Raw genomic sequence first — 288,358 nt, forward strand, 5'->3', positions numbered from 1 at the left:
TCGAAGCCAATTCCAGCCTTTTAAACCTGTGCCACCCAATTACACCCAAATTAACCTACAACCCCTGTATGTTTTTGAAGGGTGGGAGGAAACCAGAGAAAACCCATGCAGAACACGGAGAGGAGAGAATGCACAAACTCCTTACAGACAGCACTAGATTTGAATTCGGATTGCCGGCACTGTAGTAGCATCACGCCAGCCACTACGATAACCGTGCCGCCTATGTACATGTAGATATTAAAGGTCTGGAAGCAAGAGCTCAAGAATTCTCTTGGCATTATTATGAATGGCAGGTATATTGATGGCATTTGAAAGATGTGGTCAGGTACTTGGATATGAAAAGATTGGAGAGATATGGGCAAGTGCAGGCAAGTGGGACTAGCTCAGATTGACATCCTGGTCAGCACGGACAAATTGGGCAGAAGGGCCTGCTTCCATGCTGTACAACTTTGAGTCTCTGCCTCTGTGTACAAAGATACAGCCAGCACCTTATGAGTTAAAGTAATTTTATGTAATCACATAAAAGTAGCTTGTTTACAGTTGGGTCTTGGGTCTGCAAGAGCATATGTTATTGCAGTGTGCATTCCAGTGACGTACGAAACAAAGTAGCATTAAATGTAGAACGACAGTCATCTCCTGACAACAGCTTAAAATTAATCCCAAGATCACATTATCATGTTTGATTGATTGTCAGTCACCCGTGTACATATGCTGTGATACATGTAGCCCTTGGGATCCACAATACATCTTTTGTCGGAGGGTGGTGGATATCTCAGAGAAATTTTCATTATAGAGTCTTCTCCTTAGGCAGTGTCTTGCAGTGGACGATAACATGCTTTCACCCTGCTTCCAGAAGAATCAGAATCTATTGTCATGAATATGTGTCATGAAACTTGTTGTTTTGTGGCGACATTATAGGTGAAAAATATTGCTATAAATTATATTTATAAAAATTAATTAATGCAAAAGAAAAGGAAAAATGTCTGTGGTTCTTTGTCCATTTAGAAATCTGATGGTGGAGGGGAAGAAATAATCTTTGTACCATTGGGTATTTTTCTTCAGGTTCCTGTACCTCCTTCCTGATGGTAGCAGTGAGAAGAGGGCAAGGCCTGGGTGGTGAGCTTCTATTCTGAGGCACCATCTCTTGTAGATATCCTTAATGGAGTGAAGACAAATGCCCATTACTATCCCAATGTGAAGTCTCTTCAATGTTTGGCAACAGTGAAGGTGTTCCTCCCCTTCACTACTTTGTACTGCTGATCTTCCCTCTCCACGTCAAGACATGATGAATGATCTTGATCCAAATATCAAGTCTCCATAGGATGCTGCCTGACCTGCTGAGCCCCTCCAGCAACTTATATTTTTGCTCCAGATTCCAGCGTATGTAGACTCTTGTCTTCAGAAAAATATCAGCCTTGAAATTGTGTCGAACAATGTAATATTTATCCGCCCTAGTCATTTAGTGGTGGGGTCTTGGAATGACCTCTTCGCCCTGGGTACTATGCAACTTAATTTCATCTTGGAACCTTGTACAAGGTGCCATCCGGGACTTGCCAAGTCCAAAGTTCCTGGTCCTTCATGATGCACTAATGCATGGTATTGGTTGGCATGAGCAAGGACATCCACCAGCATGCAGTAAATGTTGGAGAAACTCAACAGGTCAAATTGTGTACTTTATATAGTAAAGATAAAGATACATAACCAACGTTTTGGGCTTGAACCCTTTATCAAGGTATGAAAAAAATGTAGACAGGTGCCCAAACAAAATAGTGGGGGGGGGGAAATGGAGGAGCACAGGCCCCCAGGCAAGAGGTAATAGGTGGATAAGGGAGAGAGTGTGTACCAGAAAACAGGGAGATGGGGGATAGCTCTGTGAATGGAGAGGAAAGAGGGCGGAGAGCTGAAGAAAAGAAGACACAGGGAAAGTGAAGAAAGGGAGAATGGGGAGTGGGCTAGCAGAAGCTGGAGAAGTCCATGTTAATGCCATCCATTTGAAGAGGGCCCAGATGGAATATTAGATGTTGCTCCTCCAGTTTATGGGTGGCCTTGGTTTAACAATGCAGAGGCCATGGTCAGACATGTCAGCATTGGATTGGGGAAAAGAATTGAAATGTTTGGCCACTGGGAGATCCCTGTCACTGATGCAGACAGTGTGAAGGCGCTCAGCGAAACTATCTCCCAGTCTGCTTCCAGTCTCACCGATGTAGAGAAGGCCACAATGGAAGCATCAGATGCAGTAGATAACTTCTGCAGATTCACAAGTGAAGTATTTGGGACATGCAGTACATGCCTGCACACATCTGTGATTTTTGATGCACTTGTATGGCTTTTCTATGTTTGTGTAAGCAGGAACTCACACCATATGTGAGGTCTTCTTCAAAAGGAAGACTAGAGCAGGGAGTAGACAATGATGTAAAATATCAGGACATTTCTTTTGCAGCACGGGGTAATTATTCTCAGGTATTTGAACAAGAATAATTTCTGACATTTTGGAGAAAGCTGGAAGGTGGGACTGGCTGCATTGGTGCATTTGTAATCAACAATGACTCGATTAGCCATGTGAATTCCTTCTCACTATAACAATCCTGTATATTATAATGCTCCCACAAAGTACATTGGATCTTTATACTTCATTGGAATATAATATAAACCAAAGTTTTTTGTTTGCCTTATCTGCGTAGGATAGGACAGTAGGATAATATAGTTGTGCACAGCGGACTATTATAACTTACCTTTTTGTGAGCATTGCTGACTCTAGTCAGCTTTTGATTGATGGCCTCTATTTTCAAGGGACCATCAGTATGCTCCCTTGGTCAGGTCACTGCCAGAAATGAATGACCGGTCCTTGCTACAGTACAATGAAACTATTTGCTCAATCAGCCTTTACCTGAAAATTATCTGCACCCTCGATCAAATCCAATCCACATTATGCACCACCCACTCACTTTCCCATTGTAATAGGGTGCAGAAAGACATAGGCACCTCATCAGCTTAATGGAGAGGTTGTACCATATGTTAACTGTAAGATAATTCCAGCATTTAACCAACATGGGCTTAGGATGTGAAATGAAGTGCGAGCCATCATGTAAACCACACACAGTCAAAGGAAGGATGTGCAAACTCCACACAGAAGTATCGCAGTCAGCTTCAACTGAAACTACGCCACTCTCCTCTACATTGAAGAGACAGCGTAGAATGGGAGATTGCTTTGTTGAGGACCTCAGCTCTGTCCACCACAATAGTGTGGATCTCCCAGAGGCCACCCATTTCAATTTCCCATCCTATTCCTTTGCTGACATGTCTGTCCATGGTCTCGTGCTGCTAGACTGAGATCATCTGCAAAAATGGAGGAACAACACCTCATCTGGGCACCCTCCAACCACCTCCTCTTGCATCTGGGCACCCTCCAGCCACCTCCTCTTGCATCTGGGCACCCTCCAGCCACCTCCTCTTGCATCTGGGCACCCTCCAGCCACCTCCTCTTGCATCTGGGCACCCTCCAGCCACCTCCTCTTGCATCTGGGCACCCTCCAGCCACCTCCTCTTGCATCTGGGCACCCTCCAGCCACCTCCTCTTGCATCTGGGCACCCTCCAGCCACCTCCTCTTGCATCTGGGCACCCTCCAGCCACCTCCTCTTGCATCTGGGCACCCTCCAGCCACCTCCTCTTGCATCTGGGCACCCTCCAGCCACCTCCTCTTGCATCTGGGCACCCTCCAGCCACCTCCTCTTGCATCTGGGCACCCTCCAGCCACCTCCTCTTGCATCTGGGCACCCTCCAGCCACCTCCTCTTGCATCTGGGCACCCTCCAGCCACCTCCTCTTGCATCTGGGCACCCTCCAGCCACCTCCTCTTGCATCTGGGCACCCTCCAGCCACCTCCTCTTGCATCTGGGCACCCTCCAGCCACCTCCTCTTGCATCTGGGCACCCTCCAGCCACCTCCTCTTGCATCTGGGCACCCTCCAGCCACCTCCTCTTGCATCTGGGCACCCTCCAGCCACCTCCTCTTGCATCTGGGCACCCTCCAGCCACCTCCTCTTGCATCTGGGCACCCTCCAGCCACCTCCTCTTGCATCTGGGCACCCTCCAGCCACCTCCTCTTGCATCTGGGCACCCTCCAGCCACCTCCTCTTGCATCTGGGCACCCTCCAGCCACCTCCTCTTGCATCTGGGCACCCTCCAGCCACCTCCTCTTGCATCTGGGCACCCTCCAGCCACCTCCTCTTGCATCTGGGCACCCTCCAGCCACCTCCTCTTGCATCTGGGCACCCTCCAGCCACCTCCTCTTGCATCTGGGCACCCTCCAGCCACCTCCTCTTGCATCTGGGCACCCTCCAGCCACCTCCTCTTGCATCTGGGCACCCTCCAGCCACCTCCTCTTGCATCTGGGCACCCTCCAGCCACCTCCTCTTGCATCTGGGCACCCTCCAGCCACCTCCTCTTGCATCTGGGCACCCTCCAGCCACCTCCTCTTGCATCTGGGCACCCTCCAGCCACCTCCTCTTGCATCTGGGCACCCTCCAGCCACCTCCTCTTGCATCTGGGCACCCTCCAGCCACCTCCTCTTGCATCTGGGCACCCTCCAGCCACCTCCTCTTGCATCTGGGCACCCTCCAGCCACCTCCTCTTGCATCTGGGCACCCTCCAGCCACCTCCTCTTGCATCTGGGCACCCTCCAGCCACCTCCTCTTGCATCTGGGCACCCTCCAGCCACCTCCTCTTGCATCTGGGCACCCTCCAGCCACCTCCTCTTGCATCTGGGCACCCTCCAGCCACCTCCTCTTGCATCTGGGCACCCTCCAGCCACCTCCTCTTGCATCTGGGCACCCTCCAGCCACCTCCTCTTGCATCTGGGCACCCTCCAGCCACCTCCTCTTGCATCTGGGCACCCTCCAGCCACCTCCTCTTGCATCTGGGCACCCTCCAGCCACCTCCTCTTGCATCTGGGCACCCTCCAGCCACCTCCTCTTGCATCTGGGCACCCTCCAGCCACCTCCTCTTGCATCTGGGCACCCTCCAGCCACCTCCTCTTGCATCTGGGCACCCTCCAGCCACCTCCTCTTGCATCTGGGCACCCTCCAGCCACCTCCTCTTGCATCTGGGCACCCTCCAGCCACCTCCTCTTGCATCTGGGCACCCTCCAGCCACCTCCTCTTGCATCTGGGCACCCTCCAGCCACCTCCTCTTGCATCTGGGCACCCTCCAGCCACCTCCTCTTGCATCTGGGCACCCTCCAGCCACCTCCTCTTGCATCTGGGCACCCTCCAGCCACCTCCTCTTGCATCTGGGCACCCTCCAGCCACCTCCTCTTGCATCTGGGCACCCTCCAGCCACCTCCTCTTGCATCTGGGCACCCTCCAGCCACCTCCTCTTGCATCTGGGCACCCTCCAGCCACCTCCTCTTGCATCTGGGCACCCTCCAGCCACCTCCTCTTGCATCTGGGCACCCTCCAGCCACCTCCTCTTGCATCTGGGCACCCTCCAGCCACCTCCTCTTGCATCTGGGCACCCTCCAGCCACCTCCTCTTGCATCTGGGCACCCTCCAGCCACCTCCTCTTGCATCTGGGCACCCTCCAGCCACCTCCTCTTGCATCTGGGCACCCTCCAGCCACCTCCTCTTGCATCTGGGCACCCTCCAGCCACCTCCTCTTGCATCTGGGCACCCTCCAGCCACCTCCTCTTGCATCTGGGCACCCTCCAGCCACCTCCTCTTGCATCTGGGCACCCTCCAGCCACCTCCTCTTGCATCTGGGCACCCTCCAGCCACCTCCTCTTGCATCTGGGCACCCTCCAGCCACCTCCTCTTGCATCTGGGCACCCTCCAGCCACCTCCTCTTGCATCTGGGTGCACTCCAACTAGATGGCATTAATATCAACTTCTCCAGTTTCCATTAAACCCCCTCTTCTTCTTCTTCCCCCTGTTGCCTTTCCCCCTTTCCCCCAGCTCTGTCTCTCTCTCTCCCTCTTTCCCCTTTTTCTTTCTCTTTTATGTTTTTTTTACACAGCTGCTGAATTCCAGGAAATTATTCCTATTTTCCCGGAATGTGTGCTGTGTAAAAAGCTCGGAATGGGAATGAAGGTGCCATTCCCATTTTGACATTTAACTCCTAGACCCTTTGTCAATTTCCCAGAACGCCTGTAGTCTAAAGTGAACTGCAGGCATTCCGTGAACAGTGGGCTAATGAATAGGACATCTCCGCAGTGGTGTTGCAAGTCCTGTCTCTTTAATTACAACACTTCTAGTATGCTATCTAAACTCGCGTAAAGAAACAGAGATTTGGAGTTTTTTGTGTGAACGACCAATGCCGAGGTGTCGGATATTTGTCAGACTAGTAAAATCAGGTCTATCTAAAAAAAACCTTCCCCTCCCCCCCCCACCTTCTTTCCCATTTTTCCTCTGCCTCCTTTCACAGAGACAAAATCAAGTCTCACCCTTTATCATATCCTATTAACATCTTTTGTTGGTCTGGACTCGTCCCTTCAGTCTTTATTCTGATGTCTTCCTGTTCTTTACTTATACCTTGAAGAAGGGTTCAGGGTTGAAACATCAGTAATATATCTTTACCACCTATGGATATTGTGAGACCTGTTGAGTTCCTCCAGCATTTCTGTGTTTTTACCACTTTGCTCCATAATTCTATGCAACTAAATTCTGTCAAAGAATGATAAACGTTGAACATTACAGCACAGGAACAGTCCCTTCAGCTCACGTTCTACACTGAATGTGATGCCAAATTTACCTAAATCACATATGATTCAGATCCTTCCATTCCCTGTATCTAAAAGGAAATGAAGGGGTTAGTTTATGAAGAGAGATTAAGTAAGTCTAGATTATATTCATTGGTGTTTAGTAGGAAGAAGGGCATTCTTTTGGAAACGTCAGCCTGGCCTGCTGGATAAAGATACTCAGGGTTGTATATGATGTCATGTATGTAATCTGACAATAAATCTGAACTTTGAACATATAAAATTATGCAAATTAAGATAGAAGTGGGAGGTTTTTTCCACTGGCAAATGAGACTGGAACTAGGGAACATGGCCTCAAGATTCAGGGCAGTAGGTTTAAGGAAGAGAAGAGGAAGAACTGCTTCTTCCACAGAGTAGTGAATCTGTGGAATTCTCTGCCCAAGGAAGCAGTACAGACTGCCTCATTGAATTGATTTAAGACACAGATGGATAGATTTTTGAGCAACCGAGGAATTAAGGGTTGTGAGGGAAAGGCAGGAAGGTGGAGAAGGAGTCCACGGCCTGATAAGCCATGATCTGATTGAATGGCGGAGCAGGCTCAACGAAATGAATGGCCGACTCTTGCTCTTATTTGTTATGTAAGCCTCTTAAACACTACTATTGTATCTACTGCCACCACTACTTCTGCTTTCCAATCCAGACATTTACCACTCTGGGTGGAAAACACATACACTGCGCAACTCCTTTCAACTTTGCTTCTCTCTCCTGAAATGCATATCCTTTAGTATTTGACATTTTTATTCTGGGAAAATAAAATCTTCCATAGGAAGATGACATGAAGGTTTGCATATTGTAGAAGGTTGTCATAGGTTACAACATGATATAGACAGGATGCATAGTTGGGATGAGAAGTGGCAGATGGAGTTGAATCTGGATAAGTGTGAAGTGATGCATTTTGGAAGGTAAAACTTGAAGATGGAGTACATGGTTAATGGCAGGATTCTTGGGGTCCACATCCATAGATATCTCAAGGTCACTCCGTAGGTTGATAGGGTAAGTAAGTTGATAGGCTTATGGGATGCTGGGCTTCATTATTCAGGTGATTGAGTTCAGGAGTTGAGAGGTAATGTTGCAGCTCTATAAAACTCTGGTTGAGGATGGGAGCGGAGACAACGCTGGTGGAAGCGTTCTAGGAGCCGTAGGTGGTGCCGGTAGAGGACCCATGATTCGGAGCCGAACAGGAGTGTGGGTATGACAACGGCTCTGTATACGCTTATCTTTGTGAGGTTTTTCAGTTGGTTGTTTTTCCAGACTCTTTTGTGTAGTCTTCTAAAGGCGCTATTTGCCTTGGCGAGTCTGTTGTCTATCTCATTGTCGATCCTTGCATCTGATGAAATGGTGCAGCCGAGATAGGTAAACTGGTTGACCGTTTTGAGTTTTGTGTGCCCGATGGAGATGTGGAGGGGCTGGTAGTCATGGTGGGGAGCTGGCTGATGGAGGACCTCAGTTTTCTTCAGGCTGACTTCCAGGCCAAACATTTTGGCAGTTTCCGCAAAGCAGGACGTCAAGCGCTGAAGAGCTGGCTCTGAATGGGCAACTAAAGCGGCATCATCTGCAAAGAGTAGTTCACGGACAAGTTTCTCTTGTGTCTTGGTGTGAGCTTGCAGGCGCCTCAGATTGAAGAGACTGCCATCCGTGCGGTACCGGATGTAAACAGCGTCTTCATTGTTGGGGTCTTTCATGGCTTGGTTCAGCATCATGCTGAAGAAGATTGAAAAGAGGGTTGGTGCGAGAACACAGCCTTGCTTCACGCCATTGTTAATCCATTGGAGCGCTTACACCCTAACGTCGAAGTACTCGAGATGGCAGAGGTCGACAGCATCGAGTCCACGCTGCTGAAGATCCAGCTGCGCTGGATGGGTCACGTCTCCAGAATGGAGGACCATCGCCTTCCCAAGATCGTGTTATATAGCGAGCTCTCCACTGGCCACCGTGACAGAGGTGCACCAAAGAAAAGGTACAAGGACTGCCTAAAGAAATCTCTTGGTGCCTGCCACATTGACCACCGCCAGTGGGCTGATAACGCCTCAAACCGTGCATCTTGGCGCCTCACAGTTTGGCGGGCAGCAACCTCCTTTGAAGAAGACCGCAGAGCCCAACTCACTGACAAAAGGCAAAGGAGGAAAAACCCAACACCCAACCCCAACCAACCAATTTTCCCTTGCAACCGCTGCAATCGTGTCTGCCTGTCCCGCATCGGACTTGTCAGCCACAAACGAGCCTGCAGCTGACGTGGACTTTTTACCCCCTCCATAAAACTTCGTCCGCGAAGCCAAGCCAAAGAAAGAAAACTCTGGTTAGACCATACTTGAAATATTGTGTTCAGTTCTGGTCACTTCATTGCAGGAAGCATGAGTAAGCTTTAGTGAGAGTGCAGAAGAGATTTATTAGAATATTGCCTGGATTGGAGAACATGTCTTATGAGGCAAATGTAGCAGGTCTAGGGCTTTTTCTCTTTGGAGTGAAGAAGGATGGGAAATGATTTAAGAGAAGTTAACAAATTATGAGGGACATAGGGTGAACTGCGAGCAACTTTTTGCAGGATGAGAGTAGAAAACACCAGATAACATCTGTTCAAAATGAAGGGAGGAAAGTTTAAGGGAGATTTTAAGGGTAGGTTTACTTACACAGAGAGTTGTGGGTGTTTGGAATGTATTTTCAGAGGTGGTGGTGGAGGGTGGTACAATGGGGGACATTTAAAAGACTCTCAGACAGGCACATGGATAAAAGGGAAATGAGGGTTATGGGGTAGGAAGGTTTAGTTTGTTGAGTAGGTTTCCTTAGGTCGGCACAACATTGTGGGCTGAAGGGCCTGTACTGTGCTATAATGTTCTATGTTCTTTGTTCTAGACAGCCAAAGAAGTTGATACTATTCATTGATTTAACACTTGAAAGGCAATAGGAAATTTATTGGTGAAATTGTTACAAATCCATTTTAAGCTTGGTTGGGCATGAGATATCACTGCGCCACGGGACATAAAATATTTCTAAACTAGCAACATAAATACAGCTGTCCCTTTGGACATAAAGAATAGCTGCACCAAGGGAAGATGATTCTGTTAGACTGCAAGCTCCTGTTTCATTCAACATTATGTCCAGCATTCTGGCTGTACTTTATGGGATTTGGAGCAGGTTTTAATCCCAATGGTATCGCAGCATTTTATAGCTAGTATTTTAGGCATAATTTATGCCTGTGATGTAGAGATGTTGGAACGTTACTGGAATAAAGTGCAACTATACCTTGACTAAGGTTCTGGAAAACTGCAAGGCAGCTAATTTGAAAGGGAAGAAAAGGATGAACAGTATCCAACACTTCCTTACCACCCTCCCCCCCCCCCCCCAGTTAATTCTTACCTTTTCTCTCTCCTGCATCCTATGTTCCATCCATATCCAATTAACATTTTTTGTCTGTGGTCTGCACTCCTCCCCCTGCCCATTCTTCCCTCCCCAGACTTTTAATTCAGGTGCCTGCTTGGTTTTTACTCATACCTTGAAGAGGGATTCAGGCCCAAAATGCCAGCTATACATCTTTACCTCCTATGGATGCATCGAGACCTGCTGAGCTCCTCCAGAATTTCTACATTTTGACTACAATCGCAGCATCTGCAGACTTTTGTTTCACCCCAGAGTGCTTCTCAACACGAGTGGCTAGATTAGTGGAGGCAATTCTGAGGGAGAACATCAATTGTCATTTGGAGAGGCATGGATCAGTCTGGGCTCTGTAAACTGAAGGTCTTAGGATCAAATTAATTGAGGATTATAACGTTGGAGGAGAGAATTTATGAGGCCAGCACATTTCACTTATTTTTCACAAGGAGCACGCCAACATCCACATGGTAGGCTGACTCCAGATGTAAAATTCCTTGGAAATGTTGCAAGCTGGATCCAAAAATGGCTTGGTTTCAAGAAACAAAGGGTGATGGATGAAAGGTGTTGGGGTTCTATTTGGTGCAGTGTTGGACCTTTTGGTTTTCGTGGTGTATGTTATTAATTTGACAAGGACAAAGGAACCAAGAGTGTCTCTCTGCTGTGAGACTCCATTGAGCTTTGTTGGAAGCAAAAGACAAAGATCAGCAGGATGAAGAATTAAAGTGACTACAAAGTGGAACCTTCATGTCACCTCTGCAGAATGAACAGAGGTAATGTGCAGGCATCATCTAACTTTCAATGGAGAAGAGACTACACTCAGAGCATTGAATGCAGTGCATTACATTTGAAAAAGTATAAATGGATCGTTGCTTCACCCAGAATGTTTATTCAAGACTCCTGGATGAAGTAGTGGCTGAAAGAGTAGTTGTGGTAAATTATAATTTTATTGATACCCAACCCAACCATTAACATCCCAAATCAACTTGGCTCAGACACATGGAACACCACACTCATCCACTTGGTCACAACTTCAGGATTGAAGGGTGACCGCATAGAACAGAGACTCGGAAAATTTTCTTTAGCCAAAGGGTGGTGAATCTATGGAATTGGTTGCCACAGGCAGATGTGGAGGCCAAGTCATTGAGTGTATTTAAGAGAGAGATTGATAGGTTCTTGATTAGATAGGGCCTCAAAGATTATGGGGAAAAGGCCAGGCAGTGAGACTGAATGTGCAAATGGATCAGTAAATGATTAAATGATGGGGCAGACTCAATGGGCTGAATTTCTGCTCCCCCACTAACATTGTTCATAACTATTTTTGCACAATGACCTGAGCATTAGCACAATTATTTGTAAAGAGCCACCGTATTTAAATACAAAATCACGTATTTATTTTTGAAGTTGACCTGGCCTGAGCCCAGCACATAATTGGGTCCTCAGCCTGGATTGGATACATTCGTTTATTCATTGAGGCATAGACTGCAGGAACAGGAAGATTAAGTTTTAACTCTACAATATGCTAATTACGCTGCTGTAAGACTCTACATGAAGTTCTGGACAGCACACTACAGGAAGGTGGCGCAAGAGAGGTTTGAGGGAGATTTATGAGGATGTTGCTGGGGTTTGAGGTTTTTACTATTAAAAAAAAATTGGCAAAGCTGGTGTTGTTTCCTTTGGAACAGGAGGTTCTGAGGGGAGATGTGACTGTGATGAATAAAGCTGTGAGTTATGGTGAACTAGAAAATACCTATTGACTGAGAAGGGAGGCTATTAACCAGGTCATGGAGGAGAGCTCTTAGGAGGAAATGTTTCACCCAGAGTCAGAATGCTGAATCATAATTTATTGTCATAAGTGTGCCATGAAATTTGTTGTTTTGTGGCAGCATTACAGGGGCAAAATTGCTATAAATTGCATGTTTAAATAAATAATTTCAATTGAAAGTGAGATAGTGTCTGTGGTTCATTGTCCATTCAAAAATCTGATGGCGAAGGGGAAGAAGCTGTTTTTGTACTGTTGGATGTTTGTCTTCAGGCTCCTCTACCACCTCCTTGATGGTAGCAGTGAGAACAGGGCCTGGCCTGGGTGGTGAGGGTCCATGATGATATAGGATGCTTTTTTGAGTCACCACCTCTTCCTTAATAGAGTGAAGACTGATGCCCATGATGGTGCTGGCTGATTTCACAACTCTCTGTAGTCTTTTTCTGCCCTGTGCATTGGCACCTCCATACCAGACAGTGATGCAACCAGTCAGAATGCTCTATAGAAGTTTGCAAATCTTTGGTGATGAACCAAAGCTCCTCAAACCCAGTTAAACAGGAAAATCTGCAGATGCTGGGGTTGAGTTCAATACACAAACATGCTGGAGAAACTCATTATGTCATGCAGCATCCATAGGAAGTAAAAGGTGACCAATGTTTTGGGCCAGGACTAAATCCTGGGTATCCCAGACAAGGGCCCAGGCCTAAAATGTTGGTCACACTTCACTTCCTATGGATGATGCAGTTTCTCCAGCATGTTTATGCATTGCATTTCACTCAGTGGTTGGTGAAGGGATGGAACTCCATGCCTGGAAGGATAATGGAGCTGGAATGCTCAACATTTTAAAAAAAGTTCTTAAGTTAGCTCCTTGTTACACATGGCTGCAAATTGAGACGTGAAATGTGAGATAATTGTAGACTGCCATGGGTAGAATGATGCACTTCCATGTGATAAGTTTCAAGAACCACCACCCACAGAACCAAGAATAAGTTGCTCAAGATTTTTTTAATTGTCATGTAATAAAACAGATGTAATATTCCACAAAATTGCTACTTTGTTATGTACAAAAGCAAAGTAGTACTTCACAGTCAATTATTAAACTTGTGGACATAAATAGTGCTGTGGCAATGTGACCTGACATATTGGTGAATGTTAAGAATGGGATGCTGTTTTTCCAGAGTGACACAAAAGCAAAAAGCAGCAGATGCTAGAAATCTGAAATTAAAAAAATGAAAATGCTGAGCTGGTTAGGCAGCATCTGTAGAGAGAAAAATAAAATAAACATTTTAGGTCAGCATCTCTTTACTAAACCTTGGGTTTCTTAAGTAGAAATATAGAGCAGAAAGAGCAGGGAAGGTCAGTTGACTGTGAAGAGGGCTGTTGGGGCACGTCAGAAGCAGAGCTTCCAATTCTATCTACTTTAAGAGGAATGTGAGGTCCTTGAGATGGTGCAAAAAGGATTTCTTAGAATGGTTCCAGGGATGATGGATTGCCATCATAAAGTTAGAATGAAGAAGCTAATGCTGCAAAAAGGAGAAAAAAAACTTCCTCAGGAGTTTGCAGAGGTTTTGGTGTGACACCAGAAACTCTGGAAAATTTCTACGGATGCATGGTGGAAAGTGTGCTGACTGGCTGCATCATGGTCTGGTATGGGGACACCAATACTCCTGAGTGAAAAGCTCTCAAAAAGATAGTGGACTTCGCCCAGGATATCACAAGCAAAACTCTCCCACAGCGAGAACCTCTATAGGGAATACAGCTGTTGGAGAGCAGCAGTAATCATCAAAGACCCACCCTACCCGGTTCTCGCTGCTGCCATCAGGAAAGAGGTTCAGGTGCCACAAGACTCGCACCACCAGGTTCAGGAACAGCTGCTCCCCCTCCACCATCAGACTCCTCAAATTCAAACCCACTGATGTTGTGCATGTGGTGTGCAAGTTATTTTGTATACCATTATCCATTAGTGGTAATTCTGACATGCTCGCGTATATATATATATATATATATATATATGTATATGTATATATATATATATATATATATATATATATATATATATAAAAATTTAAAAAAAAATCTCAGGGTTGCATGTGATGCATGTTTTCTCTGACAATAAATCTCAAATCTTAAATCTGATGTTGTTTGAGCCATCGAGTTCCTCCAGTAGATTTTTGTTCCTGTTTGACACCACTGAACATCATTTATTGTTACCCCTACTGACATCAGGGACCAGAGTCAAGTTAGATCCATCATGTACTGATAACCTGAACCAGCTGATTGTTCATGAAAAAACAATTAACTGGTCGTAATTAGGATCTTGCCTCACTTTATCCTTGATCATGGGCAATTATTACAGATGCCAAAGGAAGAGAGCTAAAACTACTATTAAACATGGAGACAAAAGCAGTCCAGGCCTTGACCCCATTTGCAATAACAATCTCCAGTGTTACAAAAACAGGTGACAGGATATATGTATGGGAGCAGTAATTGGCTCTTAACTTATTCCTTGCTGGCTGTTTCTGTGACCCATTCTGCAGCAGTTTCCATTCTGCACAGCTGCGATACAATAGCCCAGAACCTGGAAGGACGTATGATGGAAATTAAACCAGACCACACCTTTGGTGCAGAAAATTGCTTCTTGTTACCTGAGATATCATGGGGCATGCCATTCTGCAGGTGAAGATTGGCTCAAGCAACAAACCAGAGTATGGTGGCCCAGGAAGAACATTTTCATTTTTTTCAGCTCTTTTAAATGTTATAGGCTGGGATTTATAGCCATCAATTTCAAGTTGTCCTGAATGGAATAACTTGGCAAATCATTTCAGAATTAAGAGTCAACCACATGGCTGTAGGCTGGGGTCACAAAGAGGTCAGGTAAGAAACTATAACTGTCTCTTGTTTTGTAAATTAAAATTAAATTTATTTGCAACAGAGTAGAAGCTGATTCCGGCCATTGAAGCCCATGCCGTCCAATTGCACCCAACTAGCTTACCAACCCCATCCATTTTGGAGGGCAGGAGAAAACCCATGCAGGTCACATACAAACTCCTTACGGATAACTCTGGTTGTTGGCATTCGAAGAGTCTTGTGCTAACTGCCATGCTAACCATTTTGCTAATTGTTTCACGGATGCTACCCGACCTGCTGAGTTTCTCCAGCACTTTGTGTGCTGAGACAGTGGAAAGAGGCCAAATTGCCTTCCCTGAAGGCCATTAGGGTCAGGGAATGGTGCATTCATGTCTGAAGTACACAACCCAATCTGACCCTTGAGTTCAGCAATGGGTGAGGCAGTGAATTACCTATGAAGAAGGGAATTCACATCTTTGATGGGATTTATGGTCACTATTAATGATACCAGATTTTATTGTTTATTTTCAGATTTAATTACTACCCGTGGAAATTGGTTTAGAGTAGGTGGAGAATAGTTTAGGGGGGATGTCACGGGTAGGATTTTCTCACAGAGAGTGGTTGGTGCCTGGAAATCATTGCCAGGGTGGTGGCGGAGGCTGGTACAATAGGGTCTTAGGCACTTGATGTCAGAAAATTAGTGTTATGGGTGTGAGGAAAGGAAGGGTTTTCAGCCATTCTTCATGGGGACCCTTCCCTCCCCTCGGGGGCCATGGCATATTTAAGTAAAAGCCTTGTTTTATTTTCACCTCCCCTAACATAAATATTTTTTATGCTTTTTATATAGTTGGTAGGAGACAAGCATAGAAGAAACCAAAACTTGACCCCTTCACAGAGAAGGGGCCTCGTAAACTTTGAGCAGAGTCCTAGGGAGGCCATGGCCAAAAATAGTTGAGAACAATTGGGTTAGATTGATGTGAAGTAGGTTTATATAGGTAAGCAAACATGGTAGGCTGAATGGCCTGTACTGTTCTATAGCCTGAATTTAAAGTTGTCAGTGTGGGATTTGAACTCATAATTATTGGCCCTGGGCAGCAAAGTTATTGTTGTAGTTAGAGCAACATTGTTACAGTGCCAATAATCGGGACCAGGTTAGAATTCCACGCTGTCTGTAAGAAGTTTGTATGTTCTCCCAGTGTCTGTGTAGGTTTTTCCTGGGGTTTCCGGTTTCCTCCCACCATTCAAAACATACTGGGTGTTTGAGGTCAATTGGGTATAACTGGGTGGCACGGGCTCTTGGGCTGAAATGGCCTGAGCATGCTGTATGAGTAAATTTAAATTTAAAATTTAACTATTAGCCTACCAGCCCCACAGTGGCTTGTGGCCAATGGAAGTAATGTTAGCTAAACTTCTAGCCCGCCAGCAGCTATATTTTGTGAGACATTTGAGCAGATTTGGTATGTCACCGGAGACTCTCGAAAACCTCTACAAGTGTATCGTGGTGGACATTCTGGCTGGTTGCATCATTCTCTGGTATGGAGTTGCCAATGCTCAAGACAAGAAAAAAGAACCCCAGAGCATCTTGATTGATGGTAGGTGTAGATTCAATGGGCAGAAAGGTCTCTATCTGTGCTGTATGACTCTGTGGCATAATTGTGACTCTGGGAAGTGCTAAGATTGTAGAACCTCCAAGGTATATCCACCTGCTCAAATCCAGTTAAACATCAACGATACAAAAACCCCTTTTTCCCTTCTGCCATCAGATTTCTGAATTGACAATGAACCACAAACAATGCCTCACTTTCTCATCTGATTTTGCACTAATTTATTTTTATTTTAAACATGTAATTTATAGCAATATTTTACCTGTAACGCTGATTCAAAACAACAGATTTTATGACATGTTCATGACAATAATACTGATTTTGAAATTCTGATTCTGATCAGTTGAGCAGATTGTTGTAAATCCAGAGGCAGAAGGCTTAAAACATTTTGAAGACTCCAGGAGGGCTTGCACAGAAATAAAGATGCAGAGTGAGGTGAGATCAAATCTGGTTCTCTTTCTTAAGCATAAGCTGTTGCTGGGTAATGATAGGCTGTTGCTGGGTAATGAACAGGTTCATCTTACAGATGTTCAAAGGTCGATTTTATAAATGTCCAAAATTGGAAAATGCACAAAGTCCACTCCATGTGGTGGCCAAACCTACACACCATTGTGACGAATGGCAACAAAAGCACACAAGACTGATAGAAAAATTTAGTCTCTGTTCCCTAAAGTAGAGGTGACCTTACTGATGTTTATAAAAATCATGAGGGCCATGAATGCTCACAGACTTTTTCCCATGGTAAATGATTCTAGAACTAGTGAGCATGGGTTTAAGGTGAGAGAGAAAGGTTTAAGAGGGACCTGAGGCAACTTTTTTTCCTACTCAGAGGGTGGTCCATATCTGGACTGAGCTTCCAGAGAAAGCTATAAAAATGGGTATGATTTTGAAGCTTCAAGAATTTTCAACAGATTTATGAATAGGAAGGTTTTAGATGGTTGTGGACTAAATACAGGTAATTGGGACTAGCCAGTTTGAAGGTGGGCAGCATGGACACCTGAATGGCCTGATCCAGTAATTAAAAGTTTTTCTATTTGTAGAAACAAATTTTTGAATTTAGTATCATGGGAGTTTGTTGGACCAGTAGAAGCCCAAAAATGTGAATACTAGAAATCCAGATTTTTGAAAGCTCACAAGCATTTTAAATTTAGCGAGCTTTTGTGCGTAAGCACCACAGATGTACAGAGGCAACACACGGCCACTTTATTTTTATGTAAAATTACTCATTTTAATGGCTAATGAATAAACTATCAAAATTTACCTGTTCCTCCTTAAATTTGAATTTTAATAGTACTTCCCGAGAATCCAGAAAATCTGGGCCGACCAAATCCCTGAGCAGTTCGGATTTTTGGACTTTTACTGTGCATAAAGGTGTCTGTGAATCAGGTGTTTGTAACTCGGGGAAAGCTTGGAATTGTGTGATGCATCAGACTTCATCTAGTGCCATTCTCACACACCCTCTGGGTGCATCAGTTTCTAGGCACGTCCTGCTTTCTCTATGTGACCATATCACAGTGGGGGTTGGTCGATGGAAACAGGGGGTGGGAAGTAGGCTGTTTGAATGACAGTCAAGAATCATCATTTTAAGGACTAAATTGGACTCTGTATGGCAGCCAACAATAGATTTGACCCAGAATGAACCCTGAGAAGATTGCCTTTACAGGTCTGCCTTCTGTATGCTTTCCTTCCTGTACTTCTATGACACCTTCCTGTCCCACGGAACCACTGGGAGCTATTAAGAGGGGTCTGAACTTGGGTCAGGTTGAATTTAATCAGCAATCTCCGGCTTCATGTGTGACCAAGGTTGCCAACCTTCAGGGATTGCATGGGAGTCTTCAGGAATTAAAGATTACTGCTGGGAGCAACACAGGAGATAAAATCAAAGGCAGTGACTTGATTCCTTGTGGCCTGGAAATTCAATTGTTTTCTGGCATTATACAATTGGAAAGTGACTATAGAGAGTTGTGAACCTGGCCAGCACCATCACAGGCATCAGTCTCCACTCCATCGAGAATATCTACAAGAGGCAAGGTCTTAGGAAAGCAGACTCTATCCTCAAGGACCCTCATAGCCCAGGCCATACCCTCCTCACTGCTACCATCAGGAAAGGGGGTACAGGACCCTGAAGACAAGTACTCAATGGCACAAAAAGAGCTTCTTTCCCTCTGCCATCAGATTTCTGAATGGACAATGAACCATAGACACTACCTCCTTTTTGCATTCATTTATTTATTTTCAAATGTAATTTATAGCAATATTTGTACTGTAATACAACCACAAAGCAACAACTTTTATGCTATATTCATGACAATAAATTCTGAATCTGATTCTGACTTTTCCCTGAGTGGAACATAATCTTTTGCTTTGCTTAGAAAATTTGACCTGTGCCTTACTCCTTATGATAACGAAGTGATTTCTACCTCAGTGATGCCTCACTCCCCTCATCTTGCTCCTTTTGAACCATGTTCTCCTTAGGTGCCATAGTTGCCACCCAGGACCTCCATTGTCCATGGTCATCCACCTGGTTGTCTGTCTGCAGTGCCCCATCCACGAGTTGACCACAGGCCCGATCAGATCTGGCCTACCTCCCTAGCTCAGCCTTAGGAGAGGAGGAACTTTCCACCAAGATAACCTTACAGGCTTTCTCTGTTTCATTGTATTATTGCCTCTCTGGCATAAATTTGGAGATTTTGAGGTGGATCTTTCTTTGAAAGCTTCGTAGTGAAAACATTGGATCACTGAGGAGTTGGGCAGGTGAGAGGAAGGACTGTTTGATGAACAGTTAAGAATCAAGCAAATAGAATATAGAACACTGCAGCACAGTACAGGCTCTTCTGCCCTTGATATTGTGCCGATCTTAATATTGCAACCCTCTATCTTAACCCTCTATTTTTCTCTCATGTGACTGTCTAAGAGTCTCTTAAACAATCCTAATGCTTCAGCCTCCACCATAACCCCTAGCAAGGCATTCCAGGCACCCACAACTCTCTGTATATGAAACTTACCTCTGATGTCTCCCCTAAACTTTCCTCCCTTCACTTTGTACCGATGTCCTCCAGTGTTTGTTTCTCCCACCCTGGGAAAAAAAATGCTGGCTGTCTACCTTAGTTATATCTTTCAGAATCTTGTAGACCTTTAATATGTCACCTCTCATCCTTCTTCGCTCCAAGGAGAAAAGCCCCAGCTCTGCTAACCTTGCCTCATAAGACATATTTTTTAATCCAGGAAACATCCTGGTCAATCTCTTCTGCACCCTTTTCATAAGGTCCACATCCTTCCTGTAATGTGGTGACCAAAAATGAACACAATGTTCTAAGTGTGGTCTCACCAGACAATGTAAAATCTGGTTTCAAAATTGGTCAGGAAATACAGGGCCCCTTGATGATGAATATGTCTGGCAGACAATGGCAGGAATGGATTGGCCAAAGATGGGTGTTCATGTGTGGAAGGCTCCAGGGAAAATGCCCTACAGAGATGGACGCTGCAGAGAGCCCAAGAGAAGGAGTCATTTGGAAATGAAGTCATGTTGTCATATCATCATATTGCCTTTCCTCAATATTTTAGTATTAGCCTGGTTGTCTGGTGTGGGGTTTGAACTCTCAATCCTTCCAGTTTGAGACCAAGGTATCATTGGTCAAGCCACGGCTGACTGCATACTGGTAGTTGATTCTGCAGTTGATTAGCAGGAAGATTCTGAACTGTTGAAAGGGTTAATGCTCCTTGGTTAGTCTTGGTTGCTCAGTTGGCTGCCTTTCCCACCATCTCTGCTTGTTGAGGACAGCGCAGTACAGCTGCAATGTGGACATTTTTTTCCCTTTCCCTGTGGCCCTGTGGCTGTAAATAGAATCACATGCTCAAAGCCCAAGCTAACCAGGACATAGGGGCTTTCAGAACAAACCACAGAGGACGTCAAGTTTCTATGTTGGTGGTCCATGGGGATTAGTGTGAGCTGTGACTTGATATGTAACACTCTCAACTCTGAGTCAAAAACAGTTATGAGTTCAAGTCCCACTCCAGAGAATTGAGCAGAAAAATGTAAACTGATGTTCAAGTCCAGGCTGACTTTGTAATGACATGTTAAGCCAAGGCTTCAGTTAGGTGTAGAAGAACAGTATTGTTTCCAAGAAGACTGAGGGAGTTCTTCCTGGCCAATATTCATCCCTAAGCTACATGATTATTATCATATTGCTATTTGTGCAAACCAGATTGACTGCAACCACCAACAAGACAATACAGATACAATTGTAAAAGTTCTCCATTGGCTGTAAAGAATTTTAGGATATGAAAGGCATGATAGAAATGTAAATGATTTTATTTAATGCCAATATCTCTTGTATTGGTGTGACAGAACCTTAGCCATTGTCATCAAAAGGCTCAGAGGCAGATGGCTGAGGGGATCAGGCACCTAGGATCCCTGATCTGGATAAGGAGCTGAATAATGTGCCGTAATGAACGACATCCTGTTCAGCTACAGAGATAGTGTTCAAAGTTCTGGCTTATTGTAAGCGTACATACGTGATATCACATCCTTTCTCCTGTGGGAATAAGCCAGAATTTCCGCTTATTGATAACTGTATACTGTACTCAATGAGATAGGTACGTATACAAAAGAGAGAAATGTAAACAAAAAAAGTGCAAACAAACTGACTGTGCAAATGCAGAAAATAAATGTCCTGGATGGTGTAGATCCTTGATGATCCTTGCTCTCTTAACAGCAGTGTTCCATGTAGATTTTCTCAAAAATGGGGAGAGTTTTTTCTGTGATATACTGGGTTATTTCCATTAGTTTTTGCAGGGCTTTCCACTCAAAGGTATTTGTGTCCCCATACCAGGTTGTGATGCAGTCAGTCAGCACACATTCCACAACATGTGTAGAAGTTTGCCAAGGTTACAGATGTCACAGTCCTGAGGAAGGAGAGGTGCTGACCTGCTTTCTTCATGATAACATTCATGTGTTGGGTCCGGGAAAGCTCCTGCAAAATAGTGACTCCCAGGAATTTTAATTTGCTCATCTTCTCCACCTCTCAACTCTCAATGATCACTCGATCATACACCCCTGGTTTTCCCCTCCTGAGGTCCACGATCTGTTTTGTTAAGAGCGAGTGTGTGGTTGTTGGTGGTGCACCATTCAGCCAAGTTTTCAATCTCCCTCCTGTATGCTGACTCATCACCTCCTTTTATACAAACCACAACTGTGGTTCCATCTTTGGAGATGATGTTATGTTGCCCTGAGCCCATAGGTGTAAAGTGAGTAGTGCTGGAGGCTAAAAACATAGCCCTGTTGTGCTCCAGTGCTGACAGAGCTTGTAGAGGAGATGTTCTTACCAATCCTCGATGATTGTCGTCTCTTCTTCAGAAGAGGTATGACTACATGGTTACCTGATAGATGCCTTTAAAATTACAAAAAGATCTGATGGAATGGATGAAAAGATATTTCTAGTTGCAGTTGTCCCTGACACCAGGGTGACTATTATCAACACATCACTAATAAATCTAAAAGGAGCTCCTGGTTTGCTTATTCATTCAGTGTATGTGTGCATCCATGTTTCATAAACCCCAGTACTTTCATGCTCCGCATTTTACAATTCCAGGTCTAGATTAAATTGCCTAGCTGCCGAAGTGGTTATAGATCAGTAATTTAAGCAGCAGGCTGGCAGTCTCAGTGTTGACTAAATGGAAATCCCTGACACTTGTTGCAGTTGTAGCAACAAGGTCCTAATCCATTTAAAATGATAAACATGTAAAGTGGGAAAGAACGGATGAAAGGTGTTCTGAGAAGCTAACAAGAGGGATGAATCAGAATCAGGTTTATTGCCTTGAACTTGTCATAAAGTTTGTTGTTTTGCAATATTATATTCTTCTAGTTTCCCCTTTCTGAAGTCCACAATCAATTCCTTAGTTTTGCTAACATTGAGGGCAGGATTGTTGTGACTCAACTATCTGTTTTATTTTACTCCTGTAAACTTTCTCATTGCTGTCTGTGATGGGAGATGGCTGTGGTTCTTAACTCCCAAATGGCTTCATAGGGATATAAGTACAAAGAATATTGCTGGGGGGGGGGTCTTTTCGGCCCTTCAAACCAGTTCTGCCTTTTGATAGGGGTCATGACTGATTTGATCTTGGTCTTTTTTGTTTGTTCCATGGCACAAAACCTGTTTATTCCAAATGTGTATACTCATTGTACTGGTGCACGGTTTTTGCTGCAAGTCAAGATTTACAACCCCAAATGCTTCTGAAGGCTAACCCCCTTATCTCTGGAATCAACCTGGTGAACCTCCTCTGCATCGCCTCCAAAGCCAGTTATTCTTTCTCAAGTAAGGAAACCAGAACTGCACGTGGTATTCCAGATGCAGCCTCACCAATCCTTCTACAGTTGCAGCAGAGATCCCTGTTCTGAAATTCACTCCCTCTAGCAATGAAAGGCCACATTCATTGAGGATTGGAGAATGCTGTTTCAAAGGGTTGTACTTGTACAATCAGATGACGATAAACTTGACTTGAACATTTCATTTATTTTCTTGATCACCTGATGTACATGCAAACCAACATCCAATATCTCCAAAATGCTTTCCACAATGCCATTGATCTCAACCTCTCTCCATTTTAAACCTTGAGCCACCCTTTGATTGATGGACTGAAAATGCTATTGTCTAGGGAGCTCCTGTGACAGGTCATACGCTGAGCATCTTCCTGACTGGTTTCTTCCAACAACCAAGACTGGAAAGTTAACATCACCATTAGGACCTTGCGGGAAGTGGGCCAAGGCGGACCTCATGGGACAGAAGAAGATTTCACAGGATGATCAGGGTAGCGCATGGCAAATGAGGGAAGGCAGCCAGATGGGTGAGAGGCAAACCCAAGGGAATATGGGGACTGTGAATGGAAACAGACTTGATGGGTCCCTCGAGAGAAACACGATAAGCTGCATATGTGATTGTAGTTAAAAACAGCAAAATGTTGGAGGAGCTTAGCAGGTCGAGTAGCATCAGCGGGAGAAAAAGAATGGTTAACATTTTGGGTTGTAAACACACCAAAATGCTGGAGGAACTGAACTGGTCTTTTCAGAATTTCTAGGGGACAAAGATATATTGCCCACTTTTCAGGCCCAAGCCTTTCTTCAAGGAAAGGTCAGAAAAGGCAGAAGCAAATATATCAGAAAGTCTCAGAATTTAAACAATGGGGGAGGAATCCAGACCAACAAAAGGTGTTAATTGGATGTGATAAGGAGCTAGGTAGAATTTATCATGTCTGTATGAAAAGGAGACAACGAATGGAGAAACAATGAGGAGGGAGGGGTGGGGTTTAACAAAAGCCAGAGGTTGATATGAATGCCATCTGGTTGGAGGGTGCCCAGTTTGAAAATGAAGTGATGTTCTTCCAATTTATGGGTGGTCTCAGCCTGGAAGTACACGAAACAATGGACAGACATGTCAGCAAAGGAATGGGATGGACAATAGAAATGGGAGGCCACTGGGAGATCCACACTATTGTGGCAGACAAAGCTGAGGTACTCACAAAGTGACCTATTCTATGCCCTGAAGACATACTGACAATCTCCACAGCTGTCTGGGATTAGAAAGCACAGTATGTTTCATAATCATACTTTTTGTTAAAGTATCCCACTGTCCTTGAAAGACCAGTTTCAGGCAGGAGAGAGAAAAAGCTTAGAAGCCAACATCATAGAGGACCTCCATCACCCTGGTCACAACCTCTTCTCACTCCTACCTTTGGGCAGAAGGTACAGAACCCTGAAGACCAGTACCTCTAGGTTCCAGAACAGTTTCTTTCCAACGGGTATCAAGCTTTTGAGCCTCCCTTTGTTACACAAATTATAGACTGCTCCGACACCGCACAAGGATTGTCTGCACCATGGCAAGTCACGTTTTTTGCTCTAGGATTGCTGTGAATATTAGTAAAACACGAAAATCTGCAGGCATCGTGGTTGAAGTAAAAATAAAATGTTGGAGAAACTCAGAAGGTCAAACAGTGCCCTTTATATAGCAAAGATAAAGATACAAAACCAAAGTTTCGGGCCTGACGCCTTCATTGAGGTACGATGATATTTTTTGCTGTGAATATTAATTGCGTATCTATCTATTTATTTATTTATTTATTTTCTATGTTTAATTAATTCAAGTAGTTTACTATTATAGCTTTTCTTTACAAGAACCTGTCTGGCTGCAGCAAGTAAGAATTTTGGCACATATGTACGTTGCAAAATGAGCATGCTTATAAACTCATTATCAAGCACAGACTGAAACAAATTGAGCATGGAACAAAATGAAACAAAATTAGGGGATGCCATTCTATGGTACAGAATCTGAAAAGTGCACAGATCACTCCAGCCAGGACACATTTGAGCACGAAGAGTGGCTTTAACAGTGGTTAAAGGGTGTCTTTGGAGGGGACCGTCTGAACCTTTTTTTCCAAACATATGTTAAACATTACTATTATAACTTATTATTATCAAAACATTTACTCAGAGAGGTTAAGGGACATAGGGCAGGTGGTTTTACATTGGAATGAGTACCTTTCGCTGTGAGGGCACCGCATCAAGATCTCCCGAGACAAGGCTGAAGGGAAATGAATTGCTCATTTCCGAAGGGCTGCCCTACCTCAGTCTCCCAGGAGTAGGCACCTGTGCTAGTCTCTCTCTCTCTCTCTCGGCTTCCTCCCAGCCATCGCGAGGACTCGTGGCTGGTGCCAGTTCACAGCACCAACTTGCCTTTGGGAGGGGGGGGGGGAGCTCTGAAAACAAATGAACCAAAGTCTGCAGAAAACATGTGGGAAATGAAAATAGAGGGGGAAAAAAGAGGCTTTAAGGAGCTATATGGAGGTCAGGTCAGAGGATTCAACTGCAATGATTTAAGCATTGGGGCTGCTGGGTTTGATTCCCTGAACTTACTGCAGGAAAATGGGATATTTTTATTGGAGCACACTGTCTGGACTCTGTTCTATATTCCCCTATCAAGCTCCTTCCTGTTGAAAAGGCAATTTTCCATCATAGCATTGAGACACGAAGACATTGGACCAGAGTGGGCAGCTTCTCACTCGTTTTGTAATGTAATAAAGTAAGAACGTTTCATGACACAACCATTGGGGTTTTGGTGAGATCACAGCTGTGTGTAGTTTTAATCTCTGCAAATAAGGAAAGAATCAGCGTAGTGTAGGCACACTGGTCAGATTTCTGAGACGATGGGTCTATCTTATGAGGAGAGACTGTGAAAGATTAAACTGTAGGGATTTGTGGGGAAGGAGTGCACTCGAGAGCAGCCATTCTCAACCTTTTATTTCGGCTACAGCCCCCCCCTCCCCCCACTAGGACTGTTCAAAGTTTATGGACCTCCTTCCCTGTGAAGCAGTCATTTAGTTGGTTTCTTCCCGTACTTCTCTCCTACCGACTATGTAAAAAAATGTTTATGTTACATGAGGTCAAAAGAAAACAGGGCTTTTACTTGCATGTGCTGTGGTCCCCAGAGCCCCTGTTGAGAATGGCTGGTCCAGAGTGTCTCTGCTACCAGATCTGGAGGGGCTGAGACCTGAGGGGAAGCCCCTCAAACAATAGACAGGGAGTAATGAGGGGCCACAGTTATGGCAACGGTGCTATGTGGCAAATTGGAGAATTAATGTCATAATGTACAGTAACGGAATGCATGAATGTGACAGTAAGGATGTGAAAAGACTACATTTTTCTTCTGTGCATAACTTTATTGTGAATAAAGTTTATTTTTGGAAAAAGAAATAGGAATTATAAAGAACAAGATGTGGCAAACTGGAAATACACTGGAAGATGCTCAGCCGCCCCTCCTGTCTTTACATGAGATTCTCCTCTCCATACCCCCAGTCTCCTTAAAGGGTTTCAGCTGAAATGTTGACCAATAATTTTCTCCCACTGATGCTGCTCGTCCCACAGTGTCCTGTATGTCACCATAAATGCATTTAGTGTCACATACGGGACACTGAGAAGGATTAACTGTGTAGATTAAATAGCTCTGGTTCCCCAATCTGGAGAATCTCTGCACAGAAGTCTAGACAGAGGATCAAGGGCTAGCTGGTTAAAACAGAGATAGAGAGGAAAGATGGTTTTTTTTTAAACACGTGATTTGTTAGTCAATGGAATTCTCTATCGCTGAACATTGTGGGTGGTCAATCATTGGGTTTAGTCAAGGCTGTGATCTACCGTCATTGGACTACCAGAGGAGCTGAGGATCAGACAGAAAATTAGAAAAGATAAAGGATCAGCTGTTAAAATCAAAAAAATAAAACTGAAATTGCTGGAAATCTAAAATAACAGAGAAAGTTGAAAGCACTCAGCAGGTCAGGCAGCATCTGAAAAGATTGAGACCGTGTGACAAATGGTCATCAATCTGAAACATTAACTCTTGTTTCAAAGAATCATCGGTGGAGAAAGCTATTCAGCCTGACAAACTTGCACCACCATTCAACAATTTTCTTTCATTTATTTTATTTACAGCACGGCGGCAGGCGACTTCAGCCATTGAAACCTGAGCCACTCAATTACACCCAAATTAACCAACAACCCTGTATGTTTCTGAAGGGTGGGAGGAAACTGGAGCACCTGAAGGAAACCCAGGCTGACACAAAGAGAAGGTACAAACTCCTCCAGTCGGCACCAGATTCAAACCCCAGTTCTTTCTTTGGCTTGGCTTCGCGGACGAAGATTTATGGAGGGGGTAAAAAGTCCACGTCAGCTGCAGGCTCGTTTGTGGCTGACAAGTCCGATGCGGGACAGGCAGACACGGTTGCAGCGGCTGCAGGGGAAAATTGGTTGGTTGGGGTTGGGTGTTGGGTTTTTCCTCCTTTGCCTTTTGTCAGTGAGGTGGGCTCTGTGGTCTTCTTCAAAGGAGGTTGCTGCCCACCAAACTGTGAGGCGCCAAGATGCACGGTTTGAGGCGATATCAGCCCACTGGCAGTGGTCAATGTGGCAGGCACCAAGAGATTTCTTTAGGCAGTCCTTGTACCTTTTCTTTGGTGCACCTCTGTCACGGTGGCCAGTGGAGAGCTCGCCATATAACACGATCTTGGGAAGGCGATGGTCCTCCATTCTGGAGACGTGACCCACCCAGCGCAGCTGGATCTTCAGCAGCGTGGACTTGATGCTATCGACCTCTGCCATCTCGAGTACTTCGACGTTAGGGATGAAAGCGCTCCAATGGATGTTGAGGATGGAGCGGAAACAACGCTGGTGGAAGCGTTCTAGGAGCCGTAGGTGATGCCGGTAGAGGACCCATGATTCGGAGCCGAACAGGAGTGTGGGTATGACAAAGGCTCTGTATACGCTTATCTTTGTGAGGTTTTTCAGTTGGTTGTTTTTCCAGACTCTTTTGTGTAGTCTTCCAAAGGCGCTATTTGCCTTGGCGAGTCTGTTGTCTATCTCATTGTCGATCCTTGCATCTGATGAAATGGTGCAGCCGAGATAGGTAAACTGGTTGACCGTTTTGAGTTTTGTGTGCCCAATGGAGATGTGGGGGGGCTGGTAGTCATGGTAGGGAGCTGGCTGATGGAGGACCTCAGTTTTCTTCAGGCTCACTTCCAGGCCAAACATTTTGGGAGTTTCCGCAAAGCAGGACGTCAAGCGCTGAAGAGCTGGCTCTGAATGGGCAACTAAAGCGGCATCGTCTGCAAAGAGTAGTTCACGGACAAGTTTCTCTTGTGTCTTGGTGTGAGCTTGCAGGCGCCTCAGATTGAAGAGACTGCCATCCGTGCGGTACCGGATGTAAACAGCGTCTTCATTGTTGAGGTCTTTCATGGCTTGGTTCAGCATCATGCTGAAGAAGATTGAAAAGAGGGTTGGTGCGAGAACACAGCCTTGCTTCACGCCATTGTTAATGGAGAAGGGTTCAGAGAGCTCATTGCTGTATCTGACCCGACCTTGTTGGTTTTCGTGCAGTTGGATAATCATGTTGAGGAACTTTGGGGGACATCCGATGCGCTCTAGTATTTGCCAAAGCCCTTTCCTGCTCACGGTGTCGAAGGCTTTGGTGAGGTCAACAAAGGTGATGTAGAGTCCTTTGTTTTGTTCTCTGCACTTTTCTTGGAGCTGTCTGAGGGCAAAGACCATGTCAGTAGTTCCTCTGTTTGCGCGAAAGCCGCACTGTGATTCTGGGAGAATATTCTCGGCGACACTAGGTATTATTCTATTTAGTAGAATCCTAGCGAAGATTTTGCCTGCAATGGAGAGCAGCGTGATTCCCCTGTAGTTTGAGCAGTCTGATTTCTCGCCTTTGTTTTTGTACAGGGTGATGATGGTGGCATCACGAAGGTCCTGAGGCAGTTTTCCTTGGTCCCAACAAAGCTTGAAAAACTCATGCAGTTTGGCATGCAGAGTTTTGCCGCCAGCCTTCCAGACCTCTGGGGGGATTCCATCCATACCTGCTGCTTTGCCACTTTTCAGTTGTTCAATTGCCTTATATGTCTCATCCTGGGTGAGGACCTCATCCAGCTCTAGCCTTAGGGGCTGTTGAGGAAGCTGGAGCAGGGCGGAATCTTGGACTGAGCGGTTGGCACTGTAAAGAGATTGGAAGTGTTCTGACCATCGGTTGAGGATGGAGATCTTGTCGCTGAGGAGGACTTTGCCGTCTGAGCTGCGCAGCAGGCTTTGGACTTGGGGTGAGGGGCCGTACACAGCCTTTAGAGCCTCGTAGAAACCCCTAAAGTCGCCAATGTCCGCGCTGAGCTGGGTTCGTTTGGCGAGGCTAGTCCACCACTCATTTTGGATCTCCCGGAGTTTGCGCTGAAGATGGCTGCATGCACGACGGAAGGCTTGTTTCTTCTCTGGACAGGACGGCTTTGTAAGGTGAGCCTGGTGGGCAGCTCGCTTCTTTGTCAGCAGCTCCTGGATTTCCTGGCTGTTTTCGTCGAACCAGTCCTTGTTTTTCCTGGAGGAGAAGCCCAGTACCTCTTCAGTGGATTGCAGTATGGTAGTCTTCAACTGATCCCAGAGGGTTTCAGGGGACGGGTCCGTGAGGCGGGTTGCATCGTCGAGCTTTGCTTTGAGGTTTGCCTGGAAGTTTCCTCTCGCTTCGTCTGACTGCAGGTTTCCAACATTGAACCTCTTTCTGGGGGCTTACTGGTGCTCTAATAGCATTGCGCTAACAGCTACACGACCCATGCCACCCAATACGATTAGGGATGATTATGCAACCTCAGTCCTGCTTTCTCTCCAGACCCCTTGATCCCTTAGCCATAAGGGCAGGATCCAATTGAATATATCTAACGGCACAGTGAGAGGTCAGTGCGATGCCACTACCGCACCAGCAACCCAGATTCAAAACCCGGGCTGTCTGTAAAGAATTTGTACATTCTCCCCAAGTCAGCGTGGGTTTGCTCTGGGTGCTTCAGTTTCCTCCCTCCCTTCAGAAATGTACAGTGGTTATAAGCCAACTGGGTGTAATTGGGTGATACGAGATCATGGGCCAAATGGGCCTGTTACTATGCTGTATGTCGAAATTAAAGGAAAATTTAAAACATGGTAATTATTACCTACTTCTGCAACTTCCTCTGACAGTTCATTCCAGATATGGATTAATCTCTTGAGTTTCCCCTCTGGTCCTTCTTAAATCTCTACCCTCTCACCTGGAACTATCTATCACAGGAAAAAGACAGTGAGCATTCATTCTAACCATGCCTCTCATAATTTAATAAACCTCTATAAGGTTAGCTCCTTAGGAAGGGGCTGGAAGGATATGTGAAGCAAATGGGACTAGTACTGAATACCATAGAATTGGGGGTGGTGGGGGGGGGGGGTGTGACAGTGGGGAGGACCTGTTCTGTGCTGAATGACTTTGAGTCTATGTAGATATAGCTGCAGATGAGGGTGTCATTCCCAGGTAACTCGGCTGTGAAAATTTATCATCTGTCGTATGATATAAAAAATAGGCCATTTAAAAATGAAACTTTGACCCACCACCCCCAGCTGCTGCTGCTGGACAGATTTCAAATTCAGAAACCCTGTGAACAAGAAATTAAGGCTGGGAATAAAACTTCCCTCGGTTAATGACACTTTTTCTGTCGAATTACTGGACCCCCATCTAGTGGTCAGACATGAAACCTACAGTTTCAGTGACAGGCATCGCAAGTAACCAAGATCTGAGGAATTGTGTGTTTTTTTTAAAACTACCTATTAATGTCTTAATTAAACTCATGATGTGTAGAATGGTCGCAAGTTACAGTAAAAGTTCAAAAATCCAAACACTTTGGGATTGGGTCGGTATGGAATTTTCAGATTCTTGGGCAGTAATTTTAAAATTCAACTTTAAGGAGAATAATGAACAGATGAACTGGTAAATTTTGATAATTTATTAATGAAACATTTTTTCACATAAAATACAAAGAACAACATTTTTTATCCCCTTGCATTTCCACGACGTCCGCCTGGTCACTTGTTGCCACTCTGTCTGTGGTGGTCACACCCGCACAGAAAAACCTGCTAAATTGATTTTGAAAAGTTTGAGAGTTTTCGAGAAGTCTGGTGGTCCAGATTTCTGGCATTCGGATTTTTGGACTTTTACTGTGTATAATAGCTGATCTCTGGTTTCATCATTGCTGATTACTGCCCACTGAGCTGATCAATGCTGAGATGCTTAAGACTGATATAGGAAATGCCTGCAGCATGAGGTAGCTGTGAACCACTAATCAAGCGTTTCTGGCAGAGATATGAAGGTGGGCATGATAACAAAAGTATAAGTCTCAGCCTTGCGCCTTGATTGGGGTTTACTTGGTGATGGATATCTAAGCTTCATGAGTACACTGTATATCAACCGAGCGACGTAAGCTTGCAAATAAAGGGTACCATGGTTCAAGTTTATTAGGTCTGAGGCTATTCCCTAAATCTGAATCAAGAAAAAGATGGAGCTTCACAGATCAAGGTTCAAGATTCCACAAAAGTCCACAAAAATCTTTCCTTTGATTGCTCTGTAAAAGGGCTCTCGAATACAAGTGCAGTTGTCAAGAGAGGAAAGGGAAGCAAAAGAGAATGCCCTTTAGAGATGTTGAATGTCCACAGATCCCCTGCTGCCTCCTCCGATGTGGCCACCCCTGTGACCTTGTTGGAAGCATGGTCACCTTTCCATTCCAGCAAGAACTCGAGGATTAATGCACTGGAAAGAGTGGAGATGTTTCCGGTCGTGGGAAGTCTAGGACCAGAGGGCACAGCCTCAGAGTAAAAGGACATTGCTTTAAAACAGAGATAAGGATGTTTCTTAAGCCAGAAGGTGGTGAGTCTGTGGAATTCCAACTCCAGACAGCTGTGGAGGCCAAGTCATTGGGTAGATTTAAAGTGGAGGTTCTTGATTAGTAGAGGTCATGGGGAGAAGGCAGGCAAATGGGTTTGAAAGGAAAAATACATCAGCAACAATTTAAATGGCGAGGCACACTTGTTGGGCTGAATAGCCTAATCCTGCTTATAGTTGTTATGGTCTTAATTCACACTACCTCAACCCAGGTTCTGAAACTAGGACTCAGTATCATGAGTCCTAGTTGCTCTGCAGCCTAGCATGGTGTTTGACCACCAAGCCCCGAGCTGGAGTGGGCTCCACTGCATGGATTCCTCCATTGTAGGCTTCCATTCTCGTGAAAACACAAGACCATGTTCCGCCATCCAGCAAGACCACCCACCTTTCGGTTTCTTTGGCTGCGGACCTTGGATGAGTACCAGGCACTAGTGCTGACAGAGAATATCCACTGATCCTGGGAACCATTCCAGGGAGACACGAGAAATGGCCTTGTGTGGAATTATTAGCCTGGGAATTATGAACAAATTCCAGTGCTCCCTTTGGCCAATGGACTTGCCCAAAGTTTAGTGACCTTGACTGAAGAAGGAAATTAGACCAAAACAATTTTGTTTTCATTTCGTTGACTTCATAAATTACCCCTATGGGGTGGTAGCTGATTTTTTTAAAAAAAAATCAAAATATTGAGTGAATTCATCACAATATCCAGTGAGAAAATTTCTTCTGGGAGCAGACTGAATGGGTATCTCTAACATTCATGCATGAAGACTGACTGTAGGATTGCAATGAAGAAGAAAAATCTGTTAGCATCCAGCAAGGGCAACATATAGCACTGTTGTGGGGTTCATTCAGGAGCATGATGGCTGCAGTGTCTTTAATCCTGTTGGTGCACACTTTCACACTCTTAAGCCTTCTCCCTGATGGGAGGAAGGAGAAGTGAGGGTGTCTGGGATGGGAGAGAGTGAATATGTTGCAGGACCACAGAGAAAATGAGGAGAGGAGGGAATGAGATCTTTGGATTGTTCTGATGGAAACTGATGGGTCCAATAAACTCTTTGGTCTCTTTGTGTGAGTTGGAAGGTATCTCGGACTATTGAGGGTTAAAGCAAACATGAGCTGCCACCTCTCCCTCAATGTACAGGCATGGCACATGGATTAAAGAAGCATTCTTGCTATGTACAAGTTAAACTGGAAGAATCATGATTTTTTTAATTCCAAAAATAGACTTTATTCACAATACAGTAGAAGTCTGAAAATCTGGACAGCTTGGGGACTGAATCAGTTCAGATTTTCCAGATTCTCAGGGAGTACTTTTAAAATTCAAATTTAAGGAGGAATGAAGATGAACAATTTAATTTTGATAGTTTATTCATTAGCAAATTTAATGAGAATAAATTCTGATTCTGAAATACAGCATGTTTCATTTATCAAAACGAGCAGTTTTAAAGAAAATTTAAAATGCCGCTGTGCATTTGTGGCACTTACGCTTGCATTGGCACACACACAAAAGCCCACAAAATTTAAAAAAGATGGAGTGTTTTTGAAAAGTCTGGATTCTCAGGTGGTCCTGATTTCTGGCTCCAGATTTTTGGACTTCAACTGTAATCATTTACAAAAAGAAAATTGTTCTGTCTCTTCCCACCCTTAGTTTCCCATCACTGAACATTGTTACATTCATTTCTACCTCTGAGGTGCCTTGTCGTAACTCTTCTCTCTATTGTTTGAGGGGCTTCCCCTTGGTCGCAGCCCCTCAATGCTCGGAGATGGAAGGACTCTAGACTGTGGTCCTTCCCCACAGTCCCCTTGCATTAGCTGCACCAAGTCTCATTGCATCACTCAGCATGGACTCCTGCAGCCTGAAATATGCCAATCCTCCAGGTGAGTGCCTGGACTGAGCCCCCTCCCCTTTTGCACCATACACCTTACAACTAGTCCTCCAGCACTCCCCACGGTTCAGACAGGAGCAACCTCAATATATCCTCAATAAAGAGTGAGTAACATGAATGTCTTTACTTTTATACACCTGGGGGCAGGAGGCTGACCAATGAGGAAGATAACCAAATGGAAAGTGGTGACGTAGCTGTGGCAAATCTGATATTCATGGACATGGAGGAAGTGACTTTCAGCCATTTTTGTATCTGACCAGTGAGGAGACCCTCCATATCACAGATGGGCCATTAATGAAGAGCGTGGGTATGATGGGCTGCATGGATTGTAAGTGGATTACAACAGGGGAGCTATCTCAAGTGCTATAAAGCAGTTGAAATGATCTGGACCATCTTGAGATGAGAAAGAGAGAGAGGCAAAAGAGGCAACAGATGCAGGAATCTGGGGCAGAAAACTAGCTGCTGGTGGAACTCAGTGGGTCATGCAGCATCTGTGGAGGGAAAGAGATCGTTGAGATTTCAGGTAGAGGCCCTACATGTAGTTCTGATGCCAAGGTCCCCACTTGAAATGTGAGCTATCCCTCTCCAGAGGTGTTGAGCAACACACACAAAAAAAATGTATTTTTACACAAAAAATGTACTTTTAGCCTAGACTGAGCATGGAACAGCTTTTGTGATCCTGGGTCAGACAGTTGTTCTTCAAGTGTCCAACTAGATTAGGAGAATAGACAAAGAGATGGCAAGTGAAATACAATGTTGGAAAGGGTACAGTCATGCACTTTGGTAAAAGAAATAGATGGGAAGACTCTTATTTAGATGGGGAGAAAATTCAAAATTCCAAGATGCAAAGGAACTTGGGAGTCATCGTGAAGGATACCTGATGGGAGGGGGGGGGGAAGGGGAGAGTGATTTTCATTTATTAGAAGGGGAGTGATATTTTATATTAAGTGACTATATTGTTAGTTTGTAAATATGTCTAATTTGAAATTTGCAACTTCTTTTTACTTATCAATTTGAATGTTTAATCAATCGATCTAAACAGTGATATTATGAGTTGGGTGAGAGGGCACATAAAGTATTTGCATGGCAGTTAAAGAAGGAAGAAGTTTCACGAGTTATTAATGCTGTAAAAAGGAATTCAACAGTTACCTATAAGCAGGAAATTAATGAGCAGTTCTATTCATTTTATAAAAAAATTATATACATATGAGGGGAAACGATAATGGTTCTTTTGATTCCTTTTTATCTAAGTTATCATTATCAGCATTAGAAGAGGAGATGCTAGTAAATCGATTTGCTAAGTATTTATCTAATTTGATACATGTTGATCAAACAGGTTTTATTAAGAATAGAAATACTTTAGATAATATTCTTCGATTGATTAGTTTAGTCAATGCATATCGACAGCAGCCCGCTTGATGCAGAAAAAGCCTTTGATAGGGTCGAATGGGATTTTTTATTTAAAGTACTGGAGAAGTTTAAATTTGGCCCTTTTTTTATTGGTTGGGTTAAAGCTTTATATACGAACCTGACTGCTAGGGTGGTGACAAATGGTCAAGTTTTATTACTGTTTAAATTGATACATTCAACTCGATAAGGTTGTCCATTGTCACTAGCCCTGTTTGCATTGGCTATTGAGCCGTTAGTTATGGCATATGAATTGAAAGTTTGTATTGTTATGGAAAAAAATTACATATAATTTGCATGATAATTTTTTTGTTAATAACTGATTACTATATTTGGAATATATGCATTTAGATATTTTTTGATTTATTATATATTCTTAGTTTTTGTTTATATATATCTTTTGGCTCTCCTTAAGAGAGCTGGCTGACGGGATGGGAGGGTGGGTGGGGATTTTTTTTTTGGTTTTTTAAAATTAAAAAAAAAAAAAAAAATATATATATATATATATATATACTCTTATATAAATTTTTTTTTATTGAATGTATGTTGTACTATTACTAATGATTTTTCAAATAAATAAAGTTTGGAAGAAAAAAAAGGATACCTGATGGTTGATCTCCAGTTTGAGTGTGGTGAAAAAGGCAAATGCAATGTTGGCATTAATTTCTAGAGGAATAGCACAGAAGAACAGGGATGCAATGTATAAAGCACTGGCGAGATCTCACTTGAAATACTGTGTTCAGTTTTGGATGCGTATTTTGAGAAAAGACTGCTGGCATTGGAGAGATTTCAGAGAAGATTTACTAGAATGATACCAGGAATAAAAGTGTTAGCATATGAGGAACATTTGTTGACTCTTGGACTGTACTTGTTGGAGTACAGAAGGGGTGGGGGGGACCTCATAGAGGAATTTTGAATGCTGAAAGGCCTGGACAGAGAAAATGTGGCAAGGTTGTTTCCCATGGTAGAGGATTCTTGGCTAAGGAGGCATAACTTCAGTAAAAAAAAACCATATTTAAAACAGAGATGCAGAAAATTTCTTTAGTCAGAGGGTTGTGAGTCTGTGGAATGTTGCCACAGGCAGCTGTGGAAGCAAGGTCGTTGGGTGTATTTAAGGCAGAGGTTGACAGGAATCTGATTAGTCAGGACATTAAGAGTGATGGGGAGAAAGCCAGGGAGTGGGGCTGAGTAGGTGGATGGATCAGCTCATGATTAGAATGGCAGAGCAGACTCAATGGGCCAACTTCTGCTCCTGTATCTTGTGATCTTGTGATTTTTGTGAGCTGGAAAGTGCCACACTGTCAGAGTGCCATTAAACCAGCAAGATGTCGAACTGAGGTCCCATCTGCTGATTTGACCAATTAAATAATGATTTCACAATTCAGTGGATTAGCAGGAAATTCTTTCTCTTGTTTCACAAAAAGCAAGTACAGATCATACTGTGGTGTCATTACTGGGAGGAGATGTGGTAGATTTTATACTTTAATGAAAGATTCTGTTGATATGGAAATCTTTGCTGCAGCAGATAGTTATATTCAAAAGGACTGCACAGCAAGTGAAATAAAATGGCTAATGACATCTTTGGTGAAATGTGCCTCATTAATTACCCCATCTACCAGTTGGGGCCCATTTCTCATTTGACTGGGAAAGGGTGGAGGAAGAAAGGCCACTCTGGTTGGGGATGAGGGGAAGGGGTAGCGGCTGCTGGCACTGGAGAGTGAACTGACAACGCAGTCAGGAAGAAAAGCAGGAAGGCTGTCACTTCCACTACTGGATCATATTGCACTTAAGCTGCAGGCAGACAGGATAATGTTCTCTTCAAACTGATCCGTACATTAAGATCAAACAGGGCAGACTTGTTTGGACTGGACATGTTTAGGAATATAATAAAATAATGAAAAACTGATATTTCCTATCACCTCTCTCATTGTCCAATGCTAAAAATAAAATCACTTCACAGCCAAATATAAATGTACAAATTAGGTGCAGGAGTAGGCTGTTCAGCCCTTTAAGTTACTTTACCATCCAACACGATCAATTCCAATTCCACATTCATTCCCATTGCTTATTAAGAATTAATTTCCCTCTGCCTGAAATGGATTCTGTTTCCACTCGTTCCGTGACAACGGGTAACAGATTCACTGCCACATACACACCAGTGACATTGTAATTTGCTTCTGTTGGAGATGCATTCTAGGAAATGTTTGTATGTTCTGATGGTCTCATGAGCAACATTATCTTGAGCTCCAACTGGATTGAGAAAGTCTGGGGGATGTGTTTGCACCTATGCGAACAGATCCAGCAATCTTTACTGGGATCTACTTGAACCATACGGATCCCATGGGAAACCATTCTCTTGTGAATTTCAGGCGCTGACAGTCACCAGAGACAATGTTAAAAGAATTAACAAACGAAAACAGATTAAATTGAAAGCCACATTCCGAACTACCTTGATGGACACTTATCAATGGTGGAAAACCTCATTGATTAGAATACCACAGCTTTAAGTTACAACTGATGACTGCACCTGCCCCCACCCCCCACCACAACCCTGGGTGTATACTCTAATGGCCACCGATGAGATCTCTCCTGACTCCAACTCTGATTCTATTGAATGGTTTGGGATGAAGGCGATAAGTGACTTAGTTCTGCTCCTAGTTCATTGTTACGATACGTCTAACACCTTACTGTTGCTTACTGATGCAAACATTTTTATTAGAATCAGAATTTATTGTCAGGTACATGTTGCAAAATTTGTTGTTTTGTGGCAGTGTTACAAGTGCAAATATTGCTATAAATTACATTTAAAAAAAGATAAGTCAATCAATCAATAAGTATTTCAACTATAATTGTTCTTGCGTTCTGTCGATGATACTTGCCAGGTTTGTTCACTCCTCTGTTCGGAGACCAGCATTCTGTGCTGAATCAGAATGTTGTTCATTCAAGCAAGTCCCTTTCCACAGTCTCAGGCACAAAAGTGCAACAGATTGAGCTGTTCTATTGTCATGTATTTTGTGCTGGACCTTGGACTTTGCTGATAAACAGTAATACCATACAGGACGTCAGCAGCTTCAAATCAAGGTCGTGTACTTTGTTAAGGGCTGAACAGCTAGGTACTTGAATTTTTAAAAAAAAAATTAATTTAATAATGCAACGCAGAAGAAGCCGATTCCAGCCATTGAAACCCAAGCCGCCCAATCACCCTCAATTAATCTACCAACATAGTACTTGTTTGGAGGGTGAGAAGAAACAGGAGAATCTGGGGAAAACACACTCAAGTCATCGGGAGAAAGTACAAATCCTTACAGACAGTGCTACTTTCAAACCCAGTCCACTGGTGCTGCACTGTGGATAGCATTGTGCTATCTATGCTGTCCATTCTTAAATCAGATAATGTATATGCAGGATGATATAATTCTTCTTTTTCTTTTTCTCATTCTTCCTCTCTTACTGTTTCTTCTTTTCTTTGGGACTGTGGATGACCCATTTCCATTCTGGTTTTAAGTGGAGTGGAGGGCAATGTACATACCAGATGGGAAATGACCATTAGTTCACAAGACAAAGGAGCAGGAATAGACTATTCAGTCCATCGAGTTTGCCCCACCATTCAATCGATTTTCCCAATCAACCCCACTGTCCGGCCTTCTCCCCATAACCTTTGATCAAGAACCTACAATCTCTGCCTTATACACACCCAATAGTGGGCTCCACAATCACCTGTGGCAACAAATTCCACAGAAACTCCTCTACAACTCTGCCCTAAGTGGACACCCTTCAATCCCTCTTGTCCTGGACTCTTCCACCATGGGAAACATCCTTTCTACATCTATTATGTCAACACCTTTGAATATTCAAAATATTTCAATGAGATCCCCACTCATTCTCCTAAGAAGGAGCTGATGAGGTGGGCAGTTGGATAATTAATGATATACTCCTTCCACTGCTTACATAAGGTTTCTGTGTTCTCCCAAAGCAATCCCTACATTTCTCAGTACTATCCCAAATGCTCTTCTTGTTTGACCAGGTTCCCAGGAGTCAGTTGGGATGTTGCATTTATACAAGGAAACTTGGATTACAATTTTGCTCATCTTCTGCCACTATGAATAAAATGTGGCCAATGTGGCCTGTCTATTGTAGATGACTGAAAGTAGCAAAGACCTCAGTGCTGGGAGAGGATTCCAATGTATGTTTTCTTTTTATTCCAGTGAATATGAAGATTTTTGTGGAGACAGTGTCTGGTGATGCTTGTTGTAGATAGTGTGAGTCTCAGAAACCAATAAGACAGCAGGGGTCACTGCCCATTAGTACACCATGAGTCTGCACCAGGGCTGAGCTCTTGGCTCTTCAAACACCTTTCCTTTCCCTCGATGGGCAAGCAGAGAAGCTGTGTTGGTCAATGCATAAATTCAGCAGCTTCACTCAGAGATAGTTCACAAAAAACAGAGAGGTTCATGTTTTCCAGGATCTTGCCAATCATTTATTGTCAGAGGTCAGTAGACTGCAGTGGACACTTGTTGGTCTTGTCCCTGCTTCCTGTTAACCACACCAAAATAATTTAGCCTTTACACCGAGTTTTTATTTTCTTTGATGTGCTTTCTCTCTGTCTCACTCACTCACACGTGCTAGAGGAGATGCAAGCACGGATGAATGGTGGATGAGGCCAGAAGAAGACAGGCAACTTAACAGGAGCTACAACATTGTGGCCATTACTGAAACTTGGTTGGAGGAAGGGCAGAATTGGCTGATGCAGGTACTGGAGTTTAGGTACCCTGCAGAGTGGGTGTCCATTGATTCATTGTGGATGAATATCAAAAATAGAAAGGGAGCTATCACTGTGCTGGGATTAGTCTATAGGCCCCCAAATAGCCCTTGGGACACCGCAGAGCAGATAAACAGGCAGATTTTGGAATGGTGCAGGAAATACAGGGTTGTAGTTGTGAGTGATTTCAATTTCCCTAATATTGACTGGCACCTCATGACTGCAAGAGGGATGATTGGGGCTGAGTTTGTCAGGTGTGTTCAGGAAGGATTCCTGACACAGTATGTGGACCAGGCAACAAGAGGAGAGGCCATACTAGATCTAGTTCTGGATAATGAACCTGGTCAGGTGGCGGACCTCTCGGTGGGGGAGCATTTTGGTGAGCGTGGCCACAACTCCCTGAGCTTCAACATAGCTATGGAAAAGGATAAAAACAGACAAAATGGGGAAGTGCTTAGCTGGGATAATTATAGTGAAACCACAGGTATAATGTGGAGGAAGTTTAGGGACCACTTGTGCTGGGTTCAGGGCAGGTTTGTCTCACTGAGACATGGAAAGGATGGTAGGAAAAGGGAACCATAGCTGATGAAACAGATGAGGCAACAAGTCAAGAAGAAGAAGGAAGCATATGTTAGATACAAGAAGCAGGAAACAGGAATGGCTCATGAAAAATATATGGTAGCCAGGAAGGAGCTTAACAAAGGACTTAGGAGAGTTCAAAGGGTCAGGAGAAGGCCTTGTCATGTAGGATTAAGGAGAACTCCAAGGCTTTCTATGTGTATGTGAAGAACAGAAGGATGATGAAAATGAAAGTGGAGTCACTAAAGGATAAAGGAGGCAACATGTGCTTGGAGGCGGAGGAGGTTCAGGAATTCCTAAATCAATACTTTGCTTCAGTATTCAGAAGAGAGAAGGATCGTGATCAGGGTGAAGTTGAAATAAAACAGGCCTGTGTGCTGAACAATGTGGAGATTAAAGAAATAGGAAGTGTTGGATCTTCTAAAAAAAACATCAAGATTGATAAATCCCCAGGACCAGTCACGATATACTGTACCCCAGGTTGCTGTAGAAAGTAAGAGAAGAGATAGCTGGTGCAGCACCTATGATCTTTGAATAGTCTTTGGCCACAGGGGAGATACCAGAGGATTGGAGAATGGCAAATGTAGTCCCCTTGTTTAAAAAAGGTAATAGGGAGAATCCTGGGAATTATAGACCAGTGAGTCTTACATCAGTGGTTTGTAAATTATTGGAGAGGATGCATAAGGATAGAATCTATGAGCACTTTGAGAAGTCTATTCAAGGATAGCCAGTATGGCTTTATGAAAGGAAGGTCATGCTCCATAAGCCTAATTGAGTTTTTTGAGGAGGCAACAAAATAAATTGATGTGGTCTACATGGATTTCAGCAAGGCATTTGACAAGGTTAAATTAGTTGACCAACCTTCTTGGGTGGAAATGGAATTGAATTTTTCTTTTCTTTCTTTTTAAAATATTTTTATTGAGTGTAACATATAAGCATAAGTACAGAATTGACAATTGCATAATAATTCATTTGCATACAAGTAAACATGCACAAAAGAAGCCAAAAAAGTAGATAAAACTACATCAGTAATTGCCTATAATACCTCAAAAACATTTAATTGAAATGATCTATGCAACCATGTTAAACCTGTTTGTTGAAATAACATGTATAAAATAAAAGAAAAAAGAAAAAAAAATTAAAAATAAATCTAATCTATACCCTCCTTCTAAAAAAAAATCAATAATGTGGAGCCATTGGCAGCCCCCAGAGAACAGGTAATGAACCACTGGAACATACAGTAATTGTTAATTCTTCCAATTATAAAACAAATTCCAAGAATGGGCCCCACAATTTCATAAGTTGGAACTTTTTAATCTTTAATATTATATCTAATTTTCTCTAAACTTAAATAGGACATTACCTCATATAACCACTGTGTATGAGTAGGGGATGAATCATCTTTCCATTTCAATAAAAATGCTCATCTGGCCATCAACGTGAGATGATGATACAAGTTCATCTGAATCATGAGAAAAAACAAACAAAGGAATCTAAATTAAATTGGGTAAGGTTCTAAATTAATCTTAAGAATCATTGATAAGGTTTGGGAAATGTTTTTATAGAATCTCTGTACACTTGGGCACTCCTAAAACATATGGATCAGAGAAGCTTCATAATGGATCAATATCTGCATAAAAATTAGATAATTTAAGTTTGGACATATGAGTTCTGTGTACCACCTAAAATTGTAATAAGCAATGCCTTGCGTACAATGAGGAATTATTAATCAAACTGAGAGTAGAGAATCAATCTTCATCTGAAAATATTATGTTGAAATCCCATTCCCAATTGCTTTGATCTAATCATGGGAACTGAATTTAAATCCAATAAATTATTATAAATACAAGATATTAAAGAACAGGTCAAGAATGGTATTGTTGGAAATATACAGAAAATCCAAAATCTTAGACTGAACAAAATGTCTAATTTGTAAATATTTTTAAAAGTGTCTGTTGGAAAGATTAAATTAGCTGATAATTGTTCGAAAGAGGCAAAATTATGTTGAATAAAGAGATCGTTAAAATGTTCAAACCTACATCTAGCATGGTTGCTTGAAAAAGATGGTTATCTATACTAGGACTAGCCAGTGAAAAACTATTGAGGCCAAATTCTCAACCTATTTTCTCATTAACGGATTATGTGTCAATGTGACCTTGGTGAAGAGGCGGAACGATGGGTCAATAAGTTTGTGGATGACACGAAGATTGAGGAGTGTGGATGGAGCTGAAGGTTGTTGAAGGTTATAAGAGAATATAGACAGGATGCAGAGTTGGTCAGAAGAGTGGCAGATGGATTTCATCCAGATAAGTGTGAGGTGATGCATTTTGGAAGGACTAACCAGAAGGCTGAGTACAGGGATAATGGTCAATTACTTAAGAGTGTGGATGAACAAAGGGACCTTGGGGTTCAAATCCATACATCCCTCAGGGTCACCACACAGGTTGCTAGGATAGTTAAGAAGGCCTAAGGGATGCTGGGATTCATTAATAGGGGGATTAAGTGCAGGAATAGAGAGGGATATTGCAACTCTAAAAATCTCTGGTGAGACCATTCTTAGAGTATTGTGTTCAGTTCTGGTCACCTCATTATAGGAAGGATGTTGAAACTATGGAGAGGGTGCAGAGGGGATGTACCAGGACATTGCCTGGATTAGAAAACAAGTCTTATGAGGCAAAGTTAGTAGAATTCTGACGTTTCTCTTTGGAGCGTAGAAGGATGAGACTTGATAGAGGTCTACAAGATTATGAGAAGCATAGATAGGGTGAACATCCAGCAACTGTTTCCCAGGAAAGGAATAGCAAAAACCAGAGAATGTGTAGAAAGTGAAGGGAGGAAAGTTTAGGGGAGACATCAGGGGGTATGTTTTTTTCACAGAGAGTTGTGGGTGCCTGGAATGGCTTGCCAGGAGTGGTGGTGGAGGCTGAAATATTAGGGGCACTTAAGAGACTCTTAGACAGGCACATAGATGAGAGTAAAATTGAGGGTAGGCTATGTTTAGTACTGTTTTTTTAAGGAATACCTATATATGGGTTGGCAAAACATTGAGAGGCAAAGGGCCTGCTCTTTGCTGCAATGTTCGATGTTAACCCTGCTGCTCTTTCTGATGTTGTTGGATTACCACACAATCCGCAATGCAATCATGAATAAATTACAAACTTAATTAATGAATTGGCTATAAAATGCTTTGGAATATGGGGAGAAGGCTGAGCAGTTGGACTGAATGGTAAAATGAATCAGCTCTTGATTAGATGATGGGGAAGACTCGATGGGCTGAATAGCCTATTTCTGCTCCTATGTCTTATGGACTTTTGGTCTTAATATTCTGAATGGTGTTTTTTCTAATGAAATACATTTATTTATTTCTATGTACCATTGTTGTATTCTCAAGTTGTCTTCTAATTTCCAGGTTGACATAATACATTTTTTTGCTACAGCTAGGGCTATCATTATAAATCTTTTTTGTGCTCCATCCAAATCGAGTTCAAATTCTTTATTTCTTATATTACTTAGAAGGAAGATCTCTGGGTTTTTTGGTATGTTGCTTTTTGTGATTTTATTTAATATCTGGTTTAGATCTTCCCAAAATTTTTTCACTTTCTCACATGTCCAAATTGCATGTACTGTTGTTCCCGTTTCCTTTTTACAGCGAAAACATCTGTTTGATACTGTTGGGTCCCATTTATTTAACTTTTAATTTAAGAAAATATAATTTAAGAAATAGCATCACAATATTCGAACAAATATGGGAACCACACATGAAATACAATAGAGAAATCCTACCATGGACCTCCACCACCTAAAATGACAGAAGGAAAAGACAACAAAATGAACTGACTAAATATATAAAAGTAAAAGACAAAAATTTCTTGTTTATTAAGTGACGACATTGTTTAACGGATTTAATGTATCTTATAGATTGAACTTTGAATAAATGGGAAGGGGGGAGAGGGAGGGAGGGAAGGGAGGGGGGGAAAAAGGGGAGAAAATGACACTATATATTCAAGAGAAAAATGTTTGTATGTATTTTGGACAGTATGGTTTAAAAAAAATATTCTGAATTGTGTGAGATATTATAGTCATTGGTGCAGAATTTCAGATCGAAGACAAAGCAATTGCAATTGCCACTTGTCTCAAAGTAAGCTCTACATGGAGATCTAATGAGCAGTCATCATTAATATCATAAAGATAGCCAAGTAGCCAATCATATCAATAAATTCTTAAAGACTTCATGAAAGGAAGCAATTTTCATTAACTGTTAAAACATTATTTGAATACAATTTGCAGAGACATATACAATTAAAATAGCTGAAATGTTAAAGGCTTATATTCTTTAAAAAACTCAAACTTTGACCAGTTTTGCATTGTAACAACACTTTTTTCCTTGTCTTATGGCAATAGTGAATATTTATCTACTTTTTGAATTTATTATCTCTTTTAAATTTAATATAATGTATAATATTGATTTTTTTTCATGAACTCTTTGGGTGCAGCAAACACATATGTACATTGTAGGCACCAATTCAAATGCCATCTACAAATTTGCCAATGACACCAGGGTCACTGGCAGAATCACATATGGCAATGAGGAAGTGTACAGGAATGAAAACAATCAGTTAGTTGTGTGGTGTAACAACCATCTTGCACTCAGTGTTAGCAAAACTAAGGAACTGACTATGGTCTTCAGGTCGGGGTAACCAGGAGTACACAAACCAGTCCTCATCAAGGGCTCAGCAGTGGAAAGGGTAAAGACATTTTTGAAGACCTGTCGATGCAATCATTAAGAAGGCTTGCCAGCGGCTATACTTTATTAGGAATTTCAGAAGTTGCAAATTTCTACAGGTGTACAGTGGAGAGCATTCTGACTGACCGAGTTTGGATGACTACCTACATTTTGCTCATACTTTGATGAAGCCTAAATCTTTGGTTCTGTATCTATCTTTGCTATATAAAGGACACTGTTTGACCTGAGTTTCTCCAGCATCGTGTTTTTAATGAAAATAATTCATGTTGGTGAAAGAGACAGAAAGGAAAAAAAAATCATTAAAATTTAAAATTTGAATTTAGACATACAGCATGGTAACAGGCCCTTCTGACCAACAAGCCCGTGCCATCCAATTACACCCAATTGACCTACAATCCCTCTATGTTCATAATTTTTCTTCAAGAATGCATTCCTGTAAAAAAAAATAATGGTGATACATAAATAATTCATCCAAAAGCAAAATCCGATGGATGCTGGAAATCCGAAGTAAAACAGATTACTTTGAAAGGATTAGTTAATCTTGCTGAGCAGTTGTTATGCACAGCAATTAATTAAAAATTCGTAGATGATATGTAACTTTCATTTACATTATTTTGTTAATACATGACATTCATGTCAATTCAAACCCAAGAAGATGTGATGAATTTGCTGATAATCCTCTTTCTCTAGACTGAGTTTAGAAGAATGAGATATGATTTCACTGAAATATGAAGGGCTTGTCAGGATTAATTCAAGGGTGACGTCTTCCTTGGAGACACAGATGGTGGAATCTGGAACACAATTCAATCTGCTGGAGGAACTCTGGGGGTTAAAGCAGCATCAGTGATGGAGAAAGAATGTAGAGATCAACATAGCACTGTTCATCTTGACTAGGGAGTTTGGGACAAGGGTTCACAGATTCAATAAAAGTGGTCAACATTTAGGACTGAGAAATTAAGAATTGTCTTCATGCCCTGATGACAGTGGGGGCTCAGTTACTGAGTATCTTCAATTTAGAGACCGATAGATTTTTAGATATTAAGATAATTGATGGTAACTGGGCAGGGAGCAGAGTCACAGTGGCCACAAGAGGTTGCAGAGTCCAGAGGGATGGATGGAAATGAGGAGATATCTGGAAAGTGGCACTGAGGTAAAGGATCAGCAAGGATTTTATTGAATGGCAGAGAAGTCAAAAGAATAGCATGGTTGTGGAGAGAATGGAGAGCTCCACATTCCTCGGAATCCACTTAAGAAGTGACCTATCCTGGACATATAATATCTCCTAACTTGTCAGGAAGGTACAATAGTGACTGCACTTCCTTAAAAGGCTGAGGCAGGCAAAGCTAACAGCCACTGGACTTTCTACGGAAGCTCTATTGAGAACACCCTGGCCAGCTACTTCACAGTGTTGTATGGTTGCTGTAGCGCAGAGTATCATATCAGAGATCAATCCACAGGGGATCACTGGGATCTCCTCCCCCCACCCCCCCCCCCAGCGATGTGGTTTATTAGGATTGTTGTTTAAAGAGGACATGAAATTGTTGAGGACCCCTATCACCCCAATCACAGCATCTTTCAGCTACTCCTATCAAGAAAAGGATGCATAGATATCAGAGCTAGAACCACCAGGTTGAGAAGCAACCTCTTCCATTGAGCAATGAGACCACTGAATGGCTGCTAAAACAACTCTCCTTTAATATATGTACTTATGCAGTATGTACCATTTGCCTGAGTGTGTGTTATGCCTGTTTTGCACTGTTCTGCACCATGGATTGGAGAACGCTGTTTCGTCAGGTTGTACTGACAACAATCAGATGACAAATAAACGAACTTAAAAGTTCAAAAGCTGTGTTAATGATGGTGAAAAACCATCAGGCTTGTACTCAAAGTAGTGATACACAAGAGTCTGCAGGAACTCAGCAGGTCTCGCAGCATCAGCAGGATGGAAAGATATATTACCAATGTTTTGGAGATGGGCTCTGGCCTGAAATATCAGTAATTATCTTTACTTTTTAGTACTTAAACCACTGTAATTTAATTGAATTTTGAATTGTACAGTATAATATATAACTGTTCTGTCAATTATGTGTAAATGTAAACATTAATAAAAATATTATAAAAAGAAAGAATTTAATAGTTTATAATCATATGCAGTGAGATCATGTTTGTTTGCATGCTGTCCAGGCAACTCAACTTATTCTTAAGCAAATGCAAAATAGAACAAAAATACAGAGTACATTATATTGTTACAGAGAAAATGTTTAGTTACAACAGTATGAGGGCAGCTTCATTGTATTGATGAGTGATCCATTGTCTGATTATAGTGGGGAAGAAACTATCCTTGTATCTGGTGGTGCGTGCTTTCAAACTCATCATCTTCTGCCTTGAAGGAAGGGGGAGAGGAGAGTGCTGGTGGGGTGGGAGGAGTTTTTTTTTAATATGTTCTCCATTTTCTTGATGCATCAGAAAATGTAGATGGAGTTGATGGAGCTGATGGAGCAGAAGTTGGTTTGTGTGAGGGTCTGAGCTGCACTCAATGCAGGAGAGGGAGCTGAGGAGACATGCCAGGGATGTAGATCTCATTATCCAAAGGCGTGGTAGAGGCAGAATGTGCACTTGGGCTGACCAGTAGGGCTGAAGAACTAGGGCTGGAAAGTGGGATTAAGATGAGTGTGTTTATTGCAGTACTATCAACAGATGCAATGAAATTCTTGCTGCAGCCACACAGGTACATAAGACACACCAGCTACTATAGCATAAGTTAAATTACCACAATAATTTAATTACAGTGGTATGGTTAGTGTAGTGGTTAGACGCAACCAGTGGTGTAGCTGGGGGGGTGGGTGCAGCAGGAGCAACCATTCCCTCTGAGCACATTTTTCAAAAGTGGTGCTTTTCTCCCCTCCCCACTCATTTGCTGCCTCCCCACCCCTGCCCCCAGTCCATCGCTGCTGCCACACTCCCCGCCCTCCCAGTCCAATGCTGCTGCCACCCCCTCCCCTTGTCCGATGCCGCCACTAGCCCACCCCCGGTCCAATGCCGGTGAAAAATCAGTGTGGTCCACCATTCAACCACTGACTCACCATTTAGTACGAGTCGTTGTGCCTTTTTTACGTGCTCCCTCCCCCTAACTTTAGGACCTTGCTGTGTCCCCTGGACGCAACACTAATACAGTGCCAGTGACCCAGGTTCAAATCCATCACTATCTGTGTCAGGAGATTTTGTGTTCTCCCCGTGCCTGCATGGGTCTCCTCCGGGTGCTCCGGTTTCCTCCTCCTGCTGAAAACATACAGGGGTTGTGGGTTGATTGGGTATAATTAGGCGGCACGGGCTCATGGGCTGGAAGGTCCTGTTACCATGCTGTATGTCTAAATTTACAATGTTAAAAAGTATGCCTTGAGACAAACAAGGAGAAAATAAATATAAATATTGACAGTTGCAGTTAGTGCAAAAAAAGTGATGTTTTGACATTCTTTTGGTGGTCTTCGAGTAGTTTATGGTTAGGGTTAGGATAGTTCAAGATCCTGATGGCTGTTAGATAAAAGTTTGTCTATTAAGACTAGAACAGACAAGGTAGGCCAAATAGCCTCCATGCGGTATATGTGCTATGATTCCACAGGTACGTGGATGGGAGATGAGATTTGGAGAAAAAAATATCTATGGATCCCCTTGATCTCTCCTTAATGTTTATGGGTCCCCTTCCCTATGAAGCAGGGTTTCTCTTGTACTTCTACTGACTACATAAAAACACTTAAAATATTTATGTTATGTGAAAAGAAAACAAGGCTTTTACTTAAATGTACTGTGGGCCCCCATAGGAACCCTGTGGAGAATGGGTGCTCTCATGTTCTACATTAAAATTTAGACATGCAGCACGGTAACAGGCCTTTTCGGCTCATGAGCCCGTGCTGCCCAATTACAAAAATTAACTCATGATCCCTGTAGGTTTTAAAGGGCTGGAGGAAACCAGAGCACCCAGAAAAATCCAACACAGACATGCGGAGAATGTACAAGCTCCTGACAGACAGCACCAAATTTGAACCTGGGTTTGCTGATGAAGTAATAGTGTTGTGCTAACTGTGTTGTCCTAATGGTTCTATAACCATTTCTTGGGATCAAACTTCACATCCACGTACTCTGTCATTTTATGCTAGGGTACTCCACCATTCTCCTGAAACACATCACCAACCAGAAGAAAGCAAAAAAATGAATCAATCACTGGTACTGAGGGTAATCCATGGAGATTCATGAGGAAAATGTGAGGAATCATCTGAGGAAACCAGAGCAACCTCCATCCATATAAACAATTCCCTGAATTTCCAGATGTCACCTGTATCTTCAAATGGATGTTACTGATCCATAGTCACAAACCCTCCCCACCTCCACATGCCCATTTTCTGTTCCATAGTCAACATCACTCCCCTCTGCTGTGACTAAAATGAGATCCTGAGCGGTTTTAAAAGGGTGAATGTGTCCTCTTGTGAGAGAATCTAGAACTGACTAACATCAAGAAAAAGCAAAGCATTAATATTATTGAGAGAGAGTTAAGGCAAAACATCTTTTTCCTCAGTAAGTTATGCATATTTGGAAACCTTTTAAATCTGCTGGAAGCAGACTTTGAATATTTGTCAGGCAGATACTTGATAAACTAGTGGATGAAAGATCACTGCAGGTCAATGAGAATGGGGAGCGAGGCTACAGTCAAATTAGCTGCAATCTCACTGAATGGTGAAAGGCTTATTGACAGTGAAAAATACAGGAATGCTGCAAGAACACAGCTGGTCTCACAGTGTCCATAGGAGGTAAAGATATATTACATACGTTTCGGGCCTGAGCCCTTCCTCAATGGACGCTGCGAGACCTGCTGAGTTCCTCCAGCATTTCTGTGTTTTTACTGCACTGATCGGTAAACCACTGTTATACAGTGATTGGCTACTGCCAGCTGGACACGCCTCCCGAGACCGATCCTACCCATAACCCCTTTGCATGCTCCCCAGTCACCCTGCCATTATCAGTTGATGAGTTTGGTTGCTGCTCCAGTCTATAGTTAATAAAAGCCAATCAGTTTCATAACCTCAGTCTTTTGTGGTAATTGATGGTGCATCAATTTTAATGACTATAATTTTTCAAGAAAATGGAACAATATCTGAAACTTGATCGTCTGACACCCTGACCACATTTGAACTCTGGCTACACTGTTTTGAGGACTTCCTGACAACAATCACAAATGTTGTTAACACGGATGAGGACAGATTGAAGCTCCTTTCTCACAAGTCGGACGCCTGGTCTTCCCAACGATCAATGATGCCAAATCATATGCAGAGGCCATAGGTATACTGAAGGTCCAGTATTGCAGAAGGGTGAACAAGGTCTATGCAAGACACCTCATGGCCACCAGGAATCAGTGACCCAGTAAGTCGAGCACCGAGAACCTCAGGGCCCTCTGCAGGGCATGCAAATTGCAAAGCCGTGTCAGCTGCCCAGAATCCAGAAGACCTCATCTGGGATGCTTATGTGGCCGGTATCCGCTCTGGATACATAAGTCAGCGACACCTGGAACAGAATGTACTCGACCTGCAAGGGATGGTTGAATTAACGGAGATGCTGGAGGTGGTCCTCCAAAACTCAGACGACTACTTGGCTGCCTCTTGGCTGCCACGGGCGCTGCAATCTTGGAACGGGGGATTGTCCCACACCATGAGTGACTGGTCGCAATCCTCTTGCGATCTGACCTCAGCCACCATGGTGGGTTACTAGCCCAAATGCTACTTCTGCAGGCAGGGGAAGCACCCAAGGAAATTCTCCTCTGCCAAGGAAGTGGTATATGCTAGATGCAGGAAAAGAGGACATTATGCAAAGGTCTGCCAGTCTAAACTGCCCTTGAAATCTAGCAGCACCATGTGTGGATAGCTGTCACCCCAGACAGCTTAATCGGCACCATCTCCTCTGTGGACCAGAAATACCACGTGCGAGTCATGGGGATATCATTTTCTTGGGCCTATAGCTCCATAGGGGAACAGCAAAGGCAGTCATCTTAGGAACTCAGGCCCTCATCTGTACTGGCCTCCATCACCCTGAACCAACAGGGACCACACAAACATGCCAGGTCCACAATGGACGTCCAGGTAAAGAGGTGAGTAATAAACTATTTGTTTGACAGAGGGAGTACGGAAAGCTTCACGCACCATGATACTGCTAAGCGCTCATCACTGGCGTCCAAATCCTATACAGCAGACATCCGCAGGTTCTGTGAAGTGACTTTGACTGTTGGAGACACAGTTTACAAATATTTTGGGCTCCTCGTCATGCTGCAGCTCTGCGCCCCCTTGATGCTGGGGCTGGACTTCTAGTGACAACTTAAGAGTGTTACATTGGAGTATGATGGACCCCATCCCCCCCTTACCGTTTGCAACAAACAGTTCCTAGACGGTCTTCTGTGCCCAACTTGTGGGCTCTCGACCCTCAAGGTCACCCCTCCACTGCTGTTTGTGACTCTTACCCCCAACTGCAAGCTGGTGGCCACCAGGAGTAGGTGATACTGCACCACAGACAAAGCATTCATCAGTGTTTGTTGGGCAAGGGCATTATCGAGACCAGCAATAGCCCCTGGAGGGCCCAGGTGGTCATAATAAAGAATGGAGAAAAGAACAGAATGGTCATAGATTATAGCCAGACCATCAACTGGCACACCCAGCTCGATGCGTATCCTCCTCCCTGCATATCCGATATGCTTAATCAGATTGCGCAATATCGGGTAGTTTCCACGATTGTCCTGAAGTCAGCCTATCACCAGCTCCTGATCTGCGCAGAGGACCACCCGTATACTGCATTTGAGGCGGATGGTTATCTCTACCACTTCCTTCAGCGTCACCAATGGAGTGTCCATTTTCCAGTGGGAGATAGACCATATCGTGGTCCACTATAAACTGCAGGCCACCTTCCTATACCTCGGTAATGTGACTATCTGCGGCCACAGCCTGCAGGACCATGATGCCAATCTTCAAAAATTCCTCCAGGCCTCGAAGCTCCTGAACCTTGTTATAAACAAGGAAAATGTGTGTTCTGGACAATCCGACAAGCCATTCTCAGCTGCGTGGTCAAAAGCGGCGTCATTGGTCTTGACTCCGACTTCATGCACCCTCTTCTGGAGCTACCCCTCCCTCACACCCTCAGAGCATTGAAGAGATGCCTGGGTTTATTCTCGTACTATGCTCAATGGGTTTCCAACTATGCAGACAAGGTTCACCCATTGGTCAAAGCTACCTCTTTTCCCCTGTCGGCAGAGGCCCATGCCATGCCGTTCCAGATGGAGAGTGATGAATCTGACTTTGCACTGGTTGCCATGCTCACACTCAAAGCGAGCAGACCCATCGCCTTCTTCTCACGCACCCTCCAAAGCCATTCCTTAGTCGAAAAGGAGACCCAAGTTATTGTGGAGACAGTACGCTACTAGAGGCACTGGCAAACAATTCACCCTCATGGACCAATGGGTGGTTATCTTCATGTTCAATAAAAAGCAGAGGGGCAAAATCAAGAATTATAAAATCCTCAGTTGGAGAATCCACCTATCCTATACCAGCCTGGCAAACTTAATGAGCCGTCAGATATCCGATCCTGTGGGACTTGTGCCAGTATCCAAATGGTCAAATTTCAGACCCTCCACAACAACCTCTTCCACCCATAGTGACTAGGTTCTTCCTTTTTATCAAAGCCAAGAACCTGCCATACTCCATTGAGGAAGTCAGAACAATGACTCAAAACTGCAAGGCCTGTGCAGAGTGCAAACAAAACTTCTACTGCCCTTACAAGGCACACCTGATCAAAGTTACCTGCCCCTTTGAGTGCCTGAGCATCAATTTCAAGGAGCCTCTCCCTCGAATTGGAACATCTGTTTCCTTACCATTGTTGATGAATACTCTCCCTTCCCTTTTGCCATTTACCTCCCGGACATGACCATGGCTTCAGTCATCAAGGCCCTCTGCAATATCTTCATGCTCTTTGGGTACCTCTGCTTCATCTATAATGACTGGGGGACCTCATTCATGAGTGATGAACTTTGATAGTACCTGATGGCCAGGGGCATCGCCATGAGCAGGACCACCTGCTACAATCCCAGAGGGAATGAGAAGATGGAAAGGGACAATGCCATGGTCTGGAAAACCATCCTCCTGGCACTAAGGTCATGGAACCTCCCGTTTTCCACTGGCAAGATGTCCTCCCAGACTCCGTATGGTAGCTCTTATGTACAGTCACTAACAATATGCCTCATGAACGCATGTTTTCTTTCCCTAGGAAGTCTACATCAGGGACTATGCTGCCTGTCTGTCCGATCTCCTCGGAAGAATGCTAGGCAATCTAAGACTGACCCACTGGTTGAGAGGGTCCACCACCTCCACACCAATATGCCTACGTGGTCTTCCCTGATGGGTGTTAGGGCACCATCTCGATCCGAGATTTGGCACCATCAGGCACCCATCCGACCACTATCGACAACCAACAGACACTCTCCCCCACTCCATCTTGAGGGTCCCTGAACCTGCTGCTGACCACACTCCACCCCTGACAACTGTTGTCATCCATGATGCATTAGCATCACACTCCCTCCCTGCTTCACCTGTCCCTTCTCCCCAGGGAACTCTAATCGGTGATGACAGACCAACCACACAGGCTGCTCAGGGTGCCACAGCTGTGCCCCAACCATTATCACGTCATTCGCTGTGGCAGAGGAGACCCTCTGACAGACTTGACCTGCAAAATATGTATATGTGTATATATTTGCTTTGTTTTCTCTTTTTTCACCCACAGAATTACTCTTAACATGGAGGGTGAATGTGGTAAACCACTGTTACATTGTGATTGGCTACTGCCAGCTGGACACACCTCCCGAGATCAATCCTGCTCATAACCCTTTTACATGCTCCCCATTCACCCTGCCACGATCAGTCAATGAAGTTGGTTGCTGCTCCAGTCTATAGTCAACAAAAGCCAATCAGTTGCACAACCTCATTCTTTTGTGGTAATTGATGGTGCATCACAGACGTTTCGGGCCTGAGCCCTTTTGTGTTTCAATTTATTGACTGAGTGTCCATTTCCTTGTCCTAATTTGTGCACCTTTTAGATTGCCATGTTAATGAAATTAACTGTAAAGGGCAATAATTTCTGTATCATTGCTATTCCTAGTAACGCAGATTTTGGAGACTTCTCATTTAAAAAAAAATTTAGACAGACAGCATGGTAACGGGTCCATCCAGCCCATGCTGCCAAAGTATGCCAAATAACCAACAACCCCCATATGTTTTTGATGGGTGGGAGGAAACCCACGCAGACATGGGGGAGAATGTACAAACACCTCATAAACATTGCTGGATTCAAACTTGGGCCACGTGCACTGCAGTAGCATAGCACTAACCACTACACTAACAGTATCATCCAGTTGGTGTGATTGTATAGGAGGCTCCCAAGATAAATGGGCACACGCAGTCATTGAAACTTAGATAAACATCATGAATGTTACAAGAACAAGCCAAAAACAAGCATGGTACTCCAAAATAATTCAGGATATATAAAGCTCCCTGTCAGAGTTTCTGAGTGAGTGGGGAGGGAATGACCAGAAGCATGATTAGGATTAAAGGGCATTATTCAATGGAGTGGCTTAGCAATCTTGGGAGAAGAGAATTCGAGAGGTAACTTTATAATATTAAAAGGTTTAACATTTATTGCAATCTGTCCATTAAGAATGCATGTTATAACATCAACAATTTTTTAAGGTTAACAATGTGGTGATATTTCAAAGTGCATATTTAATGTAAAAAGGTTAATAATATTTAAGACTGGAGGCACAAGAAATTGCAGATCTATAGAAACTAAATAATAATGGAGTATTTAAGAATGCAATAAAAAATGTAATTTAATGGTGTCAAGAATACTGTAGCAGTTGAAAAGGGTTTATGCAACAAAATGCATATGAAGAAGTTTTTTTTAAACTTAATGGTATATAAGAAATGCAATACACAAAAGTGCTGGAGAAACTCGGCAGGTCACGCAGCATCTATAGGAAGCAAAGGGTAACCCACGATTTGGGCCTGAGCCCTTTATCAAACCTGACTTTCCTGTTTAATAACAATAATGTGTTTATTATGTTGAACAATTTGGAGGATTTAAGAAGTTTTCTATGGGTGAAGTTGAACAATTTGGAGATTTATGACTGAATTTTATTACATAATGTAGTCACACTAGAGACGCAGCGAGCAAAAGAAACACGCAGAGTCGAAAGTGAGTTGAACCAACTGACTTTAATAGAACTCTCTTGTGTGCTTAAGTTCCTCGGGACCCAATGACGCTTGTGACTCCCGGGACCTTTATGACATCAGCTGCCAGGCTGAGGGCTTGCCCCGCACCTGGAGCTCTCACAGTCAGATCTGCTGCAGACTTGCCCTTGACTCCGTGAGCCGGTTCACATGACCCCCCCCCCCCCAACTCCAAGAACTGGTGTTAGGAGGTGTGGCCAACACCTTTTTAGTCTGTTTGGGTGGCCCACCTCGTTGGTGTGGGGGTGGCATAGTCACAGGGCTTTCAAGGTCTAGGTGTGATGGTTTGAGATAGTCAATGGTGAAGGTCTCCACATGGCTGCTCATTGTTGAGGATTCACATGGTTCCATTCTGACACACCACCTTATATGGGCCCTAGTACGGCTGTTGGAGTAGAATCCTATGCATGACCCTGCGGACAAAGATGTAGTTGTAGTCCTGGAGGTCCCTGGAGACAAAGGAAAGTTTTCAGGCCATGGCACGAGGTTGAGACAGGAGCTAATGTTCCTACCTTCTCTCGGAGTCTTGACAGCACTGCCTCCTCTGTGCCACGCGACTCTGGCACAAACTCGCCTGGAACCATCAGTGGGGCGCCATATACTAATTCTGCAGAAGTGGCTGTTTCCTTTGGAGCTGTACAGATGCCAAGAATCACCCTTGGGAGCTCATCCACCCAATCTAGGTCTCGGAGGCATGCCAATAGGGTCGACCAAGTGCCAGTGGAAATGCTCCACCAGGTTGTTGGACGGCGGATGGAGGCCATGTTGTGGTGTAGCTGAGTCCCAAGTAGCCATGCAAGCGCCAACCATAGACTGGATGTGAATTGCAACCCCCCCCTCAACTGTCTGGGGTGATGTTGGCAGGCAGGCCAAAACATGCAACCCAGCTTGCTATGAGGGCTCTGGTGCAGGACTCCATGGATGTGTTGGCAAGCGATACGGCTTCTGGCCACCTGGTGGACCTGTAAACCATGGTGAACAGATACCTTTCCCCCCAGGAGACCAGCAGGGGACCAACTATGTCCACATGGCCATGCTCAAACCTCCTGTACATCAGCTAGAAGGGTTGAAGGGGGGCCTTCACGTACCTTTGGACTTTGGAGGTCTGGGAACGTATGCATGTCCTGGCCAGTTCCCGACTTGCTTGCATAGGCTGTGCCAAGCAAATCTATTCGCCACCAGTTGGATGGTTGCCCGAATGAGAGGGTGAGCCAAAGCATGTAATGTGTCGTAAACGCGACACCTCCAAGTGGCTGGATCAATGGCCTGGCATTGGCTGAAGGACACGTCACAGAGGAGCTTGCTGCCCGTTGGGCCGATGGGGATGTCCTCAAGTTGCAGGCCTGAGATGCTGGGGCCACCAGTGTAATCATACTAGGCACACAGTGAATGAAAGAACCACGCAGAGTCGAAAGTGAGTTGAACCAACTGACTTTAATTCCTGTAATGTGACTGACTGCACTCAGAGACAAGTGAGGAGTACAAACATGCTTTTAATAGATAACAATCAATGGACAGTAGACACAATATTCCTTAGGTGAATCTGAGGTAAGGTGGGAAAACCAGAATTTATATCAGGATAGGTGAGGGAGGAGCCAGCTATCTGAACAATACATAGACTGGAGATTGGCGTTATGGTCGTCCAGAGTGTGTCCACAATTGGTGATGTTGTCAAGATTAGGGAAGGTAACCTTTAACCTGTTTCATCAACCATTTTGCCCATCTGTCTCTGGAAGACCGAGACCCCAGTAGTGATGCCAAAACGAACCCTCTGGAACTGATAGAGCCATATGTCTGCCTCAAATACTGTGTAGGGTGTAGGGGTGGTCCTCAGAACGGATTGGTAACTGGTGGTATGGAGCTTTCAGGTCAATGGTTGAATAGACCTGGTACTGCGCAATTTTGTTTACCATGTCCGAAATTTGAGGGAGGGGATATGTGTCCAGGAGTGTGAAACGATTAATTGTTTGGCTATAGCCATTCACTAGCCTGGACTTTTGTTTCCCTTTCACAACTACCACCTGGGCTCTCCATGGGCTGTTGCTAGGCTCAATTATATTTTCTTTGAGCAGCCGGTGTGTCTCGACTCTAATAAATTCCCGATTCCCTGCCTGTATGACTTGCTCTTTGTAGTTATTGGTTTGCAATTGGGAGTCAGGTTCAGAAACAACAATGGGGAGGGGGGGGGGGAATTAATATTTAGGGTGGAGAGACCACATGTGGTGTCCGGCTTTTGGGACCTTCCGTACCATACTGTGTTTGGAGGAAGTGAGCCAAAGACCTCCATGGTCACACTTTTAAGGTAACACAGGAGCACACAAATCCTTCAGTACATACAATCAGAACTTAAAAAATTCCCCCCTTTTACAGTTAGATGTACTATACAATACCCTTGAATCATCGCAGAGTGCGAGTGTGAAGCTAGGAAAATGTCGGGTACACTCTTAAGTTGTACCACAGAGCCATCGCAGAGTTTATAAAGCCCTCTGTGGAGCCAGCATCTACCAAACAATCAGTCAAATGTCCACTTATCCTCACCTCCATCTTTGAGTTATTCAATTGGTGGGGTATTGCCTGATCCAGGACGACCAATGCCAGTGCTCCAGAAACCTCGTCTCTCCCCTTGCTGATGTCAACTCTCTCCTCTTGGCCCATGAGCAGACAAGATGGCGTCGACCACGAGGTACAGCAAGATGGCTGCTGTAGCTTTACTTCTGGTGGCGTGTCTTGCCACAAGGTGCAGCTAGATGCTGGCGGCATGCAGCATGGAGAGGCTGAGGCTGGCACTTCAGGACTTGGGCACGGGTCAAATAATGTTTCGGGGGTTGCACTCGCGGTTGCCCTTTTTGGGCTCCTTTAGTCTGGCAGACTTTCACCCAGAGCCCTTGGTTACTGCATCCTGAGCACACGGAGTCCTTTGCGGGGCATTGGGCATGCTGTGCCTGTCCACAGAAGTAGCATCCTGGTTGCATGTGACTGAAGGAGATGGCGCTGGAGCTACGTGGGTTACTGGCGCCCCAATGACCAGTCCTCTGAAAGGTACCACTTTCGCCCATGAGGGTGGGTCTGTTTGATTGCTTTCACCAGCTTCAGGGTGCTGGCCAAGTCTTTCTTCCCCAATTCCCAGCAGTTGCTGCCTCATGTACCTCGACCTCACTCCTGCCACAAGAGTGTCCAGATTTGTTCTATTTTGTGGTATTTTCTGGTCAGGGTCCACAATTCAAGGACGTAATTCTCCAGCGACTCACCAGGATACTGCTGGCATTGAGAGAACCAGTGCCTCACCTGCCTCATGTAGCAGGCCATCATGCTTTCTACGGCCAACTCATATGTAGCACAGTCTCTGATGACAACGAACCCCTTGAGGCTGACTCGAGAGAGAGAGAAGAGCAGATCTCCAGTGACTATCGGAATTGAAGGCATCTTGTGTGGCCGTCAGGTAGGACTGGAAGCACTCCAGACAATAGGCAAATTCCTCTGGGGCCTCAGGGGACAGAGGGTCGATCTGGAACATGCCTGGATTGAACAGGGCTTCCATCCTACTTCAAAGTGAAGCTATTAAAATTGTAATGCGACGGATTGCACTCAGAGACAAGTGAGGAGTACAAACACACTTTTAATAGCTTACAATCAATAGTCACACCCATAGTCCTCAGGTGAATCTGAGGTAAGGTGGGAAAACGAAGGTTTATATTGGGGTAGGTGAGAGTGGAGCCAGCCATATGAACAATAAATAGACGGTGAATTCCAGTTCATTGCAAATCCCTCGGAACCCAAAGGCGCTTGTGACTCCCGGGACCTTTATGACGTCAGCTGCCAGGCTGTAGGCTTGCCTTCTATCCGGAGATCTCAGTCAGATCTTCTGCAGACTTGACCGCGACTTTGTGAGCCGGTTTTGCCTGTTGCATGGGCGAGCAGCTACAATACACAGATTAAACATGGGGTATTCAACAATTCCATTTTATAAAGACCTTGAGTAATTTTGGCATCTGCAAGAAAGGTTTTTTTTTATTGACAATAATTTGTAGGGGGTTTAAATAAAATGAGAGGGCATTCAATAGTGTGTGTTTTAACATTTGGGGGATTTACACATGCTATATTAGGCTGAAGACCCAACTGTGCTAGGTGGGTCACGTCTCCAGAATGGAGGACCATCGCCTTCCCAAGATCGTGTTATATGGCGAGCTCTCCACTGGCCACCAAGACAGAGGTGCACCAAAGAAGAGGTACAAGAACTGCCTAAAGAAATCTCTTGGTGCCTGCCCCATTGACCACCACCAGTGGGCTGATCTCGCCTCAAACCGTGCATCTTGGCGCCTCACAGTTCAGCGGGCAGCAACCTCCTTTGAAGAAGACCACAGAGCCCACCTCACTGACAAAAGACAAAGGAGGAAAAACCCAACACCCAACCCCAACCAACCAATTTTCCCTTGTAACCGCTGCAACCGTGTCTGCCTGTCCCGCATCGGACTTGTCAGCCACCAACGAGCCTGCAGCTGACGTGGACATTACCCCTCCATAAATCTTCGTCCGCGAAGCCAAGCCAAAGAAGAAGAAAAATTAGGGAATTAACGATGACTTTCCATTAAAAGGGATTTTGGAGTAAATTGAGAATAATTCGAAGGTGCATTCATAAAAGTTTCAAATACAGTACCGTAAAGCTTCTAGTGATTGCCTGAAGCAGGGTGCTGCAGAAGGAGGTGGGAACAGAAAAGTCCCTGACGGTGTGCAACAGGTTCAGGCGTCCCTCCAGCTGGGGTGTGATCGGCGGACGGTGTTGGGCAGGGCACAGGCCGGCGCAGCCTCGTTGTGGCGCGGGGCTGGCGGGGGAAGCGCGGCGCCGCCATATTGTCGGCAGTCGGTGTTTTCCGCGCCGAACGGTTCGGAGTTAAAGGGGAGGCAGGAGGAGCGCACGATCGGGGGCGAGAAACAGACCACTATATACGCGCACACTGCAAGAATTAGGAAGAGAAGCCGTCCCCTCCCTTCTCCCGAGCAATTTCCTTTCCCCCCTAAAAAAGAGAAAGAGAGAGGAAAATCCTGAGGCGCAGGCAGGTGAGGGGGGTGTAATGGAGGTGGGGGGGGGCAGGGATAGGCCGCTGGGAGGGGGGCCTGAGGGCGGGGGCGATGCTGGGGCCGAACACCAGGCTGGGGCGGGGAGGGGAAATGGGTGTGATATTTCCTAACCCCCCCCCCCTTCCGTGGTAGGGATGGGAGGGGGAATGTGTTAATTACACCCCCCCCCTCGCGGGTTGGGAATGGGTGTGAAATTCCCACGTGGGATATGGTGGAAATGGGAGAGGGAATGGGTGTGATATTTCCCCCCCCCCCCTGTGGTAGGGATTGCTTGGGGTGGGGGGGGGGGGAAATGGGTGTGATATTCCCCCGTGGGGTGAGTGGTGGGGAATGGGTGTGATATCTTCTGTGGGTGAATGGTGGGGATGGAGAAAAGGGTGTGATATCCCCCCTATTGTGGGGATGGGAATAGGTGTGATGTTCCCCCCCCCCCCCGTGGTGGGGGATGGGAAGGGGTGTGATGTCCCCCTGTGGTGGGGATGGGAAGGGGTGTGATGTTCCCCTGTGGTGGGGATGGGAAGGGGTGTGATGTTCCCCTGTGGTGGGGATGGGAAGGGGTGTGATGTTCTCCTCCCTGTGGTGGGGATGGTAAGCAACATGACATTCCCACCACTGTGATGAGGATGGGAAGGAGTGTGATATCTTCACACATCCCCCCCCCCCCTTGCTCTGGTAGTGATGGGAATGGGTTTGATATTCCCCCCCCCCCCCACTGTTGTTGGTATGGAGGGGGGGGAGGGTGGGATATCCCCCTGCGGTATGGATGGGGAGGTAAGAATGGGTGGGATGTTCCCCCTGTGTTGTGTATTGTGGGGGGGTTAAGAATGGGTGGGATATTCCCCCTGTGTTGCATATGGGGGGTGTGAATGGATGGGATATCCCCCTGTGGTGGGGACACGGTGGGGAATGGGTGGAATATTCCCCTGTGGTGAGGATAGTTGTGGGGGCTGTTGGCTGGGGTATCACCCTGTGGTGGCAATGGGGGGGGGGGGGGGGTGGGGAATGGTTGGGATCTCTCTATGGTGGGGGAATGGATGGACTATCCTGTGGTGGGGATGTGAATGGGTGGGCTATTCCACTGTGGTGGGGAATGGAGTGGGGGGGTCAATGGGTTGGATACCCCCCCTGTAGTGGGGGTGGGAGGGGTTAGGTGCGGGCTATCCCCTCTGTGGTGGGAATGGTATAGATGGATATCCCCTCCGTGGTGGGATGGGAGGGGAAATGGGTGTGTGGGGTGGGCTATAATGCATGTGGTTGCGAGGGATGTAATGTGAGTAGTGCGGTTGGGGAGGAGGTTCTTGCATGTGTGGAGTTGGGGAGGGGCTCATCCGTGTTGGGGAGGATCTCTCATGCATGTGGGTTTTTGAAGGTTTCATCAGGGGGGGCGATAATACATTTTGGGGGGGGGGCTTGTGGAGTTGATGTAGCATGTGTGATTTTGGGGATGCACTTTGGGGGACCAGTACATGGGTAGCAAGTGGGGTTGTATCCCGGGCATGGGAGTTCTGATGTATATATGATGGGATAGTGTAGCCATCGTAGTGTAACTTTTTCCCCCAGTCTGCATTAATATCTCATGATTTGGATTTTTAATGATAACTAGTCCATTGGTTTAGAGGTGTTATTTTGAATGCTATCAAGTCAAATAGAGTTTATATTTGAGTAATTATAATTGGAATAAATGCTGGCATCAATAATGTTGATTGTGAAACTATCAGACTGTTTAAAAACCTGACTGGAGCACAAGTGTCCTTTTAGGGAAAGATCAGCCATTCTTGTCTGGGATTGCATACATAAGGTTGACTTCGCCAGGGAGAATTGGAGATCGTCTAGATAAGGCAATCTCAACCTTTTTCTGCTATGTCACCCAACCCCCCCCCCCCCAAAGGCTCTCCTCAATGATTTTTGGGCCCTCTTCCCTGTGAAACAATTACGTTTTGGTTTCTTCCTGATTTCTCTCCTACCGACTGCATAATAAACACAAAATACTTATCCATGGTTTTGTTTTCCATGTTTCAGTTGAGAATGGCCAGTCTTGATGTATCAGCAATGGCAGTGATGTCCATAATCCCATAAATAAATGTATTAAATAGAAGCCTGTTTGATCTTAATCTTAGTTTTATTGTTTGCAGGGTAGGTCAAAGAGGAAAATGAGATTGTACAGATTAAAATGAAAAAAAAACAAGATGAGTTAGGTGGGTTTGTGTGATTTAATGTTGAATGATTGAACTTTAATGCAGGAATGGATTTCTAATGGTAAAATTTACAGAGGTCCTTTATAATTTAAAAAAAAATATATATTGTCTTGCAATTTATAAACTATAAATTGGATATTGTATCCATTAACCTTTTGATAGCCTGTTTTTTTGGGTGGGACAATTTGGTGTGGAATATTTTGTAGTTGTATGAAGACATTTTATGAATTGACTGTGAAATGCTATTATTGGAAACTGAGCCTCAAATGTGGAAATGTCAATTTTCAGTGGAATTGGGTACAATAGGTTGCAATTTAAAATGTATATTTTTAATTTCACTTTGCTGAGATCTATTCTTTATTAAGAAAGGTGCAAGGAACATCATTAATGTGCCTGCTTAGACCATCAAATTATTTAAAAGCAAAATTTAAATTATTCAATTTCTGATTATTTTACTGCAAAATTTATGATGACATTTGCAAGCTGTGCTTTGCAGAAAAGAAGATAGTTGTATGATTTTTCAGGTAGCTGAGACTAGAAATTATCGACTTGAGATGATCAACCAATTTATTCACTGTGTAAACAACTTGCTTTCCAAAGTAGCTGCATGTTAGAAAAATGGTTGTTGCTGAATATTACTACCTTTCAAAATATAAAATTGGAGTTAAAAGTAAAACATTTTCTATTTTGATGTTCTGTAGATTCATTGAGTGAAAATTTAAAAAAAACTGTTACAAGATTAAATTACACAGTATGCCTGATAGTGCACAAAAGGAGGAGACAGACGTGTTTATCTGAAACATGTGCCTATATTTCTGATTTTGATAGATTCATTTGATTCCCTTGAAAGTTTGGTCTTGGCTTCTAATATGTAAACAAGGTTGTCAATCAATTCCAAATTTTGTGATGAAATGGTTTGTGAAGAGGGAAGTCAAGTTGATATGTAAACTTGAGTGCTAGCCATCTGCAAGAGCATTCCATCTATTGTCACAGAAGATTGACTTTGAAAAGTAGTTTGATAAAGATCTCCATCATAGACATGAGCAGAAATTGAAACACAAGGGTTAGGGCCTGGAGGAAAATGTGCACTGGTGTCTATGGGTGGATGGACGAGTGTGAGAGAAGCAGATCTCAGTGGAACCACATGGGACTGCAGATGCTGGAATCTGAAGTCAAACATAATCTGCTGGAGAAATTCAGCAGGTCAAGCTGCATCAGAGGGAGAAAAAGAATGGTTGACATTTTGAGCTGAAATGTCGACTATTTTACTTTTGCAGAAATTGCTTGACCTAGACATGGAACATGGACTATGGAAACAGGCAGGCACATGAAGAGTGAAATCACATGCAGATAAAGATGGTGTGATTCTTTTTTAAAATAGAGGTGAGACAGTATAAATTAAATGCCACAATTTTCAGTTGGTTTCAAGAACTGCATATGAAAGCTTTGAATGCAGGCAGGACATGGACATTTTTCTTCAATGGGCAAAAGGGATTCTTCAAACAAGTAACCATTAAAGAGTCTATATACCCTTGTTTGGTATTGTTGCCTTTACTGGCCACCATAGCAGATAGGATATTAAATCTTTTGGTTCTGGCACCATTTGTGTGTATATTTTAAAAAAAATCACTCCATGTTTTCTTGATATCAACAAAGTTTAGGAAGGAATTCAGAGATAATTATGAAGACCATAAAATGTGGGTTTTAATACACGATTGAAGGATATGGATTAAAGATAACACTTGACAATGAAGATATTGCTTCCTAAACATTTTGGGTGCATTTTATGGATTTTGGACTGCTGATCACGAAAATCACCTTAAAATGTTCCTATCACCTAGATATGGCCTACTTTTGTGATTTCCTGTCATATTTTATTTCTACTTCAAGTCTACAAAACCTTGAAGTGCAACATGTCATGAAAATTCATTTTCTGTATTTGCACTTGAACATCTTCCCTGCTCATCTTGGTGCAGAGAGTGAAAGGTTTCAAGAAAAGTGGTATCAGGGCAACTGGAATCCATCAATGCTGGCCATCTATTGTTGGACACTGACATGGGAGGCATTACATGCCGAGTACAAATGAGAATCAGTGGCAAAACATTTTTGGGTCATTTGAACTAAGGCAATGTGTCAGCGTCATTATGTGATTAAGCATGCTAAATTCAATAAAAGTTTATTTAATGTTTCACCAACTTCCTACATGATAGAGCAAATCTGAAATTATCTTTGTATTCATCTTGAGGTTGTATGTCATAATTACCAATTATTTTTCAGGAAGCAAAGCTTTTGGAAAAAATTGTTGTCCAGTGTAATTGGTGAATGAACTAGAAGGAGATGTGAAGAATTTTGCTTTTTCCAAAGTTTTATGATCTATAAATCAAGAATTGCAAAGTATGGATGACTTTCAAAAAGAGAATAGCCAGGGAAAGGTGGTGAAGAAAGTCAAGGGGTGGGGGGGAATGTGGTGGGGTGGGAGAGTGGGATTAATTGTACTCCTTTTATCATAGAGGCATTAGAGGGATGACAAACTCAAGGCCTCTGAATTGTTCAATGTACTTTCAGAATTTTGTAATAATCTCCATTGTGCTTTGATCTTGAGTTGTAAATGGATATCGAGATTGGGAAGTATAGGAAATCAAGACTTCAAAGTGGACTATTATCTTTGGACTTTAAGTAGGACTGAGTTTCAAACTAGTAAAAACACAGAAATGTTGGAGGAACTCAGCAGGTCTTGTAGCATCCATAGGAGGTAGAGATATGTAACTGACATTTCGAGTACAATATGAGTATAAAGCAGGCAGGTGTCTGAATAAAAGGCTGGGGAGAAGGGAAGAATTGGCAAGGTGAGGAGTACAAACAGTTTCAAACTGCAGATTTACAATGATGATTTCTGGTTCGCGTGTAGCTATATTTGCTGGTGCTACTTTAAGGAATATCACTGATTTCTAAGCTAGTTTTTCTGTGATATTAATATCTGCCTTCAGCTTGACAGTGGATATTTCAAAGAAACAATAGTATGTATTTCAACAAGCAGGAGAGGACACGGTTGATAGACTGAAGTACACAAAGGACATCACAATTGTCTCGATTTACATTAATTAGGTTAATGCTCTTTGGTTGAGAAGGCAGAGTTAACATTTTGGAATTTTTGTTTATAAGCTAAAATTCTTTTGTGCTTGTGGGCTTGAGAATGTTGCTTAAAATGAACGAAATTCAAATATTATAATGCTTTATTTGGGCCAAGGTTTATTTATTCCCTTATCATTCATTTGAAACTTTAAAGAATAGGCTACAGTTCTGAACTAGGTAGTTGAGCCTCTACAAAAATAATCAAGACAAATGGTTTCAGTTTAAAATTTATGGTAGTTGTTGTTTAAAGTTGTTTTCTCATTAAAGTGAGATTTTAATGATGGATTGGGGATTGCAGAGTTTGGGTGAATGGATTGTTGCCATATATATATATATATATATATACATATATATATATGGGTAACAGCAAACTAATCGAGCCGGTTATCTAAACCAGCCATTCTCAACCTTCCTTTGACTATGGCCCCACCCCGGACACTGCTCAAAGTCTTCTCTGTGAAATAGACGTATTGGTTTATTCCTTGCTTCTCTCCTACTGACTACATGACAAATATTTATGTATGTAAGGTGAAAAGAAAACAAGGCTTTGTGCTGGGGGGCCCTGATGAGAATAGTTGAAACTGTGACTGGTTACGTCTGATTCACTTGTAGGTGCTTTCTGTTCCATTTGAAGAGTAGAATTAACTCATTGCTGCAAAGTGTGTCCCTCGCAGTTTACCGTTGAACCTGCAGAAATCCTTGCTGGATTTGGCAGGATAGGTCTTAGGTGAGGTCTGCTCAAGCTAGTGTGTACTCAAGTCAATGTTTGCAGGTAATTGCTTGCAAATCTTCAGTTTGCTAGAATGAAATGGTTGTTATTGTATATTATAAGATAGAAAAAATAACAGTACTGAAACTATTGCAAGTGATGCAAATAGTACAAATAAAACCATAAGACAGGTCCAAAATTAGGACATTCAGCCCATCAAGTCTGCTCCACCATTCGAATCCTGGCTGATTTATTTTCCCCTCAATCCTATTCTGCCTTCACCCTATCACCTTTGCCACTAGTAATTAAGAATATATCAACCTCTGCTTTAAATGGACCAAATGACAGCCTCCACAACTGTCTCTTGCAATAAATTCTATAGATTCCCCACCATCTGACTGAAGTGTACTATGTAGACTGGATTTAAGCCATGAAAACAAGGTTTTCACCAATTACTGTACTGTGGATTAAGTGCAGTCATGGCAGTGCTATTATTGTGCAGTTGACAATGGAAAAAAGTGAGAAGAATTTCTCTGAATTGTGCATTTGTTTTCCAGCAAAATCACTGCTTGAAAATGTGTTCTGAGTTTTTAAACTGGGTGAGATGATTCCAACATTCAAATAACTTGTCAATACACGTATCCAGGTTGACACAAAAAATGGTTAGTTCATTTGTCAGGTGAAGGGGGAAACCAATGAGATTGAAGGTTGACTATTCCCTTGGAATTGATGGCCTGCATCTATGAGTCTTAATTCAAATGGTTGCTTTGGGTGTGATCTTCCATAGATTTTGGAATTGTCCAGCTGCATTAGAAAACTGAAAATTTAATGCTCTATTTTAGAAAGGAATATAACCAAATAAGAAAGTTTAGGCCAGTAAGTTTGTGTTTTGAGTTCTTTTAGGATGTAATGAGTGTGGATGAAGGGGAACAGTCGATGTATTTGGATATAATTGTACAACTTAAGAGGAATTGTGAATAGTACAGGATATTAGTTTGGGACAAAAAAATTGCTACTTTGGTGTATTCCACAGTGAGATGTTAAAGGGTCACAATCTCCACTTATAAACACCTGTGTGCAGATGAACCTTTTTGATTAAAGTTGGTCACCTGAAAGAATTGTTTGAAAACCCAATAGGAACGAACATGAAACTGGTTTAAATAGATTATTTTCAATTTGACAAATTGTAAATATATGGGTGTATATAGATTAAGTGAACAAGCAGGTGGCATATACTTTGATAGGAAGAATAAAGAAATATAATTTTCTTTAAATGAAAGAGTGCTGTTTGGAGCGGGATTTTGCTCTCAATCCATGAAATAAAGGTTGGAAGGTGAACAATTAGGCAAGTGGCATGTTAGCCTTTATGGCAAAGGGATGAAATATGAAAGTTGGGAGGTCTTCATTTCTCGCTACCTTCTAATCTGTGAAATCATTCCAGAATCAAAGTTTGGAAGGTTACAATGAGTGCATCTGTCAAGTTGTGGTCACCTCTTTAGCCCTTTTAATGGAACGACGCCACGTTGCAGTTGGCTGAATGAGGGGAAAAAAGGCAGACTTACCTTTTAAGGAGAAAGCCTATAAGGCTGCTCTAGCGTTGCTTTTATGAAGAGTGGCGTCGGGAACTGAGGAAGGCGGGGCGAGGGGTGCAGTAGTGCTGCCCGTCACAGTGAGGTCGGACATCTGTGCCAAGCACTGGCCGTTTTTGTTACTCAGCTCAGTGAAGGAGCATGGGATAGAGGAGAAATGGGAAGAGGACATTTCTGATGGCAGAAGGGAGCCCTAACCCCAGCATCAATCACCATGGGAGCCCTGGTGGTGGGTTGTGGGCAGACGATGTTATCGCAACCACATCAGCCTGGCCCTAAGCATTTGCCTTTAGTGGCATTGCCTTTATGGAGCGACTCGCTCCACCTCTGGGACTACCCCCATACCCCCAGAAAGATCAGAGTCCGCATCCAGCATCTACCATTGGTGTTTTTGTAAAGGTAGGTGCAGCGATGTAAAGGCAGAGAATATCCACCTTTACATTTGCTTTTTTTTAACCACTATAAAAAGACCTTTTGAAAGCCTTCAGATAATCGCCTGGGGCGGTGGAGGAGTTTGGAACAATAGGGACATTGAAAAGATTCTTAGACACATGGACGTAAGAAAAATAGAGGGTTATGAGTGTGAGGTTGGGAAGGGTTAGATTGATCTGATGTAGGTTGATTTAGGTCAGCACAACATTATGGTCTAAAGGACATGTCCAGCGCTGTAATATTCTATTGTCTTTCTGCTAAAGGATTAGTGAAATGAGATCAAATATTACTTATTCAAAGTGAAACATGCATGAATAGGCAGTAGTTCAGAAATTATTAGGTTGATTCCTAGAATGAGGGGCATAGTTTGTGGAGGTTGCCTTTAGAGTTCAGAAAATTAAGCTGATCTTGTTGAATCATACAAGATTCTGAGGGGATATATTATTTGCTGAGTGTATCTCACCTTGTTGGAAAGCCAACAACTGGGATTTAAGATAAAAATGAGGAGGAATTTCTTCTGAAGTTGCAAATCTTTGGAGAAGAGCATTGAGGAACAGGCACGGCATCCGAGGTTCATCTTGGTTTGAGATCCAAGCAGGAATATGAAAAACTTTGTACAAGTTGTATCTCTTTTATCAGGTGCTCTGTGGTCTGGCTCCTCCCATGGTCTGGCTCCTCCCATGGTCTGGCTCCTCCCATGGTCTGGCTCCTCCCATGGTCTGGCTCCTCCCATGGTCTGGCTCCTCCCATGGTCTGGCTCCTCCCATGGTCTGGCTCCTCCCATGGTCTGGCTCCTCCCATGGTCTGGCTCCTCCCATGGTCTGGCTCCTCCCATGGTCTGGCTCCTCCCATGGTCTGGCTCCTCCCATGGTCTGGCTCCTCCCATGGTCTGGCTCCTCCCATGGTCTGGCTCCTCCCATGGTCTGGCTCCTCCCATGGTCTGGCTCCTCCCATGGTCTGGCTCCTCCCATGGTCTGGCTCCTCCCATGGTCTGGCTCCTCCCATGGTCTGGCTCCTCCCATGGTCTGGCTCCTCCCATGGTCTGGCTCCTCCCATGGTCTGGCTCCTCCCATGGTCTGGCTCCTCCCATGGTCTGGCTCCTCCCATGGTCTGGCTCCTCCCATGGTCTGGCTCCTCCCATGGTCTGGCTCCTCCCATGGTCTGGCTCCTCCCATGGTCTGGCTCCTCCCATGGTCTGGCTCCTCCCATGGTCTGGCTCCTCCCATGGTCTGGCTCCTCCCATGGTCTGGCTCCTCCCATGGTCTGGCTCCTCCCATGGTCTGGCTCCTCCCATGGTCTGGCTCCTCCCATGGTCTGGCTCCTCCCATGGTCTGGCTCCTCCCATGGTCTGGCTCCTCCCATGGTCTGGCTCCTCCCATGGTCTGGCTCCTCCCATGGTCTGGCTCCTCCCATGGTCTGGCTCCTCCCATGGTCTGGCTCCTCCCATGGTCTGGCTCCTCCCATGGTCTGGCTCCTCCCATGGTCTGGCTCCTCCCATGGTCTGGCTCCTCCCATGGTCTGGCTCCTCCCATGGTCTGGCTCCTCCCATGGTCTGGCTCCTCCCATGGTCTGGCTCCTCCCATGGTCTGGCTCCTCCCATGGTCTGGCTCCTCCCATGGTCTGGCTCCTCCCATGGTCTGGCTCCTCCCATGGTCTGGCTCCTCCCATGGTCTGGCTCCTCCCATGGTCTGGCTCCTCCCATGGTCTGGCTCCTCCCATGGTCTGGCTCCTCCCATGGTCTGGCATGTTTGAATCTGCTGCCATTAGTATAAACTTCTTACAGACAGTGTGGGACTCGAACCCCAGAAGGTGCTGTAAAGGCATTGCACTAACCTTGCCACCTCACAGTATTAGGTGCTATAAAGGCTGAATCTGCTGCTGTTGGTACAAACTCTTTACAGATAACGCGGGACTTGAACCCCGATCCCAATCGCTGGTGCTGTAAAGGATGAATCTGTCGCCGTTAAGTACAAACTTCTTACAGACAGCTCGGGTCTCGAACCCCAGTAGGTGCTGTAAAGGCATTGCACTAACCTTGCCACCTCACAGTATTATTTCCTGTTTTAAGCTTTGTTCTACCTTTGATATGTTCCCTTAGGGGACAATTTCTGTGATCCGGCAATGGTCAGGTTCCAACGTTGCTGGATTAAAGAAGCACAGCCTGTATTTAGTTGGGAACTTTTACATTGCAGTAATGAATTTACCATAACGATTCAGGATCAGAATTTATTGTCGTGAACATGTCATGAAATTCATTGTTTTGCGGCAGCATTACAGTGCAAATTGTGCCGCTGGCTCCTGTACCTCCTTCTAGTGTGAAGGGGGCATGGCCTGGGTGGTGGGGATCCTTGAGGATAGAGGCTACTTTCTTAAGACCACCTCTTGTTGATGTTCTTGATGGAGAGAATTCTGTTGCTCAAAACTTGAAAATGAAAGCTAAAGTGACATTTTCCATGCTGAACATCTCTGACTTCGTTAAAAAGCTTTGGACCAAATTCTATTGGCTTTGTCTCCTTGTGGAGCTCAATATCTGTCTTGTTCAGATTCTTCAGCATTATACTGAGGAATCTTCCCCTCCTCCTGCACGGGAGTCACCTAGCTTAACTTATTGTTTGATTGTCTTAATGTGGTTTAATTTTAATGTCACAAAAGCTTAAGATGTTAAATATTAAGGTTTTGAATGTCTTTGGGGAGCAGCGGACTCTAAAATATGCTTGAGCTTTGAGAGGATGCCCCTTCTTTTACCCCAACCTCCTTCTGAGTTTTACTTCCTGACAAATACCATCAAGATGTTCTAGAATAGAAGGCTTAACCATGCACTTTCTGAGGCATCCATCCCAGTTAATTACAGATAAGCAGAACCTGTTGGGTGTTCAGGCAGTTTAGCTCATTGACACAATTGTGTTTGTCATTTGCAGATCTGCTATACTTCATAGTAGGGCATGGACGAACCACTATGCTTTCATTGCATAGTGGAGATGTAAGTTGCAGAAGACAGAATTTGGTTTTATCTCTCTGGGCAAACAAATGGGTTCTATGAAAAAAACTGTGTTTGTTAAAATCAAGTATGTCAATTGGTGCGTTTCCTCTCATAGAAAAGAGCTCAGCGCACCATGTGTTCACCAATCATGGTGCTTGTTTAAACTAATCCTATCTGACAACGCATGGTATAAATTCTTCCATCTTTTGCCTGTTCATGTGCCTGTCTAAATGCCTCTTAAATGTTGCTGTGTGTCTGTTTCCTCCACTTCTCTGGCAGTGCATTCCAGATATCTCAAAAAAAAACCTTGCTTGCAAATCTCCATATGTGCTTGCATTACCACATTCAGGGAGTTATGGACTTCTATGTCCAGATCCCTCTGTATATCAATGCTCCTCAAGGTCCTACCTTTTACTGTTCACTTTCCTCAATTTTTTACCTCACAATTTGCAACACCTCGCACTTGAAAGGATTAATTCCATCTGCCGTTTCTTGACCCACATTTTCATTTGTACTCTCACTGTATCCTTTGTCAACCTTCCTCACGATCAACACTGATCACTGTGGTACACCACGTGTCACAGAATTCTAGTAAGATCAATCTTTTTCTTAGTCTTTTCAAGATTTAATTAAGAATGCAATTTTTCTGACTAATCAGACTTGAGATATAAATTATTGCAACTGTTGCTTCAGTACTGTGTTCTGTATAAATGCATTATGAAGAAGGTGACTTTTGTTTAGTCTTTCATACCCACGGGTCAAAATTAAGGACATCATAATCCCAAATATGAGATCTGTGATGTTAATACCAATCTATCTGATGACTGTAAATACAGGGCTCCAGATTTTTCATCAGTGAGATGAACCATTTTCAATTGGTAATCTCCATGAATTGAGTCCAGAATTCTTTCTTGCCAGCTTTTTTCTTGTTCTGTATGTTCACTAATGAACAGAAATTTAGAGCAGGGAGAAACTGATAACCTAAATTGTTTGCAGAATTTTGCACTGTTGTGTGTTAAATTTCTGCCATGCCATTTGTTTTAAATATCCTTGGCCAATTTGCAATTCTGATTATATATTCTATTTTAACACTTTTTTGAGGCATTTTGTTTTCATCTCCAACTTCTGCTTAATTTTATTTAATGTGTTCTTAGCATTTTGAAGAGACAGTAAATTTCTTAGAATTGGAGCATAGGCTGATAAATATATTCATCTTATTTCAAATGTTGACCTCATATATTTTTCTTTTTCGAAGAAATTATTCTCTTGTCTCTGCTTATCCTTGGCATGAGTTGCCCATTTTGTAATGTAGATATCTTGGAATTGCTGAAAAATATTTTTGACCATTTTAGAAATCAACAAAATCTTTGTAAGATTGTGTGGGAAAAGTGCTAGACTTTTTAAGAGATGATACAACTCGCCATTTATTGGTTGTGCTTTTAATTTTAAGACCGATGACAATAAGATAGCTCTTAATTATCAGTCTGATTGTGGTCATTATTTTAGAATCTAAGCCTTGTGCGTTGCTTTAGAATCTAAGCTGTGATGTGTGAAAGGGTCACTCTAGTAACCCTTTTAAATATATTTTTTCATTGAAGCATCTGAAAATTGACATCAAAATGGCTTTGAATGGAGCAAAAGTACATAATTCCAGTTTGAATGTTGTATTGGTTAACCTGAATGAGTTGAGATACGTGACACAATGGTGTAATTTTTAAGATGAAGCCAGTTACTGTAAACTGATTTTTAAGCTGATGCTCCTGTCAGTATTAAGCAATTGTATTAACATCTACATGAAAATGGGAGTTTTTTTTAAAAAAAGACACAAGAACTCAAAATAGGAAATGGGAGGAGATTAAGCGCAACGATTCAAAACTTTCATGATCTACATGTTCTTTGAACTTGTCCATTTTCCTGCCTGAAATTTGCAAAATTCTTTATTCCTTTTCAGTTCTAAAATCCATCTCATCCTTGTAACTACTTGAGAATGCATCTCTGTGAAAGATGGTTCTGAAGTATACTTCCTCAAGAGGCCACCACTGTTTGATTCAACCACCCACCTCTTCACTTGCATCCTGCTTCTGCTTTGGTTTCCTCAAACAGCAAAGTAGTAATATGTCTTAAACCTTTGACATGGATAGACTAGATCTTTATGAAAGTAGTAACTGCATAATGCGGGGTTACCTACATGGCAAATTAGTGGTGTGGGTCTTTACAATGTAAATGCATTTCAGATTAGATACTGTTTATTGTCATGTAATAAAACAAAAATGTAATATTACACAAAATTGCCTTTAGTCTGCCATAATGCAGATAAAGATTCGCCATTTGAATTATCCAGTGCTCCTTGCAGTCAAAAATAGAAAAATAAAAGAGAGTTCCCCCACCCCCCAGTCAGCAAATATCTGGATTCACCTCCAGTGCTCTCTCAGCCTATGCAGCCACACAGACTCCAGTTCAAAGGGGAGGGGGATGAAGGAGGGAGGGAACAGAGGGGGGAAAGAGGGAGAAAATGACACTGTGCATATTCAAGAGGGAAATGTTTGTGTGTATTTTGGTCAGTATGGTTCATAGTGTGGAAAAAAAAAAATTAAAAAAAAAAACACTGGCAACCTGAGCTCCAGATCAAAATCTCAGGAAGCCTTCAGCGCCCGAGGCCCTTTGGGAGCCCTTGCCCTCAGCATTCTCTTGAATCCCGGATCCAATACCAGTTTCCCATGAGCCTGTCTCCATCGGTCTGTAGCCTTGAAGGCAAGTCGCCAGCAGCCCATATCCTGTGTGGGTCCTTCAGCCGCTGTGCCTGCTGCCATGGTCACTGTTTGCCTCATATGCTCCTCAGTGGGGATAGTGGGGGTGTTCTCCCTGTTGCTGGTGCCCTGCGCTAGTCCGCTGCTCCCCAAGAATCTGCAACCCCTATGATATACTCCCCATCACAGGCACTCCCATCTTGGTCACAGACCCTGTGGTTGCAGGATATTTTTTAAAAAAGCACTGACAACTTGTTTAACAGGCCGTATTTGGACTGGGTAGTAGGACCACGTGGAGCAGAGCTGTATCTCGGCTACCCATTCTCCCAGTCCTCACCAGTCAACAGTACTGCCTTTTTTTTTGGAGAGCTACTTCCAGATTATGGAATTAAATCTACTTTGAAATGGAAGTTCAATGTGAATTGAGTTGCTTGTGGTCATGTGTTCCAATACCGATGCTATTTAGATAATCTGGTGTTTGCTTGACCAGCAAATAATGTGTTGTGAAAAAGCATATGGCCCTTGTACAAAGGTAAATGGAATTAGTTCCCATTTTGCAATCAGATTTTATGTTCCAGGTTCTTAGTTCTGATGCAAAATGGATGAAGTTTTTTCTCTTAAACATGATACCGCTTTGCTGTTAAGCCTCTATATCTAATAAGCTGAATTGAAAGTCAATGCAATATATTGAACTATACCTAGAGCTGTGTAAAGTGCTACCTCAGCTGTTACCTATTGTTGTTTTTCTCAAGGATTGTTCTGTGTTGCTTTGAGTGGAACATTGGGCAAGCTTTTCTGTAATTCTGGAGAATATGTGCTAATCTTTTGTTTTGCATTGAACTTTGTCATTGCAAACCATGTTGTTGCCACTTAAAGATCCTGAACTGTGAATGTTTATAGAAACATCCTAAGCAGCATCTGATGATCTCTGGCTTAATTATCCTGTCTTTTCACCTGCCTGTCCTTTTTGCCATCTTTGCTAATGAAGTCAAGAATAGCAAAATTAGGCAGATGAATACGTGGCAAAGAGACTGGTGTGAGAGACAGGGTTTCAAGTTCTTGGATCATTGGATCTATTTTGGCGGAAGTATGATCTATACAAAAAGGATGGAATACACCTGAACTCACAGTATCAGTATCCTGGCAGGGATATTTAATATAGCTATTAGGGAGGGTTTAAACTAAGTTGGCAGGGGGATGGAAACCTGGGTGTTAGGGTTGAGAAAGAAGAAAATAGAAAAAAGTCGAAGATGCTGTCCAGCAAATATGGCAAAAAGGACAGGCAGGTAAAAAGACAGGATAATTTGCTGAGGATTGGGAAACTTTCAAAAAAGAAAGTTACAGAAATAAACTAAGAAAGTCATTAGGAAAGAAAAGATGAATTATGAAAGGAATTTGACAAATAATATACAAAAGGATATATATGAAGAGTAAAAGAGAGACACAGGTAAATATAGGACTGATTGAAAATGATGCTGGAGAAATTATAATGAGTAACAGGGAGATTGCAGAGGAAATAAATGTTGTTCAGTTCTCACTGTGGAAGTCATTAACAATATACCTGAAAGAGGTCTCAGGAAATAGAATTAGATACAGTCAGGATTACTGGAGAGAAAGTGCTTGGGAAGCTAAATGGTCTAAGGATAGGTAAGTCTCCTGGACTGGATGAAGTGCACCCATGGGTCCTGAAGGAGGGAACTTTAGAGATTGTGGATGCTTTGGAAATGATTTTGCAGGAATCAATAGACTCTGACATGGTTCTGGAGGACTGGAAGATCAGAAATGTAGTTCCACTGTTTAAGAAAGGAGGGAGACAGAAAATTACAGGCCTATTAGTCTGACGTTGGTGGTTGGAAAGTTATTGGCGTTGATACTCAAGGATGAGGTTATGAAATACCTAGCATGACATGATAGGTCCAAGCCAGCATGGTTTCATGAAGGGAAGATCCTGCCTGACCATCCTATTGGAAATTTATTTGAGGTAATCTCAAGTAATAGGGACAAGGGAGAGGCTATGGATATTGTGTATTTGAATTTTCAAAAAGTATTTGATAAGATGCTGTATAAGAGGCTGCTTCATAAGACGAAAACCCATGGAATTACAGGAAAGATATTAGATTGGCTGATGGGCAAAAAGCAAAGTGGGAATAAAGGGATCCTGTTCTGGTTGGTTGCCAGTTACTAGTGGTTTTCCGCAGGAGTCATTGTTGGGCCTCTTTTTACAATGCATATCGATGATTTAGATTATGGATTAAATGGTTTTGTGGCTAAGTTTGCAGATGATACCAAGATAGATGGTGGACCAGGAAGGTTGCAGGGAGACTTGATAGTTTAGGAGAGTGGGCAAAGAAATTATAGATGAAATACAATGTTGAGAAATATATAGTTGTACATTTTGGAAGAAAATACAAATGGGCAGATTATTATTTAGATGGGGAGAAAATTAAAAATTTGGAGTGCATAGGGACTTGGGGGTCCTTGTGCAGGATACCCTAAAGGTTAACCACCAAGTTGGATAGGCAGTAAGGAAAGTGAATGCTATATTCGCATTCTTTTCAAGAGGAATAGTGTACAAGAGTAAGGAGGTATTGATGAGGCTCTATGGGATACTGGTGAGACCTCATTTGGAGTACTGTGTGCAGTTTTGGGCCCCTTGGAGGGAATGTATTGATATTGGAAAGAGTTCAGAGAAGATTTACGAGGATGATTCCTCAAATGCAAGAGATAACATATGAGGACCATTTATTGGAATGGACAGAAGAGATGTGAATAAGATGTTTCCCTTGGTGGGTGAGTCCAGGACAAGAAAGCACTGCCTTAGAATTAGAGGGTACCCATTTAAAACAGAGATGAAGAGAAATTTCTTCAGCCAGAGAGTCATGGATTTATGGAATGCATTGCCACATACATATTTAGAGCCCGATTGTTGGGGGAGTTTGACACTCTGGTGGTGCCAGTTTGGTAACAACGGAGCTCTGTGGTACAAAATCAGTTCTTTGCTTCTAGCTGGGAAGATGCCAAATGGAGCTGGGTCCAAGTCTTCAGCATCGGCTGCAGCTGGAGATGATGACTCCATTAAGTCACCTTGGGCTCCTGGGCAGGAGCGGGGATCATAGTTGGGGATTGATGGCAGTGGGGACTGTAATCAAGGACTGGCGGTAATGGTGGGGAGGTGTCGTGCGGCAGCAGCCGGGAGGTGTGGACTGGCGGTGGCAAAAGACAAAAACCGTTGTTAATGAGGTAGATGACAATTGGAGGAAACATTTTTTAAAAAATCATTGAGGAGAATTTAGTGTTTGGTGCTGCATTTATCTTTATAAGCAGAGATTTTTTTTTGTTGCGTACTAAACATTATTTCATGTGAATTTTCCACTGGCGTCATGTTGGTGCTCAAAAAGTCTGCCGTTGTTGTTGTTTAACCACTGATACAGGTGCAGTATACTTCCAATTAATCGGAAACCGATCAATTGGAATTCTGAATATTTGAAGGTTTTTTCTGCGTGTGACATGACGTTGCAATTTGAAGAAAAGTTGAAATTTTTTCTTACCCATCGTGCTCAAGTGGGGCTATAAGGAATCATTTTCACAAAGGAGACTTTTGTCCACAGGTTGCACTTTGAAGGAAAGGATATTTAGTTTAAAAATGTTCATTTTTTGCCACGAGTTATTGCAACTTTGTGATAAATTGCATTGTGGCATTCTCAGAATACCAGCCACCTGCTCATCCCTCCGAGCCGCCAGCTCGCCCCACCCGCTGTTCATTATGGGCCCAAAAAAGTGAAGCAACATTGGCAGAAGCTCTTCGCAAGTTAGACAAAGGAAAAAGCGAGAGACACCAGAGGAACATCAGAAAGATTAAGGAGACATTTTAAGAGAGTCACCCCAACAAACGAGCGGCATCAACTAGCTCTTCATCCTTTTTTAAAAAGTTTACAATTGTAAAAGTAGATATTTTTTGAAGTAACATATAAACCTTTGGTGAAGATAGGAGCAAATGTTCAGCCTGTGGAGTACCTTAATCATGCTTTGCTTGCAGCAGTTGTTTTAAAATAAAATTTGAATAAAGTGTTTGAATAAAATGGTGTCACCCAGGATGAAGAGCTAGTTGATGCCGCTCGTTTGTTGGGGTGACTCTCTTAAAATGTCTCCTTAATCTTTCTTGGTAAGCTTCTTTATTATTTTATTAAGTATATTAGTAAGGCTTTGTAAACTTGGTCAAGGATGGGGTGGGGGGGGGGGGTGTTGTTGATTATGGTGGCCTAGTGGTTAGTGCAACACTTAAAGCGCTAGCAACTGGGGGTCGAATTTAAATTTTGTAAGTTACGGGAATTACCTGATTAAAGAGAAACTTTACGTAATTAAGCACTACAATACTGATTTTTTTTTCAAATTGTTTTACATTTTGCGCTATCTTTTTACTGTTTATTAATGCTGCTGTATTAATTAGGCATTGTTCGAGTGAGTCCCACGCAATTGGAAAATTCACATATCTGGCATCTATTCTACCTTAGGTGCTGAATACCATATAAGCATCTTTTTAACATTTGCTGTGTATTTGGACTCTGTGGCCCAGTTTTGAGAATTGATTAAAACTATGTTGCATATCCTGCAGTTTTCCAAGCAGTTAATTTAACAGCTTGCCCTCTAACTGAAAACAACAGAAATAGAATTATAGGTAGCACAGATGATTTTAAGCGGACAAGTGAGGCAGATACTGTGAAACAGAACTAATGTTTTAATTTGGTGACCTTTCATCAGAATTAAAAGGTTTTCAAGATGAAAAGTTGACTTTCTGTTCACAAATGGTGTCTGACCTGCAGTTTTATTTCTACAGTAAAACTACAATATGCAATTACCTGTGGGACTTTATTGGGGATAGATTTGGATATTACTCCTCATGTGCTTTAGATGTTATGCAGTATTATAAATTTTCAAGTGAAGCAGGTTGAAAGGGGCACCAGGACAGAGCCCTTAAGTTTAAGGGGAGTGCAGGAACAGAGCCCTTGAGCCAGATGATGAACAGGATAGCAGATTCTCAGAATTTTATTGTCATCTATAGTTTTTTTTTTGCCTTTCAGTTGTTGGGTTCATTGATACATGAATGTGTTCAAGTTATTGTCATTTGATTGTACATGTGCATCCTGATGAGATAACACATCTCCGGAGCTTAGTACCCACACACAGAACACATTTTTTTTTTACTTTGGATCATCACGTATATAAAAATAATTTGCGGGTTTCTAGAATTGTACAACATTGCTGCCTGCGGGAGACTAGTTCCCAGCCTGGCAATCCTGATTTTTATGCTCCTGAGCTCTCGTTAAGCACCACTCCCTGTAGATGACATCGATAGAAGGAAGGGAGACCCCCATTCTGACCTCTGATCTTATGCTTTACAGCTACCATGCTGCACTATAATCCAACCAGTCAGGACACTCTATTGTACACCTGTAGAACGATGTTAGGTTGATGGGGGTCATATAATCATATCATATAACCGTTCGCCCTACAGTCCTGAGCCTCTAGGAAGTTTAGGCACTGCTGTGCCTTCCAGACTAATGAGGTGTTGTGGGTCCAGGATAGGTCATCCCTTAAATGAATGCCAAGGAACTTTGTACTCCGAATCTGTCCTTGGCAGAACCATTGATGTGTCATGGGGAGTGGTCTTCCTGAAGTCCACAATTATCTCCTTTGTCTTGCCCACTTTGAAACTCCAGTTACTGTAGAAGCCTATCAACCTCCTTTCTGTAAACCAACTCATAATTGTTGCCGATGAAGTCAACCACCGTTGTGTTATAGCAAACTTAATGACTCTGTTGGAGCTGAATCTGGCAATACTGTTGAGTTAGCTGCCCTGAGGTGCGCCAGTGCTCAGTGTGATTTCCTAAGGTATCCAGCATGTCAATTGCCTGAGATGTTTTCAAAGTGTAAATAATTGCTTGTTCCTAATCAATTAGTAAATATTTCCAGTCTCTTTGTCAAGTTTATTGTCATCTGATTGTACAAGTACAACCTGATGAAACAGCATTCTCTGGTCCTCTGCAAAATAAGCAGATACTTCTTTTCTTTGGCTTGGCTTCACGGATGAAGATTTATGGAGGGGTAAAATCCACGTCAGCTGCAGGTTCGTTTGTGGCTGACAAGTCCGATGCGGGACAGGCAGACACGGTTGCAGCGGTTGCAAGGGAATTCTCTTTCTCGCACCAGGACGTAGTCCAGGAGGTGCCAGTGCTTGGATCGGGGATGCATCCAGGTAGTCTTCAGGCTGTCCCTCTGCTGAAAAAGGGTGTTTGTAATGACAAGCCGCTGTTCTGCGCAGAGCTCCAACAGGAGGCGCCCGTAATCGTTGCTCTTGCCGACACCATGCTTGCCCAGGATTCCTGGCCAGGTTTCTGAGTCTTTGCCGACGCGAGCGTTGAAGTCGCCAAGGATGACAACCTTGTCAGCTGGAGGGGTGCGTTGAATGAGGTTGCGCAGATCAGTGTAGAACTTGTCCTTTTCTGCTGGTTCCGCCTGGAGGATTGGAGCACAGACACTGATGAGGGTGATGCGACGCTTGTTTTGAAGGGTGACTCGCATGGACATGATCCGGTCCGAGTGGCCTGTCGGGAAGTTTTCGAGTTTGGAGGTAATGGAGATCTTGACCATGAAGCCTACACCAGATAGGCGTCGTTCATCCATAGGCTTGCCAGACCAGTAGAGTGTCTAGCCTGCGCCACGTTCTTGGAGGCTGCCTACATCTGCAAGGCGGACTTCACTGAGAGCGGCTATGTCGATGTCAAGTCTGAGGAGTTCATGTGTGATGAGGGCAGACCGACGTTCAGGTCGGTGGCTGTCAGCCTTGTTTAGCATGGTTCTGATGTTCCAGCATGCTAGCTTGAGTTTGTGAGCATCTTTTGAGGGGGAGGATGTGGAGGGAGAGGACGTGGACCTGTCCTCGGGCCTGCGCAAAGGAGCTTTTAGGTGGAGTGCAGTGTGCGCAGTACTGGCCCCACCCTTTACACCCATGGTTCGTGTGCCGTGGCCAAGCAAGCTGGGACATGGCAGCGAGGTCCTTGGGTCGTAGGTTTTATATCGGAGTGGCCTTCTCCTATGCAGGTTTCTTATCCGGGCTGGAGGGGCCTGCCTCCCCTCCTAGGTCGGACCATACCTGGTTGCAACCAGATACACAACCAGACATAATACACATACAGACAAATCGTACATGTGCAGGCCGAGTATTACTTTCTATTTCAGCGTATAAGTTGTGAAACACAAAAACAAAAAATGGGGGTTGACCTATATGCCGAATATACTTTTGAGACCTTAAATTTGGCTCAAAATCCAATCCGTGCCGAGTCGGAGTATAAGTCGACCCTTGAAAAACAAAAAAAAAAACGACTGCGACAGATTTTTATTGAAAACAACACAATTAGAACCCTTCAAAGTCACTCTTCTTATCATCGTCTGAAGCAAAGATGGCAGCAAGTGCATCCATACTCGCACTGTTTAAACAGTCATCATGTGGGTCCCAGTGTATCTGATGAGGCGGTTGTAGCTTCATTGTCAGTGTCCCACAATAAATCATCTTCCATGCCATCAATTACACAAGAAATAACCACATGTTTTAAACTATTTTTTCATCATAGTTCTACTTTAACTTTGTCCAATACGTTGAGTACAAAGTTACATAGCATATCAAGTGATGTATCGTGCATTGCTCCACCTTTCGTAAACAACTTACCTAGACTCGACATCTATATATTCCACTCCTTGCACACATGGTCTTTGAATGGTTTGTTCAAGCAGACATCGAGAGGTTGCAATATAGTCGTCAACCACCCAGGATAGGCGCCATTTAAGAATTATGTAGTATTCTCAGTTAAGTGGTCACGAAACATATCCCAAACTAGCAAACTCTGTTCTTTGCGTAAACCACCTGTTCCACACATTGTCTATCCATAGTTCTACCCCATTTTCATCCATAATTTTTCATGAAAATGTACAAAAAATACCTGCAGGGAATTTTATTTTCGGTTTAATTTTGCATTTGAAGATTACCGTGGGTCGTAACTTTGTCCTGTGGCCATGCATGATAACACCACGGTAAACCTGGACCTTTCGTGGCCTGTCCTTCTGGTTGCACAGTTTTAACACCTTTCCATTCCACTGTTCTATTGCCTATCATGTCAAAATTCCTGGGGGGTTTGTCCATGTTTCTGATTTTTGCCAGTTCATATAATAAAGTGGTGAAAACTTTATGATCAAGATCTTTTGGTAGTTTTTGTGCTCTTTTTGGGGTTTTTTTTGGTGTAGTACCAAATTTTTCCTGTTCATGAAACAATTGCACCAGCTTATTGAAGCCTCAAAATCATCACTGAAGTCTGGGTGCAGCTTGGCCCGCTACACTGCAAATGTTCCTAATTTGGGTGACTAGCAATTTTGCAATGTGATTTTCCAACTCTGCCCAACGAGTGATTCCTTTTCTCAATGAGCATTGCCTTTTTGGTATTTTTCTTAGTCTTTTCTTTCTTCCTCCAATCTCTTACCAACTTTTCATGCACATCCAATTTGCAGTAGCAGCTCAGTTGTTGGTTTTCTTGACCATTTCTATCACCAACTTAAAGCTCGCTTCATATTTTTGTCATGTGCTATGATGTGTCGATGGACCCTTCATGATAGCAATCACCTCCAGCCAATGTCCAGCAGATCAATTCGCATGATCTATTGGGGGGGGGGGGGGGGGTCGATGTATATGTTGATCAGTGGCCCATCTCGGGTATCATGAGCTTTGAGAGTTGACAGTCCACCTTAGGCAGCCAGAAAATGGGGTCAGATATACCATAAAACCCTTAAACAGAGCACCTCCAGCAGCCAGAAAATGGGGTCAGATATACCATAAAACCCTTAAAATTAGGCTGAAGGGTGGGGGAGGGTCAACCTGTACACCAAAATATACCACATATCTATAAAAATAAATACCAGTAAATATCGTTTTGTATAAATGAGAGTCTCAGATGCTTTGTGTCAGTAGTTTCTTTGGTTGTTCAGCAGTCTCACTGCCTATGGGAAGAACCTGTTCCTTAGCTTGGTGGTGTTGGCTCTGATACTCTGTGCAGGATGGAAGGGGTCCTCAATGATTTTGCGTGCTGATTTTCTAGCAGTAAATGCTTTTGGTACTTTTGGAATATCAGCACTCCTTTTTCTCAATTACTTTCCCAAGTACCAGAAGAATGTGGAGGTAAAATGTAGAGGATATTAATATAAAACAAAATCACAACACCTCATTAGACAGGAAGGTGCAACAATGTCTACACTTCCTAAAGAGGGTGAGGAGGGGATGTCTACCAGCCCCCCCTTAACATTTTACAGGAATACAATTGAGTGTATCTTGTCCGGCTGCTTCATTTTATGGTATGGTAGCTGCAAAGCATCAGACCAGAATTCTAGATGGAGGATAACTAAGTGAGCAGAGAGGATCTCTGGAGTCTCCCGTTCCTCTATAAATGACATTTACTAGGAGCATTGTCTAAAGTGGGCTCAAGGAATTGTAGAAGACATTTTCCATCCAGCGCACAGTATCTTCAACCCATTACTATCAAGAAGGTACGGGAGCACCAAAGTCAGGACAGTCAGCCTGCGGAATAACTTCTTCCCGCAGGCTGTTAGACTGATCTTCCTGTAATCATGTGAAGCACCTCAAATATTTATATTTATTTTGATTGTGATTTATTTACGATGTACACATTGACCACCGCCAGTGGGCTGATATCGCCTCAAACCGTGCATCTTGGCGCCTCACAGTTCGGCGGGCAGCAACCTCCTTTGAAGAAGACCGCAGAGCCGACCTCACTGACAAAAGACAAAGGAGGAAAAACCCAACACCCAACCCCAACCAACAAATTTTCCCCTGCAACCGCTGCAACCGTGTCTGCCTGTCCCGCATCAGACTTGTCCGCCACAAATGAGCCTGCAGCTGACGTGGACATTACCCCTCCATAAATCTTCATCCGCGAAGCCAAGCCAAAGAAAAAGACAGTTTTTGTATATACACCATGGTTTATTATCATTTGATTGTATGTGTACAATCAAATGATAATGAACTTGAAAATTGGGATCACAGTTCAATTTTTGGTCTTGTAAACATACACAACTAAGCCTGGTGTTTTTATCAGCCACAGTCTAAAATTATATTTTAATTGCTGGAATTTTACCAGTGTTCTCTTTCCCTAATTAATTTCATTCATAATTTATATATATTGTACATCAAAGTTTAAATCTTTGTTCTCTGGATTTTCAGATTTTTTTTGCTTTATGGACAAAGTTCTGTGCTTCCAGACATTAATGCATGAAATTAGCAAATGGTGATGATTCGAGTGACTCTGACTGCCTGTTTAGTAACTCAGTGGCGAAGTTATTTTGACTAGTTATTTTAAAACTCATCCAATTCATATGGACAGTGCAAGTACACATCTTTTATTAGTTTTGGTTATCATTTTAATATTGCTCTAATAGATGCTAGAAGCTAAAGAAGTTGTTTTGAATTTGGCTTGCATTACTCAAATTGGGCATGGACTAATTAATGCTTTTTAATTGCACACAAGCATATTCTTGAAAAAAAATGTTGAGCATCATCCCATTTTGTTCTGAGACATTTCCTCAATCTTGATATTTAAAATTGACATAGAGTCAGCAGCTGGCACCTGGTACTACATATGTGTGGTACAAAGAGCATTCGTAGGACTGCACTTGGGTTTAATGAATAGCACTGTTTGTATTTTTTTAAGGAGATGCTTGGTATTTTCTGCATGGTGATATTTTGCTGGATGAGAATTTGGGGTACTTTTTAAACAAAATCTGAAATGCCAGATGGTCCTCTGTTAACTGGAAAGGCTGAACTTGTTTGCTTTGGTGCCAGTGCATGCAAGATGAGATGCAGTTTGAATGTTTTCACTATTCAAAAGATTTTCCTGTAAAAGCCCACTTTCCAATGTATGCAATTATTTCTATAGCAGCACTTTAGAAATGTCAGACACCTGTTATTTGCAGATAAATGTGTAGATTATTTTTGGGGTATAAATACAAAGCTGGAGAAACTCCGAGGTCAAGCAGTGTCCTTTATTTGGCAAAGATAAAAATACATAACCAACGTTTCGGGCTAGAGCCCTTTATCAAGGCATGGAAAAATGTCGGCAGGCATCTGAACAGAGTTGGGGGAGGTGTTGTTGCAAAGGCTGGAAGTGATAGTTGAAGGGAGGGGACGGCAACAAGCAAGGGGAGGTGTACCCAAGCTCCTCGAGGGGGCCAAACTGAGGCCTGGAATCGGAGCTCAAGATGGTGTACCTGAGATCCTTGCGGGAGCCAATTATTTTTGGGGATGTTTCTATACTTTCACCTGAAAATTGTTTTTTCAGCTGTGACAAAAATAGTTCATGTGGTGTGGATTAGAGGTCAATTAATTGGCATACAATTGGGTTATAGTGAATTGGGAAGAACATTGAAAACCTAAATTAAAGCTTAAATTAAGTAATTTTATATAGAATACAGGAGCCAACTGACCTGGGTTTAAATTTTTTTTAAATCTCTGAAGATAGCTGGGCAGGTGATTAAAGCTTTTCTTTCAAAGTGGGAATAAGATGCGTCTTTATGAAAGCATGGAATGCGACAGCTTGGGGGCTATATTAAATTTTTGACCCACAGATTACCTTTAATTTGGAGTAGAGTGTACTTTGGGAACTGAATGCGATGAAGATGCAGAGAATATTATCAGAGACGAGAAGCTATGCAAGAGGAAATTGATCTTTGGAAAATTATGAAGCGTTTTGATGGAACTGTTTTTAAACAAAGACAAATTTAAATTGGCAGTGAATGGCATTTTTTTTCTGGTATGTTCTGAAATGCACTTTCATCTGTAACATTCCAAACAAATGTGTGCTATACTAGGGAAAGAGTGGAGCTGTGCAGTTAATTGTATGGTTCTTTCAAAGCCCTGTCACAGATAACCCATGCCTTTTGAAAGCCACCTATGCCATCTTCAAAGATAGGAAATTGAAAACAATCCTTATCTCTATCTTGTTTGACCATGCTTTCTATATTCAAATAACAGAAATGAAGATTGCGTTATGCTCCAAAGCTAGCTATATTCAAAATTTTGGTTTTACATTCTGATGTGTTCACTGATCTGTTAAAATTTCAAAGATTGTATTTTTGACAGTCAGTGTTCATTACGTGGTGTAGAACCATAGACCCTGTTTCTGCGCTGTAATGTTCTTTGGCCCTTCTAGTATAATGTAGAATTTTTTTAAAATTCCCCACCAATGGTGCTTTATTTTTATTTATTTAATATATGTCTTTTATTTTAATCCAAGGTGGCAAAATAATTTTGATCTATTTGGGAAAACATTAATGCAATTTCCACTTTTAAACATGATGTGCTATTTTAAAGTTGTGACTTCATGTAGTGAAACTTTCAAGATGCACATTTGAGAATAATTTGTGGTTAATGGTGGAACTTGGCTCCATTTTCTCAGAATATGGCAGATTCATTTAGTTTCTTGCATTAAGGTATATTTGAAATCAACTTAAAAAGAATCAAGAGTAGAGAGTGCATTCAGTTTGAAGTCGGTGTATTCAACACGAGTTAAAGATTTGTTTTGTGCAATCCATTCTGTACTTGTGATTTTCTATTGCTGGCTTAAATTGCATAGTGCTAAATGCATTGTGAAATCTTATCTGTAAAAAAAACGATGTAAGGATTATGTCTGAAAATGAAAACTACTTGAATTTGTATTCCAATCTTTTCTTCTTTTATTTGGCTTGGCTTCGCGGACGAAGATTTATGGAGGGGGTAAAAGTCCACGTCAGCTGCAGGCTCGTTTGTGGCTGACAAGTCCGATGCGGGACAGGCAGACACTGTTGCAGCGGTTGCAGGGGAAAATTGGTTGGTTGGGGTTGGGTGTTGGGTTTTTCCTCCTTTGCCTTTTGTCAGTGAGGTGGGCTCTGCGGTCTTCTTCAAAGGAGGTTGCTGCCCGCCGAACTGTGAGGCGCCAAGATGCACGGTTGGAGGCGTTATCAGCCCACTGGCGGTGGTCAATGTGGCAGGCGCCAAGAGATTTCTTTAGGCAGTCCTTGTACCTTTTCTTTGGTGCACCTCTGTCACGGTGGCCAGTGGAGAGCTCGCCATATAACACGATCTTGGGAAGGCGATGGTCCTCCATTCTGGAGACGTGACCCATCCAGCGCAGCTGGATCTTCAGCAGCGTGGACTCGATGCTGTCGACCTCTGCCATCTCGAGTACTTCGACGTTAGGGATGAAAGCGCTCCAATGGATGTTGAGGATGGAGCGGAAACAACGCTGGTGGAAGCATTCTAGGAGCCGTAGGTGATGCCGGTAGAGGACCCATGATTCGGAGCCGAACAGGAGTGTGGGTATGACAAAGGCTCTGTATACGCTTATCTTTGTGAGGTTTTTTAGTTGGTTGTTTTTCCAGACTCTTTTGTGTAGTCTTCCAAAGGCGCTATTTGCCTTGGCGAGTCTGTTGTCTATCTCATTGTCGATCCTTGCATCTGATGAAATGGTGCAGCCGAGATAGGTAAACTGGTTGACCGTTTTGAGTTTTGTGTGCCCGATGGAGATGTGGGGGGGGCTGGTAGTCATGGTGGGGAGCTGGCTGATGGAGGACCTCAGTTTTCTTCAGGCTGACTTCCAGGCCAAACATTTTGGCAGTTTCCGCAAAGCAGGACAATAATGCTGGAGAAACTTGGCAGACCTCACAGCATACATCGAAGGCAAAGATACAGAACTTTGGAGACTGTGAGACCAACAGAGTTCCTCCAGTATTTTTTTGTGTTTGCTAAAGTCACAGTGTCTGCAGACTTTCATATTTTATTTCAATATAACCTGGTTCGGATTATAGTATATTAGTGTGACCTGAATATTGTTGCCTTTCACTGATTTTGATTCTTCCCTGATGTTGCCTTTAAGGCAGATTTCAGATTTATAGCAGTTTTTAAAATGTATGTCAATAAAATGCAAAGGATCATAGGAGCCTTCTCATTGTTATACAGAATAGCTGTAAGCCAAACATACCACAGCCTGTAAGTACAATCGGTAGTTTACCTATTTGTTTCTTTCTTTTCATAGAGTGCTTTGAAACTTGCTGCACAAGTTCAGAGAGGTAGATACAATAAGCAATGTTATTTGACAAAACTCCTAAAGATACCCACTGTTAACTATAATGATCTTATTTATGCTCTCCTTAACAGTGAAAGTGTTATCCGAGTGAGACCCTTCCCACTCCGTTGATCATCGGTACCGAAAGTAATTGCTTTCCCCAGCTGTTAAACCACTCAACATCTACTTCTGAATTGCCTCTGTACTTCTCCAATAAGACATGGCAGGACCTGTGCCAAGCAGGGCCAGAGTTTACACTGATGTGAATACACACAAACCAAGAGAATACTGGGATTATGAATCTCACGTGGTGGAATGGGGGTAAGTTTGTTTAAAATGGATTGTTTTGAATGTTCAGCAACAAATATAGGATGGATCCTATTTTTTAAAAATTGTCTTTTACAATCTAGGGACATTTTGATTTGTTCAATCAATTTTTGAATGTTATGATCTTTTAAATTATTTTTTTAGTGTAGGTTCTATGCATTTGTTATCTTTGGTAGTGGAAGGACTCCTTTGATGTGTTGGGTTAAGTCTTACCCATCTGAGAAGGCAATGTAAGATTTCATCTGAAACCCAAAAATTCAGGAGATGTGGCAATTTGATGGAGAGTCAGAAAGCTCTGTTCAATCTCTGGAGGATTGTTTAACAACTTTCTAACTCAAACACGAGAGTTAACCACTGAGAAAATGAAACCTTGAAGCAATTGTGACATTTAAAAATTGTATGGTTGAAATAGTCTTTCCTTGCATTCTGTGACAGCATTTATTGATTGCTGAGTTATTCTTGTGCTTCTCCATATACAAGACCTTGAATAGCTGGAACGTCTGTGAAGGTACTTCCACATTGCTTTGGGTCAGGTTCCAGAACTTACATTCAGCAATGATGAAGGACTGGTAGTGTATTTCCAAGTAAGGATCATGTACGATTTGGAAGAGCACAGAGTTTGTGGTTCCTGCTGTTTTTGGCCTTCAAGGTGATAGAAGTCTTCGGTTGGGAGGTGCTGTCAAAAAAGCCATGGCCTGGCGCTGGAATACACCTTGCAGATGGTGCACACTGCATCTTGGAAAATGAAAATAGTAAACTTTGCAGTTAGACATTCTGTTGAAAATGTAATCAGCTATCCTTGTGGGATCCAAAATTAACACAGACATTTTAATTTGTGTGGTCACTTTAATTGTATTTCTTTTCTTTTCCATGTTGGCATGGTTATTTTCCTAATATACATATTGTGATGCAGCACTCTTGGTCCTCACAGTATGTAACCACGTGCTTCAAAAAATTTGTTTTACTTTGAGATCCGGTGTTCTCAGGACCTGGCATAAACCACTCCTCTTCCCTCTTCTCTGCTGAGAATGTGGCCAAATTTCTGCCCTCCCTACTACCTCATTGCAATGCTTGGAATCTGGTGTTCCCAAGAATGAATTATCCCATGCCTGATATGGACGCGGTCGCCTGTTTGGGCTCGTGTTGTGTGATTTGGGCATGGCAAGCAAAGCAACTGCAGGGTGCTGAGATGGGAGGCTCAGGGCTGCACTTTGGCAAGTACTGTGAGCATTTCTGAAAACTGCACAGCTCTCTCCAGCCTAGAAAACTCTTTCGTAATAAGCACAATGTTGTTGGCTATTGAATTTGTTACCAGAGAAATCTCTAGGCTAGGGAGAGGTCTGCAGCCAAATAGAGAGACGGAGAGATGGCAGCAAAAACAAAATGCTGGAGAAACTCAGCTGGTCAAACAGTGTCTTCTGTAGCAAAGTTAAAAATACATCACCGACATTTCAGGCTTTAGCCCTTCATCAAGGTTTGGAATCATTTTGCCAGCTGTCTGAACAAAAGGAAAGGCAGGTGGGGGCAAAAGCAAAAGATGAAAGGTGGAAAAGGGAGGGAGGAGACAGCAGTGATCAGGAGGAAGAGAGATGGGTGAGTGGAAGGGAAGGGAGAACTGGAAAAACTAGAAAAGGAGAAGGGGGGGGTGGTGGAAGGCAAGCAGGTTAGCAGAAAACAGAAGTTGATGTAATGCCATCTGGCTGGAGAGTGCCCAGATGGAAAATAAGGTGTTCTTCCAATCTGTGGGTGGTCAGGTGAGAGTTAGCAGCTTCCATTATATGCAGCAGGAGATGGTGAGAAAAACCATAGGATCTGGACAGCCTGTCATACATGAATTAGGTGCTACCAGTGCACAGCAGTGGTCTCACTTCTCACCTTGTGAGAGTACAGCTAATAGCCTGATATCTCTGCTAAGCAGCTGCACCACTCACCAGCAACTGGTATGGGTGGTCACAGTATCTTCATGCAGCATTGCTGTCGGTGATGCATCTCTCTAATATAATGACTCTTAAGTGTTGATTCCATTAATGTAAAGGAAGGTATCACTATAACATTGGTTTGAATAGATATACTGATATTGACACAAGATGGAGGGGAAGTGTGATTAAAGATTTGTTCATATTTAAAGGAATTCTAACACACCACCTCAAATAGGAGGTGCTGCAGAGAAGGAAAAAAGTGATTCACTCAGATACATTGAGCAAGTACTCCATATCAACTTTACTGACTTCACTATTACTGAAATTGGTCTTCAGCACATTTGACTTGCCCGATATGGTATCCAAAACTCTCTGAGAGCATGGGATACAATATGCTTGCTGTAGCACTAAAAAAAATTGAAATCTGGAATTTGCTGGACCTCTCGGCAAACTGTGATGCAGTTGCATGCTGACAATGTTGCAATATGTGACAATGTAGAAAATGTTGCATGATGTCTTGTTCTCAAAAGCAGAACAAATCCAAAGTGTTCATATCACTCAATTGGTCTCCTCTCAAACATCAGCAAAGAATGGAATTTGAGAGTGTTATCAAGGACCATTTACTCTCCAGTAACCTTTGCGCCAGTGCCCAGTAGGTTTTCACTGGATGACTCAGCTACACGTTATCACAAACTTGGTCCAGACATGGATCAAAGAGCTGGATCACAGATGAATTGCGAGTGACTCCCCTTACTGTCAAGACAGCATGTATGAGTGGCATTAAAGATCCATGACACAATTGAAGTTCATGGGGATTAAGGAAAAGCATTCCGATAGTTAGAGTTCTACCTTGCTAAGCCCAGTATCTGAGACCGTCTTCAGCACTTCCATCACTGAATGACCTTTCAATACAAGGTCAGAATTGGAAAAGTTCAGTGAATACATAATATAAAAAGTAGTAATGGTTGTTAAAACAGTTTGCTCTTCAGGGCCCAGCATTCTATTAGATAGTCTCATTGATCTTAAGTATTTTCCTGAGCTAACCCCCCAATAATCCTGATTTCAAATCGATTCTCTCTCAAGTATACACAGTAACTTAGTCTCCACAGTCTTCGATGCAGTTTGTTTCATCTCTGCTTGTACAACAAACTTGCAATTCCAGGAAAACTGGTAATCTTTGCAATTGATTGAAAAATTTATACTTTCACTGGTTGGACCTAATCATACCCACCCTTCTAGGAAGTTGTTCGTTTTCTTTTGTCTGAATTCAAACTAGTACATCTCACCTTCTAATACGTACACAGTAATTTTCACAATTTTTTCAGTAGCTCGTAGTCACTGAAACCTTTGCTTGTGGTGGAAGGAATAATTGTTTGGGTTGGTGGTGTGCTAGCCAAGAGAACCACTTTATCCTGGGTAGTCTCAAACCTCTTGAGAGTTGTTGGAGCTGGCAAATGGAGAGTATTTTTTCCACACTCCTGAAGTGTGTATTGGAGAGATAGTGGAAAGGCTTTGAGGTGTCCAGAGATAAATTGCTCACCATATAATATCCAGCCTCTAGGAATGGTTTGCCTCATTTTCTGAAGAGTTGCGAATTGAATGCATCATTGTAGAATGGGTGTCAAACATCCTACATCTGACCTTGTGAAGGATGAAAGGAAGTTTATCCTTGAATGATGGCTACCAATAACTGCTATAACCTCTCCATAGCCACCTCAAACAAAAAAGGATGCAGGTCATTGGGTCCAAGAGATTTATTACTTTTCTGTTTCTTTTAGTATTAGTTTTCAACAGATGCTAATTTCTTTCAGCTTCTGCTTTATTCTAGACTTGTAGTCTTTCATTGTTTCCAGGTTTTTTGTAACTCCCATGGGGATATAGCCAAACTATTTGTTAAATTTATCTGCCATTTCCTTGTTTCCCTCATGATTTCTCCTGTTTCAATCTTGCACAATCTTAACTCTGCATCCATAATCATTGGTAAATGAAGTAATGTGCCCCTGCCTGCAGCATGACCCAGGAAAAATGGAAACATGAGTGAATAAGGGGCCAGTACTATTTGTGCCATGCAGTGAACATCTCTCACAAAGAACAACTATATCTGCCCACCCCTGACATTCAGTGGTATGTCAGGAGTGTGATGGCATACTCTCCACTTCCCAGGTTGTGTGCTATTCTAACAGTGCTCAAGAAGCTGAACAGCATCCGGGACAAAGCAAACTGCTCATCTACCACCATCCCTTTCACTTCTTGCTCCACTGTCGCACATGTTGTGGTATGTACAAAATGGATTGTAGTGACTTGCTCGAATTACTTAACTAATCACCTTTATCATTGAGATCAGCAATGGTGACTTGCCACCTTCTCCACAAGAACCTTCATTGATAGATAGTAAAGATTGATCTGATTTGCTCTGATCTATTTTTCAGGGAATGTAGAGGTTGTAAAGTTATTTACCTAGAAATTTTAATATTTACAACACGGTAGAAGCCCATTTCAACCATTTAAACATGTGCCACCCAATTTCACCCAAATTAATCTACAACACCATTCGTTTTGGAGGGTCAGTGGAAACTGGAGGACGTGGAAACTCCTTACAACACTGGATTCAAACTCGAGTCGCTGGCACTGTAACGGTGTTGCACTAACTGTACCTCATTCGAGTTCAAGAATTCTCTCGTACAAGTCTATTACACCATTAGACATGTCCATTGTTCACTTTTGAGTTTATCCCTGTAGGTTGTTGAAAGTATTTGAAGAAGCTGGACTATTGCAGTCTGCATTTTTTAAATATTCCCTGGCAGTAAAAAGCATCCTAATTATTTTTGGTTTCTAACAAAAAACATGTCACTTAGTTATCTACTAAGGATCTTTTGAAGTATGCTAAACATTGTTGTCAGCCTTCACCTGGGAGCCAATTTGTTTTTCTCTGATATGAGTTAGTGTTACATTTTTATTATATAGCTCAGTCCTATGGGGGGCTTTTTATCTGTATTAGTTAATCATGTGTTTAAAGTTGAATGATTTTCCATTTTTATATTTTCTCATATGGCCTAGTTTTTTTTTCTCCATTTTGCCAGCCTTTTTATTTTCACATACCTGACCATTAATATTTTATGTATTTTGGTATTTTTGTACTTGGATGTATCTAAGAAAGCATTTGGAGCATTTCATTTGACATCCCATTACACATTCTGATTACTCTCAAGTCTGGCCTGTTATATTTATGCAATTTAAATCCAATATAAGCTTCCTCCAGAACGTATAGTGCAGTGTAAAAAGAGCAGGTTTAGTGACCAAAGCAAAAGTGTTTTCAATTATCATGCATTTTGTTTGCTTTAATACTTGAGTGCATGATTTTATTGGCTTCTGATTTTAAATTATTGCAGTTTTTTTTTCTGTAAATGATCTTTTGTTGTGTCCCAGTTTGGTTGATTTAGATTTGACAGGGGAGGAGGATAAACAAAAAGGTGGGGGGGAAATTGCAAGGACAGGTTCATGGTTAGGGGTTTTGTAAAACTTAATTAAATGTTACCTTGACACTTTTGCAACAGCTATCTCTACTTTCATCCTTCTCCTTGCCTCTCCCCAACCCTTGCCCCCTGGATCCATCTGCCTCTATTTTCCTCTGTCCAATTTCATCGATCATTCACTGTCTGAATCCAAATCTTGACTGCCCCCACTTGGCTCCACCTGTCCATCATTCTTCACCCCTCAATTCACCCATCACCTATTGGTCTTGTTCTCCACACTTTATTCTGGTGTATTTTCTCTACCTGCTATCTACCAGTCCTGATGCAATGTCTGGATTCATTGTGGACCAATTTCTCTCTCTCTCCCTCTCTTCACCCCCAATCCCATAAAGGCTATTAACCTGATTGCTTGAGCAATTTAGTTTTATTTTCATTCAAATTCTCGCATCTGCAGTCTGTCTCCTTGATATTTTTGCTTCTCTGATCAATTTGATTGTTATTGGTTTGGGTGCCATTTTAAGATTTTAGCATAGAATTTAAATTGGTTCTCTAATTCCATGATAGTGCAATGCTGAGGTCAGACCTTAAACTCAAGGTTTCAGCCATCTACTAATTTCACCCAAAAAAAACTTCATCCGAAAATAAGTTCTCCTGTGGCTGAGGCCAAAATTACTCTTTAAAAATGTAATTGTGGGTTCTTGCTGTGAGAAAACTAATTGCCTGATCCCAATGATCACTTTGGTTGTTTAGAGGACTTGAGAAGTTGAGTAAATTTGTTTATTATAGATGAGTAATAGTGGCTATGGATGGATGTCAGTGTTTGGTCCTGAATGGAAAATCTTGTAAAGCAGGGACTGTGAAGCATTAAAATTTTGATGTTTTGGCTAAAGCAGCACTTGGTGATTTTAAAACTGATTTTTTTGTCCCTTTTATAATAATCTCATACTCAATCTAGGGAATATTCTGTTTGCTTTCCTTGCTGATTACTAATCCTTGAAGAGAAGCAAATGAACTATTGAATGAATGCATAATTTTCAGTCAAATTGGAATAATTTTGGTTTGTGTGAGTTTCTTATGAATTGATTAATAGAACAGAAATTCCAGAGTAAAAAGGCTATTTTTCTTTGGCAAACAAATGATAGAGGAACTCAGCAGGTCGGTCAGCATCCATGGGTAGAAAAGGTTGGTAAATGTGAAAACACATTGCTGGAGAAGCTCAGCAGGTCAAACAGTGTCCTTTATGTAGCAAAGATAAAGATACATAATCAACATTTTGGGGTTGAGCCTTTCATCAAGATACCTTGATTGCAGGTGATTTGAATAAAATATCTGAGCCATTAATATGCTGTCACATCTCATTTGCTGTTGGTCACTAATGGCAAATGTTGCTGGCAAACTGTAATATGGTGCAGACTCATACTTGTGCACAACTCTGTAACCTAATGCTTGTGTGGGGTTTAGTTCCTTCGTAGAAATTTACAGACTTTCATCTTAGTCATTCTTGAAGCTTTATTAGCTAATCAAAGCAATGTGTTTATTCATCTTCACTGGATATGTTTAGGGTTAACGTCAGTGCTTAGGAGTGAGTGGCACGGTTAGTGTAATGCTGTTACAGTGCCAGTGACTGGCATTCAAATACGGCAAAGTTTGTACTTTCTCCTTGTGTCTGCATGTGTCTTCTCTGGGTGCTCCAGTTTCCTCTCACCATTCAAAGCATGCTGGGATTGTAGGTCATTGGGCTGCTCGAGCTCGTGGGCCGAAACGGCCTGTTGCTGTGCTGTGTGTTTAAATATAAATTTAATGACTAGAAATTTGGTAAAAGGCACTTTGAGTCATCAGTTTTATAAACATTGTTATTCTGAATAGCTTTTATTTAATGTGTAACAAATTATTACAACAGTGGAAGCTTAGCAACATTACTATATTTAGCATTGCTCTGCACTTTTTTGAGTCGATTTTATAACATTCAGGACTTTGAATGGTAGAACAGTATCTGAATTGTTTTAAATGAGGTATAGTTTGAATGATCTGAAGAGCACGTTACCTATGGCACAAGTAAATCTGAGGAATAAAAACTTTTTTTAGTTTGGAGAAAAAATTGGCCTTTAAATACAGTGCTTGGACCTTGTAATCAGCAGCAGGAGGCAGACGAGAGACAAGAATAACTGTTACTTAATTATCAGGCACTGAAAAAATGGTCCAGGAAAAAAAATATTCAGAATATGCTTGGCCTCCTTGTTAGGAGATATGGAATTTTTTTTTTAAACATCCAAGTTATTTCTGTCTTGCAATTAATTAAACCATGATGTTAGGATCAGGTTGTTGTGAGTTTGCCCCACTCTAGAAAATTGAGAAGAACAATCCAAGCTGCCACTAGTGCAGTTTAAGGGAGTTTGTTGGAAATGTAACTGTTGGAAATGTAACTTTTAAGAAATGTTAAACTAAGGTCACAGCAGAACTACATGGGTCCCATTGGATTGTTTTAAAAAGGTCTTGCTTTTGAAATGTAGTTGTTAAATGCAAAATCTATTTTATGCACAGCAAATATATTTGAATATTCTAGTTGTATCTAAACTTGAACTGGAAAGCATGGGAGCTCCTGTACTTGCATTTGAAATGATTCCATGGTAACTTAAATTCACCTGAGACATCTGATAGGACCTCAGTTTTGAACCTCTTCTGAAAATGGCACCTCTATTAATAAATCATTCTGTCACAGGAGTGTCAACATGGTTAAGGAAATAATACAAGAACAAAGCAAGAGTAGTCCATTTGGCCCTTTGTGTTTGCTCTGCCATTAATTAAATATTTAGTCTGCCACTTTCCTACTCTAATCCTATATCCTTTGAAAACCTCTTCACCTGTTTCCTCCTCCTCTTCTCCTTCCCCTCACACTTTTTTTATTCAGGCATCTGTTTTTCCATATTCCCGATGAAGGGCTCAAGCCTGAAATGTTGATTTCCTATTACATCCTATGGATACTGCATGACCTGTGAACTTGTGTATTGCACTCAACCCTGGCATCTGCAGATGTTGTTTAATTTCAGTGCTCTTTCTTCCTTTCATAATGTGAAAACCCATATTATAATGTGCAACCCCAGTAAAGAACCTGTATTAACTTTCTTTTACATATATATTTGTAGAGACTCTTATGGTATCTTTTCTCATAGGCTTCTTGTATGCTATTTTACAATTCCTTGTTCCTTTATCTGCTTTTTTTTTAAAAAAACTGCAATCAGGTCATTCTCTTTTAATTTAAAAAAAAAATTTTTAGACATTCTGCATGGTAACAGGCCCTTGAGGCTTAAGAGCCCATGTCGCATAAATGCACCAATTAGCCTACAAACTCAGTACGTTTTTAAAGAGTAGGAGGAAACCCACACAGACCTGGGGTGAATGTGCAAATTCCTTACCGATAGCGTCGGATTCAAACAGTGGTCACTGGTGCTGTAAAGCTTTTCCTTGATTGGAAATTATCTTTAATTTCCTTACACTTTTCTACTTTTTAAAAATTGTTTTGAAAGGGGTATGTACTACCTGGCAGCAATGTATTAATGCAAAAATTGCTTCTTTATAGTCATACATTTTATAATGTCATTTCTTAAGCCATCATAGGCAAAACCTGCATTATGCCCTTGTTATTTGTTTTATTTGGATTTTAGACTCTGGCTTCAGATTGAATTTAAATCACTTTAGACTGTATAAAATTCATATTATGATCATTCTTCCCCCAAATCCCCTTTACTACCAGATCTCAATCCTTTTTCATTATCTGAAATTGACTGTTCTTTTGTTGGTTCTTCAATATACTGATTTTAAATTTAAATGTTTTAATTTTTAAAAATTTACATGTACTCCATTGTAACAGGCCATTTCAGCCCACAAGTCCATACTGCCCAATTAACCTGCATCCCGATACATTTTTGAACGGTGGAAGGAAACCATAGCCCCTGGGGAAAACCCACTTAGACATGGGGAGAATGTACAAACTCCTTACAGACTCCAAGGAATTTGAACCCTCATTCCGATTGCTGGTTATGTAAAAGCATTGTGGAAGGATGTGTCTTATTCTCCATAACTTTATCCAAGCTACTGTTGTTGATGTTGTTCCATCCACCTCTGTTTTCCTGATTTACGCTGTGCATTATACTATTAATGTTTACGGGCCTCTCATATTCCCAGTGTATTCTCTCCTTCCAATTTTCTTTGATCCACCCAAGTTTATTCTATTTCTTGATTTTCTGAGCTCGGACTCTTCCTCTCTACTGCCACAAACTATGGCTGAAATGCTAGCTTGGACTTCAAAATGTTACTTGTGTGTAGGGTTTGATGTACTTTCCTCTTCGATTGTATGGCCTGTCCATATTTATCTTTTTTGTTTTAACCCATTATAGTAAAAAACCTGTTATCCAAAATTCAAGCAACTGACAAAAAAATTGCAGAAAATAAATGAGTAAAAAATGCACGCAATTTCAAGCAACTGGAAAATAATTTATTCAGCATCTACCCATCCCCATAGGTGCTGGATACTTGGGGTTTTACTGTACAGGTTTCCCCCACTATCCGAAAGTAGAGCATTCCCATGAAGCCTTTCATTAGCTGAAATGGTGTAAAGTGATATAGGAAAATATTTTGAGCATTTCCAGACCCAAATAACACAAAAAACAAAAAAATTACATTCTTTGGCTTGGCTTCGCGGACGAAGATTTATGGAGGGGGTAAAAACATATGGTAAAAGCAGGCGCGATATGATCAATACGCAGCCTATATAAATGTCTTTATTTTGTTCACGATTGAAACACTTAATTAAGTCCAGTTTTACGTTAAGCATAACACCTTTATGAGCTCTCTTTAGGCTTTACTGATACCTTATGCACAAAATAATGAATGCACAAAATAAATTGAGATAAAGCACAGATGCTCACACAGTTCAAAGCTATGGCAGCTTGATGTTGAGTGTAGTTCCTGTGGAAAGAGCTTGGTGAGACCACTCTTGCTGCTCTGGGTCCACGCTGCCTCTATAATAGCTCACTGCAAAACAAACGCTGAATGTTATTTTTGAGAAAATCCTCTGGATTCTTTCGGCTAGCGAAAACCAGTACTAATGTTGGTCTTGTGTAAAAGTGAAGTGGCATAAAGCAAACTTTTGAAAAGCAGGGGATACTTGTATTTTGTCTTGAGTAGAGAGTTGGGCAGGTATAAAACATTATTAAACTCGAGCCAAAAATAGAAACAACCATCCCAAGCCATGTGTTAATTGGGATATACACAGTAGTTTGCCATGAAAATTTGTTTGGAGGGAAAAAAAGGATGCAGAGTTATTTATTTTGTAAATTCAGCTTTGATCACTGGTAATATGCAAGTTGCATGCTGTAAATTTAGTACTAAGGCACAATTGATCTGCATTGTGAAGATTAGTAATTTGCTACTAAATGATCAATTGAAATGAATCGCATTAAAAATTGCATTTAATTGCAACCATTCCTGGTGCAATGCCCTGAAGCAGTGAAAACCTTCAGTCATTTTGCTCATATTAAGATACTGCAAGCACCAGTGAGATGAATAACTTGTGGAATAAGTGATAAATATTGCCTTACTCAGTCAAGGACCACTACTTCTTTTCAAAAAGTGTTATTAGATCTTAAGAAACTGTGTTCTGAATCTTCATTAGCCAGGCAGAGAATAGGCAGACCTCATTAGGTCAGGCAACATCTGTGGACAGAAATGGTCAGTCACTGTTTTAGGTTGGGATCCTTTATGGAGGCTAATGTTACTCGTATGAAAGAAAAAAGGCCCGGGAAGTGATAGGGTGTTGGACAAAAGCAAGGAGAGATGGAGATGCAGGTGGAGGGAGAGACCACCGGGTGGGGGCACGGAGAGAGTTGGAGAGGAAAGTAAGAAAATTAATAGGCACAGAAGAGATGGAAATATCAGCATTGTATAGAGATATTGATTACCTAAAATGAGAAGAATCGATGTTCATGCTGTTTGATTTAAGGAGGAATATGTTTGTGTTCAGCATGGCAATGATATTCAGTCTTGCGCTGATGCAGAATTTTGGTTAATTTATTGTACCCAGAGTTCTTGGTCACTGATCCAGAGAAAAAAGTTCAATTCCACTATGGCACCCAGCTAGATTCTAGATTAAACGACATCTAAAGATTAAAAACGAATTTCAGTAACGGTAGTCATGGAGCTGTCGGAAGATTTGGTTCTCTAATGTTGTTCAGGGAAGAAAATCTGCTCTTTCTAATGTCTGAATAACTTGTTACTTCAGAATGCTGGTTATCGCTTAACTGCCCCTCAATTTAGGAATATTTTTGGGATGGACGACAGATTCCAACATTGCCATCAGCATTCATATCCCATCGAATGAGTTTAAAAAGTCTGGGGTTCAAGTGAGCATAATACCACAAAGTCAACTGAAAAACATTAGTGACTATATTGGGATTTGCAGTTATGATATGGAAATGTATGAATTCATGAATCTTGGAATTGTTGCAGGGTGGTGATTGTAACTGCCAAGCAAAAGTGATTGAAGCATGGAGGGATAAATAGTTTTTAGATTTGGATGGTTTGGATGTTCACCAGTCTAATGCATCATCTCAACTGGAGTTTTGCTCAGAACTTGACAACTTTATTTAGTCTTTTTAACCTTTCTTTACCCCAGCAGATTTTTTCATTTTCAATTTGGTCTAATTTTGTTTTTTTCATGGTAATTGTGGGGAAAATAAAATTGCTTTAGCATAAATGGGGACTCTCTCTCTCCTGAGCTCTTGTTTTCCCACCCAACTTCTATTTAAAAGTATAGTAGTTCCTAACTTGAGGAATGACTTGAAGGTTCGACAAAGCACTGGTGTTTGAGGGGAAGAAATGGAGAAGAAAATAGTCCGTGCAAATCCTTTGTTATGTGAATCCTCAGGATCTTATTTTCAGATCAAAAATCATGGCTAATACTAGATAAATAGAGAAACTGTGGGAAAGTGGAGTTGATGTAAAAGATGAGAGTAATCCAACTGAAAGCGGTATGGCCTATTTCTGCTCCCAGTATGATTTTCAAGCCCTTATTTATTTTGATTCATTTAATAGGCAAACAGTTTGCTTATGTATTTGATGATTGACCAACTTAGAGCTACATGCAGAGGAGAATTTTAATGACCTGAGAGTGACGCCCTCTAGTGGGCATTGGCCATCTTTTAAATGCAACTCTCTCATTCCAGGAATCGGGAGAGAACATTTTTATTGTGCACTTCCTCTGAACCCTCTCCTCCAGACGATGAGGTCAAAACTATGTAGTACTTCTCTTATGATCATTCCACTAACTGCAACTGAGAATGTTTTTCTATCCTTTGATTTTTTTTTTCTCTCTTTTTCTGTGTTGTGGCATATTGTGATAATTTATACTATTGGTGTATCTTGTGTACCTGCATAGCTACAGCAAGAAAGAATTTCAGTGTATCTGTACATTGTTCTTGTGATGAGAGTTTGTCATGTAATCGCGTAGGCTGTGATGTGTATAAGACTAAGCAACTGCACAGTTATTGAACAATTGTATCTCTTGTGTCTCTCAACTGCTTTCCTTTCTGTCTAATGTTCAACATTAGTTCAAAACTTTCTGCAACTAGTTGAGACTGAAGTATATAGAGGTAGAGAGAGATCTTGATTAATTTCATTCATTTCTTTGGCTGCTTATTGAAATTGGATGTGACAGGAAGACATACCATTTTACCTTGATTCATCTTCAGTCAGAATTCTGTCTAAAATTTGTTTATTTTTGGTTTAGCGTGCATTTCTTGTTTCCACGTATTCAGCATTGTACTTTCACTTAATGCATTCCTTGACTACGTACTGCAATCACAGCATCTGCAGACTTTCGTGTTTCACTCTGTTTTGAACAGCAGAAAACAATTGAATTGAAATCAACAATACCTATCATTCAAAGTCATGTTAATGTTAAAATTAACCATTTCTTCAAGGCTTCATGCACACCACTGAGCCATGCCTCTCTCATATTTCAAGAACTCCGTTCTTCCAATCTGTTTACCTGTTGAAGTCACTGCCATTTCTGACAATGAATTTGTCATTGACATCAATACAAAGTACATATGCACCTCAATTCATACTTGCTGCAGCCAAACAGGTACTTTGTACCAAAAAAACCCTAGTTCCATTGTATACATTACATTATTTCAGAGAGAATATAAAAGATGGATAGATATTTACAATTACAGTAATTTTTTTTAAAAACAGACACCTTTTTGTGGTGGAGTAATGTAGGGTAGCAAGGAAAGGTTCAAGAGCCTTTAGCCATTACAGGAAAAAAGCTGTTCTTGAACCCTGAGGTAATTATCTTCAAGCTTCTGTACATTCTTCCTTGGGTATTAGCAAAAATAGTTTGTGACCCAAGGTGATGGAGGTCCTTTATGATGGCTGTCTTCTTAATGCAGTACCTCAGATCAGTGTCATCACTGGAAGGGACGTTGCAGCCTTTGATGGATTTGGCAATGCTTGCTACCTTCGGCATTCCGGGCACTTGAATTAGCAAACCAGACGATGATATTACCAGTCTTTCCACAGCAGTTTCCACAATACACCTGCAGTGGTTTGATAGAGTATTTGATGACATGTCAAATCTCCTCAGACTTTAGAAAATAGAGGCACTGGTGTGCTGCTTTCAGGAATACATTGATGTGCTAGCTCCAGGAGAGGTCTGATATGTGGACTCCCAGGAGCTTGAAGATACTAACTCTATGGCCCATCAATGCAGACAGATGGGTGGTTCCTCAGCCTCCTTAGTACAGTTGACATTGAGATCAAAATTGTCTGGCACCACACAACCAAATTCTCAATCTTCATCCTGATCTCTGATGCATTTACCATTGTTTAGCCAACAATGGTTGTGACAACAGCAAATTTTTCAATTGCATTGGCTACATAGTCATGAGTGTAAAAGGAATAGAGCAAGGGACTAAGCGCACAATTTTGAAGTGCCCGTGTCGATGGTAAGCGAGAGGGAGGTGATATTGGATGCGGAGTGACCTGCTGAGTTTCTCCATCACTCTTCTGTATTACCTTCCCTTTCCATTACTTTTTTGCTGATTGCCAGTCTTCAACCACCTTGGACCCCAATTTGCACGGCCCTTAAATACTTTGTCCTTTCCCTCCTTTCTGTCTGGTAAAAGGTAGAGGAAACTAGTGAATTGTGTGTGGAGGATTATGGGGTTAATCAATTCTAACAACGTTTGGATTTGGCTTTTTCACTTTTTAAGACTTTTATTTTAGTAATTTTATTCTTATAACATTGTACAGTTTAGATGGAATTGCAGGGGGTGACTCATAACTTGTCCTATATGCAGTCTTTCTTAAAATAGATTTCTAGTCTAACCAACTAAAAATAGGGAGGAGTAAATGTTTCAAGCTACTGTTGTGTAATCAATATAAGTATGTTTGTGTATATATAAATATACACTGACTGCATAATTTCCAACAAATTCATAGCAGATAGGTTAGAATGATCAATATTCTTTTTAGCATGCAGTAATTGTAATGAAGTGTGTACCAAAGAGGTTTCAAAACAGTATGCTTACATGGGATAGAGATGCTTAAACACTACAAATCTCCCTCAGCAGTCTCTTCCAGCTTAGACTGAAGCCTTATCACTAATTGTAAAGTGTAACTATGTCATCCAATTGAGGCTCTTCATTTTCCTCCATCTGAAAATAGCCTTGTAAAAAATGCAGTTCATTTAAGTACTTGCTTGTGGATCAATAATTCCTCACTTTCATTTGGCCCTTTTTTTTGTGCTATCAATATTTGATCTGTTCAGATTGTTCACCTAACAAGTTCTTTTTGGATGGGGAAAAAAATAGCATTGTCTAGTCATTTGAATAAAGCTATTTTAATAAAGGAATGTTTTTTGTCATTAAAAAGTTACTCAAGTACAACTCAAGCAATTGTATTATGGAGGAATGAAAGGCAACAGAATGTACATGTGAACCACAGATTAAGGAGGATGGCACACGATTGTCAGATGTCTCATTTAATACTGAAGTCTATATTAAATGCAGATGCAGTTATTGAAGTAAAAACAGAATACTGGAGAAACTCAGCAGGTTATACAGTGTACTTTGTATGGCAAACATAAAGATACATATCCAACATTTTGGGCTTGAGTCCTGTCATGGTATGAGCAAAATGTAGGCAGGTGTTTGAATAAAATGGTGGGAGGGAAGGGCATGGAGGAACATAAGCCCACAGGCAAGAAGTGGATAAGGGAAGGTGCAAGAGAAAATGGGGAGGGGGAATAGCTCTGTGAATGGAGAGGGAAGATGTTAAGAGAGTTGGAGGAAAGAAGACAGGGATAAGGAAGAGGGGAAGAGTGGGGAATGGTCAAGCAGAAACTGGAGAAGTCGATATTAATGCCATCTGGTTGGAGAGTGCCCTTATGGATTAATAGGTGTTGCTCCTCCAATTTACGGGTGGCCTTGGTTTGGCAGTTCATGAGGCCGTGGACAGACATGTCGGTTTGGGAGTAGGGCGCAAAATTGAAATGGTTGGCCACTGGGAGATCCCTGTCATTGATGCAGACAGAGCGAAGATGCTCAGCTTTGTATCTCTATATGTGTCCTTCTCTACATCGGAGAGATTGGACAGAGACTGAGATATCGCTTCATTTATCTTTGCTGTATGCTGTTTGACCATGCTGAGTTTCTCCAGCATTGTTTTGAATCCTGATCTAATAGATTTTAATGTTACTGTAACCCAGAACCCATCTTTTTGTTTGAGGCCATTCTTCGTTCTGTAACTGAATATTTTCTAGGTATGAAATTAGCTGCAATATATTGAAGTGTTTTTGATGAAACTGTTTTACTCAATTAAAGTTTTCTTTTGGCCAATCTTACTGAGTTTTTGCAGCAAGGGACTTTCAATTCAAAACCTGCTACTGTGTTGTTCATTTTGTGAATAGCTTTGATCATTGCAAATGGGTGATTCAAGAATTTTTCTCAAAAATATTTTAGACACGGTAACGGGCCCTTTCGGCCCAATAGCCCATGCTGCCCAATTACAGCCAATTGACCTACAACCCCCAGTACATTTTGAATGGTGGGAGGAAATCCGAGCACGTGGAGGAAGCCCACGCAGACACACTGAGAACCTACAGACTCCTTACAGGAAGCCCGGGATTTGAATCCTGGTCCCAGTTGCTGGCGTTGTATCAGCATTGGGCTAACCGTGCCGCTGCGTTGACTTGGTGTTGTCTGCTCCTTATTTGCCTAAAGGTAGATTTTTAATTAATGCACAAGGAAATATAGATTTTTTAATATCTAGGATAGTTGATTATTGGTCTGCATCTCTCAGATGTAGCTTGCCTATTTTGGGTTATCTCTCCTATTGCATAGTTCATTCATCAGGGAACATTGAATTGGTGGGGGGGTGGGGGGCGGTAAGTATTTTAAAATGTGAATCAGACAAAGTATTGGATTTGAATTCTAACTGCAAGAAATTATCTTCAACTAAAATTTTCATTTGCACCAGTTGGAGAATGCCCAGGAATTGTACCAAATATAGAAAATTGATTTGTTTTAAAAATTCTTGTATTTGGATTGGGCAAACTTGCACAAAAGTATTTCTTATAATTTGCATTAGCATTTTTTGATTGTTGTGTTCATCAAAAATTATTAAATATTTAAGTGAGATATTTATCATAACTTGTTTGTGGTGTTCATCTCATAAAATCAGTTTTAGCATTTTTTCTATTGAGCATGTAAACAGAAGATGAAATACAATATTCTGCTAGTGAGGAAATGTGGATCACATTTTGCATTCCAATTACAATTGAGTCGTGGAAGCAATTTTATTTTGATTTTTGAAAAGTAGGGTTACCATTTGGGAAAAGTTTGCTTTGTCTTTTTGAAGTGAATTGTTTTGTTTTAACTTTGTTCATCCATTTTCTTTCTTTACACAGAAATCAAGATGACTACCAGTTAGTTCGTAAATTAGGTCGAGGGAAATACAGTGAAGTTTTTGAAGCAATTAACATCACAAACAATGAGAAAGTCGTTGTTAAAATACTTAAGGTAAGACCTGCTTTAGAATTAATTAACATTGCACACTAAATTTTCATTTTTATACAACCATGCCTGAAGCAAGTGTTTTCCAATTAAGATGAGAAGTAGACACCAGAATCCCCTCCAATCCTACCACTTTCATCTTGATGTTTGTGAATAAGATTACAAAATATTGAAGGCATTCAGTTGATAATTGGGACACAGGGTTCGTACTTTTGACAGAGGGTAGGCCACAAAACAGACGACCATAGAGAAAGTTCCTTGTTTATAATTTACCATTGTGTTTGCAGTGGTAGATCTCAAGGTTACCTTCCTGACGACCTTGTCTTGCATGCACTAATTTAGACCAAATAAAAAAGGAAAGAGTGTATGTACAGTGTGAATTCTTTTTTTTAGTGTTAAGTGATTCTTCTCGGATCATAAGCTCCAAAGTAAAATCAATTTGAGGTGTTCATGTGTCTTTCTCTTTTCTGAACCTCATTTACCCCCATTTTGTAGATTCTTTGTTCAAATATTGTTCCTTGGGCATTGAATACCTTTCCCCATCTTTCTGTATATCTTCTTTCCTCTAGCACCCGCGTTCCCTTTCTCATGTTCTCTTTCTTGCATACACCCTTGTTTTTCCTATTTCCTTTCCCCTAACTATCCACGGAGCCTGAAACACCACCACCCTTTCCCCAGTCAATTCACCTTTCTTCTCTCCTCAATTCCATCCATATCCAATTAACACCGTTTATCTGTTGGTCTATACTCCTTCCCCTGCCCATTCTTCCCTCTCCAGCTGTTTAAATGATGTGTAAATCCACTTGAGTTATGAGGGGTGCAAAAGTGATTTATTTTCTTTGTAAAGTGTTATAAGGAAGCCTTTCCTCCTCCTAAAGCTGTAAAATTATTAATGGCTAATTAGAAGTTTGATTATGCCTTCAAGTACCAATATTTATATTTCCAACAGTATTGTTTTAAAATCTGTGTAATCTTTTAAATTTTAGTGGTTCGTGTATTCCTTTTTATTGTTCTTCTGTTGGAGTCAATCTATGTCTTGTCAAGAAAGTTGCTTGCATTTTTATCAATTACCTCATCTATTCCACTCTGTGTGCTGTCAGGGGCACTTCCTGCATCACAAAACAACTTTTAACAAGTGCTGCATGAGGTAATATACATGCACAGTGACAGCCAGTGGATAAATAAAATGATGCAATTTATTTGGAGCAATACAATCTTGAGGAGGAACTCAGCCAAGTGGGAGAAGAAAGTGTCAATGTTTTGGGTTGAAGCCCTTTGTCACCTGTTTCTCCACCGCCCGCATTAAATGGCGTTGCCTGACCCATTCGGTTCCTACAACAGGTTGTTCTTTTTGCTCCAGATTTTTCCAGCATCTTGTCAATCTCTTCTGCAACACAGGGTTTACTCTAATCTTTTAATTGTAAGCAACATCTTTATTCTTGCAGCCTGTAAAGAAGAAGAAAATAAAGCGTGAAATTAAAATATTGGAGAACCTGCGTGGTGGTCCAAATATTATCACTCTTATAGATATAGTCAAGGATCCAGTGGTATGTGAAGATTTTTGTTCTATTTCTCTCATCTTTTAATGGAAGGACAAGTTTGTGAAAGTTTAATTGTGAATCACAGTTTGTATTGGGGAAAAGTTTTTTTGCTGTTTTGTACATTATAACATGGAGGAAATCTTGTGAATGCAAATGAGCACTTTCACATTTTAATGTCCTGCTGTATTACCTCGTATTTAAATTGGTGTCCTCTGAAATTCTAAATAGTAAATTGATTTTTAATTCCATGAATTAATTCTAGTTGTGTTACAAAGATAAAGCTACCATTATCCCACTCATGTTGATGGTTTTCCCAGTAATTAATTGAATGCAGATAAATTCTTGGCAAACTTGCTTAATGATTATGGTCATCCAGAATTATGCCTATGGGTGGAACTCTATACCAAACTGTTCATCAGATGTTGTGTGTTCAGGTATACATTATTTAATTTTCTTCTACATCAAAGTACAGTTTTAATACACAAACATCATTGGACATTAATTTAGTTTTTTTGCTGCTTTTATGCACACAAGAGATTACATTTCAGATGCAAGTGTTATCTTTCAGTGTCTACTTGACTAATGTGAAAGATATATTTGGAGCAGTATGAAAATTACTAGCTTTATATTGTTTAAATTGTACAAGTTGGCGCAATTCCCATTTATTGGCATCAACATCCCACCATCAACCTGACAGTGAACATTAATAATCAATTTGATCATCTTACCAAAAGAGATCAAAGTAGATGTAGTCTTGTGTATTTTGTCTAACTGCTTGACTGCTCAGTCTTTTCACTAGCAAGTGCAGCAGCGGTCAAGAATTTCAATGTTAGATAGAAGATGTTCACTTAGCTTCAGTACCTTCAGCCTTATGAACTATTTGCTGTCTTTGTGTGTGTATTTTTTTTAAACTTATAACAATTGATAATCTTTGTTGCCCTTAGTCAAGGACACCAGCTTTGGTTTTTGAACATGTTAACAACACAGATTTCAAGGTAAGATTGAACTGCTTTTAAAACAGTTTATCTACACTGTTATGGTATTCACTGCCTGCTGTATTGAAATCTATCTATGCAGGTGGACCAAAGTTTATTTGTCCCATACAGCCAAAGATAGTTGTTCATCACCAAAATATGGAGGCTGGGGGATTTGTTGCAATGTTTTCCCTTATATTTGTTACATTTGTCATTATGCATGGACATCAACATTTTAATTCAATTTTCTGCTTGTGGTAATGGATCTGAGACTGCAATATGTACTCTGCACCCCCCCCCCCCCCCCCCCCCCCATTGGTCCAACGGTTCTCGCTTTCTCTTGTGTAACCCATTTGCATGTTCATCTATTTCATATCCAGTGAGGATGCACCAAGAATTTAAAGCTATCACTCCTGTGTTAACTCTTCAACACTATCTTATTATTCTCACTTAAATGTGGCACTATTTTTTTTAAAAAGTATCTAGCAGTTACTATCTTTCAGTTTATGCTTCTCAATAATACTTTAAAATTTGTCTCAAGGATTTTGTCCTTTTTTTCCTATCAGTGCTCTTAGTACAACATAGACCCAAACCTCTAGCTCTTCAAGGAAAGAAATTGCGGGAAGAACTCAGTGGGTCAGGCAGCATTTTTTTTAAATTACTTATTTGCAGCATGGTACTGGCCTTTTCGGCCCACGAGCCTTTGTCGCCCAAATACCCCAATTAACCGACAACCCCCATACATTTTGAAAGGTGGGAGGAAATGGGAGCCCTCGGAGGAAGCCCATGCAGACTTGGGGAGAACATACAAACTCCTTGGAGGCAGTGCAGGATTCGTACTCGGGTCACTGACGCTCTAATAGCATTGCAATATTGACTATCCGTGCTGCAGAAGAACGATTTTCAGTTCAAAACTTTGATGCAAAACCAATATACCATTTTCATTCTTGTTTATGTTCTTTCTTGTCCTAGTGGTAAATCAACATCTTTGACCTTTCTCTCTATTGCCCAAGCATTTTTTGCCAGTGCTTTTAGCTGTTGAGATCACTTTGCATCCTTTAACCTCAGTATAACATTTTTTAACCTAATATCTTTTACAAGCCTGATAGAGCTATTTTTAACATTTCAAAACATTTTTTATTAATACCATGATTTTTTTTACAATTAAGATTTAATTTCTTGTGAAGAAGCTTACTAAATATAAATCATTTGCTGCAGATGGTCTCCATCCCATTTCACTGGCTATTGCTTTGCAGATGCTGTCATCTGGGAGATGTTAAAATGGACAGTGACAACTTTCAGTAGTTGCCTGGCTTTTGGATTGCTCCTTCTGGATAATCAATGTCCTTCCGTCTAATTAGTTGTAGGAGGTGAGATTTCTGAAAGGCAGGCTGATCTGATGTCATCACTGAGATTGTGAAGTTGCTCTTGAGAAGTCTTGTGGTTGTTCATCCCACCCTCACAGTGCTAGATAACTTTTTCAGGGGTCAAATTTTTTTGCCATGAATTGCTCTGTTTTGCAGTTACTGTCCATTTTCATGGAATAAAAATGTGTTTTATCATTGATTTTTTTTTAACCTAAGGTTTTTGCATCTTAAATGAAAATATTAACTTTTTTTAAATCTCTTTCCTACAGCAGCTGTACCAGACCTTAACAGATTATGATATAAGATTCTACATGTATGAGATTTTGAAGGTATGTTGGAAAACTATTTGGAGCTTTTTATAGGATAAGTTATATTTGATATAGAATGAAAACTAGAATACTTGAACAGGATAATCTCGCCAATCTCCCAGAATAAATAATTCTCTAGGCAGCAGGGAGGCACTGCCTTGAATCCTGCAATTTTTTTTAGGTGAGGGTTCTTCCAAAGGGTTTTTAGCAGGTGCTTCCAGATTTAGACCCAGCGACTTGTCAAGTTTATTGTCATCTGATTACACAAGTACAACCTGACAAAACAGAATTTTCTAGTCTTTGGTTTAAAAAAAAAAAAAAACTGCCAGACATAACACACACATCTACAAATAGTACATATGCAGGACAATGTTTTGTGAATATGATGGTTAGTGTGAGAAGTTCCTTTTGTTGTTTAGCATTCTCAATGCCCGTGGGAAGAAGCTGTTTCTCAGACTGGAGGTGCAGACTCTGATACTCCTGAATCTCTTTCCTCATTGGGAGCAGCTGCAAGCTGCTATGTGCGAGGTAGAAGGAATGTACAATGATTTTGCACGCCCTCTTCAGACAATGATTCAGATAGATCATGTTGATATGGGGGAGGGAGGCTCCAGCGATCCTCTCTGTCACTCTTGTGGTCCTGTGGATAGGCCTCTGATCCATTTTTCTGCAGCAACTGTCCCACACTCTGATGCAGCCAATCAGGATGCTCTCGATAGAGCTCAGGTAGAAGGTGGACATGATGGCGGCCAGTAGCCTTGCACACTTCAGTCTTCTGAGGAAGTGCAGTTGCTGTTATGCCTTCCTGACAAGTGAGGAGATGTGTGTCCATGACAGGTCACAAGTTAAATGAACTCCAAGGAACATGGTGCTCTCCATTCTCTCCACTCCAGAGTTATTGATGTCGTGCAGTGGAGGGTGCTCATTCCTGGTCTTCCTCAAGTCCAAAAACATCTCCTTCGACTTGTCCACTTTGAGACCCTGGTTGTTACCCTTGCACCTCTTCTCTGTAGTATGGCTCGTTGTTGCTGATGAGGCAATCTACTGTTGTGTCATCTGCAAATTTGATGACATTGTTGGAGCTGAATCTGGTGATGCAGTGGTTTCAGAATAAGGATGGTGTGCAATTTGGAAGGAAAGCTGAAAGGAAACATTCTGCCCTTGTTCAGATGTGGTTGGGATGGCCTCTGAGTAATTGCAGTGGATTTTGGGTGCCACGTGGAAACAGCAAAGTGTTCACTATTTTGAAATGGGCAGGTCCACTGACTTTGTTACCATACCAAGTGGTGGAGAGTTTTATGTTCATTTAATTCAGAATTTCATGTCCCTGTCCCCAAGCTGCACCCTTCAGCTTGATATTATCAAGTCATAGTTGTAATTAAGAAGCCTTCTCATCTGAAATGAAGCTGTTGATACTGAATGGCAGCATCCCATTGGCATCAAGCACATAATTTGGATGGCAGTGCCTGTTTTCACAAAAGGTATTAGGGCCAATCACAGAATTTATCTGCTAGGATTATATCATCTGTTATCAGAAAACTGAAGGTTATTAAACAATACCAAATCAGGCAATTGTAATCTTCAAATGCCACTCGGACTTTCATGTTCTGTGCTGACCAAGACTGTTGATGAAACTGAACTGATATCAGACCTGTGGATATTTATGACATGGAAGTAGAGGACTAGCTGGATCATAGCAGAGCATAACATTGGGAATAGACCACTCTGTCTTTTGATCTTTTTCATTAGATTGGACAAATTTGGAATAATCTTCCCCTATATTCCATGTATCTGATAGGAGTCCATATCATTTTATATCCTTCCACATCAAAAATTACATGTCAATGCTAAAAGCTCAAATTATTCTAATATTTAGAGCACCTTTTGTGAATGCAATTTCGTTTCTTCTTAATGTGGAAAAAAGTGCTGTTTGATTTTATTTCTGAATGGACATTTGTTAACTTTAAGATGGAGCTCATTCTTGGTGACCCACTGGAGGAAACAGTTTGCCTCTCTTACTTGTTGAATGGGGAAGACCTCCATGTTGGAGGCTCAAGAGTGTTAATACCTCTAACTAAGATTAGATACTCATGGGATGAAATCTTGATAAGATTCCTCTGTTTGCAGGCCCTGGATTATTGCCATAGTATGGGAATTATGCACAGAGATGTGAAACCACACAACGTCATGATCGACCATGAGCACAGAAAGGTATTGTGGAAGATAACCCAATTATTTTAGTGTGAGAAAAATGTGTGTAGTTTTTCCTTTGTAATGTTTTATAGCAGGTTAGGTATGTTCTGATTTCTGAAATGCAGTCAGGCAGGTTACTGATCATAGGTCATATTGGTGGTGTAGAAAACTGCTATTTCAGTGTTGTTTGGGTAAGAACCTTCTGTTATTACACTGGGGGAATCAGTGAGGATGTCATAATTCAAAGTTCAAATTTATTGTCAGAGTACATGCAACCTTGAGATTCTTTTTTCCCTTTCCAGGCCAGGCAGAATTTTGACTTACCGGTGATTGTAAACAAGAAAAAAGGATGCATATGCAAAAAAGAGAAATATAAACAAATGGCAATACAGAAAAAATAAATGTGATAAATAATTTGTTTTGGCACTAGAAAACAGGAGGGAAAAGTTGTGTGTGGGAGCATTCATTGAGGATTGTTTTTGCTTTCTATTGCTGTGCAATGATTCTGGCTGGAAAATGTGTTTGTGGTGTATCACTTGGATCATAAGGAATTGGGAGCAGAATTTGGCCATTCGACCCATGATGAGGAAAGGATTGAAAGGTCTCTGTGATTCAGTTGCTCTTGAATGGACAGCATGCAAGTGAGAGCACTAGAGTCCTGGATCTGAGAACTGGCAGCACACATAGATGTCTCCCCATCCCTGCAGTGCCTATGGAAAATATGAGGATTTTTTTTAAAAAAAAAAGGATTTTGAGAATTTTGGCAGAGTCTGGTGGGATGTTAATCTGTTCACTCAGTCTATTTAATTTACTTGCTTTGATCCTAATAAGATGAAAATGCCTTCTGTGCCAATCTGTTTATGATTTGTTTTATCTTTGATCAGTTGCGGCTGATAGATTGGGGTCTGGCAGAATTCTACCATCCTGGCCAAGAGTACAATGTTCGAGTGGCCTCCAGGTATTTCAAGGGACCGGAACTACTTGTAGATTATCAGGTGAAGATCAGCAATATTTTTGAATTGTCAGCACCTGTTCAATTGATATTATTTGCACTGACCATAATATTTGTTGGATTGTAACTCCATTATTTTGGTCACTTTTCCAGTTTGGTACACAAGGAAATTTTTGGTCAGCTGTGGAGGGAGAAAACAGATTTAAGGTTTTATGTCATGATCTGATATCAGAACACTGTAGCAGTTAGCACAATGCTACTGCAGCAGCAGTAACCCAGGTTTGAATTTGGGACACTCTGTAAGGAGTTTCTCCCTGTGCCTGCGTGGATTACCTCGCACCCTCCAAAACGTACTGGGTGGGGTTGTAGGCTAATTGGAGTATTTAGGCGGTACAGGCTCATGGGCTGGAAAGTCCTGTAACTGTGCTGTATGTTAAAAAAAATTAAATGCTAACCTACAGTTCTTGGGGAAGTTTTTTTTGTCAGATTTGTAGCATTTGGTTTAAAGTTTTTATCTTAATTAATGTAAAATTAAAATGTTGATGATTTTGATTGCAAATTTTGGTGCAAAACATTTTTTATGTTTTAGCAAAAACACAGAAATGTTGGAGTAGGGGATGAATCATATTTATATTTCAATAAGATTGCTCACCTGGCTATAAATGGTAAAAGCTAAAACTTTTCCTGAGATGCCGATGTAAGTCTATCTGAATCACAAGATAAAACCAAACAAAGCAATTAATAGGCAAGGTTCCAAATTAATGTTAAGATTCGTTGATAAAGTTTGGAAAATGTCTTTCCAGAATCTCTCTAAATTTGGGCACCCCATAAACATGGATCAGAGAAGCTTCAAAAAGTTTACATTTCTAACATAGTGGATCAATGTCTGCATAAAAATGAGATAATTTAAGTTTGGACATCCGAATTCTGTGTACCACCTTAAATTGTAATAAAATGCACAAAATGAGGAATCATTAATCAAGCTGAGAGTAGAGAGCCAATCTTCCATCTGAAAATGTTAAGTTCAAGTCTTATTTACAATCACTGTTGGTCCTAGCCATGGGAACTGAATTTAAATCCAATAATTTATTATAAATGCATGATGTTAATCCACCATGAAAATAGAACCATAAATTTAAAAAACAGATCAAGAATATTAGTGTTGATTAGATGATTCATCCCCTACTCATACACAGTGATTATATGATATAATATCCTGATATAATTTTAGAGAAAATTATGTACAACATTAAAGATAGAAAGTTTCAATTTATGAAATTGTGAGGCCCATTCTTAGAATTTTATTATAATTGGAAGAATTAATAATTGTATGTTCCGGTGGTTAATTGCCTGTTCTCTGGGGGTCGCCAGTGGTTCCACATTATTGATTGTTTTTATTAATTTATAAGGTAACCTTGATTAGAGGGAGGGGGTAGATTAGGTTTAGTTTTCTTTTTTTTCCCTTTATTTTATGTTATTTCAACAAACAAGTTTAACATGGTTGCCTAGATCATTTTAATTAAATCTTTTTGAGGTATTTTGAGGTCAATTATTTAATTGATGTAGTTTAATGTATTTTTTTTTTGGCTTTTTTTGTGCATGCTTTCTTGTATACAAATGAATTATAATGCAATTGTCAATTTTGTATTTATGCTTATATGTAAAACTCAATAAAAATATTTTAAAAAGAAATGCTGGAGGAACTCAGCAGGTCTCTGAACAAGGGCTCAGGCCTAAAAAGTGTTATGTCATTACTTTCTATGGATGCTGTGAGACCTGCTGAGTTCCTCCAGCATTTGTGCTTTTACTACAGTCCCAGCGTCTGCAGACTTTAGTGTTTCATTTTATTTGTAGAAAAAGGTTTTCTTTGCATTGAAAGTCAGTTTGCACTGTGGGTGAACTTGCATTCAATTCAGCCAATATTATGTAAGCCTAATAAACAGGTCTAACAGAAATCTCTTAGCATAATACTCTCCACCTATACTAGATGCATCACATGCTACCACGAGGTTTCATCAACTGTAGCAAGTTGAATGGGATACTGCCAGATGAATAAACCAGTCAGATTATACAGTTGATTTATTCAATTCCAATCTTTACTGTAACTGCAGAACACTTTCAAAAGATTGAGGTTCAGAAGATTTTGAATTTTACATTAATTAAACTGGAAAAGTGGATTGGTGGATCAGCTTCTAGATACCAGATGCCAATCCACTTCAAGTAAATGGGATACAAGATCTGTCTATTTTGTTCTCTTGAGTAAAAATATTATCAATATCACATGAGTTGTAAAAACTTTATAAAGCTGTCTGAATAAATGTTATTTTGGGCTGTTTCATCTGTCCTTTCTATCATCTTAACATTAGACTTTTGTTCAAATTAAGAACCCAGCACATATTTTCCTTGCACTTTCAAGTGAAGGCCAGTATGCAAACCTCAGCTTAATGACCTAATAATTTTTGTTTTCCTTTCTCCTTTAAGCATGGTCCTTCATTTCAGTTTTTATAAAAAGCAGCAAACTTTCAAGAAAGTGATTTCCAGAAAACATTTCCTTGCTGATATTTTCAAAAAGAGAGCTACTATATTTACAGTACAATGATGTTTTTATAAATTAAGAATTTATCTACCTATTCGTGGGACAATGAACAACTTTGTTAAATGGCTCATTTAGAAAGGGTTCTGGGAATACATAGATTTTCAAACTAGTCTCTTGAATACAATGAAGAACTAGAATGCATTCTCCTGCTTTTGGGGATGGTTCTTCTCTACTAACACTATTAAAATATCTTAATCCTTTAATTTTTTACTGTAGAAGAAATTTTTCCAAGTGATTTTTTTAAATCTGGTTTTCCTGTTTTACAGCAATAACTAAACTTTTAAGTACTTTGTAACAGCCAAGGTATATTTGGATCTGAACAATCTTCTGTATCTTTGTCTATCCAATGACTATATTAAGTATCTAGCTAAACTATAAAAACCAAAATAGTCCCAATTTTAATCATTGGTCCACGCTGAGTTAAACTCTCAACTTGTGCATTATAGTTGGTGTTATCACTTTTGAGGGTTTTTTGTTCATACTGTCCCATGATCCCTTTGGAAAGCCTGTCCGAGGTTGGATTGTGTCAGTAGCCCCTTTTCCGCTGGCACCCTGTCCCAGGAATTAACTGGGAATTTACTAGGACAGGGTCTAGTGGAAAAGGAACACTGTCCGAACGCCGGTGTCAAATAACGTCATTTCACGCCAGAGATTAACTGCCTCTACCCCGACTTATTTCCCTGCCATTTGCTGATGCTGGCTGGCATGACCACTAAAACGAGTGGAAAAGGGACAGCAGAAAGTCACCCATTTCCAATTAAAGGTAGAACACTCTGATTTGTGTTTAGTGGAAAAGCAACTAGTGTCAGTTTAGGGTGGCCCAGTGGAAACAGCACCAAGGGCTTCCTATTCCAGGACACTGCACAGCCAATTAATTAGGGTACCAGTGGAAAAAGGGCGAGCGATCATCTTGTTGAGCACAAAGTCTGACAATTCTCAAGGCAGATTATGAATAGATGCTTCATTGAGGTACTGGAGTAAAGCTAATTCAGCCAAACCTTGATAAAAGGCAGCAAATTCAGAAAAGAATGATAAGAATTTTATGGAAAAAATTTGTGGATCTGGGATTCTCTTATGCAGTGGATCATTGGAGACCGCCTTTTTCCTGAAGGATACAAGTAACTGCAAAGTTTGAATTAAATTAATGTTCAGGAAATGATCAGGTACCTGAACAATAGTGCTTTTAAAATTATGATGTTTAAGTTGTAATTGTATACTGAAATATGTTAAGGTTTCTTATCACTTTTCCAAGTAGTTTAAATTTCCATCTCCTTACCTTTTGTTTGGTTTGTGCAGATGTATGATTACAGTCTAGACATGTGGAGTTTAGGTTGCATGCTTGCAAGCATGATATTCAGAAAAGAACCATTTTTCCACGGACATGATAATTATGATCAGGTAAGTGCAGTCATTTATCTTAATGGAAGGGCCTGTTCTTGTTAAGAATACAACTTATTGTTTGTGCTTTGAAAGGTTAAATCATGGCATTACTATCAGCCCACATGTGCATTCATTCTGCTTTGTGGGATTACATATGTGTATCAGTGGAACGAGGGTAATCAACTCCCTAACTCTGCTGGAAGATGGTCTACTTGATATTCATAAAAATTCACTTTGAAAAGTTTATGATGCTTTTGCAAAAGATTTCATTCCCAACCAGAAACTGGAGTTCAAATTTGTCATTCAAGTTCAAGCTGTTCTAAGATGTTTTAATACCGTAAAATCCCTGTTATTCAGAATTCAAGTCACCAGCAAAATAAAATAGCGGAAAATAAATGGGTAAAAGAAAATACAGAAATTTAAAATTGGCATGCGTCACCATTGGTTCTCCATTCACACAACCTGCGGTCTCAAGCAACTGATAAATTCACTTATCTGGCATCTACCAATCCTCAGAAGTGCCAGATACCAGGGATTTTACTGTACTATGATATAAAATTGGTGAAACTAGGATCCACTTTTTGACAAACCCATGAATACCTATGGTTATAGTGAATTGGAATGTTAATTTGGTTAATTCCATCAACTTAATATAATGCACTTTGGAACTGTGTTCACAGACAAGATACACAGGCACAACTGAAAAATTGTAACCTCATCACCCTTGAATGGATGGGTCTTGTCTTAAACTGAGTATGCAAGGGGAGCACACTGTTGGAACTAGTGAAGCAATTAATGAAGTTAAAAACAATTAGGTATCTATTTTGGAGTGATTTCTATGTTGCTTTATTTCTCTGGTGACATGGACAATAAAATATTAGTTTGCTATCAAATTCTCTGCATCCCCTCAGTAAGTTTTCTCAGTGATGAGATTTTTTTAAATAAGCAAAATAAAATTTATTTTAAAAGAGCTAACACTTGTCTCATTCCCTGTATAATCTCCTTTCTCCACTGACTTCACTTTGTTTCCCCTCTTTCGCTAAAGTTGGTCAGAATAGCCAAAGTACTAGGCACAGAAGACCTATATGACTACATTGACAAGTACAACATAGAGCTGGATCCTCGGTTTAATGACATCCTGGGCAGGTTAGTAGGAATTCTCATCTGCTTATGTTAAAAATGGGATGATATTATTTTCTTAACAGCATTTACAACAGATTAGTATCATTAATATTCTAGGGTGATTCCACGGGAGCATTATTAGACATTTTTTATTATTAATGTGCACAAAAATTGGATAATCCTTTCTGCTTCTATTTCAGACATTCCCGTAAAAGATGGGAACGCTTTGTTCACAGTGAGAATCAACATCTTGTTAGTTCAGAAGCACTGGATTTTTTGGATAAGCTCCTACGATATGATCATCAAACACGCCTAACAGCACGAGAAGCTATGGAGCATCCTTATTTTTGTAAGTCTTGTTCACTCTGCTTGCATGGACTTGGGATTGTTCCAAATTCCAGTGGGAAGGACACCTCTATGCCATCTCAAGGTATTTTTATTGCCCGAGAGGGATTGGGTGGAAGTGAGTTCTGTTGATGAGGACAAGAACGTTGGAGAGAGCATCTTGCACATTTCCAAAAACCAATTTAAAAAGACAGTTTTCTTTCTTTACCTTCTTACTGGAAGCAGTGGGGATTGAATAATAATAATTTGTCATGGTGGTGGTACAATTAGTGCAGCGGTTAGCGCAATACTATTACGCTGCCAGCGACCCAGGTTAGAATCTGGCACTGTCTGAAAGGAGTTTGTTCTCTCTGTGTGTTTCCCTCGGGTCCTCTGGTTTCCTCCCACCCTTCAAAAACATATGGGGGTTGTAGGATAATTGGGTAGCATGGGCTCATGGCCCAGATGCGCCTGTTACTGTGCTGTATGTCTTTTTAAAAAAAATTGAATTAGCTCTGTGTGCAAAACTAATAATGTTCAAGGGAAAATTGAGAAATTATGGAAGCTTGTAACAAGTTTTGATTGTTTTATTTCACAGTCCCAATTGCAAAAGACCAATCCCGAATGGGCTCCTGTGCTAACATGCCAACTGGTGGCACTCCAATCAGTTCAGCCAGTATGATGTCAGGTCAGTTCCATTGCCTTAACAACTTATAACCTTTGTGGGTGGGTGCATCTCTTGGTTAATGGTCACTAAGCTAATTCTAGTCATAAAAACTTTTGTTCTTTCATGAGGTTAATGTTTTTTCATGTTTCTGTACAGGGATTTCTGCAATGCCAACCTCATCACCACTGGGACCCCTTGCCGGCTCACCAGTCATCTCTGCTACCAGCACACTTGGGACACCGGTTTCTGCCACTGCTGGGGCCCAGCCTTGATGTCGCCCTTCCTGACTACTTGTAACCCTGGCAAGAGCCCGGTCACCCCCTTTCCACCCCATCCCTTCCACCTCACTCCTCCTTGGAAGCACGGGGAACCAGCTGGGCTTGTCACGTCTGAGCAGTTGCTTATGGATTCTCTTCAGTTCAATCATTTTGAAAACGAAAAAAATGGCTGATTTTTACTTGAGAATTTTTTTTGTGTTTTGTATGTTACAAACTTAGAGACAGTATACCTCTTCTAGTCCAAACTAGGCCCTATGTAATGCCTCTGTCAGAAATTGTTGCCTACACAAAAGCACTTGTTCAGTGTTATCACGTTTCCCCCCCCCCCCCATAAGGTTTTTGAGTGGAGATTGAGCAGATTATGTCAATTCTCTGAGCATTGTCTGCTGCCATAACTTAGTAACTTGGAAATAATTTATTTTCAAATAATCAATTTTTGTTTTCATTTGAGTATTTTTTTAACCAGCAATGCAAATAAATGTGATTTACAACTTTGCCATCTAATATCAAAATGGCCTGTTATTGGCCATGCTAAGAGAGATCATGTCTCTCCTGAAGCTTATTGGAAATATTAAATACTGGAAGCACACATTAAATTTGTACTGTGCTTTTCAAAGAACTCTGGTAAAACTTATTTGAGAAGTATCTTGAATGATCTGTTCCTTTTGACTTTTTTAAAGGATTTTTTTCCATGGGGTAAACTAAGTGAACCATGAGCTTTTCTCTCTTGTCCCAAGCACAGCACAACATACGGTTACTTTAGATAAAGCAACTGTTTTCAGAGTTTGAACCATGGTGAATTTGTTTTCAGACTCTTGGACTGAGTTTTTCACAGCTTTGAGAATGTTTCCAAAACAAAGGCAGCGCCATTACCATTGATGCCACGTAAGCAACCACTTTGTATGCTCGTTTTCTGTTGTTTCCACATATCTTCTCCCATTCCTCCCCACCCCCCCAAAAAAAACTTGGTTGCTTTTTTATTTAAAGCAGCTAAAGGGAAGTGGAGTTATTTAATCAGAAAATGGATTCAGCTTTTTCTGGGAGGATTTTTGGGGGGGCGGGGGGGGGTGGCGGAAGGAACATTTGTGGATTTTTTTGTTTTAAAGAAGAAAAATGTTTAGAAGCAAGGCTGCTGCTGGTCCTTAGTGAAATGGCAGTGGAATAAATACTGTGTTTGACTACATTTTATTAAACAGCCCTGGTTACATGTTTATCATTCAGTTAGGTGCATTATTTGTTCTTTCCACTCTGCATTTTATCACGTGGTGCGTTCATCTACCTTCTTAGATCCATTGGGTAGGATCAGATCATTGGATGAGTTTACTCATGCACCTGCAAGCTAGGGCGATGAGACACTTCTGCATCTCAGTTGGTGCTGGGGCTTGATGGCATTGTGCATGTTTATGTGCAGAACCTTGATGTTTATGCAATGGCCATACATTACAATGCTTTTTATTGAATGGTGGTACCCATATACATCACATATTATTCAAGGCAGAGCAATGCTGTTTGCTTTGTGACTGCAACATGTGTGAACACCAACAACCCAAAAAACAGTTCCAGTCCAAGAAATATTTTAAGAGGTAAGTATACATTATTTTTAATCATCATTAAACTGGTTATTCAGGAACTGCTTTGCTTGGAAATGCAAAATTGCAATAGGCTAGAATGCAAAAGCAGCCGTCATTGGTACATAATGATATGAAAACACACAAGATACTTTGAGTCATTTGTTTTAGTGTGACTTTTGAGCATCCCTTGTTAAGGGTCAGTGTGTGCACTGCATTTGTGGATAAACAAATGTGCTTTGGATAAGGGAACAAGAAATGGCATCCTCTCAATATACCAAACCTTGTGAGATGTTTTTCTCTTCTAAAACATGCCTTGTGTAAACGAGTGGCAGAGATCACCACCAAAAGTTCCAGGACTTCAGTATCAAAGGAAACTAAAATGAAAGCTCTAGGAAGTACTGCCGTATACTTTTGTGGGGTGTGAATGGTCTCCCAATATATAATCATTGGAATTGTATTTTGGCTTATTACATGGTGATATTCTGAAATTATTACTGAAATGTTTTAGCAATGTCAGTAAACAGCCATTTTGGATGTTCAGTCCTAATTCTGATATTTTCTTATTTCTCATTTTAGTTTATTCTGAAGAAAGCCGCAAATTGTAATGAAATTCCCCTTTTAATCAGTGCCACAATTAGATTCAAAAGTCTGAGTGTAATTTTAACACGTGCTTTCCTTTTCTAAATTCACATTCCATTTGCTGCAGATGGTTCACTTGTACAATGATACAGCAATGTGACTGTTTCACAGTAAATATCTGAAGTCCCTCTCCTTCCCCATTATCATTTCATAGCATCTCTGGTCCTGGAGTATTAAAGCTCCACTAACTTGGGTCCAGGATCCACTTTTCAAATTCCAGTACCTTATCTGAATTTAAGATCTGAGCAAAACCAACTGGTAAAATGCCCCAAGAATCTTTTGTGATACACTGCATGTCCTACGACTTGTAGTTTCATTTGGTCTATTTTGGTTTGAATTTAGCAATCTTGTGTCATGGTACTGTACATAAGGAAGATGCCAACATTTACTATCATGCTTGCAATGAAGTGTCAGACCATCAACAAATTGAAGATGGAATGAACAAACCCCTTCCTCTAAGGGTTGAACAAGGGCCCCAAGTCTTGAAGGATTGTTTTTAAACTGTTGGATTGATGTGCAGCCTCCTTAATACCACTTGGATGGTCCAGTCCAAATTGTTGTACTGCACTTTTCTGATTTTGTTGCTGCATATAGCTGGGTTGACAAGTGATGTCTCATCATTGAGAATCGGCAGCGCACAACCTTTCAAACTCATGGGTCCCCCCAAGATCTTTGTATCTATTGATCCAACTTCAGCCCTGATGATTTGAAATAGTCATCTTAAAACAGCAGATAGATTGTAATTAGTCTTTTGAATTTCCTACCAAAACCAAATGTGCTTGAAGGTTCTAAATGTCAACACATCAGATGTTGCCTCTCTTTTTTAAAAAAAACACTATGGCCATGTACACCTATTTACATAATAAATTGGAGCTAATTGTTATCCTGCAGTCTTAGGAATAACTTAACTAATTAGTTGTGAAATGCATTTAGACTTGACAGGTGATCTGTTTAAAACAAAAATAAATTGCTAAAATTCCAAGTCTCTGTTTTGTTTTAAAAGTAATGGGGGGGGGGTGGTGGGAGGAAGGGGGGGGGACACAAACTCATTTTAACAAAACTTTGAGCTATTGTTAAAACTGTCTTGGTTTCATTCCAGCCAAAACAGTTTTTAACCTTTTAGGAAGACTGATGCTGATAGAAGCCTCTCGGGCAGGGAAGGTATCTCCTTGAGATGTGTATCTCCTGGCCTACAATTATTTGCAGCTGACGGATTTTGGAATTTTTTGAATTGTTTTAAGTAAAATTTTGCAGTCCTTTGATAGGTTTGTTGTGTTTACCTTTTAACTTTTTGAGCAGTGATATGGCAGATTAAAAATACTCCCTGTCACTTCTCAATGATTGCATTTCTTTTACCCCCTCCTGTCTCTAGCTGAATCATCTGTTGCTCAATGCAGGTGAGGATGGTGTGGAACTTGTTGAGCTTGATCAGAGCTTTTTATGATAGAGACCATTGTCAAAGCTATCTAAATCTTCTTCCCCTAAACAGTGTTACTGTCATGAGAAATGATCACAATTGCCAGATCCAAACCACCCCTCTTTCCTCTCACCAACACCCCTACCCCCCACCCCCATGCTGAGTTAATACTTGTAATTAGTCATGTTATCTGGGGCATTCATGAAGCCCGGATTATACAAAATCTAGGCAATACAATAACGAGTCACTTGGGTGTGACAATACCAATACAGTGCTGTGGCTCTTCCAAAACTCAACCTTGCAAACATCATATGGGGGTTGAGTTGGACAGCTTGTTGTTAAATTATTGTACAAAGATTTGTAACCATTAATTCCTAGTAAAGTTAACTAGATAAAAACAATTATTTTGAAAAATTCTAAATGTGTTGCTTTTATATACAAGTTGTTGTGATTGTTTTTTTTTCCCCCCTCCACCCTGGGTTGTGACCACAACCTTCAGATTCTTCAGCAATGCGGTCTTTGGTAAATGTGTGGGCTGTTGGTCATTTACAGGTCGAAAAAGGATGGTGTGTTCATGGTTAATCGGATGCTAAGAGAGCCCACAGAAGCTGCCTGAGGACTCATTGCAACTTTTATACAGTAATTAGAGGAAAGAAACCTCTTTAATAATGTTACTGAATGTCGCTTCATTCTGACCACTGGATGTAAGGTTTCAGATTATTTTGTAGATTTATTTTTACACATAGTTTGAGCACCGTAGATTTCAAAAGAAATGCTGCTTGAAGATGTATTTTCAAATTGACTTGCGCTTCCCCACAATAATAAGCAACTGAAGACTGGTTCACAGCAACCGTGCATCTTAGTTGGACTTATTGCAGAATTGCAGTGTTAACTGGATCTGTAAATTGCCTTGTTTTTGGAAAGAAAAGCTGTGTTTCAGTACCTCTTGCATCATAATTAATGTAATGTTAAAAGCCAATATTTTACAATGCTGCTGAATTAACCTCATCTGTTTTTAAAAAAAATCACTGGTAGAACTTTCCTGTTTTTAATGTTGGGAGTTTGAAGCAAACAAGTTGTTTTGTTCTTAAACTGAAACTGATAAAACTGTGCTGGAGGGAAAAGCCATGCAAATTGTACCATGCAGCATGGATTTTTGTTCTTGTGCTTTCGTTCCAACTATTGAATGAATGCAAATCCAAGAGGCCTAACAGCTAGCCTGTCCTTATCAGTGGTCTGGGACAAAAATTATTTCAAAACCTGCTTTCCTCCAATATTTTTTCCAAATTTGACTAGAGAGGTGAAGGGATTTTGATGGTATCTGGGTCGATTTTTTTTTTTTTTTTTTTTGAACATTTATAACACTTTGGAAAATGGTGCATTTTTAACATGGCTTGGGGGATTCAGCGCAGAAGGTGCACCTGTTGAATACCACACTCACGTTACTTTTAAACAGACTAGATTGTGTGTGTGCGTGTATATAAGTTATGATTGTGCTTCATCTCGTGTTTCAGTGCTCATTTTTACCTGATCTTGTGTCAGCTACCCTTAAGACTAATTTTTGGGTTAAAATATGGTATGATGCCATTATAAATATACAGGTACTTGTTCCCTGTGCAGTGGTGCTACTGTACCCAAACACCAATAAATATTCTAACACGTCACACTAGACTTTGGCAGCAGTGTCTAATTGATATCAGAAAAAAGGAGCTGGCTTTCCCTGAAAGTAATTTTTTTTAGATAAGTATCCATGTTCCCAAATCATTTGAACATTGAGGCACGTGTCCTGAAATGCTGCTTTATCTGGGTTCTTCCAATTCAAAGAATTGCTAAAAGACTTGACACCTGTGTTTCTGGCATTAGTAGCTGGATTGATGAGCTTGAATCAGATCCCAATGGTTTATTTTTCTCAAGTGCTGGAAGCTGCTTTAAAATTGATCTTGGCAGGGCAGATCCTTTCATGTAACTTTATTTTCTTGAAGGGGTGACCAGAATATTGATGCCAGAATGGTAGATGCCTTTGGCCAGCCTTTTAACACTCATCTTGCATCTGTGTGATTGCTGGTCTGGAAGGTCAGATCCTGAGGGATCCAGTGTGAGCTGGTCATTTGGATACAGAATTGGCTTGATGGGTCAGAGTGGAAAATTGTTACTTGAAGGCCTATGACAATGCCACAGGGATTGGTGCTAAATCCACGGTTGTTATCTATGTGAGTCATTCTCGATGGGGCCAGGCTGGCCGCAGCACATTTGGTTGGGAGGGGGGGGGGGGCGGGGGACACTGACTGAAATCATAAAATATTATTTATGTAGTTAGTAGGAGAAGTTAGTAGGAGAGAAGTATGGAAGAAACCAACTAAACATGACTGATTCACAGGGAATGTGGCCATAAACTGAGCCTTTTACCCAGAGAAGGAGATAGCTTTGGGAAAAATTTAAAATGGACCTGAAGGGCACCTTAATACAAAGGGTACATAGAGCTCTCAGGGAAAAAAAAACCAGTAGAAGCAGGAACAATTGTAACATTTAAAAGACATTTAGACAGGGATGTGGATATGGATGGTTTTGAGGGAATTGGGCTAAACGAAGAAATGGGTTTGGTATGAACAAGTTTGGCTGAAGGGCTTGTTTCCTTGCTGTAGAACTCTGATATGCTGTCCAAGTTTAAATGATTACACAGGAGATAGCAAAGAAATTTCTTCCTGATCATTTTTGAATTTTTTTTATTTTTTGCTGATTGCAAAAGTCACCTTAAAATTTTCCTATAACCTTTTTTTACATATAACCTATTTTTTGAGATTACCTGTCACATTTTAAGCCTACTTCAAACAGACAAAACCATGAAGTGCAATGTCATTGAAAATACATTATCTCCATTTGCACTTGGACTTCTTCCCTGTTGATCTTGATGCAGTCATTGACTAATATGGTGAAAGGTTTCACCAGGACGTTGCGACCATGCTCAAGCAGTTTGGCAACTGGAATCCATCAATGCTGGCTGACTATTGTTGAGCACTGATGAGAGGCATCAGATCCTGAGTACAAACAAAAATCAGTAGCCAAACAATTTTGGGTCAGCGTCATTATGCGATTAAACATGCTAAATTCAGTAAAAGTTTAATGTTTGTCCAACTTCCTTTTTTAAAAATATTAAATTTTATCATATAGGCATAAAAATTACACTTAGTGATTCATTTGTATACAAGTAAACAAACAAAAAATAATTTAAAAAGATAAAACTATATCAATAGTTACTTGTAGTACCTCAAACTATTGATAATAATGTATGCAACCATGTCCGTCCCATTTATTGAAATTGTAGAAAAAAACTAGTTAGTTGTGAATTTCCTATTCATTGCCGCATGTACAGTGTGGAACTTTGGTTGATAATTCCATCTCCAGTTTCTGAGTTGAAGTGAATTACTACCACCCTGTCACAAGTCCCCAAGATCACTTGATCTCTGTTGTCCAATCAGCTTCCTGCTGATCTGAGCTTTTCAAATCCAACTGCCTGAGTCAGCTGACTACAATTGCCAGGAGCAGGTTTCAGATAAAATCCTTGCAGAAGACTGCTACAAAATATTTTGATAAAATAATAAAGAAAAAAAACTAAATCTATCCCCTCCCTCAAAAAAAATCAATAATGTGGAACCACTGTCGGCCCTGGAGAACAGGCAATGAATCACTGGAACATTCTTCCAATTATAAAAAAAATTCTAAGAATGAGCCCCATAACATAATGTATAATATTAAAGAAAGTTTCAATTTATTATATTCTCTAGGACATTACATCATACAATCACTGCATATGAGTAGGGGGTGAATCTCCTTTCCATTTCAACAAAATAGTTTGTCTGGCTATCAATGTAGTAAAAGCTAAGACTCCTGAGATGCCAATGAAGGTCCATCTGAGTCATGAGAAAAAACAAACAGCAATTAATGGGCAGGGTTCCAAATTATCTCAAATTTTTGATAAAGTTTGAAAAATCTCTCCAGAATATCTCTAAATTTGGACATTCTCAAAACGTATCAGTGAAGCTTCAAATATTTTATATTTCTCACAAAATGGATCGATATCTGCATAGAAACAAGATAATATAAGTTTGGACATACAAGTTTTATGCACCGCCTTAAATTGTAATAAGCAATGTCTTGCACAAAATAAGGAATCAAACTCAGAGTAGAGTATCAATCTTCATCTGAAAATGTTATGTTCAAGTCCGTTCCAAATCTCTCGATCCCTGCCATGGGGACTAAATTTAAATCCAATAAATTATTATAAGTACATGTTATTAATCCATCATGAAAATAAAATCATTAAAAAAACATCAAGATTCTTAGTGTTAGAAATTCCTAGAAAATCTGAAAGCTTGGACTGAAGAAAATTCCTAATTTGTAAATATCTGGAGAGGAAAAAAAACCCCTATTGGAAGGATTACATTTACCTATAATTGTTCAAAAGAGGTAAAATTATTTCAAATAAGAAGATCCTTGAAACATTGAATACCTTTTCTAGGGCATTTCTTGAAACCTGCATTCAACAAAAACAGTTGAAAAAGATGGTTATCTATAATTGGACTCAACAGTGAAAACCCATTAATTCCAAAGAATTTCCTAAACTGGGCCCAAATTCTCAATCTATTTCTCATCAATGGATTATTTGTTAATTTGGAAAAGTAAAATGGTAAAAAGGATTGATAAAGCAAATCTTAAATTAACTTTTTGTTCAGCTTGAAGTTGTCTATCATATCCTTTTTTCAGGAAGCAAATCTTTGTGGGGGGAGGTAGAGGTGGAAATTATTGTCCGGTGCTGTTTGCATTTATGATTGGAACTCATAACTTGCCTGAATACTATCAAGTAACATCAATTCTCTCTCTTGAAATACTTTGAACATTTGCTGGTATCACCAAATTCAATTTCTGATTCGAAATTATGGCTGAGATGCTTTAGGCTGAAAGTGGGAGTATTTATATCAGTCTGAATGCTGCACTACCCAAGATTTCTAGGCATGTCAGCAATTTTTTTTGTCACAATGCAAAATCTTGTTTTGCAAATAGATTACAAATCCAATAACATGCTGTTTGGTGGCAGTTTCCTTGGTCACTTAGTACAGAAATTTACATTTAAATAGACAAGTAAGCCATATATCCTGGGTCTGATGCTGACCACAAACTCAACTGCACCAAGAATAAGGCAGGGATTTCCATTGTTACTGGTGTACTGTGGCTGCTCTCCTTTTTTTTTAATGAAAACTGTATAAAATGTTGACTGACTACTTCTCTCCACGGATGGCTCATTCATTTCTAGCATCTGCAGTTTTTGTTTCTCATGACAATCTAGTTGCACAGCTTTTTCCAACTTGCAAACTTGCAGCCTCTTCCACCACTGAACAAGAGCAAAATGTGATGGAAACAAGAACACCTGTGGGTTCTTCTTCAAGTCATAAATCACCCTGACTTTGATATCTTTCATTGTCACTTATTGTATTAATTGAACTAAAAAAATGTGCTTTAAGTACTCAAGGTTCACCACTACATGGGAAATTGTTGCCTCAATGCTCCCTTAATTGACTTAAAATCTGTTCAAGGAACCTTCCTTGGTTTAAATTGACTATTAAATGCACTTCCACGAAGTCATCCAATAAATGACAATATCAAGCAATTTTGCTAAAGTACTTTTTTTTTGCCATATTGAGAAAGAGCTCCAGTGGGGTTACATTCTTGAAGTTGAATGGGAAGAGATGCAGAATCATAATCAGGTTTATTTCCATTAACATATCACAAAATTTGTTTTATAGCTGCAGTATTGTGCATTACAAGTGCAAAATTGCTGTAAAATACAATTCCGTAAATACAAGATTTAAAAGAATAATTTGTGCAATAAAAGAGAAAAAGTGAGGTAGTGTCAATAGGTTTATTGTCTGTTCAGAAATCTGATAGTGGAGGGGAAGAAGCTGATTTTGTAATGTTGAGTACATCTTTGGGCTCCTGTACCACCTTCCTGATGGTAGCAGTAAGAAAAGGGTGTGGCCTGGGTGATGAGTGTCCTTGATGATAGATGCTACTTTCATGAGACACTGCCTCTTAAAGAGATCCTTAATCAAGACTGATGGGTTTACACTGTAGCCTTTTCCTGTCCTGTGCATGGGAACCTCCATGCCAAATACTGATGCAACCAGTCAGAATGCTTTCCACCTGTAAAAATTTGCAAGGCTAGTGGCATACTAAATCTCAAACTCGTAATGAAATATAGCCACTGGTGTGTCTTCGTGCTTGCATTAATGTGATGGCCCCAGGTCTTAGGATAGCAGAAGAAGAGCATGTATGACCAAAATTGCACATCAAAAGCTTCATCCAACACTTCATGAAGATATACAACCAGCTTGCTTTCTGACAATCCATGTGATGGCTTTATTTCTGTTGCTCATTTTCCTGAACCACATGCGAGTTGGAAATTCCAATGTTAAAATTTGTGTTGTAGAGTTGGTGGGTAAACTGAGGATGAGTATCAACATATTTGCATGTCCAATTATTTGATGAAAGATAAAGATGTACTTTTATGACTCCAGGATGATCTAAATTTTGTAACCAATTAAGAACTAGGTAGAATTTTTGTCATTGGTGTTCTGGAGAGAATAGTAATTTGCATCAAGGATGATTCCATAAATTATCAAGATTCCTTTATTCAACATTATGTCATGCAATAGTACAGAACATGTAATATTACACAAAATGATCATGTGAAGGACTAGGTTACTTTTTGGACATTGTGAATAAATTATTTGTGCCTGTTTGTAAATGATGCCTGTGACAATGCAGCTCATCTGCCCTTAGCTGCAGTGTACTCCATCAGAGCTGAGTTTAACCACAGGACCAAACACTGGGCCCTCAATGGTTAAAATCTCAAGCACTATTAATTTTTAGGTACACCAACAAATTTTAAGTGTTCTTAGACCTTAGCAATTACCAAACTATGCACAAGTTCTTGTTTGCTGAGGTGAAAGGCACTGTAATCTATATGAGGAGTTTTTCTCTAATTGGATGAAGATATTTAAACATGCCTTGCACAGAAACCTCTACTTCACAACTGAATAGCTAAGCATTGAGAACTGTAATTTAATAATGGAAATCTGATTTGGATTTTTTTTGAAACTCAGAAGATAGGATTGAAGGTCAAAGGTGATTGGTCTATTCTTAGAATGCACAATCAGCGGACTTTGGAACAAAAGGGAGTTAATGAAATGTACTTATTCATATGTGCACCTGGCCCTGAGAAAACACTCATGTTGTCAAATACCAAAGCCAAGAAAGTGCATATTTGGGCAGCTCAGCTGACATCAATAATGTTGACAACATAATACAGAAGCAGTGTCGTATTGGCAAATGAATGCAGGGGTTACTCATTGCCAACTATTTTTCACTAATTCATTGCAGCAAGCAGTTTAAAAAAAAATTGGTCAAATTTTACTTAAAGATGGTTATTTGGAACCCAATCATCTAGAGCCATTCCTCCAACAATGCAGAGCACCAAGCACAAAACCAAACGAGGTTAGTGAAATCTTAATACATTGTTAGTTTCTTAAGTATAGTTATAAACACCACTTATCTGCATGGTTAAGAATGAATTGAGGGTAGTCCCAATACTACAGATTGATGGGTTAAATGGTTGCTGTAAATGGTGAGTGATAGAATCAGGGAGTGGAGGGGGGTTGTTTGATGGTGAGAATTAAATGAGTAAAGGAGTGGTTCTCACTTTTCCCCACTCATACCACCTTAAGTAATCCATTACTAGCCACAGAGCATGTAAGGCATCCTATGCCATATGTGTGGGGAGAAGATTGAGAACCACTGGTGTGAATTGATGCTTGGTAGTTTCCCCATTTCAATTATGTCACTGAATGAGACGAATGGATAATGGTGTAGAAGACATGCACTATGATGCCATTGGTGGTTTCTCCATTTTAATTATGTCACTGAATGAGATGGATAATGTTGTAGAAGCCATGCAATATGATGCCATTGGTGGTTTCCCCATTTCAATGATGTCACTGAATGAGATGGATAATGGTGTAGAAGCCATGCAAAAGATGCTATTGGTGGTTTCCCCATTTCAATGATGTTACTGAATGAGATGGATAATGGTGTAGAAGCCATGCAATAAGATGCCATTGGTGGTTTCCCCATTTCAATGATGTTACTGAATGAGATGGATAATGGGGTAGAAGCCAAGCAATATGATGCCATTGGTGGTTTTCCCATTTCAATGATGTCACTGAATGAGATGGATAATGGGGTAGAAGCCAAGCAATATGATGTCATTGGTGGTTTCCCTATTTCAATGATGTCACTGAATGAGGTGGATAATGGTGTAGAAGCCTTGCAATATGATGCCATTGGTGGTTTCCCCATTTCAATGATGTCACTGAATGAGATGGATAATGGTGTAGAAGCCATGCAATATGATGCCATTGGTGGTTTCCCCATTTCAATGATGTCACTGAATGAGATGGATAATGGTGTAGAAGCCATGCAAAAGATGCTATTGGTGGTTTCCCCATTTCAATGATGTTACTGAATGAGATGGATAATGGTGTAGAAGCCATGCAATAAGATGCCATTGGTGGTTTCCCTATTTCAATGATGTCACTGAATGAGATGGATAATGGTGTAGAAGCCTTGCAATATGATGCCATTGGTGGTTTCCCCATTTCAATGATGTCACTGAATGAGATGGATAATGGTGTAGAAGCCATGCAAAAGATGCTATTGGTGGTTTCCCCATTTCAATGATGTTACTGAATGAGATGGATAATGGTGTAGAAGCCATGCAATAAGATGCCATTGGTGGTTTCCCCATTTCAATTATATCACTGAATGAGATGGATAATGGGGTAGAAGCCATGCAATATGATGCCATTGGTGGTTTCCCCATTTGAATGATGTCACTGAATGGGATGGATGGATAATGGTGTAGAAGCCATGCAATATGATGCCATTGGTGGTTTCCCCATTTCAATGATGTCACTGAATGAGATGGATGGATAATGGTGTAGAAGCTATGCAATAAGATGCCATTGGTGGTTTCCCCATTTCAATGATGTCACTGAATGAGATGGATAATGGTGTAGAAGCCTTGCAATATGATGCCATTGGTGGTTTCCCCATTTCAATGATGTCACTGAATGAGATGGATAATGGTGTAGAAGCCATGCAATATGATGCCATTGGTGGTTTTCCCATTTCAGTGATGTCACTGAATGAGATGGATAATGGTGTAGAAGCCATGCAAAAGATGCTATTGGTGGTTTCCCCATTTCAATGATGTTACTGAATGAGATGGATAATGGTGTAGAAGCCATGCAATAAGATGCCATTGGTGGTTTCCCCATTTCAATGATGTCACTGAATGAGATGGATAATGGTGTAGAAGCCATGCAAAAGATGCTATTGGTGGTTTCCCCATTTCAATGATGTTACTGAATGAGATGGATAGTGGTGTAGAAGCCATGCAATAAGATGCCATTGGTGGTTTCCCCATTTCAATGATGTCACTGAATGAGATGGATAATGGTGTAGAAGCCATGCAAAAGATGCTATTGGTGGTTTCCCCATTTCAATGATGTTACTGAATGAGATGGATAATGGTGTAGAAGCCATGCAATAAGATGCCATTGGTGGTTTCCCTATTTCAATGATGTCACTGAATGAGATGGATAATGGTGTAGAAGCCTTGCAATATGATGCCATTGGTGGTTTCCCCATTTCAATGATGTCACTGAATGAGATGGATAATGGGGTAGAAGCCATGCAATATGATGCCATTGGTCGTTTCCCCATTTGAATGATGTCACTGAATGGGATGGATGGATAATGGTGTAGAAGCCATGCAATATGATGCCATTGGTGGTTTCCCCATTTCAATGATGTCACTGAATGAGATGGATGGATAATGGTGTAGAAGCCTTGCAATAAGATGCCATTGGTGGTTTCCCCATTTCAATGATGTCACTGAATGAGATGGATAATGGTGTAGAAGCCATGCAATATGATGCCATTGAGCCAAAAGCTGAAGTGAAGTTCAAGATCGTGCTTCATGCTCATAATTACAAAATGGAATTTGTGGTGCTCAGGCGTTTGATGTTCTGACAAGACACCTGAATGTAAATTTAAATGTGAAGTTACAGGAAACAATAGTCAATAGTGGGAGAATATTGGTGATTGAAGTAAAAACAAAAAAAAATACAGAAACACTCAGGCCAAGTCAGCTTATTTTTTCAGTTTTGATGAAAGGTCATTGACCTGAAGTATTATTTGATAAGCAACATCAAAGGCAGGAGTAACTGAGGATTACCTAATTGAGAACAGATTTAGGATAAACGAATAATTTTCAGGGTGGAAAGTTATAACTAGAACCATACTGCTAACTAAAGCTTCAAAGATTTACAATTACAGAAATAACTTGAAGGGACTGAGGGAATTGGAGCCGCATTTACCATGATCCATGGGTTAAAAATATTGAGTATTAATGGCGGGGTGGGGGGGCAGGAAGCGGGAGGAGGAAGTGATTAAACAAAAACAGGGTGGATGGAGAATAATGCATGTAGTCTGTGGCTGAAAACTTGTGAAAGATGGGCTGGGTGGGGGTGGGGGAGATTTCAAGGCAATCTGAAAAGTGAATCCCTCATGGATCTTAAAAATATTTACAGAGGGTGAAGAATGTAGGGATAAAGTAAAGTGCTGATAATACAATGTGGGTAGATTATACCTGTGCTTAAGTGGGGGGGGGGGGGGGGGGGGGGGGGGATGGTTTGTATTTTAAATAATCAAAAGTGTAACAGAGGATGTGATTTAAAAAAAATAAAGCTGGATGGACAGGAAAGTGTTTTTTTGAAGAAATGTGGGCATTTCTATTACTTGCCTTTGGGATAATGAAAAAAACCTTCTGTGGGGACTGCTCTGTCCATGACTCCCTCATTCACTCATCCCTCCCCTCAAATCATTGCCCCCCCCCCATATTCTGAGGCTGCAGGAAGTGCCACATGCCCCCACACCTCCTCCCTCACTGTCATTTGTGGTCCCAAGCAGTCCTTTCATGTGAAGCAACTCGTGTATCTGCAGGAGTTATTTCTCTTTGGCTTGGCTTCGTGGACGAAGATTTATGTAATGTCCACGTCAGCTGCAGGCTCGTTTGTGGTTGGCAAGTCCGATGCGGGACAGGCAGACACGGTTGCAGCGGTTGCAAGGGAAAATTGGTTGGTTGGGGTTGGGTTTTTCCTCCTTTGTCTTTTGTCAGTGAGGTGGACTCTGCGGTCTTTTTCAAAGGAGGTTGCTGCCCGCCGAACTGTGAGGCGCCAAGATGCACGGTTTGAGGCGATATCAGCCCACTGGCGGTGGTCAATGTGGCAGGCACCGAGATTTCTTTAGCCAGTCCTTGTACCTCTTCTTTGGTGCACCTCTGTCACGGTGGCCAGTGGAGAGCTCGCCATATAACACGATCTTGGGAAGGCGATGGTCCTCCATTCTGGACACGTGACCTACCCAGCGCAGTTGGCTCTTTAGCAGCGTGGATTCAATGCTGTTGGCCTCTGCCATCTCGAGTACTTCGATGTTAGGGATGAAGTCACTCCAATGAATGTTGAGGATGGAGCGGAGACAACACTGGTGGAAGCGTTCTAGTTATTTACTGTATCTGGTACTCCCCTTGAGGCCTTCTGGACATTGCTTTGCTGATCACATTTGCTCTGCCATTGGCCAACCATTTCAATTCTATGCCCGACTCCCATGGTGACATGGTCTATCCTGCCAAGGCCACCCATAAATTGTAGGAAACGACACTTCATTTTTCCATCTGGGGATATCAACTTCCCTGGTTTCTGCGAGTCCACTCCTCATCCTCCCCTCTCCATTTACACAACCATTCTCCCTTTCCCTTGTGTGCTGCTGTGCCCTCCCTCCCTAATCCATCTATTACCTCCTGCTTGTGGATCATGCTCTTCACCATCCCTTCCCTCTTCCCCCCCCCCCCCCCCCCCCCCCCACCGGTTCAGGCGTCTGCCTGCATTTTTTTCCCATACCTTGAAGTGCTCATACCTGAAATGTTGGTTATGTATCTTTGCTACATTAAATTGTCTCCACGAAAAAAAATCTCAGGGTTGTATGTGACGTCATGCATGTACTCTTGACAATAATTCTGAATCTAAAATATGCCACCATAGTTTCTCCAGCATGCTGTTTTCTTTCCCTAATTTGGGTAGAAAACTTGGTCAGGAAGGACGATGTTGGCCGAAGAGCCTGCTTCCCTGCTGTATTTAACCATTAGGCTGCAGCAGGAGAAAGTATCCAATTGAAGCGAGGAAGTTCAATGGGTGACTCTCTGAAGCCATCCGCAGGGCAGGCCTTGAAACGGCGGCGCGCACGTCGCCTGGCTGAAACGGTAGCGTGCATGACGTCGACGACCCTTGGGGTGACGTTCCCGTTACCATGGCGGGGTGACGCAGAGGACGCGAACGTGCGTGCGTGGGCGCGCACGCGCGCCGGGTGATCATTTGAAAAAGAAATTCCAACCTCACGGAAAATCATTTTTTTTAAAAAGCATGACGCGGACTCTTCGCCTTTGAGGGCCTAAACCGCGTTGACGATGCCCCGCGGCCAGTTGCGCCAATGTCTCTGAGGAAACCTCGAAGTTTCTCGATAAACGGCATCGGAAAACGAGGTATGCGTTTCGAAAAGAGGAACCCGCCGCCTGCAGCACTCGTATGGTATCCGCCTCGCCCTTTCTCTTCAACCATCGCCGTGCCGTGCGATCTTGGTGGTTATTTGAGACGTGAAAGAGGGGAGTGGGAGCTCGGGGTGCCGCGTCAGCCAAGGATGGGTCCGGGCCCTCGAGCTGTGATGGGCGGCGGCGCTGCACCAATCAGGGAAAGGGAAGGCGGGAAGGCTGGCCAATGGTGTGGCAGGCCTCTCCAGGGAGGGGCGGGTCTAGGTGGTCATCAAATTAGTTTGTGGTGTGGGCCGTGACAGGGGTAGGGGAGACAGCTGTTAAAACCCTGCAGGGTGCTGGAAAAAAAAGGGCCCAAACTTTTCAAACGTGGGTATGCTTTGAATATTTGCAGTCTCGCAGTTGCTCTGCAGAATTCCTGTAGCAAGGGGCAGTTGATCTTGTCAACTATCTGCCATCCCTCTGCATTTTTATTCTTGAAGTAAATAAAATGCAAAAGTCTGCAGACACTGTGTTGAAGTAAAAACACAAAGCTGGGAAAAAAACCTCAGCTGGTCAAACAGGATACTTTACATAACCAACGTTGCGGGCTTGAACCCTTCTTCATCGAGCCCGCAACTGTTTGGTCTGCTGAGTTTCTCCAGTTTTCCCTCTCCAAAACAGGAATTTGTAAGGGGTTTTTGTGGGTTGTTTGACTAACCATTCATTACAGACATGAATGTGTGAGAAGCAGAGGTGCCTTCACAGATTTCACTCGAGACAAAAATTGAGAACAAAGAACATTAATTTTACAACAGTGCAAAGTTGGGTGCTTCCCTTTACCCTGGGAATACTGGGGCTTACCCAACTTTTTATACATTCTATTTCAGTACAGGGGTACCTCCCCCCTTAACATTCTTATGCCTCCTGGATTGGTTTAGCATTAGGTAATTCTGCCTACGTGCAGTTTATGTGCCTTTCTGTAAACTTGTTTACCAGGAAGTGCCATGTCTTTGTTCTTATTCATAAATCTCAACCCCCAGGACTTGCTAAATCTATCTACTTGCTATAAGACCCTCTATTCTATTATACTTGCTTAACCCTTCCTCACATTCCTTACTCCACCCTTATTCAACCCATCCTAATTCATTCCTATTTAGCACTTGCTTGACTTCCCATATTCCATTATCCCTTCACCCCATCCTAATTCATTCCTATTTAGCACTTGCTTGACTTCCCAAATTCCATTATCTGTCACAAATGTGATTATTTAAGAAGGAGGAAGAATGCAGGGAATGGCTGAGAGAGTTCTTGTTTCAGTGACTCAGCATCAAGCAGTGTATGTATGTGTGTGTGTGTGTGTGTGTGTACGTACACGTATTTTTTTTTGATTCAATTGGCTCATCTTGTCCCAATAGCATCACTGCGATTAATTTCAAATAAGATAATTTGCCTTGTGTTTCTAAGCCAGGTGAATTGGAGAAACAGAGATCAGTCTCTCTGAGACTCCCAAGTCCTCACCCATCCTCTTCGACATTTGCCACTGTGTTCGCAGGCAATACAAAAACTTGTCCTTGCATCTACCCAGTCCCTCCCACCTCCTTACTCGGCCACAAACATGTGTAGCTGAGCTTTAGATGCCTACCGTCCAACCAAACCTGTGTTCTCAGTGTGACTTATATAGAACCATGGAACAATTTCAGCACTGAAACAAGCCACCTCAGCCCCTCGTCTGTGACAAACCATTTTTTCCTAGTCCCACTGACCTGCACCCAGCCCATTGCCCTCCATACCACTCTCATCCATATACCTGTCCAAATTCTTCTTAAATGTTAAAATTTAGCCTACATTTACCACTTAAGCTGGAAGTTCATTCCACACTCCAACCACTCTCTGTGTAAAGAAATTTTCCCTCATGTTTCCCCTAAACTTTTCCCCTTTCACCCTTAATCCATGTCCTTTGGTTTGTATCTCACTACCATCAGTGTAAAAAAAGCCTATCTATATTTACTCTGTCTACCACCCACTTAATTTTAAATACCTCTATCAAATCTCCCCTCATTCTTCAATGCTCCAGGGAATAAAATCCTAACCTGTTAAACCTTTCTTTGTAACTCGGTTCCTGAAGCCAAACAACTTCCTAGTAAATCTCTGCACTCTTTTCATCTTATTAATATCTTTCCTATAGTGAGGTGACCAAAACTGCACATAATACTCTAAATTTGGCTTCACCAATGTCTTGTACAGCTTTAACATAACTTCCCAACTCCAGTACTCAATAATTTGACTTATGAAGCCAAGAGCTCTCTTTACAATCCTGTACACCTGTGATGCCACTTTCAGGGAATTATGTATCTGTGTTCCCAGATCCCTCTGTTCTACCACACTCCTCAGTGCCTTACCATGCATGTCCTTTCTTGGTTTGTCCTTCTAAAATGCAACACATCACACTTGTCTGCATTAAACTCCATTTAGCATTTTTCAGCCCATTTTACCATTTAGTCCAGCTCCTCTGCATTGTCCACAACAACTCCAATCTTAGTGTCATCTGCAAATGTGCTGGTCCAATTTACCACATTATCATCCAGATCATTGATATAGATGACAAACAACAATGGTCCCAGTACCAACCCATGAGGCACACCACTAGTCACAGACCTCTAATCTGAAAAATAATCTTCCATCACTACTCTCTGGCTTCTCCCGTCCAGCCATTGTCAAATCTAGTTCAGTACTTCACCAAGAATACCTAGCATCTGAACCTTCCTGACTAGTCTCCCATGCAGGACTTTGTCAAAGGCTTTATTAAGGTCCTTGTAGACAACATCCACAGCCTTTCCTTTGTCAACTTTCCTGGTAACCTCCTTGAAAAACTCTATAAGATTGGTTAAACACAGCCTACCATGCACAAAGCCATGTTGAACTTACTGTAGCTAACCATTTAAACTCCCAACCATTTCTACATGGATAGTTCTGTCCTCCGTCTCATCTGTGGTCAGCGTCAAATGTAAACTTGAGCAACAGCACATCATATTTCTCGTGGGCAACTTTGGACCTAATGACATGAATATTAGTTTTTATAACATTAGGTAACCCCCACCTCCATCCAGTTCTGTTGTTTTCAACTCTTCTTTACCTACTCCTGTATTTACTTTTCTTTCTAACTTCCTCTTCCCAGTGATCTGTCTCTCACCTTGTGTCCAATACTCTGTCACCTCTTGGCCCCTCCAGCTTCTTTCTCCCTACTTGTACATAATTTCATCCTATATTTACTTTAGTCTTCTTAAAGGTCCTGATCTGAAACTTTGACCATTTCTACACCTGGCACCAGTTCTTTATTTGTTTACCTGTGTACACTATGTACAGTTTTTATTGCCCTACCAATAAGTGGTAAATCTGCCTCACCCACAGTAAAAAAGACTCTCAGGGTTATATGTTGTCATGTACATACTCTGACAATAAATCTAAAAATCTGGCCTGCGGAGTTCTTCCAGTAACTTGTTGTTTGCTTAGGAAATTAATTACATTGGAGAATTATAAAAGATGTGTTTTAGCATTTGCTTGTATGGAGGAGGGGTAATGTAGAAGTGAAAGTTTGACAGTGTTAAACCATTAACACAGTGGTTCTCAACCATTTTCTTTCCACTCACATACCACTTTAAGCAATCTTGCCATAGATGTTCTGTGATTAGTAAGGGATTACTTAAAGTGGTATGTGAGTGGAAAGAAAAAGGTTGAAAACCACTGTTTTAATCGTACCTAATTGATTTGTTATGTGCATGGTTTCATAACTCCAAAGTAAATGGGCCAATGACAATTTTTCTCAAGCAAAATACATCAGTAACAATTGGGTCTAGAGCAGTGATTCTCAACCTTTCCTTCCCACTCACATATCACCTTAAGCAATCCCTTACTAATCACAGAGCACCTATGGCGTATGGATTACTTAAAGTGGAATGTGAGTGGAAAGAAAAAGGTTGAGAACCACTGCATTAACTGATAACAATGCATTGATTTTATTTTCATTTATTTAACCACTAAACTACAAATTTCTGAGTTCATTGTGGAGTGGTGACTGCCTGTTATGTTGCTTTGTCATAGAGTCTTAAAGCAGAACCCTCCTGCTTTAGTCCCACTTGCTGGCATTAGGCCCATACACCTCCAATTTGCCTCCCATCCATGTAGTTATCCAAATGTTTTTTAAAGGAAGCTAATATATCTGTCTCTACTGCATTGTCTGGGAGCTCATTCCATATGTCCACACATTCTTAAGTGAAGATCTGGCCCCTCGTGTCCCTTCTAAATCCCTCCCCCCTCACCTTAATAGTCATGCCCTCTCATTTTAGATTCACCTGTTCTAGTAAACAAACTTTCACCTTATCTATGTCCATTATGATTTTATAAATCTCAATAAGAATCCCTCTCAGCCTCCTATGCTCTAGGGAAAACAGGCCTAGTTTTTCCAGTCTCACAGAATTCCTTTCCTAATCCTTCCTTCAACTTCTTAAACCTCTTTCTGTACCCTCTTCGCCTTTAAAATATCCTTCCTATAGCTAGGCAACTAGAAAACTGCACCCAGTATTCCAAGTGTGGCCTAACCAACATCAGCACGACATTACAACACTTGTTCAAACTGATGAAGGCAAGTGTCCCAACACTCTTCACTACTCTGTCTACCTGTACTGCTCTTTAAAAAGCAATGAACCTGCATCTCTCTGCTCTATTACCCTCTTAAGGACCCTGCTGTTAACAGAGAAAGTCCTGCCCTGGTTTGATTTACCCAAATGCTGCACCTTTCACTTCTCTGAATTGAGCTCCTTCTGCCATTCCTTAGCCCTTTTCCCCATATGATCAAGATGCCATTGGAATTAATAAATACAATTTAAAAAAAAAAATGGCATTGGAATCCAAGGAAACCTTATGCAGTGTGCACCATCGCTCATATTTTTGTGTTATCAGCAAATTTGCTCACCTTGCTATAAACCTCCTTGTCCAAATAATTTGTGTGACAAAATGCAAGGGTCCTAAAGGCACTCCACTGGTTACAATCCTCCAGTTCAAAAAAAAAACTGACCTGTGCCACCCCTGTCTGACACTATTGTGAAGCCAAATTTTTATCTAGGTGGGCTCCTAGGCCTTGTGCACTAATCTTCTTTACCAACCTACTCTATGGGACCTTATCAAACGCTTTACTAAAATGCTTATAAATAACATCAACTTGTATTTGTCTCCCCTTTTTGTACCTCTTCAAATAATTCTGTCTAGTTTACGAGATACTTTTTTGCACCCACAAATCCGTGCCGGCTTAACTATCCATCCAACTAGCTGTCTATCAAAATCCTCTCTAGTAGTTTCCCTACCCATGATGTCAGAAAGTTTTTCATCTATTTAGATGTTGGTTCTGTGTCTTAGCCATTAGGTTGTGTCTTTTGAGAATGAAATTGCAGCCTTCCTACTTATTTTCTGCTTTCCACTGTTTCCTTTCTCAAGTGAAATATAGTTTATGGAGTTACAATGCTGTACCTCACCCTAGACTGGTATTTCTCAAACTGTAGTCTGTGGATTTATAATTGGTGGTCTGCAGTGAAAACAAATATTACTTGTATAATTAATAATATATTAAATCTTGTAAATTGGAAGGAAAGAAAAACACAAATTCTCAAGAAAATTTCCCGTCAAAGCAAAACAAAGATCCTGCTGGTATTATGGAAGGTTCTCGAGCTTGCCAGCCACTGGTGCCCCACTTCGCTCCCTTCACTGGTGGTTCATGGATTTGTTGTAGGTGGTCTGTGGTAGGTAAAAACACACAAGATGATCTGTGATTGGAGAATCACTGAGAGAAAGAATGAATGCTGCTGGCTTTAGACTACTAGGAACAGCATTTGCAATTGACTTCCCAAGGAAGGTATTTACCTTCAGTACTGTATCTAGGATTGGAAACGCAGTATGGTGAGCTGCTCAAGTGAGCAATATTTTAGACCATAATTTGGAATGTAAAGATTGTGGTAATTAAAAATATTTTTGGATTAATTTGAGATTGATTAAACCAGTTTCATTAATATAGCAGAAAATAGATCTCAACCATTTTGACTTATCTGAAAATTAATGGAACTATTTATTATTTACATACATATGCTGCAGTCTATTTCTAATTAAAATCAAACATATATAAAAGCTTTTGCTTGAGCCTAGTATTTATGTTGTTCCAAAATATAGGATTTTAGACATCAAAATAATGCTTAATATTTGTACTTTTGTAGATTCAAAACAATTGTTCTATGGTCATTTATAACCAATTAACAATTTTTCATTTTGTACACTGGTGAAATTGTGAAATAAATTACTGGGAAGCTTCAGTTTATTTCTTTGCAAGGGAAATTGGTGAAAACTGCATTTTGAAAATGATTCACAAAAGAGGAAAAGAAATTGATTTTAATATTGTTTTTTAATTTGTATTTTCCAATAGACAATGAATCAAAGAGAAAGAAAAAGGCAGCAGAAATTTTCCAAGCTTTAAGCAGCTCTCCAGTGGATGTGGCTGCATTGAGGAGGATGGCAATCAGTGAAGGTGGTCTTTTGACAGATGAAATCCGCTGCAAAGTATGGCCAAAGCTCCTTAATGTAAATGCATGTGATCTATGGCCTAAACCAGGTAATTTAGACAAAGTATTTGTTACTCTATTAAAATATACCCCAAGGACACCAATGTCAGACTACTGGTTATTGACTACTGATCTGCTTTCAATACCTTGGGCTCAGAAACCCCTCCCCTGCAATTGGATCATAGAACGTAGAAATCTACGTTCTAGGTTTACAAAGTACAGGAAGGAGATTGAAAGTCTAATGGCATGGTGCCAAGGTAACAATCTCACAATGTCAATAAGACAAGGCAGTTGATCATAGACTTCAGCTTCCTGTCTACATCAATGATGCAGAAGTAGAGAGAGTAGATAGCCAAGTTCTTGGGAGTAACCATCTCTGGTGACCTGACCTGGACAAACCACATTGACACAATGAATGAGAAGAAGCATCACCCCTTCTGATTCCATAGAAGCTTGAGGAAGTTCAGCATATCATCTGTCCTTTACAACTTCTACAAGTCCACCATCAAAAGCATCTTAGCTGGATATATCATGATTCTGCTCTTCCCAAGATCAGAAAAACTTGCAGAAACTCGAGAATGCAGCTTAGAACATCACACAAACCTCCCTCCCCCTCTGTCATCTCCTTCTATGTATCCTCTTGGCATGGAAAAGCAGCTAACATACTGAGGGACCTATCCCACCCCAGCCAAATTCTCCTCTTCCGTCAAAGAGAAAGTTGAAGAGTGTGAAATCACATATCAGCATGTTCAAAGACAGTTTCTTCTTTGTAGCCATCGGCTCCAGAATGAACCCAAAATAGTGATCTTGTGCTGCCTATTATGTACCAATTGAACTTTCACTGTAACACTACACACTTTAATGTGCTCTTGCCCTTCTTTGTACTGCTGCATGCACTTCAGAGTTGACTATTTGTGAAAATGAACTCTTTCACTGTTCTAGGCATAATGTGACAGCATGAAATGTGCAGTTAAACTATTACTGTAACATCAAAGGTCAGAAGGACTTTTGTTGATATGAGTTTAAAGTTGAAACACTCCATAAAAATAGTCCTTAACAAAGTCGCTATTCATATCCTCTTTGGAAGCTTCAGAAAAGGAGCAGGAGTGACCATGTGGCCTCTTGAACCTATTCCGACATTTAATAAAATCATGAGTGATCCAAGATCTCAACAGACATAAAAAGAAAGTGAGGAATTCTAATATACCAGAGATAAGTTATAAATAGATTTTTTAAAATGCTATTTAATGCAATCACAAATAAAGCTGTACCTTGTGAGGCAGTTGAGAAAGTTTGGTATGTCACTAAAAGACTCCTGAAAATTTCTACAGATGTACTATGGAGAGCATTCTGACTGGTTTCAACACTCTCTGGTATTGAGGTGCCAATGCACAGGATGGGTAAATACTCTAGAGAGTGTTAAAGGCCAGTGACCTCGCAGGCATCAGTCTTCCCTCCATTGAGGACATCTATAAGAGGCTGTGTCTTCAGAAAGCAGCATCTATCCTCAAGGACCCCTGCCACCCAGGCCATGCCCTTTTCTCACTGCTACTATCAGGAAGGAGGTACAGCAGCCTGAAGGTGAACACCCAGCTCAAAAAGGGAGCTTTTTCAACTCTGCTGTCAGATTTCTGAAACCACAGACACTACTTCACTTTCTCCGATTTTCCTGCACTACTTTTTTTAAAATGTAATTTATAGCAATATTTGCACTGTAATGCTACCATAAAACAACAGATTTTGTGACATGTTCATGACAAGACAATTCTGATCCTGGTGATTTGAGGATGTGTAACAAAGCCGCTATTTAAACGATGGACATTTCTTATCCACCTGAGAGGGTAATGGAGTCTTGGATTTGCATCTTATTTAAAGGGCAGGCTCTTCAACAATGTTGCACTAGTATCAGGCAGGTCATTATCTTTGAGCCTATGATCTTCCCTCATGAAAATTCTGAACCATGTTTTGCATATCACTGGATAGTAATTTCTTACCTGATTAAATCAAGTTACTTGGTTCAATAATAAAAAAGGACAAATGAAAAATGCAATGTGACTGTTTTGAGTTCAAAATATTGTAAAGCATGTAATGATTTGCATTATGTAGATTGCAACTGTAGTGCAGAACATTTGCATGGCTCCTGATTCTCATACAGCCTTTAATAATAAATACTTGGTTTTTGCAACAGGACCAGAACTCCGAGAGAATAACAAAGACTATCAACAGGTGCGACTAGATGTTCAACGTTCATTACGGCGCTTTCCACCTGGTAAGCCACCTTGATGGAGGAGACTGCTGATAGAGTACATCGTGTATTTGGGTTGATGCAATGATCTTTAGTTCCAACATTAAGATTTCTTTTAATCTGCAGGGATTGTACATAAGGATTGGTCGAACATTATAAAAACTCTCCACATCTCTGAAGTGGGCTTTTGTTCTGATTAGCTTTACAGGAAGTCATAATTGAACATAAGACACTGCCCTTTGGCCCTCGATGGTGTGTTGACCCATATATTCCTTAAAAAAAAAAAGTACTCAACCCTCCCTACCCCATAAGCCTCTATTTTTCTTCCATCCGTGTCCCTGTCTAGTAGTCTCTTAAATGCCCCTAATGTTTCAGCCTCCTCCACCATCCTTGGCAAGGCATTCCAGGCACCCACAACTCTCTGCATAATTTAAAAAAAAAATTACCCCTAATATCTCCCCTAAACTTCGCTCCCTTCACTTGGTACTAATGTCCTCTGGAGTTTGCTCTTCCTGCCCTGGGAAACAGGTGCTGTCCACTCTATCTATGCCTCTCATAATCTTGTAGACCTCTATTACTTGTAAGTCTTCTCTCACCCTTCTAGGCGCCAAAGAAAAAAGCCCCAGCTCTGCTAAGCTTGCCTCATAAGACTTGTTTTCTAATCCAGGTAACATTCTGGTAAATCTCCTCTGCACCCTCTCCATAGCTTCCATATTCTTCGTGTAATGAGGTGACCACCAGAACTGAACACAATACTCTAAGTGTAGTCTCACCAGAGATTTGTTGAGTTGCAACATGACCTTTCTACTCTTGAATGCAATCCCCTTATTAATGAAGCCAAGCATCCCACAGGCCTTCTTAATTATCCTATTGGCCTGTGTGGCGACTTTGAAGGATGTATGGATTTGGACCTCAAGAGCTCTCTGTTCATCCACACTCTTCAGTAACCGACCATTAACCTTCCGCTTTGTCCTTCCAAAATGCAACACCTCACACTTATCCGGATTGAACTTCAACTGCCACTTTTCCACCCAACTCTGCATCCTGTCTATATCTTTTTATAACCTTTGTGCTGCCCAATTAACCTACAACCCTGGCATGTACTTGTGTGCTCTATGTCTAAATTAAAAATTAAAAGATTGCCCATCCCTGCTTGTCCAGGTTATTTGTAAAATTCACAGAGAGCAGGGATCCCAGAACAGATCCTTGCGGAACTCCCATCATCGCTGACCTCCAGGCAAAGTACTTTCCTTCCACTACTATACTCTACTTTCTACCTGCAAGCCAATTTTTTATCCATATAGTCAAGGTTCCATGGATCCCATGCCTCAAGACTTTCTGTACGAGACTCTCATGGGGGACATTGTTACATGCCTTATTAAAGTCCATGTAGACCACATTTACCACCTTTGTAACCTTCTCAAAAATCTCAATTATGCTTATGGAGCATGACCTTCCCTTCACAAAGGCATGCAGTCTATCCTTGAGTAAACTGTACTTCTCCAAATGCTCATTGATCCAATCCTTAAGAATCCTCTCCAATAGTTTGCACATCACTGACTTAAGACTCACTGGTCTATAATTCACAGGATTCTCCCTATTACCTTTTTTAAACAAGGGGACTACATTTGCCATTCTCCAATCCTCCAGCACCTCCCCTGTGGCCAAGGAGGACTCAAAGATCATAGCTACTGCCCCAGTTATCTCTTCCCTCACTTCCCACAGCATCCTGGGCTATATTGCGTCCGGCCCCAGGGACTTAATGTTTTTAAGAAGATCCAACACTTCCTCTTTCTTAATCTCATCATACAAGCCTGTTCTATTCTGACCTCACCTTGATCAACACCCTTTTCTTTTGTAAATACTGAAGCAAAGTATTCATTTAGGACCTCCTCAACCTCCAGCCACGTTGCCTCCTTTATCTTTTACCAGCCCCACTTTCATTCTCATCATCTTTCTGTTCTTCACATAAGCATAGAACCCCTTGGGTTTCTCCTTAATCCTATATGTCAAGGCCTTTTCAAGCCCCTTTCGAGCTCTCCTCAGTCCTTTTTTAAACTCCTTTCTGGCTACCATATTTTGCATTTAGTGCACTTATTTTTGATGTTATAAAACTTCCTGAACCACTTCATTGGCTGTAAATTGCTTCAGCATATCCTAACTGTGAAACTTGCTATATAATTGTAAAACTATTTCTTCTAATTGTGGTAAGGTGCTAAGTACTGAAGGTCATCTTTGGAATCAAGGGAAATAGCCCATTTTAAGTCCTTCACTGCCCTACTTGATTTACTTGTTTCCTTCTGGATCTTTTGAAGAAATATTGCATATTAAGCAAGTATACTGCAGCATGTCTGTGCCTGTCAATTCTTTATATTAAATCTGAGTTATAATTAGAACCATAGAACCAGGCCCCTTCAGCCATTCTAATCTGTTCTGAACCTTTTTTTGCCTAGTGCCACTGTTCTGTACCATCTATAACCCTCCATCCCTCTCCCATCCATGTACCTGACAAAATTCTTCTTAAATGTTGATATTGAACCCATATTCACAACTTAAATTGGCAGCTCGATCCACACTCCCACCACTCTGTGTGAAGATGTTCCCCCTAAACCTTTCCCCTTTGACCCTTAATCCTTGTCCTCTAGTTTGTATCTCACCTACCCTCAGGGGAAAAAGCCTATCTACATTTACTCCGTCTATCCCCCTCAATTTTGTAAACCTCTCTCAAATCTCCCTCATTCTTCTATGCTCCAGGGAATAAAATCCTAACCTGTTTAATCTTTCCCTGTAACTCAGTTCCTGAAGTCCGAGCAACATCCTTCTAACTTATCTTTCCTGAAGTTAGGTGACCAAAACTGCACACAATACTCTAAATCTAGCCTCACCAATGTCTTATACCACTTTACCATACATCCTATTTCCTACACTCAATACTTTGATTTATGAAAGTCAGTATGCCAAAAGCTTTCTTTACAAAACCTGTGATGCCTCTTTCAGGTAAGTATGTATCTGATTTAGAGATCGCTCTGTTCTACCACACTCCTCATTGCCCTACCATTTACCGTGTATGTCCTTTTTTGGTGTATCCTTCCAAAATGCAACACCTCACATATGTCTGCATTAAATTCCATCTGCCATTTTTCAACCCATTTTTCCAGATAGTCTAGATCCCTCTAAGCTTTGAAAACCTTTCTCGCTGACACAACGCCTCCAATCTTAGTATCATCTAGAAACTTGCTGATCCAATTTCCCACATTATCATCCAGATCATAGATGACAAACAACAATGGTACCAGCACTGATCCCTGAGGCACACCATTAATCACAGGCCTCCAGTCTGAGAAGCAATCATCCACCACTACTCTCTGGCTCCTCCTGTCCAGCCATTGTTGAATCCAGTTCACTACTTCACCATGAATACCTGTTGCTCTACAATGTGCTGAGGTTCAGAAGCCTATATTTATTTAACCAATAGGAAATGGAAAGAAGAATAGGTAAACACCAGGTTTCTCTGAAAGTAACATTGATGTTCGCACAATGTTCATGATGCACAGCACATACCAAGAAATTTTGCAAACTAAAATTTTATTTTTTTAAATATTTTATTTTTAAGCAATGTGGAATTGAGATACCATCTGTATTCATTCTCTTGCTTTTCCTTTGTTGCTATAGTTAATAATAATGGAGAATGGTCTGATAGAAGCCTCGCTAGATATTCTGTTTTTATCATTCTACTTTTTAACTGAGCAGACATTAAAAATAAGTCAATCCTTGTATGTGAGTCATGCATCCTTGAGTAAAAAGAACAGTCTCTCTGTGGGATTTAATTGCCTCCGTACATCAATAAGATTTAGATCTTTCATATATGAAATTGTGTTTTTTGCTGATTTTGCTCATTATTGTTCTTGCCAATTTATCTAGTATTGGGTCCAAACAGAAATTAAAGTCTCTTCCAACTAATAGATTTTGTCTTCCTTCTTGTTTTTAAGAAGATGACCTTAATAAAGGCTTGTTTATCATAATTTGGGGCATAAATATTCATAAATGTCCATGCTTCTCTATAAATTTTACAGTGTGCCATTACATACCTTCCAGCTTGATCAATCGAGGTATCTTCTATTAACACTGGTGTATTTTTATTAATTAGAATAGCCACCCCTCTTGCCTTTGAACTGAAGAAAGACGATATTATTTGTCCCACCCATCCTCTTTTTAATTTATCATGTTCCAATTTGGTAAGAAGTGTTTCCTGCAAAAAGATTATATCCACTTTTAATTTCTTTAAGTATGCCAAGACCCTTTTCCTCTTCACCATCCCATTAATATTAAGGCTAATAAATTTTAGTGTTTTATTTATACAATTTTTCACACAAATATTGTATAACAATATCTTCCAAATTTTCTAAATACTGTCATAATATTTCCCTGTTAAAAGACATTTCCAACACATACCTTTCCTCTTTAAGAAACATACACACACATCCCTAGCTCTGACAGTGACATTGACAATATTGCCACGAAAAAAGCCCACGGGTTTTTCTTCTGAAGAAAAAGAAACCCTCCCTTTGGCACCACTTTTAAAATCACTCCTCTCCCAGCGCCATCTTCCACCCCCAAGTTGGAGCTCCCAGCTTGCTGCTTTCTTTACAACCTTTCTGTCTTTTCAGAGCTCTCCCTATACACCACTTTTTTTTCTTTTAACAGTGAAAACAAGATGGCTCAGTGTTATTACTATTAATAAAAAGATGCATCTTTCAATTCGTCCCGTTTTGAAATAGTCTTTTCAGCCCTTTCAGCTGGGGACTGTAACCTTTTCATAATTTTCTTAAAAATTCTTCCATTTCTTCTTTATTCTTGAAAATTCATTGATTACCTTCTGCGACATCCACCCTCAACGTTGCTGGATAAATCATTGAATATTTAAAGTTTTTAGATTGCAGTTGTCTCTTTACCTTGTTAAACTCCCTTCTTTGTTTAATCAAGGCAGGGTTGAAGTCCTGGAAAAACATTTGCATTGTCCACTACTAATGAGCCATTATTTTTTTTTAATATGCTGCATCTCTCTCCCGATAACTTAAAAGTCTTAACAGGACTGGTTGTGGTCTCTGTTCGGCAGTTCTTCTGGGTCCGAAGGTCCGGTAATCTCTTTCAATTTACAGCTTTGCATTTAACTTATTATGTCCCAACATTTGTGAGATCAATGTTTCAAAGAAACTCACCGTGTCTTTTCTCTGTATTCCTTCTCTCAGTCCAATAATTCTTACATTGTCTGCTAAAATTTTCCATATAGTTGATCTTGTCCGTTAGTCCTTTTTTTGCTTTTTCTTCCAGTGCCTTCAGCCCGTCTTTTGTTTTGTCCAGCTCAGCCTCTGAATGAATCATTTGTTCATTTAAGTCTTCCATAACTTCTTTAATTTCCATTACCTTCTCTGATATCTCTCTCATCGCTGATTCCACACTTGTAAAACAACTGCAAAAAGTTTCCAACGTATTTAGGAATGGTGGCTATATCTTGGGCCGACACCCCAGTTCTGCTGGCTTTAGCCAGTCCTAAGACCCCTGCTAAGTCACTCCTCATCAGGCTTCCACTCTGTTCTTGGCTGAGCTGTTCTTCAGATTTTGATTTTTGGTTACCTCAGTTGTTTAGTACTTGTTTTATCCATTTTTGACGATAAAATTCTGGTTTTTGAGCTTTTAAACCGTCAAAATTTTTTTAAATTATATTTTGTGAGGGTTTGGCCATGATAATGAGCTTAGCAGAAGTGTTTTGAAAGAGCTCTCCACAAAATGTATATAAAAATTTAAGAGAATGTTGTCTTCCAGAAAGGAATTATGTAACAATTTTCTCCCTCCCACTTTACCAGAAATCCTACTGTTTCCTAGATATGGCTCACTAAGTGTTAGCAAGCAAAGGATGTTGCATACTTCAGGGCTTTCTGACCATGAGTATGTATATCGGTGGTCACATGAAAAATCAGGTGCCCAACAATCTATGCTTTGCTTGAATGTTGCTCACGCCTTGATGTGCTGTAGGAATCGTGCTCTTGCGATTATGAACAAAGTGAACTGGAAAACTTGCATTGTGTTACTTGTTTTTGGTATACTAAAGTTCCTGTCAAACATTTGCATTTAATGCTACTTTAGCTTCATGGTTGCATTTTTCCACTTTTGAGTTGGATGGCTCTGGGTTCAAGAGTCACTTCTGAGACTTGAGTTCAGCCATCTGATTCTTCAGTGGAGTTTTGCCTTTTGGAGATGAGGCTGAAGTGAGGGCTGGCCTGGTGTCAAGAAGATGTGTAAGATCCAGTTTGAAAAGAGCATGGCAGTTTTTCTTTCCAGGTTTCCTGAATGATACATACTCTGCAATTAAAATCGCAAGAACATATTATTTGGTCTTTATCACTGTAGTTGGGAGAGTTTGCTACATTTCTGCTTCCAGCAATAAACACACTTTAAGTTCATAATTGGTTTTTAGTGTGTTCTGAAAAGGTTATGAAAATGGGAAAGCCTTACAAATTTAATTTTGTGATTTGCTAATGGACAGTCTGATTCAGCAAAACTAAATGTTCCTATTATTTTAAAACTGTATTTTAAAATCAAAACAAATTGGGTGGTTTACCACTTGTTTGCATTCCTGAATGGTTTACTTCTGCGAGTTTTTAACTGCCAGACATGAAAAAAAAAGCACTTATTTAAAATGTGAGGATTAACAACATTAAGGTGATCGGACATTTTTTTGGTATACTAAACTAGGAAACAATCTTTGATCATTGCAGGATCTGTTGAAGTCAGTCTATTCATACAAAAGCTTGCTGTTAGCAACCATTATTTATTGAGAGCTGTTTGAAAAATGGTGAGATTTTGTATTACTTTGGCAAATATTTATTTGTTGTTGTTGTAGGAATGCCAGATGCTGAGCGAGAGGCACTGCAAGAAGAGTTGATTGACAGTATCTTGGAAGTACTGAAGAAAAATTCTCAGCTTCATTATTACCAAGGTTATCATGACATAGTGGTCACCTTCCTACTGGTTGTCGGTGAGAGAATGGCAACAGCTCTGGTGGAAAAACTTTCCACACATCATCTCAGGTATATGGTACATATCTGTTTTAATAGTTGTGTTAACTTTTCTGCATATTGCCCGCTCACTTTAAAAGACAGTGTTCATCTGCCGGGAAACATCTTCTCGTAGCCTCAGTCCTTGTTCCCTTCAGTTTTCCTTTCTTTGTTTTTTTTCACCCTTAACTATATCTTCTGGTTTGTAACTCACCTACCTTCCATTGAAAAACCCTAACATACATTGTCTATACCCTCATAATTTTAAATACCTGTATCAAATCTCCCCTCGTTTTTATTGACTCCAGGTTATAAAATCCTGATCTGTTTTTTATTTTCTCACTAATCCAACCAAGACATCTAGTGTAGTAATTTTATTTTCAAATATATGAAGAGTGTACATTTTTAAACAAACTCATTTTAACTAATGAAACATGTTTGTTAATAGTTTAATGTCCTTGTCATTTCATTGGTTAGTGATGTTAAAAGTTAAACATTACATTTGTTTATAGGGATTTTATGGACCCAACCATGGATAACACAAAACACATTTTAAATTACCTTATGCCAATAATAGAGAAGGTTAATCCAGAAGTTCATGATTTCATGCAAAGGTGAGTGTCTAGGTTTCATTTGGTTCTTTATATCAAGTAGTTTACAAACTTGTGGTCACTCTTGTAAATGTTACCTGATTCATAGGCTCCCCAAGCTTTATTTCCCACTCATTCCAGACAAGAGATGCAAAAGTCTGAAATATAATTTGCCAACATGCTTGGGTTATGTCAGTCTCTTTATAAAGGCATTTTTCCTTTGTTCTTTGAATAATTTGTTGAGAAGAGATGTATATCTTTTTGGAAACAACTAAACCAACACATAACAAGAGAGTTAACCAAAGTTAACCAAATCAGTAGTTTAACACTCATTTAGATTAGGAATGTCATGACAAGCTTAATATATTTTTTTAAATCTTTAAAGCTTTTGGCAGGACGATTTGAATTGTGAGCTCTCAGATTATAAAACTTGCATTTCAACCAAAACTTGGTATCTAGACATTGGCCCTTCTAATTTTAATTTAATGAAAAATTGTTACAGAAATTTGACTCATGAATTTAGTTTTATAATTGATAGAGAACCATTTAATAAAGTAACAGACACTTCCCACAGTTATCTTAAGGATTAGAAAATTTTCAATTCTTAATAATGGATTAAAAGAAACTTATTAACAATTACCAAATCATCTAACGAAAGCCTGTAAGGCTTACAATAACATATCCTGCAACTTTTAAATCTGTTTTCCACTTTTAAGAAAGATCATGTGAGAATTGTTTTCTTGTAATTTTGTGTTTCCAAATGTTTTTCTTTTGTGTGCGGTAAAATGGTTTGTGTAGGGAACATCAATGTCCCCTTCTGCCTATTGCTGGATCATGTAAGCCTCTGCAAAATGAACTAAGTTTGACATTCTCACAAAGACATGGTCCTAAATTGGTGATAAGCTTCTCTAAATAATGCTTACTTGCATTAAAACTTCTTTATGTTTCCTATTCTTTTTTTTGTAGAGCTGAAGTTGGCACTATTTTCGCCTTGAGCTGGCTAATAACCTGGTTTGGTCACGTGCTTTCAGATTTCCGGCACGTGGTTCGGTTGTATGACTTCTTCCTAGCATGTCATCCACTAATGCCAATCTATTTTGCTGCAGTGGTAGGTGCATTTTTCTCCCTCTTGTTTCTGTTTTATTCCCACTCACAATCTACCTTAAATAATCCCTTACTAACCACAGATCACTATGGCATCATCCTTTCCTGGAAGTGCTTTGTGGTTAGTAAGGGATTGCTTAAGGTGGTATGTGAGTGAGGAAAAAAGGTTGAGAACCATTGTTTTAGGGAGCAAGACTGAAATAGTTCACTCACTATCTGAAAAAGGATCAGATTTTTCAACACTAAATTGATCAACTGGATGTAATGGAAAAACTGTTGGCATTACTTTTTACTATTAATTTGCCATATTAAGGGTCAGCTGCATGTAAAATGCATGTGATGGATTGGTTCCTTTTTTTTCCTCTAGATTGTCTTGTACCGAGGACATGAGGTCCTTGAGAGTGAATGTGACATGGCTGCTGTTCACCATCTGCTGTCCCAGATCCCACAAGACCTGCCATACGAGACTCTAATCAGTCGTGCTGGTGATCTCTTTGTCCAATTTCCTCCATCTGAACTTTCTCGGGAAGTTGCCCAGAAGGAAAGGTAAGAACCAACCAGACTTGGGGGCAAATTAAAGCAAGAACTTCAAAGAGAAACTAAATCCTATGATTTGCTGTGGGAGTAAGGTTCGTTGTGTTAATATTTAGTATTTTTGGCCATTCACTTCTCTGGCAAGGCAAAGGGCTCAAATGTCACCCCTTCTCTCAAAATGTTCCCTTTCCAAAGTCATCAGTGATCATTTACGTCTTTTAACAATTCCCTCCATGAATCAGAATTTCTTGTCATGAACATGTTATGAAATTTGGTGTTTTGTGGCAGCGTCATAGTGGAAACATTCATATTATGACCATCTTACAACATTACTATAAAAAAAAGTACCCTGGTAAAAATAAATAGGGCAGTGTCTATGGTTCATTGATTATTCAGGAATCAATTATTCAGTGGGGAAGAAGCTGTTCTTGTGTTGTTAAGTGCTCGACTTTAGGCTCCTGTACCTTTTTCCTGATGGTAGCAGAGGGAAGAGCATATGGCCTGGGGTCTTTGAGGATAGAAGCTGCTTTTTTAAGGCACTGCATCATGTAGATGTCTTTGATGGAGTGAAGTTTGGTGCCTATAACGTTGCAGGCCGAGTTAACAACCCTCTGGAGTTTATTCTTGACCTGAGAGTTGGCGCCTCCATACCAGGCAGTGATGCACCCAGCCAGAATACTCTCCACTGTGCACCTGAGGAAGTTTATGATAGACTTTGGTGACATACCAAATCTCTTCAAATACCTCACAAAGTATAACCACTGTCAGGCCTTCTTTGTGATTGCATCAACGTGGAGGCTCCACTACATCGGAGATGTTGACACCCAAGAATTTGAAGTTCTTGACCCTCTCCACTACTGAGCTCTCAATGAGGACTGGGCCGTGTTCTGCTAACTTCCTTCTGAAGTCCACAATCATCTCCTTGATTTTGCTGACATTGAGCACAAGGTTGTTGTCCTTGCACTATTCAACCAGCTGATTTATCTCCTTCCTATACACTTCCTTATTGCCATTTGTGATTCTGTCGACAACTGGTGTCATCGGTAAATTTGTAGATGGCATTGGAATTGTGTCTAGCCACACAGTTCTGGTGTATAATGAGTAGAGCAGTGGGCTAAGCACACATCCTTGGGGTCCTCCACTGTTGATAATCAGTGAGGAGGGTACATTTCCAATTCATACTGACTGTGGTCTTCCAATGAGAAAGCCAAGGATCCAGTTGCAGGGTGGGGGAGGGGTACAGAGGCCTAGAGATTGTAGCCTCTTGACCAGCAGTATAATGGTATTGAAGGCTGAGCTATAATCAATGAAGAGCAGTCATATGTATAAATTGCTGTTTTTGAGGTGGTCCAGAGCTGAGTGGAGAGCCAGTGATTGTGATTGTAGGTGAATTGCAGTGGTTCCAGATCTTTGTTTAGGTACGTGTTGATTCTGGCCATGACCAGCTTCTTAAAGCATTTCACCACAGTAGAAGTTAGTGCTACTGGGCTGTAGTCATTGTGAGTGTGATATCTTACTGTAAGAAATGAATCACTACATTGGAAAGTTATAGGAAAGATATCTTTAAGCCTGAAGGGATGCAGAAAAGATTCACAAGACTAGTAGGCTTGGATAGGCTGGAGCTTTTCTCCCTAGAGCATAGGAGACTGAGGGGGGAGACTTTATAGAAGATTTTGAAATTATGAGGAGCATAGATGAGATGAATAGTCAAGCTTCTTGGAGTGTAGGGAAGTCTTAAATTGAAGGGCATAGGTTTAATGTGTGGGGAGGGAGAACTTAAAAGGGACCTGAAGGACACAGGGTGGTGGGTATATGGAGGAAGCTACAAAAGGAAGTGGTAAAAGCAGAGACTATTGTAATTTTAAAAAGACATTTAGACAGGGATATGGATATGAAAGGCTAAGAAGGGTAATGACCAAATGCAAGCATTGGGACTGGCTTGATCAGCATGGACAAGTTAGGCCAAAGGGCTGTTTCTGTGCTCGAGAACTTTATGAGAGTTTGAATGCTTGGGTGACTTGCTTTGTTTCTGAATGAGGAAACACCCCCACCTCTTTCTCATTCCTCTTACCATCTCTTTACCTACTCCTTGCTTTTCTCTCCTCCACCCCAGTAGTGGTCTCTCCCTCAATCTGTCTCCACCTCTCCTGTCCAATACCCTATTTCCTCTTAGACACTTCCCCAATTCTTCCTCCCCCCCCCCCCCCACCCCGCCCCATCTTTTTCTTTCCCCCTTTTATATGCTTGATGACACTTCTTTCCACTTTTTTTTTCGGTAAAAGTTCCCATCCCAAAACGTTGCCTGACCATTTCTACCCATGCATGCTGTCAGACCCGTTGTGTTCCTCCAGCTCTGCATTCTTTGCTAAAGATCCCAGGATCTGTAGATTTTGTAATTCTCTGTTTTGTTCATTCTGCTTATTATCTAAGGTGGTAATCCTGCAAACCATATGACTCAATGGTTCAATGCCTGTACCAGAAGAGACATGGAGCTCAAGAAAACCCATTTATAGAAAGAAAAGTTCCTATTTAGAGCAAAGAAGGATGAGACGAGATTTAATAGAGGTCCACAAGATTCTGAGAGGCGTAGATAAGGTGGACAGCCAGCACCTTTTTCCCAGAGTGGGAGTAGCAAACACGAGGACATTTGTACAAAGTAAAGGGAGGAAAGTTTAGGGGAAAAGTCAGGGGTATGTTTTTTTACACAGAGAGTTGAGGGTGCCTGGGGTGGTGGTGGAAGCTGAAACATTAGGGGTTTTTAAGAAACTCTTGGAAAGCCAAATTAATCCAAGAAAAACATAGGGTTAGTAATATATAGGTTGGCATAACATTGAAGACTGAAGGGCCTGTACTGTGCTGTAATGCTCTGTTCTATGTTTTCCATGCAAAGGAGGGAAAGTGAGGGAAGGCATAACTAATGGGCCTTTGACTTTATTAAATCAACCTTCAATGGTGATCTCTTTAACCATAACCATATAACCATTTACGGAACGGAAACAGGCCATGTTGGCCTTTCGAGTCCGCACCGGTTCACTGATTTTGTGCGCCCTCTTCAGGCATTGGTGATTTTAAGTGTAGTGTATCTTTGAGAATTTTAACATCTATCCATAGGTACTCTGTACTTTGGATTAAGAGTGAAAAAAGTGCAAATGGTGGCTAAATACAAGAAAAAAAAATCAGGTGAGAGGTCAAACAAATGAACTCGGCAGTGGGCTATAGAATCCAACCACTTGCACTCATTGTCTTGAACCTTACAGTGAATATATTTTGAAATTTATAATGAATATATTTTATCTGCTTGCATCAAAATTGGTGCATTTAGGGTAGATTTTATTTATAAAGAGTGCATTCATTATTAGATCTTTGAGTTCATCCGACTTAAAATGTCAAATTCTATGTTCATGGTCTTGCTACATATGTTTTCCATAAGCAGAATACCATCTAATAAGAGGCTCATCTTAATTTCTTTCTTCCTTTTGTTGCCAAGAGATCAAACTAACCTTCATGATCTGTATAAACACTGTCTCCATCAAATGTAGAAATATATGAAATAATAATCAAGACCTGCTCCAAAATCACAACCGTAAGAGGTGAAAATCCAAGTCGATCTAAAAACATTGCTATAATAGGAATAGAAAATTATCTGTAAATGGAAGTGTAAAAAATTGACATTTTTAAAGCTACTTGGGGTTTTGTCACCTGAAGGTTAGTCACTACCTCCTGGTCAAGTGGAAATTGTGCAAGATTGGACAGAGGATTTGGAGAGCTACAAAAATTTTAATTGTTGTTTTTGTGACTCCCTGCAGACTGCAACATGAATTTTAGTTGCCTTTTGTAAAGAATAGAGCACATTAAGGAAGCTTGGCTTTCTCTGTTATTTTCTGCATTAGACATGGTTGGTTAAAACTGGCATTTATCAGTTTTCTTGTAGAGGTTCTATCTAGCTGTGAATAAAGGGAACCAGTGTAAAGACTATACTCAGATTTCCAGAGGTATTTAAGTGGCTATGTCAAAGTTATTGCAGGAAATAATAGCACATGAGTAACTGATAAGTTTGTGTGGATAGAGTGTGCATTGAGGAGGTGCACTCAGAGTAGCTGAGGCTAATAACTGCAGTCTTTTGTAGATGATAAACATTGCTGCTACTGTGCACTGGTGGTGAAGTGAATTAATTTCTGGAATGATTAAGGGTTTTTTTGTCATGGATAGTGTTAAGCTTCTTGAGAAAGGCACTTATCCTGGCAAGTGAAGAGTTCAATACCTTACACAGGCTGAGTCACTCACCATAGGATACCCAGCCACTGACCGTCTTTTAACCACCATATTTATGTGGCCAATTTTTTCCTTTGAGATTTTTATCAGTGGTAACCCAAAGGATATTGCTAATAGGGAGGAGTTTATTCTTGCTTTTAGTTCATGTCTGTACTGTCTGTAAAGTGGTCATTTGTATATCTTCTCTATTGAGATATATTCAGAATATTTGTTCTGAGTTTGTCATACAGCACAGAAATGTGCCCTTCTGCCTACTGCCGAAGAACAGCTTCAAAAAAGAATTTTGTGGGAAAGAAATGTTTAACTTTTAACAAGGGGGGTGAAAATTGGAGCTTGTGTGATAACGCTCTTCCTGATGGCTAATCTCCATTGTAGCTATTTTTTATGACATCCCACTTTCATTCTCAATCAAGTTATTAAAAGATACCTACTATTAATCTTGTTTCTTTATTGTATCTAAAGACAGCACTAGTATATGATTTTTTTTAATGCCAAAAGGCCAGAGGAGGTAAAGATATATAACTGATGTTTCAGGCCTGAACCCTTCATCAAGGTACCTCCTATGGGCGCTACGAGACCTGCTGAGTTCCTCTAGCATTTCTGTGTTTTAGTTGCTTGCAGACACACTATTTATTCAAAGAGAAAGTTATTAAAAACCCTTAATCTCAATGTGAACTCCTTGGGGTTTGTACAACTTACAGCAAGGCAACTTGTTTGATAGGCAACTCATTAATAAGCCTAAGCATCAATTCCCATCACCACTGCTACACAGTAGCTACATACAGTCCATCCCAAGTACAAAATGCACTGCTTCTGTAACTGACAGTACACCATCACCTAGCAGGTTCCCCTCCAAGTTGCATTCTATCCTGACCTGGAAATATGTTACAGTTTTGTACATTGTCACTGCCCTGGTGCTCCTTCCCAAACAGCATTATCAGAATATCTTCACCAGAAGGTTTAAAGTGATTCAAAAACTCTGCTTATCACTAACTTATCAAGGACAATAAATACTAGCTTTACCTGTGATGGACAGAGCTTGAAAGTGATATAAAACTAATATATTACCCTATTCTAATTTGTCTTGTGGGCAGCAGTGACTAAATAACATAAACACTTCCATTGGCCGTCTGAGAAAATAGTTCAGTTTGGTTTTAAAAATTCTATGAAGATAAAGTAATTGAATGTATGTGTGTAATAGGTATAGTGGGTAGTGCAGTTAATATTAAATCCTGAGCTTTTATTGATATCTTCTTTTCCTTGCAGGTTATGTTCACAAGCAGAAAGCACCTCAGTGTAGTTTGGTCCTAAATTTCCCAGTAAATATATTTTGCACTAGCAGCTGATGAGCAAGTGGGGATATGTTAATTTGCAAAAGGTAATATCTGTAAAGGAGGAATATATCTTCTTAAGTTATTTTAGTGCAATATTACAGTGTAGTGGAGTTGATACAGCAGCAAGGCAATTTGTCTCCGTCTACGTGTATTCTCCATTCTGTCAAATGTAGATGACGGAAATTAGATTCTGAACTTTGACTTGGCTGCAAAAATCCAATCACTAGCCGGTGGGAGTGAGGAGCTATGGGCTATAATCTGGTCAAGGAAATGCTTTACTGTTTACCTGGTGCTTTTAAAATCAGAATAAATGGAAAGCACAAAATGCAACAGTATTTATGTTGTAACAGCAAATTAAGACAGGGAAAGCTAAAGGTAAGGGTTTATTTTTAATTTATGAATTATTTTGCAGTTTGAATATTTGTCCTATATTGGAAAGCAGCAAAACAGGTTAAAGAGTAATATGGTCACATGCAAATCCAAGATTAAGTTTGTGCAGTCCACTTCACTCCAACTGCCTTTTTTCCCCCCACGTGTGATTATTAAATAAATATTAAGCAACCACTTCTATTTGACTGGCAAAAGTCAGTCAGGGAGGTGTGGAGGATTGATGTCGATCCTCAATCCAGGTTCAGAGATGAGGTCCCAATCAGCAGTCTACTCTTCTGAGGAATGAAGAACTCAGACTTTTCTTTATCCAATTCCCTTTATTGCTTGTTGGAGATTCGTCACCTTCACAGAGGACGGAGGAACTCCCCAAACATACAAATGCATGGGTTTAAATTCTCCAATGCTATCTGACATTATAACCAACCTGAAAACAGTCACCTCCTAGGTGGCAAGCATTATCCTATCAGCATTAAGCTATCCAATACCCATCTATATGATGCACCATATTGTGGTCCATTCACACAGACATGTTCCCCTCCTCTCACGTATTTTTATAGTTTTGGTTCCCCTAATGAAATTTATCAACCAGGCTATTGTTATCAGGCAATACACATTCCAATATCTCTCGCTATCCTTGGTCAAGGCCATTGGAATTTCAGCTTGGCTGTGGTGGCCAGGCAACATACATGCTGGGCCCTCCTCACTATACTTGGGTATCTTCAACTGTCCAGCATGAGCATTAACCAGGATGTATTTATGTATTAATATTTCGGTTAATTAATTCATGAGGTAATGCATTTTATGCATTAATCAACATCAATCAAAACTTAGTAGTAAAACCCGTACTACTTTAGAGAAAGATAGAAACTGTATTGATCGACAAGATTTAACACCAGGTGAAGAGATTTAGTGCAAATTAAACCAAAAGTGTGAGACTTCAGTCATAGGGAGAGATTGGATTTGCTCTCTTTAACTAGAGATGGTTCAGATGGGAAACTTGTTGCAGGTGTGTGGATAAATGCAATTTTAAAGTGGTATCCAAAATTATTATTATTTTTTTAAAAGTAAATATTTTAAACTGGCAGATGAATCGATAACCAGAAGAGACATTTAAATTAATTGGCTAAAGCACAATGGGGATAATAGGTTTCATTTTTATTATTAATTATGACACAATAATCCACAATCTGGCTGTATATTGATTTGGTGATGAATTTTAAATAGGAATTTGATGAATACTTGGAACATTTGAAGGGCAACAGGAAAAGTTAGGCAACTGAACAAATTGAATAATCTTTTCAAACAACTGTCAGAAACATGGTGGCCTTTTGTAGTGCTGCAACTACATAACCCAGTTGTTTCTTTTCTCAAATAGGTGCAGGTAATTTGCCTACTTGATTATTACATTTTTCATCTGCAACTTTGTCTTGAGTTGTTGAGTGGACAATTCTTTCCCAGAACCTCATTTAGAATTTGTTGCTGCAGATGATTGTGGAAGAAGCCAATTCATTGGGTATATTTAAGAACGAGACAGCTAAGTTCTTGTTTAGGAAGGGAATCAAGAGTTACAGGGAGAAGGCAGGAGATTGAGGTTGAAAAGGAATGTAAATCAGCCATGATAGAATGACAGGACAACTCGATGGACTGAATGACCTAATTCCACTCCTTCTTCTTGTGGCCAGTGTTCAGCCAATTCAATTAATTCCATGTGGAATGCAGAAACTTAACTGGGAGTTTAACTCTGACAAGTGTGAAGTAATGCATATTGGCAAGTCAAGCCAGACCAGGACTTGCATGGTAAATGGTTGAGCCCTAAAGAATGTTGTAGTTCAGTGTGACAAAAGGGTACTAATGTATAGTTTCCTGGAAGTGGCAATACAGGTATATGAGATGTTGAATCAGTCTTTTTCCTAGAACAGGAGGGTTTATAACTAGAGGACATAGATTTAAGGTAAGAGGGGAAAGGAATAAGGGAATCTGCCATTTTCACACTCAGAGTAGAATGAACTGCCATATACATTGGCTTAGAATATTTAAAAGACACTTAGACAGGTACCTGGAGAGTAAAGATTTAGAGAGATCTGTGGCATTTTTAACCATTTCCACTTAATCTTGAAATTGTGTGGCATCTAATCGAGTATTTCCCAACTGGTGATGCATGGATTTGTCATAAGTAGTCTGTGGTGATGCAGTGAAATGATGTACAATATTACTGATTTTAAAAAATGAGTGATGTGCCAACTGGAGACATACCAGAGACTTAAGCAATCCCTTACTAGAATCTGGAGCAAAAAAATCTTCTGGAGGAACTCAGCAGGTCAAGTAGCATCATTAGGAAAAAATGAATGGCTGATGTTTGGGCTCGGAATCCTTCATCAGAGTTATGTATAAATTTGATGACAGAGAACACATTCTCAAAGAAAACAAAATCCCTTCAGTGGTGTGGGAAGGAGCTCAAGCACACCAGCCCTGAACCTCTCTCTATTCCCATCAGTTGGTTCAAGAACAGGTCAGAGGATTGCAACCGTACTCCGGGTGGATTTTCACCTAACTTACCGAAGCCTTACTGCTCTCTGCAAAGCAAGCCAGGATTGTGATGACATTCTTTCCAGTTGCCTGGATGAGCACAGTGCTAAGAATGCCCAAGCTCTCCAAGATGAAACCAAATTGTTTTGGCGTCCCATCTGTCACTCTGAATATTAACTCCTTCCACCACTGTTACAGCATGCCTTCATTGTGTACCACCTCAACTCACCAACTACTTCTAATGACAGTTGAATGTCTTGATGAGGGGTTTTGGCAGGAAACTGATCATTCTTTTTCCTCTACTGATGCTGCTTGACCCACTGAGTGCCTCTAGCAGAATGTGCTTAGCTTCAGATTCCAGCATCTACAGTCTCTGGCTTCATTTGGATGTCAAGATATGTTAATGCTGGGATATGCTTTCCAAACATTGTTTTCCCCCTTTGCCACCCCATCTATTCAGAAAATTTTTGGTTATTGAATTCCATTTAACAGTTGGTGCCTTTGTTTGTTCAATTGAATCCTGTTTCCATAATCTCACCATCTGTGTTCATGGATTGTCTTAAATAATTCCCCTCTAGTTCCAGTATTTTACTATGTACAGCAACTAGCAAGAAACTTTCTCTAACTGTGCATCGGTATGCTACCAGTTTAATATAACTAACCAAATGAGGCCAAAAGCTCTGACGAGCAAGAACCAAATTAGGGCTTTGTCCAATTTTCAATAAACACGAAGAGGCATATATTTTGGGATCAAAGAAGGGGAAAATTCAAGGTTGGAAAAATGGATTTAGGCATGTGTGGATAGCATTTCCTCATAGGATTTAAGTAGTTGTCAGAATTTGTTCAATAGAATTGAGGAAACTCTAAAGATATTCCATTAATATATAAATAACAAAGGATTAAATCTTTTGGAATTAAAGGTAGCCTGTGTGAATTTATGTGCAGGTAGATTTAGATGTAATTCACATCTCTCTTTATAGTAGAGGTTAATAAATTATCATGGAGTAAGTATGTGAAATGGTGCATATGAAGTAAGTTTTAAATGTAAATAATTCAGCGGGCCTGGATTAAATATAGCTCAAATAATTAAGAAATGAAGGCTTTGGCGATTATTTTTTTAAATCCTAACTAATTATCGGTATGTTGCTGGTGGGCTGGAATGTAGCTAATGGATTAATTTATAAATTTATAAAGGAGAGAGCATAGACTTATTTAGCTCAACCAGTCCTGGGCAAATTATTTTTTTTAAATTGAGGCGGTGCATAAATTGCAATTTAGTTAGAGAGTAATTGAGTGCAGCAATTATGGATTTGTTAAGGTAAGGTCATGTGTGGCTAACTTGATTGACCTTGTTAAAATTGCAGAGAGAGAAATAGATTTAATGTAGCTTAGAATGGTTTTTAACAAGATTCCACTTGGCAGATTGATCTGCAAAATTAAAGCCTGTGGAATCCAAGGAAATATGGCAAAATTGGCTTAGTCAAGAGGAAGAAAACAAATGTTAATGGATGTCTTCCAGTCAGTATGACTACTTGTCTTCATTAGGTTCAGCAGATTTCTGTGCTGGCTCTCGTGAAGAAGGGCTCAGGCCTGAAACATCGGTTATATATCTTTACCTCCTATGGATGTTTCAAGACCTGCTGAGTTCCTCCAGCATTTCTGTGTTTTCATCCATATACCAAGCTAGTCCCCTTTGCCTGCATTTAGCTCATTATCTCTCTAAACCTTTCCTATTCATGTATCTTTCTAAATATCTTTTAAACATTACAAATTTACCCATGCAACAGTTTTCTGTCAGCTAGTTCCATAGACCCAACACCCTTCAGGGCCCTTTTTAAATCTTCCCTGATTCACTTTAAATCATTGCCTTTTAGTTTTAGACTCCCCTACCCTGAGGAAAAGAGTATGACTGGTTTTATAAACCTCTATAAGATAGCCCCTAAGCTTCCTGTGCTCTAGGAAAGAAAGTTCCAGACTATCCAGCCTCCTTATAATTCAAATCTACCAATACCAGGAACATTCTTGTGAATCTTTTCTGAACCTTTGCAGTTTAATACTTGTCTTATATTTGGCTGACCAGAGTCGTGGACAATACTCCAACGTCTTGCAGAGTTATAACATGACTTCCCACCTCCTGTACTCAACACCCTGACCAATGAAGGCAACCATGCCAAACGTTGCCTTCACCATCCCATCTAACTCTGTTGTCAATTTCATAATTATGTACGTGTACCTCAAAATCTCTCTGTTCCGAGAAACATCCAGGGCCCTGCCATTTACTGTGCAAGTCCTGCCATGGTTTAACCTACCAAAGTGCAACACTTTGAGTTAAATTCTATCTGTCATTCCTTCACCCATTTTCCCAATTCATTTAAATCCTGGTGTAGTTTTCACTGTCCACTATGTCAGCCATTCTCAACAGGGGCCCTTGGAGCCACAACACATTTCAGTAAAAACCTTGTGTTCTTTTCACCTCTCGTAACATTTTTTTTAATGTAGTCAGCAAAAGAAAAATACAGAAGAAACAAAAATCTGATGGCCTCACAGAGAATGGTGCTCATAAACCTTGCGCAGAGTCTAGGCGGGAGGGGGGCATAGCCGAACAAAGGTTGAGAATGGCTGCACTACATCACCAATTGTGGTGTCATCCACAAACTTGTTAACAATACTAAGTACTTTGTCATCCTAGTCATTAATGTAGATGACAAATAACAGCGGACCCAGTACATGTGACACACCAGTGATCGCAGGCCTTCATTCTGGAAAACAATTCTCCACTACCACCCTAATTGCTGCCACCAAACCAATTCTGTATGTAATTGACCAGCTCTCCCTGGATCCCATGTGATCTGACCTTCCAGTCCTGCTTATCATGCAGGAAGTGAGGGGAGATTAAATCCAGAAGCATAAAATTAGGAAAAGCTAGAAAGGAATATGCCAGCATTAACAAATCTTGACATCCAAATGAAGCCAGAGACACACAAGAGACTGTAGATGCTGGAATCTGAAGCTAAGCACATTCTGCTAGAGGGACTCAGTGGGTCAAGCAGCATCAGTAGAGGAAAAAGAATGATCAGTTTCCTGCCAAAACCCCTCATCCCTTGGGGGTGAGGCTATAACTTGGATATTAATGAAATAATTAGAATTATTTCTGAGAATGATGGATGCGCCTTTGTGGTGCTGTAATCCACAAGGCAGTGAACTAAGAGCTAAAGGATGGAATTAACCTGCACGGATGCAAAGGGCCTAAAGGACTTTGCTTTTTCCACAAATGTATGTATTTCTGTAAACCTCGGATATTAGACTGATTTTACAAAATGACCACATCTAGTTTGGAAAGTGAGCAGGATTGGTATTTTGCGAGGATGCCATGAAATGGGTTATAAGACTGCAGATGCTGTATTCTGGAGCAAAAAACAAACTACTGGAAGAACTCAGTGGGTCAAAAGCATCTGTGGATGCAGAAGTATGGTCAATGTTTTGATGCAAAGCCCTGCATTCAGGACTGCAATCAAACTGCGACTGCTATAATGGATCTGACCGAGGAGGAGCAAGGGAGTGGAGACATGTCTTTCATGCGCTCCTCTGCAGGGTCCTACTGACCTATGTGACTGCCCCGTGCAGGTCTAAACTGCCTGTAGAACAGGGCTGCTGGCAATTTCTTTTCCATCGAAGATCCATGGATACAGTACCAAATTCTCAAGCAACATAGCCTCATAGGGCTAGCAAGACAAGTACGAACAAGATGGCAGCACTCAACAGCTCAGACTTCAACAGTCACGTGCTATGAGGGTGTGGGAGAACTCCCCACTCCCACCGCCACCACCATCCTGGTAGGGGACCACTGAAGGGGACAGCATGGGGCACAGCTACCAAAGTACCAGCACCAGGCTTCTGGCAACTGGCTTCTGGGACCAAGATTTGTGGAACTGCTGATGGCCAGCAGAGCTCCTGAAGGTGGAACCAGCGACCAAGGAGGGTGACGGATTTCTGGTGCTTGGGTTCACCATTGGACTGGACACTGGCTCTGAAGGGACTCTGTTTTGATTCTCTTTCTCATTTTAATTGTGGCACTGGACTCTTGGCACCTCTCTCCTTTGTTTACACATGCAACAAATTTTGTGTATTTTATGCACACAACAATAAAGGAACCGTGAACCTTGATTCAACACATTCAAACTTTTCTTAGTCAGCTAGTGGAGAATAGAACATTATTTAATCTTTACTTAAATGATTTATGCTGGTTGTTAGTAATGGCAGAAAGCAAAGCTGTAATATCCTCAAGGCTTAAATATTATTTCTTGTCCTGACCTTGTGCTTTTTTTTTAAACCATGAATAGATGCCAGGTACCAGAAATAGGGGTTTGCTAACCACAAGGACTTTGTTCATTGAACAGTTCTTGGGAATGTAATGCTTCAATAGACAATTGTCACATTGATGAACCATCAATAACTTCAAAAGACTGAAGTTATGTAAAACTGACAGGCTTTTATTCACAATATAGAATGGAGTCACGGGCCTCTGGTGCCAGGGGAAAAGAGATAGATTTAACAAGGGGCCGAGCCTTGTCCGCATAATTGGGGATCCACTGGGCATAGTAGGAAAAGCAGCCCAGGCACCTTTTCAGGGCTTTGAGGCTGTGGGGGAGGGGAAGTTGCAAAAGCGGGCACATGCAATCAGGTTCTTAACTAAAGACTCCGTTCTGCATGAGTCACATCCATGCATCGACTGTCCTGAACTGGGGAGGGGGCTGTGGAAGTGTCACCTTTATTCAGGAGTCTGTGGTGGGGTGGGGGGGGGGCACAAGTACAATCAGCCAATAGGTGTACCCAGACAGATAAATATATAAACACTGGTTTACCACACTCGTGCTGAAGTACTTGCATTGGATACTTTATAACCTTATAACCATATAACAAATACAGTACAGAAACAGGCCATTTTGGCCCCTCTCGTCTGCACCGATTTAAGAGATCTCCTCTAGTCCCACCTACCTCTCCCTGTCCATAACCTTCCAATCCCCTCACATCCATGCACTTACTTATCCAACCTTCTCTGAAATGACAAAATTGACCTGCAACCATCTCTTCCAGAAGGTCATTCCACTCAGCCACCACTCTGAGTGAAGAAGCTTCCTCTCAAGTTACTTCTAACCCTAACCCTTATCTTATCACCCCTCAAAGAGAAGAGCCTATTCACATCAGCTCTGTCTATCCCCCTCATAATTTTAAGTACCTCTATCATATCCCCCCTCAACCTTTTGCGCTCCAATGATTAAAGACCCAGCCTACTCAATCTTCCTTTGTATTCTAGATACTCAATCCAGACAATATTTTAGTAAATCTTCTCTGCACCCTCTCTACCTTATTGATATCCTTCCTATAATTTGGGGACCAGAACTGCACACAGTATTCCAAACTTGTCATGTAATAGTGTAGAACATGCAAGGAAAAGAAAGAACTTAAATTTACAAAGTAACTTTAACAGGAGCCTGGATATTTACATCTGGTAGAGTAGGTTTGCAGTGTAGTCCAAGGTCATGATCCAGTTTTCACAGCAGGATCCCACAAGTACCAGAAAAATAAATGTCAAGCTTCTCTGTTCCTGTTCATCACAGGCATCAGAAAAATTCTGGAGCTCTGAAGATAAAGAAAATAAATTTTGAGGTTTTTTGCAAGGTTGCAAAAGACTGAATCTGTATCAACCAGTTTGCAGTGCTTCACTAAGCATTTCAATGTCCTGATGGGTTGGTTATCTGATGGGTTATAACAAGTTATATTAGTACTTGTGTTTGCCAGGGCTGCCAAAAATCTAAGGATATAAGCCTCTGTCATTTACAGATTTGCAACATGGCGTCTTAGTCTAGAATTTGCAGAGTTATTCTTGGGATGAGAATAGTGTTCAATTTGGGGGGGGGGAGGGGAATTTGAATAACAATTTTGTACTAATGTATGGTTAAGTACTTTATTAATATATCTTTGTAATAGGGGATTTTGCTTTTTTATAATTGTATATTTTTAATAATATAAATAAAATTATTTTTAAAAATTTGCATTACTTCATTGCTTTAAGATGTTGAAGGGTAAAGGGAGTTAACTGCTTGGTGTTGTTGGCACTGTACTATTTCTGTGGCTATCGAGCATTGGTATAATTAACCCTAAGGCTCAACCAGTTACCTAAAAAAAAAAATCAGATTTCTGCACTAGTTCTTCAAGTACTTGCATCACTCTGGAGCAGATTTCCTGGATGATTATAACACAATGTGGCCAAAATATCGCAGTGAATGGAGTTTTTCATTCAGAGCAGCAGTGTATTCCTCTTGCCACCTTTTCTTTCCCTTTCAGTTTAACCTGAATGTATTCTTCAGGATGTGTAAAATATGTAATATTACATAAAATTGCCTTCTGTCTGTCATAAGGTAGACAGAGTCACATTAGTGTCACCTGGAGCCCTTTATTCTGTTGATCTTTTTAATGTCTCAGAATGTGAAAGGAATGGCCATGTGAACAATTTAGCATGTTAAAATGCTTGCATAAATACACTGGTTGTTTTGCAGAATAATGAAGAAACGTGGTTGCAGACATCAAAAAAAAAATCATGTTATTTAACCAATGGCAGTTTTGATGAATTCTGGAAAATTGCAATTAAATTAGGTTTAAATGTATGATTTTAATGTATTTATTGGGCTTTTTGAATATGGCTTAAATTCATTGTTGCATTTTATAGTTGGTAACAAACAGATGTGAAGAATGAAAGGCATTTTACAAAATGTACAAATTTAGAATTTATATGGAGTAAATGTTTACCCTGATTTTCTCTTCTCCCTTCTATCAATAGGTTTTCACCACAGTTTTGTTTTCCAAAGCCTCCCCTGTGCCTTTTGGTCACAAGAGTGTTGGTCGATTGTTTGATTCTGATCTTTGTTCAAGTGAAATATATCCAACCATTCCTACCATAAGTTATTGGACAGCAACAAATATTGGGGGCCTGGATGTGCCTTCTTTCCCACCCTGTATCGGGTCTACTTGCGATCAGTGAAAGTAGCATTATTCAATCTCTGCCCTTCCTGACCCATTGTAAATTTGCAGTCTAGATGTGCTTTTGATACCAAAAGTGGATCTTACTGAGAGATCAGACATTTTTAACCGGGAACAAATTCTAAATTAGAATTTTAAAATGTGATTGCATTGATTTTGTTGTCTTATTGAATTGGTTAATGTGACACTAAATGTGATTTATCTAATTGAGTATTTGTGCCTAATCGCTTCCACAGCACCGCTGCCTCAACCTTCAAAGACTTTGAACTGGTGTCGGCTCAGCAACATCCCGACACGGTGCTCCGGAGGCGATTTAAAGAAAAAGTGCAGCAAGCGCCCAGATCGAGTTCGACTGCAGCAATAGTGAGGACCAGGAGATTGATAAAATTGGCAGTGATGGGTCTGACTGTAGCACTGGGGGCAGCAGCCTATGCAGTGGTCAACAGTGCATTAGAATGGGCACCAAAGTTTGAACTGCAACTTTTTCCATGAAAGCGAAAGGCATTTTTAGCAACTCTACAATAACCTCAGTCGTGCACGGGGTGGTATTTCTCATTGTCTCTGGACTTTGAGTTTTGATTGCATCACTAAAGACCAGAACCAATTTATTCCACCTATTCAAAGAAGTATCGGACCAGTTTGAATACATTTTATTTTTAGATCGCCATTTAGTGCTTGAGTTCCACCAAGGATAAAGTGGCAATATATTGCAGAATATCAATTATGCTTTACTTCTTTGAACCAAAAGGTGTTGGGCAATGATGTAGAATGAAGTTACCCCTCTGAATTCTGACAGAGCACGTTAATAATCTGATTTATATTATCGAGAAAAGGAAGTGAGTGCCAGGTGATGGGTATGCAACGATGTGTGGTCAGGTTCTAGCGAGTAAATTATGGAGCTGTTTAGAGCAGTGCCTGTGACGGTTAATTTATCTGCCCTCTGAACTAAAATGTAGAGCTTTGGTAATGTGGCGAAGGGATTACATTGGTTATAATGTGCAAAAATTAAATGATTTTTAACAGCATGCAGTAGAGGAGAGGAGTCAGGAGAGGAGTCCTGCATCCTTAATAGCAAATAAATCTGTTCCACTTATTTTTCAACTCAATGTGGAGAACAATAGTAGAATATCAAATTGTAAAGTACTCTTCTATATCATATATCTAGAGGAAAGCAGGCCCAATACCATCTCAGAAAATTGTTAAAACTGTGCCTTGTGTATTCATTCATTCCCTGAATGTGGAAGGTTGGATCAGTTTGCTAATCTCTGTAGGCTGACATTAAGAGGGTATTTGGTCAGAGGTTCCTACTGCCCATTTTCCAAAGGAAACACAGGTTTGACTGAACTTCCCCCTCTTCCTTGAATGGCCTGCCAACATTGAATTTCTGTAATCTAGTTGTTGCTAACGTGACACTGCTGTACTGTAGGTGTCCATACCTTGAAGGGGATGGGGGTTGGCAATTAGAAATAAGATGTGTGTCTTTTAGTGGGATTAGGTCACTTCACCCTGCCTTTCTGTGTGGTAGCACTGGTGTTGACTGGGTGCAGCAGAAGATGCTGTGCAGAGTTTATGTGACCACCCCATTAAACAAGGAGGATGAATATGCCAGTGAGCATCTTGAATCCCATTCTCTCAGGGTAGTTGTACGTTGTCTCTCAATTTTCCAAATTGACTGCTGTCCTTTAGATTGTCTTGCTTTGAGCATCATAGTGACTTAGATACCTCCGTTGTGAGCTGCAGGGTGTTTTTATTCTATGCAGAACAGTAACTAAACAATCATGTTCAGTAAGTGTAAAACACAATCTAATTAGACCATTTAAATGCTACTTATCACTGTAGTTTAATTATGTCAATATAAATAGGGAATATTGATTTAATGTTGGTTCTTAGTAGTACCAACATGTTCAACACATGCGCCACCTGTTTAATTTTAAAAAAATTCAACCTCAAGTAGCTGATGTATTTAAAGTATATTTGCAGTCTTGCTGTTGGCACAAAGAGGCTCACTAACCCCACTGAAAGTGTTCTGATTGTCTTGCTAGCCCTATGAGGCTATGTTGCTTGAGAATTTGGTACTGTATTTTAAAAAAAAAACATTCATGATACATTGTTAGCTTTGATAAGCAATATACAGCTCTTTGAACTGCTTCATGTTTGTCATTATATGACTTTACTCATAAGTTTATGAAGATATTCAATATGCTTAACATGGAATTATTGTTTAAAAAGGCTATTACTGATACTGTTGTATGTTTTTATTCTTTTATATTTTCTTCCTGTCTTGTTACTGAAAATTAGCCGTTTCTTTTTGTTGGGGCTTGAATTTTGACCTTCGTGTATCTACATCATGAGTTGCTCCTCCTAGATGTGCTAGCCATCTTCTTTGCAGAAATGAATTCTGGATTTGTTCATGAATCGTGAACTTCATTGGAAAAACTTGCATTTATTACCCATGCCTTTGGTCTTTGAGAAGATGGTGCTGAGCTATTGTCACAAGCTGCTTGAGTATTCATGGTGACGTTGCTCGCACAACCTACAGCAGTTCGGGGCAATAGCTCACCACCTCTTTCTCGAGGATGAAAGGAATTGGCAATGAGTGTAAGAGCTCCTTGAATGAAAAATAAAATGTTCCTTCCATCAGAATTCATTCTACAGCAGAGATGGGTAGCACCTCAAGGAAGCACTGACTTCTATCCTTTTGCTCACTTCATGCAGAAGATCAGTGTAATCCCTGTAAATGATCAAGACTATGAAGCTGTTGTGCAAAACCCATTCATGGTCTCTTAATTTGTTGCAGGTAGAACAGAGATTGAAACTAAACCATGAGCTGTAGATTTTAATAATATACTATTTTGTCGCATGAGTGGGGACTTGATGACCAAATATGGTATGTATTGGATTCTTAATACAATTGGCTTGATTGCTGGGGGAGTAGCTTTGTTGAGGTGAGCAGACAGAGAGTGCCTTCAGATATACAAGAACCTACAGTACTGTTTAAAACAAAAGACTTGTTCCCAGTGTTGTGGCCAGCATTGTGGGACCATCTGGTTCTCTCAACCAGCTGTTTCCCACATTACAGTTGTGACTCCTTCATCGATGGTAAAGGGCTTTGAGCATTCTAAAAGGTGCTATATAAATTCAAAGCTGAATTTCAAATTCAACCACAAATACAGAATAACTTTACATTAGCCAAACAGATGTGTCTCCCCCCACCCCCACCCCCACCCCCCATTGGTCAAACAATCAAAAAACTGGATGCAAAGGTTTGTGATACTAGCACCCTGGTAATGTTTAATACAGTCTAATAAATCTTTTGTATTGAGATAATTATGTGAATAGTAGTGAGGTATGCATATGTGTTTGGACCTTTTCAATGGATAACCTTTTTATGAAGACTTGATTTCTCCCTTGAATGTTACAGTTCTTTTGTTCATTCTGACTCTGCACATTTTATTTCGTTCTATCATGCAAATTCCAGCATTAAAACTTGATATATTCAGGTATTTTGTTTGAAATTAATTACATTGCACCCGAGATAATTTATCTTTTGTGATTACAAAGCAAGCTTACCTTGATGTGCATTTCACTAGTTACTATCTATAGCCACAAACGAGCCTGCAGCTGACGTGGACTTTTTACCCCCTCCATAAATCTTCGTCCGCGAAGCCAAGCCAAAGAAAGAAGAAAAAGAAGATCTATCCTTGTACAGTGAGTGAGACAGATCAGCTGATTGAGTGGTGTCACAACAACCACCTTGCACTCAACGTTAGCAAAACTAAGGAACTAATTGTGAAGTTCAGAAGATAGAAATCAAGAGAACACAAACCAGTCCTCATCAAAGAGTCAGCAGTGGAAAGGGTTAAGAACTTCAAAATTTTTGGGTATCAACAATTCTGAAGATCCATCCTGGGGCCTCTATGTCCATGCAATCATGAAGAAGACTCACCAGTGTCTATATTTCATGAGGAGTTTGAGGAGATTTTCTGTCACCAAAAACTCTTTCAAATTTCTGCAAGTGTACTGTGGAGAAGATTCTGACCGATGCATCACTATCTGGTATGGAGGTGCCAATGCACAAGACAGGAAAAAGCTACAGAGGGTTGTGAGCATGGCCAGTATCTCACTCTATTGAGGACACCTACAGAAAGCAGTGAAACGGAGTCTAGTGATGTTGAGGAGTGAGTAGATACAAAAAAAAAACAGCTCCAGGGAAAACAAAATGAATCCAAGAAAATAAAGCCAAAAAAAAAATCTGAAGCAAATAAACATTAAAGCAATGGGGAAGGATAAGAGGCCTATTATAAAATAAATCCCAACTCCAGTGCCTTGCAAAGATCAAGATATTAAAAGATAAATATAATATACAAAATAATACAATTTTGCATATTATCAATTAAAATCATATTTAAAAAAGTTAGGAACAGAATTGAGACTCCTAGAACAAAGTCAATTTGATTATAATAACAGATATACATATTAGTAATAATTTAATAATAAATGTATAAAATTACAAGAAGCTAAAAGAATAAAAGATTTATATAAATCAAAATTACAATGGGAGAAAGATTTAAATGTACAAATTCAAAAGGAAATATGGTCAAAATTGTGTCAAGGAGGAGTCACGTGATGGAGTAGTGGCCGGTCAGGGAATTCCACCCCTCTCCGGAAAGTTGATTAAAAAACCGCACAAAACACAAAGGTACAAGAATAAAAATTAAAACAAAGTAAAAATAAAGGTGAGAAGAAAATGGCAGCGAAGAGAGAAAAGTCAAAAACAACGGGAAGAAGAGAAGATGAAAGAACGTCGGAAGAAGAAGGTGAAGGCCTTACCTGTCCGAGGAGGCCCTCCGCGGAGAGAGAAGCCCGCTCCCTGAGGTCAGTGGAAGTCCCGAGCTCGGGACTACAAAAATGGCTCGCGGAGCCGAGTAAAAGTGCGCAACCGCGCATGGAAAAAAAACACTGACGGGAGGGGGGAACAGCTGCAACACAGCAACAGGAGCAGAACATAGAAAATAACGACAACAAGAAAGAAGAGAGCAAAAAGAAAACAAGGAAACAACAGATGGCCAACCCAGAGGAAGAAGAAGAACATAGAGAAATGGAAGAAGAAGAGAAAGGCAGGACAATGGATATATCTTTTTAAAGAATATATGGAATCAGTGAAAGAATGGCAATTACAAGAATTTAATGAGATAAAAAGAAGAATTAAGAGTGCAGAAGAAAAAATGAATAAAATAGAAATGGTCATAGAGATAGGAAAAAGAGTGGATAATGTGGAAGAACGAGAAATAATCGTAGAAATGGAAGTAGTGGACTTAAAAAGAGAAATTAGAAGAATCTAATAAAAAAGTTAGAGGCACATGAGCTGTTAGCTCAGAAGATGGATATAATGGAAAACTATAATAGAAGAAATAATATAAAGATAGTGGGCCTTAAGGAAGATGAAGAAGGCAAGAATATGAGAGAATTTATAAAAGATTGGATCCCCAGGGTCCTAGGAAGACCAGAATTACAGGAAGAAATGGAAAAAGAAAGGGCACATAGAACATTAGCCCCGAAACCACAACCGCAGCAAAAACCAAGATCCATTTTAGTAAAATTCTTAAGATATACAACAAGAGAAAATATATTGGAGAAAGCAATGAAAAAAATAAGAGAAGACAAAAAGCCACTGGAATACAAAGGTCAAAATTTTTTTTTCTATCCAGACATAAGTTTTGAACTCCTGAAGAAGAGGAAGGAGTTCAATACAGCAAAAACGATCCTATGGAAAAAAGGATATAAATTTATGTTAAAGTACCCAGCGGTACTTAAAATAGTTATTCCAGGGCAACAAAACAGACTATTCTCAGATCCAGAGGAAGCACGAAAATTTGCAGAACAACTACAAAACAAGCAGAGAGATGAAGACATGTAATGAGAGTAAAAATGACCACGAACTATATGTATGTGTGTATATAGATAGATAGATAGATAGATATTAGATAGATAGATAGATAGATATTAGATAGATAGATAGATATTAGATAGATAGATAGATATTAGATAGATATTAGATAGATAGATGTGTATGTATATATGTGTATACATGAGTGTATCCGTATTTAGAGGAAAATATATAGAGTATAGATAAGAATTAATAAGGGAATGAAAGGGAATAGAGGGAATAAGGAGGGAATTAAAAGAGTGACCTTTGTTATATATGAAAATTGAAATCTTTTCCGGGGGGGGGGCTGGGTGGGGAGGAGTTACGGTCACTGCAAAATCAGTTGACGCTTGCGAGTGAATTCGCAAATCCAAATGGAGAGGAGAGATGTGGTTGCCCGAGAAGGGACAAAGGGCAACTCAGGAGGGGGAGGGGAGAATGGGCTTAAAGAAATTTTAAATAGGAGAATAGGGAAAATGTTTGATGTTTTAGAAATGTTGTCTTATAAAGTGTTCAAAACAAGAAAGCTGAAATGGATAAGAAGGATAGGTGATGATGAGGAAACGGAAAAGAAAGATAAACAAAGTATGAAATGGCTATGTTGAACTATATGACTTTAAATATTAACGGAATACATAACCAAATCAAAAGGAAGAAACTGCTAAATTTACTGAAAAAAGAAAAAATTGATATAGCATTTGTGCAAGAAACACATTTAACTGAAATGGAGCACAAGAAATTAAAGAGAGATTGGGTAGGACATGTAACAGCAGCGTCGTATAATTCAAAAGCAAGAGGAGTAGCTATATTAATCAGTAAAAATGTACCAATTAAAATAGAAGAGAAAATAATAGATCCAGCAGGGAGATATGTAATGATAAAATGTCAGATATATTCGGAGTTTTGGAATCTACTCAATGTATATTCACCTAACGAAGAAGATCAAAAGTTTATCCAAGATATTTTTTTTGAAGATAGCAGATACGCAAGGGAACATATTAATAGGAGGGGATTTCAACCTTAATTTGGATTCAAATATGGATAAAACTGGGGAAAAAATTAACAGAAAGAACAAAGTAACCAAATTTATAATTAAATCGATGCAAGAAATGCAACTTTTGGATATATGGAGGAAACAACACCCAAAGGAAAAGGAATATTCATATTATTCGGGTAGACATAAAACATACTCAAGAATAGACCTATTTCTGTTATAAGCTCGTATGCAAGATAGAGTAAGAAAAACAGAATATAAAGCTAGAATATTATCGGACCATTCACCCTTGATATTGACAATAGAGTTAGAGGACATCCCTCCAAGAATGTATAGATGGAGATTAAACTCCATGCTACTTAAAAGGCAGGATTTTAGAGAATTCATTGAACGACAAATTAAAATGTACTTTGAAATATATACGGAATCAGTGAAAGATAAGTTTATACTATGGGACGCAATGAAAGCGTTCATCAGAGGGCAAATAATAAGTTATGTAACCAAGATGAAGAAGGACTACAATCAGGAAACAGAGCAGTTGGAAAGGGAAATAGTAAATATAGAAAAAGAATTAGCAATGAAGGAAGACACCACTAAAAGAAGAGAATTGGCAGATAAAAAAATAAAATATGAAACACGACAAACATATAAGGTGGAGAAGAACATAATGAAGACAAAACAGAAATATTATGAACTAGGGGGAAAAACGCACAAAATTCTAGCATGGCAGCTTAAGACAGAACAAGCTAAGAAAATGGTATTGGCATCAAGGAAAAAAGACAAACAAATCACATATAATCCAACGGAGATTAATGAAAACTTTAGAGAATTCTATGAACAATTATACCAAACTGAAAACGAAGGGAAAGAAGGCAAAATAGATGATTTTTTAACTAAAATTGAACTACCAAAAGTACAAATAGAGGATCAAAATAAATTAACAGAACCATTTGAAATAGTAGAAATACAAGAGATAATAAAAAAATCTACCAAATAATAAAACACCAGGAGAGGATGGATTCCCAATAGAATTCTATAAAACATTTAAAGATTTATTAATTCCTCCCCTCCTGGAAGTAATCAACCAGATTGACAAAACACAAATCTTACCAGATTTATGTAAAACAGCAATAATTACAGTAATACCAAAGCAAGGGAAAGATCCACTCACACCAGCGTCATATAGACCAATATCATTACTTAACACAGATTATAAGATAATAGCTAAACTATTAGCAAGCAGATTATGTACCTAAAATGGTAAATCTAGACCAAACTGGATTTATTTAAAAAAAAACAGACAACAGACAATATTTGTAAATTTATTAACTTAATTCATGCAGTAGAAAGCGCCAACAGTAACAGTTGCTTTAGACGCAGAGAAGGCCTTTGACAGAGTAGAATGGAATTATTTATTCAAAGTATTACAAAAATTCAGTTTACCAGAGAAGTATATTAATTGGATTAAAGCATTATATAAGGGGCCATTGGCGAAAGTGACAGTAAATGGATATATATCAAAGCAATTTAACTTAAGCAGATCAACAAGGCAGGGATGCCCACTATCACCCTTATGGTTCGCGTTAGCTATAGAACCACTAGCAGAATTGATAAGAACAGAAAATAATATAAAAGGGATAAAAATAAAAGACAAGGAATATAAAATCAGTTTATTTGCGGATGATGTTATAGTATACTTAACAGAACCAGAACTATCAATAAAAGAATTATATAAGAAATTGAAGGAATATGGAGAAGTGTCGGGTTACAAGATTAACATGAATAAAAGTGAAGCAATGCCAATGAATAATGCGGATTTCTCAAAATTTAAGAAGGAATCACCATTCAGATGGCAAATGCAAGCAATAAGATACCTAAGTACACAAATAAATAAAAATCTCGGCCATCTATATAAACTAAATTATTATCCACTAATGAAAAAATTTCAGGGCGATTTAGAGCATTGGAAAGATTTACCACTAACACTAATAGGAAGGATAAACTGTATTAAAATGAACATTTTCCCAAGGATACTATACCTATTTCAGGCTTTGCCAATACACTTGACAGAGAAATTCTTCAAGGAGTTAAAGAAAATAATAAGGAAATTTTTATGGAAAGGGGATAAACTGAGGATAGCACTAGATAAATTAACAGAATGGTATAAACAAGGAGGCTTACAACTGCCAAACTTTAAAAATTATTATAGAGCTGCACAATTAAGATACCTATCAGATTTTTACCAAACAAGGGAAAAGCCAGATTGGACTAGATTAGAACTAGATAAAATAGGGGAAAAGATACCTGAACACATATTATATAAATGGGATGAAAAATTGGTACAACGTAGGAGTTCTCCAATATTACATCATCTGCTCAATATTTGGAAGAAGATTCATGTAGAAAGGAATAAAACAAATTACCAATTACCAAAACTAATAATGACGCAAAATCAGTTACTCCCTTTTACAATAGATAATCTTTCCTTTAGACAATGGGAGAAAAAAGGGATCAAAAGAATAGAAAATTGTTTTTCAGGAAATAGATTATTATCCTTAGAACAAATGAAGGATAAATATAATATAACTCGAGATACAGTGTTGGCATATTACCAACTGAGATCCTATTTGAAGGACAAATTAGGAAGCAGTCTGAGGTTACCAGAGGGAAGTAACTTTGAATATGTGATTACAGATACAATGATAATCAAAAAATTTATAACAAATATGTATATTAAACTGCAAGAAAAGGAGAATGAGGAAACAAATGGTAAAACTAAACAAAAATGGGAACAAGATTTAAATATAAAGATAAAGAAGGAAACATGGGAGAAGTTATGCTCTGGAACGATGAGAAATACAATAAATACGAGGTTACATATGATACAATATAACTGGATACACAGGCTATACATTACACCTCAAAAGTTAAATAAATGGGACCCAACAGTATCTGACAGATGTTTTTGTTGTTAGAAAGAAATGGGAACAACAATTCATGCAATCTGGACATGTGAGACAGTAGAAAAATTTTGGGAAGATCTAAACCAGATATTAAATAAAATTACAGAAAACAATATACCAAAAAACCCAGAGATCTTCCTTCTAAGTAACATAAAAAAACAAAGAATTTGGACTTGATTTGGATGGTGCACAAAAAAAATTTGTTAACATAGCTCTAGCCGTAGCAAAAAAATGTATTATGTCAACCTGGAAATTAGAAGATAATTTGAAAATACAACAATGGTATATAGAAATGAATAAATGTATTCCATTAGAAAAAATAACATATAATTTAAGAAATAATACTGAAATATTTGAACAAATATGGGAGCCATACATGAAACACAATAGAAAAAACCTACTGGGGACATCTACCACCTAAAATAATGAAAGGAGAAGGAAATGAATTGACTCAGTGGAATTTCTTGTTTATTTTTATTGAATGACAACATTGTTTGACTGGTTTAATGGATCTTAGATTTTGTACTTTAAATGAATGGGGGGGGAGGTAGGGAGGGTGGGATGGGATGAGGGAGGGTGGGATGAGAAAATGACACTGTATATATTTGAAAAGGAAAATGTATGTATCTTGGTCAATGTGGTTTATGGTGTGAAAAATAAATTTTTTTTAAAAAGTGTTACAAATACAGTTAATGCTCGATATCAAATGGTTCAGTATAATTTTCTTCCATCAATTATATTATACTCATAAACTGATTGGACTTCATTCTAATTATCGAATAAATGTTTTCAATGTAATAAGGACCTTTTTACATTTGGTATGAGTCATATGTGAAAGTGGAACAATTTTGGAAAGATTTGAGTATATTGTTAGGACAAATTATAAAGATTAAGATACAAAAAGACCAGATACAGCAATGAGCTCTCTGAACCCTTCTCCATTAACAATGGCTTGAAGCAAGGCTGCATTCTCGCACCAACCCTCTTTTCAATCTTCTTCAGCATGATGCTGAAACAAGCCATGAAAGACCTCAACGATGAAGACGCTGTTTACATCCGGTAGCACACGGATGGCAGTCTCTTCAATCTGAGGCGCCTGCAAGCTCACACCAAGACACAAGAGCAACTTGTCCGTGAACTACTCTTTGCAGACGATGCCGCTTTAGTTGCCCATTCAGAGCCAGCTCTTCAGCGCTTGACGTCCTGTTTTGCGGAAACTGCCAAAATGTTTGGCTTGGAAGTGAGCCTGAAGAAAACTGAGGTCCTCCATCCGCCAGCCCCCCCACATCTCCATTGGGCACACAAAACTCAAAACGGTCAACCAGTTTACCTACCCCGGCTGCACCATTTCATCGGATGCAAGGATCGACAACGAGATAGACCACAGACTCACCAAGGCAAATAGAACCTTTGGAAGACTACACAAAAGTGTCTGGAAAAACAACCACCTGAAAAACCTCACAAAGATTAGCGTATACAGAGCCTTTGTCATACCCACACTCCTGTTCGGCTCCAAACCATGGGTCCTCTACCGGCATCATCTACGGCTCCTACGACGCTTCCACCAGCGTTGTCTCTGCTCCATGAAGATGATATAAAATTGAAATTGGATAAATAGCAACAGCAAAGAAATGTCTAGCAGTAAATGGGCAAAACTGAGAATTTGGTTAAAAATAGACAAATGGGATATTGAAATGAAAAATTGTATACCTTTAGAAAAAATTATTTATAGTTCAAGGAATCGAATTGAGAACTTTTATAAAATTTGGGAATCACATGGACTTTATGAATAAAAGTCCATCTACATCTTCCACTTTGCCCACCCCTCTCAGTTAGTAATAATAAAAAAGTCAATGAATATTATATATGTAAATAAATAAATATATATATACATATATATTATTAGAAGTAGGTGTTCTTAACTTTCATTTTGTGGAGAAAATTAAAAATTGATTATCATTTTGTATGGTTTATTAAGTTACTATATTATTGAATTGATACAAATAATAAATAAATTTTTCAAAAAATAGTAGCCTCATGGCGGTGAAGATGGCAGAACCTGCCTGAGATATCTGGGGCCGGAAAAGAAGAGGATGGAGTCGCGACCCACCCAACAAACAGATGGGCCACCAAGATCACCTGCCAGAGATATCGAAGGTGATGGGTTATACGCGCTGATGGGCCTGGAATAGAGTGCAGGCACCACCACATAGGAGGGAAAGAAAGGCTGAGGGCAGTTCAGCACCAGGAATAATGGAGGAAACGAAGGGAGGCATGAGTGACATTGACCTGACACTTAAAAAAAAACAAGAAATAAGGGAATTGTATCTACTTCATTGTTACCAGCAACCATATAACCATATACAGCACAGAACAGGCCAGTTTGGCCCTACTAGTCCATGCCGGAACAAATTCCCACCCTCCTAGTCCCACTGACCAGCACCTGGTCCATACCCCTCCAATCCTCTCCCCTCCATGTAATTATCCAGTCTTTCCTTAAATGTAAATAACGTTCCTGCTTCAACCACCTTCGCCGGAAGTTTATTCCACATCCCAACCACCCTTTGTGTGAAGAAATTTCCCCTCATGTTCCCCTTATAATTTTCCCCTTCAATTTCAAACCATGGCCTCTGGTTTGAATATCCCCCGCTCTTAATTGAAAAAGCCTATCCACCCTGAAGGTATTTTTTTTTATCTGGGGGTGGAATGAATTTTTTTTAAATGGAGGCCAAAGAGGCACTAAAATATACAAACTGTGATTGCTGCCCAAAAAAAAAAACCAAGGGAGATGGCGAGAAAAGATTAAAGGCAAAAGGTCTTGTAAAATAATTGGCTGTAAATAATATAAATAAATATTACACTTGGTGTATCAAAATGTTAAAAATTTTTAAAAAGAAAATATTTGTTGCGAGCTCTGGAGAGGTAGGAAGATGGACACAATGAGCACACTCCAGGATGAAAAGAGAGGTAGCACCAAGAGTTCTAGAGTTTGTGCTGGGGGGGGGAAAGTTGTAAAGCTTGTTATGTTTGTTTCTTAACTTTTTTAATTTTCCAGAATTTGAGTATGGCTGGCAGAGCCAAAAGGATGAACATCATGGACTATGTGAAAGGTAAATGTCTTGAGAGAGAGGTAAAGGGAAGGAATCTGGGGAAAGAGCACTGGGGTGATGGATGAAACAGTTACATTTTAAGCTTCAATGTCAATGGCGTAAATGGAACAGGGAAGAGGAAGAGTGTATTGGCACTCATTTAAAAAAATACAGGTGGATGTGGCCTTTTTATAAGAGACCCAGCTTACGAGTAATGAACACCAAAAAGTAAAAAGGGGTTGGGTGGGACGTGATGGCTCCTCCTTTAATTCTAAAGCTAGAGGAGTAGCTATTTCAATAGGAAAAAATGTTCCAGTAAAGGTAAAGGACATGGTCATAGACCAAGCAGGAAGATTTGTTATGGACACTATCAAATGTATTTGGAACCCTGGGCACTAATGAATATATATGCTCCCAATTTTGACAACAAAAAATGTATACAAAATGTCTTTTTACACTTGGCTGAAGGATGGGAAAGTGTCTTAATTGGAGGGGATTTAATTTTTGTCGATCTAGTATTGGATAAATCACCAAAGAAAGTGACAAGAGCCAGGATCAAATTAAATCTGGTGGATGCTTGGAGATTATGGCATCCAAGAGAGAGGGATTATTCCTTCTACTTGAAACAACCTGATTCTTACACCAAAATTGACTTAATTCTAGCCTTGGCCAAACTAGAGGGCAGAATTGTAGAAACTGAGTACACGGCAAGGCTATTATCAGATTATTTGCCTTTGACTTTAACTATTGTCATGCCAGACAAACTAGCTATGGCGTGCAGGTGGCGCCATACTCCATTGCTATTAAAAAAAATTGGTATTTTGTAGTTATATTAGAGTGTGGTAGCCCACTGCTGTGGTGTTCAAGCCAGCACTCCAGGCAGCAAATGCACCTAAAAGCCAGCAGACCACGCAACGGCACTAGCCCTAGCAAGTGAACTGACAAACAAACGGCAAGGGTAGCTTAAGGGTCAGTGACCCCAAAATGGCACTGGCCCCACTGCACAGCCAACGGACAGGGACAGTGCACCGGGAAGAAGGTATTTGCACACGGGAAACCTGCTTTTGTTATGCGGGTCGTTACGTCAGCAATTGGGGAAAATGATGGGAGGCATAAAAGTCAGACTTGAGCCCCAATAAAACACAGAGCTTTACCTGACTACACTCATGAGTGTGTCTTTCAAGTAGTGTGCGGCTACAAGGGCTCAAATAGAAATATTTCAAGACAAACTATCTCTACTGCCAATAAATTTCTGATAGGGGATATATTAAAAGCCTATCTGAGAGGCCAAATAATTGGATATACTAAACACATTAAAAAAAATACATGAGGGACGTCAATTAATTGGAACAAGAGATAACTAAATTGGAAAAGGACTACCAAAAATTGGGCTCTGAGGGAAAATATAGAACATTAATAAACAAAAACCTCAAGTACAACACTTTGCAAACATGCAAGAAGCAGAATTTCTTATAAACCAAAAGAAATAAACAAAGTATATAGGCAGTTTTATATGCAATTATATAAATCTGAATCAATGGGTGACTGTGATAAAATGGAGGAATTCCTGTCTAATTTGGAATGATCAAATTTAGAGCTCCAGGACTGGGAAGGATTAGATACTCCCTTCTCCAAGGAAGAAATATTAAAAGCACTGAGCTCACTGCAAACTAACAGATCTCCAGGGGAGAATGGTTTCCCTCCAGAATTTTATACAGAATTCAAAGACCTTTTGATTCCATTGTTCATGGACAAGGTGGAACGGGCGTCTGGGACTCGTTCTCTCCTGGAATCTTTTTAAATGTCAAAAACATGGATTATAAAGTAATAGCCAAGGCTCTAGCAAGCAGATTGGCTCAGTATTTACCAAAGTTAATAAATCCAGATCAGGTGGGGTTCATGCAGAAAAGGCAATTGTCAGACAATACGCCTGGCACAGTCAAGGATGGATCCAAGTATAGCCCTGGCACTGGATGCAGAGAAATGTTTTGATAGACTGGAGTGGGATTTCTTGGTTAAAGTGCTGGAAATATTTGGGTTGGGACAAACATTCATAAATTGAGTCAAGGCATTATACCATAAACCCAGAGCCAAAATTGTCACTAATGGGCAAATATCTCCAGCCTTCCCACTGACCAGATCTAATAGACAGGATTGTCTGCTATTCCCGGCTCTATTCACATTGGCTATTGAACCATTAGTAAAAGCCATTCGCCAGGATCTAGGCATCAAAGAACTCACAAAATTAATTTATTTGCAGGTGATGTGTTTATATATTTGGCAGTTTCAGTAGGTTCTCATTGACCAGGTTACAGACTATTCTGGAGGATTATGAGGAATGAGAGAGTAAGTTTAAATGGCTACAAAAGGGAATTAAGTATCTGGGGATAAGGGTGGACAAGAACCTACAAAATTTATATATAATCTCCCCCACTTTGAAGGATTGAGGAGGACTTGCACATAATGATGGGCAGGGTTAACTGCATTAAAATGAACATGATGCCAAAGCTACAATATCTTTTACAATCTTTGCCCATGTCATTGTCCCAGTTTCTTTAAGACACTTAACGGATGTATTAGACAGTTACTTTGGAGGAATAAAGTAGCAAGAGACTTCATGGAGAAATTGACGGGATTATATAGGATTGAGACTCCAGACTTTAAAAAAATACTATTGGATGGCCCAGTCGAGGGTTATCACCTCATTCTTTGAGGGGGATGGTGTACCCTCCTGGCACAAATTGTTCTACACAGATAGGGGAGAAGATAGCAGGAGAAATTATATACAAATGGGACACTAAATCAATAATCCAAAAAACAGACAGCCCTGAACATGGCAAAGAATAAATCAGATTATTGGGTCAAAAGTAGGGCTGTCTCCCAAAAGACCCCTAACTCTGTATAAATCAATTCCTATGACTATAATATATCCCTCAAAGATCCTCTTTGAGGGATATATTAGGCCCATCTATGGTCTTGCCACTGTGTAATTACATAGAGGCTTTCATTTGAAAGGAGATCACACGTAAATTAATCTCTGCTATGTATCTCCTGTTCCAAAATGAGTGCCTGAAACTGAGTCTTCATAAATTGAGGCAAAGATGGGAGTCAGACTTAGGAACAATTCATGAACAATGCTGGTGCAATACAATTTCTTGCATCAGCTGGATCTTACACCGTAAAAATCACACAAGATAAAACCAGAAAACTCAGAATTGTGTTTTAGATGTGGCATAGAGACAGGAACCTTTTTGCATGCAACCTGGATAATTTGTATCAAAATGATGGATGTATATGGATTTTAGGTACAACATATATGAAAACTTTAAAGTATTTAAAAAAGGTGAGTCCCTTTTGGGTAGAGTTAGGGGACATTTTGGAAAAATTTACAGGGATGGAATATCCACAAGATTCAGTGCTGATTCCGCGGGGGGATATTACGGACGTGAATCCAAGGCTGTCCAAACACCAAATTCAATTTGTTAAATCCGCTTTGGCAGAGGCCAGAAAATGTAAAATTATAAATAACATTAAAAAAAAGCAGTGAAACACAAAAATCTGCAGATGCTGTGATTATACTCAAAACCTAAAAATGATGGATGAACTCACCTAGTCTTCAGCTTCCACTACCCAGGGCTTGCCCTCTTGTCACTGTTGCCATCAGGAAGGAGACACAGGAGCCTAAAGACAAGCACCCAATGGCACAAAAACCTTCCGCCATCAGGTTTCCGAATGGATAATGAACCACAGGCACTACCTCACTTTTATTTTAAAGTATAATTCATAGCAACTTTTGCACTGTGACGCTGCCGCAAAAACAATAAATTCTGATTCTGAGAGTTCAGTTTAAGGGTCACAGCTTTATAAATTACTGCTCAGGCTTTGCACAAAGCAACAGGAAAGTACTACAGTTAGTGACCTGCTCTTTGGCAGAGGAAGAAACAATTGCAAGTGGAACAGTTTGCCAGAACATACTATTAGGGAATAAAAACAAAATGTTGGAAATACTCAAAAGGTCAGACACACCTGTTCAGGATGGGCAAAGGCGGCAAAATCCTGCAGATGCTGAACAAAATATGTTAATGTTTTCGGTCATAGAAATGATGAAAGGTTAAAGGCAGTGTTCAGATTTCCGATCACTCTGCCTGATCCAAGCATTTTGTGATGTTATCGGAGGGGTTTAAATGTGCTCTGAACGCACAAGCATATACATCTTACCTGCCCTGTGAGGAAGTGCAACGGTTTGTAGCACCAATTGTAATCAACCGTTGTGCGAGGGGAGGAGTTGCGATGGCGACGGTGCTGCTTCTGCAGACTGAAAAATGCACACAAAAATCTGCATGTGGTGTGCTTTTTTAAAAAAAAATTGATGATTCTTGCTTTTACAATAATATGCTTCTGTCAATAGATAAAGCAAATGAAAGTAATCCTGCAAATAATCAGAAGCATGTGACATGTAGCACTTTATTAAAGGTGCCAAAGTGGCATCAATCAGCAAGGAAATTATGGGGCTTAAATGTTTCAGAATTAATGATTGAAGAAATGTATATACAAATATTACATAAGCAATATCTAATCATGCATATTCACCCAAACAAATTAAGCACCTCACAGAATATGATCTTCCCAAAGAAGGCTCCTTCCAGAACTCGCTCATTAATTCCATAAAAATGAGTGACATAATCCATGTGATCAGTAACGAGAGTACGGGGAATATGTGGTGCTATGTGCAGGAGGGCCCACCGTGAGGTTAAATTGCCAGTAGGATTTACCTTCTCAACTATATTTTTTTTTAAATTCATTAACAAAATCTGGGCATCGCTGAGGTGAACAATGGCCACCCTTGAACTGAAAGGATTTGTCAGTCATTTCAGAGGACAGTTTGGTGCCAACAACCAGGTCAGTATGTCAGGACATGCATGCAAGCCCAGGTCAGATATGGATGCCTGTTTGACTCCCTAACTGTTCCTGGTGAGCCAGAGATCTTCCTGACAATTCCGTTGTTCCATGGTCACCAGCATTCCATGCTGACTTCATTTCAGATTCATTACTGGAGGTCAATTGCCACACTGGTATTAAATTTATCTGGTGTGTGGCTCTGAATATTGGTACATTGTAATTATACCATACAATTGATTAACTCAGGCCTGCGGAAACATTTAAACCTCTTTTTTGAGGAACAGGTTGGTGAATTTAAATCCCTTTTGTTCCTTTATCAGATCAGAATTGTACTCGTTGAAAAGTGAATAGGAATGACATTAATGAGTACAGAATTACCACTTCTCAGAGTGTGCAGAGTCTCTGCTTCAAGCTTTTCATAGCCATGTTTAGGAAGAAGTTCATGACGGAGTTTCTCCAAAAGCACCAGTTATCTCTATTCTTGTAACTTATTTTTTCCCCATTTGTAGGAATGACACAGATCTGTCTCCTGCTCTTGTCATGTGTTATAGAACCATGGAACATTAACCACAGAAAGAGGACCCTTCAGCCTCTGACCCATTGACATGCACCCAGTCCATTCCCCTCCATACCTTTCCCATTGATTGAATTTCTGAACTAAATGAGTCTGTAAGACATAGTAGCAGAAATAGGTTATTCAGCCGTCGAGTCTGCCCTGCTATTAAATCTTGAGTTGTTCCATTTTTCCACTCAGCCCCACTGCCTGGCCTTCTCCCCATAACCTTTGATGCCCAGGCTAATCAATGACCTGGCCTCCACAACTGCCTCTGGCAACAGATTCCACAGATTTGGGCGCACTTCAATCCCGAAGTTGTGAACCCTGAGTCACCATCTTGGTTCCTGGTAAATGGCATGTCTGTACATTAGCTCAACCATGTTTCAGTTAGAACCCATGCTCCTGCTTCATCCTTGTGCAACCTCACGTAACTTGCACTCTGAGTAGAGTCCGGTGACATCTCTTCACAAACCTGGTAATTAATTTAGCCATCCGACTTTAGCAAACAATGGCTAGGGTCTTCAATAAGCTCTCCGGTTCTTCTGCAGATCCTGCCCCATCTCAGACTGTGTATGAGGTGTTGTAGCCAGTTACAGAGTCAAACAAAAATAGCACTTTCAAAATACTCAGTTAGAGTGAGTTAGATGCAGTAGAAAGTTTCGCCCCCATCTCCATATATGATTTAAAAAATTTCGAGATACAGCTTTGAAAGAGGCCCTTCCATCCGACAACCCATGCCACCCAAATATAGCCATGTGACCAATTAACCTACTAAGTTTGTGAGTCTTTGGAATGTGGGAGGAAACGGACACCCAGAGGAAACCCACTCACAGTCAACGAGGAGAACGTACAAACTCCTTACAGATAGCAATGGGCTCAAATCCAGGTCACTGGTGCAAACCGCAGCACCGCTGAAGTCAGTGCTTCCGATTCAGACAAATATTGATCTGGTTTGCAAAGTGTAGAAGAATGCTATCATGGTTTTCATTCCCCAGGCAGAAGAGGACACTTGTCCAGCAGAAGAAATTCTCAATAAAATGGCTGTGGCCTTTGCTACACTGTGGTGCTGATGAGTTCATGGCCGTCAGTGGCAATTTTGACATTTGGGATGGCATGGTACACCGTTGACACGGCAACGGCATCCTCCACTGATGTCACCGGTCCCCTGAAACAAATTGAAAATAAATGAATAACTACAAATCGAACAAATACTAATCAAGGCATAGAATCTGTCAAAGCTCACTGTGTAACAGAGCAAACTCAATATGAATACTTTAAAAACTCAATGCTGGAGAAACTCAGCAGGTCATACAGTCTGCTTCATAGAACAAACATACATAACCGACATTTCAAGCTTGAGCCCTCCATCAAGTTGTTTTTCAGCATTCCGTTTTTACACTGACCTGCTGAGTTTTACGAGCATTGTGGTTTTATACGTTGATGAAGCCTGAAATGTTGGTTATATATTTTTACCTTTGCTTGGTGCCTGCCACATTGACCACCGCCAGTGGGCTGATAACGCCTCAAACCGTGCATCTTGGCGCCTCACAGTTTGGCGGGCAGCAGCCTCCTTTGAAGAAGACCGCAGAGCCCACCTCACTGACAAAAGGCAAAGGAGGAAAAACCCAACACCCAACCCCAACCAACCAATTTTCCCTTGCAACCGCTGCAATCGTGTCTGCCTGTCCCGCATCGGACTGGTCAGCCACAAACGAGCCTGCAGCTGACGTGGACTTTTTTACCCCCTCCATAAATCTTCGTCCGCGAAGCCAAGCCAAAGAAGAAAGAAGAAGATATAAAGTACACTCTTTGACCTGTTGAATTTCTCCACCATAGATTTAACTTCAATCATGGTGTCTGCAGACAATTTACTCAATATGAATGCTGCACTGCATCTCTGTGTCTTTGTGTTCTTTATCTAACGTCAGTATAACATTTTCTCATTCCGCCTCTATTTGTTATTTACATCTATTAGTTCCTTCTGTTTTCATCCTTCACTGTGTAATCTGGACAAGTCTGAGGTGTTGCACTTTGGGAAGTCAAATGTAAGGGGAATGTAAGTAGTTAATGGAAGGGCTCTTAAAAGCATTGACATGCAGGATGATCTATCGGGTCCAGCTCCATCGCTCATTGAACATGGCCATGCAGGTATATCAGGAGGTAAAGGAGGAATATGGATAGTTTGGCTTCATTGGGCAGTGCATTGAGTGTAAAAGGAAGGAAGTCACGTTGCAGCTATACAGAACTTTGGTTCAGCCACATTTGGAGTATTGTGTGTAATTTTGCTCACCCCATTACATTAAGGACTCTGGAAAGGGTTCAGAAAAGGCTTGCCAGGATATTGCCTGAATTAGAGGTAAAAGTCAGAATATTTGAAGAGACTTGGGTTATTTTCTCTGGAACGCAGGAGATACCTGATAGAGGTTCATAAAATCATGAGGGCCATAGTGTGGATAGTCAGAATATTTTTGCCAAGGTAAAAGCATCGAACAATGAAGACACACATTTAAGGTGAGGAGTTTGAGAGCTGTGTGGGGTAAATATTTTACACAGAGCGGTAGGTGCTTGGAACAGGCTGCCAGGGGTAATGGTGAATGCAAATACAATAGTGGCATTTAAAATATTTCTAAATAGATGGATATGAAGGGGATGGAGGGGTATGGACCAGGTGCACGCAGCAGAGTTTAAGATTGATTTGGGACCCATTTCTGTGCTGTACATTGTCTGCTCTACATTGAATGGGCCATTCATCCCCTGTATCTACACCAAACATGATGCCTAAATTAAAGTAAAGCTCTCCTGCTTGATCCATATCCATTAACCTTCATATCCATGTTTTCATTTAAGTTTCTTAAATGCCACTACTGTATCTGCTTCCACCACTGCCTCAGGCAGCCTGTTCCAGGCACCCATCACTCTCTATGTAAAGATAAGACTTGCTCCACTCTTAAACACTTCATCTCATATGTGACAATTTTACCGTGGGAAAACTATTGACTGTCTACGCCAGCCTTGCTCATCCTTTTGTTTGGCTATGGCCTCCTTAGGGTTCTGTTCAAAGTTTATGAACTCCCTTCCCTGTGAAGCAGTCAAGTTTAGTTGGTTTCTTCCATACTTCTTTTCCATCAGCTACATTGAAAAAAACTATTTTATGATTTCAGGCTGTGACTCCCTTTGAGAATTGCTGGTTTACACTATCAATGTCTCCTAATTTTATAAACCTATCAGGTCATTTCCCACCAACACCCGCCCCCCCCAATACTCCAGGCTTGTCCCACCTCTCCCCATAGCTCATACCCTCTAATCCAGGCATCACCTAGGTGAATCTCCCCTGCAATCTTTCCTATGTACTTAGGCACCCTGATGTGCACACAGTACTTCAAGTGTGGTCTTATCAACACCTTCTGTAGCTGAATCATGATGTCCCTGGTTTTGTACTCAACCACTCCCCCCCTCCCCAAACAATGAAGGCAAGCATGCCAAACTCCTCCACCACCACCTTTCCCACCTAAATAGCCACTTTCAAAGAACTATGCTCCTTCCAATCACCACAGAAGTCCTACCCAGCTTAGCTCACCAAGGTGACATTTGTTGGTTTGAAGATTTAAACTCTCAATAACTACACCTGGTGGTGATTTTCTGTTTCACAGTGGTTGATTTGAATTTGTGTATGTATTTTTGATCATCTCTTTCTCTTCTTTTTAGGGGGGTAGATGGAAGGAGAGATTAGGATTACATACATATCACATGAATTTTTATATATATATATATATATATATATATATAAATAATTCATTATTAATTGAAAATGTAATTGTGGTTTAAAACTTTTAAAATAAAATATTCAAAGAAGTTAAGTTCCATCTGCCTTTTTTTGGCTCACCTTCCCAACTAATCTAAATCCTGCTGCATCGACTTCTCTGGTTTCCATTATTAACATCAACTTTGGTTTCCATTTAAACACCTCCCCCCTTCTTTGTGTCTCTCTTGCTTTCTTTCTCTCTCTCTCTCTCCTCTTCCCTTTTCCCTCTGGAACCAAAATTAATTTTCATCTTTCCTCTTATCATATTCAATTAATATCTTTAGGTCTGGACCCCTACCCTCCCATTCTTCCTTCTTCCCCCTTTCTCTCTCTCCAGTCTTTATCCAGACATCTTGGCTTGTATCTTAAGAAAGGGCTCAGGCCCAAAATGTCGGTGATATATCTTTACCTCCCATGGATGCTGCGAGACCGGCTGAGTTCCTCCAGCATTTCTGTGCGTTTTTATTGCAGACTGAGATCTGTCTACTGCACCACCAATTTTGGTGGCACCTGCAAATTTGCTAATCATGTTGATTACACTGCCATCCAAATTGTTGATATTGATAACAACAGTGGATCCAGTACTAAGCCCTGTGACACATTAAAAAAAACAAATCTTGATGTCATACCAGAGGTCCCCAACGAGGTCCCTTTGTCACCCAACAAATTTCGATTTTACACATAGTGCAGCGTATCCAGTCACAGCCATCCTTCTTCTGGACCACAATCTTGCATTTAGGACAATGCATAGCTTCCCCCTGCTTCAGAAGTGCCTGTAGGAAAAATGCACATTACAATTAGAACACAAGCAGTCTACTGATGCCATTCAGCCCGTTGTGTCTGCCCTGTCATTCAATCATGATCTGATCCATTTTCTGCTCAGCCCTACTGCCTGGCCTTCTATCAATCTCTCCCTACAGCCAGTGACCTGGCCTCCAGAACTGCCCATGGCAACAAATTCCACAGTTTCACCACCCTCTGTCTAAAGAAATTCCTTCGCACCCACATTTTTTTTGTAAAGTCAGTAAGTGTTGCTGCAACAAAGCTCCAGAAACATCCTCTCCATCCTGACTTCCAGCGTGGTTTGCACGCTCTCCCTATGAGCATGTGGGTTTCTCTGAGGTGCTCTGGTTTCATAAGAAATAGGAGCAGGAGTAGACCATCAGGCCCATTGAGCCGACTCCACCACTGTGATCATTGCGGATCTGACAATGGGTTCATCTCCACATCTGCCTTTTTCTCATATCCTTTAATTTCTCTCCAATGTCAAAATCTATCCAACCTTGTCTTAAATATATTTACTGAGGTTGCCTCCACTGCTTCAAAGGGCAGAGAATTACATCGCTTCACTACCCTCTGAGAAAGGCAGTTCCTCCTCATCTCCATTCTAAATCTACTACCCTAAATCTTGAAGCTATGTCCCCTAGCTCTAGTCTCTGAAACCAATGGAAACATCTTATTATGCCTTTCATAATTTTATATCTTTCTATAAGATCCCCCCTCATTCTTGTAAATTCAAGCAATTACAGACCCAGACAACTCAATCTCTCCTCATAGGCCCTCTCATCTCTGGAATTAACTTAGTGAACCTCCTTGGGACTGCTTCCAAAGCCAGTACATCATTCCTCAAGTAAGGAGACCAGAACAACACGCAGCATTCCAGGAGGAATATTGACTAGTTAGGCTGAATGGCCAATTTATGTGTAATAAGAGAACATGAGGACCTTGGAAATGGAACTAGTTCCCATCAACATCATCACTCCCAAAGCAACAATATCAAAAATCCAGCATCATTTTAATATGGCAAGATAAATGAAGTTGCTTCACAGACCAAAGCAAATTTCACAGCAAGGTACATTTTAGAATGAGATTAAAATTGAGCTCTGTGCAGTGTCTTCGAGGAGGAAAGAGGCTTTAGAGCCTAACACCTTGGGTAGCTAAAGATACAAGGAAAGTAGATTGTACAAATTCTCATCTGTCTGTTTGAACGTTCTCCTCGTGACCTCCGTGGGTTTCCTCCAATTTTCTCCCACCCTCCAAAATGTACATGGCTGCAGATTAATTTAGGTCCAATTGGATGGCACGGGTTTAAATGTCTGGAATCTTGCTTCTACTGTGCTGTAATGAAATTAAAATCTCCGTTTCAATACATGGTTCCCATGACCTGGTCTCCAGCAGCCCGTGGGGTTTAATAAATTGAAACTCCATAGCTGTACAATTGGATTTGAAACTACTTCCATGGTCCATTACTCCTGAGCTCTGGATCATTTCTCCACTTAGAGATGAGAGCAGAAAAATCCAAATTCAGAGGAGGAGAAAATTTGGGCACGAGAAGCAAGATGGAATGGAATGGATGAAGCACAAAATGGTCTCCAGCTAAGGAGGTTTCTGAGTATAGTCATGATAAAATTTTGTTTGATAAGGTTCTTCTTTTTGCACACTCTGGGGATTTTATAATGCCATACAATTCTCATTTCTTGTTTCAGCTGAGAATAGGTTTTCCCCTATCCACCTTCCTCCTCTCTGATTGTGGGTTCTCAAAACTTTTAAATAATGTTCAGTCAGGAAATGTTAGATTTATTAACCTGCAACAGCTCAGTAGTTTTTTTGGCAGCTTCATTTCTTTCAACTTCACTTTTGAGATTCTCTTGATATTCCTTGCAATTTAACCCTTCGTGTATTTCCTGCATAAAAGAGCGGAAGAAATATTCCTTTTAATTCATATAAGTTTTGCTCATTTCTGGCCTTTGTTATTGTATGGTGATGAAGTCTACAATGCATTCCACATGCACCATATTGGTTAAATTTCAAATTTAGATTTATTGTCAGAGAATATACATGTCATCGCATACAACCCCCAGAACTTTTACTTGTGGCCAAGGAAGAATTTCTACTTATTGGTCATGTAATCTATACTCAAGAAAAGATAACATGTACAAGAGAGAAATAACCATATATAACCATATAACCATTTACAGAGTGGAAACAGGCCATGTCGGCCTTTCGAGTCCGCACCGGTTCACTAGAACATATAAGCAAAGAAAAAAGTACAAACAAATTGACTGAGCAATACAGAAAATAAATATTCAGTGAGAAATGGTGTGCAAAGTAAGAGTCCTTAAATGAGTCTCTGATTGAGTCTGATGCTGAAGGGATGTGACTATTCTTAAACCTGGTAGTACGAGTCTAATAGCACCTATTACCTCTTTCCAGATGGCTGCAACAAGAACAGAGTGTGCTAGGTGCTGTGGATCCTTGATGATTGCTGCTGCTCTCTGATGGCAGTGTCCCATGTAGATTTTCTCGATGAAAATCTCTCGGGGAGAAATCTGCCTTTGATTACTAGGCTGCGTCCGGTACCCACTGCAAGGCATTCCACTCAGAGGTATTGATGCCCCCATACCAGGCCACGATGTTGCCGGTCAACACATTTCCCTTGACACATCCATAGAAGTTTGCCAGGGTTTCTGATGTCATACCAATCCTCTGCAAATTCCTGAAGAAGTAGATGTGCTTTCTTCACAATGACATCAGTATGATGGGTCCAGGAAAGGTCCTCCGAGATAGTAATTCTCAAGATCTTAAATTTGCTCTCCCTTTCCACCTGTTATCCCCCAATGGTCCCTGGATTTTACCCCTCTGGTTCCTGAAGTCAACAATCAGGTCCTTGGTTTTGGTGACATTGAATGCAAGGTTGTTGTTGATGCACCATTCAGCCAGGTTTTCAATCTCCCTCCTCTATGCTGACTCACCCCTCCTTTTTATGAACAACTCACTACCGAGGGATCATCAGATTTGTAGATGATGTTGCCATACTGAGCCACACAGCCATAGGTGTAAAGTGAGTAGAGCAGGGGGCCCTGTGGTGCTCTGGTACTGATGGAGATTGTGGAGGAGATGTTTATTGTTTAAAGTTTGTAATTCATGAAATGGTACAAAACTCTAATGTTTCCCCTTTACCCAAGGCATTTTGTTCTGAACAAAATGGTTTAGTAGAAATCACCCTAAAACACTCAGATCGGTTCACTGATTGTTCAAAAATTTATCTATTTCTGCTTTAAATAACCCAAATGATCTGGCATCCAGAAATTTCCCAAATGTTCCTGTTTTGGACGGCTCCACCTTTTCCATGTGTATAGCTCTCTGACTCTGTTCATCCACATTTCATTCAAATCTCCTACTTTCCTTGAGCAAACAATGAGGGGGGACTCAGCGGGTCAATACTAAAGATACTTCTCACACTAACCCTCTAAGATTCTATTATTATTTTTTTAATTATTGTATTGCTTGTTGTGTGTGCATTTTGCCGGTTTTGCACCAAGGACTGGAGAACGCTGCTTCGTCACATTGTACTTGTGCAATCTGATGATAATAAACTTGAAATTGAGATAGAGGTCAGTTTCTAAACATTAGAAAATCCTGCCATTAGGTTTAAAGAGGAATATGATGTGTTGTTCCTGACCAAGGATAGACTTGTGTAGGTGGGAATCATGAAAGGAAATCAAATGGTTGGCTGTCGGCGTCTATGGGGAAAAGGGTCCTGATCCAAATCGTTGACTGACTGTTTCTCTCCACGGATGTGGCTGACCTTCTGAGTCCCTCCAGCTTCTCCTTTCCTGAATAACTTTATTTTAGTCTTGACACTTACAGTTGACTCAGTCTTTTGTGAAGAGAAAATTCCCAATCTTCGTTGCCCCTTATGTGAGCCACAAGCCACATACACCCAAACATTCCTCTAGCTTCTATCTGAAAGTCCTACCTACCTTGCACACCAGGCAGTTCTTCTTCATGCAGAGGGGACAGTGAAATTCATTGACATCATCTTCATAGATGCACCAGCCCCTGCAGTTGGGAGTCCTGCAGTGATAGCTGTTCTCGCTGCAGTTCTCTGCGATCGCTAAACTTCTGTCCAGATAGCTACGATACTCATCAGTTGTCAGGAGCTGTGAGGAAACATATCATGTTCAAGTTGTTCACATTTATTATCATCAGACCATACATAAACGCAGAGTTAATACCAGGAGGCTAATTCTATCTCCACATTAAAATCCAGTACTGGCACACACCAGTACAGGCTTCCTATCACACAACCACTCCACTATTCACCTCTGCCCTCTGATTCCAAGCCAATTTTATATCTAATTTGATCCAGAAACACCAATTCAAATCTGACCATAAGAGCCAGAAATTAAAACTTGGGGAATAAACCTGGAATACCAGCTGGTCACAGTAATGGTAGCAAGAAGGAAAGTCCGCTGACTTTATGTAGTCTGGGCTACATGTGCCACCAGGTGCATAAACTTCAAATACCTCCTCAGTCCAGAGACAATTAGTGGCACTGTTAACAGCAACATCTTCATGTATCAAATGTTTAAAAGACATCTTTATGATTTGGCAAGCATTTCCAGTCCACCTGTTGTATACACTGGACAATGGAGATTTTGCTTCCTGAACACTTCTGGGAGTATTTTATGGATTTTGGGCTTAAAATTTTCTTATCATATACTATTTTTTTTTTAAGATATAACCTATGACTGTGATTTCCTGTCATATTTCCTGTCCACTAGTATATTGCCCACAAAACAAGCTGTTTTGGTCAGTCCAAGTGCCTGGGCATGCACTCAGTGGAGGTACTATGCAAATATGGTCATCGATACAAAGCATTTAAAAATGTTGTTGAGAATTTTGTTGGCAACTATAGAGCACCATATTACATCCAGCTGATTGACAACATGCTTCAAGCGTACAAAACCATGGAGTTCAACAGATCATTGAAAACTCATTTTCTGTATTCACACTTGGACTCCTTCCCTGCTGATCTTGGTGAAGTCAGTGATGAACATGGTGAAAGGTTTCACTAGGACATTCCGACCATGGAAAAGCAGTATCAGGGCAATTAGAATCCATCAGTGCTGGCTGACTATCATTGAACACTGACATGAGAGGCATCAGATGCTGAGTACAAATGAAAATCAGCAACAAAACATTTTTAGATCAGTTGAACTAACGCAATGTGTCAGCATCATTATGTGATTAAACATGCTAAATTCAATAAATGTTAATGTAATATTTCTCCAAATTCCTACGTGATACAGCAAATCTGAGATTATCTTTGTGTTCATCTTGAAGTTGTCTAACATAATCCCCAATTATTTTCAGGAAGCAAACCTTTTGAAAAAAAATTGTTGTCCAGAGATTAGGTTGGATAGGATGTGACTTTATGCCCAGGAGGCTTTTGTTCATCCAGATCTTTGCAGAAATATAGGAGATACAGAGCAGGGAATGCCCCTGTCTTGCAAAATCCAGGACCACCAGGTTGGCAAAGGACAGGTGCCACTATCCTAACACTTGCATGTGCTCTTCCCACTGGCCAGGAATAGAGGTGATTAAGGAACCCACCACCACCCCCCCCCCAAAAAAACTAGAGATGGCTGGATTGTTCTCGAGGTACAGCATAGAGGTGAAGAAAACTCACATATTTTATCTCACGTTCAAGGATTTTGCTTCTGCAGGAGTAATTGTCATTTATGAATGGACAGGTCACATCAGCTTCTGTGCTGTTCAGAATCGTCCCCTTCAGGCAGTCTCTGAAAGGATTGATATTGTCATCAATAAAATTTGCTCAGATTTTTATTCTGCCCATTTGTAGCTTCAGATCCTACTCCCAACCTCCTCCATTAATCTGGCTTTCTTTTGGTATGACAAGAGAATATACTGTCATAGACAGGTAAACCAAGATTCTTGTACACCTGAAAGTAAGATGGCAATAGTATAAATTAAATATTACATGTCATGAGACAGGAAAGGAGATAATAAATACAAAAGGATTGGTAAATAAAAATTAACAGTTGCAAGAAACTGGGAACAATACTGACAGGGAAGGCAGGCAACTTATATCCTGCTTGCATAGAACACAACCAGATTCAGATTTATTGTCAGAGTACATACATGACATCACATACAACCCTGAGATTCTTTCTCTTGCGGGCCAGGCAGATTTACTACTTATTGGTAGTGCAAACAAAATTGTCCTCAACGTGCACACATATAAACAATAAAGAAATGTAAACAAACTGACTGTACAATACAGAGTTTAAAAAAAGTCCACAAGTAAGAGTCCTTAAATAAGTCCCTGATTGAGCTTGTTAAAGAGGAGTCTGATGGTGGAGGGGTAGCAGCTGTTCCTGAACGTGGTGGTGTGAACCTTGTGTCACCTATACCTCTTTCCTGATGGTAGTAGCGAGAAAAGAGTGTGTGCTGGATGATGTAGATCCTTGATGATTGCTGCTGCACTCTGACAGCAGCGTTACCCATAGATGTTCTCGATGGAGGGGAAAGTTATACTTGTGATGTCTTGGGGTGTATCTATTACTTTTTACAGGGCTTTACACTCAGGGGTATTAGTGTCCTCATACCAGTCTCTGAGGCAGCTGGTCAGCATACTTTCCACCACACATCTGCTGAAGTTTTCCAGGGTTTCAGATGTCATACCAAATCTCAACAAATTCCTGAGGAAGTAGAAGCACAGATGTGCTTTCTTTACGATGCCATTAGTCCGTCGGGTTCTGCACCTCACTGAGCCCATGTCCACTTCCACCAATCCTACAGAAGTCACAGTTTATTTTCTCCATGGTCCTATCAACTTCCCTTGGATTCTACCACTCACCAACTCACTAAGGGAAATGCAGTGACCAATGTCAGGCTAGTTTTAACCCAAAACATCCGCTCTCCATTTCCCTCCACGGGCAATGCCTGACCTGATGAGTTTATCCAGCAACTGAATTTTTGCTCCAGATTCCATCATCCATGCCTCTAGTTACATCACACTGCACACTGATCAGCTTAAGCTATGAAATTCCATTCATAAAGATTGCCTGATGATTGGTCTATGAATGAATTCTGATTATTAACAATGGAAATGTTTCTTGCTAATCTATCAGGATACAGTGAAATTGATATTTACCATTAGGAAATCACAACCTGCTGAGTCTGGGGGTAGCTATCAAACCACCTCAGGGAAGTAACTATTTTTTATCCTATGGAACATGATTTCTGTGGTTTCAGCTACTGGGAACCATTGGTCAAGCATCTGTATTATTAACTGAACTTTTCTACCTCTCCAGGTGCTGCCCGATCCACTGGACATTTCCATCATTCTTTTGGATTCCTGATTTAGCTGTGACCTGCAGTTCACAGGTTTGATTTGATCGTTTGGTTATATTCTCTCTCCGACCATCTTACATAAGAAATAGGAGCAAGAGTCGGCCATCTTGCCTGTCAAGCCGACCCGCCATTCAATAAAATCATGTCTGATCTAGCTGTGGACTCAGCTCTACTTAACTCCAACCCCCACCCCACAATTCCCCTATTCCTCAAAAAATCTATCCATCCACACCTTCATTGAACCCCTTGCTGATTCCTTGAGTGAAGAATCCACAGGTTCACTGCTCTCTGGGAGAAGCAGCTCCTCCTCATCTCTGTTGCAAATCTATTCTCCTAAATGTTGAAGATGTATCTCCTATCATATCATTGATGTATTAACCAGACAATTCCATAAACAGTGGGATTACCATGGCAACCCCAGCCTCACCCTATTGGAGGCATCCATCCATCCCTCACCTCCACTTTCCCAGTTGTGATGAAGGGTCTTCGACCTGTGGCATTAATCCGGTTTCCACTCCATAGGCAGTGCCAGCCAGATTAACATGGTAGCAAAAGTAGCTTATGCTACAGGCCCTGCATTTTCAGGGGCCCCACAGGTGAATATTTCAATTCAAAAAATTAAAAATCGTGAACAGAATCTTTTGAATTCTAAAATACAACATACTTGTGTCATTTTATATTCGATGTTCTTGTCTCCAATGTACACACTTTGATTAGGAATGCATTTTAACAAACTCTTCATTCACATGATGACCCATGCGATACTTAACCATGTGAAAATGCATTTTTACAAATTGCTTTGCGCAAGTATAGACTACCTGCTGTTATTTTTATAACAGGTAGCCTATACCTGCACAAAGTAATTTGTAAAAATGTATTTCCACATGGTTAAGTTTCGCATGACATGCACAGATCTATGTGTTTAAATGTATGTGCATTTTTAAAATGGAGGGCCCCTTTATAATATATGCTACAGTCCCCGCAGTAGCTTAATCCGCCCCTGTCCATAGGTGCTGCCTGGCCTGCTGTGTTGTTCCAGCAGTTTCTTGTTTTTATTATGGAATGTGCAGCACTTTGCTTGTCAATTCCAATCTGGACAAGAGGCAAGTGACCTTGAAACTACTGAATTGTTGCTCTAATCTGATTCACTAACTTCATGTTGGTATGGAAATCTGCCAACTCTCAACAAATGCCTCTCATTTTTTAGGGCTCTTGGGAGGAGGCAGTAAATTCTGGGCTGGAAAACAATTTAATTCTTTTAAAATTTAGTCTTGCAGCACGGTAATAGGCCATATTGGCCCACGAGACCATGGCACCCAAATACCCCAATCAATCCACAACCCCCGTACATTTTGAAGGGTGGAAGGAAACTGGAGCACCCAGAAGAAACCCATGCAGACTCGGGGAGAATGTGCAAACTCCTTACAGACAGCGCCAGATTCAAACCCTACACTAACCATGCCGCCCTATCTTGTGAAGGTATCAAAAGAATTTCTTAGAGTGTGCAATCGAGAGCGATGTTGTTTTATCCCAAAACGCATCCCCATCCCATTCAATAAATATGCCCCAGCAGCAGCTTCTCCTATTACAGTAGAACAAAAGGTTTCTCTTACTTGCAGAAGGAATGTAAACACTCTCTCAGGATAACTCCTTCACCAAGTTCTAACGTATTGAAACAAATGGGACAGTCAAAGTCCTCACTGGTAGATACCAGGTTTTGATCATCTGTTTCCAACATCTTTTGATAATTCTGTTGTCGCTCGAACATGATTGACTGAGAAACAAAAAGAATTGCCTGAGGTTACATAATTCATCTATTCAAAAACGCTCATCTCATGTCATTAAATGGGGACGTCTACAGATGCTTTGATTGTACAGGTAGTGCAATGCATCATTGGTCTAGCAGTTAGCTCAATGCCTTAACAGTGCCAACGATCAGTACTTGGGTTCGAATCCCGTGATGTCTGTGTGGGTTTCCCCTGGAGACTCTGGTTTCCTCCCACTTTTCAAAATGTACCGGAGGTGTAAGCTCATAGGGTGTAATTGGGTGGTATGGACTTGTGGGCCAGAATGGCCTGTTACCATGCTGTATGTCTAAATTTAAAATTTGAATCTCAGCAGATCTTGCAGCACCTTTCAGAAGCAAACCAAATTTTAGGCCTGGGTTTTTCATCAAGGTATGATCAAGAATCAGGCAGGTGCCTGACTAATAGGAGGGGGAGGAGAGGAGAGGAAAGGATGGAGGAAGAGGCAGGGGGAGGCGCACTGGCCAACATGCAACAAGTTGTAAGTGGGTATGGGTGGGGAGGGAGGGGGCAGAAGAGAAAAAAAGCTGAGAAGTGACAGGGGAGGGGCATCTCTCTGAATGGAGAAGGGTGGGGAGACAGAGAGCTAGGGAAAGAGAGAGCAAGAGAAACAGAGGAGGGGCCTAACAGAAACTGGAGAAGTCGATGTTAATGCCATCTGGTGGAGAGTGCCCAGATGGAATATTAGGTGTTGTTCCTCCAATTTACGGGTGGCCTCAGTTTCTCAGTGAATAAGGCCAAGGATAAACATAGTAACATAGTTACTGCATAGAGTCCTGAGGCACTCAGTTCTGAAGCAAAGAGATGGGAAAAACAATCAGCAAAATCCACATCCTATGTAAAAATAACATTCCCAATATGAAAAGCCAAAGGATGGTGTAGTTGTTCATAAACCTACTTGTTCATATTGTCTAAAAGCCGCTTCTTCATTTTTGATCCTCTGCTGTTCCTCTTGGTCAGGTTTGTAGGCATTGGGTACCTGATAGTTATCTGGTCTGGCTGTGGCACACATCTCACATCCTGGACGAGTTGGTTTATTTATATATGTGCATTCTGAACATTCCCAGCCAACCTTGCAGGAAGGAAAAAAATTATTGATAAAAAAAAAATTATTGTTTCTGGTAGTGGGTTTTCCCAATGGCTCAAACACACTGGCCACCACTCTGTTGGACGGATGTGGTTTTGTGCATTGAGGTGATATGGTCAACACGATGCCATTACAGCGCCAGCAACCCAGGTTCAGATCTGGCGCTGTCTGTAAGGAGTTTGTACGTTCTCCCGGTGTCTGCGGGGGTTTCCTCCGGGTGCACCAGATTCTATCCACCCTTCAAAATGTACGGGTTTGTAGGTTAATTGGGGTATTTTGGTGACAAGGGCCCTTTGGCCAGGAAGGCCTAATACTGTACTGTATGTCAAAACTTTAAATATAATTTAAAGAGTGAATTGAAGTTCTGAAGTTATGGGAAGAGTTGGGATAGGTTGGGCTGGTTTGCCCTGGAGAGGAGGCTGAGGGGAGGAGACCTGAGGCATGTAAAGTTATCAGAGGCCCAAATTAGGAACAAAACTCCGAATCAGTTTCCTTTGGTAGGGTATGAAAAACAAGGTGGCAGAGGATTAAAAGTGAGTGGAAGGAGTTATAAAAGGATGTTACCCTGAGAGTGGTGGATCACTGGAACTCGCTCTCAGAGGAGGTGGTGGAATCAGACACAATTTAAGAAATACTTAAATAGGCATTTCAATAAGCACAGATATGGTTGTAGTCCAGGAAAGAGGGATTAGTATTGATAGGGGAATAGATAGTATGGATGTGGTGAGAAAAAGGCTGCATTCTGAGTTCAGCAACTCTGACGATTCAAAAAAGAAGTGGGGTTAATGTAGCCAGGGTGTAATTGAGGCAGGGCAGATTCACTGGGTCGAAGGGCCTGTTTCCATGCTGCAAAATGGAAGTGAATCCATTTGGATGAGCTTAACAGACCTGCCACTCCAGCAGCAGGAGTGGGGTCATGTAAGTGGGCTAGGAGCCGGGGCCAGCAGCTGCAGCAATAGATGTGGAATTAGAGCTTTATCCTTGAGCTCCTGCGCGAGGAACATCAGGGAGAGGGAATAAATGTCACCTTTTCTTAACAGTGTGGACAAACAGAGGGACCTTAGGGTCCAAATCCACACATCTCACAAGGTCGCCCACAGATTGATAGGATGAATTAAGAAGACCCATGGGATGCTAGGCTTCATAGATAGGGGAATGAAGTTCAGGTCATGTTGGACATCTACAAAAGACCACACTTGGAACAATGTGTTCAGTTCTGGTCACCTCATAACAGGAAGGATGTGGAAGCTATGGAGATGGGGCAGAGGAGATTTACTAGGTCATTGCCTTGATTGGAAAATAAGTCTTATTTATGCAAGGTTAGCAGACTTAGGACTTTTTTCTCTGGAGTGAAGAAGCATGAGAGAGACTTAATAGAGGTCTATAAGATTCTGAGAGCCATGGATAAGCTAGACAACCAACACCTTTATCCCAGGGCAGGAGTAGCAAACACCAGGGGACATCTATACAAAGTGAAGGGAGGAAAGTTCTGGGGAGACATCAGGGGTAAGGTTTTTATTAAAAAAAAACAGTTGTGGGTGCCTGGAATGCATTACCAGGAGTGGTGATGGAGGTTGAAACATTAGGGGCATTTAAGAGACTCTTAGACAGGCATATGGATGAAAGAAAAATAGAGGATTATGAGATAGGAAAGGTTTAATATTTTTATTTTGTAAGGAATATACAGATCAGCACAAAATCGAAGGCTGAAGGGGCTGTATTGGGCTGTAGTGTCCTGTGTTCTATGTTGTCAGCCGTGCCCACTTCCCACAAATGGGCCAGTATGTGCACCCACCTCCGGTGCGGCTTCTGCCAAACTGTTTACTTCATTCATATGTGCCTGGGTGCCGCGTGCATCCAACAAAGGCAGAAAATCTTCATTATTTAGTCCTGGTTGGTCTATGAAAAGAAAATGAATTAATTTAGGATTTCAACGTCATTATCTTTTGCCAATGTACAGGACAGAAAAAGACATAATGGAGATCAGTCTTCACTCCATCAATGACATCGACAAGAGGTCATGTCTCAAGAAAGCAGAGAAGAACAATCAATACCCAGGCCATACCCTCTTCACACTGCTACCATCAGAAAGGAAATATCAGATTTTTGAATGGACAATGAACCAACTGTCACCACCTCATTTTTTTTTCTTTTAAACTAATTAATTTTGTTTCAATAATATATTTGGAAATCTAATCTGTAGCAATATTCGCATCTGTAATGCACGATGATGCTGCCATAAAACAAAGACATGTTCATGGCAATAAATTCTGATTCATTACAATTATACCCTCTTCTACCATTTCTTCTTGGCAGTTCATTCCACATACTCATCATCCTGTGTGTGAAAAAGTACCCCCAGAATCCCCTTTAAATCTTTCCTTTCTCACCTTAAATTGGTGCCTTTTAGCTTTAGATTCACTACCTTGGGAAAATGATTATGACTTTATATGTGGCCTTTATGACTTTATAAACTACTATCAGATTTCCCCACCCCCCCTCCCCATTCAGCCTCCTATGCTCCTGAGAAAAAAGTTGAAGCCTGTCCAGCACCACTCTATCATTCAACTCTATAATGCCAGCTGCACACGGTCTGGTATGGGGATACCAGAGCATAACACCCTGCAAAAAGTAGTGGACACAGCCCAGGACATCACAGGCAAAATCCTCCTCATCTAAAGGGAATACTGCCACCGGAGAGCAGCAGCAATCATCAAGGATCCACACCACCCAGCACACACACTGTTCTCACTGCGTGAGAGGTATCGGTTTCTCCAGTGTCTTAAACAGAAAATCCCACTTCAATCTGTCATAGGCCTTCTCTGCTTTAGACTGTCCAAACACCAAATTCAGTTTGTGAAGGTTGCCTTGTTAGCACCAGGAAGTGTACAGCGGTTACATGGAAGTCTGACTCCCAGCTAAATATCACATGATGGAATACGGAAATACAGTGTTGCATTCCTCTGGGGAAAAAAAAGCACCTACAATTTACAGAAGAGATATGACACATTTGCTGAAGTGTGGCAACAGTATCTGAGGCACATAGGGGCAGATATAATTTACACCCTCTTCCCTCTCGGAATAGGAGAAAAGAAACAATCTGCCCCATCAGGTAAAGGATTAAGAATATGAAATGGGGAATGCGGTGCAGATGATGCGTTTTTAATGTACATTTTGTTTTGCACTACCAATTAGTGGTAATTCTGCCTCACCCACAGGTAAAAGAATCTCAGGGCTGCATGTGATCTCATGTATGTACTCCGACAACAAATATGAAATCTGAAGTCTGCCAGCACCAGTAACATTCTTGTGAATCTTTTCTGCATTGCAACCATCTTAAAGATCTATTCCCCATAGGTGGGTAACCAGAACTGTTCAAAATACACTCAGTGTGATCTCACCAATGTTTTTTTTACAGCTGTCCCAGCTCCTCTACTTTATACCCTGACCAAGTCCTCTTCCAATGGAAGTTAGTAATCATGGTTGGGCTTTGTCTTTGCCTCATACAATTTATCAACCTTAGCTTTAAACCTTTGGTGTGCAGTTCCCTTTGACCATCTCAGTAAAGATAATCGAGGATGTTCAAATTTAAGTTTATATTTATGATCTTGGGCACCAAGGTGTAGTTAAAAGTTTGTCTTCTGGGTACTACCTACAAGTTTATACGTACATAAAAACAGCAAAAGATGCAGGGAGTAGGGTTACAGTGAGTGATCAGGTTCAAAAGGTACGAGGGCAACATTATTTTACCCTCGTCAGGTTCCAGATGAACCCATCAGTTTCCATGATATTCATAAATTAAGATTAATTTTTTTTAATTAAAAAAACAGGCATACAGCATGGTAACTGGCCCTTCTAGCCACAAGCCTGTGCTGCTCAATTAACCTACAACCCCTGTATGCTTTGAAGGGTGGGAGGAAGCTAGAGCATCCGGAGGAAACCCATGCAGGAATGGGGAGAACATACAAGCTCCTTACAGACAGCACCAGATCCAAACTCTGGTCGCTTGTGCTGTAATAGCGTTACGCTAACTGCGCTGCCCAAGGTTAGGAAATCGGTCATCCTTTTCCAATCCAGCCAAAGTCACTGGATTGCCTCTGAAGCAATTTCTGAAGTGACTTCACGATTAATTTAATCCAAGGTGCAAGTTATGCTGGTCAATAAATGCCTGTGAGGTCTATAACTTGCAAGCAAAATTAATTCCCCTCCCACAGTCTGCAAATGGCAGGGGTGGGGGGAGATGGGCGAGGTGCTCCTTGCGACTGGTGCCCACTCACTCACCGATGGCTAGCTGAGGTGCTCCTTTCAGAAGCAGAACCTGCTCGCGCCATGAGGTGTTGACTTGTTTCATTGACAAGAGGTACACGTAGGCTGTGTCCCCGTCCTGCCTGATGCCGTGAAAGGAGAGAGTTTCGTGGTCCTTGGCGAGTCGCTGGGCAATGATCCACTGTTGCATTCGAGGGTGGAAATTGTATTCCTCGTACATCTTTACAGACAACAGAAAGAGGAAACAGTCATAGGGCCATACAGCTCAGAGCCAGGCCCTTCAGCCCATCACACACATGATGATCATAGTAATCCCATTCACCACAACTTGGACTATAGCCTTCTGCCTTGGTAATTAAAGGAGGCATCTAAAACAGCCATTCTCAGTGAGGGCCACAGCATATTTTGGGGAGGGGGCGCACGGACGGAAATCAGAGCAAGTTTTTGTGTTTTTTATGTCGTCAGTAGAAGTACAGAAGAATCCAACTAAGCTTGCCTGCTTCACAGGGAAGGGGGCCCATAAACTTTGAGCAGAGTCCAAAGGGGGCCAGAGCCCAAAAATAAAAAAAGTTGAGAATGGTTGGTCTAAATACGTCAATGTTGTGAGAATCTCCTTTTCTACCATCCCCTCAGAAAGTGCATTCCAGATTCCACTCGCCCACCAAATGGAAAATATCTTCCTTCAACTCCCTTAAAAAAAATCTTGCCTCTAAATCTTAACCTCCACTTTTTTTGTTTTAGACACCCCTGCTCTGGGAACATTTCCCATTATTTACTTCATTGATACCCCTAGCAATTCTGAATATCTCTATCATGTTCACCCCCACGCTCATCCACTCCAAGGTGTACAGACCCGGCCTCTCTTGTCTCCCCCTCATAACCAGCAACACCTTGCTGAATCTCCACAGATGGGCCAGCAGCACAGATAGATCGGGTCATAATGAAAGTCTTTGGCACATTGGCCTTCATAAATCAAAGCACTGAGTAAAGGAGTTGGGATGTTATTGTACATTGTACAAGATGAGGCTAAATTTGGAGTATTTAAATTTTAAATTTAGACATACAGCACAGTAACAGTCTCTTTCAGCCCATGAGCCTGTGTTGCCCAATTACATCCAATTGATCCACGACCCCGGTACATTTTTGAATGGGGGGGAGGAAACTGGAGCACCTGGAGGAAACCTATGCAAACACAGAGAGAACATACAAACTCCTTACTGATAGCATAGGATTAGAATCCTGGCCCCAATTGCTGGCACTGTAACAGCGTTGCGCTAACTAAGCGTGCCTCCCTGTGTGTGCAATTTTAGTCAGGAATGTAGTTGAGAGAGAGTGCAGAGAAAATTTACAGGGATGTTGCTGGAACTTGAAGAACTGAGTTATAAGGAAAGGTTAAATAGGTTAAGACTTCATTCCATGCAAAGTAGAAAAATGAGGAGAGATTTAATATAAAATTAAAACATTCACACATTAAAACTAGCAAGCTTCCAATAATTTCTGATAATTTTTAATGTCATGGGTATATTTTGCAAACAATAATGTAAGTTACTACAATAAAGTGCATTCCATGGCATCAAATCCTAAATCAGTTTGATTAACGTAGGACTTTCTCAACATTCCAACAGACTAACCATCAGATGTGTGGGGCTTGGACTCAACTGTAGACCATTCAAAGTCAGCTTTTGGTAGAGTTTGGCTCTGTGCCAACATGAAGTGGTCAGGTCTACAGAAATGATTCCAAGTTAGGCTACACTTCAGTCAACACAGATTGTTATCCACTCACTCTCCCCACCCAGATACAAGGTCAGACACAAACACCCTTACACACTGGCTTTGAACCTATGCCTCCTTGGCTTAGGAGAGCATGGCCATCAATTCAAACCCAAAGGCAATGAACCTTTTTGAGTAGTGCAGACTATTTATATGTCTGGAAATAGTATCTCATGGGATATAAACAAGCATCGAAGCCGTGGAGATACACCCAGGCCATTCAGCCCAACAAGTCTGTGCTGACTATTTACATTTAATACCTAAATTTTTCTCCTCACATTCCCATCAGCGCTCTCTAAATTCCAGAACTCACCTGCACTCCGGGGACATTCATAGCCAATTAACTGAGCTTTTGGAATGTGGGAGAACATTGGAGCACCTGGGACACAAGGGGTGGGGGAGAGAGAAATGTGAAAACTCCACACCATCAGCACCTGAGGTCATGATCGCACCTGGGACTCTGGCACCTCCAGCTTCGCCACTGCGTCAACCCTTTGATGTGTGGACTTTGCTCTCTGAGCACTTGCAGTCATTTTTCTCCTCCCCATAATTCACTACGGTCATTCTGCACTCCATCCTTCTGATTATGTTTTGAACTTCAGGGTGACAAGCTTCTCACCTTACCTTCGTCTTCAGTGTTGCAATATTCGTGGAAGGAAACACTTTCATTGTGATGGTTGCACCACTTGCCTGTGAGTCTTCCACACCAACTCTTAACCTACAACATAAGTGATGTGAGTTCACTACCTCAGGAAAGTAAACAGCATAATGTTTTTGCTGGCATGACTTGTCAAATGCTGAAATAACGGCAGTGGAGGTAGTAATACAGAGTAGATAGCTGGCGTGTAGTGTCATGAAAATTATATTACAAATCCAAATGCCAGGAGAGAGAGAGAGAGAGAGAGAGAGAGAGAAAGAGAGAGAGAGAGAGAGACAGAGAGACAGGAGAGCGAGTAGCTACCACTTTATTTTTCTTTAAAACTGCTCATTTTGATAAATGAAGCATGCTGTATTTACTAATGAATAAACTGTCAAAATTTACCTGTTTGTCTCTTCTTTATTCCTCTTTCAATTTGAATTTTAAATTACTGCCTGAGAATCAGGAAAATACAAAAATCCAGACCGACGTAATCCCTGAGCAGTTTGGATTTTCAGACTTCTAACTGTAATTTATTCATTAGCAAAATGAGGAAGGGCAGCTTTATTCAAACATACAAGATCCTTAGAGTGCTGGGCAGGATAATTCAGAGATGTTTGCACTAGTGGGAGGGTAATGATCAAAGGGACGTAACTGGAAGATTTAAAACCATATGGCAGATAAAAAAATTCAGTGCATGAGAATAAACTCTCTTCTCAAATTTATCTCTCAGACAGCAATGAATCTCTGGAATTCTGTGCCCCTGAGAATGGTAGAGATTGGATGATTAGAAATATTCAAAGTGAGGATAAATAGATATTTGAGAGATTGAGAAATGGATTACTGGCAGAAAAGAGGAGTCAAGGCCAGGAAAAGTCAGGCATGATTACATCAAAGGGTGGGTCAGACTGCAGAGCTCTGGTGGACCGATTCTTGTGTTCTTTCCCTGGCAGTACAACTGGGAACACTTCCTCCTGTCGGGCAGATCCTTTGTGCTTGTTCTCATGTTTGAAACTCACATCTAGCACTATGATTATCTCTGCACCTCTCTGCCATCTACATTTCATCACATCCTTTAATTCTGTTCCCAAAATCCTACATTTCAACAGTACTTTCAGTCACCATCTCAAATCACTTTAAAATTGACCACAATATATTCCTGATTGCATCTCTGATTCATTTTGGAGGTTCCACATTGCGACACCAATAAAAGTTGCTGATACCAATGTTTTTTTTAAAAACAATAATTCTCCGAAATGATGACGTCTCCTTGTGGATTGTACCATTTGTATCTCAGGATACCCTCCAGAGGGTTGTTAACTCTGCCAGTGACAGACACCAGACTTCAATCCCTCAAGGACATCTACATCAAAGACCCCACCACCCAGGCCATGCCCTCTTCACTCTGCTACCATTGACGAGCACTCAACAGCACAAGGATAGGTTCTTCCCCTCTGCCATCAGATTCCTGAACGAACAATGAACCACAGACACTGCCTCACTTTGGCTTTTTCTTTTTCTTGCACTATTTTTATTTCTTTTGTAAGGTGGTTTATAAAAATGTTTGCACTGTGACGCTGTCACAAAACAATGAATTTCATGACAAATAAATTCAGATTCTGATTCACAGATGATGGAGCTCCTACATCTTATGACATTGTTTTGTGCATTTGTGGGACTTGAGCATCACTGTGAAGTCAGTGCCTAATGCTCATCTAGAATGGGGAAGGTGGTGAGGAGCCCTATTTTTATCTGATGAAGATACTCCCACAGTAGGCCAAAGAGCAAACCTGACATACTTGCCACTCCATTTACAGAGGTGGAGAACCTGCAGGTGATGATGCTCCTTCATCCGTTCCCTTCCCTTCTTCAAGGTTGAGGTCGCAGGTTCAGGAGGTGCTGACAAAGAAACATCTTCTAGGAGATCCACACTGCAGGCGAGGTGTGGGGAAAGGACTGGATGTTTAAGGTAGTGATTGGGGTGTCAATTAAACCGACTGATGCCATTGAGAGCCATTGGAACTGCAGTCATTCAGACGAGTGGAGACTATTCCATTGTATTCCTGGCTTGGGCCTTGTAGATGATGGAAGGGCTTTGGGGAGTTGGGAGATTCACAATCTTGGATCTGTTGTTGTAGCTGAGGAATTCAAGATTCTTTTATTGTCATGTAATAAAAACAGTGCAATGTTACATGGAATTTGCTGTCATCTGCCATGAGGCAGACAGATTCGCCATTGACAGAAATTGCCTGAAGTGCCTCTTACAGTCAGAGAAAGAGAAGCAAAAGAGAGTCCCCTCAGAGTGACCTAGTGTCCATGGATTCAACTCCAGCTCTGCCGTAGCCCCCGCAGCCCCAGAGTCCAGTCCAAAATATTAGCAGCCCAAGCTCCAGATCTGAACCTCCGACATGATCAGGAAACCTTCAGGACCCTCTTGCATCTTGATTCAAATTCCTAGTACCCCTTCAGCCAGTCTCGAGCCTGACCCCAGCAGATTGCAGCTTGGAATGAATCCCTCGACCGCAGATGCCAGCAGCCCGCTGCCTGTGTGGGTTCCTCACCTCGACTTGCCAACAGCTCCCACTTGTGTGTTCTTCAGCTGCAGAACCCATCACTGGTTTGCCACCAAGGGTCGTCACCTCTGCTTCTTCTCAAACTGGGGTGGTCTCCCCGTTTTCTGGTGCCCTATGCCAGTCCTCCATTCCCTTGGAGTCTGCAACTGCTCATGGCTGCTGCCAGTCAGAGGTGCCACCACCTTGGGCCCAGACCCCATAGATGCGGAATTCTTAAATAAAACCGTCAGTTCCGTTAACAGGCCGTTTAAAGCCTGTAAGGCACTGATAGCAGTTGGACTGGATAGTTGGACCCCGCTGAAGCGCTGTGTCTCGCTTTGCATGGGTCCATGCCAGTGGCGGCATTGCCATTACAGTAGCTCCGGCAATGCCACCATTTTTGATGTGGCTCTTTCATTGGATTCGACAGTCAAAGTGGTGGAATGGTGGGCAATGAAAAATACTGTTTTAAGTTCAGGGTGAAGATTAATTAACCTTGTTGGAGACAGTTGCTTCCTGGGAGTTCTGCGTATAAATATTTCTTGCCCCATACATATTAATGAAAATCAATTTTTAACTGTGATTCCATTAAAGGAACTAACTACACACCCTTCTTCGAGAATGAACTCACATGATTTCTTGAGCATGGTAAGCCGATTTCTTGAGTTGGAACGTGATGGGTGCACGTTGCTCAGCCAGGGATCGTGCCAATTCCATTGCGCTTTCCTTGTCTCCCTGCTCGATCGCTCTGCTCAGCTCATGAGCAACAGTCTCCACTGGAAGAACAAAATGAAGGTCACCTTAGCAGTTAGACAAGGGTTGGGGGAGGGGGTGGGCAGTGGAATCAGGGAAAAGCAAAAGGAATTTTTCATCATCCATTCTTTTGGATGTCTTTTTAATCATTTTATTCATGTGGCTGAACTTAGAAAGGAGTCTTTCTTTTAGTCATTCTGTGCATGGTAATAACCCAGATTCCATGGCACATTTCCCACTTGGGGACTCAGAAAACCTGCAAGTAAAAGTGTTCTCATACTTAATCACAGCTTCATGAAATGTTGGCAAAGAAACCTATGTGCAATGCATATTCTAGACCAGCAATCTTCAACCTTTCTTCAGCTGTGGACCCTCTGGGACTCTGCTCAAAGTTTATTCCCCCCCTTCCCCGTGAAGCAGTCAAGCTTTGATTTCTTCCGTACTTCTCTCCTACATTAAAAGAAAACATTAAAAATGAGGTGGAAAAAAACCCAAGGCTTTTACTTAAATGTGCTGTGGGCCCCAGGTGTGGGGAGAAAGATAAGGTCCTCTTTGAGAATGGTTGGTCTCAACTACAACCATGTTATGGGTGAATGGAACGATTGGTTGATGATTGGCAGATTGCTTTGTTCTGGATGATGTCAATCTCCATGACTGTTGTGTGAGCTGCATTTATTCATTGGACTAGACTGTGTCACCTTTATCCAAGGAGCAATGGCCAGGAAAGCTTACAGAAGCCTGAGGAACTTTGGCTTGTCCAGTGTCCCTAAACAGATAGTCCATGAAGAATATCCTGTCATGGTGCATCTCTGCATAGTACAGGAACTGCTCCGCCCAAGTCCACAAGAAGCTGCAGAGAGCGGTGATCAGACCATCACACGTGCCCCCTCTCCTCCATCGACTCCTTTCACACGCCCTTGGAAGAGTGCCCAACATATGAAAAGGCTCATCTGACCCCGACTGCACTCTCTTTACCCGCGAGATCATGTGCCACCAGATTCAAGGATAGTTTCTTTCCCATTGTTATCGAACCCTGAATAAAATCTTACATTGGTAAAATAATGTTGCTCTTGTTTCGTTCAAACTGCTCTCTCCCTCTGTAACTCTGCTCTTAGCACTGTTTGATTTGTGGTACTGTATATGGGTTGACTTGCTGGATAGCACACCAAACAAACCTTTTCACAGTACACTAATGATAAGCTTGAATTTGGCCCTGTAAGAGATTTGAGGGAGTTCTTTCTGATGTCCTGAATATTACCTATACCTCAATCAACATCAACAAAAACAGATTGTCATGTCTTTGCCATATCGATGAAGGAAAGAATCAGAATCAGCCTGTGTGTAAACTGATTGTCACATATTTCATGAAAGATGCTGCCCTTCAAAGCTCTTTGTTGCCCTTTTTCGACACCCTTAGATCATGAAAGGTCCAAATGAAATGCAGATTGGTTTTCAACACTAGCATTTAATGCAGACATGATAGACCCATTACATAACACAGAAAGAAGGGAATCAAGCCAATTGCCTGATACATTTCTGGGACATTTCTAGATCCATACAGAAATGTTATTTTGTGACTTGATATTCTTCAATATAGATGTAAAGACAAATCTCCTTAGAGAGTTCAGGAAGCATCTGGCTGCTAAATTTGTGATGAAGCAGCCACACAGATGTATTGCAGGGATTGAATGAATGAATGATGCTGAACGAATTATGAACTAATTTTGAATGAATGAGAGTTTATTAACATATACACAAGTACATGTACAGATACAACACAAATACAGTAAAATCCCCATTATTCGGAATTCAAGTAACCAGCAAAAAAAAACTCGGAAAATAAATGGGTAAAAAAAAAAACAAAGTTTAAAACTGGCATGCCTCGCCCTTAGTTCTTCATTCACGCAACACAAAGTCTCAAACAACTGGAAAACTCACTTATCTGGCATTTACCAATCCCCGTAGGTGTGAGATACCAGGGTTATTGGTAGGTTTCTTCAAAAGAATGATATGCGTAAGGGTCTGGGGTTCAAATCCATAGATTCTTGAAAGTGGTTACCCATGTAGACAGGGTGGTAAAGAAGGCATCTGTTGTGGATGGCATTGGGTATAAAAGTATAGAAGTCCCGAAAAGATGGTTACCCTTTAACTTCCTATGGCTGTTGTGTGACCTGCTGAGTTTCTCCAGGAAGCCAAAATGTAGGCATAAAAAGCTTTAGTTAGGCTGCACTTACAAAGTTGTGTACAATTCTGGTCACCCCATTACAGGAAGGAGGTGGAGGCTTTGAAAAGGGTACAGAAGAGATTTACCAGGAAGTTGAGTGGATTGGAGGGTGTGAGCTATAAGGAGGGGCTGGGCAAACTTGGGTTGTTTTCTCTGGAACATCAGGAGGTAGAGGATGAATTGAAAGGTTTCTAGAACTATGTGAGACGTTGTTAGTGTAGATGGTCAGAATCCTGCCCGTGATGAACTTGGCTGTCTCTCCACCTTTAGAACATAAAATGTTCTGCATCCATCTGAGCCTTTGATAAGTTGATGCCAGATAAAGAGGGAGAAAAGAATTGTTATGCTGCTGGACTGATATTAGGAAGGGAGTGGAGGCCACATGAATCTTAAATACTATGCAGATCACCTGGGGTGAACAGTCCAGTTCCACACTGTAAGGTGTTAGGCCTGGTTATGAATAAAGGACGTGACTTTTGGAGACTCACCTTTTCCTTTCAGCTCCATGCTCAAATACTATGCAGATCACCTGGGGTGAACAGTCCAGTTCCACACTGTAAGGTGTTAGGCCTGGTTATGAATAAAGGACGTGACTTTTGGAAACTCACCTTTTCCTTTCAGCTCCATGCTCAAATTCCTCTTGGTTATCCAGTTGGCTTTCTTCAACTTTCGAGAGAATTCACAGCAAGGCAAGCCTCTGGAGATTAACAGGAGAGAAAGATCATTAAAAAGAGATAAACGGAAACCTCTACTAATACATGTGATGAAGGGCTCCAATCTGAAACATGGACCATCTGTTTTCCCCCACTGAATCCCTCCTTTTTTTTTGCTCTAGATGCAGCATCTGCAGCCTCTCATGAGTCCACTGTGGAATTTAATGTTGAATTAATTTTTCGGCTCCACCAGAAATCAAGATTCACCGCAAACTTTGTTAGAAGAGCACAAGAGGCCAAAGACAGAGAGATCGAAGAGGGACAAAGAATTGAAGAGACAGATGACAGTTCAGCCTGGTGGGTTGAACAGGGGTATCCTACAGCTGTGACTCAATGAACCTCTAAGCCTCTTCAAGGAACTGGAGAGCACACCATGAGCACCAAGTGCAGTGTGCTAAATCGATTCTTTGTTCCTTGGACGACCTTTCCTGAGCCTGCAACACCTCTTCATTAGCCAGGAAGTACAACAGCACCTGCATTTCCTAAGGACATTGTGGAAGGCAAGGCTACCAACCCTCATCTTGAGAACTTTTTATAGGAGCACATTTGAGAGCATCCTGCCTGGCTGCATCATTGTGTGGGAGAGTAGCTGTGAAACATCAGACTGAAGTCTACACAGATAATCATCAAAACAGCTCAGAAGGTCTCCCATTCCTCCACTGATAACATTCACCAGGAGTGTGGCTTACATCGGCCTCAAATAATTATTGAGGACCCTTTCCATCCATAGCATCTTTGACCTACAAGGAAGGAGGTACCAGGCTGGGAAATAGCATCTTCCCGCAGGGTGATGGATGATCAGTATCCTGTAACCAAGTAAATCATCCCAAAAAAAATTGAAACATATTTGTTTAAAATTATATCTTTGTGTATATTGGTAATTATTATAAGCTGCATATTGTGGGCATCCTGGTCTGGAGAAACGCTGTTTTGTCTGGTTATATATGTAGTCAGATGATAATAAAGTTTTTTTTGAAATTTATTTATAGTATCTCCATACATTCATTTCAAATTGACTTAGTATAATATTACATAATAGATACTAAATAATTTTCTAATTTTCACCCCCCCCCCACCTCCCCTAACCCCTTAGGAAACCACCTTGTGGTGGTTAATTCCCAAAAACCCAAATGGGTGTGGTATAAACCACAAGTGGCATATGACCTTCGGGAGCAGAAGTACCACCCCCCCCCCACCCCAGGCAGACAAAATACACGTATAAACCGAAAAATCATCATTTCTTATATCCATAAAACCCCGGTCCATCAATTTAACCAATCTTATTCATAAACTCTTTTTTTTTTAAATCCAAACTTGATATTAAATTTTGCACCCTTTCCACCCTCCCAACACTGAGTTAAACAATGTTTACAATCAATAAAAGTTTTTTTTTTTAATTTTTTTTTCAAGTCTTCCTGAATTTCATCCACTGAATTAAAACACCTCTGAACATCCCAGTTCAACACCGAATCTTCCATTCTTCTCAGTCTCAAGTTGAATTTGTAACTTACTTTCAAAAAAAGTTTTTTTCAAATCTTTTAAAATTTTCTTGAACATAATTCCTTCGGTCTTGATCTTCTAAAGCATCAATGTTATTCATAAGTTCTTTCTTCTGTGTTTCCCAATTTAATACCAAATTTTCCACTTTGTCAATCTTCTCAATATTAAGTTGAAATTATTGTTTATTTTCAAGAAAAACTTATTCAAAATTTTTAACTCTTCTTGGACATTGCTCCTTCGACTTTAATTTTATAAATCATCAATCTTGTTCATAGTTTCTTTCTACTAAATTTCCAAATTTAATAATAAAGTTTCCATTTTTTCCATTTTTCTCAATATTAAACTGATCTTGTTGTTTAGTTTAAAAAAAAACCCTTTCAAAACTATTAAAATCTGTTTGCAATGTATGCATACTCACAGATAATAAATTCACTCTTCCAATATTCCATCCAAAAAAAAATCACTAATAAACCTTATTGCAGGTCAAGGAGTTCCACATATATATATTTATCTTCAGAAAATATTTCAAATATTTCAAATCAACATTCGTCGCCATCTTTCAAAAAGGAGTCCGAATGATGATAATAAAGTTGAACTTGAAAGAGCACAAGGCAACCCCTGCTGTACCTGGAAGAAGTGTTGGGGTCCCTAGATGATGAGAAGGGAAGAGACAGGCATCACATGGAAAAGTGGAGTGAGAAGGGGAATGGGAAATCAGATTTCCCCAAACACCCTGTCCTTGCCAATTAAGCTGTGCCTGACATGAACCTGCACTCACAGACAAGGGATGTCAACAAAGGAAACTGGTTAAAAATACTTAGGAAGTACCGCAAGAAGTTTGCATGCTCTCTGCGTGTTTGCGTGGGTTTCCTCCGGGTACTTTGGTTTCCTCCCACCCTCCAAAATGTATGGGGTTTGTAGGTTAATTGGTGAATTTCGGGGGCACGTGTTCATGATCTGTTACTGTGCTGTACGTCTGAATTTAAATTTTAAATTTAAAAATTGCACAGGCCAAGTCAGTAGAATGTGGTACTGTGCAGTTCTTATTGTGGTGATAGGGAAGGGAAGGTCTGAAAGACAGAAGGAAGCAGACGGAAAAGTTATTGCTAACAGGGAAGTAAATGCTCAAAAAGAAACACAAATGCAGGGCAGCAGGTATTGAGCAGGAAAGAGATTCAAATTGGCCCACTGTTCAGTAAGGTTAAGGGAATGAATTGCCTGCTTCCATGATTCCATATCCAAAACTGTCATATTTTAAGGTCAGGTTTGTTGTCGTGCTATAGCCGATACAGGATGCTTTGCAAGCAATCACGTACACACATGACACAAAGTAGAGGAGGAAGAACATATTACAGTGAAACGATCCGGAATCAAAAAGCAGAATTTATTGTCATGAACATTGTCACAAAATTTGTTGTTTTGTGCCAGCATCACAGTGCAAACATATAAACCACCTTACAAAATAAATTTTAAGAAAAAGTCAAAGTGAGGCAGTGTCTTTGGTTCATTAATCATTCAAGAATCTGATGGCAGAGGGTAAGAAGCTGTCCTTGTGCTGCTGAATGGTTGTCTTCAGGTTTCTGTACCTTCCCCCCACCCCACCCCCGATGGTACCAGAATGATGAGGGCATGACCTGGGTTGGGGGAGGTCCTTGAGGATAGACGCTGCTCTCTTCAGACACCGCCTATTGTAGATGTCCTCAATGGATTGATGCCAGTGATGTCATTGGCCGAGTTAACAACCCTCTGGAGTTTTTCCTTCTCCTGATTGTTGGCACCTCTATTGCAGGTTGTGATGCAACTGCTAACATAACATAACATAACAATTACAGCACGGAAACAGGCCATTAGGCCCTTCTAGTCCGCACCGAACCAAACACTCCTCTCTAGTCCCACCTACCTGCACAATGACCATAACCCTCCACCTTCTTCTCATCCATATACCTGTCCAGCTTTTTCTTAAATAATAAAATTGACTCTGCCGCCACTATTTCTCCTGGAAGCTCATTCACACCGCTACCACTCTCTGAGTAAAGAAGTTCCCCCTCATGCAAGGTATCAAGATTAATCATGCTCTCCATGATGCACCTGTAGAAGTTTTGGTAATATGTTAATATTTTTAATTGACTGGCTGGGGAGGAGGGGATTGAACTAACTTCTTTGTTAGTCATCAGTCACTAGTGGTTAATCCACACCCAGTTTTTTTTAGGGAGTTACTACCTTTTGGTAGTTTTTTTTGTTGTTTTTCTTTTCTCTTATTAATGAATATTATTTTTATTTGGAGGGCCTATATATTTTAATTTCAGGGTTATATATATATTTTTTTTTAATTTTCTTTTTAATTATTAATTTTGTGATTATTTTTGGTATTGTATTGGGTATGTCGAATTTGAAATTTGCTACCTTTAATGTTCAGGGATTCAACAACCCGATCAAGTGTAAGCGAGTTTTGGCTAACATGAAAAAGATGAAGATTGATATTGCTTTTTTACAGGAGACACATTTGAATGAAAAAGTATGAAATTGAAGAGGGACTGGGTTGGACATGTTTTTTCTTCTTCATTTAACTCCAAAGCTAAGGGAGTAGCAATTTTTTAATGAATTTTGGACTTTACTTAACTTTTATGTACCGAATATGGATGATGAAGCATTTATTTTGGACATATTTCTACTTCTGGGGCAAGCTAATGAAAATGTTCTGGTTGTAGGAGATTTTAATTGTGTTTTGGAACCTTTATTAGATAAATCTCCAAAAAATGTTAAAAAAATTTAAAATGGCAATTCAAATTCGAGCTTTGATGAAAGATTTTAATTTAGTGGACATTTGGCGATGTCTTAACCCAACAGAGAAGGATTTCTCTTTTTATTCATTTAGACATGAATCCTTTTCTAGAATTGATTTTTTTTTAGTATCGGCACATTTACGGGGGAAAATATTGCAAGCAGAATATAAAAGTCGGGTAATTTCAGATCATTCCTTGTTGTATTTTACTTATGAAAGTTCTGAAAAAGTTTGTGCAGCTTCTCGTTGGAGATTCAATACAATGTTGGTAAAAAAAGCGGAATTTATTAAATTTTTTTAAATAACAAATCAATCTCTTCTTGGAAGAAAATGTTAACTCTGTTCAGAGTAAATTTATATTGTGGGATGCTATGAAAGCTTACTTGAGAGGTCAAATAATTAGTTATACCTAGTTAAAAAGAATTATTTGTCCAAGAGCCTTGAATTAGAGAAACAGATTGATGAATTAGAAAAGGAATTTCAGAGAGATGTGAGAGAAAATCAGAAGATAGAGTTGTCTAGATTGAAATTGAAATACAATACGTTGCAATCTTATCAATTTGAATGCTTGATTAATAGATCTAAACAACGGTATTATGAATGGGGTGAGAAAGCGCATAAGGTTTAAAGAAAGAACAGGTATCAAGAGTTATTAATGCAGTCAGACGAAATTTGACTATTACTTACAAACCTCGTGAGATTAATGATGAGTTTCATTCATTTTATAAGAAATTATATGCTTCTGAGGAAAAACAGGAAAGCAGATCAATTGACTCATTTTTTTTTTAAAAAATCGGTGTTGAAATTACTGGTACGAAGAGAAGAAGACATATTGGAGCTGGAGGCTCCTTTTACTGATTTAGAAATTAAATCGGCTATGTTGGAAATGCCAAATGGAAAATCACCTGGTGATGTGACGGGTTTTCGGCTGAATTTTGTAAGGTATTTTATGATTTATCTAGTGTTTGGAGATGTGTTATGAATATTATGATCTACCTGAATCATGCTCTAGTGCCTTAATTTCTGTAATTCCTAAGAAGGATAGAGATCCATTAAAGGTGCCTTCATATAGACCAATTTCTTTGTTGAATGTAGACTATAAAATAATAGCTAAGGTATTAGCAAATTGATTGGCTAAATTTTTACCTAAGTTGATACATGTTGATCAAACAGGTTTCATAAAGAATAGGTACGCTTCTTTGAGTGATTAGTTTGATTAATAAATATCGACAGTAGCCTGATATCTCTTGATGCAGAAAAGGCTTTTAACAGAGTTGAGTGGAACTTTTTATTTAAAGTCTTAGAGAAATTTAAGTTTGGTCCTTCTTTTATTGGTTGGATTAAAGCTTTATACAATAAACCAATAGCCAGGGTATTGACAAATGGTCAGATCTCGGAACCTTTTAAATTAACTCGCTCAACTCGACAAGGTTGTCCTTTGTCTCCAGCTTTGTTTGCGTTAGTAATTGAACCTTTAGCACAATTGATATGACAAAATACACAGATACAAGGTATGAGAGTTTTAGATGAGGAGTATAAAATTAATTTATTTGCTGATGACGTATTGGTGTATTTAACAAACCCAGCTCAGTCACTTTTACACTTGAAGGAATGTTTAACACAATATGGATCTTTGTCTGGATATAAAGTTAACTGGAAAAAAGTGAAATTTTACCGATAGGTGAAGGAGATTATTCAGTTTATAAGAATATTATTAATTTGAAGTGGACTGATCGAATGAAATATTTGGGTATAAATGTGGATGTTGATTATCAATCTTTATAAAAATTAAATTATGTACCATTAATGAAAAAGATTATTAATTTGAAGTGGACTGATTGAATGAAATATTTGGGTATAAATGTGGATGTTGATTATCAATCTTTATATAAATTAAATTATGTACCATTAATGAAAAAGATCAAAGCTGATTTGATTAAGTGGAAGGATCTTCCTATAAATTTAATTGGAAGAATAAATACAATCAAAATGAATATCTTTCCACGTATACAATATTTGTTTCAGTCAATTCAGTGTTTACTCAATAAGAATTTTTTTCGAGATTTTAATAAAATGGTTAGGGAATTTTTATGGAAGGGTAAATTTCTGAGAGTAGCTTTGAATAGGCTAACCTGGAAATATGCATTAGGGGGATTACGCTTACCACATTTTCAAAATTATTATAAGGCAGCTCAATTTAAATTTATTAGTTCATTAATGTATTTGGAACAGCCCCTGAGTTAGGCTAAAATTGAGATGGCGAATATTTCTGAATTAGAAATACATCAATTTTTGTTTCGGTGGAATTTAAATTTATTACAACAATATAACGTGCCTATACTAAAACATTTAATGAAGTTATGGATGAGGAAAAATAAAACAATAGGTTTTAAGGGTAAATTATTAATTTTAACACCATTATATAATAACCAAATTATTCCTTTTTCAACGTATAATCAATGTTTATTACATTGGAAATCTAAAGGTATAAAAAACTTGGGGGTTTGTTTTAAAGAAGGTCAATTTTTATCCTTTAATCAAATGAGGGAAGATTTTGGTATTAATGAGAATTCTTTATTTGTTTATTATCAACTTCGATCCCTAGTATTTGGTAGAAATATGATTTTACCTAAATTGACTAAATTTGAATCTTTTCTTGTAATTGCACCAAAGAAGGGATATATTTCATTGATGTACCAAATATTATGGAAAAAAAAATCTAAGATTAAATGGGAAAAGGATATTAATCTTATATTTTCTGAGGATGATTGGTTAGATATCTGTCACGATAGTGTTACTAGATTGATAAATGTTCATTATGTAATGGTTAATTATAATTTTTTACATCAATTGTATTTAACACCTGAAAAGTTTTAAAAAAATATATGGTTTTAGTGAATCAGACTCTTGTTTTAGGTGTGGTAATTCAGTTGGAACTTTTTTTCAAGCTGTTTGGTTATGTGTACATATACAATCTTTTTGGAAAGCAATTCAATTGTTTTTGGAACATTTGTACAAGATCAAAATACCTCCGGCCCCAACAATATTTTTGAATCCTTTGAAAGATTTGGGATTAGACAAATTTTAGATTGATTTTGTATATTTAGCTTTATCTGTAGCAAAAAAATGTATAGCAAGTACATGGAAAAATGCTAATGTGATTGATATTAATAGATGACATAATGAGATGAAAACTCGTTTGGTAATGGAAAAAAAATCACTTGTTTTACATGATAATTATTATTTTTTCTTAATAAGTGGTCTTTATATTCAGAATATTTGCATTTAGATTTACCTTGATTAGATTTTAGTAAATATATTTCAGTTTTTTTTCTTTTGCTCTCCTAAAGAGAGCTGGCTGAGAGGGGGGGGGGGGGTTCTTCTTTCTTTTCTTCTTTTTTTATGTATAATGTTTTTTAAATCGTTCATAATATGTACTTTTTTTTACTGTATGTAATAACCTTGTTGAACGACTAAATAAAGTTATTAAAAAAATAGATTAATCATGGCAACAGTCAAACGGGGTTAACAGTATTTTAATGTAACAGGCAAATCAAATTCATTCACAACCGGTTGCTGTTCAGTGGTCAAAATTCACCCTTACATACGCTTCTCTCTCTGTCTGTCTAATCAATCCCTGCTGGGCATTAAGATTGATCAAAGTCCTAGCTTGTATTCCAAAATGTTGACAACCTGTTACCTTCCACGGATGCTGCCTGACCCGCTGGGTTCCTCCAGTACTTTGTGTTCAGCACAAGTTCAAGCAGCTGGTTCAGCTGAGAATGCACGGACTCACCACAGAGAGAGAACCCCTTCAGACAAACACCATGGCCCGTCGTGTTTTCACACACCGAACCTTCATGGATAGGACCACAGAGTAGCATCGAACCACAGAACACCATAGCATGGAAAACAGGCCCTTCCAGTCTGTGCCAACTCCCAATGACCTGAACATGGGCCATATCCCTCCGTACACCTCCCATCCATATATATACATGTCCAAATTTTATTAAATATCAAAATTGAACCCGCAGTTACCAATTCAGCTGGCAGCTCCTTCTACCACTTTATGTGAGGAAGGCCCCCCTAATGTTCCCTTTAAACTTTTTCCCTTTCACCCATTCCCTCTCATTTGTATGTCATCTAACCTCAATGGAAAAAGGCTACTTGCATTTACCCTATTTATACCCATCATAATTTTGTATACTTCTATCAAATCTCCCCTCATTCTTCTGCACACCAGCGAATAAAGTCTTAACCTGTTTAACCTTGTCCTGCAACTCAGTTCTTCAATATGCCAAAAGCTCTCTTTACAACTCTATCTATATGCCGCTCCGATTAACAACCAAGAAGTGGTCACATCTACAAGACCAGACGAACAATGGCCCAATACCAAGCAATGGCACAGACAGAGCAAAATAATGGCTGAAGGATTCAACTTTGCTGACCCTTTTCCTGAAAGTAGCTTGTATTTCTCATTTTTATTTCTCATATTTGATGAGAATTTATTGTCTGTCCCCCAGTGACCTCCCCTGAATTAAAAACAACCTGCTGGAGCAACTCATTGGGTTGAGCAGCATCTGCGGGGGAAAATGGTTGATGTTTCAGGTTGGAATGTTTTGTTAAGAGAGTTTTGATGAAACATCAATCGTTCCGTTTTCCCCCACGGATGCTGCTCGACCCACCAAGTTCCTCCACAAATTGTTTTTTTTTGCTCCAGATTTCCTCATGTGACATCCCAATGCCTCACCAGGCCCTGCCACACTGGGCCAAATCGCATTACTTGGTCTGTATTTCACGAGATATGACTGGGCAAGGATGGTACATTTCCTTCCCAAGAAGACGCAAGTGAACCAATACAGTTGTTCACCAATACGGTTCCAAATGTATTAACTTCAGGTTTATCTAATTAACTGGATCTAAGAATCCCACTTACTGTGATGGAATTTGGAATTAACAACCACCAGGCATATGGAATGCTGACATTCATTTCAAGAGGAATAGAATATAAGAGCAGGGATGTGATGTTGAGACTTTCTAAGGCACTGATGAGATCTCACTTGGAGTATTGTGAGCAGTTTTGGGCTCCTCATTTAAGAAAGGATGTGCTCACGTTGGAGGGGGTTCACAAGAATGATATTGGAAATGAAAGGGTTATTATACAAGGAGTATTTGATGGCTCTTGGCCTGTATTCATTAGAATAATTTAGGAGAATGAGGCGGGGAAATCTCATTGAAACATTTTGACTGTTGAAAGACATGGAGAGAATAGATGTAGAAAAGCTGTTTCCCAAGGTGGGAGAGTCTAGGGTACGGGTGGGCAAACAAAATTTATCTGGCCCACAGGCCTCCAGATCCAGCCTGCATCCTAAACTTATCCATACAGCGCTGCCGCCACCACCCCCACACCCCCCCCCCCCACCCTATCCAGCAACCACTTAGAACAAAGATGCAGAGGAATTCCTTCAGCCAGAGAGTGTAGATTTTGTTGCCACATGCAGCTGTGAGGGTCATGGTGTTTGTCTGAAGGGGTTCTCTCTCTGTGGTGAGTCCGTGCATTCTCAGCTGAACCAGCTGCTTGAACTTGTGCTGAACACAAAGTACTGGAGGAACCCAGCGGGTCAGGCAGCATCCGTGGAAGGTAACAGGTTGTCAACATTTTGGAATACAAGCTAGGACTTTGATCAATCTTAATGCCCAGCAGGGATTGATTAGACAGACAGAGAGAGAAGCGTATATAAGGGTGAATTCTGACCACTGAACAGCAACCGGTTGTGAATGAATTTGATTTGCCTGTTACATCAAAGTACTGTTAACCCCGTTTGACTGTTGCTGTGATTAATCTTGATTCCTTGCTTTACCATTTGGTTTCCTTTTAATTTGTTAATTTGTGGCACCAGAGCATAGAGTCCTGGATATCACACAAAACAAAGGTTTCCCCCCTGCACACTCCACAATATACTGTGCTGACCTATAAACCAGATATGGTATTTTTTTTTTCTCTTTTTATTTAATTTTTTATTTTTCACACCATAAATCACGTTAGTCATGATATACACTTTTTCTTTTTCACACATATACAGTGACTTTCCAGATATGGTATTTAAGGCAGTGACTGATAGGTTCTTGATTAGTCAGACCATCAAAAGGTTATGTGGAGGCCAGGCAGTGGGGCTGAGTGCAAAAATGGATCCGCTCATGATTAAATGGGCTGAATAGTCTATTTCTGCTTCTATGTCTTATGGTCTTACAGCCATGCTATTGCGACATCTGTTACCAATGAATGGGGTGGGGGGGGAGGGTAATCTGTGCTATTGTCATATTATTTTCATAAAAGAATTTTTAAATGTGTTTAACGAGAAACTGTGTCCTCAGATAGGGAAGTCGAAAATAAAGAAGCATTCTTAAGATTGAGGAAGGAATGAAAAAGAATTGCCAAAAGAGGGTCAGAAATCTAGTGTTTATCTTCAAAGCACCCTAGATGTTGAGCTATAATTAGAGCCATCAACATCATGCCAATGGCATTTTGTTTAAAGGAGGTAGCTGCATTGATCCTGCCATCATCTTAGCTAAATGGATGGAACAAGTTTCAGCAAGTGCCTGGATTGTTCTTTCTAAACCAACGAAGAAGTTCCAAGCTTCAAAGCACAACCCAGTGTTAATGAGAAAAGAAACGCCTTTCCCCACTGCCTCCACAACTTAATAACAACTTTTCTCATATTTCCAGTTTTGTCACAGAGCGTAGAAACAAACCCTCCAACAAACTTGCCCATGCCAACCAAAATGTCCCATCCACACTCGTCGCCCCTGTCTGCTTTTGGCCCATATTCCCTCAAAACCCATTCAATGTATATATCCATCCAAATATTTTTCTTAAAAGTTGCAATAGGACCTACGTCCACTACCTTCTCCAGCAACCCATTCCATACACCCACCACCCTCTGTGTAAAAAAAAAACTACCCCTTAGATTGGAGTTAATGAAGAAAATCAATGTCCCAAAATCAAGGAGTTTCATTGTGAACTTCAGGAGGTGAGAAAACCAGAAGTGTATGATCCATTGACCACTGGGGCATCAGAGGTGGAGAGCAAATTTTAATTCCTGGGACCCAACACATGAATGCATCATGAAGATGTTGGGGTCAAGTGCAATACACAAACATGCTGAATCTACCGAGTTTCTCCATCACTTTTTACATTTTAGGTTCCTGTTAAATTTCTCCCACCATCCCCACCCTAAACCGATTTCCTCTGGTTAATGATTCCCCTGCTCTGGGCAAAAGACTCTTTGCGCTCCCTCTACATTAATAAGTATTAACTTGGGGGGTGGCACATTTAGCTTAGCGGTTAATGCGACGCTGTTACAGTCTCAGCGACCTGGATTCAAATCCAGTGCTGTCTGTGAGGAGTTTGTACATTCTGCCCATGACTGCATGGGTTTTCCCTGGGTGCTCTGGTTTCCTCCCACCCTTCAAAAATGTACCAGTGGTTGTCAGCCAGTTTGGTTTAATGGGCGGCATGGGCTCGTGGGCCAAAAGGGCCTGTTACCATCCTGAATGTTTAAATTTAAATTATATTAACCCTGTTTCTCTCTCCATAGATGCCCTCTGATATCCAGAGAATTTATAAGATTTTCTGTTTTTTATTTCATATTTCCAAGACCTGCTGCTTTTATAAGTTTACAGGATGAGATGACGACGCTGGCTCAACAAATAGAGTTTGAACTCAATCAGATACATAATCTACAGCAGCCATTCTCAACACTCCCCTCCCCCAGCCCAGAGGAGCACAGCACATTTAAGGGGGGGGGGGTGTGCAAAGAATGAAATCATTAAATATTTTTCATGCTTTTTTTGCAGTCAGTAGGAGAGAAGTACAGAATAAACCAACTAAACCTGACTACTTCATGTAAACTTTGCACAGAGTCCTAAGGGGAACCTAGCCCTAAAAAAGTCCAGAATGGCTGATGTTAAAACATAGCTGGAGAAACTCAGCAGGTCAAATAGTGTACTTTATGTCTCAAAGATAACGATCCATAACCAAGGTTTCGGGCTTGAGCCCTTCATCAAGGTATGATAAAGGCCTTTATCATACCTTGATGAAGGGCTCAAGCCCAAAACCTTGGTTATGGTTCGTTATCTTTGAGACATAAAATACACTATTTGACCTGCTGAGTTTCTCCAGCTTTGTGTTTTTTACATCATCCACGCTGTCTGCAGACTTTACCTCGAGTTTGGCTGGTCCACAGGTTCACAAATGATAAAAACTCTTGAATAGTAAAACAGATAGCAATGATGGGACCAGGAAATGAACAGAACACAACCGAGCCTTTAAATCTGACTGTGCCTCGTTAATGAAGAAATGGTTAAGAACAAATGCAATGAAGTTGACAAGACTGCACCAAATTAACAAAGATCAGCATTTAAAATATCAGTGGTTTACTATTGCATTAGTGTCTCCCTGTCTTTCCAAAACAACAGCCCCTATTCCATTTTTTCTTTTCCCTCCCACCAGCCAAAAAGGAATCAAACAGGTTTTATAAACACAAAGTTTATCCCCAGGAAAGTTTCCAAAGAGAGAACTGGGCTCCTCACCTGCTCCCTTCCAAGAATTCCTAATCACCTTATCTGAGGAATTTGGGAGTGATTGATGTCAAGTCAGTCGGCAGGTTCAATTTTTCACAACTGAAAACAAAAAGTGAAACCTTTGTTCCAGGAAGCAAGTAGCTGTTTTATTCAAACAAGGACAAGTCCCTAGTTTAGTAGGTCACACGGATGCCTGATTAAAATAAGTGATTAGAAACATAGAAAGTAGGTGCAGGAGTAGGCCATTTGGCCCTTCTAGCTGACACCACCATTCATTCTGATCATGGCTGATCATCTACTCAGTTACCAGTACCTGCCTTCTCCTCATACCCCCAATCCCCTTAGACACAAGGGCCAAATCTAACTCCCTTTTAAATATAGATAAGAAACTGGCTTCAACTTCTTTCTGTGGTGAAGAATTCTACAGATTCATCACTCTCTGAGAGAATTTTTTTTCTCATCTCTGTCTTAAAAAACTTCTCCCTTATCCTTAAACTGTGACCCCCTGGTTCTGGTCTTCCCAAACATTGGAAACAACCTTCCTGCATCTAGCCTGTCCAATCTTTTAAGAATTTTATATGTTTCTATAAGATCCCCTCTCAATCTTCTAAATTCCAGCAAGTATAAGCCTAGTTGATCTAGCCTTTCTTCATGCAAATCCTGCCATCCCTGGTATCAATTTAGCGAACCTTCTTTGCACTCCCTCTATGGCAAGAATGTCTTTCCTCAGATAAGGAGACCAAAATTGTTCAAAATACTCCAGGTGTGGTCTCACTGGGGCCCTGTACAGCTGCAGTAGAACCTCTCTGCTCCTGTACTTCTATCATCAAGAGCCCTCACCATCCAGACTATGCCCTTCTCTCTCTGCTACCATTAGGATCCAGAAATCACACACTCAATGTTACAAAAGCAGCTTCTTCTCCCTCTGCCCAAATGGACCATGAACCTATGGACAATACCTCACTTTTTCTCCCCCCACGAATGAAGTTTTAAAAAAATCTTATATTTACACTATTGTCATTTCTAGTAATTTTGCACCTTGTTCTGCACAATACCTGCTGCTACAAAACAACAAATTTCATGACACATGTTCATTACAATAAACCAGATTCTGATCCTAGTCAGTGTGCAGTATCTACATTCCTGTTTGGCTGCAGCAAGTAAAAATTTAGGTACACCTGTACATTGTAATGTTATGATAATGAACTCACTATAAACACAGGCTAAAATTTAGTACTTCCCCTTTGATCAACCCTTCCTAAAGTTTGGTACAAGAGAAATCAACTTTTAGTGCTACAGCAACACACAAGAGACAGAAAGCCCAGGAGACATAGACGACAGACTTTTTATCACTGAATTTTCCAACTTTCCTCCTGTTCCCCTCTCATGTCCTCCTTCTGATCCACCTCTGGTCCAGTCTAGACAGCCAGCACCTTTTTCCACAGGGCAGCAATGGTCAATACCAGAGGACACCCGTTTAAGGAGAGAGGAGGAAAGTTTAGGAGAGATGTCAGAGTAGGGTCGCCATTTCCAAATAAGAGGACATGATCATAGGTTACCATATACACAGACAGACACACACACACACACACTTTTTTAAAAAAGTTGTAAAATTTAAACCGTATTGGAAAAACAACAAATGGAAATATAGTAACCTGGGACCTTGTCCTCTTTTTGGAGCGGACACCCTATGTCAGAGGTAGGTTTTTCTTTTACATAGAGAGTGATTGGTATCTGGAATGCATTACCTGGGGAAGTGGTTGAGACTGATGCAGTAGGGACATTTAAGGTTCTTGGACAGGCATGTGGATATTAAAAAATGGGTTGGGTGGGGTTATGAACTTTGAGGGAGGAAAGGATTAGATTAATCGTGGACAAGGCCTCTATTGTTCCAGATTTACTCTATGTATTAACAACCAAGAGGAGGGAGGGTTATGTTTGGCAGTGAAATTGAAACAAGTGTGATGACAAGCTGCAATGTTGTTTAATGTGGGAAAATGAGAGGGCTTGTATCTCAGAAAGAAATCAAAAGGCAGGCTACAATGGATAGAATTTGCAAGTCGAGCACAAGGGGAATCTTGGATTTTTGTGCATGGTTCTAGAGAAAGCGAGGGAAGAGATTGCTGGGGCATAGGCGATGAGGAGGTGCTGGAGGATTGGCGAATGGCAAATATTGTCCACTTGTTTAAAAAAGGTAATAAGGAGAGCCCTTGGAATTATAGACCAGTGAGTCTTACATCAGTGGTGGGCAAACTACTGGAAAGGATTTTTAGGGACAGATTTATGAGCGTTTAGAGAAAGGTAGTCTTAGGAATAGTCAGCATGGCTTTGTGAGACATTGGTCATGCCTCATGAGCCTAACTGAGTTTTTTGAGGAAGTAACCAAAGAAATTGATGAAGGTAGGGCAGTAGATATGGTGTATATGGTAGAATCATTCAGAAAGTCATTAGGCATGGGATCCATGGAACATTTCCTGTTTGGATTCAGAATTGGCTTGCTTGCAGAAGGCAGGGTGTAGTAGTAGATGGAATACACTATGCCTGAAGGTCAGTCGAGTTCCACAGGGATCTGTTCTGGGTCCCCTGCTCTTTGTGATTTTTATGTAACCTGGATGAAAAAGTAGAGATGAGTCAGTAAGTTTGCAGATAACACGAAGGTTGGAATTGTTTTAGATGGTGAAGAAGGTTGTCGTAGGTTACAACAGGATATAGACACAATGCATAGTTGGGTGGAGAAATGTCAGATGGAGTTTAATATGGATACATGTGAAGTGATGCATTTTGAAAGATCAAACCTAAAGGCAGAGAACATAGCTAATGGCAAGATTCCTAACAGTGTGAAAAAAAGAGGGAACTTGGGGTCTAAGTTCATAGCTCTCAAGGATGTCACACAGGTTGATGGGGTAGTTAAAAAGGCTTGTGGTATGCTGGCCTTCATTAGTCAGGGGAATGAGTTCAATAGTCGAGAGGTAATGTGGCAGCTTGAGAAAAATGTGGCGTTTGGAATATTCTGTTCAGCACAGGTCACCATATGATGTGGAAACTACGGAGAGGTTCCAGAGCAGATTTACCAGGATGTTGCCTGGATTGGAGAACACGTCTTATGAGGCAAGGTGAACAGATCTAAGGCTTTTCTCTTTGGAGCAAAGGATGAGAGGTGAGTAACAGGATTATGAGAGGCACAGATAGGGTAAACAGTCAGCACCTTTTTTCCCAGGGCAAGAGTAGCAAACACCAGAGGATATCTGTACAAAGTGAGGGGAGGAAAGTTTAGGGGAGATGATGGGGGTAAGGTTTTTGAAGTGTAATTTATAGCATTATTTGCACTGCAAAGCTGCCACAAAACAATAAATTTCCTGACAATAAATTCTGATTTATACTTAGAGCAAGCTTGAAGAGACGGAGGAACCAACTTCTGCTCCTATTTTCTTGTGTTCTTGTCAATGACTAAAAATTCAGATTCACCCAACTTTGCACTTAGTGAATAAAATCTCACTGAGCAGTTTTAAGAACATTATCACTGATCATGCTTATAAAGGTGATGTCAGATGTGAAAAACTCCACACACTCTGTCGGTGTAAGCTGTTGTCCAATATCAGTAACTAAACAATCTCGCAAATGTTATTTGAAATAAAAACATTACTTAAAACAAGAATATTAGTTTGTTTTCTTTTCAAACCATGGACTATTCACTTCAATATTTACCGTAATGATCACGCAAATACCGCAGAATCAGCACCGACCTTCACCCACAGCCTAACCACAAGTTTAGGCTGACGTCAAGGTTCTTCGGTAAACTAAACAGCCATCACAGAAATATTTCAGCTCATCTGTCACATCAGGAGAGTTGATAAGATCACAGGCCTTACAAATGCAACTAATTGTGTAATATACAGGATATACTTTAATTTCTGCCTGTCGAAAGACAAAGTCTCCAGGTGTTCCTAACAAAAGGAGAAAGAGAAGCAAAGGACAGTCCTTTCAGAGTTACTGAGTGCCGGTGGATTCGCCTCCAGCGCTCTTGCAGCCTCTGCAGCTGCATAGACTCCTGTTCAATCCATCGGCAACATGAGCTCCAGATCCAAACCTCCAATACGATCAAGAAGCCTTCAGTGCTCGAGGCCTTTCTGGGGCTCAGCACCCTCTCGAATCCTGGTTCAAATAAGCAGTCTCCAGCAACCCCAGCCTGCATGGGTCCTCCAGCTGCTGAGATCCTCACTGATCCACTGCCATGGTAACCATCCTGTCTGATGGTCTCCAATAATTCTCCAATTGTAAGGTCACTTATTTTTTTGCACTGACTACAATTGTGAATATTTAACTATCCTTTTAATTTTAAGTTGCCTCAAACAAGAATTTCAGTGCATCTGTTCATGGTGTGTATGAAAATAAACTGATCAGCATAATCATGGCACCACTGCTACACACATTTTCATCCCTTGATTATCAGACACCTCCGAATTGACCTTTGTCATCCTTGATGAGATGTATTTATTCCTGATTTGTATCAAAATTGGGAAACCTGATAGGCTGCAGATGCTGTGATTGTAATAAATACACAAAAATACTGGAGGAACTCAGCTGGTCTTTACAGCATCTAGAGGAGACGAAGATGTGCACATACACGCGCACAAACACTCGCACTTGCACGGTTACAAAGTGCTTCAAATTCACTTGCAAAACACACAACAGTAAACCTCTGCCAAGCAGTTCCGCTCACTGAACTGGTTCAATATTCTTCTCCCTTGCACTTCCAAAAATAAAACCTTTCTACTCTTGCCAGCATTCTCTGATGTCTTTTGCAACATGCTTTGCAACATGGAAGATCCCATTGAAATTAGTACTACCCAATCAACCTACCAACTCTGTATGTTTTTGTAAGGAGGGTGGAAACTAGAGCAGCCGGAGAAAACCCATGCAGGAGGAAGTAAAAGCTCCTTACAGATAGTTAGCCACATTTTCCATAACACTGGACAACAATTTTTTTCAAAAAATTTGCTCCCTGAAAAAGGATGGGTGATTATGATAGACAACTTCAAGCTGAACACAAAGATCATTTCAGATTTGCTGTATCACGTCGGAGGTTGGAGAAACATTAAATTAAATGTTATTGAACTTGGCCTGTTTGATCACATAATGTTGCTGATACATTGTATTGGAACAACTGACTTAAAAATGTTTTTGCTCTGATTTTCATTTGTACTCAGCATCTGATGCCCCTTGTGTCAGTGTCCAACAATACCGCTTTTCCATGGTCACAATGTCCTGGTGAAACCTTTCACAATGTTTATCACTGACTGTGCCAAGATCAGCAGGGAAGAAGTCCAAGTGTGAATACAGAAAATGAATTTTCAATGACATGTGGCACTTCATTATTTTGTATGCTTGAAACATGAAGCATCCATGTTTGAGGCATGCTTGAAGTACAGGTTATATCTAAAAACATGTGTACATGATCGAAAAATTTTAAAGGTGATTTGCATGATCCAAAATCCATAAAATACACCCAAAAGTGTTCAGGAAGCAAAATCTTTGTTGACCAGTGTTATCAAAAATCAAGCCTGTTGAAGCATACTTTTGTAACAGGAGGTTGTGTTCAAGTGTATGTTTGATTAGTTTAAAGAGAATCAAGGCTGGACACGTGCTATCAACAAATAATGGGCTTTATTTACACACAGGGAAACTCACAAAAAGGCACACACTCTCAGACCAACCCCGAATAATATACAAATAACTACGCAAATAAATTATTGCTTAATATTCTGAACTCCTGGTTGGGAACACTCATCTACCCACAGGCATAGTATACCAATGAACAGTAAATTAATTACAACTAACAAGTATGTTAAATGAACCAGGTGTCCAGCATTGCCCACGAGATCTGGGATGGAGCCATTGCTTTCGGGCCTCCGGAGCTGACTGTGGACTGCAGTTCAGTAATGATCTCCATGCAGCAGCAAAAAGGGGGACAGAGAGAGATAGAGAGAGATGGTAAATGATCAAAAAATTTAAAACCCAACCAGGCATGAAAACCAGCCCAAAAAATATCAATTTACATTAGATAAGATTAAATTGTATTTTACTTGGCAAAAGTCAATTAAATACAATTAGCATCCATCCAGAAGTTAAAAAAAGGGCTCTATACAAATAACTCCATGCAAATAAAAACGAGCACATTCAGCAAGAAAACAATTATAAAAGTACTGACAGTACAATGTGATTTAAGGTTCAACAGAATCACAACCATTCCTGGATTCCTTTTATTATGGAAGATTCTCGACAAAGTCAAGACAAATTAACAAAAAATCTTGTGTCTAATAACTGTGTAATAGACTTGCATCGGTCATAGAAGATGGATGACTCATGGAATTGTTTTCCAGCAATTATTCGCTCCCTTTAGAAGACAATACAACCATCATTGTCTTCTGGGTTTTCTTCTTTTTTTCCCCCCCCTTTGCTCCCTTAGCAAGGTAACAGCAGTGTGTCCACCCCATTCATCCTTTTCCTCAACTACACACAGATATACTTTATTTTAACATTTCAATATGTACTCAACTCAGTGTACACAGTATTGGCTGAGAGCTTTTAAGATTTGCCCAGGAAAACATTTAGCATTTTAAAATATTTTTAAACTATTTAAAAATAACTATATTTACAAGGTGAAAACAGTGACACCTGGTGGGTGAGTTAAAAACTGCATAGAAAAATTAAGTTGCTAGAATCAAACATTTAACAAGGAAATTCTGTACTTTTAGAAGACATAACAATACAACCATCATTGTCTTCTGGGTTTTCTTCCTTTTGCACCCCCCCCCCCCTTTACTCCTAAGCCTGCAAAATAACAGAATTTACACTGAAATCTCAGCAAAGCTATGCTGATCACATGACCAGCACATGGTAATGGAGTCAAACACCAGTAAGATAAAAACATCCATAAAACTTACATTAATGGTTAAAACAATATAAAACCAACTGTAGAGCACAACAATATTAGTAATGAACAATATACATTAACATTAATGACACAGCCAATTCATCTTCCAAGAAAAACATTTAAAATAGCCCACTAGTAATCTTTTCCCCCACTTACCCTTAGCAAAGTAACAGCAGTGTGAGAGAAAGAGAGGGAGGGAGGGCTTAGGAAATGCACAAGAGGTGTGCACCACCAAACTCATTCCCACAGGAAACTTTATTAAAATGAGAGTAAATAGAAGTAACTCATTGTAGCGTGAATAAAGGCTCTCACCACTGGAGGGAGACATATGCTTTTATTAGCTTATAACTGAGGGTATGGACTTCAGAGGGACTCAGGTGGGAAACCAAGGTTATAGATGCATAGATGGGGGTGGAGCCAGCCATCAGTTTAACACATCACCAGTGAATCTCAATTCACTGCATTCACACCTTCCTGCAGGATTTAGAGTCTGTGGATGAAGACAGAGAACATTGATTCAGAAAGAAAATTGAAAAAATATACAATTATTTACAAATTTAAGCAGTCTGGGGTTCTGGAGATCCTGGTGGAGTGGTTAAGCACGGGAGGGCCTTAGGCTCCTTGGGTCTCCTGGTCCCCTTGATGGGCGGAGTCTCTGGCTCTGCAGTGGAGGGGGATGCACTTTCCACCTGAACCGGATTCCCTGAGGCTCTGACTGGGGGTGGTGAGAATGAGCTCCGTGGCTCGCAGGTCACTTGAGGTAATGGACCCTCTGTTCCAGCGGGTGCCAGATCCCTGATGGAGACGGAATCCTCCCTGCCATCCAGGTACTCCACATAGGCGTACGTGGGATTGGCGTGGAGCAGTTTCATCCTTTCCACCAGAGGGTCAGTCTTGCTTCTCCTCACGTGCTTCCTGAGGTGGACTGGACCAGGAGGGGTGAGCCAGATTGGGAGTGTAATTCCCAATGCCGACCTTCTTTTGAAATTGAATAGGAGCTCGATAGGAGAAGTGTTGGTCGAGGTACATAGTCGTGACCAGATGGAATGGAGTGCTATAGGAAGGACTTCCTGCCAGTGTGAGGCTGAAAGGCCTCGATTTCAGGACCAGTTTGATAGCCTTTCAGACCAAGGCGTTTTCCTTTTCAACCTGCCCATTTCCCCAGGGATTGTAGCTCATAATCCTGCTGGATGCAAGGCCCCTCGCCAGCAGGTACTGACGTAGCTCATCACTCATAAAGGATGAGCCCCAGTCACTATGAATATAGCCAGGATACCTGAACAGGACAAAAATGGAATCTAAGGCCTTTATGACTGACAAAATGGACATGTCTGGACATGGAATGGTAGAGAGGAAATGCTCCCATTTATGGAGGTGAGAGGACCCTTAAAATCGACACTGAGCCATTCGAAGGGCCTGGATGATTTGATCAGGTATGCCTTTGCGGGGTGGTAGAAGTGCGGATTGTACTCCGCACAGACCTGGCAAAACCTGGTCATTTCCCTGATGTCTTCCATGGAGTAGGGCAGATTGCGCGCCTTGACAAAATTTGCCATGCGAGTAACCCCTCAATGGCAGAGCTCATTATGCAGAGACTGTATTTGCCCAGTGTGTGCAGAGGCACAGCTTCCTCTGGAGAAGGCATCAAGAGGGTAATTTAAAGGTTCCTGGTCGATAGGCAATGTCATAATTGTAGCTCAACCATCCAATTAGCAATCTTGTCATTCTTGATTTTTCCCCTCTTGACATTATTAAGCATGAGTGCAACTGAGCACTGGTCACTGAGGACCATAAATTTCCTACCAGCCAGGTAATGTCTCCAGTGCCTCATGGCTTCTACAATGGCTTGAGCCTCCTTTTCTACAGAGGGTTCTGGAGCTTGTGGCCTTGTAATGTCCGAGAAAAGAATGCAACTGGCCTGCCCGCCTGGTTTGAGGGTAGCAGCCAAAGTGTGGCTTTCCACTTCGAAAGGTACATTCTTGTCGACCACGTGAATGGCGGCTTTCGCAATGTGATTTTGGAAGTAGTTAAAACCCATTTGGGCTTCAGGTGAAAGGGGAAAATAGTGGCTTTTAAGAGAGGGTGAACCTTATTAGCATATTGAGGGATCCACTGGGCGTAATATGAGAAAAACCCCAGGCATCTCCTCAAAGCCTTCATGGCCCTGGGAGCAGAGAGCTCTAACAGGGGGCGCATCCTATCATAATCGGGGCCAATGATGTCATTCTCCACCATGTACCCAAGGATAGCCAGACATTTAGTCCTGAGTTAGAATTATGTGAGGTTCAGGACTTTTGTTGCGTGGAGAAAACTCTGGAGGTTGGCGTCATGGTCTTCCAAGTTATGGCCACAGACGGTGACATTATCGAGATAGGGGAAGGTAGCTTTCAACCCATACTCATCCATATTCTGTCCATCTGCCTCTAGAAGATAGAAACACAATTAGTAATACCGAAAGGGACCTCCGGAATTGATAAGACGACTGTTATCCTCAAATGACATATATGGACGGTCCTCGGAATGGATCGTTAGATGGTGAAAAACAGTTTTCAGGTCAATGTTCGAATAGACCCGATACTGCATTATCATTCACCAAGTCTGAAATTCGAGGGAGGGGGTATGCATCCAGGAGTGTGTTCCGATTAATAGTTTGGCTATAGTCAATTACTAGCCTGGACACTTGTTTCCCCTTTTATCACCACCACTTGTGCTCTCCACAGGCTGGTGCTAGGTTTGACGATACCTTCATTGAGCAGATGTCGTGTCTTAGACTGTATGAAATCCCGATATGCTGTGCTGTGCTGTACCTCCTGCTCTTGGTTGCAATGGGTTTGCAGACTGGGGACAGAATCAGGAAGAGAGGTGGGGGGGGGGGGGGGGGAGTTCGATATTCAGTGTGGCGAGGCTGCATGTGGGTTCTGATTTTAGAGGCCCTCCGTTCCGAACCTTTACAGGGGGGGAAAGGACCAGAATACTCCAAGTTCACGCTTTTAAGGTGACACAGGAAATCCAGACCTAACAACACCTGAGCACACAATTCATCAAGTACATACAGGTGTATCTTACAAAATTCCTCTCCCCAACGTTGAATATGAGTAGAGTGCGACTGAGATGCAAGGAATATGTGATAATTAGAAGGATCCATCTTTAGGTTGTATTCTTGTACAGTCCGTGAGTCTATGAAGTTTTCAGTAGAGCCTGTGTCGATCAGCCATTTAGTGGAATGTCCGTTTACCTTCATGGTCACTATGGAATTTCTGAGGTGGTGAGGTCTGTCCTGATCTAGGACCATCGAGGCTCCATACTCCTCATTCGAGTGGCCCCCACCGAACTGGGTTGCCCCGAGTGGGTAAGATGGTGTTGACCTCATGGCGCGACAAGATGGCTGCCCTCCTTCCTCCTCTGATGATGATGGCGCCGAATTTGAATTTGAATCACAGCAATATGGCCGCCGAAACTTATCATGTTATTTTCTCACAGTCATACTCCTTTGGCGTGTAGCGCAGCAAATGGGTTCGGGTGAGTTTGGGACAAATGGCTTGAGGCTGGAATTGGATCCGGGACCAGTGCAGGCCGTGGATTTTCCCCGGATTTCCCTCATGCTGCAACCTTCGCCCAATGCCCTTTCTTGCCACAGCTGGAACACACTGAGTCTTTAGCCGGGCAACGAGATCGGGATTCTGGCTCTTGCAGCAGAAAAAGCACTCTCTAGCGTGGGAAGTGGCAGCTATTAGGGCAGGGGTAGTGGGAGCAGCCGGCCCTCGGATGGGGTCACCTGGGTGAGTGAGCTTGCTGGCTTCGAGGTCATTATCCTGTTCCAATGATTTGGCCAGTTCAACGTGGCTAGCCAGGTCCTTCTTACCCGACTTGAGGAGTCGCTGCCTCATGTACCTTGAGTGGACCTCTGTGACTAGAGTGTCCTGGATCTGTTCTTCACAAACTTGGCCCATAACCACTTCATACCTGCGTCCACAGATCCAGCAGGTAGTCATTGATGGTCTCTCCTGGCCATTGGTGACGTAGAGCAAGTCAGTGCTCGCCAGGACCTCGTTTTGCGACTTCAGGTACCAAGCCTTCAAAGCTTCAATGGCCTCGATGGCAACATCATAAGTAGAGCATTCCCTGATGACTGCATATACTTTCGTTCCTACCCTTGAAATGAGTGCAGTCCTCCTGAGTTCATCAATATGGAAGACATCTCTGGTTGCGTTCAGGTAAGCCTGGAAGCAGTCTAGCCAGTACGTCAACTCCTCAGCCGTGTCAGAGGACAGATGATCTATCAACAGCATACCTGGCTTGAGTAGCGCTTCCGTCATAAAATTGTAGCGTGAATAAAAGCTCTCACAACTGGAGAGCATACATTGTTAAAGCAGAACATACACTTTTATTACCTTATGACTGAGGGTAGGGTCTTACAGAGGTCACCCGAGGGGCTCAGGGTTTAGGCGGGAAACCAAGGTTATATATGCGTAGATGGGGGAGGAACCATCAATCAGTATAACACACCACCAGTGAATCTCAGTTCACTGCACTCATTGAGATAAAATTCACAAATTTAGAAATTATTAAAACCCATTTTTAACTCTGTTACATATGGATATAAAAAAGTTTTAAACAAGGCTAGAAAAATCTAGAAATCTAAGTTGTTGTGTTCATTATTGTTGTAACATTTGTACATATCTGATGTAAAACACTCAGCACAAATGGTGTTGGTTCAAAATTGTTAAAGCAGAATTTTTTTCCGGACATATACGTGCAAATGTTTAATATTGATTCCAGCTGTTCTTGTTGCATTCTGTTTCTCAGTTTTGTTTTGATAAGGTTCATCTGAGAGAAAGGTCTTTCAACTGCTGCATTGCTTAATCAGTTTCTGGCTATCCGAATAATTGTATATCCGATCTCTTAGAACCTTCCAATAATATACCTTCTACTAACGATTAGCATTCCTTATAAAAGGCTTCTCTCTCCCAGGTTTCATGTTAATACTTCTCATATTTTGCCCACTTACCCATGAGGGGTGCACCCTGCTAAAGGAATAAATAGTTAAGGTTAACTAACAAGAGTGGATAGATTAATATGACCAAATAATGACAAAAGTGGACAGGGTGATGTGACGGCGTGTTACTGCATTTTCTTTTCAATATTTTTATTGACACTGAAATTCCACTTCAAAAATACGAAATACATAAGGACACATGTTAAAAGTCAAAAAATACATTACACTTAAATCATAACATTTCATCCATTCTCAATTGGACAGATTATATAATATTCATATTTTATTATAAAAACAATCTAAAGCCTCCACCAAAAATGAAGCTGTTTGGCAAAAAGAGGAAAGAGTAATTCCTTATCAATTACTTTAATAGTCAACACACCTCTACATTCATATAAAATCAGGGATTATGAAGATAATTTTGAAGTTACGAATTTTTGAAGTTACTATGGGAAGATTCCATCCGTACTTTCGATTTCGATTGAGTTTCAACTTCCAATGCTCCTCCACAGTATGTGGTTGCAATGTGCAGCACACTACTCATGTGTGATTTTGGTCAATGGTGAGGGTCCTCCGACTCTATGTCCACCGCTCCACCTCTCTGCCCTGCCATCTGAGCGCTCCGCTGCAGCCAAGCCACTTTTACTGCAACAATTTTTCCGCTTTTCCTCCATTTCGCTTCACATAAAACTTTATCCCCCCAAAAAAACCGCAACAATTCTTAAAAGAGGCCCAAAAACTCTCAACCCGCAAACGTTCAATTTTTTATGCGGTTGATCTCCAAAAGAAGCCCAATTAGACAGGGAAAACAGCTCACCTGGCAACACTGGAGACTACATGTGCTTGGCTTTATCAATGCAAGACCCAGCCACATGACCTGTGAGGACCAATCGTGCATCAGTCTCACCTGTAGGCAGATCTAACTCTTGATTGGCAGGTGAGGTGACTTCTGACTAGGCTCCAGCCCGAGAGGCCACATGACTCTCAGCAATCCACATTCCCACTAGATTCTAAACAAAGAGGCCACATTATCCTCACAATCCAAGCTTCCACCAGGTTCCAGGCGGAGAGGCCATATGACCCTCCACAATCCACACTACGCAGCATTATTATTGTGGTAATATGTTTCCTCCATTGTATATAGTTATCATTGTCGGTTGTATATATGGAGCCGGCCTGCCCACGGATGACTCATACCCTTTGACTCCTCCCCTGTGGTCCTGGGCCATAAAGGTCGAGCCACCTTTCCATTACTGCCATTCCTATCCTGGGTTCTGGGCCAGCAAGGTTCTTCTCGGTATTAAAACCTATCGTTTCCTGAGCTTGTCTCTGTGGTTACTGGTAATGCCCTATAATCATAAGGAACATTGGAAAGCTTTAAATGAAGAATGGATGTGTTGGAAGGACTATATGTACTGTTCACAGCATAGGCTACAAGAATGAATATTTAATTTTAATTAACCTATTTATGTCTTGAATAAAATTAGCACTTCTTTTAATGCTCTAGTGGCAATATCCTATTTTTTAAAAGAAATTTCAGTGGATGTAAATTTCCAATGCATTTTCTGTTTATGAACATGACAATTTCTTTTTTTCCCCTTGTTAAAGTATTGACATTATTTTGGCCCATCATCTTAAACTACAACTTAATCTCGTAAATGGAGTTGATGAACTGTGTAAATAATTGTGGGTTGTCATCAGTTTCAACATAACACTTTTAACTTTTTATTTTCTTGCTGGTTTGCAACATTAAAAGTAAATGGTGATTGTCTTCATTGTTGCTCAGATTTTTTGGACCCTTTTCGATACTGAAATTCAAGCACCCAATTTAAATTGGTGATGAATCAGTTCATACTGCTTTTGTTTCCCATCCCCAATATTTAAGCTATTATTAAATTTATAATCATCTGATTGTACAAGTATAACCTGACGAAACTGTGTTCTCCGGTCCTCATTGTAAAAGCACACGTAACGCACATACGACCTGGGTAAAGCCAACCCCCTTGAGTTTCCCCTAAAATGTTTCTTTTCTTTGGCTTGGCTTCGCGGACGAAGATTTATGGAGGGGGTAAAAAGTCCACGTCAGCTGCAGGCTCGTTTGTGGCTGACCAGTCCGATGCGGGACAGGCAGACACGATTGCAGCGGTTGCAAGGGAAAATTGGTTGGTTGGGGTTGGGTGTTGGGTTTTTCCTCCTTTGAGCTATACTCACTGTATAAGATGACCCCAAGTCTGGCACTTATTGCTGACCAGTGGAGAGATGCTGCTAGGCAGATTCAATATACTAATTCACAATATTTTAAAAGCAAATTACCCAGCAAAGGTTTAAATTTTATTGGCATATTTTAAAATAAATCACTGTCATCTCCTTTAGCAGGCTGTTTAAAGCCTGTTCCAAGCCGATGGCAGTTTGATTAGGCAGATGAACCCTGTGGTGGAGCGCTGAGACTTCGTTATTAAGGTTCGGATTTATACTTGGCCTGGGGGAGCACTAAGGTTCAGGTTTTATACTTCATTTATAAGATGACCCATTGTTTTGGGGTGACATTTTTAAAGTTCAAGTTCTGTTTGATACACCGGCCTATACAGTAAACACGTATATGCAGTGCACCTCTACATATATAAGAATAAATCAATGCTGGTATTGTTTATTAAATAGTAGAGTCTCAGAGGGTTTGTAATGAGCAGTATCAAATATTTGGTTGAATATTCATCTCTTCAGCAGTCAATACTGTTGGTTGAAGAGGCAGCTTGAAATAAAGGACCCTGATTTACATTACAGGTCCAAAGCTGTTTGTGCTTTGAAGCTGGAGGTCAATAAGGTTGAAAATCTGTTTTATTTTCCTTCATCGTGAGATGGATGTCTCCAACTTCTGCACAGCTTTAAAGAACTGCATTTACACCCAAACTTGGTTAACAGTGGAGAGAGAAAAGCACGAAGTCTTGAATCGTGATAATGCTGAACAAAGAGATAGTGTTGTTCACTAATGAACAAGGGCTCTTGCATTTCAAGCGGGATTATTCATAGATCTGAAGCCAGCATCTCATTTTCAAATTTAAGGTAGTCTACAGTCGCACATATCGGACTATTCCTCTGCCTCTCGCCTCTCCAGTTGTTGTTTGAACTAAACTTGATGTTTTTTGAATCTCAAAACTCCAACAAATGTACTCCACAAGCATTACAACAAAACAAAAATTGGCTGTCGGTGTCAACCTGGCGGATGCCCACTTCACTGGGCTCAGACTAACACAGCAGTTTTAATGCCCCGTACCTTCAGAATCATGAAGCAATCACAAAGAAGGTTCGCCAACAGCTGTACTTCGTGAGGAGTTTGAGGAGATTTCATGTGTCACCAAAGACTTGCATGTTTCTACAGGTCTACTGTGGTGAGCATTCTGACTGGTTGCATCACTCTCTGGTATAGAGGGGCCAATGCACAGGACAGGAAAAGGCGACAGAGAGATGTGAACTCAGCCAGTGCCATCACGGGAATCAGTCTTAACTCCATTGAGGACATCTACAAGAGGAGGTGCCTCAAGAAAGCAGCCTTCATATCCTCAAGGACCCCCAGCACCCAGGCCATGTCCTCTTCTACTATCAGAAAGGAGGTACAGGAACCTGAAGATGAACATCCAGCGGCACAAGGACAGCTTCTTCACCTCTGCCACCAGGTTTCTGAATGGATCATGGACCAGAGATCCTCGCTTTCTCTTCTTTTGGACTTATTTATTTTCAGATGCCATTTATAGGAATATTTGCACAAAATGTTGCTGCAAAAGAACAAATTTTGTGGCATATTCATGACAATAAATTTTGATTCCGATTCTGAATCTGCATGGAAACAATTACTGATATTTATCCTAAATTTTTCCTGACCATCTCAGATGTCAGATTTCTGCAAGCTTTGGGTAGCTATGAGACTTTATTGTCATATATGTAAGTACAATGTACAGATGCAGTGAAATTCTTTCCTGCTGCAGCCACAGAGGTACATAAGGTACACCAAGCTGCAATAGTACAAATTAAATTAATACTGTGAGACAGGAAAAAAAATTAAAATATAAAGATAGATAAATAAGTACAGGTTGAATATCCCTTATCCGAATACCTGTAATCCAAAATGAAACAAAATCCAAAACATTTTCATCTGTGGTCCCATAAGGTAAAATATAATAGAGTTCAGAAATCCCAATCAGCAAATGGGACGTAGCAGACGCAAGTAGAACATTACAGTGTGTTGTAATGTGAATGCATGTATCTTTAAGTCTGAGCGAATTAGTGCATTTTCCAAAATCCGAAACACTTCTGGTCCCATGCATTTCGTATAAGGGGTATTCAACCTTCACACTCGTTGATGAAGTGTCTATGTTTAGGACTTCCTGCATGAGAAATTGTATCCAAATCCTGTGGATCAACATGATTTATTGTCTTGCGTATTTAAAAAAATAGCTTTAAAAAAAAATCACAAATTGCTTACTCATGATTGATTATGCAAAGCTACTGGAATTAGCTGATGTTTAATCTAAATTGAGGTGAATTAATTGTGGACACAAGATCTGACAAGAGATTTATAATAGTATCTCAGTCTCAAAACAAAAACAATGCAATCTTTGGTACAAAAATAGTGAGGTCTTTAGTTATCTTTTAAACATAGATCACTGCAGCATAGAAATGGGCCCTTTGGCCCATCCAGTCCATTCTGAACTATTCTGCCACATTCCATTGACCTGCACCTGGTCCATAGCTCTCCATTCCCCCTCCCATCCATGCACATTCAAATTCCTTTTAAATATTGAAATTGAACCCGCACTCACCTCCTCCATTGGCCGCTCGTTCCACACTCTCTCCTCCCCTAATATTCCCCTTAAACATTTCACCTTTCACCCTTAACCCCTGTCCTCTCATTCTTGTCTCACCCAACCTCAGTGGAAAAAATCTATTCGCATTTACTCTATCGATCTCCCTCTTAATTTTGTATATCTCAATCAAATCCCCCCCTCATTCTCCAACTCTCTTGGGAATAAAGCCTTAACCTATTCAACCTTTCCCTATAACTCAGTTCCTCAAGTCCCTGCAACATCCTTGCAAATAGTTGACAGAATATCTGGGCAAGTATGTAATTTTACTTGTGATTGTATCTTTTTAAAGACAATTATGTCTTTTTTAAGTTCTTAATCTAGAGACATTTTTATCTTTGAATCTAGTGAATATGCAAGCATCCTTCAGTGATTTGATGTTTTGTATATGCAGTGTTACCCTAAATGGAAACCCAGAACACTCTTGGATCAAGTGCAATACAATACACAAAGGTACTGGAGATACTCAGCAGGTCACATGATATCTATAGGAAGCAAAGGGTCTGAGTCCTTTGGCAAGCCTTGATGAATAGTCCAAGCCTAAAATGTTGGTTACCCTCTGCTTCCTATAGATGCTGCATAACCTGATGAGTTTCTTCAGCCTTTTTTGTGCACTGCACTCAAATCACAACATTGGCAGACTTTCCATTTCAGTGATACTCGCGAACAATCCCTGTTAAACAGGGTGATCTAACTTGAGAGCCCAATTCTTAATGAAGTTTTTCCCATGTTACTTCACAAGTTCAAGTGGTGTCGTACGATATTACGTGCAGTTATTCAGCATTTTCTGTAGTGTTCTTGGTGACAAGGTATAGCTCAGTTGAGTTTGGCAGTGGCCTATCTCTCTCAGCTTTGGTTCAAGAAGAGTTTTCATTCTCTAACACCTATCGGCCTCGTGAAGTTGCCCATATCAGCTGGACAACAACACCACTACAAGACCTTTGGACCAACACATTTTTGCATTAACAGCCAATTGTGCGGAAAGATCAGGAGAATGGGACTGCTGGGTATATTAGAAAGATCCAGAGGTTCCGTTAACTGGGCAATATAGATGAGAGGTAGATCAATGTCGATGGAGAAACAGCCTTAAGGGTTGAATAGCCAATTCCTGCTTCCATTCCTTTGATAACAATTCCAGGCACTGATTTTGGTCAAATCTTTACAAACAAGCAAAGTTCAAATTTATTGTACATCCATGTCATCACATTCAACTCTGAGATTCTTATTTCCTGTGGGCCAGCAGAATTTCTAATTATTGTATTGCACTCAAGAAGAAAGAAATGCAAAAAAAGTAAACAAACTTTGCAAAAACAGAAAAAAAAATCTAAAGTGCAAAGTAAGAGTCCTTAAGTAAGTCCCTGATTGAGTTTGTTGTTGAGGAGTCTGATGGTGGAGGGGGAGCGGCTGTTCCTGAACCTGCTGGTGTGAGTCCTGTGGCACCTACACCTCTTTCTTGATGGCAGCAGTGAGAACAGAGCGGGTGCTGGGTGGTGTGGATCCTTGAAGATTGCCTCTGCTCTCAGTGTAAAATCTTGCATTAAACCCTCAACAAAATAGAAGGCTGCACACAGCTGGAGCAATAAGGTGTTCCACCACCAGATGGGGGTGTTACAACGTATCACATTGTCTTACTATTAGTCACACATTACACAGACAAGGGCAATATCAGTCTCTAACAGGCCTGCAATGACGCATTTGTCTTGGCCTCACCCTAACACAGTTAATTACATCACATACCACCTCCCCCCATCATTACTGTAATTTATTTTTCTCTCCTTTTAACTTTGCTCTCTCCACAACGCTGCCCACGTACAAAGTGAAACATAAGTTTTATTATCATCTCACTGTACATGTACAACCTGACGAAACCATAGTGCACACATAATAATCAGGCAGACCAAGGAGAACAAAGCCAATGCCACTGACAGACTGGGAGAGCATTGTCTTTGCTCAGAGCTAAAATTCTGTTGTGGATACAATCTAGTAGTTCTTATAACCAATATACCTATGCCCAGTGCAGTTGACTTTACTCACAAACAAGTCTCGGCTTAAATGATCAAATGTAATGCAAACTTTAAAGGAGCAAATCTTACAACTTCTTTTTAAAAAAAGATCCTTAATTCTAGATTTTTCAACTAGAGGAAATCCACATTGTCTCTGTCAAGACCCTTCAACATTGTCCCTAGTCTCTGCTGAACTCCAAAAACTATTATTGCCTCTTTAATTTTCCCTCACAAAACCCACCTCACAGAAGCACTAAAAGGTCAAGTAAACCTGTATTGAGTATTCCTGATGTGGTCTCACCAACCTACTGGGATTGTTGTCTGGCGAGGGCTCACAAAATCATTGAGGATCCCTTCCACCCTGCATGCAACATCCTTCAGCTGCTCCCATCAGGGAAGAGATACGGGAGGATCAGAGCCAGCATTTTGTTGAGGCTGTGGAACAGCTTCTTCCCATGGGCAGTGAGAATGATGAACAACCAAAGGAACTGCTCACACTGACCAACCGAGACTCTCATAGTTACAAAACAATATTTGAGTGTAGGTGTGTGTGTGTGCGTGTGTGTTTGTGTGTATATAGAATGTGAGTTACGTCTGGTTGTGTGTCTGCGTGTTTTGCACCAAGGACAGGAGAATGCTCTTTCATCCAGTTGTACTTGTACAATCAGATGACAATAAACTTGACAATACCTTCGAGAACCATCTTTCCTGTTCAATTCCCCTTGCAATAAAGAACAACATCGGAATCCTAGAGTTTGACAACACAGCAACAGGCCCTTTAGCCCACACTTGTGAATCTGAAGGGGTCATCTACTGCATCTATTATGGTCTCCTCTACATCAGAGGGGCCAGCGCAGATTGGGAGATTGCTTCGTTGACAACCTCGACTTTGTCCGCTGCAATAGCGTAGTTCTCCCAGCAGCCACCCATTTCAATTCCCCACCCCATTCCCTTGCTAACATGTCTGTCCAAGGTCTCATACACTGCGAAACTGAGACCACCAGCAAATTGAATAAACACCACCTCATATTCTATCTGGGCACCCTCCAACCAGATGGCATTAACATCAACTTTTCTGGTTACCGTTAGCTCTCCCTCCCCCCTACCCACTCCATCTATCCCTATTTCTTCTTTCCCATAGCTCTGTCTCCTTCTCTCTTCTCTTCCCCCCCCCCACCCGTCCCCTTTCACAGAGCCAAAATCAGTTCTCCCGCCCTCTTATCATATCCAATTAACACCTTTTGTTTGTTAGTCTGGACACCTCCCCCTTCCCCCAGCCTTTCAATTATCTTTACCTCTTATGGACACTGCAAGACCAGCTGAGTTCCTCCAGCTCGCGTTTTGTCGACAATCACAGTGTCTGCAGACTTTCATGTTTCATTCAGCCCTATCATCCATGCCAAAACCATGTTGCCATCTTGAACTCATCCCATTTCCCTGGGCTTGTTCCATTTGTGCTCATCTCCCTTTCTCATCCATGTACCTCTTCAAATATCTTATCAATGCTACAATTATCCCCACTTCCTCTGGCAGCTCATTCCATGTACCTACTACCCTCGGTGTGAAACAAGGCCCTTTTTAAAAAACCTTTCCCCTCTCACCTATGATCTATTTCCACCATTTTCAACTTTTTTTTGGCTAAGACTTTGCTCAAAATTTATGGGGCCCCTTTCCCTGTGAAGCAGTCAGATTTCTTTTTCTTCCGTACTTCTCTCCTACCAACCACATATAAAAAAACTATTTGCTACACAAGGTGAAAACAAGGCTTTTATTTAAATGTACTGAACGCCCTGCAGGAGGGGGGGTTGTGTGCTCCAGTTTTAGATTCCATACCCTGGATAAAAGACTGACCATTCATGTTATCTCTGCCCCTCTATGGCCACCCCTCAGCCTCGGACACACCAGGAATAAGAGTCCCAGCCTATCCAGTTTTCCTCCTTATTACTCAAGCCCTCCAGTCCCAGTAACATCGTCCTGAATATTTTTTGCATCTGAATGATATCCTTTCAGCTGGGTGACTAGAACTGCCTACAATACTCTACCTGCTGTCTCACCTACATGGAGCAACATGACGTCTCAACCCTTGTACGCAGTGGCCCATCTGATGACGGCAAGCCAGCCAACATCCTCTTCTGCACTGTTTATATCTGTGTCGCCACATTCAGGGAGCTCTCTGTCAATACCTCTTGACCTCTCAGCTTTACACCACTCTCCAAAGCAAATCCTGCCTTGGTTTAACTTGTCAAAAGGCAACATTAAATGTCCAAGTTAAATTCCACCCACTAATTCAGCTAGTTTTGATTATTTGGTAAGCTTCCTCAATTACTCGTTTTACCTGGTCTTCTTCCCCTTTGCATATCATGTACACTCCTCGGTGTCTGAGCTCTTAATGTCTTACCATTTGAACCAACCACTCTCAACTTTTTTCAGCTGTGCCCCCCGCCCCATGGGCCCCTTCCCTGTGAAGCAATCAAGCTTTAATTTCTTCCATACTTCTCTCCTACCAGCTACATTAAAAAAACATTTATGTTATGCGAGGTGGAAAGAAAACAAGGCTACCACTTAAATGTGCTGTGACCCCCCCCCCCCCCACCCCCCCACAACAGGCTCCTGTTGAGAATGGATGGCCGATTACGATACCACCCAAGAATCCGGACTTCTTGAAAACTTTCAAACTTTTTAAATTTAAGCAGGCTTTTGTGTGTACGCATGCATATGCAACCATCTCAGATGCACAGAAATGGCTATGAACGAATAAATACTGTATTTGGTTTTTTTTCCCCAAATGAAAAAATGTTTCATTAATAAACTATCAAAATTTACCTGGACATCTCTTTTTATTCTCCATAAATTTTAATTTTCAAACCCTGTGAATCAGTACTGACCCAATCCCCGAGCAGCCCTAATTTTATATTCTTTCCCTTCACCAATATAGGGCAATTTGATGTGTTTTCCTCACATTGCCATCACGATCCTTTACCCTTCATCCAATTAATGGGGGGGGGGGGGGAAAGAAATTAGTTACAAGTTTGAACAAAGAGGTGGAAAAATACAGAGATCGTGGGGGTGAGTCACAACATTGAAGGAAATTAAATGGGAACTGGGGCTGAGACCACAGTGCAATTTGTAAACAGGGAGGACTTTAAAGTGAAGGTTGCCTATCAGCAAGTCTTCCTGGATCACAGATAGTTTGAGTCTCGTCGTCTCGCTTCCAAGTTGACTGAATGGGATAAAATGCAGCAAATCCTGTTCTGTCATTTTCAGTATTCACAATGGATATTTGAGGAATCCAAATGACTCAGCCAGCAACAAGTATCGTAGCAATGAAAGAACTGCTGGAAGAACTCAGAATTAGAATTTTATTGTCATGGACACCACGAAATTTATTGTTTTGTGGCAGCACGACATGCAAATATTGCTATAAATGACATTTTCACAAAAAAAATTTGTGCGAAAGAGAAAGTGAGGTGCGGTTCTTTGTCCATTCAGAAATCTGATGGCAGAGGGGAAGAAACAGTCTTTGTACTGTTGGTCAGACAGCATTTGTGGACAGAAATGGTCAATGTTTCAGTTCTGAATCTTTTATGAAGACTGTTCTTTGTCTGACCGTTTCTACTCACAGACGCTGAAGTCCTCCAGCAATGCTTTGTCTGCTCAAGATTCCAGCGTCTGCAACTTGTGTTTCTCTGATGCTTTTATCATTTCCCCTATTCGATCTTGATCAATGTCAGCGCAGCTCAACTTGCACTGTTGGCAGGTTTCAAGGTTGTTTTTTTTATATAAAAGGGATTAAACAGCAAATTAAAAATAATGTTTTTTTAATTGAAATTGACAAATATACCATCAGTACATACACACATTTCAAATGTAGTGTTCATGTTGTGTACAAGTTATCAATATTCACACCAATGTCATATTCTATACAAAAACTGCAAATGAACCAGTGCCTGCCCAAGAGCCAGTCCTTCACTTGTGGCTGTTATGGTACATAGTCAGTTGGGAACGAGCAGGAGATGCTAACTGGTATCATAGGCATACCAGCTGATGCCCAATGTGACTCCTCTCTGACAGGTGTCACCTCAGAGAGAAGCTATCTACATTTAGTGAAAACTTAGATCTCAACAAGCTTGCTCTGCTTTCAAATACTTGTTGACTAATGCTTCTATCAGCTTTGGCACTCAAAGCAGAGCTGTCAATTCTTGTCACTTTCTCACTTTTAGAGGGGATGGACGTGCACTGTCCAAATGCACGGTGCACACAAGTGAACCTATCCTCGACAGGGAGCAGCCCAACTCTGCAGGCACGGCAGGATGCGAGTTAAGAAGAGAGCAGTACGGGTTTGATGTCCAATCACAGACCTGACCACAGTGGAGCCTTGGCATCACTGCAATCTCTAAATGCTGAAGAGGTTTTAAATGTATTCAGGTGTTGACATCAGCTTCCTGGAACAGTGCACCACACTGCAACTGTTAGTTCGAGAAGACAACAGCTATTCCTCAAAAGCACCAACAAGGTTCCTTCATTTTTGTACAATAACAGGCTTGGGTTCAAAAGGCTCACCTTCCTTTAGCTCACCAGGTTCACCTTCCTTTAGCTTTGGTGAACTTCCATAATTGCAGCAGAGAGTCCCCACCCTGCCTAAAATCTCCCAGAGTTAATATAACCTTGGTCCCCAGTTTTACAAAAATCCTGAAAAAGGCACAATGCAATCAATCAACCCATGAACCGGTGCTACCAGCGGGGGAAATAGAATGGACCAGTGGTCAATGGTTTGAGGTCAGGATCCAGTGGAGTGTTAATTCTTCCTTGCATTTCACAGACTTTATTTTCAGGGTTTTCTGCTACCGGTTGTTAACCCAGTCAAAGGTTTGAGGTCAGGATCTAGTGGGGTGTTAATTCTCCCCTGCATTTCGCAGACTGTATTTGTTAACCCAGTCAAAGGTTCTCTCCTCTCCACTACCTTGGGAAAAGTATGCAAGAGGTTGGGAAGGGGACAGGGCAACTAACTACCCTTCCCCGTCCAAACACAGCCCCAGGTCACTCTCAGACTCTGACTAATGAGAAGGCTTCCCTCCCATGATTACTGGGTACAGCCAGGAATCCCAATATTTGATCATTCTCCCCTCTGGGCACTCCATGAACAGAAGGTTTAAGGTCTCTGTCCAATTCACAAGCAAGGGAGGCAAAACACGACTCTCTTTTGAATTTCTCTGTTCATCAAAAATATCTCTACAAATTATTCAGGTCATCCCTGTAACCATCTGGGACCAGCTGGTCAGTCAATGGGCTCGAGATGGAGTTGTAGGTGATGTTGAAGTTGGAATTGAACCAGGGGTGATCCAAGATCTCACCGGCTGTCAGTCTATCAGCTGGGTCTCGGCGCAGGAGACACTGGATCAGGCACTTGGCTTTCGCAGACAGGCTTTCCGGAATGGTGAAAAGTCCGCGGCGGATCTTGCTGAACAGGGCCGCTGGCTCAGTGTCCTGGAAGGGGTAACGGCCCACCAACATGGTGTAGAGGACAACACCCAGGCTCCAGACATCAGCAGCCTTCCCCGAGTATGACTGCTTGGTGTTGAGGATCTCTGGCCCAACATAGGCAGGGCACCCATGTTTGTCCATCAGGGAGTCATCGTCTCCCTTCAGCAGACAGGAGTCCTCCAAATTTTCCAGCCTCAACTTGTTTCTGAAAGATTTTTTAAAATTGTACAATTAAACTGAATAATACTTGCATTTACATAACCACTTTTATCAGAGATCACTTCCCAAGGCCAACAACGTAGGTAGGACTGGTGTGTAGAAAAAGTGATAATGTGGATAATTATAGCATACATTGGATGGGCCTACTGTCCTCCCTCTCTGGAATGGTTGTTCTATTGCTAAATGTTCGTTAAATTTAATAAGAGTAGATTGATTTTGGTTGCCACAACATCACGGGCCAAAGAGTCTGTACTGTGCTGTAATGGTTGGAACCAAACTAGTCTTCAACCCAGAAGTCGTGAGTTCAAATCAGAGTACAGGAAGGTGGTGCACTGTTGGAGATGTGCTTGTTTGGACAAGGGGTTTATCAAAGAAAACGTACAGGAGAAGGCCATTTGGCCCTTCAAATCTGCATCACCCATCAACATGATCATGGCTGATCATGAGACATCCTTATTTCTCTTCCTGATCCTTTTGGACACAAGGGCCACATCCAACTCCCTTTTTGAATATGTCTAATGACCAAGCCTCAACAACTTCCTGTGGTAGAGCATTGCACAAGTTCACAACTCTCCATGAAGAGGCTTTGCCTTTTCTCTGTCCCAAATGGCTTACTCCTTTTCTTTAAATCAAGGGCCTGTCCATGGCACTAGGAATATTTAATGTTCAACTAGCCAGCTCATGAGATGATTTGCCTTATTATTTCATGACGACTTTCAGAAGTTATCAGGGACTTTGAGACCATCAGGACTAGTTGCCTGATTCTAGGAGGCTTCCCCACTCTTTTACGATCAAACACGTTTGATAAACACAAAGTGTAACAATTAGTGTAACGCTGTTACAGCACCAGTGACCCCGGTTCAAATCCGGTGCTCTCTGTAAGGAGTTTATACATTCTCCCCACATCTGCATGCTTCGGTTTCCTCCCCCCCTCCAAAACATATGGGGGTTTTAGACCAATTGGGCAGCATGGATTCATGGGGCAGAAGGGCCTGTTACTGTGCTGCATGTGCAAGTTTAATTTGAAAGTTGCTAGCATGTTCCGATGTTCACACAGAGGTGATGACTAAAATAAAACACTTCCCCCAAATCAGAGCCCAAACTACCCAGATGGCCAAGGTGATTCTGAAAAGGCACTACATATGTACGTGCTGCACAATATTTAATTTTTATGCACATTACATGTTATATGCATTTCTTTTGACATACAGTACATAGGAAATAACCTGTGGGGCATAGATAAGGTAAATAGTCTGTCTTTCCCCACCCCCGCCTCCGCCCCAAAGTAGGGAAATCGAAAACCAGAAGGGTGATGGGATAATATGAATGAACTGCTGGAGGAAGTGGTAGAGGCGGGGGCAACTGCAATGTTGAAAAGTCGTCTGGACACGTACATGGATACGAAAGGTTCAGGATAGGTGCTGAACATCGGCAAATGGCATGAGCTGGCCATTTGGTTTGCACGGACCATGGGCTGAAAGGGCTGTTTCTGTGCTGTGAGACCACGAGAACACTTGCAGCCCACGCGCCCATCCCGCACAATTACACCCAATTTATCTACAACCCTCAAAAGTTTTGATAGGTGGGAGGAAATTGGAACAAACCCATGCAGACACGGGGAGAATGTATGAACTCCTTACAGACACCGCTGGATTCAAACGCCGGCCGCTGGCGCTGCACGCTAACCATGTCGTACCTAATGTGCAATTGTAAAGCGCAACTCAGTCCATGCTGGACAATCAAAACAAGCCAAGGTAAGCAGCAGGGAGAAGCAAGGAGATGGCTCAGATGATAGGCAACTATACTACCAGAGCAGAGAACACTCTCATCGGGTCCCGATCTCAGTCACTAGCAATGTCAATGTTCCCTCTACCAGAGTACTGAGAGGGTCAAGCTCTCAGAAGATTGCATTGCCTTCAGTCAATCCCCCCAGCATCTGGGTGTTGATGTAGTTTTTGTTTGGCTTTGCCCATTCTCTGCACCCTCTCTCTTCAATCCATCAGGTCTACTGCAAAGTCAACAGGAAGGTGCGGGTATGCTCAGAGAGCCAGGAATGCTCAGAGAGCCAGGAATATCACCAAAAACAAAGATCCTCAAGAAACCTCAGGATGTTCAAATTAACTTCACGATGTAATAGAGAATCTCCTGGTGCTTCAGGAATGAGGGGTCAGATGTTTGCAACTGAGATGTGGAAGAACCTCCTTCTCAGAGGATTCTGAATCTTTGGGATGCATTGCCCAGGGTAACTGTGCAGGACAAATGGAGTTTTCAGGGCTGGATTGGCCAGGGTTTTGTACTCCATAGGACTTGAGTCAGGAAATCCCAGGGAGGCCAAGAATAAATCAGGCATGATCTTAATTAGAGGAAGGGTGGATCCAATTTGTTAGACAACCAGCTCCCGGTGTCGTTCAGTTATATTGGAAGGAAACACGTCGGCCAAATGTGTGCACAGCAAGATCCCAGAAAAGGCAATTTGGTTATTCTTATTTTTGTAAAGTGATGATATTAAAGGGCTTAAAAATTTTGGGTGTACCTTGCAAATCTGCTGCTCCAGAAAGCCAGGTTCAACCCCAACCTCAGATGTTGTGTGGAGTTTTCCCATTTTTGTTGAGATTGAATGGGTCTCCATACCCCTTCCACCAAACAGTTTCCTTCCAATCACATTCAGGTTGGTGAGCCCTTTGGCCCTGTGCAGAATTATTATTGCCTAGTCCCACTGACCTGCAATATCCATAGCCCTCCATATCCCTCTTAGCCATGTACCTGACCAAATTTTTCTTAAATGTTCAAATTGAGCCCACATTCACCACTTCAGCTGGCAGCTCATTCCACACTCCCACCACTCTGTGTGAAGAAGTTCCCCCTAATCCTTTCCCCTTTCACGCATTCCCTCTGGATTGTATCGCACCCAACCTCAGTGGAAAAAGCCTACTTGCATTTACTCTATCTGTACCCATAATTTTGTATGCCTCTATGCGTTGATAGGAGCATGGGGAGAGTAGAGGGAAAGGGCTTGTTCAAAAGCAAGAAGATGGGCTGAAAAACCTCCTTCTGGGCCAAAAGATGGATACCTGGAAAGTGGTTAACACACCCCATTGTTCCTCCTGCAAGTATTAACACATGATTTTGGGATGGCCACTTTGGGCTCAGATATGCCACATGGGCAAAACCAAACATGTGCAGAAGGGACTCTACAAGAGAATGAAGATAACTACCAATGATGTTCGAGGGCTAAGATCGGGTGCAGCTTGTAAAGCACTAGCAGTACAGATGGAGGTTTGTTACACTGATGCCCCGTGCCTCACCTTCGCCTGTCGGTGAAGACAAATTTCCGCAGTTTTAGATCCCGGAGGACAACGCCGTGCTGATGGCAGTGATCCACTGCATGGGCCATCTGCCGAAAGAGGGAAGCCGCCTCCTCCTCCTGGATCCTCTTGCACGTCCGCACATATGAGTGCATGTCACCATGGCCACGCGGGAACAGCACGTAGGCCTTGCGGTCACCCGCGATCACCTCGGCCATCTGCCCCACATTGGGGTGAGGCGGGAGACGGGCATATGGTGCAATCACCTCATGATAATGCTTCATGGCGATCACCTGCCAGGAGGAAGAGCGAGAGCCCGGTCAGTGCATTCATAGAAACCCCCCTCAATCATCCACAACCTGCCCTCACCCAACAGCCAATATGCAACAAGAGGCAGTAGGACAAATTACCCATGTGGCTGGAGTAAAGTTGGTCGGAGAGGTCCAGGTTAGGGAATTTTAGACATCAGGGTTCAAGCAACCGAGACCTACTGCCTCACAACTCCAGTGACTTGAGTTCAATCCCAGCCACCCTCCAACCCCTTGGAGTTTGCACCTCCTTCTCATCACCGTGTGCGTTCGATAATGATGACGAGTTTACGGTCATACACATCATACAATGTACACATCCACCAAAACAATTGCTGCTCTTTAACAAAAGTTACAAACAATTAAAAAAATATACAGTGGTATACTAAATTGGATTAAAAAGGAACAATAAATTTAAAAACTAATTGAATCGCTGGATGATAAATCCTCCCACATCCCAAGACTGTAACTTATCTCCCACCCCCCCAAATAATAAAATGCATAGAAGGGTGGTAGAAACTGGAGATGGGAATGCAGGGAGAATAAAATGGGATTAGAATAAGGCAGATGGAACCATGGAACATTACAGCACAGAAACAGGCCTTTTTAGTCTGTGCTGAACTAATATTCTGCCTAGTGCCACTGACCTGCATTTGGACCATATCCCATCCATCTACCTGTCCAAATTGATGTTGACAGGTACATGGAAGTTGATATCGGTGCAGGCTTAGTGGCCAGTTTCTAAGTGCACACACACAATAGCGATGTGACCTTCTCAATCAATAGAGGCACTCGGGTATTGCCCTTCATGGGCATATTGGTGCCAAATTCATCCACTGGTTAAAGGCAGCACAAGGCTGGAGAGTTGATCTGCCTGCCCCGCTCCCCACAGGAAGCTGGCAGCCATCCCACAGGAAGAATTCAAGAGGGAAAAATCACGGAAAGAGGGCAATAACACACGACTTACTGCAAGTTGAGATTGTTAATTGAAAAAAAATTGACAGGGATGACAAGTGAGGGCAAAGGTTTTGATGAACCTGGTACTTTACAAGGCATAGGAACTGGCCATTCACAAATAGCCCCACCAGTACAGTTGGCCACTGAGCTCTCAGGGTTGTATTGGGTTTGAAAGAAAGGCTAAAGGAGTCCTTAATCCCCAGAAGAGATCCACTACAAGAACTGAGGTGTCAGCCCAAGCCCCTTCTCATCTTACCAATCTCTCCCCCCACCTCCTTATGGTCTTGGGTACTGAAGCCAACTACCTGCTAGTTATCAGCACAGCTTGCCTCTCACTCCTCCCAGTGTTGAAGGCCAATCCATTCCCACATACCCTGATTCCTGTAACCACCTGCAGCCGACTCCACTGGGGTTAGCACCCATTGAGACCCCCTCCCTCCATATACCCAGTCGTACCTTGCAGATATACTCCCGTTCGGTATCAGTGTGGATGGCTCGGTAGCAGTTGTTGGCCTCCGTGGGGTTAAGCAGGATGTAGGGTCCAATCCGTGACACATTGTTGTTGTCAGTGGAGGAGGGTGTGGGGGAAGGAGATCCGAGACACGGCGATAAGGCTGGGATGGAGAGTTGACTCAAGCGCACCCGCTTGCATTTGGGAAGGTCAGGGTCATCTGTATCGTCAAAATCTAGTCTCTTCAGCCTGGCATGGTGAGAGGGTAGTGACATCTGTGCATTAACACTCATGAGGATCTGGAGAAAGAGAGGACAGTTTTAAACAACAGTATCGAATGCTAGATATATTTCCCGACCACTAATCCACTTCCCAAGGAGCAGCAGGTCATTTGACCCCTCAAGTCTGTGCAACTCCCCTACAATAAGAGGGCCAGTCAAAATAATCCTACAGATTATTTGGGCGGCACGATTGGTGTAGCAGTTAATGCAATGTCTTTACAGCTGCAGCTATTGGGACCAGGGTTCAAATCCCGCGCTGTAAGGAATTTGTACATTCTCCCCTTGATTGCACGGGTTTTCCTCAGGAGCTCCAGTCTCCCCCCCACCATTCGAAATGTACCAGGGGTGTAGGTTCATTGGGGGCAAATTGGGCAGCACGGACTCGCGGGCCAAAGTGACCTATTACCATGCTGTAAGTCTAAATTTAAAGGTGCTGGAAATGCAAAGCAAAAATAGAAATATGCGGGAAACCCTCAGCAGGTCAAGCAGCATCTGTAGAGATAGGACCCAACGTTTCAGGTCAATCACCTCTCATCGTAGCTCAGAACGTCCGACATGGTGATCGCCAATGTTGACTCTAATTCCACAGGCACTGACTGATCTGTCGAGCATTTCCAACATTTTGTTATTATTTCAGCAAGATGCTGGTAGGTTTTTATCTCAATTCTATCTGGCTAGTTTTGCTTATTCCATAAAACCCTTGCCTCTCCATCCACTTTGAAATTTGCAATTGATCCCACCAGTACAAAGACTTGTGCATTGACAGAAAGAGTGTAGCCTCAACCCACCCTTCAAGGATCAGTCTCAAACACTTCATTTGATTAATGTTTTACATACTTCAGGGAGTTCCTGTTTAGCCACCACCTTCCTAGTTGATAAGGCCTGTAAGAGGTTAAGGCAGGGAAACATCTTGGGCCTGAAGTTGTTTACAACACATTTTCCTGGTTTGAAAATTCCAATTCTGTAGTGAGCTTCAGAAGCCACAAGGCTCTTGAACGTCCATCCTTCAATCTCGATTTTAAACACGAGTCTGGGATACCAAAGAGAATGTGCGCAGTGTTCACAAGGCAGCATTTTGGAACAAGGCATGAGACCGCAGAGGTTGGAATCTGGAGCAACAATCAATTCATTGGAGGAGCTCAGCAGTCGAGCAGCGTCAGCGGGAAGGAAAAGAATGATCAATCTTTCGGGCTGAAGCCCTTGATCAAGGGCAGCTTGGTGGCAAGCAGAAATGCCACTCAGGGGCAGCAGGTGGTGCTGAGGTATAGTGTATGCATGGTTTAATCACTTTAACTGAGTCGCACAGCACTAGGATGTTTTGTGCTGATGGAACTCAGCCGGTCTTGCAGCATCCATAGAAGATAAAGATATATTACTGACATTTTGGGGATGAGCCCTTCCTCAAGGAAGAAGCAAAGAACTAGAAGACGCAAGAATAAAGCTGATCAAAACATACTGGGGTTTGTAGGTCAATTGGGTATAATTGAGTGGCATGGGCACGTGGGCCAAAGGGCTGTCTCTAAAATTATTTTTTTTTTAAAAAAGACTGAAGACTGGCTGGGGGAGGAGTCCAGACCAACAAAAGGTGTGAATGGATATTATAAGAGGAGAGGTGAGAATTGATTTTGGCTCTGTGAAAGGGGGAGGGAGGCTGAGCTGGGGGAAAGTGAAGCGGTGGGGGGGTTAACAGAGACTGGCAAAGTCAATGTTAATACCATCCAGTTGGAGAGTGCCCAGACTAAAGATGAGATGAGGTTCCTCTAATTTGCAGGTGGTCCTAGTTTAGCAGTGCACCAGACCATGAACAAACATGTTGACATGGGAATGGGGGCAGGGAACTGAACTGAAAATTACTGGCCACTCATTTTGTGCTGTCAATGGCTGCCAAAGACAAGGGGATCCTTGTCTGGGCCAAAAGATGGATACCTGGAAAGTGGTTAACACACCCCATTGTTCCTCCTGCAAGTATTAACACATGATTTTGGGATAGCCACTTTGGGCTCAGATATGCCACATCGGCAAAACCAAACATGTGCAGAAGGGACTCTACAAGAGAATGAAGATAACTACCAATGATGTTCGAGGGCTAAGATCGGGTGCAGCTTGTAAAGCACTAGCAGTACAGATGGAGGTTTGTTACACTATTATACTGGCTGCACAGTTCCCCCTTCCCATACAAACACACAACCATCATCATCCTGACCCAAACCTTCCCATGCTAGTAAGCACAAGAGAACACACTCAGTTCCCCCTCTGAGAAACCTCTGAACTGGGCAGCTTTTGGTGATTCATGCTCCTGATGAATCAAGGAAACCAGTTCAGGTAAGAAATCAGAGACCAGCCAATCAGACATCAGGGTGATGAGGTCAAGCTTATGCCTCATTCATGAGTAGCTCTATCACTGTGTATAGACAACAAAACTGTTCCCTGTGGAAAAAGAAATCACTTTGTTCCAAAAGGAACACACATTTGGGGGGGGGGGGGAAGGTGAGGGGTCATTATTTGTGCCAATGCAGCTGCAGTCCTGAGAGGGTCTTAAAAGAAGGACCTCAAGTGATTTTACCCCTCCCTCTCAATAAGCACCCGGGACCTGCAAACCTCAAGATTATTCCTACTATATGTATCACTGCTACCCTCCCCCCAACTCCAAACCTCTGACCCTACCCACCGTTCTGCAAAATAAATTCTATAAAAATCTAGGTTTTTTTTTCCAATTGGCTTAGAGGCAGAATAACTGATAACCTGTGCTGCTGAACTCCAGACCCCTGTGATGAGTTGTGGGATGGTTTAGTATTTCAGTAGGTGCTATCTAAATGCAGGTTGCTAAGAAGTAGCAGCTCAGACCAAAATCTAACCCAGGCTAGGCTGAATCTGCAGGTCTCTGACCAAAGGGACGGGATCAAACAATTAAATGCTGCAGGAACTCAGTGGGTCGGAGCACATCCACAGAAATAGCCAGTCCAAGATTAAAAAAGGCGACATTTCATATTTAAGGGAGAGAGATGTTCAGAGAAGGGCCCAGAGGTGATAGGGTATAGGAGGGAAGGAAGGAGTGGGGAAGAGAGGGAGAAAAAGAGTACAATGCACGAATAAAACACAAAAGTTTGCAGACACTGTGATTGAACAGAATGCTGGAAAAACTCAGCAGGTCAAACTGTATTCTTTACATAGTGAAGATAAAGATACATAACCAACAATTTTAGCTTAAGCTCTTCATCAGGTAAAGTTAGAAAGAATGGAAACAGATTGGGGTAGGAGCTCCCTGGAGTACTGGCCAGAGTGAAGGGGAGAGGGGAAAAGGGTGTGGAACCACGCCAAGCCTTACACTCAAGTTTCCCAGATTCCCTCGCTGGGAAAGCACATGTGCAACAAACAATAGCCCACAACAGTTAGCCCAAATGAAATCCCAGAGTAAAGGAAACAGGAAGAGGCCCCTCTGCCCCTCCCTGCCGTCCCACCAGTTCCATCTCCCAGCTTACATGGACTCCAAGGGGGGAGATGCTCCACTCGGCGCTGAACATTTTAATTCTGCCCACCCCCCCCACCATCCAAAGAAAAAAATGTTAAGGGGTAGGGCGTGGTTCGCATTCCTGTTGGAAGAAAATCTAATTCCCGGCATCGTTTCCCCCTCCACCCCGAAAAGCCGGACCGAAAGTTACGGCTTCTTTGCTTTGTCCTGAACTCCCTGTAAAAACTTCCCCCGTTTGTCCCTTGGTCTGGGACGGCAAAATCTGGGTCAGAAGCGGCTCCTTCACTACCGCGTTACTGTATCCCAGAGAGAACGGGAACAAGGAACAGTAAATACATTAAAGTATCCGCTGAAACCAATCGATACAAACGGGTCCAAAGATCGGGGAAGAGCGCGCGTCGCCAATATGGGACACCTAATTCTTTCTTAAAACCCTAATTCAGATCTAAAAACCGTTAGAGGGGGCGAATGGATTTCAACACAAACTTGACGGGGAGGGGCGAAATAGTTGCAGGAGTAATCACTGCAGTTTCCCAACACTTGGAGAGGCCGAGAGCGGGGCGCAGGCGAGGAACAAAGGGGAGCCGGGGCGGACGAGAGGGCACGACCGCTCCCTTCACAAAACTTACCTGCGGGTGGCTTCTCGTTGCCGAGAGTGAGCGAGTGAAGCTGCGGCTGCCACGGAGCAATTAGTCCCCGCACCTTTTCCCCCCTCTTTCGAGTTCCTGGATTCCAATCGCCTGAGTGGGAGAGACGACTTTGTTCCTCTCTTCTCCGAACCCCCCCCCAACCCCACCCACGTGTAGGTCGAAACCCCGGCCTGGAAATTACAGGCGAGATACAACGGTGGGCAGCATGTCCAGTTCGATCATTCCTGATGTATTCCGGGCTGGTGGGGGGATTATGCACAGTATGATTTCTTGGCCAACAGTGACCTATTTATAAAACTTCCATGGGAGAGGAATGGAAACTCTGAAGTTTAAATAAGTTGTGGCAGATCTCCAGAAGTATCCGCTGGCGAATCCGGTCAACGCCAGGTCTGCAGCTACTAATGAGGAAATCAGGGCTCCCAACACGGCTTTATAATGTGAGCTCCTGTAATCTTGGTGAATTATTACTGAGCTACGCGCTTTCACTCTCACTATGAGCCGCTGACGTTACTGCCTCACTTATTGCAACACTTCACCCCTCCTCCCGCCCGACAACTCACAGGCCCCATTGGCAACAGCACGGGGGAGGGGCGAAAAAAAACCCAAATCCCTTGTTTCCAAACCCCTTCCGGCCGCCGAACACGACGTGGGCGGGCGTAGATCCGACTCCAGCCCCGTTCAGTCATTTTTTTTAAAAAAAGTGATCTATTCCTGTGCCTTGGATGAGTCCCAGGTCTATTCTGGGCACCTCGTTTTTCCCTTATTCACTCGGTATGACTGATACAAATAGAATGTATTATCCAGAGCGATCGCCCTGAGGAGGAGGAGGAGTGCTGAGTGTCTCCTCATCATTCTATAAATCCATAGAGACTCGATCGACAACATGCACCGAGCCCCTACCCCACCTCACTCATATTATCTCTCATATCTTCTAACCATGGAGAATGAGGCCATTTGGCCCCCTGTCTATGCTGGCTCCCAGCTTCTCTACCAATCCCACTCCATCACATTTCCTTTCTTCTTTTCTCACATCCTATAACCATGTTATTTCCCCTTTCCTTCATGCAGCTACAGTGGCGATGGGATCCTACACAAATGACACTCCACTCATAGCTGCCCTGCCTCCGGACTGGTGTCCTCCTTCCCAGTGCGCACCAAGCTCCACTGCCTAAAGATGCCCCTCTCACTCTCCACAAATATTGCTGCCTTGGTTGCAGCACTCTCTGTGTAATCCACCGCACACCTGTAGTGTCCAACACATATCTTTAGTGTTCATTACACCTATGCACAGTCCATTCGATACCTGTAGAGTCCACCACACTCTGTAGAGTGTGCTCCACACACTTGTACATAGGAACATAGGAAGTAGGAACAGGAGTAGGCCAAAAATGGCCCATCGAGCCTGCTCCGCCATTCAATACGATCATGGCTGATCTAATTTATGACCTAACTCCACCTATCTGCCATCTCCCCATATCCCCTAATTCCTCTATCATGTAAAAATTTATCTAACCGAATTTTAAATATGTTTAATGAAGCAGCCGCAACCACTTCCCTGGTTAGAGAATTCCAAACATTCACTACTCTCTGGGAAAAACTATTTTTCCTCATCTCTGTCCAAAATCTACTGCCCCGAATCTTGAGACTGTGTCCTCTCATTTTAGTTTCCCCGGCCAGCTCAAAAAACCTTCCTACATCTATCCTATCCATACCCTTCATAATCCATCACACACCCGTAGTGTCTGTAAAACACCTGTACTGTCTACCACACACCTATAGTGTCTGTAACACACCTGCAGTGTCTACCACATACCTGCAGTGTCTACCACATACCTGTAGCATCCATAACACACCCATAGTGTATATCACACACCACAGTATTTATCACACACCCACTGTATTTATCACACACCAGTAGTTTCCAGCACACTCCTGTAACGTCCATTCCCCAACTTTAGGGTTAACCACATACCTGCAGTGTCTACCACACAAATGTAGTGTCCATTATACATCTGCAGGGTCCACCACATATCCGTGATGTCCACCACACACCTGCAGTGTCTACCACATTCCTGTAGTGTTTATCACACAACTATAGTCCATTACGGAATTATGGAATCCCCCCAGAGGTCTGGAAGGCTGGCGGCAAAACTCTGCATGCCAAACTGCATGAGTTTTTCAAGCTTTGTTGGGACCAAGGAAAACTGCCTCAGGATCTTCGTGATGCCACCATCATCACCCTGTACAAAAACAAAGGCGAGAAATCAGACTGCTCAAACTACAGGGGAATCACGTTGCTCTCCATTGCCATTGTCATACCCACACTCCTGTTCGGCTCCGAATCATGGGTCCTCTACCGGCACCACCTACGGCTCCTAGAACGCTTCCACCAGCGTTGTCTCCGCTCCATCCTCAACATCCATTGGAGCGCTTTCATCCCTAACGTCGAAGTACTCGAGATGGCAGAGGTCGACAGCATCGAGTCCATGCTGCTGAAGATCCAGCTGCGCTGGATGGGTCACGTCTCCAGAATGGAGGACCATCGCCTTCCCAAGATCGTGTTATATGGCGAGCTCTCCACTGGCCACCGTGACAGAGGTGCACCAAAGAAAAGGTACAAGGACTGCCTACCACATTGGTGCCTGCCACATTGACCACCGCCAGTGGGCTGATAACGCCTCAAACCGTGCATCTTGGCGCCTCACAGTTTGGCGGGCAGCAACCTCCTTTGAAGAAGACCGCAGAGCCCACCTCACTGACAAAAGGCAAAGGAGGAAAAACCCAACACCCAACCCCAACCAACCAATTTTCCCCTGCAACCGCTGCAACCGTGTCTGCCTGTCCCGCATCGGACTTGTCAGCCACAAACGAGCCTGCAGCTGACGTGGACTTTTTACCCCCTCCATAAATCTTCGTCCGCGAAGCCAAGCCAAAGAAAGATAGTCCATTACACACCTGCTTTTATCTATCACACACCTGCAGTGTCCATCAGGCATCTGTTGAGTATGACAGTTTAATGTCACATGCATAAGTACAATGTTCAAATGTACTGAAATTCTTACTTGCTGGAGTCACACTGGTACACAAGATAAACCAACAATAGAATAATTTAAATCACCATATTATGCCAAGACAGAAAAAGAGATAACCATAAATGTATAGATGAATAAATATTTTCACTTTTGCAGTTAAAAAGGTTAAAACAGGTGATGAGACCAGGCCCAAAATGTTGGTTACCCTTTACTTCCTATGGTTGCTGCGTGACCTGTGAGTTTCTCCAGCACGTTTGTTCATGTACTTCTACAACTTGCACCTTTGGCTCATTTTGCACTTTAAGCACTCTTCAGAAATCCCTCAGCCCTGATTATCCAGGAGGAAAGTTGAACCGTTCATTCTTCACATCATAAAGTTGTTGTGGAAAACAAAATATGTATTGGGAGAAAAATAGTGATGATTTTTTAAAAATTGCAGGATATCAGAAGTAAAAGCTGAAAATGCTGAGAAGATGCAAAAGGTGAGGCAGTAACCAATGAGAAGTAGGCCTGGGTGAAAACGGTCAGTCAGTGTTTCAGGGCAGGACCCTTTATCGAGACAGACAGCATCCGTGGAGAGAGAAAAACGGGGTCAGATTTCAGATTTATTGCCAGAGTACATACATGAATTATATATACAATGCTGAGATTCTTTTTTTCCTGCAGGCAAGGAAGAATTACCACTTATTGGTAGTGCAAGAAAAAATTGTACAAAATGTACACATGTAAACAAATAAAGAAATGTAAACAGATAAAGAAATGTAAGCAAACTGACTGTGCAATACAGAGAGAATTTTAAAAATCAATAAAGTTTTCTTAAGTAAGTCCCTGAATGAGTTTCTTGTTGAGGAGTCTGATGGTGGAGGGGTAGCAGCTGTTCCCAAACCTGGTGGTGTGATTCTTGTGGCACCTACACCTCTTTCCTGATGGTAGCAGCGAGAACAGAGCATGTGCTGGGTGGTGTGAATCCTTGATGATTGCTGCTCCTCTCTGACGACAGCGTTCCCGGCAGATGTTCTCGATGGTGAGGAGGGATTTACTGTGATGTCCTGGGCTGTGCCCACTACATTTTTCAGGGCTTTCCACTCAGAGGTGTTGGTGTCCCCATACCAGGCCGTGATGCAGCCGGTCAGCACACTTTTCACCACACATCTGTAGAAATTTGGCAGGGTTTCCAATGTCATACCAAACCTCTGCAATCTCCTGAGGAAGTAGAGGCGCTGACATGCTTTCTTCACAATGCCATTAGTGTGTGGGGTCCAGGAAAGAACATCATAGATAATGACTCCAAAGAACTGAAATGTGCTCACCCTCTCCGATGTGCTCACTTGATCGTACACCCCCAGATTTTTCCTCCCAGAAGTCTGCTTGAAATTTTGGTGACAGGGAGTGCGAGGTTGTTGCGTGACAAGTTGAGTTTCTCCAGCACTACAATCACAGCGACTGTAGACTTTCCTGTTGAACTCAAAATTACATTATTCACTAAACACAAAGTCAAGGGATTAATTTTTTTCCCCAAAAATATACTTTATTCACAATAAATTATTTACACACAAGAAAACCCTTCAAGATTTTTTGCATTCATAATGTCAGTCATATCTATACATTCTCATCAATGTACATTGTTACACCATTACCACCATTGTGGCACCTTGTCATTAGATAAAGATTATTTACAAACAAAAGCATCGTTCAAGTATTTTTACACTTATAATGTCAGACATATCTACACATTCTCATCAATGTACATTGTTTCATTTGTTCTCTCAATACCCCATTAACACCACTGTGGCACCTTGTCATTTCTCCCCCACCCCCCACACCACCCCCCTCCCTCCACCCCACCAGTTGGTTGAAGGCTTTCCCTCAGTCTCAGCCTCTCAGCCCTGGTCATGGAAGGACTCTAGACTGTGGCCCTTCCCCACAGCACCCTCGTGTTGGCTGCACCAAACCTCAATGCATCCCTCAGCACGTACTCCTGCAGCCTGGAATGTGCCATTTGGCTGCATTCCCGGACCGACATCTCATTATGCTGAAAGACCAACAGGTTTTGGGCAGACCAAAGCGCGCCTTTCACTGAGCTGATGGTCCTCCAGCAGTTCTGGATGTCGGACTCCGAGTGTGTCCCTGGGAACAGCCTGTAGATCAGGGAGTCCTCTGTCACAATGCTGCTGGGAATGAACCGTGACACGGACCCCTGCGTCCTTCTGAGAATCTGCATTCAACAAAGAGATGGCTAACAGTCTCCACTCTGCTGCAGCCATACCAACGGCAACGTACCTGGAGGGTGATGTCCCGGTTATATAAGAAGGATCTCACTGGGAGGGCTCCTCTCACTGCCAGTCAGGTCAAGTCCTGGTGCTTGTTTGTGAATGATGAGGCATTGCGCCAGATGACCTGGATGGTCTGCTCAGGGAACCATCCCAGTGGATCCATCAAGTCCTCATCTCTCAGTTTCTGCATGACATTCCATGCTGATCATGACCTGATAGCCTTGTGGTTGAAGGTGTTCATCAGGAAAATCTTTTCCATGAAGGATAGGTGGTGCAGTAAAGTCCAGCTAACTGGGACATTGTGCGGCAATGGGCCAGGCCTATCCTTCACAACACCCAGGACCCGTAGTGGCACTTGGTGCCCTCGTACCTTTGTTCCACGCACAGCCTGATGCAGCCACACGTGAAGGTGGCCATCAGAATGCAGGCCATGTTGGGTACACCGTTTCCCCCAACTTGTACATTGCGCTCCTTCCAACCCTATCCATTTTGGACTCCCATGTGAATCAGAAAATTGATCTGTTAACTGCCAGAGCAGAGGTGTGGGAGATGGGCCACACCTGTGCCAGGTATAGCAGTACTGAGAGCACCTTGCACCTGATGACCAGGTTCTTTCCTATTATCTAATGGGAGCTCTGCCCCGAGCATTGCCTTGTTCTACTACTGGTTTACCCTAGCACCTGATGCAGACTTAAAATGCCCACAAATGCTGGTCAGTCTCCAGACTGGTCATGTGCCCAAACAGAAGACAACAACATCATCCATATATAGGGAGGCCTCAACCTGAGCACCAGTGCTGCCTGGCAATGCCACTCCTCTTATGGCCTCATCCTTCCTGATGGATTCAGCAAAGGGCTCTATGCAGTACTGAAGGCATTGGTCAGCCTTGCCTAACTCCAGACTTGATGGAGAAGCTATCTGTTTCCCACCCAGAGGCAGCATCACCAGGCCGAGGAACAGCTTCCTCCCACGGGCAGTGAGAATGCTGAACGACCAAAGGACCTGCTCCGAGACTCTCATTTGCACAAAACAATATTTATTTTTTATTGATAAAATACTTGTCCTGCATATGTATTATTTTTTCTTTCTTTGGCTTGGCTTCGCGGACGAAGATTTATGGAGGGGGTAAAAGTCCACGTCAGCTGCAGGCTCGTTTGTGGCTGACAAGTCCGATGCGGGGCAGGCAGACACGGTTGCAGCGGCTGCAGGGGAAAATTGGTTGGTTGGGGTTGGGTGTTGGGTTTTTCCTCCTTTGCCTTTTGTCAGTGAGGTGGGCTCTGCGGTCTTCTTCAAAGGAGGTTGCTGCCCGCCAAACTGTGAGGCGCCAAGATGCACGGTTTGAGGCGATATCAGCCCACTGGCGGTGGTCAATGTGGCAGGCACCAAGAGATTTCTTTAGGCAGTCCTTGTACCTTTTCTTTGGTGCACCTCTGTCACGGTGGCCAGTGGAGAGCTCGCCATATAACACGATCTTGGGAAGGCGATGGTCCTCCATTCTGGAGACGTGACCCACCCAGCGCAGCTGGATCTTCAGCAGCGTGGACTCGATGCTGTCGACCTCTGCCATCTCGAGTACTTCGACGTTAGGGATGTAAGCGCTCCAATGGATGTTGAGGATGGAGCGGAGACAACGCTGGTGGAAGCGTTCTAGGAGCCGTAGGTGATGCCGGTAGAGGACCCATGATTCGGAGCCGAACAGGAGTGTGGGTATGACAACGGCTCTGTATACGCTTATCTTTGTGAGGTTTTTTAGTTGGTTGTTTTTCCAGACTCTTTTGTGTAGTCTTCCAAAGGCGCTATTTGTCTTGGCGAGTTTGTTGTCTATCTCATTGTCGATCCTTGCATCTGATGAAATGGTGCAGCCGAGATAGGTAAACTGGTTGACCGTTTTGAGTTTTGTGTGCCCGATGGAGATGTGGGGGGGCTGGTAGTCATGGTGGGGAGCTGGCTGATGGAGGACCTCAGTTTTCTTCAGGCTGACTTCCAGGCCAAACATTTTGGCAGTTTCCGCAAAGCAGGACGTCAAGCGCTGAAGAGCTGGCTCTGAATGGGCAACTAAAGCGGCATCGTCTGCAAAGAGTAGTTCACGGACAAGTTTCTCTTGTGTCTTGGTGTGAGCTTGCAGGCGCCTCAGATTGAAGAGACTGCCATCCGTGCGGTACCGGATGTAAACAGCGTCTTCATTGTTGGGGTCTTTCATGGCTTGGTTCAGCATCATGCTGAAGAAGATTGAAAAGAGGGTTGGTGCGAGAACACAGCCTTGCTTCACGCCATTGTTAATGGAGAAGGGTTCAGAGAGCTCATTGCTGTATCTGACCCGACCTTGTTGGTTTTCGTGCAGTTGGATAATCATGTTGAGGAAAAACTGCATGAGTTTTTCAAGCTCTGTTGGGACCAAGGAAAACTGCCTCAGGAAATTCATGAAGCCACCATCATCACCCTGTACAAAAACAAAGGCGAGAAATCAGACTGCTCAAACTACAGGGGAATCACGCTGCTCTCCATTGCAGGCAAAATCTTCGCTAGGATTCTACTAAATAGTGTCGCCGAGAATATTCTCCCAGAATCACAGTGCGGCTTTCGCGCAAACAGAGGAACTACTGACATGGTCTTTGCCCTCAGACAGCTCCAAGAAAAGTGCAGAGAACAAAACAAAGGACTCTACATCACCTTTGTTGACCTCACCAAAGCCTTCGACACCGTGAGCAGGAAAGGGCTTTGGCAAATACTAGAGCGCATCGGATGTCCCCCAAAGTTCCTCAATTATTTTTTAAAATGTAGACATACATGGTAACAGGCCCTTTCAGCCCATGCCGCCCAATTACACCTGATTGACCTACAACCCCCGGTGCGTTCTGAATGGTGGGAGGAAACCAGAGATCCCACTCCCAGGGAAAATCCACGCAGATACAGAGAAAACATACAAACTCCTTATAGACAGCGTGGGATTTGAACCCCCCCCATCCTGATCGCTGGCGCTGTAAAGGTATTGCGCTAACCGCGACACCATTTGTCTGTATGTATGTTATGCCTGCTTATGTGTCTGCATATTTTGCACTGAAGAACACGTTGTACAATCAGATGACAATAAACTTGTCTTGACCCATTGATTGAGACGGCACTACAGAAAGCGGGAGCAGGGAGGGCGCGTGAAACAAGAAAGTAATGTTTTCAGTCTGGCTTTGCAAAGGTTCTGAGCGATTGCACCATCGCTAACTTACTCAGAGTTGCTGAGTGATAACGTTGCAACATTTCACATGCGCGGCAATGCACAGGGCAGAATAGGCGGAGCCTGGGACGCTGTAATCATAAATAACATTGTTACCATGGCGAATGTGAATGGACTGAACTTAAAAGGCAATGTTTGAATGATGCAGTATTTTCGCTCCCAGAGGCTCATTTATTTGCATATTTTTTAAAAAAGAAGCTGAAATTTGGTGTCGTCCGTTGACTGAAACATTTATTTAGAAACGTTCTCAGATGCTAATTCATGGTTAAGAAACTTGAGAGCTTGGCATTGATCCAAAAATATGAGTTCGGATCCCATCTTGGCAGCTGAGCAGTTTTAATTACAAGTTTGCATTGGTAAATGATGTCCATCAGCTCTCTGTAAATCGGAATCAGAACTTATTGTCATGAACAAGTCACGAAATTTAATGTTTTGTGGCAGCGTCACAGTGCAAACTTTTACATAAGCCACCTAACAACAATATGTAAAAATAGTGCAGGAAGACTAGAAGTCAGGCTGTGTCTTTGGTTTATTAATCATTCAGGAATCTGATAGGATCAGGAAAGAAGCTGTCCTTGTGCCGCTGAGTGCTCGACTTCAGGTTCCTGTACCTTCATCCCGATGGTAGCTGAGTGGTGGGGGTCCTTGAGGATAGAGGCTGCTTTCTTAAGAAGCCTATATATTTCATATTAAAAACATAATGCTGGAGAAACTCAGCAGGCCAAACACCGTGCTTTATATAGCAAATAAACCTTGCGCCTGCAGACTTTTATGTTCCACTCTAAATATTTCACACGTTTACATGGGCAAAATCAACTAACCAGGTCAATTTAAAATAGAGATGCAGAAAAAAATTTCTATCACTAGAGGTCATGAGTCCATGAAACTTCTTTCTACAGGTGGCTGTGGAAGCAAGGTTGTTGGTTGCATTTAAGGCAGAGATTGACATATATTTGATTAGTCAGGGCATCAAGGGTGACAAGGAGAAAGCCAGGGAGTGGGGCTGAGTGGGAGGATGGATCAGCTCAAGATTAAAATGGTGGAACAGACTCGATGGGCTACTTCTGCTCCTGGTGATCTATGATATATATGAATCCAGGCCCACCAGAGTCATACACAGGCCCTTCGAGTCACTGAGTTCCTGCTGGCCATCAGCTCCCTCAATTAAATCAATCCAACATTCATCCCATTTTATTCTCCCATCACCACCCGCCACCCCCTCCTGCTGATTCTTCCACTCACCAACACACCTGATCCACAGGTCTCTGGGGCATGGGAGGAAACCAGAGAACCTGAACATGCTGAGCAGCAGTGGCTCTACCATCTGTGCCAAAATTTTATCCTGTTGGCTTTGAACTCTTCAGGAACTATTAAAGATGGACAATAATTGCTACCATTGGCAAGAATGTACATATCCTGCAAATGAACAAAATAAATTAATTACAATTAATGGGGGAGGGGAATTCTTGGATCCCCATTTGGAGACCTTTGCTATGTCATCTGATTGGAAAAACCCAAGGGTTACCAGTATCTCCCATCCCACGTCTAACAGTCTGTATGCCTTCCTTTATCTCCTGCATCTAACAAGTGTTCCATTGGCTGCAAACACTTCTGGGATCCTCTGTTGTGAAAGGTGCTATAAAAATGAACATCCTTGTTTCCCTTCTCAAATTTCTTTGGAGTTTTCCTTCCAGATCTTTATGGTTGCTGGGGCTGCTTTGTCTCCATCCTCATAGCTGTTTAAACCCCACCACCAGGATGTTCAACTCTGGTATAGGTTTTACAGTGGAGCCTGCAAGCTGTCCTTAATAAGTCATTGTGATGGAAAGTATCAGGTTCGGTAAGTTCACATCGAGATGAGTCTGGACACAATGTTACAATCAAAGTTAACTTTACTGAACACACAGGAGACAAACAGGGGAAGACATCAAACATTACTTACTGTTTTTGTTTTTTTTTTGCAAGTGGGTTTTTTTTTCTCACATATATTATTAACTTTATTAATTCTTCACTCTTTATTTTGGGGGGAAGGGGGGGTTGGACTAATTTGAGTTGGGTTATTAATGTGTAATAATTATTGGGGAGGGTATAGTTTATTTAGATTACTGATACTGTATTGTAATTTTATTATTTTATTCTTAATTTTTTTTAATGTAATCCTATATGTTATTCATGTTATAAAATCTTAAATAAAGTTTAAAGAAAAACATTACTTAGTCTACTACTAAATAACCATACAGACATTCACATCAGACCCAGGTTGGACTCCGATGCCAGTGGCCGCCTATCTTCTACACAGTATGAGCCAAAAACTATAATGCTGTAAACTGGCACATCAGGCACAAGGGACTCCGATACCAATGGCTGCTAGACCCCACCACACTCTCCCGCACCAGTACACATTTCCCCGAAAGAGACTTTCAAACACACTCCCAATTTCCTGTACTAATGATCAAGCATTGATCTGTCGCAGTACTACGGCTCAACTTAGTGCACGTCTTACCCGCAGCAATGTCCACAGTGGCGACCTGGTGTGGAACGATGTCTGGGACTTGGACCAAGAGGCAGAGAGAGAGAGAAATGTGAGCTGGGCATCTGCCTAATGATGACGCTGAGTCATTTAAATACACCACTATTAAGGTGTGAACTAATGGTGGCTGGAGTCCAACATTGACTTGCAGATGATGCAAGTTCTGAATAAGTTTCAGACAGAAAGGCCACATGTTCCTCCACAATCCAGGGACACCAACTCTGCAGACATTAGTTTTAGGTGTGAATGATGGCTGATTGAGTAAATGCATCCACCCCTGCACCACCCCTCTGCCAGGTCTCCGAGGTCCAGGAGGTCAAGTTGAGATCATAGAACATAGAAAATTACAGCACAGCACAGACCTTTCAGCCCTTGATGTTGTGCCAACCTATATGTATATATTCCTACCAAAAAACCCTTCCTACCTTGTAACCCTCTGTTTTGTTTTCATCCATGTGCCTGTCTAAGAGTCTCTTAAATCCCCCTAATATTTCAGCCTCCATTACATCCCTGGCAAGACATCCCAGGCACCCACAACTTTCTGGGTAAGAAATTTACCCTTGATGTCTCCCCTAAACTTCCACGACGTAGAGATGTCTTCTGGCGTTTGTGATTCCTGCCCTGGGAAAAATCCACTGGCTATCCACTTTATCTATGCCTCCCAGAATCTTGTAGACCTCTATTCTGTCTCCTCTCATCTTTCTTCGCTCCAAAGAGAAAAGTCCTAGCTCTGCTAACCTTGCCTCAGAAGACTGGTAAATCTCCTCTGCACCCTCTCCATAGTTTCCACATTCTTCATATAGTGAGGTGACCAGAACTGAACATAATACTCTAGAAGTACGGTCTCATCAGAGGTTTGTATAGTTGCAACATGACCTCTTAACTCTTGAACTTAATCCCCCAACTATTGAAGCCCAACATCTCATAGACCTTCTTAACTATCCTATCAACCTGCGTGGTAACCTTGAGAGATATATGGATTTAGACCTCATGGCCCCTCTTTTCTTCCACGCTGTTAAATATCCGACTATTATCCCTATACTCCACCTTCAAGTTTGACCTTCCAAAATGCCCAAAATGCATTACCTCACACTAACCTGGATTGATCTCCATCTGCTACATCTCCACCCAACTCTTCATCCTGTCTGTATCCTTTTATAACCTACGACAACCTTTCACATTATATGCAGCTCCTCCAATCTTTGCATCATCTCTAAACTTACTGACCCATCATTCTGTTTCTTCATCTAGGTCATTTATAAAAATCACTAAGAGCAGGGGTCCCAGAACAGATTCCTGCAGAACTCTGCAATGGTCTGGATTGATTCCCCCGATTGACTGGGACTGGTCAAGGGTAAATAGTCGATGGACCAGCAGAATCAGCCTGGCAGAGGTCTCTGGGCTCATGCAGAGGCAGCTGGCTCGGAGGTGGTTATACTTTGATTCAGGATTATAAATAGCAGCAAGTCATTGATGACTAATGAAGCTCGCATCACATCTATATAATCAGAGCCCGCCCACAGATCAAAACAGGACCAAGAACATTTTTAAGGCTTTTGGGAAAAAAACCAACACATACAACAGCTTTCTGAGTGTCAATTTGCAATGGTCATTGGGCAGAGCAACCAGGTATTTCAATGCAAAGAAAAAAAACACAATGCTGGAGAAACTCAGCAGGTCAAACAGTGAACTTGATATAGCAAAGATAAAGACATTTTACTCATCCCTTGATGAAGGACTCAAGCCCGAAATGTTGGTGATGTATCTTGATCTTTGCTTTATCAAATACACTGTGTGACCTGCTGACTTCCTCCATCATTGTGTTTTTACTTTACTCAATGCGAAGAAATCCTGATATACAGCAGTGTGTTCGCTCCCAGCTTAGACGTCACAGTCAGGGCCAGTATGTCAGAAATCAAGTAGGATAGACACACAGAAACAAGGATAAAGGCTCACACTTGCCATATCAGAGTGGCATGGTTAGTGTCGAGGGCAGCACGGTTAGCACAACTCTATTACAGTGCCAGTGACCCAGCTTCAAATCAGCGCTGTCTGTAAGAAATTTGTACGCTTTGATTTCTCTTTTTGTTTCAAAGACCTACGGAGTTTGTGGGTTAATAGGCATGTTTTGGCGGCGTGGGCTGGAAGGGCCTGTTACTGTGTTACAATGTTGTTCCCCTAACATTTAAAAAAATGAAAATTTAAATGCGAAAGTACTCCAACAGGGTAAGCTTGAAGCTTTTTCCTCATCTCTGTCTATCTTTAGATTTTAAAAAAATGTTAGACATAGAGCATGGTAACTGGCCTTTCTGGCCCATGACCCCACGTCACACAATTACACCCAATTGACGTAAAAGCCCTGTATGTGTGCAGTTCTGGTCTCCCTATTATAGGAAGGATATAGATAAGGTAGAGAAGGTGCAAAAAAGGTTTACAAAAATGTTGCATGGATTGCAGTATCTTGAATATGGAGGAAGATTGAGTAGATTGGGACTTTATTCATTGGAGCGTAGAAGGTTGAAAGGGGATTTGATAGAGGTATTTAAAATTATGAAGGGAATAGACAGAGTAGATATGAATAGGCTCTTTCCCCTGAGGGTAGGGGAGACTGGAACAAAAGGTCATAAGTTAAGGGTTAGGGGGTAAAACTTTAGGATGCTTCTTCACTTAGAGAGTGGTGGCCAAGTGGAATTATCTACCAGAAGAAGTAATTGAGACAGGGTCAATTCTGTCATTTAAGTGGAGGCTAGATGAGTACATGGATGTGAGGGGATTGGAGGGTTATGGGCATGGGAGTGGTAGGTGGAACTAATGGAGTTTCACGTAAATCGGTGCGGACTAGAAGGGCCGATATGGTCTGTTTCTGTACTGTAAATTGTTATATGGTTATATGTTTTGAAGGGTGGGAGAAAACCAGAGGAAACCCATGCAGAGAATGTACAAAATCCTTACAGACAGGGCCAGATTCAAACCCCGGTCACTGGCTCTGTAATAGCATTGCACTAACTGCAATGCTGAACGTTCTCAATCCTGGTTATCTATTCAGCCCATCTGCTCCATTCTGGTCACCTCCCTCAGTTACTACTTATTATATACTCAGGAGGGTGCAAATGATAGAATCTGAAGCAGAAGAAAGGAGGATGCTAGTGGGACTCAGTGGGCCAAGCAACATCTGTGGAAGGAAAGAAATGGTTGATGTTTTGTGTCAAGACCCTGAATCAGACTGCAGAGCGGAGAGCGGAGGGAGCCAGTGTAGAGAAGGGAAGGGTCCAGACATGGGCCAGTAGGTGATGGATGGACAGAGGATGGATGGAGGATGATGGACAGGTGGAGCCAGATGGGGGAGGGGTGGAGTTGAAGGATAGGCAGATGAGTGATTGGTGCTGCAGAGATAGAAGAGGGAAGGGGAGAGAGAGAGAGAGAGAGAGAGAGAGAGAGAGAGAGAGAGAGGTGGAATTTAATGTAGATTAGATAAGATTGGTCTCACAATTATCTGGAGTTTTAAAGCAAATTAGAGGTGATCTCATTGAGGCATAAATGCTTCTGCATGGGATGGTCGAAGTGCAAAGCAAGAGGTTGTTTTGTCAGACAGGACAGTTTAGAACTGGGGGTGTAGACTTAAGGAAAGGTGGTTGTCCATTTGAAAGACCAGCAAGAAAACAGAAGCAGAAGTAGGCCATTTGGCCCCTCAACCTTCCCCAATCTTTAACGTGGTCCTGGCTGAACTCTGCTAGCCTGAACTTGGCCACGGAGCCCATCCTTGCCAAAGGCATGGAGTGTCGGTTTGTGTCAGATTCCAATTTACCCTCCAGTAACTGTAGCTCCTGGAGTGGCAGGAACCCACAGTGAATAAATCTGATTCACCTCTGATGCTAAAATGCCAGAAACTGAGTTTGTCCATCAATACAATTAATCTTTGCTTTCAACCATGTGGTGGTATATTATGAGTTTTTAAATCCAAGGGGAGTCAGAGTGTGGCAATGTTTTGCACTGCCTTAATACCACACAAACCTTTTTTCTTACTGAGACAATATACAATGAGCTAAAGTCAAACTAAAAACTGAACTTCACTTTGCGCCAGTTCCCAGTAGCCCTTTGATCTTTCCAATACTTATTGGAAATAAGATGAACTATTCCAATACTCCATCTTAAATACCCTTAATGATATGACCTCCACCACTCCCAGGGCAGAGAGTTCCAGAGGTTTAGATCCTCTGAGAAGAGAAATTTCTATGCACCTCCATTTTAAATGACTGGTCCTTTATTTTGCAGCTGTCCTGTTGTTTGTGATCCTGTCAACCAGTGAATCTACCCTGTCAAGCCCCATGAGGATGTCACTTGTTTGAAGAAGGTCGCCCCCTCATTCGTGTAAACCCAAAGGAAAGCAAACCCAGATTTGCATAGCGGTTAGTGCTGCACTATTACAGCGGCAGTGACCCAGGTTTGAATCCTGTGCTTGCTGTCTATAAGGAGTTTGTGCATTCTCCCCCTGTCTGCGTAGGTTTCCTCTGGGTGTTCCAGTTTTCTCCCACCCTCCAAACCAAACAGGGATTGCAGGTTAATTGGGGTATTTGGGCAGCATGGGTTCATGAGCCGGAAAGGCCTGTGACTGTGCTATACATCTGAAAAAACACAACCCCCTCAACCATGTCATCTTGGGTCTGAGATGAGGAGATACCTCTGCCATTAGTCCCACCTGCCTGCATTCAACTCTCTAAACTCATCCTATCCAGGGATCCATCCAGATTTTTCTTAAACGTTGCAAATGTTGTCAAATACAAGACTGAATTTGTTAGGTTTCTGGACTCTTATGGGAATGGAGAGGAGGGGGAGGGGGAAAGATAGGGATAAGTGGGAAATGTAAGACCACCTAACAACTTCACAAACAGTAGACCCCTCTCGAGGGTCTTGACAGCCTACTCTTAGTACCTGCTATTTATTGTGGATGATTGTGAGAAAAATTTTGAGATTTTCTCTGGGGAAAATTGAGGTTTGAATGAATTGTAGAACACTTACGTCAATCATTTCCTTCTGCCTATTTAAAGTTGGCCAGAAATTTATACTTCCCTTGTGACTCTTGTGACTCCTTGGCAAGTTGCCAAGCTTTGACTGAAACTTTCCTGAGTGTTCCCAGGGTTGCTTTCACCCATCCCTGGCAGGCTGCCAGCATTTGCCCATCTCTATTGCAATTCTGACTGGTTTTGCTTCCCCATGCTGACCTAGCCTTGTTGTGAAGCAGCTGAATTTGCAAATCTTCTATAAAATTCTCCCTCTTAGGAAGCTCCATTAGGACTGCTTCTTTAACCGAGGTGACATGGTTAGTGAAACGGTTCGTGCCCACTATTAAAGTGCCAGTGAAGAAATCACATTGGTGCCTCTACTTCCTCAGGAGTTTGCGGAGGTTTGGTATGACATCGAAAACCTTAGCAAACTTCGACAGATGTGTAGTGGAAAGTGTGCTGACTGGCTGCATCACGGCCTAGTATGGGGGCATTAATGAGCGGAAAGACCTGTAAAAAGTTGTGGTCACATGTGTGTCATGCATGTGATGTCACGCATGTACTCTGACAAAAAAATCTGAACTTTGAACTTTTGACCTGGGTTCAAATCCGCCATCATCTGCAAAGAATTTGTGCGTTCTCCCTGTGACCTGCCCCAGGTGCAACGGTTTTCTCCCTCCCTCCTAAATGTACAGGGGTGGTAGGTTAATTGGGTGTAATTGGGTGGCACGGGTTTCAATGGGTAGAATCAGCTTCTACTGTGCTGTAAATAAATGAATGATATTAGTTTGATGTAAGGCGACATGGTTCGTATAGCAGTTGGCTCAAAGCCTTTACAGCACCAGAGATTGGGATCGGGGTTAGAATCCTGTGCCGTCTGTAAGGAGTTTGTACATTTTCCCTGTGTCTGCGTGGGCTTTTCCCGGGGTCTCTGGTTTCCTCCCACCATTCAAAACGTACTAGGGTGTAGGTTAACTGGGTATAATTGGTGGCACAGACTCATGGGCTGAAATGGCCTGTTACCCTGCTGTATGTCTAAATTTAAAATTTTTAAAAATTAAAAAAAATTAAATTTAAATCAGTATATTGAAGAACCAACAAGAGAATGAAAAATCACTTCTATTTATTCATCCCTGCTAAATCTTAGCTCTTAATTTCTTCCTATTAGTGAGAGCTACCTATTCTGATGCAATGCCTCTGTTCTCCTTCAAACCTCGGAATTCTCTCTAAAATTCAAAGAAAACTGTTCGTAATCCTTCCTGTTGCCTCAAGCAACTCTTTTTGTCTTCCTTCCTCTTCCTTCCTGAAGAGTTTCCCACTCCCCCACCATCTCTTCCTGTTCATTAGGCATCCCTCGATGATGGAGGGGGGTGTGGGGACATAGGCAGATGTGGATCAGCTGAAGATTCATTCCTTTGACATGGGAGGGACAGGGAAAGGCATTCCCCACAGTGAAAGCACTGTGCGTGTGGCCTTGTGGTCGAAAACCACAGGACGTCCCACTGTGAACAAATAGCTCCTCGTTCTCTGTAGATGCCTATGCATCTTAAATGAAACTTTTAATTTGAGCAGCCATCCAACATTTTGGGTGTGTCCTGTAATTTCATTGTTATCACATTACTAGATTTTTAAAATTACATTTCCAGATGGATTTAATTGCTAGAAATGGACTTTCTCAGTGGGAGTGGTGGGACCAGGAGTCTAAAACTCTGGCTGCCAATCCATTAATTTAATAAATCCATCTCAAAGAAGTGGGTTGGGCAGGGGTGCAGTGCTATTTTTTTTTAGGTGCCAGAACTCACCAAAAACGGTGACAAGGAGGTGCTGGAGCCTCCCCATGAGGTGCTGGAGAAGCCCTCTGGCAGCACAGCACCCCTGTGGGTGGAGTGGGTTTATTGGCCCTTAAGCAGGTGAGTGGTGGAATTTAAGGGAATGTGGGGAGAACTGGTTACAGGCAAGATTGTTGTAGAAATGGAGATAAACAAGAAAGTCTGCAGATGCTGGGGTCGAGTGCAATACACAGACGTGCTGGAGAAACTCAGCCTGTCATGTAGCATCCAAAGGGTAACGAATGTTTTGGGCCTGGGCCCTTTGTCAGGTATGGTTACCCTTGATATCCTATGGGTGCCACATGACCTGCTGAGTTTCTCCAGCATTCTTGTGTATGGTGTAATGTGACTATTTGAACCAGGTTTAAATTGATAGGCTGAATGGCCTTCTACGCCGTAAAGAAGCAGGATATGTGAAATGTTAATGTGAAAGTGTTGCAGGGAAGTTGGGTTTTCATGTGGAAGTGTATAGTGAAGAATACATGTGTTTTACATGCTGGGGGGGGGGGGGGGGGGGCGGACTCAGCACCTAATAGCCTGAATAATAGGATCTAATAGCCTGAATATGTCTAATCTCAGAAGACAAGCAGGCTCAGGACTGGTCAGTACTTGGAGGGGAGACCGCCTCAGAACACCAGGTGCTGTAGGTTGCTGTGAGGGACACTGGACAAAGTGGCGACTCTCTGTCTGCCTTATGGTCGACAAAAGTTAAAGAGTTTCATGCAAATTACATTCTAAATGTAATATTACGTGCCAATAATGAAATCTTTACCTTTACCTTTTTCATTAGTTGGGGGTGTGCACTCAAAGGTTTGAGATAATGTTTCAACTCAAGTGAGGCCACACTGAGTATTGGATTCAATTCTGGTCTCCTCGTCACAGGAAGGATGTGGATACTATGGAGAGGGTGCAGGGGTGATTTACCAAGATTTTGCCTGGATTGGAGAACATATCTTATTGGAGCATGGTTTGACAGAGCTAGGGGTTTTCTCTTTGGACTATTGAAGGATGAGGGGTATATAAAAATATGAGGGGCATAGATAGGTGGACAGCAAGGTGAGGGGGAGGAAAGATTAGGGGAGATGTCAGAGGCAAGTTTTTTTTACACAGGGTGATGGGTGCCTAGAATGCAATACCGGGCATGGTAGTGGAGCCTGGTACAATAGGGGCATTCAACAGACTCTTAGACAGGCACATGGATGTAAGAAAAATAGAGGGGTATGGGTGTGAGGTACAGATGCTTTAGATTATTGTGGAATAGATCTGCATAAGTTGGCAGCACATCATGGGCTGAAGGGCCTGCCCTGTGCTGAAATGTCCTATGTTCTTTGAAATGATCCAACTCTTTGTATTGGTTTTAAGGACAGAATTGGGACAGGTAAGTGAAGGGGATGGAGTATGGGGATCACTTGTACACTATATACCGTGCAGGTGTCTTCAATATACCTGGCCATGTAGGGTTATGCAGAAATTGTCCATTTATATTTTTGTCATTATTATTATCTTTTTAATTCAATGAATTATATATAATATTGTAGTCATTTTCAAGTTGTTTTGTATTTTTTTTACAAGTGTCTGCTTGGCTGCAGTAAGTGAACATTTCAATGCATATGTAACACTGTTCAAGGTGTATGATATTAAACACTTTCATAATCATTATGCAAATCCCTCAGTGAAGATTAGCAATCCTATCACAATATACAGGAACCCCCCCCCCCCCCCAACCTGGTATCCGGCACCTATGGGGATCGGTATTGTAGATGGAGAATAAGTGTTTTTGCATGTTACGTGATTGGCGAACTGACCTCTAGGTGCGCCAATTTTAAACTTTTGTCATTTTTAGCTATTTATTTTCTGCAATATTTTTTGTCTGATTGTTTGCGGCTGCAATTGCTTGAATTCTGGATAATGGGGATTTTACAGACCAACTTTACTTATAGTTACACCTTCCCTGTAACACAGAGATAGGGTTATTAAATCAACGTAGAAGTCCATGCCAACTATCATGAGCCTATGTACATTAATCCAACATCAATCCCATATCTTCCCCCCAATCTCCAGATTCTACCTACACACTGGAGGCCATAGGAAAATGGCAGTGCTACCAGACCAGCCGCTGATGCAGACACGGGAGAGTGGAAAGCGGAGGCACAGCACTGCTCTGAAAGGTTGAACCACTCTGTCCTAATGCTGATGGATCCATACAGGCTTTAAACAGCCTGTTAAAGGAGCCAACGGTGTTTTATTTTAAAATCATACAACCACAGGGTTACTATGCAGGATGGTGGCATCTGTGCCTGGCAGCAACCATGAGGGGTTATAGATTCTGTGGGAGCAGCGGATTGGCACAGGGTACCAGAAGCACAAACAACATCCCCCTCCCCTCCCCCTGTTGAGAAGGAGAAGCAGAGGAGACGACCCCACAGGATGGTGACTACAATGACAGACCAGTGAGGGGCTCAGCAGCTGAGGGAACCACAGAGGCTGTGGTGACGCAGTCGGGGGACCCCCACGGGCTGCTGCAAGCTGGCTGATGGGAACCAGGTATCAGAGCCGAGATTCAAGAGGGTGCTGAGGGCAAGAAGGGCTCCCGAAGGGCCTCAGACGCTGAAGGCTCCCTGATCATGTCAGAGGTTTGGATCTGGAGCTGACAGATCGAACAGGAGTCCGTGTGGCTACAGAGGCTGTGGGAGCACTGGAGGCAAATCCATGGATACTCAGTGTCTCTGAGAGGACTCTCTTTTGCTTCTCTTTCTCTTATACTCTAAGGGGTGCCAGGTGACACTAATGGCGACCCTTTGCCTTATGGCAGGAAGAAGGCATTTTTGTGTAATATTAGATTCTGTGCTATTGCATGACAATAAAGGAATCTTGAATCTTGAATTTACAGCAGCCAATTAGCCCATCAACGCATGTCTCCGAAGGGTGGGAGGAAACCAGAGGAATCGGGGAACCCTACGTGGTCATAGAATGTGCAGTACGCATTCAGAGCCTGGGTCAAGATTGAACTCATGACTTGAGGTTTCAGCTTCTCCTCATAATTCAGGCCCTTGTAGTTCTTCTCTGATGAATTTGGACATAGAGCACCTGGTAACAGACCCTTCGGCCCACAAGTCTGTGCCGCCCAATTACACACAATTAATCTACAACCCCCCCCAGTACATTTTGAACGATAGGAGGAAACTGGAGCACCCAGCGAAAATCCATGCAGAAGAACGTACAAACTCCTTATAGATGGCATCGGATTCAAGCCCTTGTCCCAATCGTTGGCGCTGTTACAGCGTTCTGCTAACTGCTGTGCTAACCTGATAACATTTCTTTCTGTCGAAAGGCCAGGCTTTGCAGCAAAGCTTTGTGGGGAGTCATCAACAATGTTCAAACACAAATACTTCTCTTTCCTCCCCCCACCCCAACCTTTTTATTCAGCACTCCTGAAGAAGGGCTTGGGCCCAAAATGTCACCTGGTTCTTGCTTCCTGTGGCTGCTGCATGTCCTGCTGAGTTTCTCCAGGACTTTTGTCTACTGCACTGGACACCAGCACCCACAGATTTTTCTTGTTTACCTTCGAAGGCTTGTGACCGGAACTTCCTACCGGTTTTCTCACATTAATTCTGTCAGCATCTCATTCCATTTGGTCTTACTGGATGAGACACTGGGGTGATGGTTACCACATGGTTCCTGCTCAGCCGGAATCTCTGCTTTGAAGGTTTTAGCACTCAGCAGGATGACTGTATGTTTTTAGTGAGACCCTGAGTGCCTACTGTTTGGTTAGGGGTGTGTGTCTGACAGTCTGAAGCTGAGCTCATTTCTTGAATCAACAGGAAGGTTACACAGATGCTTGATGTGCCCCACCTGCCCCTGACCCTCCCCCCGCCATTCAGACGCACATGCTTGTCTGCACCTAGTGTTGCCCACGCCACCCTCTCCACTGATTTGCCTTCATGTCCTCGGGTTAAAATGCTCCCGGGTTATCTGGCAAATGACAGCAACAAGTTGCATTCATTTAGTGCCATAACATTGTAAAACATCTCAAGGTGCCTCCAAGGAAAGATGGTTTAACAAAAAAAGACAATTGGGCAATATAAGGAGGTATTTGAGCAAATGATCAAAGCATGTGGTACATGATGTAGGACTAGTTGTTAATATCCCTTATTGTACTCCTGAGACTTGCTGCCTAGACTCTGCAGGGTAGACAAGTGAATGGTGGCATATTCTGGGTAATCACGTGGGTGCCCCTCCTTCCTCAGTATTTTGCTGATAGACCCACGACACCTCCGGAGGATTCAGCAGAGAATCACGGCATCCTGGGCTCACCCTCTAGATGCCGTTCACTCTCTTGGGTGCCCAGGTGGAATCCTTTCTCCTCATCCAGAGCCACTGACTATCCTTTTCAGCAGCTCTGGAGAGATCTTTAACTGCTTGTCAGTGATTCTTTCCTCACATTCCCAACTCCCGGAGTAGCCTTGATGTCGATGTGGCTACAAAACCTCTGCAGCCTATTTCAACCGGTCGGACCCTTGCCTTCCAGCCACGTTGTTGCACGTCAGTGGAATTTAAAGAGGGATGGGAATTTGATATTTAGAATCTATTTTTCTGTCTTGGCAAATTGTGGTACTTTAATTTATACTATTAGAATCAGAATCAGGTTTATTATTATGTTACGAAATTTGTTGTTCTGCGGCAGCTGTATTGTGTATTACTTTAATGCTCTAAATTATGGTTCTGTAAATACATTATTTAAAAATAAATAATTAGTGCAAATAGAGAAAAAAATTGAGGTTGTGTCTTTGGTTCATTGTCCGCTCAGAAATCTGACGGCGGAGGGGAAGAAACTGCTTTTGTACCATTGGGTACTCGTCGCCACACTCCTGTACCTCCTTCCTGATGGTAGCAGTGAAAAGAGGGTATGGCCTGGGTTGGTGAGGGTCCTTGATGATAGAGGCTGCTCTCTTGAAATACTGCCTCTTAAAGAGGTCCTTAATGGTGAAGACTGATGCCCATGATGGCGCTGGCTGAGTTTACAATCCTCTGTAGCCTTTTTCGGTCCTGTGCATTGGCACCTCCATACCAGGCAGTGATGCAACCAGATAGAATTACGTCTCTACGTCTCTATACATTTGTGGGGCTATAGCAAGTAAGAATTTCAGTGCATCTGTATGTTGCATTTATCTGTGTAACAATAAACTGTCATCATCCCATCCCATAATTGAGTAGGACCTGTTTTCTCTTTATAGTACTTTTCAAGATGTCTAAAGTGCTTTACGCCCAATAAAGTACTAAACCAAGGCGACGTTTTACACCATAAGCTTCTGCAAAAGTTAAGTGACAAATATTGGCCACATGCAGGTTGGCACCGTCAGCAGAGCAGTTGTGGCATAGTACATTACAATGTCAGTTTGAATCCTGCACTGTCTGTAAGCTGTTTATACCCTCTCCCCGTGTCCGTGTGAGTTTCCTCCAGGTGCTCTGGTTTCCTCCCATTTTCCAAAGACGCATGGGGTAAGAAGGTTAATTGTTCAGATGGTGTACTTGGATGGAGCGGGCCCATTAGCCAGAAGGGCCTGTTTTCATGTTGCATTTCTAAATTAAATTAAGAAGTAATATATGATAATGTGGTTCCTGACCCCAGGGTAGACTTGGAGCCTTTAGATGAGTACTGATAATTACAGTAGGGCCTTCACTCCAATGTGTTCTTTCTCCCATCTTTGTTCGCACCCTGTACATGTACTAAAATGCTCCATATTGCAATTACTCTCTATGTGAAAGAAATTATCGATCTCCCTCCTTTATGTCACTCTGGGTATTTATTTACCAATTAATCATCCAGCAAAAACAATCTGTTACTGTATTACTCTCTTAATTCCAAACCTATTAGATGTCATCCTGCTGCCCCCAGTTAACTGTTTCTGTGCCAGTGGAAAATGTCTCAATGTTTAAAACCATTCAGAAGTGTATCCTCATTGCTGGTACTTTCCACAGAAGTTCCTAAGCATGGATGCCAGAATGCCTAATGACATTCCATGCAATTTCACCATTTCTTGCTCGGCCTTATATTTAACACCTCAGTAAAATCTGTCACAGAGCACTTTGTCAGATTCTTCTGCAATGTAGAATATCTACAGTACTCCCACCATTCACACCTACTGGGCATTCACCATAGGATCAGGCATAGATGCTCTTCACAGAGATTGGTCCCATTGTTGTTCTAAGAATTCATTATCATCAGCTCAAGCAGAAGACCCACAGCTCAAGCAGAACTAATTGGCCTTAATATCCTGGCTTATACTGCACAGTAGAACAGCTTCCCACAGTATAAACAGAGCAACTCCTACAACAGCAGGAGTCAGAGCTGATAACACCGCAGTAACACCTCTGTGATGGTCTGCCAGTCTCAATCAACCTCTGTTTGGCTCCTTCCCATCGATCCATTCTCCAGAACTGACTCAATCCACCTCTTGGATCATTGCTTTGTGTCTTGAACTTTATTTTGGGTTGCATAGACCCGCTGAGTTCTATGACACAGCAACAGGCCCTTCAGTCCAACTTGTCTGTGCTTACCAAGCTAGTTCTGTTTTCCTGCATCTGGCCTCCTAACCTTTTCTCTCTATGTTCCTGTCTAAATATACCATATATACTTATGGAAAAGTCGATCTTATGTAAAAGTCGACCCCTATTTTTGACTAAAAATTCTGGAATTTTCCATATATCTCATGTAAAGGGGATCAGAGAGAGAGAGGAGTCACTATCTCAGAGGATCTTTCCTGGACCCAGAACACTAATGACTCCGTGAAGAAAGCACATCAGCTGCTCTACTTCCTCTGGAGTTTACGGAGGTTTTGGTATGACATCAGAAACCCTGGCAAATTTCTACAGAGGTGTGGTTGAAAGTGTGTTGACCAGCTGCATAACGGTCTGGCATGGGGACACCAATTGCCCCTGAGCGTAAAGCCATGCAAAAGGTAGTGGATACAGCCCAGGACATCACCAGCAAAACCCTCCCCATCATTTAGTACATCTGTAGGGAAAGTTGCCATCAGAGACCAGCAGCAATCATCAAGGATCCACACCACCCAGCACACACTCTGTTCTCGCTGCTGCCATCAGGAGAGAGGCCTAGGTGCCACAAGACTCACCCCACCAGGTTCAGGAACAGCTGCTACCCCTCCACCATCTGACTCCTCAACCACAAACTCAATTGGGGATTTATTTAAAGACTGAGTTTTTAAATTCTCTCCGTATTGCAGTTAGTTTGTTTGCATTTTATTATTTCTTTACAGTTTCTTATTTGTTTACATGTGTATGTTGCATACAGTTTTTTTTTGCACTTCCATTAAGTGGTAATTCTGTCTGGCCAACAGGAAAAAGAATCTCAGGATTGTATGTGATTTCATATATGTACTCTGGCAATATATCTGAAATCTGAATCTGATGGGTTGTCCCTTGTCTCTCGCCTCAGCCCTGGCCACCCTCAGACCATCCCACCTGGTCCCAACCACACACAGACTGGAGTTCCTGATGCCTCCAACGACACAGATACTGTGGCCCCGACCTCCCTTGTACTGGTGGCCACGTCGACTTCCTCGCCAGTTCCATACCAACCCCAACCTCCACAAGGCTGACACTGCTGCTGGATCCCACAGGCTCATCCCCTCCCTCCGACCCTTCTCTATCCCCTCACACCTCTCCCTACTCAATTCCCTTCTCCTCCCA

At 41.5% G+C, this 288,358-nt stretch overlaps 4 protein-coding genes and 2 long non-coding RNA genes across 26 annotated transcripts; 2 read left to right on the top strand and 4 right to left on the bottom strand.

Annotated features, from left to right (window-relative positions):
• Nucleotides 1-58,858: 58,858 nt before the first annotated feature.
• Nucleotides 58,859-60,015, bottom strand: LOC138735842 (uncharacterized). Its single transcript, XR_011339963.1, has 2 exons — nt 59,917-60,015; nt 58,859-59,180 (listed from the first exon to the last, which is right to left on the bottom strand). It is a non-coding gene; the product is annotated as an uncharacterized lncRNA (long non-coding RNA).
• Nucleotides 60,016-60,053: 38 nt separating this feature from the next.
• Nucleotides 60,054-120,978, top strand: LOC138735840 (casein kinase II subunit alpha). Of its 10 annotated transcripts, none has more exons than XM_069884332.1 (15): nt 60,054-60,317; nt 62,471-62,533; nt 88,246-88,279; nt 88,368-88,596; nt 105,960-106,071; nt 107,511-107,612; nt 108,551-108,601; nt 110,217-110,276; nt 112,383-112,466; nt 113,333-113,443; nt 117,293-117,394; nt 118,422-118,522; nt 118,699-118,847; nt 119,421-119,510; nt 119,646-120,978. In XM_069884332.1, exons 4-15 carry the CDS (start codon nt 88,496-88,498, stop codon nt 119,759-119,761), a joined length of 1,179 nt encoding a protein of 392 aa, XP_069740433.1. In that variant the 5' UTR covers nt 60,054-60,317; nt 62,471-62,533; nt 88,246-88,279; nt 88,368-88,495; the 3' UTR covers nt 119,762-120,978. The 10 variants fall into 10 exon arrangements, with proteins under 10 accessions (XP_069740433.1, XP_069740437.1, XP_069740432.1 ...); XM_069884336.1 differs by having other exon boundaries at nt 60,054-60,313; XM_069884331.1 differs by lacking the exon at nt 88,246-88,279.
• Nucleotides 95,664-102,795, bottom strand: LOC138737459 (uncharacterized). The gene is made up of 3 exons (XR_011340939.1): nt 102,249-102,795; nt 98,920-99,025; nt 95,664-95,771 (listed from the first exon to the last, which is right to left on the bottom strand). It is a non-coding gene; the product is annotated as an uncharacterized lncRNA (long non-coding RNA).
• Nucleotides 120,979-130,798: 9,820 nt separating the features above from the next.
• On the top strand, nt 130,799-205,187 carry tbc1d20 (TBC1 domain family, member 20). 7 transcript variants are annotated; one of them, XR_011339964.1, is made up of 12 exons: nt 135,871-136,106; nt 142,558-142,743; nt 144,882-144,962; nt 151,840-152,026; nt 152,506-152,607; nt 153,550-153,691; nt 154,055-154,233; nt 170,018-170,144; nt 181,695-181,821; nt 182,720-182,774; nt 200,134-200,206; nt 205,026-205,187. XR_011339964.1 is itself a non-coding variant. In XM_069884349.1 (9 exons), the coding sequence occupies exons 1-9, from the start codon at nt 136,055-136,057 to the stop codon at nt 181,695-181,697; spliced, it is 1,059 nt and encodes a 352-aa protein (XP_069740450.1). In that variant the 5' UTR covers nt 135,871-136,054; the 3' UTR covers nt 181,698-181,990. The 7 variants fall into 7 exon arrangements, 4 of the variants coding, with proteins under 4 accessions (XP_069740449.1, XP_069740450.1, XP_069740448.1 ...); XR_011339965.1 differs by lacking the exons at nt 200,134-200,206; nt 205,026-205,187 and adding an exon at nt 189,204-189,297; XR_011339966.1 differs by lacking the exons at nt 181,695-181,821; nt 182,720-182,774; nt 200,134-200,206; nt 205,026-205,187 and adding an exon at nt 159,760-159,871 and having other exon boundaries at nt 170,018-170,097.
• LOC138735843 (ranBP-type and C3HC4-type zinc finger-containing protein 1-like) lies at nt 187,204-228,951 on the bottom strand. 6 transcript variants are annotated; one of them, XM_069884340.1, is made up of 13 exons: nt 228,855-228,951; nt 215,876-215,964; nt 212,922-213,066; nt 209,726-209,819; nt 207,347-207,551; nt 204,861-204,964; nt 202,877-203,050; nt 201,787-201,947; nt 198,486-198,597; nt 196,774-196,953; nt 194,596-194,694; nt 192,640-192,783; nt 187,204-189,373 (listed from the first exon to the last, which is right to left on the bottom strand). In XM_069884340.1, the coding sequence occupies exons 2-13, from the start codon at nt 215,892-215,894 to the stop codon at nt 189,293-189,295; spliced, it is 1,518 nt and encodes a 505-aa protein (XP_069740441.1). In that variant the 5' UTR covers nt 215,895-215,964; nt 228,855-228,951; the 3' UTR covers nt 187,204-189,292. The 6 variants fall into 6 exon arrangements, with proteins under 6 accessions (XP_069740441.1, XP_069740443.1, XP_069740444.1 ...); XM_069884342.1 differs by lacking the exons at nt 215,876-215,964; nt 228,855-228,951 and adding an exon at nt 215,756-215,776; XM_069884343.1 differs by lacking the exons at nt 212,922-213,066; nt 215,876-215,964; nt 228,855-228,951 and adding an exon at nt 211,538-211,768.
• A 22,484-nt stretch (nt 228,952-251,435) lies between these two features.
• Nucleotides 251,436-263,234, bottom strand: trib3 (tribbles pseudokinase 3). Its single transcript, XM_069884351.1, has 4 exons — nt 262,735-263,234; nt 258,361-258,654; nt 256,640-256,932; nt 251,436-253,320 (listed from the first exon to the last, which is right to left on the bottom strand). The coding sequence occupies exons 2-4, from the start codon at nt 258,646-258,648 to the stop codon at nt 252,864-252,866; spliced, it is 1,038 nt and encodes a 345-aa protein (XP_069740452.1). The 5' UTR covers nt 258,649-258,654; nt 262,735-263,234; the 3' UTR covers nt 251,436-252,863.
• Nucleotides 263,235-288,358: the final 25,124 nt, after the last annotated feature.

The sequence above is a fragment of the Narcine bancroftii genome, chromosome 6 (genome assembly GCF_036971445.1).
Source record: "Narcine bancroftii isolate sNarBan1 chromosome 6, sNarBan1.hap1, whole genome shotgun sequence".
In the NCBI taxonomy this organism is placed as follows: domain Eukaryota; kingdom Metazoa; phylum Chordata; class Chondrichthyes; order Torpediniformes; family Narcinidae; genus Narcine; species Narcine bancroftii.

Bases quoted from the DNA above. Each gene is read 5' to 3' on its own strand.
- LOC138735840 (XM_069884332.1), top strand. From the start codon at position 88,496: ATGGCAGGACCTGTGCCAAGCAGGGCCAGAGTTTACACTGATGTGAAT. The intron at 108,602-110,216 runs GTAAGATTGAAC...TCTTTCCTACAG, and splicing joins TTAACAACACAGATTTCAAG to CAGCTGTACCAGACCTTAAC. The intron at 118,523-118,698 runs GTTAGTAGGAAT...CTTCTATTTCAG, and splicing joins TTTAATGACATCCTGGGCAG to ACATTCCCGTAAAAGATGGG.
- tbc1d20 (XM_069884347.1), top strand. From the start codon at position 136,055: ATGTCTCTGAGGAAACCTCGAAGTTTCTCGATAAACGGCATCGGAAAA. The intron at 153,692-154,054 runs GTAGGTGCATTT...TTTTTCCTCTAG, and splicing joins CAATCTATTTTGCTGCAGTG to ATTGTCTTGTACCGAGGACA. The intron at 154,234-170,017 runs GTAAGAACCAAC...TCGCTTCCACAG, and splicing joins GAAGTTGCCCAGAAGGAAAG to CACCGCTGCCTCAACCTTCA.
- LOC138735843 (XM_069884340.1), bottom strand. The intron at 209,820-212,921 runs GTGAGTTCATTC...CTTATGTTGTAG, and splicing joins TACCATGCTCAAGAAATCAT to GTTAAGAGTTGGTGTGGAAG. The intron at 189,374-192,639 runs GTATGACATCAA...AATTTGTTTCAG, and splicing joins GACCTCGTTGGGGACCTCTG to GGGACCGGTGACATCAGTGG.
- trib3 (XM_069884351.1), bottom strand. From the start codon at position 258,648: ATGAGTGTTAATGCACAGATGTCACTACCCTCTCACCATGCCAGGCTG. The intron at 256,933-258,360 runs GTACGACTGGGT...TCCTCCTGGCAG, and splicing joins AACGGGAGTATATCTGCAAG to GTGATCGCCATGAAGCATTA. The intron at 253,321-256,639 runs GTGAGGCACGGG...AAAATCTTTCAG, and splicing joins GTCTTCACCGACAGGCGAAG to AAACAAGTTGAGGCTGGAAA.